This window comes from Cupressus sempervirens, chromosome 2, assembly GCF_028749045.1.
Source record: "Cupressus sempervirens isolate cs-2001-9-10 chromosome 2, ASM2874904v1, whole genome shotgun sequence".
Taxonomy (NCBI): Eukaryota; Viridiplantae; Streptophyta; class Pinopsida; order Cupressales; family Cupressaceae; genus Cupressus; species Cupressus sempervirens.
The window spans coordinates 613,711,853-614,000,210 of NC_143119.1; the positions used below are offsets into that span (position 1 = coordinate 613,711,853).

At 35.9% G+C, this 288,358-nt stretch overlaps 2 protein-coding genes across 4 annotated transcripts; one reads left to right on the top strand and one right to left on the bottom strand.

The window, feature by feature from the left end:
* Nucleotides 1-25,041: 25,041 nt before the first annotated feature.
* Nucleotides 25,042-235,118, bottom strand: LOC149574878 (sister chromatid cohesion protein SCC2-like). 3 transcript variants are annotated; one of them, XM_089814728.1, is made up of 28 exons: nt 234,583-235,118; nt 197,330-197,442; nt 196,609-196,724; nt 188,203-188,311; nt 187,863-188,116; nt 172,657-172,764; nt 144,519-144,633; nt 143,849-143,930; nt 143,565-143,751; nt 143,009-143,428; nt 142,435-142,937; nt 142,120-142,330; nt 141,983-142,033; nt 141,630-141,788; nt 141,334-141,501; nt 134,530-134,823; nt 134,254-134,406; nt 133,850-134,019; nt 109,657-109,780; nt 59,511-59,672; nt 59,234-59,338; nt 58,926-59,153; nt 58,516-58,649; nt 58,149-58,406; nt 57,722-58,028; nt 39,252-39,344; nt 38,942-39,067; nt 25,042-25,977 (listed from the first exon to the last, which is right to left on the bottom strand). In XM_089814728.1, exons 1-28 carry the CDS (start codon nt 234,798-234,800, stop codon nt 25,690-25,692), a joined length of 5,256 nt encoding a protein of 1,751 aa, XP_089670854.1. In that variant the 5' UTR covers nt 234,801-235,118; the 3' UTR covers nt 25,042-25,689. The 3 variants fall into 3 exon arrangements, with proteins under 3 accessions (XP_089670854.1, XP_089670853.1, XP_089670855.1); XM_089814727.1 differs by having other exon boundaries at nt 196,600-196,724; nt 234,583-234,932; XM_089814729.1 differs by lacking the exons at nt 172,657-172,764; nt 187,863-188,116; nt 188,203-188,311; ... (1 more) ...; nt 197,330-197,442; nt 234,583-235,118 and adding an exon at nt 144,813-144,882.
* LOC149574879 (uncharacterized) lies at nt 125,139-127,830 on the top strand. Its single transcript, XM_089812314.1, has 3 exons — nt 125,139-125,352; nt 125,461-125,613; nt 127,754-127,830. The coding sequence occupies exons 1-3, from the start codon at nt 125,139-125,141 to the stop codon at nt 127,828-127,830; spliced, it is 444 nt and encodes a 147-aa protein (XP_089668440.1).
* Nucleotides 235,119-288,358: the final 53,240 nt, after the last annotated feature.

A 288,358-nucleotide genomic window follows, 5' to 3' on the forward strand; every position in this document is an offset into this window, starting at 1 on the left:
TAGTCAAATAAGAAAATGAACACTTATCTACCACACTATATCGGATCTAACCATTGGAAATTAGAAAAGATATGCCCCAAAGGTAGCTTCAAAGTCTACTTGATGGAGAAGGGGCCACTTGTATTGATATTATCCATCATTCAACACATACTATACACAACTTATGGAATAAACAATTTGTTTTATGTGCCAAACGTGTATCATGTGCTTCCATCCATATCTTATTGGTTATAGGTCCTCTCGAAGATTGGACCAATACTGAGTCATTTTCTCCCTCTTTACTCTATTTAGTCATCCTTATGCATTCTATCAACATTGCTTCCTCACCAAACTAGCACTCACTACAGTTTTCTAAACACAAAAATTACTATTTCAATACATAAATTAAACTCACTCTAAAAAAAGACAATTACTAACTATCTAGCTCATCAACTACTAACTAATCTAGCTACATTGCCATGCTTTTACATTTACTATTTTAATTACTATAATTACTATACTATTACATTTACTTTTTACATTATTACATCTAATTATTCACCATAAGCTTACTTTCTCACTATCAATATTATTATTATCAAAGCATGTTAAGATTCAAAGTAGTTTCATAATACGAATTAGTAAGCACATAAAATGAGAAACTCTTAGTAAGTCTAAGGGCCAATTCAAAGTACTTAACTCAATAATAATTCACGATCAATATTTAAACACATCCTACTACATCATCATATTGAGTGTGTCAATTTAAATTTGTTAGATGCATTGTTTATGCAAGGATTAGCTGCAAGCGTATAAATAAGGTCTGTATATAACATACCTTGTCGTTCTGACATATATGTATTCATCATTTCATGCAACTAACATAGTAAAATGTGGTGTACATGAATCATATTATCATTAATTATATACATAGGGTACATGAGCTAACGAGCTACCTCTAATGACATGCCTATTGACCCTTATTACATACTAGCTAACTAATGCATTATTCCTACACTACATTTTCAAATTGGTATATATATTCTATCGACCTTGATATTCTACTAATATCTTCAATCGAATCCACAACATTCATTATCTAACTAACATTCCCTCAAGCCAAATATAAAATTCACTTGACATTAAATCCAACATCTACACAGGTTTGTCATGCATTCAATTCTATCTAGTAACTCTTATCTATCAATGTGCTTTATTGACTAGATAAAACTAGATTGAGTTATTATTTTAATCCACCATCCATCCTTATCCTTGATTCTCCAATCCCATCATCCCGACAACTTACTTCATATTACCCCTATTATATCTACATCCAACTATCCTAATTTACAGTCTTAACACTAATTTAATTAAACCCTCCGTACTTAACATCATGTTCAATTATATATGCATTCTTGTAAACTTATTTATTTCATTTAATTTATTTTCCTATATTGAGCTTTTCCATTAACATATGGTTTAATTGTTACATGTTTCTAAATGAGCCCCTTGATATAAACATTACCCTTAAACTAAGCTCAAATACACTAAGTGTCATTATCCTCTACTCAAGACTTGAAATGATTAAATAATTATCTAATAAAAATAAAAACAAGTCTAAAGGGTGAATCTCCTATCTATCTTAAATCCTCATCATTCCCTAACTCTTACCAAGGCCACATTTCTTCCTACACATGGTCCCCACAAGGTCCCACATGGGTCATGTCAGAATTTTGACTAATCCAAGCCTTAGGACATCTTTTTCCCATCCCTCCAACCAACAATCCTAATGTGAACAAGTCATATTAAATGTCAACTTGACATTCTCCTAAGTACAAATCCCTTGGGATTACTATCCCACTCCCCCTTAATTTCAAGTCGACTACCTATGCTTGGGAACATGTGACCACTACTACAAGGAGGGGATGACTAGTGCATAAGACAAGGATGTGACATAAACCCTTTCTCCTATGCACCCAAGTATGTTAATGGGGATGAAACCCCTTTTCAAGGAGGCAAGCTCAAGGATAAAAGTTTTGATATGACATGTTAGAATGAATGTCAAATTTAACAATATGCCTTGGGGAGTGGAGAAAACTTTTTGCATTATGATGGCTTAGGAAATGTTGGGGGCTACTCTAGAAGGGCGGTCAAGATCAATCTTGTCTTTTATTTTATTTTTAAGTTAAATATTTAAATTTGTCTTATTCTCTAACATGCACACTAATATGCCTTTATTTATTTAATTACTAATTTATTATTTGAGTATTGGATGTGACTTAGAGGTCACAAGATTGTAATGTGTACCATTCTGTCACTTAGAAAATATATTAGTCTAGGACACTCATTAGTCTCTATATGCTATTATTATTTTTATTTTTATTGGATAGCACTCTAGAATCTGGGAATATTCTTTAATATTTTATTGCTCTGTATTAAGGAAGGGATTTATTTGCCTTTACCATACATTTTCCAGAGAGGAAAATGCATGCCTACATCAATGTATCTCATAGATTTTATTATGTCTTCTCTTACAACAAACTTCATTTTGTTATATCATGAAATTAATTTGATGATTTCCTTGCTTAGAATTGCATTAAGCTTGGTAATTAAAATCAATGTTATCCATGCATGTGATATGAACATAAATTTTTCCTTCCAAATTATTGAGTGCACAACAAAATTGTAAGCAATCTACTAAGTTTTAAATTTATACAATCAATGGTATAACATAACATCTATGGATTGTTATTATCAACTAGTCATTTACAATACCACAAGGAGAAAAATTTCTTTCACATTTTCAAATGATAACAATGATGTCAAAGTAAATTTGCGACTCATACCAATTCTTTCATAACAATATAAACTCCAAATGAAAGATGAATATACAACCTTATCAATTATTTCCTCTACTTGTACATTAGGTAACAATGATACAATCTCCTTCCATCACAATGGGACAACATAAGGGACTTTTCAAAATCATACGGAACATGAACATTGAAAGATATGGACAATGAGTAGCATGAACATTGTCCAACATGATCATTGAGAACATGAACAAGCTGGTGAATTCTCCTTCACAAATGAGGGCACAATGTCAATTTTTCTCATCCAACATCAATCTGCAAGATGATCATTGCAAGCCATTTCCATTGCTCCCTTGGACACAAATCTGCATATGCAACACAACAAAATAACAAGGACCATGGATGCTTTCCACCCAACCATAGGCCTCAAAGAGACAACCCCCACGCTAGGGAACAAGGCTCAAACTGGGATACACATACAATCTTTCAATGCATAAACATTACATTTCAAACTTGAACAATTTCCTCCCAAGGCTATTTCACAATGGCTTCATAGATGGAACCATAAACATAGGGTGAAGGTGTGTTCTAAAATGGACACTTTCCATACCAAACCATATCTGCAATAAACAATTTTCATGCCCTCTCAGGGCTATCATAATTCAGCAAATTGCATGCCCTCCCGGGGCTATCATAAATCAAAAATTTAATGCCCTCTCGGGGCCTCCACATTTCCTCCTCCAAACCCACTACCATCAGCTGTAACTCCTCAAAATTCCTTTCTACACCATACTTTCCTAATAACCCCTAGCAAGATATGAATGGTTATGGCATACAATGGAGCCCATACTCCAAGGTTCTCAACACATTTTTCGAACCCAACTTAAGCCCTTCACCCCGTACTTCTCTTCCCTTCCCACAAGGGTGAGTGTAATTCCCACGCCCATAACAACACTCAAGCACAAAACAAGAAAACAAAATCAAGTAGAAATAAAACAAGAAATTTTCAAGAGCACATCACATTTTCACAACACAATATACACACCCATAATACAACAAGGAAATAGAGGAAATCCAAACCTCATACTCACAATACTCCACACAATACAACAAGATGCACAATGGTGTCACACTAATCTACATGGAATGAACACCATTCAAGCACTCACATGAATGTTACTCCACAATGCAATGCAATGCATACTCCATTGATAAACTCCACACTTGCATATTTGCTTAACCATGCTAAAAGAAAGAAATGGAAAAGAAGCAAGTTTGAGATACCAACCTTGGTCCAAGCTAGGGTAAGGATAGTTGTAGTAGAGCTCCCATAATCTCCCTCCAAAACCTAACTGTCTTTAAAATTAGAGAGTGGGTAGACACACCACTAGTTTTGCCAAGACCCTCTAATAAAGCCTTCCCACTAACTTATTTTAGCAAAAACACTAAGCCACTACTTCTTACAAACTTGTCTCCTCTAACGGTTCATTGATAGCCCTCACGAGCTCTGAGTTATGACCCTCAAAATATCGACCTCAAAATGCACTTAGAGCACCTTGGAGACTACTCAGTATGGGGTGGCCGTGGACGATGGATGGTCTCTATGGCCAGAACAAGGGTGTCACTAAGGTTCACCCACCCACCCGGAGCTAATGTAACTAACAATTCAATGCCAAGATCAACGGTTTCAAAGTTATGTTGTGGTGCACCTATGAACTAAGGCACACTACGAGTTTTGGCATTGAGCAAGATCGCTGTGCCGAATCCAAAAGGAATGTGATCTCTCAAAAATGACTAGATTATTTTAGGTCTTAGCATCACCGTCCTATAGCATTCAACAATTCATCAATAACCCTCACGAGGTTCGAGTTATGACCCTCGAAAGATCGACCTCGAAATGCACTTAGAGCACCTTGGAGACTCCTCGGTATAGGGTGGCCGCAAATGATGGATGGTCTCCATGGCCAGAACAAGGGTGTGACTAGGGATCACCCACCCATCTGGAGCTAATGGTATTGACAATTCAATGCCAAGATTAGTGGTTTCAAAATTACGTTGTGGTGCACCTATGAACTGAGGCACACTGTGAGTTTTGGCATCGAGCGAGATCGTTGTGCCGAATCCAAACGGAATGTAATCTCTCAAAAATGAGATAGGTTATTTTAGGCCTTAGTATCACCATCCTATAGCATTTGACAGCTCATCAATAGCCCTCACGAGCTTCGAGTTATGACCCTCGAAAGGTCGACCTCGAAATGCACTTAGAGCACCTTGGAGACTCCTCAGTATGGGGTGGCCGCAAATGATGGATGGTCTTCGTGGCCAGAACAAGGGTGTGACTAGGGTTCACCCACCCATCCGGAGCTAATGGAATTGATGATTCGATGCCAAGATTAGCGATTTCAAAGTTACGTTGTGGTGCACCTATGAATTGAGGCACACTGCGAGTTTTGGCATCGAGCGAGATCGCTATGCCGAATCCAAATGGAATGTGAACTTTAGAAAATGAGATAGGTTATTTTAGGCCTCAATATCACCGTCCTATAGCATTTGATAGTTCATGATAGACCTCACGAGCTTCGAGTTATGACCCTCGAAAGATCGACCTCGAAATGCACTTAAAGCACCTTGGAGATTCCTTGATACGGGGTGGCTGCAAATGATGGATGGTCTCCATGGCCAAAACAAGGGTGTGACTAGGGTTCACCTACCCATTCGAAGCTAATGGCGCTGACGATTCGATGCCAATATCAGCGGTTTCAAAGTTACGCTGTGGTGCAGCTATGAACTGAGGCACACTGCGAGTTTTGACATCGAGCGAGATCGTTGTGCCAAATCCAAACGGAATGTGATATCTCAAAAATGAGTTAGGTTATTGTAGGCCTCAGTATCATCGTCCTGTAGCATTTCACAGTTCATTGATAGCCCTCACGAGTTTTGAGTTATGACCCTTGAAAGATCGACCTCGAAATGCACTTAGAGCACCTTGGAGACTCCTCGATACGGGGTGGCCGCAAATGATGGATGGTCTCCGTGGCTGGAACAAGGGTGTGACTAGGGTTCACCTACCCATCCGGAGCTAATGGCGCTGACGATTTGATGCCACGATCAGCGGTTTCAAAGTTATGTTGTGGTGCACCTATGAATTGAGGAACACTGTGAGTTGTGGCATCGAGCGAGATCATTATGCTGAATCCAAACAGAATGTGATCTCTCAAAAATGAGATAGGTTATTTTAGGCCTCAGTATCACTATCCTATAGCATTTGATAGTTCATCGATAGCCCTCATGAGCTTCGAGTTATGACCCTCGAAAGATTAACCTCAAAATGCACTTAGAGCACCCTAGAGACTCCTCGGTATGGGGTGGCCACAAATGATGGATGGTCTCTGTGGCCAAAAAAAGGGTGTGAATAGGGTTCACCCAACCATCTAGAGGTAATGGAACTGATGATTCGATGCCACAATTAGTAGTTTCAAAGTTACGTTGTGGTGCACCTATGAATTGAGGCACACTGCGAGTTTTGGCATCGAGCGAGATCAATGTGCCGAATCCAAACATAATGTGATCTCTCAAAAATGAGATAGGTTATTTTAGGCCTCAACATCACCGTCCTATAGCATTTGATATTTTATCGATAGTTCTCATGAGCTCTGAATTATGACCCTCAGAAGATCGACCTTAAAATGCACTTAGAGAACCTTGGGGACTCCTTGGTACGGGGTGGCAATGGACGATAGAGGGTCTCCGTGGTTGGAAAAAGGGTGTCACTAGGGTTCACCCACCCACCTAGAGCTAATGGAATTGACGATTCAAATAGTTCTAGCCATTAGGAGTTAGATTTTGAAAAGTTGTCAAGAAAATTGCAAAAGTTGCTAAGCAACTTTTTGCAATTTTTGCGCTAAGACAAGTTTTATTGCAAATTTGATTGCAAATAGAATCTACAAACTCCTAGGGACCCTAATAATGTTCTAAAAATCTAGACTTACCTAAAAAATATGGAATTTACCAAAAAAATCACTTATTGGACCAATTGATGGCCAAGGCTTATAGTTGCACCATAGGGTCTTGTGTCCATTACAAATGTGGATGGTCACAGGGAGATCATTAGATCTATCCCTAGACCTTATTACATCAAGAAAAGAAAAATGATTAGGTGCTTTGCACTAGTGTTCCCTATATTTCATAAAATTTAAACTATAGAGTTTCCTTCCAAAATGCTCATGTAGCCATTACATTCAAGATTTGAATTTTCTAAAGCAATAAGCTAAATTTTAAGTGACTTATTGAATGTTTCAACTTATGAAATGACTTGAGATTATTATGAGACCTTATTAGGACCTATGCAATGACTCACTTACCCTATGCAAACCTAGACATTACTAAAGTTCAAATCTCATGGTCCTTTACAACTTTTCAATATGAAAGCCTTTCAAAACATTATACAATATTATGACTCTTTGCGCTTTCAAATGCCATGATTGGTTGTAAAATGGAAGAAATCAAGTATTCTAATTGTTCATCCATACTTTCTAGATTTTTCTTATTTGATTAATTTGATAAAAATAGTTTTAATAATCATAATGTCAGCTTTATGTCAAATAAGGAAAAAACCAAATTTGTAATAAGATATCTGAAAGCAATTATCTTTCATATAGTTATAAATGCTCTTAAAATTGTTCTTATAGCCTTGTATCACATGCAAATATGATTTTCAAGAACTTGTTCAATATCTTCCTCTTATAATTCCTTACAAAGAACCTACCAAAATACAAATTAGAATGTGCAACTAATTTAACCTGTCTTTTTCATTATTACAAAAACCATATACAAAAAAAGTTCACATTTTACATCATAATACATCATAAATCTTAGGAATTCTCCCCAATACCACACCCCCCCCCCCCCTCCCAACTCTTCATGATGTACCTACATTCCAATATCATAAAAAAATTAGTAACTTATTCTATTAAACAAGATAATCGTCAGTTCATTGAATCATTATGGAGAAAATAATATAAGAAGTAAATATACCTAGTCAAGTGTTCCAATAGGGTCCTCTCTCTATTTTAGGGTCTCCAACAGGGCTTCATGATCAACATTAGCAATAGTAAAAAGTTCTTTTTACTTTTGGTCTTCCTCGATGCTTCAACAACTTTACATTTGTTGCTATAATAAGATGTGAATATATGAGAATTATTTTGTGCTTCTGATAGTCTTTGAATGTAGGAATTCTATTCTTTCTAAGCATGTATGTCCACAACCATGTTCTAGCGACAACCACTGAACCAGTAGGATATGTGAATCCATCATCATCTGTGATTGGTTATGCAAGTTTTTGTTTACCTCTTACACAATGTGCTAACCAATAATCAGATTTCTCATCATTCCCTTGTGGTGCAACCAATGCAAAGACATGTCCTGGCTGAAGTAGATCTGATAGATGATTATGCTCAAGTGAACTTTCCATGTCATCATTTCTGATAAGGGATATGATAGAAAATGGAGTAAGATAATGTGGAGCCCATGTGTCCACCTACTCACTTGACTCACAGTGATCCCAATCACACTAAAAACAACTAGGACAAAAGCAAGCTAGCTGTCATGTCAAAATGGTCCATGTACTAGAATCAGAGCTCTGGAATGAATGCATTTTTTATGAGTCTCTCACTATAGCGCAATCTAATCTATTAGCTACGGACCCTTCCTCAACCAACCAAAAGAACCTGTGTACCACTGAATCAAGAGTCCCCCCCTGTGATAATGTTAAACTACACCAATCAACAATGCTACGAGCATCAAGAAGTTCTATTGCTGAAATCTTCAGTTGCTCCTTGACTAGAGCTCTCTTCACACATGCCCCCACTCCATCATGTTCCCCTTTTCCATGGTCAGACTCAAAAAAACTCCAAATATGAGGCACCCCTCTCTCTACATGCATCCTACACAACCAATAAAACATGTGAGCATTCTTGAATTGACCTTTACAGTTATCTGACCAAATGATATGTCTATCCATAGCAATTGCATGCTCATGTAAGAAATCAAAATAATTCTCGAAACAATGTTGCACAAACTCATGAGAGTGAGATCTATCATCACTCATATAAAAATGATACTCTCTAATAATCTTTTGATTATCTTCCACACTATTAGGGGCATGTCTATATGTTATGTGAACAAAAATAGCAATCTGAATAGAGTTGTAATATTGAGATTGTGTCTCATTTTGAGGTTGCAATGTGTAGTTCTCAGCAAAATCAACAACTGCTATAATAGTGCCAATGGAAAAAGTCTCCTTGCACATTCTAAATTGCTCATCCAACCACTGAGACCTGTGACTATGTCTTGCATACTTGTAAAAAATATTTTCCTTGAAATCTGAAATAAAACTAGCCACACTGATATCTTTTCCAACCAATTCACATCTAGAGCTCTCACCTCCACTCTTCAATGTGTATTTCATTGTTTCATATACCTTTTTTTTTCACTATTTTCTTTCCAAGATCTTGTTCACACCCCTCATGGAAACATGTGTCAAACTTGGATAAGCCACCACATTTTGAACACTTCTCATTTAAGCAAGCATTTATATAAAAGAAACAACCATCAACTCTACGACATAAAATTTGATCTAGCAAGTCTCTTGATGATTTTGGAAGCTCACTAGCACCACAATCCTCCAACATTTCTTTAGTATGCAAAGTAGAACGGATGGAGCGTAATAGTTCATAGTGCATAGAAAACTCAACATGATATTTGCAACAACATGTATTCGAATTTTGAGTGGCACAAAATAAAATGGCTTCAAAGATTCAAAATCCCTTTGTGATATATGAAGACTTGGATGAATCTCTCTAAATTGTTTGAACAACATAGTTTGACTTACCTCCAAACAACATTTAGGATGTGGCGTGCGGTCTCTTATGCGAATTCTCAACTTTAACACATCTTTAGCATTGGGTGATACTCGTGAGTTAGAGTGCCAAAATTGTATAATTTCTTCCTTCACATCATCGGATAGCTTCTTATCAAAATGTGGAAGTCTCCCACCAAATGCTCATGTTTCATTTTGAAGAGGGTCATCAATTTTCTCTCGTCAACTAAGTGCTCTTCTGAAAGTAGTACGATTTAGATTCAAATCAATATAAGTTTGTCTCATATATCTACCCTTTCTCAAATGATGACTTACCAAAGAGGTTGTAATAACCCTTCGAGCAGCTCTATTATCCTTCTCCCTGTTATTTTTTCCAATGCTATTGAGAGCACTGAAAAGATTCTTCACAATAATGGCATTTCTTTCCAACTTTTTATTGACACGAATCTTCAATTTGGAAAGCATTGGTCTCATCTTTTGCATCTTTAATAAGTACATGAAAAGCTGACATTGCTCTACCACTGTCTTGTTGCCGAAAAATATCTGATATAGTCTTGAAGCCCATAACCGAATGGTTTTTTCTAATTTTTTCCCTTCCAAACTAGTAATAATCATTTCATCAATTTTAATTATCCATTTTGGCGTTTTAGAACCTTCATGTTGTTTATAATTAAGAGATATGTAACGTTCTTGTGCATTAGGTTCCTGTGCATTGTCATGTTCGACATGGTCAATTATGCAATTTGGGTTATGACTTGGTAGCATTTCATCTTCAAATTTTTCATTCTCTAAATTTTCAATTTCGGCATTATCATTTTCATTCCCCAACTGTACATATTCATTATCTGACTCTATGATTTCACCTTCGACTAATTCATCGTCAACTTGACTGATATTTAGCATACCTTGACTTTTTCTTCGGTGTTCCATTTTGTCTCTTTCTCTATATGCCGCAATGTCTTCATTGGATATCTTCCTTTTGCATTTATCCTTTTGACAACTACTGCTCCCCATTGAGATGACAAATTCGAACACCTAAGGTTATATTTTCAATTTTTTTTATTGGTTGGGCCCCAAAACGCACTTTTTTGCAAAACCCGTGAAAAAAAACAGAAAAAGTGATGTTGTCGAGTCTGCAGGGACAGGGATATGTTTGAAACTAGTGCTAGGAGAAATTGGATATCTGATTTTAGATCGGATATCTGATTTGAAATCAAATATCCGATTCAAAATCGGATATCCGATTTTCTCCAATGACATTTGGAGGGAAAACAACCTTTGCTATAATAGTATTAATATTAGAATAATTATTGGAGGGAAACCGACTTTGGTTTATTAGTATTAATATATAGTATCAATATTATTATTATACCTATAATAGTATTCTTATTATTACTAGATATAATAGTATTAATATTTAGTATTTATTTATATTATTATTATTATTATGCTACAATAGTATTAATATATATATTAATACTATGCCATAATAGTATTAATATATATTATTATTATAGTTATAATAGTATTATTATTATTACTATAGATATAATAGTATTAATATTTAGTGTTTATTTATATTATTATTATTATGCTACAATAGTATTAATAGTATATAAATATGTCATCATTTAATGGGTCAAAGGAGGTCATAGGTCAACCTATGACCCTCTTTGATCCATATTAACCATTCTAATATGTCCCTAGGGGTCCTAGGACCCCTAGGGACATATGCCATCATTTAATGGGTCAAAGGGGGTCATAGGTCACCCTATGACCCCCCTTTGACCCATATTAACCATTCTAATATGTCCCTAGGGGTCCTAGGACCCCTAGGGACATATGTCATCATTTCATGGGTCAAAGGGGGTCATAGGTCACCCTATGACCCCCTTTGACACATATTAACCATTCTAATATGTCCTAGGGGTCCTAGGACCCCTAGGGACATATGTCGTCATTTAATGAGTCAAAGGGGGTCATAGGTTACCCTATGACCCCCTTTGACCCATATTAACCATTCTAATATGTCCTTAGGGGTCCTAGGACCCCTAAGGACATATGTCATCATTTAATGGGTCGAAGGGGGTCATAGGTCACCCTATGACACCCTTTGATCCATATTAATCATTCTAATATGTCCCTAGGGGTCCTAGCACCCCTAGGGACATATGTCATAATTTAATGGGTCGTGGGGGGTCATAGGTCAACCTATGACCACCTTTGACCAATATTAATCATTCTAATATATCCATAAGGGTCCTAGGACCCCTAAAGACATATGTCGTCATTTCATGAGTCAAAGGGGGTCATAGGGCCTTTGACCCATATGAATGATTCTAATATGTCCCTACGGGTCCTAGGACCCCTAGGGACACATGTTATCATTTAATGGGTCAAACGAGGTCATAAGTCACCCTATGGCCCCCTTTCACACATATTAAACATTATAATATGTCCCTAGGGGTCCTAGGACCCATAGGGACATATGTTGTCATTTAATGGGTCAAAGGGACCTATGACCCCCTTTGACCCATATGAACGTTTCTAATATGTCTTTAGGGGTCCTAGGACCCCTAGGGACATATCTCGTCATTTAATGGGTCGTGGGGGGTCATAGGTCAACCTATGACACCCTTTTACACATATTAATCACTCTAATATGTCTCTAGGGGTCCTAGGAACCCTAAAGAGATATGTCATCATTTAATGGGTCAAAGAGGGTCATAGGTCAACTTATGACCCCCTTTGACCCATATTAACCATTCTAATATGTCCCTAGGGGTCCTAGGACCCCTAAGGATATATGTCATCATTTAATGGGTCGTGAGGGGTCATAGGTCAACCTATGACCCCCTTTGACCCATATTAACCATTCTAATATGTCCCTAAGGGTCTTAGGACCCCTAGGGACATATGTCGTCATTTCATGGGTCAAAGGGCCTTTCACACATATTAACCATTATAATATGTCCCTAGGGGTCCTAGGACCCTTAGGGACATATGTCATCATTTAATGGGTCGTGGGGGGTCATAGGTCAACCTATGACCCCCTTTGATCCATATTAACCATTCTAATATGTCCCTAAGGGTCCTAGGACCCCTAGGGACATATTAGAATCGTTCACATGGGTCAAAGGGGGTCATAGGGTGACCTATGACCCCCTTTGACCTATGAAATGATGACATATGTCCCTAGGGGTCTTAGACACATATTAACCATTATAATATGTCCCTAGGGGTCCTAGGACCCCTAGGCACATATGTCGTCATTTAATGGGTCAAAGGGGGTCGTAGATCACCCTATGACCCCTTTGACCCATATGAACAATTCTAATATGTCCTTAGGGGTCCTAGGACCCCTAGGGACATATCTCGTCATTTAATGGGTCTTGACCTACAACCCCCTTTCACACATATTAACCATTCTAATATGTCCCTAGGGGTCCTAGGACCCCTAGGGACATATGTCATCATTTAATGGGTCAAAGGGGGTCATAGGTCAACCTATGACCCCCTTTGACACATATTAACTATTCTAATATGTCCCTATGGGTCCTAGGACTCCTAGGGACATATGTCATCATTTAACGGGTCAAAGGGGTTCATAGGTCACCCTATGACCCCCTTTGACCTATATGAACAATTCTAATATGTCCCTAGGACCCTTAGGGACATATGTCATCATTTAATGGGTCAAAGGGGGTCACACGTCACCCTATGACCCCCTTTGACCCATATGAATGATTCTAATATGTCCTTAGGGGTCCTAGGACCCTTAGGAACATATGCCATCATTTAATGGATGAAGTGACCTATGACCCCCTCTGACCAATATGAACGATTCTAATATGTCCCTAGCGGTCCTAGGACCCCTAAGGACATATGTCATCATTTAATGGGTCAAAAGGACCTATGACCCCCTTTGACTCAAATATATATATATATATATATAAAACATTATTATAGTTAATGAAAATATTGCGTTATTATGTATATATTAATAACATACATATTAATATAATAATATATAATACATATTATATTTAATAAAAGTATTACATTATTATATATATATTAATAACATTCATATTAATATAACAATATATAATACATATTATATATATATATATATATATATATATATATATATTACGTTATTATATTTAGTAAAAATAATAATAATATAAACTATATTTATAGATTGTAATAAGATTAACATAATATATTATTATATATTAATAGATTATATCTTATATCTTTACATTACGTTATTATATATATAGACGTGTTTGAAGAGGGTTTTAGTGATACTTAGACTTCGGGTAGCCGTCTGACAATGTTATTTTGATCGAAATTGAATGAAACGAAAAAAGTTTTTTGATATCGCTCTCGAGATTCCATCAATATATTTTTTGTCAAATTCTGAGATCTATAAGTATTTCTTAGTTAATTATCAATGAAGATTATTATAAAGTGTTGATTGACATACTGATTGAAAAATAGCTATAATTTTCAAATGGTATAACATTTTTTAAATCTAAAAGTTGCATCACATTTATGCTTCACCTAGTATAAGAAAAGAAAAGAAAAATTTTAATTTGGTAAAATTTTCTATTAGTTAAGGTGGTCAGACACGAGACTTTTTTTTTCAAAAAAGTTTTGGTAGAAAATTCATATTTAATTATTTATTTGGAATAAAAACACCAAAAAATATGCGTCACATCCGGGCATGAGTTTACTTTTCATATCTATAATTATATTAAAAAATATTATCATTTGATTTTGATTAAAGTGGTCAGACATACACCTACTTTTTATTTTTGCCCTGAAATTTTTGTAGTACTGCATTAAAATTCAATATTTTTGACCAATCAATTTTTTTTTCTCCTGATAAGGCCTAGTAGTTTAGAAACTACATTCAATTTCCTACAGATTTTTTTCTTACAACTTTTTGATATAAAGTCCATAACCACTTTAAAATTATGTGTCAAGTTGACATAACCCTAATTTGTTGGTTTTTCACTGCCACTTAAGGCCATAGTTTGGTTGACCATGATCCTGCACATACCCAAGAGTATTTGGGGTCATTCCATATGATGACATTGTTCAATATGATGACATTCTAACTTGTGTCTTTTCAAAACTTGTTTAAACTAACTAGGTAAAAATGAAGCTTAAAGGCCACCAAAAGAAAATTACAAGCTTGGCATTTTCATACACTTTGAATGTATTGCTATCTTCTGGGGCCAATGCCCAGGTTTGTCTTCATTTTTTATATCCATTGCCATCTCATTTTTTACATTCACATGTTTATAGATTCAAATTACTAAATGTTTGGTCAATGTTCTGGCAGCTCTGTTTCTGGAGCATTGATAGATGGGAGAAGCGAAAGTCATATTTTTTACAAGTGTAGACAAGAAGATCATCACCACCGGTTGGGGATACAAGAGTACAGTTCCCTAATGATCAAGTTCACTTGTTGGTTGTTCACAAGAGCCAACTTGCTATTTAAATTGCTTCTAAGTTTGACCATTTGCATTATGTAAGTCTTTGTTAGCAATTTAGAATTCAAATTTAGTGAGTGCTAATGATATAAGCTACCTTCTCTATATGAGTGTAAACTGATATCACATTTGTTTGTACTATAGTGGACACCTCATGATTCTCTATCTACTCCCATTTCAAGTGCGGTATATTCATGCAACAGCCTTCTCATATTTTATGATTTAACTCAGAATGTATCCTTTGATTATTCATGCAATGTCTATCCTCTAGTAATTGTATCACATCCATCTGACTCAAATCAGTTAGCTCTTGGAATGATTGATGGAGGATTTTATGTCACTAAGCCTTCATAATCAGCAAGAAAGTGGGGTGTGGGACCTCCTCCAAATAATGGTACCGTTGGATCAAATCCAACATTAAGAAATCAAGGTTTAGAACCACCTCCAAGGTAGTTCATCATATTAGAAAATGGAAAATGGTGCCTTGTACTACCTTTTTATGTTTATCACTTACCTATCTGCAACTCCACAATCGATATTGATGATAGTCTCTTGCCCTCACCATGCTCCTTTCGATATATTAGTCTTGTAACCTGTATATATATCTTCAAGAGCATGGTGCTTCTTTGTGCATAAGTTTGAGCTTTTAGAGAAAATCATTCACTTATGAACATTTCATCAAAGATGGTGTATACTAAAGAATTGTAGCTTTTCTAGCTATTAAGTGGAAGTTTCACATTTTTTGAACATTCAAATAACTTTATTTTTATTGATGCAGCTGAACTACAAGTGCCTTTTGTGTTCTTCACAAATGGGAAGCTTTCAACTTTTGTGAAGCCATTACGGATGCAAATGAACTACAACTAGTGAGGTGTCAATTTTAAGGCAATTTTTGTTTCTATAGTACAATTCAATTGCTAGAAATAAGCTCAGTGATTGATTGTGTTTTAATATTATGTCCTAGATGCTCTTGCCAAGGAATTGATCAACAAGTAGCCAAATAAGGGGTTATAGTTATATATGCACTCTTATGATGATGTGATTGGGACTGTAAGTTTTTTTGTCACGTTTATCTGTTTGAAAAATAGAGATTAGTTAGTGTTATTGGCTTTCATTCCTGATAAATAATTCTTTCCTAATTTTATTTTTCCCTGCAGTCTTCACAAGCAATGTTGTCTCAAGAACCAAAATTTAGATGGGTTGTGCCAATTATTGCAAAGGCTTTGCTCTCATAGGAGCCTTTTAAACTACACAAAATTTGATTCTAAAGTACCATTTCTTGGTGGAGACTCAGGATATTGTGCACATTTCTTCCTCCTTCCCATTGTTTTGTATGAAATAAATCATGTGATATAAACGAAACAATGGTGTGGAGGTAGAAATGTGCATGATACCCTAAGTCTCACACTAAGAAATTATGCTTTAGAATCTAATTTTGTGCAGTTTAGAAGGCTCTTATGAGAGCAAAGCTTTTCCAATAATTGGCACAACTCATCTAAATTTCTACCAAGCGTTGGTCTCAATTTCGACCAACATGTCTTCCCTTTGCTGTCGCATGTATGGTACCATCATAGAAAATTAAGGGGTCTTGGTCACAATTTCAATGACAGTTGAAAGGGATCTTGATCGCAATTTCGACGACGGCTGGTCTTTTTTGTTGTCAAATGTTTGGCATTACGGTTGAAAAAGTCAAGGGGTGTAGGTCAAAATTTTGACCAACAATGGATGCAAATGAGGAAATAAGAGTTCAGGCTGGACTAAGGAAATCGACGAAACTCACGTCGGTAAGTCGACCTTTTTTGAGTCAAAATTTTGATGCATAATTATTGTGACGAAAACCTGACTAAAAAAGATCGAACACAGGTTTAGTCGTCTATTCGACCAACTCTGGTTGCAATTTTGACCTTTTCTAGTTGAAATTTAGGGCTAAATTTACTAGTGGATATTGATGCAAATGATTCACTCCCAATATAGTCTTATGCGCAACTCTTCTTTAGTAACATATTGCATAGTGTAATTCTTTGATCAAATATAATAAGATAAAAGATAGTTCTCGAAGCTCTCTCGATAATTCTTTGACCAAGTGAATAGTGTATGCCTATATTGTGGCAATCAACAAACTAATAAAAAACTCTTTGATCATTTTAGATTGGCCTAGATCAGTGTAGAAAATCAGAGCTCGGGTATTATATCCAAATTGGTATTACATTCGACAGAATTACCGACTTGCAATCTGAGCTCGTCCTGCTCTAATACCATGTTAATTTAGGATATTTCTCTATAGGATAAATATAGTTTTGCAAATATGATCATCTTCTAACTATGAAAAAGTATAGAATATTTATTAATTACAATATCTCTACTCCTTTCAATGATGGTATACACACACATATATTTAATAGCTCAATCATGATCGGTCATGACTGTTCAAATAGAAAATCATTTATGCATTTGTTAGCATACAAAAACTAATATGATCCAAAAGGATTTGATTAATTAGTGACTATTAACTAGCAAGTGCTTACTCATATGATTAGCAATATGCCTTAACTGATCATCATTATATGCACCAAGTTCATATTAGTCACATACAATTATGTTGGTCAATATTCAAGCATATTCCCAAATTATATTATGAAAAGTACATACATGTGAATATATGTAAATGTATGTAGAAGTTTTACATATATTCACATGTATGCACAAATAATGTTCAATGTAATCTGACTGATGCTATCATATATCAACAAAAGGGATTCACAAGATGTGTCCAAAAAGAAAGGATGAAGTAGAAATGCATAAATTTGATGATAACTTGGGAAACAAAGTAAAATACATCACTTTTTCGAGTTATAAAGTTTATAAATTGATGTAATTTTACAATGGAGTTTCTAAATGCTCCCAAAGAGTCTTATAAATAAGGGATATGTGAGCTCCTTAGTGTTTCATCTCGTTCTAAGAACCCTAATTGTTTTGGAGATAATTTAGTTCATCTCAACCTTCTCGGGGATAAAAACCCTTTAGCAAAGGAGTGGCTTCGATAGTTAAAGATCTACCCTTGCTAATATTTAGCAAAGACACATAAATTTCATAGTGGAATTCAATGATCAGACATTGCAACAACCCTCAAATCTTTGAAGACAGATTTCCATGATTTTGAGGTTTACAATCGTAGTTTGTATTTGAACACTACGAACATTTTATAGGTCGTAAATTATGGTGATTCATTTCATGAATATCTTTTCCTTGGGCTTGGAGTTCCTTAATGGACAAGTTTGCATTGGAGAGGTTGATATAAAACACCTGTTTTTTGGAACGAGACAAAACAATTGATAAATGTTAATGTGGAGGTTTGCAATTCTTAATAATGCATTATATAGGCGTCAACTTGTTGTTTGGGTGTGGGTAGGCTAAGTATTACCTCTGTATATCGAGAGCACAATGTTTTATGTTGGCGATTTATTTCATATTAACATGGCATGTAGATATGGTAGCACTGGTGTTGAGATTCCTGGCCACTGGAGTTAATGGCATGAAACTCCATTTATGTTACGAGCTTCCTTCTTTTCCTAAGCTTCCTTTGTAGCATGAGGTTATGATTCTTGGTTTGAGCTCCTTTATTACTTTAGTGCAAGCTCTATTCTCTTGGGTGCAAGTTCTTTAATCATGTGTGATTTGATATGATGTTTAGCGGTTGATATCTGGAAGTGGTCACATTCTTTTAAGTATATTCAAAGATATTTGTAGGTGGTTGGGTTCAACATAATGTTGTAACACCATGTTCAAATTGTTGTGTTTTCAAAGAGAGTCTCAATAAAAATGTCAACTATTTATTGTTTGTTCATTCCAAAATATGTCTTGCTCTATTATCTTCGGAGCGTATTTCTGCGGGACAGATTGAACTATTCTGTTTAATGTGTTGAGCATTAACAATAAATTTTGTGCCAAACCCATCAAACAAACAATTAAGCATAACATTACCCTCAAACAATCAGGAAGCAAATTGAGCTTCAGACCAGCAAGTTTACGTTCTTTATCAATGAAGGAATGCCAACTGTTAACAACATGCTTGAAACTAAAACATTGATAAATGCAAAAGGGATTGCCAAAACATTGTAACTACAATAGGGTAGCCCACTAAAGTAGTATTAGAGCATAAATGTTCTTGCCAGCTTGTTGGGTAACGCTAAAGTTTGATTCTCTTTTTTTAATAATGGCATCAAAAGATAGAAAATGCTTGGCAATTTTGATCTATGGAATAGGCAGTAAACTGAGATGTCAATCTCGATCTCAAACACCATCAAAGCTTTTGCAATCAGGTCTAATTCCTATAGTGACTTCCTACAATCAGCAAAGGTGGCAGAAAAATATGACGAGTTAAGACTTGTGACTTCATGTTTGATGGAGATCACTAGTGTTTTCACACCTCAAGGACATCATGATTATAACTCAATGGAGATAGTTCAACTGATCTTCTAGATAAATGCTACAACAGGGATAGCTCACTAGATTAACAACTCCGTTAAAACCTATTACCACTTCACTCACCCCTCTTCAGTGCTATTTTTTCTCTCCCATGCCACTACACCCACCCCATTCCCTTCTATTTTCTGCAAGGGCTATTGCAGTCAGTCACTGTTTTTTCTGGCTCCCTTTTCATTAGTGACTACTTCATAGATTAGGGCAAGGCAACCCATCTTATCCCGCCAATGAAAACAAAGAGGATGCTAACAAAGGGTGTGAAGTCTCAATAGTTGGGAATGATTACAATTCCTTCACTTGGTGCCCATTTTGGCACCACTATACTACTTTCCTGAAGCGTTTCTAGCATCCTTTGTTCTTTGATGGATAGCTATGCCTGTACTGGACACACCCCACCAACCATGAATCGATCAAGATTCAAAATGAATTATTTTGGGGCTAGCATAGATGTGACAAAAAAACATGACACTGGCAAATTTTTATGCAAAGTACAAGTACAAGTAAATTTTTCTTTTGAGTTTTTATTTTATTTTTATGGCAATGTATTTTAGATGATTTCCGATCCCCTGTGCTCTCTGCATTGACAGTTAAAAGAGTTCAATCCAGATGAGTAACAATAGTGTTTTTCGTGCTTTTTGTAAGCACGTACTAGTGAAGTATCATTATTTGAGCATGTTGATTTCCAAAAAGACTTTGGATGCTCTCGACAGTCCTACAAACTAGACAACTGAATTCTGCAGAAAACCTCATATGCAAAAGTGTCAGCAGCCCGATCTCTCTCTTTGACCATGAAAAGAAACAAGAATTTTTCAGAAGTGTTGACTTTGAATGACTTGGTTTCTTGGTTTTCCCCCTCCAAAGACAAACATTTACTGTGTTTCATTCCACCACGTGATTGCTTGTCATTTTATAAACACCACCTTGTAGACGATCGTTTACATCCTCTTGTTAATGTTGTTATAGGTGTTAGATTGGACTAAGTCTACTATTAGAATTGTAGTTGTGTGTGTGGCATATGTTGTGTACAGCTTTGTTAAAAATTCAAAAGAAATTAACTTAAAGTTTCACTAAGTTTGCCAAATATTTTTATTTTTTTGAAAGATAAGAACTTAACAAAAAATATAATATAGTGAAAGCAATAACATATACACATACATAAGCAACATATAAACATATTACATCTCTTAAGAGTTTCATGATGTTGAATCATATTTAATTTTAATTAATACCAAAATCAATATATAACAAATCCACATCAAAGAATAGCTACAAGTATGAATCCATCTAAATAATATACAATTACAAGATGTCACTTGGCAATAATCATAATGCATAATCATCCATTGTACAAGTCATAGGGTATAAAAAGTTGAAAGAGTATATATCATAAAATAGATTACATCATCTCGTAAGATTTATGAAATCAAATAGAATATAATAGAGTATAACCATCCATCATATTACACAAGAACAAAATCAAAAGTAATACAGAACAAGGAACTCTAACAATGACATCAAACTATCGAATCTCAATGGTAAAAGTAAAAAGTACAACCACGCGACCTCATGGTAACCTAAATGACCCACTCCCACCGTGCTACAGAGATAACCTCAACTCTCAAACAGATATCAAAACAAAAGCCATAACCAACATCTAGGTCAAGAAAATCTTGATAGAAAACTATCGCAAAGGGTACCAAGACACAAGTATCATTTAAACCCAAAGGCAACAAAGTCACATAGGAAATCTACTATGTAAGTGAGCAAGTGTCATCGCATAAGCCAACTCTAAGGTTACCCTAGCAGCCACTCTGGACTCTGGCCCTCTTCTGTCTCTATGTGGTACTAGTATCGTTTTGTACAAACAAGGCACACTGACAAAACAAGGTCGCAACCAAACATCATCTTTACTCTTATCCGAGTCTGTATTAGCACTTGAAACATGGGCAAGGAAAAACAATGACTCTTATTAATTCACTTTACTCTCATTTAATGTAATGTTATCACTTATTAACAACTTACAATGAGTTACCCAAACAACCACTCCGGGCTTTGGCCTCTATTGCAAGCCACTTCCCAATGTACACATGGATTACCTACCCTAGCTTCATAAAAAATATAACTCATAAAATCACAATTTTCACCTTAGCCCTTTACAAGCGACTGGAAAGCACCTATAAATAAAACATAGTATTCACCTTAGTTCTTTACAAGCAATTGGAAAGCACCTAAAAACCACTCTCAATATCACCTCAATCCTATACAAGCAACTAAAAAGCACCAAAGATAAAATATAACAATCACCTCGATCCTATATAAGCAACTGGAAAGCATTTTTAGATAATTGATCAAAGACTCAAAGATTCTATCAGAAAAGTCACACCATACACATCAGCTCCACACAAGAAAATTGGAAAGTAATAACAACCAATAGATCAAACACATCATAGACATGTGACTACATCACAATGGTCAAGTGAAAAGATCATATGCATAACATCATCATAGAAAATAAACCCCAAGCCTCTAGTAAACGTCCTGATTTGATCAAAGTAGTAAGTCAAACTCGAAACTCCAACACTAGTGAACTACACATCACACAAAATGTCAAATAATATTACTTTCATAACTCATCAGTTTTTGGAAAAACACAAAAGTTCATTTCATTTTTCAAATATAAGAGTTTTGTATACAAACAGGATTCCAGTTTTTGTTTCTAGGTATTATAGTTTATAGAGTTTTTTATTACAATCAGGGTTCATGTTTTTGGCTTAGACTTACCAAATTTGACAAATTTTCCCTTAACATATAAATGATTATTTAATTAAATAACTAATAGATTTAAAAATAATAACCCAAATATACCCACTTGATAATGAAAATCTAAGATCCATTGTCCAGAAACTTGCAATTTAATAACTAACATAATAATCAAATTCATCTTAACAAATTAAATAATTAATATTAACTTTTAATATAATAGTAATAATTAACTATTAATAAATAATCTTAATTTATTAATAATTATCATTACTATAGTAATAAAAATATATTAACTAATTTAATATTATTACACCTTTTTAATTTAATTAATAACAATTAACTTTAACTATAATTAAAAATTTATTCAATTAAAAGAAATTATTAATTTTAAATTACTCAATAAAAAAATATTAAAAAATAATAAAGAAAAGTGAGTTTAAAGGCCCATCAGCCTGGGCATTGTTGTCACGGCAACAGAGTACTGTTAGCAGATTTTGCTGTGCAACAATACTGTTGCGCACGTAGCCCTAACAAAAAATGGCACTAGATGTTGGAGGAAAACGAGAGGAGAAAGGAGGGTGGGAGATGGTCGCCCTCGCCCACCCAAATACAAACTTTTTTTAAAAAAATGTTTTGTAAAAATATACACACTAGAAATGCTCCTCCCCCCACCCAATAAATATGATATTTCATGATTTTCAATATGTGATAAAAATTATCACGGTAAAATATTAACTATGATAATTTTTATTAACATATTTTTTTAATAAAAATTCTTATACAAATTTGATAGGGCAACGAAATAAAACCAGTCAAAATTGATAAATTAAATTCAGTTATCCTTTCCAAACCATATCCTAAAGTGAAATCAGTTAAGAACACAAATTTTAAAAATTTAGAAGACAAGGGTTTCAAGTTTTTCAATTCAATTACAAATGTTGTTCAAACAAAGAACAATAATATCACAAACAAGAGTTTCAGCCCAATTTAATTTCTAAAAGACTATTCCATTCAGACATAGAGAAGATAGAGATTTTCAATGAAAGGTTGTTGCGCAAAACTCATTAGATCCTACCTAGATCTGATGCTAAACAACCGAATGATAAAGGTTGCAAGAAAATCTTTTTTCTTTCGAAAACCCTCTTCTTGGAAAATGACTCCTCTAAATTTCAATTATGAAAAGATGAACTCTAATTTCTTAATAATAAAAAAATTCTCAAATTAGGACTTCGATATTACAATCACGCAAAACCCCTTTTTCTTTTATTATTTTAATTTCATGCACAACTTTTTGCAATTTAATTAAAATAATCTTTATTAAATTGATTTCTTTTTCTTTTATTAAATCCCGAGACTTTTTTTTAAAACAAATATTTATTAATCTAACTAATTACATTATTTAGAGTTTATTAAAATAAAACTCTTAAATAATAATTATTAAATTAAATTAGTATAATTACACCAAAATTTAGACCTAAATAAATCTTTTAATTTAATTCTTTTATTTATAAAATTTATATTAAATTAAATCATTAAAATATCTTTTAACTTGATTTAATTATAACAGAAATCACAACAGACCCACAAGACTAAATAAGACAAAAAACATAATCAAACTTTAAGATCAAAATTATGAATTCATATCAATTGACGAATTCAGGCAGGTAAACAACTCAAATACTTGTTTTACTTTTTAGCACAATTGGCTTAGGTTAGGATTTGGTCTCAAAAATTACCTCCCCTCTTATACCATTGAGATACTGCTATAAAGTACGCTCATCTTGGCAATTCAAAGAAGTCAATACCTAGGACTTACAATCTGCATAAAATCCACACATGTACATACTCATATTCTAAACCAAACAAGCAATGGTAAGAAATAGTGCATCATGTAGATCCTGACTACCAAGTGACTAGGACTCCCTCCCTCAACTACATCAGGAATGTCAATCATAAAATAAATAAATAAAGTACACCATACACATGCAAGTATGGGATAAGTAACCATAAAACTGCATATAAACAATTCATCTACTATGAGATAACTAAAAATCACTAAATGAACATACATATATCATCATCGAAATAATCATGAACACACGAAATTACTGAATATCAAGTAGCTCATCAAATATATCAACTGAATATAAAATAACTTCTAATCAAATCCGATAACCAAGTACCACTAATCATAAAACGTAATCATAAATCTAACCTAAAAGAATTCGGCAATACGAAATGAAAAGTCAACTAAGGATAGGCATTACATTGTGACAGTTGCAATGTAATCATTCTTGATTACTTATTTAAGGAGAGCACAACTGTGTACATGCAGCTGCCATATGCCTTTGTTTGAAATAACAAAAAAATAAAAAAAATTCAGACTACACGGTGACTAGCTTTCAAGTATACGAGGAAAGGAAAACATATATATCTAAGATAAACAACACTTTTGCTGCGTAGAAAGAATTTACATTAAAATGTTTAAGAAGGGAAAATATGTACTAGACAAGATGTTTCCTGATCCGCAAAACCTTAGAATAGCCTTTTATTTCAAAGAAAACGACAAACATATGGTTTCCACAATTTGTAGTATTTAATTTCAAAGACGACGGCAAAATAAATGGAAATAATAATATCATTTATACAATTTCACCTCAAAGTTACATCATTTCTAGAAGATTTTCTTAGCTTACAGCTGAGTTCGTTCTACACCAACAACTTACACATTGCAAATTTGGAGGGACATTTCCCACATTCAAACACCCTGAATTGTAACTCAATTTTGAGTCAATGAGGGAGTCTATTTTTTATCCGGAGATGCTTCTTATTTACAACTGTCTTGAACCAACCAATACAGCTTAATGATTTCGAAATGTGGATCATTCCACATAGTTAATCAACATGAGAAAATTACGGAGTCTTTCCATACAAGCTCTGACGGACTTCATAGCATATCTACTTGTGTTCTCTGATATCTTTACCTCAATATAATTTGTTTCAAAGAATGAAATCTGCAAACTAGAGAGAGATAAAAATACAAAAAATGAAATGAACTCTTGCATAGTTAACAGATGATGTACATAAATTGCCTGAAGATCCACATGTGAAGATGTTCGCTTGCCAAACATTTACAGGATTTTGTGGATCAAAGATTTTACATGGTTTACAACAAATAGTAAATACAATAGCTTGTATTAGCCAAAACGAATATGTAGCACTTGCCAAATGATTCTTTGGTAGCAAGCAGTTGAACATTTCTTACTATTTACAAAATTTTCCTTCTGGATTTTGGTGGCACATTTTTATCAGTCCGCCTCTGCTTATGCTGTGGTTGATACTCGTCTTCGCTGTTGCCCTCACTAATCTCACCTTTGTCACTCTTAGGTGAAGCAAATAAATTCCTTCTTCTAGGGCTTTTTGATTGTATATGACCTAATTGAAGATCTCCTGTAACTTTAGCAACCTCAAGTGCCACGGTCCGAGGCCTTTTCCTAGATACATTGGCTGGAGAAGAATAATCAAAAGAATCTTCTTCCAGTGACCTTTTAAGAACCTGTTGAAGAAATAATTAAGCATTTGTACAATAAAACATCAAATCTAGAATGCTGTACTTCCAGAGGAAAATCAAACTAGCTCATTGTCATTCTATTAGGAATTTTGGGAGGTAAATCATTTTTCTAGAAAGAGAAATGGCAACCCAAACTAACAAGGGTCAATCCCATTCCACCACATACAAAGTTCAATTAAAAATTTTAATTTAAACGCCCCCAATCTAGAACAACCAAGACTAACATATAGCATAATGATATAAACTGCAGTTCTATCTTGTAAGTTGTGCTTATTATAATATCATCCTTTTAAGCATCCTATCAAGTTCTTTTTATTATTATAAAATATTGATCTTAGATTCTTCGGTAAAACTTTTTATTTTTTTCAAGAGAGCTTGCACCCCAAGGAGACAACAGTAGAGAACCCTAACCTACAGCCTTGACATAGTTCAATTACTGTCATTTCTTCTTTTTGCATGGTAAATTTCTTGGCACCTCCATACATGAATTTTCCCCTATATTCAGTAATTATAACAAATAACATGTTAAGATAAGGTAGGTATCCTAGAATGTTGCCATTTCCAATTATGCAAAGTATTTACATGCATGTTGGGAGTAAGAGGATATGATGCTTTGAGAGAATCTTGTACAGAATTATATCTAGAAACCTCCATGATACCCCTACCTCATCAAGTTAATGTTGAAAAATAAAACCTCCACTGTTAGGACTATTAAGAGTTGCTGGTTGACAAACACTATTGTAATTTGCCAAAAGTGATATTAGAAATATTAGTTTCACTAGTAAAGGATAGGAGCTCAAAATTGTCTTGGTTATGTCAGGAACTACAGTTGCATGAATATGTATTACCTTGGCTATGGTCTGGGTTTTAATTAATTACCCTGGACTAGACATTGGAATTATTCTGATTTAAACTATGCATGATTAATCATCATTTGATGTCTAAGAAAACTGTAGTTGACAAAAGTGTAGTTAATAGTTTGCTAAATAATTTATTTTTTATTTCATAATGAGAGATTAGATCTCGACCATGTAAAGTTGATAGTTGGCAGTTATCAGCAGTAGGTAGTCTTAACCAACCCAATACATTATTTATCTATTGTTGGTTGTTGACAAGGTATCTCTATCTCTAAGTTGAATGTACTTGTTAAATATCATTGTAATGGAATAGATACTCTACATTTATGAAACCCACATTTGTGTTTGCTGCTCAATGTTCAATATTGGAGTAAACGTTTGATGTCATTGCCAAAATGACTTGGATATACAAGTCATTGATCGAAAAGATGGTGGTGTAATGGACCGATCCATAGATATACTAGAACTAACTGAAACCTAAGAGGAGTAGACAACAAAAGAACTGACATAGGTCTTGATGTACTTGTGAGAAGCGTATGTAAACTATTATCTTCAAAAGGAGGCTCTCCAATGAGATGTCCGCAAAAGCATCACCCAAGATAATTTAACAGTAAATGATGTAGCTGATTATCTCCTTCAAAGGTTACCAAGGTTGCGTGTACATTACTTCATTAACCTTTGTGACCTTCAAGAGGAAAGGAGCTGCAAGAAAAAAGGACAACAAATACTGCAGTGATACAAAGAACAAAATCAGAGCAAGAAAGAGCATGACACTGCCAGAAGATGTACCTCCATAAATTAGTGCTTGTACAACCAAACAAAGGCAAAATCCATAAAGCGGTCAGGAAACCACAAAAGTATTAGTAAGAAGATCCCTTCTATTCAAAGAACAACATGACCTACTACAAATGAGAAGAATTGCCAAAGTGGAAACCCTAAGTCCATCGAGGAGCATAAGTTGCAAAGTTAGTTGCAGCATAAGTTGCAATGTTAGTCAGAACTGTGGTAAGAGGACGAGTCAGAACTGTGGTAAGAGGACGAGAGAATCTCATCAAGTACAGGCAGACACAACGTGTACAGGTAGAAATTGGTAAATACCTACCACTCCTTGACAAATTGTAAAAATATTTTGTCAATCAAGGAGGCAATACATGGTGCAATCAGTATCAGATTAAGCAAACAAAGAAGGAATCCCTAGGACTGAGTGTGCAGTGATACTGGAAAGTAACACACACTATTGAAGAATTGTCCATATAGGAGGAACCAAAGATGGGGCAATAAGCCAAACACTCTAGGGTGAAGACAGCCTCGGAATGAAGAGGAAGGTAACTGAGGTGCAAGGGATGCTAAGGGTGGGGATGTGTAGAGGAAGTGCATGTGGTCGCAATTGCAAATGAAGCATCAGAACATCGAGGGAAAAACATAGGCAAACCAAATCCAAAGCACAAGGTACGTACCAACATAAAAATATCATGATTCCCCGGGCAGGTTTGTAGGTTGACAAGCAGAAACTCCCCAAGTTTACAAGGAATTGATTAGAGGACATAGTACAACACTACAAAGCATGTCAAGGCAATTTCGACAACAATAATCAACAAAGATTACTGGCTAAGAGCATTTCGTGCCACATTACAAGGAATAGCTATCGATTGCTTCAAGGAGTAGGATGATAAATCCACCCACTCCTGCAAAGGTTTGCAGAAGGCATTGGAAGTAGAGAAATTGTTGCGAGATGGTAATATAATTGCAGCTGAAATCTACGATAGTAATAGGGTAAGCATAATAATGTACAAGCTTACAAATGTAGCCTCAAGGAGTTACTAGTCAACCTAAATAATCAGCCAGCCAACAATCTAAAGAAAAGGTCGTTCACTGAGGTATTATACACGAGAAAATGGAGTTAGTACCACCATCATTGTTCATTGATGCATACAACTAGGTTTGCAGTCCCCTTTCAGAAAGAAGACAACCAAAGTAAGATGCTAATATGATCAACATCAATATAATGAACAAATGAAAGTTAATAAGAAAATACATTAAGAAAACAAAATCATGGAGACAAGCGAAGATTATTGTTAGGAATAAAACATATTGATATCACATCATCAATTAAAGTGACTTCAATACACATGGCAGTGATAGTCGCTAGTTAGACAAACAAGTCAGCAAAGATAATGACACATAACTCCACAAAATAAAATAAGAGTGAATACAAAAATCTCATAGGTGATGAAATCAGCTACGCATAGTAATATTGAACCATTTAGAAGGCAGTGATTAGTGAATAATCATTATATTGTGAGATCCAATGATACCTTATGATTCATAACAGTGATTGGTATGAGGAAAAACTTATCATCAATGCCTTGTATAAATATTACCTAGCCAAAATTATCAACATCGCCGTTAACAAGAAGTTGAGGAAAGAGTTGATATACACACAAATGGAGAAGTATCAAGAGGAATCGATAAGGAAAAGCAATAGCTGCTATCCAAGTATAAAGAGATACCCATGTAGGTTAAATAGCTGTCATACTTAAAATCAGCCAGTCATACCAAGGGAATATTGACTACAAGAAAATCAATTAAGGCCAAACCGATAAAATGGAAGTGGTGCCATTTACATCTTAGTCAATAAAATCAGGTTACCTCACTTTACCATCAAAAAAGATATATATTTGAATGACGAAACATGTCTCAGATGACACAGGCTAATGACACTATCAAATAAGAAGACAATCAGTTCATCATAAGAAAACACAAGATGGAGGACCGGATCAGATGGAAAGAAGAAAGGATAGACGGTCCCATCTCTGATTCTCAGTTCGAATACAAAAAAGCTTATCTGCGTATTGATATGACACACCACATGGGAACCTCCAATATGAAAAGGCACAACAGCAAGCGTCATATGTGAGTGGTTGAGTACCCAAAGACAATGTGAGGAAGAGAATTGATGACAAAACTGACAAGAGTAAAGAAACCATCTTGAATGAACTCCCCGTCAGCAATTAAGTCCATGTGGATAGACGGCATAGCAAGGAGTATGAACCAAAGATAGTCGCAGAACAGAAAAAGAGGATATGCACCAAGAGATGAACTTTCCATGAGCCAAGAGATGTTAATACGCTGAAACAGAGCCAAAATTGAGAGAATCCTCAACAGAGTACAAGGCGCACAACGAAAACGAACCATCAAAGTTTGCTCAGAAAAATAACAGGAACCAAAAGTACCACTAATGAATGTGAACCGGGCATTGCCAGAGGTTAATGATCTATATCCCTGCTACAGAATTAAACACATACAGATTGCCTACAAAATATTCATTGCAATCTGCAACAGATACACAAACTAATAAACAACAAAAACTCCCTTATTTGTTGTTATCTAACCCACTAATAACATGCTAATGTTTTGTCCAAAAATAAAGATAAACAACAATAAACAAAATGAAAACAATAAGAATCAGAAAGACACAACTAGTTATCCTGGGAAAACCCTCCAACTTGAAAGGAAGAACCCAACTACACAAAAAATATCTCTTCTATTTAAATAATAGAGGTCTAAGTACAATGCTTCTAACTGAATACAACACTCATCACACAAAGCAATCATATATATCTTGAATTGAGAGACACTTTCATATCATAATTGGAAGTCTCTTCATATTTCCAAACGCATGTTTCTTCACATGTTGCATCTCTTTCCATATTTCAAAACACATGTATATGAAAGAGCACCATGCAAGTAATCAAGATATCTCTTGCAGCTTCAAACATCGACACATATAGGGGTCAACTTGGAGAAATTGCAGCAGGCAGATTTATTGGTTTTCTCTTGGGGAGATGTTTTTGGTTTTATCTTATCATTCATTCATTCATTCATCCACCATCAGGTTGGGTGTTTTTGAGATGATTTCTAGTCAGTGGGTTTGCAATCTCTAGACTGTCAGTGAAAGAGTCTGTGGCAGACTCTACTCTCTTGTTGCGAATCATTCTGAAGGGGACCATCTTCTCTATCTTTTTATGGCTACAAATGCTAATGCTGGAACGTAGTTGTGAGAGAAATCCTCTATAATTGTGTGTGATCCTTCAGTGTTCTTCATCTAATTCAATATGCATGATGTGTTCTGGTCTATGTTCTTTCTAATTGAAGACGCTATCATGTGAGTGTTTTGTTCTTTACTTCACATCTGTAGACTTATATTCTATCGAAGGTGATTCAGCATGCCTCATTCATTACCACCCAACTAGAGTTGACATGTGACTGCCATCACCATGGTTGATCAATTCTATTGTTATCAATTATTCTTCATATATTATTCTTATAATGTTCAACTTCTTTGCTGCTGGAACATGATGACATGGTTATCTTAGGATGATTTGGCATTGTGAATTTGTCATGATGGTATGTAGACAATTTATTAATATTATCTACCGTTGATACAATTAAAGGTATCGGTGGGATCTTAAATGACCATCGCTTTGCATTCCATTGGAGACAATTCAATTAGAGCAGAGTCTCTATGGATCGAGTGTTATGAGTACATGTTACACACAACAACGAAAGAGGGAAACTACAGATTTAGCAAAGCAACCTATGTGGTAATTGGTTCTGCGTTTTTTTTAATTTTTTAATTTTATTTTTTTTGTGTCTATGATACATATTTCTTATGCATGCTTCAATAGGAGAAAGTATTGTGAATTTATTAGTCCCTGCTTATATATAGGCAGGGAACTAATGTTTTCATTAGACCTCCCCTATTAATTTTTTCAATGTGTGAATCTTACATTCTAAGGTCTAAAATTGATATATTTTTTAAATCAATTTTTGTACAATAATTTTTGAATTCTTATTGGTAAGTACCAATTTTGCTGGGAGTAAAATTGATTTTTCTAAACCAAAAATAGGGGAAAAAAAAAGTGAACAGATAATTATGCATTAATTACTGTCAGTGCTGATGGATTTAGAAGCATGGGTGATTGTCTGTCAGACAATATAGCCAGACAAAGTGGCAAGCGTCTGAAAACTTCCTCTAAATTCTAGAAGTATATGGCATGTCCTCTTCCAGTTTATCCATCGGTGGACAGTCTGATTTCCGGCTACTCTGCATGTAGACGCAGATAAATCAACATTTTATTTTCCAAGCTAAATAAAACAGGCCACTTCTACCACTATTCCAAACGCTCATTTCAGCCTTACATACTGATCATGAAATGGGAAGACAACATCGGTGTGGGATTACACAGGCTTTCAAGCATCGCTGCGGCTCTTGGATACCAGATAGGGTTCCAAGTCCAAGATGCCAGAAATGGCTTCCCTCAATTAAAAACTTATCCAATGCCTAATGTGTTAAGGAGACTATAAGATACTGCTTCAACTATCACCATGAGCCTGGGCTCCTGGAATACCCCCATTTCAGCGATGGTGAACTGTAGCGAGGATTAAAGCAATTCACTACCTCTTACACTCATTTGGGCAATGCACGAGAAATAAATTCAATGTTTTGAGAAGCAAATATTAATTACCACCAATGTCGAGTGCATTCTTGAAATCAAGTCGTTGTCCAAGCAAGAGCATGAAAAACATTTTGCGAGCCATATTTCGGGCCACTGGGGCGAAATCGTATCTGATCAAAGGAGTGTCTCATATTCTGTCAAAGTTCAAGAATCCATTCTTCTAGAATGCCAAATCAGCCCTGTTTAGCTCACCCCCTGAACTCTTGTATGACCAGTATGAAGCTCTGTCTATATTCGTTAAGCTCTGCTCCTTTTCCTGTGCTGGATTTCCCCAAGCTGAAGACATAGATGTTGAGAATCTGTTGGAATTGTTCATTGTTGAGGGTTTACTTTCAATCAAGTACCACCTAATTGATGCAAATTGTCTGGTTAAGGATGACAAAGCTGGAACGACTTCCAAAAGACATGACAACCATGACAGAGTTGTGTGAGCTTCGGCTATTGCATTGCATGGAATTGCAGGAACTTTCAAGTTGGGTTTCTGAAATCTGGGACTACGGTTTCATTTCTTGAGTAGCTGTTACAATTGAAAAGCAGGAAAATTTCATAGGACTGAAATCTTGGTGCTTCCAGTTTCAATAAAAGCGGTGTGTTCTTTGTCCCGGTAATTTAATTAGGGATTACTAATTTATATTCTATTCTATCTGAAATGGTTCTCTTAAAGAACATGGTATTTGAAAACAAAATTCCCATTCTTGCATGTTTTTATAACCCCATGGAATTAGCATCTCGTGTGTGCAATTTCTCTATTAATGAAGACTAGTGATTTTCAATTTCCTTATTGTTGTGTGTGTAGGTTCAGGGGCTCCAACAACTTCCCCCTCCAACAGCTTGAGAGAGCCTCTACATAAACAGCAACAAATTCTCCAACAGATGCAGTGCAAAAATAATTTGTCCTCTACCAAATGTCTTAACAATTCAAGAGCTCTCTATGCAACAAAATCGTAGGTCAGACTGAAGCGGTAATGCCCTTTCATCGGTCTTTGCGTGAAAAGGATCAAACTAAACGTGTAGGGTGAGGATTCAATCCATTGAGTGCGGAAATGAGTATGCACGGCCCACCACAACAGTTTGGCACAACATTGTTAATAAAAATTAGTTTGTTTAAAAGTAAAACTCATTACCATTGTGGTCAGGTCAGTTTTCAACACTCTATCTAGACAATATTAGAACTCGCTAATCTTCTATTTATTTATTTTATTTATTTATTAAAGAAGCATTTCTTCACTCATTTTCTGGGAAATGTCATGATGAAATTCGGCCACAATAAAATGTGGTTATAGATAGCAATTAAGGCTACTAAGAAATTATGTGTCACTATACAAGTCATTTTATTTAACCTTGCCTAATGTAGACTAGATTTTAGCAAATGAAATTTAAAATTCATTAAGTCATGAATTCAATGTTTTTTGTTTTCATTTGTTACGCACATCTAAATTTAGTTGATGTATTTAAAAGGATCTTTCTTAAGCTATTTCAAATTAAATAATCGTTGGCATGGTGAAAATCATAGAGTTGCTTTATGTGTAACGAATGTGGGTAGTCCACGCGTTTGAAGCTTGATTTGTTTTAATTGTTATAAATATAAATGACAGAGATCACTTTAGCAGAACCCCCACGACTCATTAAATGTTAATGCACATTTCAGATGCATTACTTTTAACAATCAAATTCACCAAGCAGAAGGAATTTTTTTTATGTTGTTTCTCTATTTTAAATTTTTTAACAATAGGTAAAATGCTTTTATACAATTTAAGTTTAAATAAAAAATTAAAAACTAAAATTATAAATGAAAGGAAAAAAGTTAATTACAAAAATATTTATATTTGAGGCTATTTTAAACTTTAAAACAAAATACAATTATAATTTTCTTTCCAAAAAATAATGATACAAAAAGTGAAAATTAAAAAATTTAGAATCATTTATATTGTCAATTATTATTTTAATAGAATTTTAAACATAAGAATTCTTTAATTTCTGAAGTTTTAAAATTCTAAGAGAATTTTAAAACTATTACACTAGAAAAAACATTGAGATAAATTCTTAGTGAAAATTATAAGATTTTTTAAATTGTGCTGTTGTCAACTACAACTTAAATAATATCTCAGACTTTTTAAGTTTGCTAATTAAATATAAATATAAATAATATAAAACTTACCAATATTTCATAAATTTTAATCTCTATAACCACTTGATATATATTACAATTCTCTTCTGACTTCTTGACATATATTAAATATCACTTATAGACATTAATGTTACTTTGAAATTATAAATGTAAGAGGGAGAGGAAAAGAAGAAAAACAAAGGCACAAAGTCGTCTTGAAATCTTGCAACACTAAGCTTCCACATAAACATACTAAGATGATACCCCCAAAAGGCAGAAGGCAGGGACTCAAGCTCACAAAGAGCGCTTGTTGTTCATTCGATCATATATATGAGTGATATGTATTTTAAAAGACTTTCCTGTATCAAAAGGTATTTGTGAGATACTTATAGTTTTTGTTTTATTCTGTTATATAAAACTACAAACCAAACAATCTCTGTAAAAGGTAACTAAAAGCTTATTCATTGGCTGCTTAGAGTTTTCAATCATAAGCAGAAGATCATTGTATTTGGTTGAGAACTCAATGAAGGATCAATATATTGTGGGCTGATTTTTCACACTCAAGTGAAGCGTTTTCCTAGGATAAGTTTTGGTGTTCATTGTCCTTTTGTATTTTCAGATTCAGTTTATTGCATACTTATGAGTTTAAGTTCAACATTTAACATGGTATCAGAACAGGTCTAAGGAAACAATCCAGAACCAGAATTTTTTTATTTTGAATTACTCTTTGCTCTTCTTCAAGTTTTCTTGTTTCAGCATCCTATAAATGGTGAATTGACTAAAAGTTGAAGACAGGTTGGATGGATCTTCCAATTTCTCTTCATAGAAATTCAGAATCCTAATTTCCCTTGATGAGAATGATCTTCTTGACTACGTGAATTCTGATGTAGCTGAACCTTCTGATGGTACTGAGAAAGCATTATGGAGAAAGAACAAAATCATGGCAAGGAAGATTCTAATGATGATTAAGACTTCTAGATACAAGCTTGAGACTAGTGTTCTAAAGCTTTAATGAAATTTGTTTTGCAGTTAAACTACTGTTCTCATGATTTATTTACATACTGATATTGTTGTTATCAGTTATTGACCTCTATCTTCCCCTCCTCTCTATTGTGTGTGTATGTGTGTGTGTGTGTATCAAGGTTGCACGGAGACAGGGGCACTTGGATATTTGGAGTACGGGTACGTTAACAGGTACAGGTACCCCTAATTTTCAAAATAGGGGACAGAGGTACTTGTGTACATCAATTTAATATTTATAGAAAAACTGAAATATGAGTCATAACAAAGGTTTTTCAAAAAAAAACAATGATTTAAGTTTGCAGATGTAATGTATTGTTTTCTCAGATTTGCTATATGTTTGTAATAATAATATATGCTATATGTTTAGCTGCATAACAGAGAGGCAGACTTTAAACATGCAAAAGAAGATCATAAATCATATACCAATGACATATTGCAAATGATAAACTTCTGACTTGAACAGTGATAAGTTTTACTATTAGTCAGTACTGTATCAAAGTTTGAAAGTGATTACGTATTGAGTTAAACTTGATAAAAAACAAGCTGATACGCAAACAAAAAACCAAAACAAATATCATAGTTCTTAATCAAGGTCGTTAGCTATGATGCTCTCCCCCAAATACCCAGTACTTGAGTACACATCCTCAGGGTGTGGGTAGGTGTACCCATGTATATATGAATTTGTCTACCACTGTCCCTTCATCCTAGTCCTGTAAATGTCATGGACATAGGATATCAATAATATTGTGCAACCGTTGGGTTAATTCATATCAGTCTTTTACACTTACAAGTGATGAGAAAAGAAGATGAGAGAAAACTTGCTTTAAAATTACTAACCTTGCAAATTGTCAATACCTTTCTTAAGCTATACTTGTGATAATATCAGAGTAGCGGATGGAAGTGAATTGTGCAATAGATTTTCATAAGAAGGAAATTAGGAAGTTGCAAAGATAAAGCCATCTTTCAATTATCAGCTTAATCACCCAAATTTAATATTTTCTTATAGAAAAGCAATCTTGGGAAAAGCAGACCGTCATGTCCCCACCCTGCTAGACAAATCGTAGTATTATTAACTTCAGATCATCGTTGTTATCCTGGACAAAGAGATACTAAGAGCAGTAATTATCAGTTTATAGGTCATAATGGATACCAAAGTATCAGGCATCAACAAAAGGAGCTACCATGATCGCAGTCCCTGATCAAAGTTATATCACCACAATTAGGACAAATCGCGGTCTATACTAAATCACGGTGAAGCGCTTGAAATTATAACTTAGGATGAAAGATGCTAGCAATCTATAGTCTAGGAAAGTCATAAATAAAAGAATTTATCTAAGGCAGTAATTTCCTACAGTTATAGGGATTTAACAAAACTATTATTCTCCTAGTGAGGAAGGGTTGTAACTTTTGTAAGGCAATAGCGCAATGAAAAGGTGCATCCCTTCTCACAAGAAGAAATTAAGCAGAGAACAAATACATTGGGAGAAGGAATTGAATAAGGAAATTTAATTCTGAGTATAAAACAAGAAATAGAGAAAATCTAAATAAGAAGGCAGTAAGAAGTTGGGATTATTAAGCAATAATAATCTGAAATTATAAAGCAGTGAGATACAGGTAACTTTATATTTCTGCAGTAGCTGGCATGCCACACATTTCAATCCAATATTTATTAGTTTGTGAAATTAGTAAAGAACACATTTATCTATTTTAATTAACTTGCCAATCCATCAAGACATCTTAGGATTAGTAATTATTCATTTGATTTCTGTAAAGCAATCATATTAGGAATTGGAAAGGAACATACTAGGGGCATACAGTAATATGGGTTCACCGCAATTAGTAGACCCAATTGGGTTGGATTGCTTGCAGGCCAAAAGGTAGGATTCACTTGGTTGGCTGTTTGGCACTCTTGGAGCTGTTGAGAATGGCCTCATGGTAATTATTGTGCTTTTCTCTCAAGTTTCCAATATGGTTGTTTTATTAGGATAAAGCTATAGTGTGCATGCTTACAATAGGAATCTTCATTATCATTTTGTTTGATGTTAATTGATTACTTCCTAAACTCAATTGCTATTGTGAAATTTAGTGAAAGAATAGTCTTGTAAATAAATTGTATCATTGAATTTGTTAAGTTATACAAAATTAGGCACACCCACAAAAGGGAAATTAAATTTTATGAAAGTGGATTAATATCGACCTCCCGTTCTCTACAACCTTAACTAACTTCTTTTTCTTTTCCTTTTTACTTTTAATTTCCATAATTGATTTTATTTTTTCAAACAATTTGCCTGCCACTCACCCAGCTTTCCCTGCTTGTGTTTCTACGGATATGAGATGCTACAGCTTGATTTATGACTTCAACACTATAAACTTCATGATGAAACTAAATTTACTTTGTGCGATGATATACTAGAATTTAAATTTTGTATCAAGGGTCATATTTGTAGCCAGGGTTCAGCATTTTCTGAGGAACAATTATATAAGTTTTTATGCTCTCTATTTTTACAGAATTATTTTAAGTTAGAGCATTTACCCTGTTTCTTTGAAAAAAAAAATTAATTTTTTTATTATGAACATGGCTATTATTTTTACAACATCTATAAGTGAAGCAAGTGGCAAATTGCACTTCAAATGCCATCTAAAATATGTAGAACTTGTTCAACAACCTATAACAATGAAATACCTTAATATCATAACTTGCACCAATTCTTCGTTAGAGGAAAACTCCAAAGCAGCTCCAATTATCATTTTCAAATACACAAAATCAACATCTCCACTTTCACAACAAAATATTTTGTATTCTACATTTTTTTATGTTACATTCAGATGAGATACACCCTTCAAGTGAGTGCAAAGCTTTGTGCCATAATATCCTGATACTAATGAAAAAAAATCATTTCAATTTCTCAACAACTACGTAAATGTAATTGGAGCTAAGCGCATAGAACGATTGTAAGCATCAATTCTTGCTTGTCAAATTCCATGTTCAAGAACCATACTTCCATAAAGGCATTCTATTGCATTTATGGCATATTTTTAATTGAAAGATAAGATTGATATGGTTCATACCTTGACATAATGGAAACAAATAGTGTAACTTTCATGACAAATAGCAATGATTTGAGCCAAGAGAATAGAAAAAACAGATCTCCCTCTCTTATTTATCAATTCATAAATTCAACAACTATGTTTTAACAAGAACAAATTCTATCATTTTCATAGTATATTCAGCATAGAGAAGGCCTTCACATCAATTGAATGGTTTAAAGCTTCTATTACTGAGGCCTCAATCCAATAGAAATAAATCAATTTCTCAACAAATACTGGATGTGGCAGACCAAAACACCCCATAAAAGTAACAATTCACAGCTACTAATAGCAGATAATTGTATTATAGGAATCTCTTCAAAACAAAATAGAAAAGAATAATTGGTAAGACTCACCTGATATTGTTCAAGCACTTGTTGTACAGTCACAGGGGAAGCAATAGGAATGCCCTCAGTACTAAATGGTGTATTTTGTTTTGCCAAAACATCCCCCATCTTAATGGCCTCAGTAGAAGAAAATGTCTACAGTTGTTCAATAATGGAAAATAGACTTGATATTATGTTCCATCAGAGGAAATAATCCAAATTATTTCAATGGTCATTTTATCAAAAACTATAGACAACAAACTGCATTTGTTATTATCCACAAACAAAATTACTCAATTGAGAAATCGCTAAGAAGATAGACAAATCAAATGCAACTTACCTGACAGCGAGCATCCGACAGTCCATACACAATTTTCATGTGTCTTTTCAGTCTTAACAGTAATGAAAACGAAACTGCAGCATGGCAATCTGCCTGGTTACAGAATTACAAAAAGGTTAAAATTCAGGAAGTAAAAATATAAAGGACTATACATTCAAGTGGGATATGCCAAACTTTCATGTGTTTGATTCCAATTAAATTCTGATCAAACCAATTCCTACAAAGGATCACTATCTCACAATATCATGACATTCTCATGAATTATAATACTTATAAGCACAATAATGTACAATGTAGTTACAATGGTAGGCATCTTTAGTTACCATGGGTTGTCTTTTTTTAAAGACAAGGTCGGGTGTTCTAGCAGGGTCAAAGGATCAAGTGGTGTTGCTTGTCTGGTACGAACCGCCTCTTCAGCACGATTTTCATGGTTCATTCTAACAATTTTGCGAAATTCTTGAGGATCTGTATCAGTCGGACAACATCTCAGTTCAAGGATATTTTCATTGTTGTGTGCTATTTTCCTCCAGCCTCCTCGTGCAATGTTGTCCATAACACACAGTATGGTGACCCTTGTGAGGACTTGCATGAGTGTATTACAAGATTTTTGGCAATGGATTACATCATATCTTAGGGGACTTGAATTCTCAGACCAGAGACCTTCAAACGCCCCTCTACAATTGTGGGTCCGACCTAGTTTGTGCAATTGAATCAACCCACGAGACCTTGGGCTTACTATACTTTTATGATGACAATTAGGTACCGCTAACTAGGTACAATTGCCATGTCTTACTTCGAACTTGGTGGTTCTAAACGGGTTTTCCTGCTTTCTTAGGTCTGATACTTTCACCTGATGGCCTCACTATGACGGTGTTATGTTGTTGATTATGCTCTCTCTAGTGTTTCTCTCATCCCCTCCACTAGCCACTTCACCATCTCCTACATGCCCTTGGCTGACCACGCCCTCCTTAGCCTTACCCTCAACATCTCCCCTCCCCACCGCTCCCCTGCTCCTCCTCCCCCCAACCCCCAAAGTTGACCACCCCCACCCCCACTTATACCTCTTTTTGCTTCTCCAAGAGTGATCGTGACCTCTTTGTCCTCCATCTTAGATGTCTTCTTCCCTAGGTCTCTTTCACCAATTCAAGGGATGTTCCCTCCATGTTTGAGTTGTAAGCAACTTCTTTGTGGAAGTCTACCCTGCTCTCCATTTCCCACTACACCTCCTCCTTTTCTCATAGCCCCAAGTGCAGGAATACATTCCCCATGAATCAATGGTTTGATGAGGATCGCAAATTCTTTTACTACTCGATTAGCATGGCCTTTTCCACTCTTTCCTCCTCATTTCTTCAATTGAGGATTACTTACTACTACTTTCTTCACAACAAGAAGTGGACCTTTTTTACAAGACAATCTGCTTCCCCTTTTGCCTCCCTCATACAGTCTCTAAAGCTCTTCTAGCACACCATGTTCCATGGCCCCACATCCTCCTCCTCCTTGGATCACAGCTCCCTTGTTTCCCACACCTCCATCCTCTATGATATCCCTGACCAACGTCCCCTCCACCTCACCCCTCTCACCTCATTGTCATCTTTTCACCTATCCTAACATTAGCAAGGCCATCAGATACATGAATGGTTGTAGGACAACAAATGAGGAAGGATTCCAAGCGGAGCTCTTCAAGCTTGATAAAACTATTTTGTGGTCCTTTCTCATGGTACTCTAATGAAGTGGTTTTGCACTGGTTTTCTTGAATCCTAGTCACGTCACATTATTTATTTGATCAATAAGACCTGGTCAATTTATGATCCTAATAACTTCAGACACATTCTCCAAACTTTCTGCCAGTGTGTTGAACACTATTTTATTCAAAGAGCTTAATCGATGACATTGTTGAGCTAGAGGGCAAGACGATTTGTATAGATTTTCAGACCATGGACCATATTCTAACCCTAAGGACTATCATTGAGGCACGACACTACTCGGCCAAGGTTGCTTGTTGCTCTGTTGAATTTCGCAAAGCTTCTAATTTTGTTCCTTGGACAACTCTTCTCCAGAGGCCTAGGGACATTAGGATTTCAAAGACTCTCTTGACAGCTATCATGAGGTTTCATGAGGACATTGTATGTAGGTTCAAGACTCTTTAGGTCTTTCCAATCCTATCCAAAGCACCATCAAAGTGAAGCAGGGATGTCCTCTCTCCCCTACATTCTTTGGTATCTATATTGATGAGCTTGAAACTTTCCTCTGCAATGGGTGTCATTTGCACTAGGTTTTGATCTTCATTCTGTCATTTGTAACAATGTGGTTCTTTTGCCCTCCTCCCATGAGGGGCTCCAGTGACTCCTATACAAGTTGGCCTCCTTTTGTGACTTGTTGTAGTTAGCAATGAGCACAGCAAAAACCTCATCTCCATTTCCACTTTCAAGATGTGGAAGTTGAGATCTCATCTACACTTACTAGGGGGTTAAGTTCTCTAGGCCTTGCTTCAACTTAAAACCTACAATGTAGCCTTGGCCTAACAAGGGGCTCATTTCCCTGGCTATGCTTGACAGACAGCGCTGTAGACATCACTTTCAAGATACCACAACAAAGATGTCCCTCCTAGAATCCTTGGTCAAACCAACTATCCTCTATGACTCAAATGTGTGGGGGGCTTCTCTCTTGGCTTCTGATTGGGCTTTAGTTGAGAGAGCCTAGATACTCCTTCGACAAATTATCTGATGTCACTAGACCAACCCCCATGATATCATCTTGGTTGAGTTTGGGGTTCATTCTTTCATACTTGGGACCATCTTTGATTTGATTTTGTTTGGTTTCTCCATCAGCTTTGGAGCTTCACTAACTCTATTAAGGTTCGTTACATGTATTCTTACGTAGCTTATTGCTCCTCTGAGGCGGTGGCAATCTCTGATCCTACTAGTGGGGTTCGCTATTAGTTCGCCCAAGCATCTTCTCTTCTCATCTCAATTATGATTGTGATGGATCGCCTTCCTCCCTTTCAGTTTTCCCTAGATGCCCCTGTTCACCTCCTTCCCTCTCAGCAAGAGTTGAACAAGCACACAAGGCTCAACATCTACAGTAGTATATTATCACGATAAGGAGTAACCCTCCAAGGAGACTCCTCTTGAGGATGACCTTCCATGTCGAGTACTACATGGATATCCAGAACGGGAATATTGTGTGCCCTTGGTACGTCACTAGGCATTCAACTCATGTCCACTGCATGTCTTTGGGGTCTTTTAGACTTGGCTCTCATGAGCTACACATACAGGTCGATCACCAGATCGACAAAGAGGATAAGGCCTACCTCTTTTGTCATCTTCGGGAGAAGGAAATATTACGATAATAGATAGTTTCTATTATCTTTGTTTAGTATCTAATGGTTATCTATTGCAATCTTCTATAAATATTACAATGTTTCTAATATTTAGTTTTTTGTTTCTAGAATAGAATGTTTTTATTTCTTTACGATTGTTTCTTAAGGAAACATTGTTCAATCTCTGGTATAAATTGATCTCTTGATTACTATTAATAACAAGCAAATATTTTCCAATTACTTAGTAATATGGTATCAGAGCCAATACTCTAAATTTTTTCGAAAATAATTATAATTTCTTCGTTGAAATTATCTGTCTTTTATTTTCGTAATTATTTACATGCATATTTTCTTCCAACTCTCTATAATTCAACTAGGATTTCCGTTCTGAGACATTTGAATCCGGGTTCAGTTCTGCAACCCATTTCTATCTAGATTCGTCTTTTTTTTTTGCACATTTCCACCATTTTTTGTGGTTTTTTTCAATAGGGTCGTTTCTGTTCAAAACCCTAATTTTATGTATCAGATCAATTTTACTTCATATTTTACAAATTCTTGATGGGTTTTTGGAGATCTCAATTGGGTTGTCATCTTTTTTTTTGGGTGCCTTGATTTTTGTGCCACAATTTTTGAGCCAATTGAGCTAGAAACCATCAAAATATTCTTTCTGGGTTTTTCGAGTTCTCTTTTGAGTCACCCTTCAATTTTCTGGCTCTACTTTGTGAGGGTTGCATCTACTTGCGTGTTGTTTGCATATGTTGCCTTACCATTCAAAGTCTTGTGTTTTACCTCCCTTAAAAATTCTTGTGGGTTTTCATAAACTTTTTCCTCAAAAAAAAATTCTAATGGGTTTTCATATTTTTTCCCCTAAAAAAATTTCTTATGGGTTTCTATAAATTCGCCCTTTAAAATTTTTGATTTTGTAATTCACAAAGTTGTATGGGATTCCTTTGTGGCTTTGTAAATATTTCCAACAAAATTATCTCTTGGGTTCTATCATTTTTCCTATAAAAAAACAAATCTTTATAATGTTGGGTTTTCATTGATTTTCCACCTCAAAAATCATGTTGGATTTTGATTGATTTTTCACCACAAAAACCATGTTGGGTTTTGATTGATTTTGCACCTCAAAAGTTATGTTGGGTTTTGATTTTTTTTTCACCTCAAAAATCATGTTGGGTTTTGATTGATTTTTCACCACAAAAATCATGTTGAGTTTTGATTGATTTTTCACCTTAAAAATCATGGCTTTTTGTGATTTTTTTTGGAGCATTATGCTCATCTACAAAGTTTTGGAGCATTATCCAAAGTACCATCAGCAGACATTCTTTGCTCCAAATTCAAAAGGCTCCCAGAAGAAACACATTCAATACAACTATTGCCACAAGTTTGGGCACATAAAGGTTGAATGTCGAAAGCGCTTAACTGCCCTATCTAAGCAATCTGGTTAGCAACCCACAACGGATAGTGTAGAGCACCTTGAGCAGACAGAATCTGCCTTTTATGTTTTTTGACAGCGTTGTGCTCTAGATAGATTAACCATTATGGGTAGGGTATTACAATAATAGATAGTTTCTATTATCTTTGTTTAGTATCTAATGGTTATCTATTGAAATCTTCTATAAATATTAGAATGTTTCTAATATTTAGTTTTTTGTTTCTAGATTAGAATGTTTACTATTGTTTCTTAAGGAAACATCATTCAGTCTCTTATATAAATTGATCTCTTCATCACTGTTAATAACAAGGAAATATTCTCCAATTACTTTGTAATAGGAAATTGAGACCCATTTTGCTTTTCATTGCCCCATTTACTATGAGATAGGGGGAAATTTTATTACATGTTCACATAGTGAATGTCCATCTCTTCATTTTTTAGATACAATGATCAACGGTACCTTGCACTTTATCTATAGGACGTCAACCGCTTCGTGACTATACTTTGTAGCTTCAATATCCGCCTAGGCTAACTTCAAATCAACTCATCCCTTTCTTTTTCGCTACGGTATCTCCTCCCTACAGGACGAAGCAATCACTCAATGCACCTTCTGGACACGCTAGGTTTGTGAGGTCTTGCAAAAAGTCTAATTGATGACATCTCTACCACCATGCACCCAATAGATCTTTGAGATGGTCTAAGCACGTCCTCGCCACAAATTGTACCCTTTAGTGTTGGGCTACTACTCGTCTATGAGGAGTACCTAGTCTTTCCTAGTTTTGTTTGTCTAGTTCCTTTTATTTGTTCGTCCCACAAACCTTATTTAGTGCTCTCGATGTTGGTTTCTGCCTTGTGTGTCTTTCAGTCCCATAGACCCATGTGGTCTCTTGTTGGCATTAATAACTTTATCTTATCTTCACTCACAACTATTGCATGTGCTTAGCGTAGGTTCTTTCCAAGTGCAAACAAATGAGGCTAAGTAGGTATTGTGACTCATTTGTGACAAAACATTTCAAGTTGATAATACACGTCGATCATTCAATCCAGAGGAATTTATTTTTGTTGTTAGTAAATTCTTTTCATGTTGACAACTCTAAGAACTCAAAAAATACATTGGGGTGAGCATTAGAGATCTTCTCTAGCATAGTACAAACAATTACTAAATAAGAAACAGACCATGTTTTCTTGGAACCTCAAATGATAGTTCCTTCTCCAACAGTCGAGAATCGCCATGCATTCACTGCGTAGGAACATGGGTGGCCCCTGAGTAGAGAAAGGGAACAAAAGAAATTTTAGGATATATATAGAGTGGAGCCGACTCAAGAAATATACTTCAACTTAAGATTGTCATTTTTGAGATTGGGGCATTTAATTTTAATTTTTTTGCCATGGAGCTTTGGTTGAAGCATCTTGAGTAGAACACTGTACCAGCATAGTTGAAACCGTTGTTCGATTAGTGGAAGCTAACTGAAGACATTTGGAAGGCAACCTTCAGCATTCCTTATGGCAGTTGACATTACAATTTCCTTGATTGAGCAAACCATTGGATTCATCTTCTATTGCCACTAAAGTAATATTAAGTTCGATTAAGACTTCAAAATTATTTTAAGAGGTTTGATTATTTCATCGCATGTTTGGCAATACCAAACATTGTTCTTGTATCTCTCACATTGTTTGAATGAACTGAAAAAATTACAAGCAGTTTATTATAATTCTAGAGCCTAAAGCAACAAGTCTATTGGTTGGGACACTTTGTAACAGTTACATCATCCACAATTGTTTATTTTTGAAAACCAAGTGTCGTTTATCATTATGATTCTTAGTGATCTAACAAAAGAATTGGATTAGGGGTCTCATCATCTTGGGTAGTCTTGATATGAATGACTTGAGACTTTAAGTTGTATTGTGCTCATTCATCTTGGTTCATGCACATCCTGGAAGTTTGTGTTTCTCCTTTTTGTTGGAACTTATTTGCTTGACGAAGCAAGGTTCCTATTTTTGCATGCCAAAGTAGGTAGTGAGGAAGGAGCCAGACATGTAGACATTCTTGCAGAAGCACAAAGAGAATTGAGTTGGTGTCGTCTGTGCATTTATATATCTATTGGCATACCATCAAGGCATCGTGTGATTTACTAGTGCTTAATTTAGTCAAAGTGGACATCGAGTTCAAAGTATTGCTGAAAGAACCTATAGTCATTGTCGTATGGGAATCAATACTTACACCATTCTGAACAATATAACCTATTTCTAGAGGTGCATAATGCACTTCCAGAGATTCACATAAGATAGGTCGGTCCATCTCTGTTTTAATGATTGCAATTTCCTGAGGTTGCGCAGAATTAAAATTTGTTGAATGATGCTCTTGTTTGCTTGAAAAATTAAAGCATTTTGCTTTTATAGTTGCAGACTTTTCATTTGGAAAAGAATTGAGCAAGTCCAATCAAACCTAGAGGTAGTATCAAACAAATCACTCTAGCTCTAAAGTTGAATTTGCAAGAACATTTGTAGCACACAAGATAGCAAACTGAATGTATTGAAACATGAAAAAACTCAGGGATATAGCTGCTTGTTGATTGTTTTCAAAACAAACTTTAATGCCTTGTTCAATGTTGAAGGTGTCTAACAACCTTTGTGTTTGAAGACATGATGCTTTGAAGGATAGGGTGAAATCATTGAGAGACAAATTATCATTAGTTTAAGAGTTAGTTCCAAAAGCTGCCAGAATGGTGCAAGGTCCTTCAATCAGATTAATGTCACATTTGAATATCTTCGACTACCATTCTCATATCTACTAGGTTTTGGGGTTGTTAGTATTTGAAGACAGCAACAAGCATGTTCAGTCTGCTACCTAACTTTATCACCAAGGCCAGGAAAAAAAATCTTGAAGAAAAACTCTACAACATAGAAAGGAAACTAACAGGTTTGTCTCAATCAAAGCAAAGATTACTTTGTACTTTGGATGCAATTGAGAACTGTTTATCCACAATAGAACAACTAGGCTCTAAAATCAAGCAAGTGGAGACCCTCCTTGTTGTAATTCCCTTGGTAAAACCAGTTCATGTTACGAGGATAACAACACCATTTGATCCATACAACAAGGAAGTGTTGAAAGAGTTATTCCAGTCGATCAATAGAAAGTTTTCAAGGATGGAGTGATATCCATAAATCATTCTTAGGTAAGGTAGTCCAAATTTTAGAATAAGTTGCAAGACTTAGAGCTTGTGTGATTATGATAGATCTTGGTTGTGAAGACTTAATTCTTGATAAGTTTCATCAGTTTTTGATTGCCATTAAGGAAACACAAGCGAAATGTTTTATCTTTCATGCAGTTCATTATGTCTTTTAATCATTGAGAAAAGTGGTGATGAATTCTTATCTACAATAATGGCTGATTTGAAACAATGAGAAATTGCTTCTTCCTATGATTGTTGTTTGGTTCACAATATTCTCGAACAATGTGAACAAAAATTAAAACCATCCCTAACAAGGGGCGGGATAGAGGAAGGAAGGGAACAAGATTTGTTTCAAGCTATAGAGGGCGATGAAAAGGATGACAAAACCCAATCATAGGAGCATCTTAGCAGGGATGAAGTTGATGGTCTTCTTAGGTACCATGAGGCTAGAAAACACAACCATAGATCAGCTACCTGGAAATTCAAAGGAGTACCCATGGATTATGACATCATCGCTGTTGGTTGACTTAGCATCTTTTGGATCAGCTATTCGCATAGCAACAACAAAGGGTAGGCATGAAGATAATTTATTCTTATGATGATAATATGTACAGCCAACATAATGTCGATTGGATGAAACATAGTAATATACTTTTTGAGATGGATGAGGACTGGATATTGGAGAATCCTCTATTTGATTTTGATGACGGAACACCTTTTAATATTTATCAAGAGTCCCAAATTTAGACTGATTGTAGTCAGACGTTGGCTGCTGTATTACATTTAACAGAAGGGCATGATGTGGATTACAAAGCAGCCTTATATAGTGACTTGGTTAACAGTATCGCTAAGGAACATATAAGAAGAAAGGACCATGTAGATGGGTATTCATTGACTGGTTCTTCTCATACAGCTAGAACTCAACTACATCTATCCAGTGCCTATAATTATTCTAGCATCACAGATGTCGAGCATGATGATAGCACTCGGCTTGGCACACTCCTCATTACAAAGGAGGAAGCTGAGTCCGACAGTGTTATTAGTTTGCTTCAACACAGATCTCGTTTTGGGATACTTATTAAAGGGGCACTTGTATGGCAATTGGATATTCCAAATAGCTTGGAGGGTGGATGGCCTTTTTGTTTAAGGGACCCACGAGCATCAAACACATGGTCAGTAATAAGTATTGTTTCAGGGAGCTGGTTGGCATAATGTTGAGCTCCCACCTTTATTTGACTCTACCAGTGCTTGTGATCTCAGTTGGAGTGAGGTTCTCAGTTGGATTGAGGATTTGCACGCATAGTAATACAAACAAATGGTAGGGTGATTCAATAGATTATGCTCAAGGAGTGATCCAGGATCTTGGTATTTATATGTCTCATGCATTGTTGTTGTTGGGAATTGATGAGTAGCTTGACACTTCTAGACAAGTTATTTGTATCAAAGCAACATGTAGATACCAATTGCTTGAGGGCAAGCAATCTTGGGGAAGGGAGGACTGTAATGTCCCCTTTTCTAGCCATTAACCTCTAATGCGTCATTAGCCATTTTCCATCATGGTCTCATGGGCACACCTCGTCTTTATCGAGGGTCAGTTTGAGTTTCAACATAGGCATCAGGCAGATCGAAATCAGTATAGGGATTTTTGATACTTATTGTATATAGTAGGTCAACTGGGGTCCGTATTTCCAATTTTGCAGTATTGGACTTCAAGTGTCTTGTCAAGAGCTTTCTAAAAAGCTCTAACAAACAGCTTCCTAAGATCCACATGATATTTATTTTAATGTCTAAAGATTAAATTGTTTTATTCAAGTGACTAAAATATCAAAAAGAGAAATTAATAAGTCATTTTATCTTATAAAGTTATATTATTCTCTTAAGTGGGAAAAAGATAATTATAAGGGAAAAAAGAATAACAAATGAAGGGATGGGAAAAGGAATATGAAGAGTCATCATGTTGTGCTTAAGAGGGGAAAGGAAGCTTATTTTAAGTATGTTTGGATTTGTGATTTGATTTCAGATAGCTCTTAGTGAGACATTGGAAGCTCAGCTTCATCTCAGGATCTTGATGACGAAGACCTTCAGGTTCTAGGTGGAAAATTGGACACAAGCCTAGTTTACCATTAGTTGTGGTGGATTCACATCAGAATTTACATTTGGAGTTACAATTCATTTCTATGAATTTTCCAATCTGACAGTTGCTACTGTTTGTAAGAATGAATTTCTTGTAATGTTATTGTATTGCTGGTTTATAATGCAAAAACGAATTCTGGAGAAATTTCTATGAGATTTGATGGTTATTTGTTGGTTATTATAGCATAAATTCTCTGTTATATTTTCTGAAAATCATTTCAGAAGAAATTGGGAGAAGCATCTAGGGTAATATTTCATAGGGTAAATATGCCACGACAAGTGGAATCATTCAACTAATGGTCCTAAAGTGCCCCTAAATAATAAACTTGCAGTAAGACCTGATGGAGCTCTAATTTTACTCTCCATTATTAATTGCGATAATTCAGGCACAAGGATGGGCCTTTTCATTTTGATGAATGTTTATGTCAGTTCAGTTCATTCTCCACAAACAAATGTAACACATTGATTTCAAAGACTTCCAGAGGACAGTACTGTATGATGCTTGGGCTAAGTACTATTAGATTATACAACTTTAGAAACTGGTTGTGTCAATCCTGAAGTATTTTGGATAAAGCTCCTTGACTAAAAATCACTATACTGGGGTGGTCTTAGTAGTACATGTAAAGCCTCTGCTGCTCATTATAAGACTAATAGAAAGATGCCTATCACAAAAGCTGTTTTCTGAAAATGATGAAGAATGGTGAATTTACATAATATGGTTGGGTTCGTTACAGATCAGTTGATTTCTTTTTAGCAGAAATACCCAGGCAGATGACTGAATATAAACATGGACAAGATGGTACAGTTGTGTTTGTGTGGCTGTTTCTTTTCATCATTCATGGACAAGATTTATAGAAGTATCTTCTGGAAGGCTATGTTGGCAAGAGTTCAAATTGTTGGTAGGTGCTTGATAGTCACGACTTCCTATTGATAATCAGAAATTCTGACGACAAAACTTGCTGAAGATGAATGGTCACAGGCACCTCATTTATATAATCAGGCAATGTTCATAAATATGAAAGAAGGAGAAGGGTGTAGGAGTTGAGTACACATGAGAACTGGCAGAGTAGACAGCAACGTCATTCCTAAGAGGTGCAGATGATATCATGGAATCATTGTAGTGGAGCCATCCATCCAATATCTGTCACAAAGATTTTATTAAACTCAGCCAAATGCCAGTGTTCCTTCATGCATTTTGATCCATGGATGCCATAACAGTCAAATGCTTTTTATTGGGAGTATTACGGATCTTGTGTCACTTGTTACTCTTTGTTGATTCTTGTTGCATTTATATTCACATCTGAAGATTTTTATTATTTTTCAGGATTGCATGCTAGGGACTAAATATTGAAATTGGGCACTGGAATGATGGAATTCTGGATATGTTCAACTTGGATGTCCGGAGGAGTAATTTGCGTATTTACAGGTGGTCCACCATATCCATTTTGTGGAGAAATTTAAAGAGAGAGAATCTGTCAGAGTGAAGTGCGAGAAGCATATTATAAAGAAATCCTTACGGATTTTCACAACACCAGGCATGAGGAGTAAGCACCTGTGAAGAGGGAAAATGCAGGAGTCCCCTGTCATTTATTCAATCGCTGAGTTGGTTGCTACTGGATTCAGGCAAGTCTGAGATATTTGAATTACTAAGAGACTCGAACATGGAATGTTGTTCCTTATCTGATGCTCAACATAGAAGTCTGGGCAATAAGGTTTTGAGGAAATGGTAAAAGCCAGAACGCTTCTGAGGACAACTTAGAACTTGAATAAGAACAAGGAAAATGCAATGGTTCAAAGCCATCGAGTCTGAGATTTGTGGAGAAACATGGGAATGAAACAAATATTTGCATCCTTGGTACCGCGTGGAAGCTTGCTCAATTTGAGAGCGTTTGTTCAGCCCATTCCATGTATTTAGCAGGGCAAATATATGTCTCGGGTAGTTTTGAGTTATGTTATGATTTATTAAGATAATTAGACTCCCAGTTTTATTAGCAAACAGTTGTAACTAGGTACCGTGAAGGGGTATGCCTGTCCAATTACAATTTTTCATTTGTGTATAAATATAAGATGAAAAATCAAACAAAGGATACAATTCATATACAATATTTTACAATTTTCTGCATACAGAATTTATATACACTCCTGATATATTATCATTTCATTTGGCAAAGATTGTGATTTTCAACAAAGCTTATGGAATACTTGATCATTGAGCATATTTTTTATATGCGATCTTGGAATTGGACTGCAGTGGACGGAGCATCAGTAATGAGTGTCTTCATTGTATTTCCATTTCTTGTATAACTAGTAAGGATATTTACTCTATTTATTTGGACAAAGCTTTAGAGTCAAAATATTATATAGTTTAGTCCTTTATAAATATATTTTTTTATTCTGTAAATAATTAAAATCGGATAAGTGGATTGGATCATTTAGAACGTTTCAAACTCCATTATCATTGATCTCGTGAAATATTTATTTGATTTCGTATCAGTGTCTGGTTTGTCACCTTAGGAGTTAAAACACAATCTTAAGTAGCTCAAAATTGCATATATATATATATATATATATATATATATATATATATATTTGATCAATCGCATCTTGATAATTAAAATAGTTTATAGTCAAAGTGCATTGAATTTCATAAAGTTGTACGTCATAAACTTATAATATTGACTCTCTTGCCCTTTCAATTCTTGGCACTGGTCTTTATACTGCTCGTGATTCATCATCTATATACTGGCAATTATTTCATATCTTTCCTTTGAGAATTAGTATATTCATTTATTCCAATAATTCACACACATTCTTATTTTAAAAAATATTTCATTCTCAAGTAATTAAATTTGTTATTATTTCAGAACATACAAGTTTGAAGTATTTACATTCCAAAGTTATCATTGAAGTTGTGAAGTTAATGTAATTTCAGCACTTTTCACAAACTTTTGTACCAGTTATAAGTTTTCTAAATGTCTTGCCATTTTGGAAATCTTTCATTGTATTCATAATCAAGTTATCCGCTGCAAATGTCCTTGGGTTTTAGCTATTTCTCTAGGATTACGTGCATCTGCCTTGGTTTTGCAGAGCCAAAAGTGCAGAGGATTCAGATCATATCAATCAATCCCGTCACGTTGGCCCTTTACCGGTTAGAACCCTAGCATCAAGTTGGCAAGACACGTAGGATTTCAATCTGTGCTTTTGAGAACCAATAAGACCAAAAACTTAAAAGTAATATACCTCATCACACATGGTGATTATTTCTATATTACAGCCTGAGTCTCATCAATTTTTGTTAAGGAATAGTTGCAAATCATTATGGGTACATCTCGTGGTAACTAAGAGACCAATTTCACACCTCAAATACATCTCTAGTACTGAAGACATCTCCAGAAACTTCCCAATAAACATTGCTACTATTTCCTATCATTTCTGAAGTCTTGTCCAAAAATTGATGTATCTCGCAAGAAAATTTAGGCCCAACAGCCTTGTAAGACAAACAGGAAGGCAAAAATATAAAATAAACTAGAATAATGTTTCATGCTAATACTTTGGATGATTTAAAGAACCTATACGAAGTTAAATAGTGATTGGATCGCATAACAGTGAAGACATTTTAACAGGGGCATAAAGAGTTATATACCTGATTTCCTGTCATTGTAATGGTCTAAAGAGAAATCGTCTTCACTTTTTATTTTCTTGCATTACAGATTTACTATTCTGGTTTTCAAAATGATCTCTCATGATATCTTCTGAAAATAGCATTTCTATGTACACTTGTCTCCTATATTCGACCATTATTCATACCTACTACTAGTACTCCAAATACCTTGGCTCCTGGTGACCATGGTGTATCTAATTTTTTTACCAAGACTAATTTGGTTTCAAAGCTCTATGTTATGATATTTTCTGAAATTTGTAAATTCTTTTAATAAATAGCAACTGTGTCCCCTGGTCTCCTATTTTTTAACATTATTCATCTGGCTACCATACGAATGCCAATCTTCAAGTAGCCTAGTCTCCTAGATCTGATTCTTTACCAATAGTAATTTTTCCCTTTGAGTTCTCATCAAGCAATAACTATTCAACTCATGAGCTTTGAGAATCTTTTTTGTTAAATATGGTTTGTTTTTCAATGGGTATATTTTTACTGTAATGAACACAAATTAGAATATATATTGCAATTTTCTATTCATTTTATAGCCAAGATTAGGTAAAGATAGTTTTCTAGGGCACTGCCAAGTAAGATGCCAATTCGGTCTATAAGACCTTGTGCATCCTGTTGATGTTTTGTAGCTTTACTTGGATAAATTACATCAAGATATATATATATGTATATTAAGAGATATTATATATTTATAATATATAATATATAACTAAGAGATTTTAATTATGTTAATGAACAAACATGTCCCTTCATGGGACATGTCCATTTTCTCACCCTCTTATAAATATATGAGGTGGCTGCAATTGGAAAACACATACCACACATTATGGCAGTGCTTAGTAAATTTGCAGAAGATCCTTAGAAAACCAACATGGTATCAGAGCCAGACTACAAATGTACAATACAGAAAGATGTCACTTGGGAGGAAGATTTAATAATAATATCTACCAATGTTGGCATTCAAAGAAAAAATGCAGAGATAGGACATAGTCAATGATGGAGGAGGATAGCGAAGGGCAGAAGGATATTAAGTCTGACCAGAGACTCGAATTGGCAAAAATATGTGCAGGAACAACCAATGTTTGTAAGAAGCAATAGACAGCAGAAGACCTTAATTGAGTCATGAACAAATTAATTCTGCAACCACTTGGAATGTACAGAGTACAGTCAGTAGGTCGTAATTGTTTTAGGCGCAAATGCCCATACATTATCAAAGGCGGGATCATAGTCTGCAGGAGAACTAGGACGATCATCATACAGAACTAGATGGTTACTACCAATCGCATTTGACAGAGTTTTCATATACAACTGGGCGCAAATCGCACATAATATAGATGCATAAAGAAAGCCAGTACACAGCCACATATAATTAGCCACTGTGACGTTTTGCAGAAATCTGATCATGTCTGCAGATATTGTCCGCATGCGAATAAACAACCATCACACCATCAATTATATGATACAGTGCTACTGTAGTGTACAGTGCATTAAACTACAGGCCATTCTTAAAGTCAATGCCATATGGTAGAGTCAATTTTACAATAAGGAAGGTGGACCAGTTCATTCCAAATATAGAATTTTAGAGGGCAAGCATTACCTGCGATGGTTAGGAGTACACGCAGAAAAATTGCGAGTCACTTTTGGCCCCTAAAATGTGCTCTTCGTCTTTGCATCCCACCTACAGCCCTCATATTATGAAGCTATACATTGATGGCTTTAACATGGATTCTAATTGGATGCGATGTGGTCTGTAAACTTACACTACAGCTTAGGTTTATAATTCAATAATTTTGGCGCATCTTTATTCCTATGCCGAAGTTTGACCAATAATCAAAATTAACCGATTGAAGCAAAAGAGTATTAGACGACTCCTTATGTTTCAGAGGGTAGAGGAGTTTAGAACACTCAAAAGACTTAACAAGATGAAAATTAAATCAGCCACGTTATACATCAAAACATTCTAAAGTCGTTACTCACAAAATCCAGATACAAGTAAATGTTAGGACAACAAATTGTTAAATACAAGAATCAGGATAATATGGAGCAACTTTAATTAGAAAGGGTTAATTTATTTCTGAAAAGCCATAAGCTTTGGATTGAAAACGGCATCCTCTTATGAAATGAATATAAAAGATATAATTAAAAGATTGTGGAAAAGAGAAACTAATTATTGTACGTTTAGCATATTTATAGGAGAACATAATTTTCAAATGAACATTCCTATTTGAAATAAAATTGAAGCAACTCGTATCAAGGATGCATAGATAAGTATTTATTTTCCTTGAGTATTACAATAATCTATTCATTATAGTCTCTCTCTTATTTATATTTCTATACGAAGTATTTGCCTTGATGTTTTCCTCAAAGAATGTTCTTGCAGGAAAAGGGATATTGATATTACATTCAGAATGATTCTAACACTTCATCAGAGGCAACATTGGATGAGGAGCTCAGAAGATTGAGATTCAGAGGGAGCCTGACATTTCACTAGAGGGAACATTGAAAGAGAGGGAGCAGATAGAGGATATGATTCAGTCAACCTTCGGTGATCTCGGCCAAACTGATTCAGACGGAGTAAACTGTGTTGAGATGGATTCTCTAGTGATCAAAAAACTGTAACAGCCGAGAGGACTGTGATATATAAATATACCTCATGACATTGTGATTTTGATGGGCCTACCCCCTATGTACATGATGAGGAAGTGTCAACTTCCAAATGATGTCACTTGTATTTGCAGAAGTTATTGAAAGGTGACAATCTTAAAATAACTTATTTTTTTATTATGATGGATATCTTATGATGTCTATGCAGATCATGATAGATTATACTTTGCATAGACGATGTTTATATGGTAAGCATTATGAGAATGTGTGCGCACATACATTATAAACATTTTTTTGAGTACATGGTGAATGTTATGCATATTGATATTTTGGAAGGCCATTACACAGAGTACATGGTGAATATCATGCATTCGATGCTCTGGAGGGCCATTACTCATAGAGTACTTGGTGAATACGATGCGACTTGATGTTCTAGAAGGCCATTACTTAGTATTTGGTGAATATCTTGCATCTCAATATTTTGGAAGGCCATTACTCAAAGAGTATTTGATGGGTATCATTGATATTTTGGTAGGCCAATACTTGTGATATCATATGTGATTTCAAACTTTTTAAGTAATTGGTGAATATAATGTATTTTGGGAGACCAATACTCTTGATATCAAATATGATATCAAAACTTTTTACGTACTTGGTGGATATCGAAAGTCGATAAGATGTGATATCAAACCTTATTTGAGTATTTGATGAATATCATGTGTTGATATTTTGAAAGACCAATACTATTGACATCAAATGTGATATCAAAATGTTGAATATCTTCTAATCAAAGAAATTCGTATATTACATTGAGTTAATATATGTCATGTACTTATCCTCCCTAGCTAAGAGGGAGTGTTGATGTTTTGTAGCTTTAATCGGCTAAATTACATCAAGATATGTATTTTTATGTATATACATATACATATATATATACACACACATATATATAAAGAGACAATTATATATTTATAATATATAACTAGGAGATTTTAATTATGTTAATGAACAGACATGTCCCTTCCCTTCATGGGACATGTCCATTCTCTCTCTTATAAATATAAGAGGTGGCTGCAATTGGAAAACACATACCAAACATTATGGCAGTGCTTCGTACATTTGCAGCAGATCCTCAGAAAACCAACAAACACATCCACCTAACAATTGTTTTTATCCATACTCTTAACATTGTTTTCAGGTGAACCACCTTTCTCCCCTCCTGATTAAATATGTGACTTGTATCGTCAAGTAGACATATCCTCACTAGCAGAATGCATTGGTTATACAAATATTTTCCAAAGTATTTCTAGAAAGTTGGAATATAGCAATTAAGCCTAAGTTGCATAAGAGTTCAAAATATTGTTTCCAAGAACTTTACCATTGTAGGTACCAAAATGCACAAATATGTGAATTCAATTCAAAATAGAGGGACGAAAGAATATGCATTTCTCACTGTGTTATTTTCACAAGATTCTGTCTTGACAGTTTTATATATCCAGAAGTTTTGCTACAGTCAAGCTTCATCACTGTGATCATAAAAATCTCAGATTTCTACCATTTGTCTAAGATGTGTGTCTGGATAAAACCAGAGAGCTGTTCATTCAAAGTTTAAAATTGTTTTCTTTCTTGTTCAGTGAGTTCACTTCTTATTTCTTAATGTGCTTTTGGATATGTTTTTTCCACCATTTAATCTCTTCACTATGATTCGAAGAGACCATTGAGCAACAATCCAATTTAAAATATATGCAAGTTGTAGACAATTGTTAATCCTCCCCCTCCTCTCCTCTCCACACACAGACAACATCATCCATGAAACCCACAAGGGGCTTCCTGGCACAAGATCAACTGTTATAAGCTCTTTCCCACTAGGACAAACATTGTATAAAAAATTATATGCCAACGCAGGAACTTGAATTACAGTATATGTAAGAAACAAAGCCAACAGATATGCACTGATAAACACTTAAAGCAAAGCAGGTAAAAAGAGCAAAAAGCAAGGTGTTTTGTGTCTTAAATTAACTCTCAAATTAAAATTTCATTACTACTGACTATGATATTGCTATTATTGACAGACTCATTTATCCATATATAAATAAAAAAATATTTTCTGATAAAATAATTGTTTCTATCATCTACCTTCACTTTCTGAATACATTCGGCTGTAATTCCTTTTATCTCATCGAGAGCTTTAATGACTTCATTGCTTTGTAACTTGATAATCTGGAGATTATCAACTTTTTTTCTCCGTGCACGCTTGTTCCCTTCTACTGTTTTAAGTGCTCTCTTCATTATTTTATGGAAAGGCCCTTCAGAAGCCAGCTTCTTCATACTAGCTTCTAAGTTTCCAGCCCTCGGTTGTACTGTACGATTAATCGCTTGCACCAGATATAAAGGTTCATCTGGATTAACAAACGGAAGAGAAGCAAGAACTTCTGTACAATAACTGCAATATAAAATATGTTGCAAGTAACAGTCAACAACGTTAGATATATACTCCCATCTTATGAATGGACAAACAAAATCACTCAAGCATTTCATAAATATTCCCATCATATGAGCTTACACAAGAAAAAGAAGTGATGAATTCTCCAAATTCCCATGATCAAACTTATGCAGAATTGATGAAACAAACTTGTTTCTCGAAATACGACGGCTTCTTAGAAGATTGTAGATTTGTGATATTCTTCGTTTTACAGTTGCAGCTGTGCTTCCATCAAAATTGTTACTTCCATCTTCAAACTCTTTACCATGTACTGACTGAATGAATTTAAAGGACAACTCAATGCCATCACCAATTCGACTTTCAAGAAATGAAGGATACCTGCAAGAAGATCTGTAAGAGAAAGCAAACAAGCCCAACTACAGCATTCTGAAATGATGTCAGTATCTATGCAGGAAGCTATCACTGTAGATAAAACTTAAAAGCATACTTCTCATTCATGTAGATCAATAGGGAGAGAGACATATTTGAGTTTGTCTCCTGTACATCTACCAGGGAGGCTATGAGATATGGTACACAAGTCACTGGATGCACCAGACCTTGTCGAAGCACAATCTCCATAACCTGCCATGGTAAAACATATTGCACTGATCTTTTTAGAACATGGAGCAGAAGAAAATTTAAAGGAAAACACTCAGCAGACAATCAAGTTCTAAAAATATGAAAGATAATCTCCAGCTAAGATACTGGATTGAAAACTCAGTTCAGGATGAGTAGTAGCCATTGAGATAGCCAAAGAAAAATGATAAGTGGAACTTTTCAACTTGACGCTAGAACCATACTTTCTAACCTTGTGCTATATTGTTGATGCATGTAACAATTAATGCAATGATGATTCACCTTGAGTGCAGATTCCCGGACCTGGTCATTTACATCAAGACATTTCTCCAACATGTTCTGCCAATGCAATTGAATTATTCCTCCACAGATATTGCTATCACCCTCCCCAGCAGCAACAGGAACAGCACCATTCTCCTTTCTAACTTGACTATCATTGTCAACCTTTGCTTGCTCCATTTGTTCCTCCACATCTACCAGATAGTCGTAAAAATTCCGCATAGCTTGAACCTACTAAATAGTATATTAATGAAACTAAGCCAATAATCTTTGACTTTTCATATGTACGGAAAAATAATACAATATTACACCTTGATCCGTGTGTCTGAATTAGAAGATATGGATTCCCCCAAAATAATCCTGATATCCTTGTCCATCATAAATTCAGGTTTTGCAATGCAAACAAAGCCTAAGGCCTGCATGAATTAATGGAATTTTCAGTTCTAATATGATAATATATGGTACTTGGCACAAGCATCCCACACTCAAAAATCTGATTAGAAATACAACAAGAATATTGAAATATAAGCCTAATTACAAGCATTATGAGACAGAAATATAACCAACAGAAAGAATGTCAAACAAGACCTGTAAGGAGCGTGCCTTGATAACACCATCTTCCGAATGATAGTAATGTTTCAATAGAGAGAGAATATCCATTACACTAATATCCCGTTTATCCTCACAATCAATAAGTTCTGCTCCATAGCGGACAAGCAATCCAAGACAGTAAAGGCAACGCAGCACATGCTGAAAATATCAAGTAGAGATCAAAAAAACATAAGCCACTTGTTCTCTAACTATTGATACTGAAGAACTATGAAGTCTGTTACATCCTTGTTCAATGCACCCCTTAAGAATCACAACTTTTATTTCGTGCAAAACATTAGTTTAATATTGCTTTGATTTCATAAATGGCATTAACTATATATTAAGTCCAGAGAACTTGTCTCAAACACAATTAGCCACTTGGTCCTCTAACTATTGATACTGAACAACTATGAAGCCTTTTATGTCCTTGTTCAATGCATCCCTTAAGAATCATAAGTTTTATTTCATGGAAAACATGCCTTCAATATTGCTTCAATTTCATAACGACACTAACTATATATTAGGTCCAAAGATGTTGTTTCAAAGCATTTTTGTAAAAGACGAGATAATAGGAGATCATTCTATTTTATAATCTTGCCTGAATCAGCTGTAATTTTAGATCTTATGTCTTCTTTAAGAGAGGAACTAAAGAAGACTGAAGAAGGATACTTGGGTATAAGTTGCATTTAAAATTCAAGAGAAGCAACCAAGAAAAAATATAAACAAGTATTGAGTTATATAAGTACTATGCTTATAATATTTACATTCCATTTCACCCATTAATGGGCAAAAGTGGGTTAATCCACTCACCTAGAAGGCTACAAAGGCATGTTGCAGACGAACTGATCAGGAATAAGATAAGATAATAATATAATTGTCCAACGAAAAACCAGAAAGGTTTATGGGACTGAGCATACAAACAGAAAGGCCAACCACACAAGAAACACTAAAACAGTGTCAGAAAAGAAACTAAAACAAGAAACATCTTAAAATTAAATTTTGATGGGGCCTCATAGGGCAACACAAGTCCTTTTGGTGCTGGGTTTAGTATAAGACTAGTTAAACAAATACCGGTTGATTGAACCAAAGAGCTTGGTGGAAGGGACAAACATTGAGGCAAAGGTGCTGGCTGCTTTCATCACAATCAAGTTTGTGAAATCCTAAACATTACTAAACTACATTTGGAAGGAGATTCATTAACCATAGTCAATGCCATTATCGAAGGGGAATCAGGAGTGTTGTATTTGAATAAACACATTTGGAAGATTAATTCTTTGTTGGGAACCTTTGAAAACTTCAAAATAACCCATGTCAAGAGAGACGGCAATGAAGTAGCTGACATAATGTCTAAGGTTGAAGTAACACAGAAGGAGAAAGGAAGGGTGGAAATGATAGATGACTTCTGGAACATAGATGGGAACATTTTAGAAATCCCCAGTGGGGAGCATAGTAGCACCAAAAGTTGAAAATAGCAGAGTCCAAGGAGTTTCAGAATCAGTTGAAAATGGGAGACAATCTAAATTCTTAAGAGCCCAATTTGCAAACTCTAAATTCAAATTTAAATTTAAATTCTATTTCATTCAATTCCAACTAGCCATTCATGGTTAGTTGATACCATTAAGGGTGCAGATTAAATGAGATGTTGTAATGAGTATAGGGAAAGGAATCTATGCCATCATTATTTGGTGTGGATGGTACCAAACTCTATTGCTTCAGTCATGATATGGTAAAAATTGTGTTGAGTTATTGAATAGCACTGAGATAGATCTTTACCTCTGATGATCTGCTTTTGTACCTGACTCAATTTTCATTCATCTTCAGCTATCATATTTTGTCGTATTCCTCTTGCTGTCTATGTCTCTCCATTTGCGATCTGCTGCATAGGTATTTTACATTCATTGTGTTCTCTTCTTCTTATGATCATGTCCAATGATATGGCTTCACCTCTGCTGAGCTCACGTGGTCTTCACGAGTATGCATATGTTCCGTGCTCAGTGCTGGCTTTGATATATCTCCCTACAGTTTCGTATTCTTGTGAGTCTTAAATGATTGCTCCATTATGGTCAATGGTTTTCCTTCATCCATTGGTTCAAGTTCTCAAAGGCATTTTCTTGTTATGTTGGTTCATTATGATGAGTCATTTTTTGGCACTTCTAACAGTTTTGTATGGTACTATCTTGCATGATCTATGTTGGTGGTATTGGGACTTCTCGGCACATAAAACCTACCTCTGTTGTCGCTGCGAGTCTCCCATTGCATATAGAGGCAAAAGTTGTTCTGTGTGCGGAAGTCAGTTCGCATGTGAACAATTTTGTGTACCATCAGAGATATTGTGGAGAAGTTTAAATAATGGGTGACAACTATATTCACTGTGTATATGCAAAGACAGTTGTATTTGTCTTCATTGCCAAATACATATGTGTTTAATTAATACTAAATCGCAGTGTATTTTGATCAACATATGATCAACCATAATATTGATTTCTCAGTATATAGTATGCAGCATAATCTCTGAGAATTGTTTATTTGTTTGATTGACAATAAGTTGATGTCAATCACAAAGATGAACATTTTTGTGTTTGATTTTAAACTGAATAAAAGCATTATTTTTGGTGGGTTGGGTTGTTTTCCCCAGCGAGGAAGGTTTTTCCCAGAATAACTAATTGTGTTATCTTCTAATTTATTTTTATATATTTCAACTGTTGCATTTATATAGTTCTGCTTCATAAATTTAACATGGTATTGGAGCAGGTCTGAGGAAACGATCCAGAACCAGAAGTATTATTATAATTTTTCTATTTGCTCTACTTTCAGTTAGGTGTTTGAAGCTATCAATATGGTGAATGGCTTGAAAGTTGAAGATATATTAGATGGTTCCTCAAACTTATCTTCATGGAAGTTTAGAATTCTGATTGCACTTAAAGAGAATGGCCAACTTGACCGTGTGAATTCTTATCAAGATGAATGAATTTTGATCAAGATGGACCCTTTGAAGATGGTGAAAAAGTTCAGTGCAAAACGAACAAGATGGCCAGAGGAGAGTCGGTTGTCTCAACATGAAAATTACTGAGTAATAGGATAAACTTAGTGCAATTGGAAAAAAAATTGCAGATAAGGATTTCATCATGCTCGCCATGAATGGACTTCCCCATTCTTTGGAATCCATCATTCAAAGTGTCAGTCGGTGAGATGATATTCCTAAATTCAATAGGCTGAGAGTTGATTGCATTTAGGAAGAATGCAGACTTGAACTTAGAGGCAATGGACGTAATAATCATCATGAGGATGATCATGCACTTGCAGACCACAGCTCAACAGGAAAAGGAAAGAAAAGTAACTTCAAAAGGTTTAGAGAGAAGAATTTCGAGTCAGCCCCTAATTCCAAGAAAAAGGTGGGCTTTTCTAAGATCCAATGCTTCAGATGTGACAAATTCAGACACTTTGCTAGAGATTGTACCTCAAGACCAAAGCATCAAGAAGTTGCTACAAATGTTGACACCTCTCCTCCTCAAAGAAACTCGAGTGAAAATTATTTATTTCTGCACTCTCTAGCAATGTTCCTACAAACAGTGATGCATAGTTGATTGATAGTGAAGCATTTTATTATATTATTGGTTACCGAGATAACCTCTTCAATTTGAAACAAAAAGATTCTCATCTTCAAGATATTATTGGTGATGATGCAAGTTACTGTTAAGTGTGTTGGTTCTACTTCTTATTGGATTCTGAAATTCCTCTACACTCAAATGATTTTCTTTTTGTTTTTGGAATTAAGAGGAATCTGATTTCATTTTTAGTGTTAGAAGACAAGGGCTATCAAGTTGTTTTTGTTGATGAAAAAGCTCTTGCATGGAAGAATAACACAAACATTCAATCAGCTCATAAGATTGATGTTCGTTATGACAGTCTTTACAAACTTTCAGCATGTCCTATGCAATCATTATGATTCCGCAAGTTCAAGTAAGATATGACACAAAGGATTTGGAAATCTAAACTTCAGAACTTTGTCTTCTATGGAGAAGGTTGTAATTGCTCTTCTGAAGCTAAACCAAAACCATGAAGGTGTCAGCAAAAGAACATTGTACTTTTGCTAGTAGTGAAAGTAGAGCAAATGAAAGCCTAGAGTTAATTCATTTTGAAATATGTGGTCCTAACTCAGTTGATTCCCTTAATGGTTTGTGGTATTATGTTAGCTTCACTGATTACTTTTCTCGTAAGTGTTGGCTTTATTTTCTTAAGTCTAAAGAATCAGATGAAGTGCTGTCCTGTTTTAAAGAATTCAAGGCACTTGTTGAAAATTTATGTAACAAGAAAATTAAAATTCTAAGAATGTTCCTATTATTTTTCATAATTTTGTGTTGAAGCTGAGGTTAAGAGAGAGTTTTGTGTTCCCTATAATCCTCAACAAAATGATGTAGCTGAAAGAAAGAACAAACAATTGCCAACGGAACGAAGGCTATGATCCATGATCAAAGTCTTCAAATATTGTAATGGGCAGAGGCTTGCAGAACAACAATATATATTCAAAATCAGAGTCCGCATAGATTCTAGATTACATGATTCAAGAAAAAGCAATTTCAAGTACCAAACCAAATTATACCTCTCGAAATTTTTGGATGTTAAAACTTAATACATATTCCTGTTCCAAAAGAGAAAAGAACTAAGCTAGAACCTGCAGGAACGGAAGGCATCTTTCTTGGATATAGTGAAACTTCAGAAGTATATAGAATCAACATTCCAGGACAAAAGCAGATTGTAATCAGCAGTGATGTTTCTTTTGATGAAGATAGCTTGCAAGAAATCCAAAAAGTCTAACAAGGATTCTATTAGAGAATATTTTGAGCCTTCTCAAGACATAGATATGGCTGATCCAGATTTACCTTCAAAGATTCAAAAGGCGAATACAGATATAGAAGACTCGCTGATCTCATTAATCCAAATGATCCTATAGATAATTCTGCAGGTCCCAGTAATGCTTTAGCCAACAAGAAAAGACCATTGTGAGCTAGGCACACTATGTAAGAGACAGAACAATATGAAGCCCCTCGTATGTAGGTCTCAAAATTTCCAAGTTATGTATCTTTGACTAGTCACATCATTGCATCTGAGTCTTCTAATTTTGAAGAAGCCTCAACTCAGCAAGTGTGGAAGGATGCCATTACAGGAGTATCGGTCCATTATCAAAAATGATGTATGGGAGATTGTTTCTAGACCCAAAGATAAATCAGTTGTTGCTTCTAAATGGTTGTTTAAGATTATTTGTGCAGCTGATAATGTACAGAAAAACATAAAGTCAGATTCATTGCTAGAGGTTTTCCACAAAAAGAAGGCATAGACTATGAAGAGACTTTTCCATTAGTAGCTCGTTACACTTCCATCAGAACCATCATGGGTATTGAAGCAATGAAGGGTTCAAAACCTCACCTATAAAAATAGCCTTCCTAAAATGGGATAACTAAAGAGTCAGGACTCAGTATACATTGAGCAACTAGAGGGCCTTGTGACTCATGATTGGGAGTTGCATGTGTGCGAACCAAAAAAGGCATTTTATGGTCTTAAGCAAGCTAAATGTGCTTGGTATGAGAGAATTGATCACTCTCTCTTGAGTTGACTTTTTGACAAGATGATGCTGATTCAAATTTATACTTCAACATAAATGATGTCAAAGTGTCATATGCTCTATTTTGATGATTTGTTTCTCATTGGTGAAAATAATCTCATAATCAAATGTAAGGAGTTAGCTTCTAAAATTGAAATGAAAGATTTTGGTTTATTAAATCACTTCCTTCGGGTAGAGGTATGAGAGACACCAAATGAAATTATATTGAGTCGAGGAAAATATGCTAATGATATTTTGAAGAGATTTGGTGTGTGAGTATAACTCTATGGTGACTCCTATGGAAGCAAATCTGAAAAAGTTACATGAGGTTGCAGATACTATAGATTGAGTTGGTCCTACTATGTACACGTAATTAATTGGTTCCTCAACGTATTTGGTTAAAACAAGGCCTAATATTTGTTATGTTGTTAATATGTGTAATTAATTGGTTCCTTAACGTATTTGGTTAATACAAGGCCTAATATTGTTATGTTGTAAATACCTTGAGTTTGTTCATTTCTGAACTGGGAAAAATTCACCTTGTGGCAGCCAAACACATTGATAGATGTTTGTGGTACAATGGGATATGGTTTAAAATATTCTTCACAGGGTTTCTCCAATTCAGATTGGGTCGGTTGTGTATCTTTTTATGAAGAGCACTTCACGTTGTTTCTGCCCAAGTTTAACTATGATTTCCCAGTGCAACAAGAAAAAAGCTTGTGTTTCTCAGAATACAATTGAAGCAGAATATGTTGCAGCATGTGTAGCTATAAGAGAACTTGTATGGTTTTGAAAATTGCTTGTAGATCTGTTCGGGCAGTCTTTGGAACCTACAACAATTCTTTGTGATAACCGAAGTGTGTGAAGATTTCGGTTAATCCAGTTTTTCAAGACGGAACCAAGCATGTGGAAATCAAATACTATTATCTAAGGGATATCTTAAAGCGAAAGCAATTAAGCTCAAGTACATTTCTGCAGAGAAGCAGTCTACAGACAGTGTCACCAAGCCACTTCTGATAGTAAAGTTTTGTTACTTTCTAGAGAAGATTGGTATCATGGAGAAGTGTGCTCTTGCTAAGTGTCATGTCCCCTTCTCAATTTTAGTTCCGAGCAACAGAATTAATCTATCTCCACATCCGGATGGATTAATTTTGATTTCAGGCAGGATGCGCTCCAGTCACAATGGGGTATTTAATTTAATTCATTCCAGAACTTTATTAAAAGGTACAGAGCTAAGTCACTTTAATGTTTAAATTTATTTGCTTTATAAACAGCTTTAAGTGACTATAGGACGAAAATGACTCTTAATCCCACATTCCTTGTACATGGTACTTTCCCTCATTCTGAGGTTATATATGCACGAGTTTGCATTGGGATTAACACACAAGAGAATTTATAAGAAAAAGTATTCTGAGTTCTGGTTGCTTTGATGTGACTGGTCTGAGGCTTTGAGGACGAAAACCCTTAAGTCTGAAACAAAAGGAGCTGGACATTACCCCATGCTGCTTCCAGAGTTGCAGTTGTATGGTTTGGGTAAAAAATCAGCAATAAACAAGTTTTCAGTTCAGGCATGAAGTAAGTTATATTGTTTTGCAAATCTGAATGTTTGAGCAAAATCTGATTCCCATCAGGAAGTAGAGTTATACGTTAGCAGGACTGTTGCCATCGGTTGAATAATAGAAGCTGAGTTATTTTCATACTAAGTTCAGAGAAGCATTATCCAGTTGGGTATGTGCATGTTACCACTTCCAGGAGACACTGTTTTGCATGACTCAATTGTTGGTTGTTTGCAAGTGTTGGCTGGGCGTCACATTCTGGTCTACAGATAACTTTAACGGCAGGAAGAATTCGTAGTGGATGTACATGTCTGTGGGAAGGAAGCCAACTATCGTTCCCTAGGCGTAGGGTCACCAAGGCATCTTTGGCACTGAAAGCGTGGCAAGTGGAAGTGATTCACGCCTCTAGCAGGTGAAGTTGGTAGCGGTGGACTTTGATAAGTAGGTGAACGTGAATCTCCAGTCCGTAAGGAAACACGAATACTGGCAGCCGACGAGTTCTAAGAAATTGGAGTGAGGTCATTTTTTTTAAGCAACAGACATTGTTACCTCTCGCGGGCATCAAACAAACAATCACGACCTAGACATAGTGAATCAATATTCTGTAAGTATCATTGCAGATGTGGGTTTGAATAACGTTTATCACAGTCATTGAGAAATCAGTGTACGAAGCAGTTTAACACTTTGTGTGAAAGTAGCATCAGACGTTAGCCCAGAATACACGGGTTTCCTGAGTTGCACCAGCATACAAGATCTGTTCCTTGTCAGACTACAGCAGTTGTGGGCTTATGTATTATGGAGACAATATTGGTACGTAACCTAGCTCTGCAATAATTCTTATCAGGAGTACCATTGAATGTGAATTGTTGTCGTACCAGAAGTTAAAATGAATGGTACAGGGATGAGTTACTAAACAATTGGTTGTGATATTGTTACAAATATCCTTCAATAGATACTAAACAATTACTCCACCTTTGTATTCAGATTTGATTCAGTTTAATGATAAACAACTTGGTTACAGTTTCTGTATAATCTCACCTCTGATGTCTGAAAATGAACCCAGTTATTGGTATAAACAGTGAATCTTCTGCCTCATATTATTACATTAGTGCTCTACAGTAATATAACAGTAACAGGTCTTTGTGAACTGAGTTTCATGACAACTGTTTGAAGTAATTATTCTGAGATTGGAAACTGATATTTGTTTCAAAACTAGTTGAGGGTATTACATTGCATACATGAGAACGGTTTGATGAAAATTGTCCCTCAGTTATCCACCAGCATTGTACACAAAAAATAAGGTTAGATTATTACACTAAGAAAGTCTCAGCTTTGGCAAATTTTTCATTAGTTAATGAGTTCTTCTCTGAGAGAGGAGTTCAAGGTGAAAACCCTTGTTAATGAGTTCTCTATGAGAGAAGTTTAGGTGAAATCCCTTGTTCCATCCTCTAGAAGTAGCTATGGTGGATCCACCCTCTAGGAGTAGTCGTGGTGGAAGTCACATCTGTGACTCCATGACTTCATTTTCTATTTATTTATACACCCTCTCAAGAGTAGCTATAGTGAATATTGCAGTGTAACACGGGGCGTATCCCCTCCCCCCAAACTAGTTCGTCTTGGAGATGGGGATACACCCGGGATGGCGTTTCGGGCAGGGCCACTTAGAGCGCCACCTCCGCCGAAGACGTCTCAGCATCCCCTATGTGGGTGCGGGGGGATGCGACCACATCTACTTTAATGTGGGCGGGCGTTGGGACATCTCCCACGGCAAGCAAAAGAGGCATATGGAAAAATAAAAAACTTAAGGCATTTTTTTAATGTTTTATTGTTTCTATTTTTATTATATTGGGTTGTGGGCCCATTCCTTCCTCCTCCTTTGTTCAAAAGCCTTTTATTCTTCATTTTTATTCACATTTGCATTTCTCATTGTTTCCAACACCAAGAAGAAGAAGAGTGAAGATCTAAAATAAGGGTTTGTGCAAGAGTGAAGAAAGTGTTTGCACGTGAGAAAGGAGAACCTAGGAGCAAGAAGAAGAAGAGGACAAGGGTTTACCATCTTGTTGAAGGAGTTTTTCAAGCATAAGGTAAGGTTTTTAACTTGTTTTTTTATTTTCAAATGCATGTTTATAAATTTTTGCTCATTGCTTTTAGTTACAAATGTGTGATATTTCATTTTGTTATATTTATGATTATCATTCATTCATTGAATCATTTATAGATATTAAATAATAGATTAAGATTCTTGATGTTTCATTATGCAAATTCTTGTTATTTAGATTTAAATTTTAGAAAATTTAAAGTAGGGCAAAGGCTGAAAGTTTCTTTATTTAACTTTATTAAAAAAAGTTCATTTTGTGGAATGCAATGTCAAAATGAGCTCCCACATTGATACTCATAGTGTTGATGAGATGGAATTTCATTCAGATAGTGGGCAGTGAATCAGAATATGAACCTAAGGTTGGGGCTTGGGATGATGACAACACTGTTGAGAGGGGTGAGCATGAGAGTGACATTGGGGCTGGGCCAAATCAGCAAGGGGCCCAAACTAGTTCCACTTCCATGGGTACTAAGTTTATACTATGTGCTACTCCATCTATTGATTGCCCCTCCCCATCTTTGGCAGAGGGGGCTAGGGGTAGGTTTGATCCAAAATCTCCTTTAAAACAATTTACCACTAGAATAACAAGTGGATCAGGAACAGGTGGCACAAGAAAGTGGAGATCCAATATTTGGAGTGATGTATGGTATGGTAGCATCACTAGAGTGAATGTACACCTCCTCTTTTGGACAGGTAAAGGTGTCGGACCATGTAAGTTTTTGACTAAATCCAAGAACTTTAAGTTTAGATTTGAATTCAACAAGCTTTGGGGAGTTCCAGAGGACTTGGGCATTCCAATGCCTACTACCCTGGCTGCTAGGCAACAGATTCAGACTATACAGGAGGTGAATGAGCAACAAACACAGGGGCAACAATACCAATGCATGTCTTCTTCTAGACCACAGTATAGAGCTTCATCTACTACATTGCTAGGGGCAGCCTCCACACCTTCTTCTGCTTATAGCTCTATGGGTGTAGCAGCAGCCCAAACGAGCAAGGGGAAACGTAGGGCACAGTCTAGTGGAAAAACCCTATAGTAGAGTTGTTTGAAGTCCAAACGAGAGTAAAGTGAGATGCATGCATTGGGAGAATGTTATCTGCCAATGGCATTCCACTTCATATTCCTTGGTCTCCTTATTTTAAGGAGACATTTCAGAATGTAACAAAGGCAGGGTTACCATCATATGTGCCACTAGGTGAGCACAAATTGAGGACTAAGATCTTGGATGATGAGTATTCCAAGATTAGTGAGTCCATGGAGACCATGACGGCTGTTTGAATGGAATCAGGGTGCACCATTATCATGGATGGGTGGATAGACATTAGACACCGTCCACTCATCAATGTCATAGTCACATGTACAGAGGGCCCATTCTTTCTTAGGGCAGTTGATTGTTCAAGGCATTGAAAAGATGCTGATTTTTAGTCTTAGATTCTTCAGGAAGCCATTGAGGAGATTGGGCCACAAAATGTGGTCCAAGTAGTGACAAATGCAACTTATGTATGCAGAGTTGCAAGGAGACTTATTGAGGCCACATATCGGCATATTTTGTGGACTCCTTGTTGTGTGCATGCTATGAACAATGCTATAAAGGACATGGGGAAGATTAGCTGGATAAAGAGAGTGGTGAGTGATGCTAGAGATGTGCAGATGTATATCGGCAACCACCACACCTCACATGCTCTATTTAGGAGCTTCGCCAGGAGGGAGTTTTTGAAGCTAGTTGAGACACAGTATGCATCCTATTCCATTCTCTTCAACAGAATGCTTGAGTTGCAAGATCCACTACAACTAATGGTTATGACGAATGAATGCAATAGGTGGGATGGTTCCAGGTTAGAGTAGGGGATGAGGGTGAAGGATATAGTTAAGAGTGATGTATTTTGGAGCGATGTAGAATACATTGTCTCTATCATTAGGCCAGTCTTCGAGATGATCAGGTATGGAGATGAGAATGCGCCTACACTTGGAGAGGTGCACGAGTGCATTAATTTTATGCTTGGGCAGATGAGGGCAGTTGTGCGAGAGAAGGGCCCCACATTGGCCTTCTACAATGATCACATTCAGCCTATTATTCAACCTATATGGAACAAACTTAACACACCCCTACACATGGTTGCATATGCATTGAATCTAAGGTACATGACTAGGCCTGGTAGAGTTACACCACTTTGCGATGATGAGGTGATTTATATTGTATAACACTTTAAGACTTTATCTTAAGACTTAGCTTCTTATCATTTTATAAATTAAAATCATTTACATTACTAGCATCTTGATTCTTCTATTTGCTAATAATTTGTACTTTTTAATTTATTCAGGTTAAGGAAGAGTTCTTCAAGTGCATAGATAGGATGTATGACCTTGAGACAGCAGGTAAGGTTCGCACTGAGTGGACCAAATTTGCTACTCTAAGAGGTTACAATCAAGTGGCAAAGGCAAATATCAAGACTATGGCACAAGAGGATCCCATTTTGTGGTGGTCAGCATATGGAGTGAAATCTACAACCACCACACTCTCTATTCGTTTGCTGTCTCAGGTACTTAGTTTCTCAATTCTCAACATGAACCTATTTAAGTTTTCACTGTTTATTGTTCAATAATCATTGTTCAACTTCTAATTCCCAAGTCTCACATTGACCAAATTTTTTCATCTCAGATTTCCAGTACCTCAACTTCTAAGAGGAATTGGTCTACATATAGCTTCATCCACTCTCTTAAGAGGAATAGACTTACCTCTTTGAGAGCAGAGAAGCTAGTGGTTGTACATAGTGTGTTGCGTATCGATGACCGCAAGACACGTGTGCAAGAAGAGCCCAGCATCACGATGGGATGTAGAGCCTGAGGACCCATCGCAAATTGATGAGGATGCTTTAGATCCAGCCACAGGGCTAGTTGGTGTTCCTTTTTTGGCTCTTGATCTTGGAGAGACTGATAACTCCAGTGGCGATGAGTTTCAACTTCCAGCCTCCAGCGGATGATCATTGATTATTGATTTAGCATTTTGATTTAGACTCTTGGAGACGTAGTTTTTGTTTGCATTATATACTTATTTTGATATCATGATTCATGGCACATGATACTTATTGTAATCATCTTTATGTCATGACTCATATAATCATTGATTACTATTAGTTAGTAGGATCTAGATACACATACTATTGATTTGAAGACAAATGTATAGTAATATAGACTAATATTTATTATTTGCTGATGTTCAATGTTCGTTGTTCATTGTTTGTTTGTCATTTGATCATGAATCATGATGTTCCACTTGAAAACTTCAATGCAATGTTCAATGTTATAAGTTTTTTACATCTTTGTATCTTATATTGTAAAATTGTAGTACATCTTTTCATAACTAGCATTTTAAGTACCATATGTATAGTATATACATCCCTGCTCCCCCCCTGGTCGTCCCCAAATCAAGGCCCCTTTGTCCCCCATCTCAAAAACTTGTCTCCCCATCTTGTCGTCCTCGCAGGGCGATGTAACTACGAAATATTGTTACATTGAGATGATAATTTTATTGAGAAAATCAATGATGAGATTTTCCATGTTGTATGCTCAAAATCTGATGTTTTGTTGTTCTTAGCTATGTGGCTTACCATGCAAGTGATGAATAAATATTTGTCTTGGCACTTAGCTTCTTGTTGCATTGTTGTTTTGGCATCCAATTTTACTGTTATGGTATATACATGTGAATACACTCTTGCATCCTGGATCATGGTTGTATGATGAACAATCGGCGCTGCGAATGTTGGGTTCTTCCCATATGTTCATTCCCATTCTGCATCATTGTTTCATGTTTCGATAGTAGACCCGTGCAGCTATCACTGTAGATCTATGATCTATTAACATAATACTCCATTATTGCTTGAAAGGGACTTTCTTATTTCAATGTTCCTCATGGGGGAAATGTATAATCTGGACCATGCATTCTATGACTCTGACTGTTTTTGCTACCTCCTGTAGCTTGTGTTGATTTCATAATGTGCTTCTGTAGGGGCTCCCTAATGTCTCATTGGCTGGATTTTCCTCATACTATTACAGACAGTGAAGGCAAGCACATATGTTTTTGCAGTGATGTATCTACGTTGTTGTACCTTCTATGCCTTTCTTTTTCAGTGCTCTTGTAATCTTGAATGCATGATATTGCAAGGGTGTTTAATGTGCATTCAAGATTTGCATGAGATGGTTGCATTCTTACTATCTGTTTTGCATGTGAACATGACCATGCCTTCTTGCTGATGTATTCCTTCTTGATGTGAGCCCCTGACTTCATCCTTGGCACTTGGCTCGTGATGTACCCAATTTGTGATGCAGCTCCTGTCACTTTTCAATGTCTTGCATCCTTGCATTTGTACTTTGTGGTCCTTTAGCTTGCTGATCTTGCTTCTTCTTGACCATATTCTTTCCAGTATGATTCTTCACTTGTGATTGTAGCAGTGTTATTCCTTAGTCCAGGAGTGATTCCGGTAACTCTTAAGGGATGGAGCTACCAGTCTCCCTTACAGGATTGATCCATAGCACTGGGAAGGGCCTTGGAGTTATCTATGGGTGTTTTTCCCAGAAAATCATCAACCTCAAAGGGAGCTTTGAGGCTGCACCTCGAGGTTTTTTTTATTTTCAGGTCGAGGCATTTATTGCATTGAAAAAAAATACAGCAACTCAACATCTCCTACAACTACATGTGGAACAAACAAGTTAGATAAAACATGGTACTTTCCATTGTATCATCCTTGGATTTTCTTGCACATGTCTTGGGTATAGCCAACTGAATATTTCATGTTTTAAGGATGAGTATTTGTGTGCATGATTGTAAGATTATTTGCAGGATCTCAGGCATTGTTTAGATTCTTTGGATCTAACCCACCCACCCACTTCTCTTCTTGCAACCCCTGCAGGTTCTGAGGTAAAATGGTGCTGAAAGGATGCTGGAGCTAAACACAAAGTGATCAAAATCTGCATGTTCTTCTCAGGCAATGCCTGGTACCTTGTATCTCTCTTATCTTTGTGTATACATGTATTCATCTTTAGAGCATTATGTATGTTAGTTATGCTCATGGCCCGTGTGAGCCCATCTATCTCATTGATTATCATTACATACACCTTATCTTGTATACACTTCACATTCGACTGAATATATCCATGATGTTTAAAGCTGCACATATAATGTTGATTTTCCTTCAATAGCTTGTACTTTCATTTCAGCTCTTGCACTTTAAACATGCATATGTACTTTGACCTTCTACGACAGAAATGAACTCAAACATGATCAAGATCACATAATAATGACAAACTAGGATATTGTAGAGGCAAAATTACCTAGTAATTATGCTTCTAATGTCACCAATTCTGAACAACATGAAAAATTGTAACAATATTCTATATGCTCAGATAAATGGGAGCATTACAGTCCTCCCCTCCCAAAGATTGGAGCAATCTAAACATGTATGCCACTAGCAAGATCCTATATCAATCTTATGAATGCTTGACCACAACTTTCTGCTCCATTTGGATACAAACAAAACCAGCAATTTTAGTATTCCACATTGCCCTATGAAGCAGTACCATAATCATACAAATTTCATGATCCCAAACCTTGGTAACATAATATATCTTCAAGGTGAAAGGATAAACATAATACATCAATTTACCATCACCAGTTGTCCACCTCAGAAGCAAAATTTATGGCAAACATTTGAATTGCTTCTCTTGCATTGCCTCCCAGATGTGATTATGTTGGCAACTACAACCATCCTTTTCAATAACAATAACTTACCAGTATTCCTCTTGATTCCATGATGTCAATCTGAGCATAATCAGTAATTGCAGCTACCCAAGACTACACACCCTGAGTCACAATTTGATTTTCCCAAACTCAGGGGTCTGAAAGTAGGATAGAAGCTGCAAGACTAAAATCTACTAACAAGAATAGGGAGGCAGTATGCTGAAATGACATAAGAGAAATCTGAAATTTCTTTACTTTCAACTGTTATCTGAAAAATTCCCCATCCCATAGTAGAAAACATTTGCCAATTTACTTGAATGCATGCAATCATCAATATGTGGTGGTGGCAGACCTTGATTTCATGCCATAAATCAACCCGAGGTCATATTAACAAGATGGCAAAATCTTCATCAAACATAACCTCCCATGGGTGTACTCCACCTAGATCACATGGAATTATCAACTACTGGTTTTAATCTGAAAACATATTCTCACTGTATCCCTCAAGAATGACAGTTTCACTAAACAAAATCAATTTATAAATCAAGAAGGTTGAAGCTATCAGGAGCACTTCTTTTATAGGTCTTGATTGGAAGTCCATGTGATATACATTTGGCATTGGAAGAAAATTTCCTCAACCTCTGAATTATGATCACCAAAGTGAGGTAAGAATTCATCACAACCAGCTGATCTAAAAACTGGACCATAGTCACTTCATCATGTTGAAGATTAGGAATTTTGGAATCTACAACATGGTCTTCCTCAACTTCATACTCTCATCATAATTGGTATCCCTTGAAGCACTTTATTTTCGTAGTCCATGAAGGCAACCTTTTCCTTAATTTTTTAAGGCATTGTTTTGCTTGAAAGGCTATTATCTTAGTTTCTTGGCTCTCCCTAGCCATTCACTGCACATCGCATGGTTCCTCTCTACAACTCTTGTACTTGCCTAATATGACTCTTTCTTTCTACCTCATTTGCACATCCAAGATCAGCTACCTCTGTAGAATTTCCAATGCAAATGTTTTAAATTGATACTAGGATAACAACATACAAACTCAATGAATCATCAGAAATATCCATACCTTCATATGATGTTTCACTAATTGCTGATTTCGCCGACTCCAAATCAGTAATACCCTACAATTTCACACAGTTGGGAAGACTCGTGACTTTAGAGTCATCTAACAATTTTACCTCTTTGTCCTTGTATACTTCTAGAAGAGATGGCATGAAAGCACTGTGTCCATGCATAATCATCTTGTTTTTTTCCAACAGAGAAATAAGATTCCAGCATCTATGGATACTCTATAAAGTTGATGAAACTGCATATGTGAGATTTCAGAAGATTAACAACATTTACATTGGGAGTTCCTGATTTGCTTTCGTCTTCACACTTACTGACCAATGCTCTTCTACAACTCCTATGGTAAGCGTCAGTCAATTGTCTGAAACGATCAGACAACAAAAGTTTCACTATGAACCTGTCAGATTGGCAGGATGCAGCTCTGATACGACTACAAAGACCCTTCCCAAAAATCAACAAACATGAATTTTTTCACTTTGTAATCATTTTTCCAATAGTCTCTATTCAATCTCTGATGACTAATTTACCACGGTAAAAATTTTGATTTATATTATTATGGAAAGTATTTGCAATACCCAGTCATTGATATCATTCACAAATTTTAACCCCATCCATTAAGCACTAGTATATACTACGATACTGATGTGTGGGGCTTTGCCCTAGAGACGGAAGTCCAAGCGTGGTGAGGCAGACATAGAGCCAAGTGCCCTGTAGATGCCACCCAAAAGCACATCTTGGACACCTAGATGCCAATGGAAGTGCCACAAAACCAGGGTACATACACAGGCATCCGCAAGCCCAAAAACGTTTTTCAAATAAAAATCAATTAAAAACACATTCTAACATTTTCCATTTACATTGTTTTCTTGTCTTTTTCTCCTAAACCCTAAAACAACAGTGAAAGAGACCATTCCCTCATTTCGCATATCTGCCTTTGCCGCTAAGTTCTCTTCTCATTTGGTCTCTTTTTTGGCATTATGTAGGCAAGGTCATTATTTTCGAAGAGGATCGTTCATCAAATGTGAGATAGCTTTCATAAAGGAGTTTTAAGCATCTAAGATAAGCATTTGATCCCACTCTTGAGTCAAATTAGTTTTTTCAAGATTTTGATGAATTGTTTCAAATTTTAGAAGCAATTTTTCAAGTTTTCTTTTATTTTTTTAAAGAAATAAAGAAACAAGTTTAGCTAACTATTTTAGCAATTTTGTATCAATTATTTTGCACTTGTATGCTTTATGTTCATAGTTGTTTTCCTAAATTGTTGGTTTAGATTCAAGTTCAAAGTCTAGTTCAAGATTCAATTTTGAAATCCGTTCAATTTTTTTGAGGGATGGGTTTGCATTCATTTTGGGTTCTCCCTTACAAAAAAATATGTTTTTTTAAAAATGTATATGTGTGTGTGCAACAATAAAATGGTGCATACACTGTAATGCCCCTTGTACTTCTCAGTTGAATTTTACATTCTCCTAGCCAATGAACCTGGAACATATGTTAACATTCCAATAAAGAAAGATATAAGAATATAGAATTTTAACTCCTAATTAATTCCCTTCTCTTAGAGGTGTTGTGATCAGATGCTTAGTTCTTAGGGGAGTGCTTCCTAAGGCTCTAATTATTTAGAACAGCTCTCCATGAAGAACCATCTCCTCACCGTATTTCATCTCTTCAAGATCTTATGGATAATCAATATTGATGTACCCACGCTTCCTCGAAGAGATTTTTCTAGTTCTAGGCCTACTGAACAACTCGTTGGGTATATCCATCCTTTCAGAGGCATATGACTTAAGCCTTTTAGTATACTAACCTTTCAAAGGTACTCAACCCATCCTTGCTTCAATATAACACTTCATTGCAAAGAATCACTATCAAAGCCCTAATATAGTACTTTAGGATCTCTGTCTCACTTCTTAATGGAATAGAATTTTTTATTGCTGGAGTATTGATCAATTCCTTTTGAAGCCTAAGGTGGACTAATAATATTTGTTTGATATTTGGGACAATACCAGATTCATTCCTTACTAAGTGTAATGACAGTCCCCAAACCTTTAAATATTACTTGGGACTTGTGTGCTTCGGGTTGTGGTCTATATTGCCTTCCACTTGGAGCTAACTCTGATTCAATAACTCTGGGCTTAATGTGTTCCTCACACACTGATTTCCCTCTTTCTAGTACGTGAATACCCTTGAAACTTGTTGTTTATTGTCGGCTGAGTGATATCTAGCACTGTCATTACCTTACTTGATGTCGACTTTTTTTTTCCTTTGTACACAGTGACAGATTGCCTTCTCCAATTTGACCACTTCTATTGTTTAATGGTTTTATTTGGTGGTATTTACCTACTTCTCTCTAAGCTGATTCTCTCTCCTTTGTTTATGTACGTGGAAGGGTGAAGACATGGCAATCTAATATTTTACAGCTCTGTTGGAAAAGAGTTCACTAAGCAGGAATGTTTCTAACAAGGACCCCGTTGTTTTGTTGAATTTTTGATATTTAAATCTGTGTTGTGTTGGCGGGTGTAAATATAAATTGATATAATTGTTCTTTCAAAACTGAATGACCTTGTTTGTCGTAACCGGGATGCCTCAAAAAAAGATATATTAGTCAATTGCTTGGCACGTGCTTGAAATGCCTGTGTTTATCTGTTAATTTTCGTTCTTGTATTTCTCCACTCATTTGTAATTTTCTATGCTCCATGGAGTTCCAGGACGGGGACGTGTTAGTGGACGGGGACGTGTTCCTAGTACGAGTACGGGTCGAAGCCAAAATTTAGGGCACGGGACATCAGGGGACAGGACATCAGGAGACGGCGATTAAAAACATAGGGGATTTTTTTTTATATAGAGACAATTTAAATATGCATATCATAACATTGATAAACCATTCACCATAGACATTTTGGAAGATAAATACATGAAATATTATCAAATGACAAATACTAAGTACTTCCATTATAACAATATCACATACATATATAGCAAAAATCAAAATGCCTAAAAGCTCCAAGTATCATGCTAAAATCAGAATGAAATAAAGAGAAATCCAACTAAAATAGTTAGTAAATAGTAAATACTAAACGCAATCTTTCCTCACTAAACACAATCTTTGCTCACTGCTCTTATGTTTTTTTCCTTCCTCTTAGCAAGTATGTTAAATCTAAAAATGAGTAAAAGAGTTAGCGTTTTAATGGACCAAATATGGGTTGCATATTATTATTATGTCTTTAAGACGACTAGGGGCCACATGGACAGCAAAAATTAGAAAAAATGATTTTTTTGGGGGTGTTTTGCCTTTACCAGATTGACTGGAAAAAAGGGGATGGCCAGCAGTTTTGGGGACGTATTGGGGACGGCAAAATCGTCCCCGATACTACTAGTCGTCCCCAAGTTTCCTGCCAAAAAAAATTGGCTATTTCGGGAACGTTTCTAAATTTTCCAAAAAGGGGACAGCCAAAATCTGTCCCCATGTCCCCATTTCGTCCCCAGTACAGGTACGAGGGTAAAACCCCAGGAAACGTGTCCCCGTGGAGCATAGGTAATTTTCTATGTTCGATGATCTTTCCCTAATGTTTCCCTTAATATATTTATACCATGTTGTTGGTATGTGCCTTACCTATGAGAGGTTGTGACTAATGTATTTGGTCATGACTCTCTTTATCATTTATATTAATCCAATACTTAAGAACTTAGCTAACAGTTCAAGTTCGGTTCGAAATAAGGGTTTGAAGAACCGGTTCGCCAGTACGGCAAAATTTTAGAAAGGGTTTTGGGTTTGTTGGAGTTTGTTTGACAAAAATGTGTAAAAATTATAAAAAATTATATATATACATATTTATGAAGCCTAAAAGCATAGAGTATCATAAAATCATATGAATAAACTCCACCTTTGCACAAACTTTTTTGCTCAATCACTTATTTGGACACCACAAATGATGTTCGAAGCCAAAATAACTTACATTCACGTTTTAGGGCAACCAAAACTCAAAAAATATAAAATTCGTCCCAAATTCGATCTAGGCAACAAAAATTCGCCTAGCTTTAAATTTTGGACTACAGGTTCGAACTAGCCCCGGGAAATTCAAACCCTGAACGAACCTGGGTTGAACCAAACCTGTATTTCGAATCAATTCAAACCCAGGCAAGGTTCTTGGCCCAAAACGGCGAAGCCTAGAAACTAAGCTTAAGAACATATTGAACCTTATCGTTATTTATATTAGATCGCAACAAATTAAACTATTATCATTTTGATTTATAATTTTAAAAAATTTAATAATAACAATTAATTATTATTCTAATCAATAATGGTTAATACTAATAAAAACTGAATTACTTAATTATAATTATATGAATTGGATTTATATATTTGTCTTATAGATATTTTCTAAAATTATGAATTACAATGATGAGATAAATTGCTAACATTTGTAATGTTTCGTTCCCAATGTCACCTCCAAGAAGCTAAACTAGACATACGGTGGTGGTCTATGAACAAGTAAGGAGTCGTACGGTGTGTGGAACCCAACAATGCACTACAGGAAGGACCGTATGGTGGTTGGGAGCAATCATTTGATCATGCGATTGTCACCATCAAGTCGTACAATTGATACTAAACAGGTTGTATGGATGTGGTTAACTAGCCGTAGAGTGGTGGGATAGAGGTTGTACAGTAAGTAGAGAGGAGTCATACAATGGAGGGTGATAATGTACAATGGTTGTAGGGAATGAGGGAAATCACATGCTATAGCAAATGGGACTGTCATACAGTGGAACAGGCAGTCGAATGGTGAATCTAGGAGTTGTGCAGATGGGTACAAAGGGTCGTTGGGGTGATGGATTGAGTTGAGCTTCAACACACCAAAATAAAGGAAATATACCCAGAATGTCAATTTATACCAGTATAGATATAGAAATTTAAATCACAGATATATATCGATATATGAATTTGCAACAAAGATGGTGCACGAAATTGCCAGATTCGAGCAAGTAGCACAGAGACGAAGTAGGTTGAGGGTTGAATCCCACCAAAACCGAATTAGTCAAGTAGGGAAGATCTTTCACTTCTGAAATAATGAACAACTGAGAATCCCAACTAGAATTCGCAGTACAAAGAAGAATAAACCAAATCGCATACCAACTACTACCTGCTTAAATACCTGTCAAATAAACTTTCTGAGGGTTTACAAAGATAGCCGATGGTCACACCTACCTACGAAAAAATCTAAATAAAAATGGGTTCGAGATATACTAAATCAATCAGCCCATTAACAAAGGTTTGATTAATTATTTATCTTATGACCAGAACATTACAATCCTCCTGTTCCAAACCTTGCTTGTCCTCAAGCAAAGGAAATGTCGGATGCTACAAAATGTGTTCACCTTCCCAAGTCGCATCATTGAATGGCAAGTGTTTCCAACATACCAAGTATTCCTTCAAAGTACGGTTCCGCAGGGTCTTCTCACATACATCAATAATCTCAACCGGTCCCAATATGAGCTTCTCTTCTTCATTAAGCGGCGGAAGTTCTACAGTTACTATGATGTTCTATTTCACATCTTTCTTCAGGCAAGAGACATGAAAAACGTTATGAATGTAACTTCCTTCTGGAAGTTCCAGCTCATTAGCAACTTCATCAATGCAGCGGGCTACACAATAGCGGCCATAAAACTGTGGCTTCAATTTTTCTTTCCCCTTTTCCTTCAATGAGGACAGCCTGTATGGTTGGAGTCTAAGATAGACCAAGTCTCCCACTTCAAAACTTCTCTCGATCCGACGTCTGTCAGCATACATCTTTTGTTGATTCTGCGCCCTTTGTAAGTTCTCTTTCAAACATCTCAGGATGTCTTACCCTTCCTAAAGCTAGTCCCTTGCCCTTGATGCGCGACTCTCACCTAGTACCATGTCGATAAATGAAAGGGATTCACACCCGTACAGTGCTTTGAAGGGTATCATCCCAACTGACATGTGGTAAGTGGTACTGTAATAGTATTACCCCAGGTGCATACATTTGACCCATGCCCGTTGTTGCGCCAAAACATAGTTTCGAAGGTAGCCTTCTAGCCACTTGTTCACAATCTCCATCTGCCTGTATGTTTGAGGGTGGTAGCTCACACTTGGTAACAATTTTGTTACTGCCAACCAAAACAATTATGTCTAGATAATACTAATAAATTGCCCATCTCTATCACTGACAATGTTTAGGGGTAACCCATGCAAACGAAAATCTTCTTCGGAAAATAAGTTTGTAACTTGAACAACCTAAATGTTTGAGGGGATGGAGAAGATGTGTGCATACTTCGTCAACCTGTCCATCACCACAAAGATACAATCCTTCCTGTTTACTTTAGGAAGTCAAGTGATGAAGTCCATAGAGATGCTCTCTCACTTCTGTTCTGGTATAGGCAAGGGCTGCAGTAACCCAGCAAGTAAAGTGTGTTCGGATTTGTTTCGTTGGCAGACTATGTTGGTTCCCAAAACCGCAAATTGGAATCCTATGAGCCTTGCCTGCTCAATGCTGGGATATCCAACCGGTTAAGGCCAACTTGACGAGATCAATCAATGTGATTCAAATACCCTACGCTTCCGGCTCTACAAAACCAAGGCGGGTGTACCTAATCCTGGACAAAACACTTAGAGCCAAGACACTTAAAACAGATCAATTAGAAAGCGAATGCGATGAAAGCTTTCAAATCGGCAAGAATTATAGAAAGCTTTAAGATTGCATATTATAAATTAAAAATAAAAGTAAATAATTGTACGAATGTTTTTTAAATAAAAGTGATTATTACAGATGATTGCAATGAATGAATATATTAATTCTTCAATGGCAAGAAATGGAACAGTTGCCAGCATATGGATTATGAATTAGGAGTAAAAGACCAGTGCTAATTAAACGGGCAATCAGAGTCAACATTATAAGTTGAGACGTACAACTTTATAAAGTTTAATATATTTAACTATAAACAATTTTAATAATTCTAACGCGACGGATCAATTATGTAAACGCAATTTAAACTATTCTAAAATGCACTTTAACTCCTACAAAGACAAATTAGACATAAATATGAAAACAATTAAATATTCCACGATATCTATGTTTATCAAATTTAAAATGCAATAATGACCCAGTCCATTTATCCTAATATTAAAATATTTATAGAAAATAATAAAAAACATTTATAAAGGACACAACTTAATAAAAAATTAAAACTCTAATGCAAAATAAATTAAATAAATACTTCTTACTAATTCGGAAATAAAATCGTACTAGAGACACTCGTTACGGATGATCCATCCAATACAACTCGACGCCAAACTCGCACAAAAATTCAATCAAAAATCCACCATCCACAAGCTTAGTTCAAAAATTCATTTATTTACCATTGGAAAAATAAAATATATCATAAAGCACAAGATATGTAAAAATAAAAAATATGAATATGAATAATGTCTCTCCTTCGTCTTTGTTTTACACCTCATATTTATATAAATGTGAAAGGGGGTATCGGATGTCTTTTCAAAGCATCACGTCCCTTCAAAACAAATAAATCATTATTAACGAACACAAGAGTTTAATTGATTTTATAATTTAACGATTTATTTTCCCGAATTGCACTAGGAAACTTCATTGACGTTTGGATAAATTATATCTCCCGTGCTCCATCCACAATGTATATTTCTTTGCATCTCCATTTACGCAAAATCCTTCGAATGCATACATTTATAATTCTGTATTATAAATCCTCAGAAATCCATGAATCCTACCATTTGAGCAGTTGCTGTGATTTCTTCAGGCATCTTTGTTGCCGTCTTTACCAATGAAATTTTATTCTGCAAGCTTCCTTCATCGATTTGATAGCCGGGTTCGAATTCCTTTCTCAGTTATATGGATGGCAGCATATATGATTCAGATGCGAGAATCCTCTGCCCAATTTTGTGCATGTCCTTCTTTGTGTACTTAGAATCATCGGACTCCTAATACTCCTCATCACTGGTCGCCAAATGAAGGAATGCTATCTGCGATGACTCCACATGCTGTGATTTTCAACCCGGAGGCATCTTATCATTAACCTCATTTTGATGAGGTGAAGATTCCACTCCTGCGTATATCTTCAAGCCTGCATGAAAACAAAAGGCATCATTAGGTATAAGTCACAGATATATATTTTTTCTTGTGCAGACGTCTCTGTGAAAACCCACTGTTCTAGAAGTGCATATACTGGTTCGAAAGAGGCAAGGAATTCCTTAGCTTGTCTCTTCCAAGGACCAAATCCAAAGTCAGGAAAAACTTGACCAGTTGACATCCACCGTGGGCTCACTATAAGAACAGGCCTCTTTTCAGAATCCTTAGCAAGTGATTTAATCTGTTTCAGTGTATCTGATATGGCAATGATGAAGCTGCTGCAATACCACTCTATGTGCTCACAGATCGCTGACTGGTGTTTTCCGTTTGCTCTGTTGGCAAGCATGCTTGTAATTTGTCAATTTGACAACACTTTTGACCTGTGATGTCATCCATTCCAGCTTGTGATTGTAAACTACATTATTCATACACTCCAATCAAATTCACATCTTCAAAACTTGTCTAATTGTGGCTCACGTTTCAGAAATTTGATGGCTCAAATATATGTCATGTAAAATTCCCTCTTTTAACCATTTTCTTAGCTTGGTAACAATATTTTCTTATTTTGATTAACAAAGTAAACCTTTAATTCAGTGCTGATAGATAACATGTTATTACCAAGCCATATAATATCTTTCATATAATTATTTCTAGAATGTTGATGTTATAATTATAAAATGGCCTCCAGTTCTGCGTTCAAAGCCAAGACAACATCCTTGAAATGATTTAAATGCCTCTATTCGATACACAATCTGTTAGGTATAGCATCTGGCTTAACTTCTGAGGCCTCACCCTTGACTTCATCCATATACGCAAGGCATGTAGACCTATGTCTATCTGGAGCAAATGATTAGGATACACAATAGTAAAAGATGAATCCTTTTACCATCCCTTTTCCTGTGTATAATCCAACATATTAAAGAAATTGTCTGGTCCATCATCGATGCAGGTATATCTACAGCAAGTATGAAAATTCATGTAGCTCCTTCATTTGATTGAATATTGTGTTGTTCCATACATATGCGTGAGAACAAGATCCTGACGAAATTACTGAGCCAAACGTTCCATTAAATCTGCATTCATTTTTCTTGACAATCTTCAATTCTTAGTATGCTTCCATCTAATCTATAGGATTTGTCCAGCATCTACATATATCTCTGAGAGATTGCATTAGAGGTTGAATACGAACATAGGACTGCAATAGATTGATGATAGTTGTTTTTCTCTTAGCTGTACAGTTTGAATATTGAGGATAATGCATAAATGGAGACCCGAAATTTTGGGCTCCATTAGGCTGCACATTCCTGTACATGCTACAATACATCTCCTTTAAGTCCCTTCCATGAAAACCTCTCCCTGAGCTGTCCATAGGTTTTGAAAAACCTTAGGTGCCCAACCAAGGGTGAGTCATGTATTTCCTTCAAGATTTTCTATTTTCATTTGGATTCAGGCATTAAGTATATCCAATCATTATAGTAAATAATGTCATCCAGCACCTTGTATCGATCATTCTGGGTGTCGTCGTCCATTAGCATACATGCAAATGTGTTTTTGGAATATTCCACCAATAAGTGTGTTTTCCAGTCAACTGAGATATGAGATAGTAAACAGATGACAGGCTTTCTTGATAGGGCATTTGCAGTCACATTATTCTTCCCTTTCACATATTCAATGTCAAAATCGAAACCTGAATCTTACTTACCCATTTTTGTTGTCTTTCATTTAGATCTCGATGCTCCAGAAAATATCTCAAACTATTATTGATCAGTACAAACGATAAACTTGGCACCTACCAGACACTATCAAAATTTGGTTAGTACATGCACGATGGACAAGATCTCTTTGTCATAAATGGAATATACACGCTCCACTTTTATAAGCTTTCGACTCTCATAGGCTATAGGGTGTCTATCTTGCATTAATACAACGCCAATTCCCTCTTTGAATGCATCACACTCTAGAATGAAGAGTTGTGTGAAATCAGGTAAGGCAAGGACCGGACAAGTGCTCATTGCTTCTTTTAACTTATTAGAAGTGCGTTGCGCTCTTTCATTCCATTGGAAAGAGCCTTTCTTAGTTAGATCTGTTAACGATGCGTTGCGCTGAGAGAAACCGTTTACAAACCTTTGGTAGTAATTGCACAGACCTAAGAACCCTTGAAACTTAGAGAGCGATTTTGGTGTGGGCCAATCCAAGATAGCCTGAATCTTCTCTTGGTGGACCTGCACTCCATATTTGCTGACAACATTGCCCTAGGTATAATATTTCTATCATTTTGAATTCACACTCAGATTCCTTGACGAACAAGGATTGAGCCTTCATGATCACTAGGACTTCACTCAAGTGTTTCAAGTGTTCTTCCCAAGTTTTGTTGTAAATAAGGATATCATCAAAGAATTCCAACAAGTACTTGTACAGTCGTTTGTGCAAGATGCGATTAATGCAAGAGTGAAAAGTAGCTAGTGCGATCATTAATCCGAACAGCATGACCAGGAACTCATAATGCCCGTAGTGACAATGGAAAGCTATCTTCTCCATGTCTTCTTCCCGCATGCGGATCTGATAGTATCCGAAACGAAGATCTATTTTAGAAAAATAAATCGCCCCATGCAGCTCATCCAACAATTTACCGATCCCAAGAATGCAGTACAATTTATCGATCCCGGGAATACGGTATCTATTTTTTCTTGTCTTCTTATTTAGCGCATGATAGTCCACACACGTTGCATTGTCTCATCCTCCTTTTTTATCAAAACCACTAATAATGGAAAAGGGCTAGAACTGGAACGGATCCATCCTTTCTCGAGCAGGTCCTGAATCGTCTTCTCAATCTCATCTTTGTATTTCTTCGGATGACGGTAAGGTGTGGTGATAACTGGTTTGGTGTCAACTTCCAACTCAATGGTATGTTCAAACCTGCGATGGTGGGTTATGTCAAGAGGAACGTCTATAAAAACTCTATCATAGGTACTCAAGATATTTTGAAAGTCATCGTCCCAGTGGGGGGTCTGTTGTCCTTTTATAGGTTCCACCAAAACGAAACAATGTGCAGCCCATGCAATGTCATCATGTCGAAAAATTTCCTCCATCCAATGTGCTAAAACTTCCTTCGGACCCTCGTTGGCCATTCCACAGAGAACAACCTTCTTCCCATCGACAACAAAAGTGAAGTCCATTCGTTTGAAGCTCTAAGCGTATTCATCAAGTGTCTCCATCCATTGTATGCCCAAAATAACCTCCATATCATCCAGTTCCGCTATAAAGAAATCCTCTGTCATAGTGTGGTTAGCCATAGTGATACTCAGTTGAGAAACAAGGTGTGTACAAGGCAAAAGTGTCCCTCCGATGACCTTCACCTGGAATCTTGCATGCATCTCAATCGGTAGACCTCTTCATTCACCAAAGATGAGTTTATGAAGTTCAAAGTGGCTCCGCTATTGAGCATCACCATGATCCTTTGTCCTTGAAGGGTTTCCCGTACATGAAATAACGTACATCTCGGAGTCTCGGCTAAGGCGATGGTTCCTCCATGCCATACCAATGCTACAATTCTCTCCATACAGTTTAGATTAACCATTTTTGTCGTCCTCAAGGGGATGATTTTCTTCTATAGGTAGATCCTCTTGATCATCCTCATCATCAAATACAACTTCAATGCAATGTATTATACCTTTACCAAGGCATCTATGCCTAGATTCCCACCATCCTTCGTAGCTCTTATCTAGTGGCTTCGTCCAATGAAGGTTTCTTCGGCAGAGGTTTGCCCTTTGGAAATACTGGCAGTTTGGAGTGTAAGTACCCTAAAGAGGATGATGTTGATGATGATGCCATGCTCCTAGCCTTTTTTATAGCCTCCAAAAAGGTGGTAGGATTGAAACCTTTTACCCAACCCCTCAATGGTTCTGTCAGTTTGTCCATGAAGAGTACTATCCATCTCCTTTTGGAAATGTCCGTGACCAAAATATAGAGTTTCTAAAACTTTGTGATGTATTGGATGACCGATCCCATTTGCCTCAGTTGTACCAATTCTTTGAAATTAAGTTCCGGATCTTTACCATCAAATCGATCTATCAATCTTTCAGTGAATTCAGCATAAATATTTATTTGGTCATGTCCCAGTATGATGGTGCCATGATGCCACCATTCATGCACCACTCCCTCCAAGTGTAGTGCTGCAAATTTGATTGCTTCTTCTAGCATTGGATAAAGTTGGAAGTAAGTATCGGCCTTTATTACCCATGATTGGGTAGATATGGATCCGAATCCGTCAAATGGTGACAGATTTACATTACTCAACTTTCTTCTGAGATCAATGCTAAAATATCCTCGGTTTTCGCCTTTGAAATATTTCACTCTCTATTCTGTGTGATCTTTGTAGGATATATCCTCCTCCAAATTTGCATTCTTCCAATCTTTTCTCAACTATTCTTGAACTTCCTCAAGGGTTTTCTGCTTTCCTCCGTGTTGTACCTCTATCCGTAGAGGAAAAAATGGCATAAAGGTCGACAGCGTGCTGGGTGAGGGTTTGCCTTACCCGACACCAAGTCCGCGTTGTAAGCATTTTGTTCACCAGATATTTTATTCTCTACCAATTTCCTAAGAGTTTCTTCCATAAGTAGCTAAGTATCATTGATCTGCACCTAATTCCTTGAGAGATCTCTTAGTAGCGCCATGAATTCCATAGTAGTGGGTTTTTGTTCCGCCATTCTATCAACTTAATGGGATATTCTCCTCTTCCAGCTATAAACTCTATTTCACTGTCCACAAGTTGGCAGGATTGTTAGCTCTGATACCACTATAATGTTTCGTTCCCAATTTCACCACTAGGAAGCTAAACTAAATGTACGATGGTTGTTTGTGAACAAGGAGCCGTATGGTGTGTGGAAGCCAACAATGCAATATAGCAAGGACCGTACAGTGGTTGGGGAGCAATAGTATGATCGTTATAGTTGTCATCATTAGGCTGTATAGTTGCTACTAGTCAGTCTGTACAAATGTGGTTAACTGGCCATACGATGGTGGGATAGAGGTTCTATGGTAAGCAGAGAAGAGTCATACAGTGGAGGGTGATAATGTACAGTGGTTGTAGTGAATGAGGGGAATCGCACGCTGTAGAGTGGATGTCGTACAGTGAGCAGATGGGATTGTCATACGGTGGAATAGGCAGTCGTATGGTGAATCTAAGAGTTGTGCGGATTGGTACAAAGGGTCATTAGGGTGATGGATTGAGCTGAGCTTCGAGACACCAGAACAAAGCAAATATACCAAGAATGCCAATTAATGCCAGTATGGATATAGAAATTCAAATCACAAATATATATATATATATCTCGATATATGAATTTGCAACAAAGATGGTGCATGGAATTGCCAGATCCGAGCAAGTAGCACAAGATGGAGTAGGGTGAGGGTTGAATCCCAACAAAACCGAATTAATTAAGTAGGGAAGATCTTTCACTTCCAAAAGGGAGAACAACAGAGAATCCCAAATGGAATTGCAGTACAAAAAAGAATAAACCAAATCGCATACCAACTACTACCTACATGTCGTGCTTAAATATCTGTCGAAGAAACTTTCTAGGGGTTTACAAATCTAGCCGATGGCCACACCTACCTACGGAAACAATTAAATAAAAATGGGTCCGAGATACACTAAAATCAATCAATCCATGGTTTGATTAATTATTTATTTTATGACCAAAACATTACGACATTTATTAAATAAATGTTTAGCCTGTCTTTTTAGGGCCATTACATAATAGTAAAGCAACATAAAAAAATACACCACCATATATATGTGTGTGTGTGTGTGTGTATGTATGTACATACATATATTAGCTCAATAGGATATTTAATTGCATCATTTAGTCGTACATACAATATGATACACTTGCTTGGTCACATGCGTGGAACATATTTCCATATCAAAGGGATAGTTTGGGAATGAAAGGAATCATCAAAAGTTAAATGCAATTAACTGATTTTTTGTTTTGTATTGGTCAGAGGATTTCTAACCCACCTAGATCAAAAGTTAAGATTCAAATTATAATACCTAAATTCAAACATGTCATAGCTTTTTTAACATAATTCTCTAAATGTTCAATTTGGATTCACCCTATCATCAATTTGGATTTCCTTTATAAGCGAGCTTTCTTTTCCATTCACAAAAGCACAAATCACAAATAAACCATCCTTTTTGGCCTTTTTAGTGCTCAATTTTAGGGTTGGGAGGGTACATAAAATACTTTCAAAAAGTCAAAAAAAAAAATTGTATTAAAATCAAATTCAGCCTAGTTTTAGCTTCTAGGCAGAAAAGTCCTCAAAATTCACTCCAAATTCTACACGAAATCCTCTAATAGAATTTGTAGCGAAATTGTGGATATGCAAGTTAATTTGACAAAGACCAGACTTTGAGAGTTGTTAGAGAGAATTTGGTAACTTAGTTTTTTCCTAATTTAAATAAGCTTACTTTCTTATTATAACAAGAAATTAGATTATATTGTGCAAGAATAAATTGTGGATATGGAAGTTAATTTGACAAAGACCAGACTTTGAGAGTTGTTAGAGAGAATTTGGTAACTTAGTTTTTTCCTAATTTAAATATGCTTACTGTCTTATTATAACAAGAACTTATAGATTATATTGTGCAAGAATGGCTGCCACAGGTAGTCAAAGTTTAGTGGATGGGCAAGGAGCTGATATTTTCAAAATTGATATAGGATCTCCTTAACGGAGACATAACACAAGAGTATCACAAGCTCTACGAGGTGGGTCATATCGTTCGAAGTGTAATTATTTCAAACTAACAAATGCAAACAATAACTCATTTTTTGTGGTGAAACTTCACTTTATGGGCCCTTCTAGCCTTGGAATGGCAAGGTGCATAGGCATCCATACGAAGGGGATGTCAAATACACAAATAGCAAGAAGTTGTTGATAAATCAGTTTAAACATCAAAACAAAAAAATTATCAACCACCATCTAGAAAGAAAACAATGCAATTACCCACTGAACCAATTGTTTCCTCCAAACATCCATTCTTGCAAGAACCTGTTCTCAAAGAAAAAGAGAAGTAGAAGAAATTACTGCCCACAAAAGAGGACCATTCGACACTACATTTAAAAGGGAGGTAAGAGAGCTTGTTGAGCAAGTCATTGCATGTTGTCTACATGCCAATGGTCTTCCTTTCAAATTGGTGAGATCACCATATTGGAAGAGAATGGTGGTAGTCATCAATAAACCAATGATGATTACACAAGAGCTTGTTGAGCAAATCATTGCGTGTTGTCTATATGCCAATGGTCTTCCTTTCAAATTGGTGAGATCACCATACTGGAAGAGAATGGTGGTAGTCATCAATAAACCAACAACTGATTACACAAGCTATGGGTATGTAAAGGTGTGTACCAATCTATTGCAAACAGAGAAGACTTCTATAGAGAGAGCTATTAAAACAATTAGAAATTCTTCAAAAACAAATTGGGTGTTTCTATTGTTCCTAATGGATGGAAAGATAAAAAAACCTGACCATTGACTAATGTGATTGCAATGTCCCCAATGGGGCAATGATTTTGAATGCAGTTTACTGTGAAGGGTAGTGAATATTAGGGTAAAATCTCTTTAATTTTGTTTCTCTCTCTTCTGTAGATTTACTTCTATTCCTAATTGTCACTCTTCTTCTATGTTTCCATATTCTCTCTATTCAATATGGAATCTTTCTCTTTCTCTCTTCAAAATGTTTCTATCTTTCTCTTTGTTCATTATAGAAACATTCTTATGTATACTTGTATATAGATCATTTATGATGATTAATAACACATTCATTATTTTACCATAATATGGTATCAGAGCTATTTTTTTCGAAAAATAATTTCGTTATTGGAATTTTCTAATTTATTATTCGAAATAGGTTTTGAATATCTATAATTTCTTCCTAATATTTTAGACTCCTAGATTTTTGAAATCTTTGCCTAGGTGTGTTCATTTTTTTTTGTTTTTGCACGAAACCTTTTTTTTTCCCCTCAACCCTGAGTAGAGTTTCTTGGCGTCATTTTGTGCTTAGTTTTTTCAGGCATCTTCTATCTGGTATTCCTGGGCGTCATTTTCTTTTTGTGAGATTGCAATTTTTTTAAACCAAAGTTTTTGTAGTGTTTTTTTGGGCCCTCTTTTAATCAAACTTGTGGCCATATTTTCCTCTGTAAAATGCAAATTAAAATCGCACCCATTTCTGCTCTTTTTCGTGGCCATTTTCTGCAAATCACGCTATTCTTTGGCTTCTTTTCCTGCAAACTGCAGCACTTTTGTGGTTTTTTTTTAAAACATAACGGTTTTCTTGCATTTTTGAGTTTTTGTGTGGTGATTTCTACTGCCCAGCCATTGATGGTTTGACCTTCTGCAAGGTCATTTTTGAGAGAAACAGGGGTCATTTGTAACTGCAGCTTCGTTTTTTGAAGCTCATCTTTAAAAAAATTCACATTTTTATCAATCTGATAAGGTTTCTTTCAAATCTCTCTTTTTCTATACCAGTTTTTTAAAAATAGTACAGATTTCTCGATGGGTTTTTGCAAAGCTCACCCGCATCGGTCTATGTTTTTTCTGGGTGCATCTTTTTTGTGCCTTGATTATCAAGCCAACAGAATCATAATCTTATTTCAAATTCTTTCTAGGTTTTTCAACATCTCTTCTAGGGTGTCCTTTCATTTTTTCTGGGTCTTCCATCAATCTGCCTCAAAGTTCATGCCATTTTATCATATTCACATTTTTTTGGATCAAAAAATGTGTCATCGCATCTCTCCCCAATCTTCTCTTGGAAGGAAATTAGCAATTCGATAGAAACAACTAGAACACCCGGAAGCAAAGTATGATGACAATCTTTGTGTATCGTTCCTTTGAGGCATTTGTCTTGAGTACCAAGACTTGTCCTACCACAGTTAATGCTACTCAAGAGAAGTTTGACGAGCGTAATCATGAAGTGGTTATGCTTATTTAGCTTTCAGTTACCGATGATCAACTGCCTCAAGTGTCATCTAGCAAGATAGTTGTAGAGATCTAGAAAACATTGAAGGATCTCCACGAGACACTAGATAAAAGCACCCTTCTTTCTGAAGAATCGGCTATACTCTATTATTATGGATGAGCACATGTCCTTACAAGAACATCTTCTTAAGATTAAGGACATCAAAGATCAGCTTGAGGCCATTGGTAATACAATGGAGGAAGAGGATATGGTGGTCATTACTCTAAAAAGTCTATCACCATCCTATGAGCACTTTATTGAGACACTCAACATTGTTGCAACTAATGTTGACCTCAAATTTCCCAATTTGTGCACCAATCTTTTGCAGCAAGACCATAGGAAACAACAGTTTGGGCTAGCAGTGCTCCTTCATCCTCCTCTGAACAAGCATTTCCAGCCCAATCCTTTCCCAAGGATAAAGGCTCCTCTAATTCATCTACTCAGTCTCAAAATAGCTCCAGGAAGAAGCAAATTCAAGGCAACTCTTGTCATGAATTTGATCATGTGATCCAAGAATGCAGGACTCGCATTGCTTTTGATCGGCTGAAGCAAGGTCTCAGCCACATGCCAATATTGTAGAACATGTAGAGCTCACTGACCAGCCCGAGTCTGACTTTTACACCTTCTGAAAATTTTCTCGCATATTTTTTAGTTTTGAAGTTAGACTGACCATAAAGGAGGGTATTTGAGTAAACTCTCTAATTCTGTTTCCCTCTCTTTCATAGATTTACTTTATTTGTAATGCCCACTCTTCTTCTATGTTTCCATATTCTCCCTCTATTCAATATGGAAACTCTCTCTTTTTCTCTTCAGAACATTTCTATTTCTCTCGTTGTGCTTTATCAGAATATTCTTGTGTATGCTTGTATACATAGATCATATATTATCTATGTTTAATAACACGTTCATTATTTTATCGTAATAGTGACAGATTTGATTGAACTCCAATTTTGCGAGAAATTGGGGTTTATATTTGAGCATCTTATCTAATCCTCTTGCCATATGATAATTATTGTATTTATTATTACGACGTAATTGGAAAATGTTTGCTTGTTATTCATAGAGACTAAGAGGTCTATATATACAAAAGAATGGAACAATGTTTCCTTAGGAAACGATCGTAAAGAATAGAAACTTTCTATTCTAGCTAAGAGAAAACTAACATTTATCCACAACTAACTAAAGAATAGAAACATTCTATTCTAGAAACAAAAAACTCAATATTACAAACATTCTAATATTTACAAAAGATTACAATAGAGAGCCACTAGATACTAAACAGAGATAATTGAAACTATCTATTATCATAATACCCTCCCTTAATGGTTAATCTATCTAGAGCACGAAGTTGTCAAAAAGCGTAAGAGGCAGATTCTGTCTACTCAAGGTGCTCCGCAGTGTTCGTTGTGGGCTGCGAACTGGATTACTTAGATAGGGAAACTAAGCACTTCCGACATTCAACCTTCATGTACCCAAACTTGTGGCAATAGTTGCATTGAATGTTTTTTCTTTCAAGAGCCTTCTGAACCTAGAGCAGAGGATGTCTGCTGAAAAGATTGTTGGTGATACTTTGGACAATGCTCCAAAACTTTTCAAATAAGCATAATGCTCCAAAACAAACCGCAAAAAGTCGTGATTTTTAGGAGAAAATTGAAAAAACCAAACATGATTTTTGGGGTGAAACATAATCAAAACCCAATGTGATTTTTGAAGTCAAAAATCAATCAAAACCTAACAATACAACGCTTCGTTTATTTTTAAGAAAAACGGTAAAACCCAATAGATAATTTTCTAGGAAAAAATTAAAAACCCACAAAGGAATCCCACACAACTTTGTGAATTACAGAATCACAAATTTTTAAGGGAGAATTAATAGAAACCCATAAGAAAAAAAAATTTAGGGAAAAAAACTATGAAAACCCATCAAAATTTTGTTTGTTTAACCTTGTTTTTGTTTGGCAATAGAGTGATATGTATTAAGAGGAATATTAGAACATCTCAATTTTCTTTGTAAGGATTTCATTAGTTTTAAATTTAATAATGGTTTAATGTATTGACTTAGTCATACAAGTTTTGAAATTTTTCAATTATGTCAATGCTGATTTATATTGACAATATGCGTTTGAAATCTATTAAGTAGGATATGGTAAAGCTTCTTAAAATGAATGAGGGGGATGTTTATGAGTAATTTTGGGTCGATAACGAAGAAACAGTCTATTTGATCCATCCTAGTTTATCTAATTGTTTATCTATTCTGGAAGCTATTGAATACGTTACCACTAACCATTCTAATTGATCAAACTTGTAACAAATCTGCATATACAGCACTCAGCCATGAATGGAGCATACAAGATCAGTCGGTATGGTCCTCAGGCAACAGTTCATCATATGACATAAGAGGAAATAGATATAGTCATATCATGGTTTTTATCTTTTTGTTGTAACAATAACAGCTATGTAATATTTCTACTAGGGTATGCCCCTTTCATGCTATAATAATGAAGGACCATGTTCCGGGGCAAGACTGGAGGTTTTCTTCCCCGTTCTTTCCTACCAGTGCCCGTTTGAACGGAGACATTATGTTGTATGTTATTTATTTTAATTAATATAATCAAGGCTTCGGTCGATTATCGATCCAAAAACAAAAAAAAACCATCAAAATTGTTTTTTTTTAGGGGAAAAATTATCAAACCCAACAAATTTTTTTTAAGGAAGGCAAAAAATGAGACTTTTCATGGTATAGCAACACATGCAAACAACATGCAACAAACATGCAAGTATAAGCAACCCTCAAAAAGTAGAGCCCCAAAAAATTTGAAGGGTGACCCAGACGAGCTCAAAAAACCCAGAAAGAATATGTTGTCGGTTTTTGAATCGCTTGGCTCGAAAATTGAGGCACCTAGAAAAATCTAACAACAACCAAGTTGAGCTCTCAAAAAACCCACCAAGAATTAGAAATTAGAATTTTTTTCCAAAACCGAAAATCAGGATTTTGAACAAAATGGCCCTGCTGCAAAACAAAAAACAAAAAAATGGCAGAAATGTGCAAAAAAAACAAACGGATCTAGACAAAAATGGGTTGCAGAACCCAACCAGAGGTCGACAGATTCAGATCTCTCAAAACAGAAACCCTAGTCGGATTATAGAGAGAGTTGGAAGCAAATATGCATGTAAATAATTTTGAAAATAAAAGGAAGATAATTTCAACCAAGAAATTATAATTATTTTCGAAAAAATTTAGAGTATTGGCTCTGATACCATATTACGAAGTAATTGGAAAATATTTGTTTGTTATTAACAGAAACCAAGAGGTCTATATATACAAAAGAATGGAACGATGTTTCCCTAGGAAACGATTGTAAAGAATAGAAAGTTTTTATTCTAGCAAAGAGAAAATTTAAAATAGAAACATTCTATTCTAGAAACAGAAAACTAAATATTAGAAACATTCAAATATTTACAAAAGACTACAATAGATGATACTAAACAGAGATGATAGAAACCATCTACTATCATAATATTTATGTTCCAAAAGTTTATGATAGTAGTATATCATAGGAAAGATTTGTATTATTGCCTCAAATGGCTTTGTAGCATAAAAAAAGGTTTGTAGCCCCATTAAGTATGAACCTGAATGTGAACAGAAGTAGAATCCATTGAGCATTCAATACAGAGATATTGTGTATAGTTCTCTGTCAAGGTTCTTACCAGACTTGTGAGATATGGAGATGAATAATACTCATGAAAGAATATGCAAAAAATCATAATGTTTTGTTCCAGACTTTAAAAGGTTTAAGGAGGTTAAATATCACCTCAAGAGATGAAACCTAGCCCAAGGGACCTGTTGAACTAAGTATGTCTACTATATTTACAGATAGATTGCAGTTTTAGCAGTATGGTTACTTTCAAATTCGAAAACCTTGCATTGGCACATGATCCTAATTTAATTCTATAGTTTGACCATTGTGTGCGTTGATCAGATACAAATTCATTGAGAGAAAAGATCATTTTAGATAACAAGAGGTGTCATAAATCTGTGACATAAGGCAAGAAGAGAGCATCTTGTTTGAAGATTATAAGAGGAAGCAAAACTACCAATGTCTTTGTTTAAAATCTAGAAAATGATGGCAAAAAAACATGAATTCATATTTTGACAATCTGAATGTTTACGTCCCCCAGATGGAGGCTCATGTGTCAAATAATCTATAGTTTATGCCTTGCTACTATTGAATTTCCCAAATAAGAAAATTAGAATTAGAATACTAGAAGCTCCTGAATAAGCATTTTGTATTGACTATTACCAATTATTATTCAATATTATCTTACATGGTTTTGTGTTTTTTGGAGGTACCTAGGCGAAAGAAAGTTTCTTATCCGTAACCAATCAAATTTGTGTTGGTCAATCCAAAGCAATTCATCAGAAGGTTGTCGAAGCTTAGAGTTTTAGATACCTGAGTATCAGTGGAATGGATGTACCTGTGACGACAATCGTCCTATGCATTCATGGCTTTGGAGATTTATTATATACGATGGTCTTCACAAGAGAACTTACAGGATGGTAAAGCTATTCAAAACAAGAATTCCCACAAGTGTTCCTTCGTCCAACAATTACCATGATAAAATACAAATTAAATATATTCATCACAAACAATCAAGCAATTTATGGTTTGTTAAATTTGTCTTTTTTGGTTGGTTATTTACTATTAAGGGGCATGATGTCTTGATGAGGCACCCCCATTGACTATTGCAAAATTATAAATAGGGGATGTAAAACACAATTTTAGGATACAATTCGTACATTTTTTTTCATACTAAAGCTATATATGCACTCTTGATATATGATATTCTTTCTTTCGCGATTGGCAAAGATTGAATGTTGAACAAAGCTTGTGGATACTAGATTATTGAGGAAAATTTTATATGCGATTTTTGGGAGCAAATTGTCATGGATCAATCATTAGTAATAAGTGTCTTCATTGCATTTTCTTTTTTGGCATAACCAGTAAGCACATTTGTTTTATTTATTTGTAAAGAGCTTTAGAGTCGAGAATATTATATAGTTTTAATCTTTATAAAAAAATTTAAAAATTTTGTAAACAATTTAAATATCAAATAACTAGATAGGATCATTTATAGCATTTTAAACTAGATTATCATAGTTATAGTGAAATATTTAATTGTTTTTGTATTAGTGTCTAGTTTGTCTCCATACCTTAGGAGTTAAAGTGCAATCTAGACTAGTTCAAAATTGCACATATATATATATATATATATATATATATAATCGGTTGCATCTTGATTACTAAATTGTTTATAGTTGAAGTACATAGAATCTTATAAAGTTGTATGTTATATACTTGTAATTATGACTCTATTGCCCTTTAAATTTTCGCACTGGTCTTTATATTACACGTGATTCATAATTTGTATGCTGGCAACTATTTCAAAACCTTCCTTTGAAAAATTAGTATATTCATTTATTTCAATAATTCAGAATCTACAAGTTTGAAACTTTTACTTTCTGAAGTCATCATTGAAGTTGCGAAGTTGGCATTATTTCAGCAATTTTCATTTTTTTTGTACAAATTGGAAGTTTTTAACATTTCTTGCCATATAGGAAAATTTTGTTGCATTCATATTCAAATTGATCTGCAATAAGTATCTTGGACCTAAGTGTTTTGTTCAAGATCAGGTGCAACCGCCTTGGCCTTGTAGAGCCAAAGTGCAAAAGATCAAACTAGTTGATGTTGTTACGTTGCCCATAACCAACTGGATATCCTAGCATCGAGTTGGAATGACTTGTAGGATTCCAATCTACCAACAAGATTCACAATTCATTTCCAAAATTCTCATTTAGGCTATAGTGGTGGGTAGTGAGAATGTGGCCCAAGTGATTACAAACAATCCCAAAAATTGTAAGCGTGCACGCGCTTTGTCTGAGAGTCGACATGACCAAATTGTTTGGACAACATCCATTGTACACTCCCTCAACTTGGTCATGCAATAAATTAGCACTTAAAAAGATTGGGTAAAGCAAATATGCCAAGAAGGGGAGGAGATACATTTTTTTTGTGACAAATCGATTTTCACATCATTCTCCAAATTGGAGTTAATATCTATCTATTTATCTTTTTGTCATCTTGTGTGGCCCGCACTTTAAGTGTGTACTTACTTGGCACTTGATCCTTTATCTCTCACATACCACCTCCCGTGAATACTTCCGCACACGTGAAAATAATGGCAATCTGATTATTATATTCAATCTTCCCATTATGTGATTATTTCCCTCCTATCCAATCATGTCCGACCAATTATGGGTTCAAAACCGTGATTCCCTCAACACGAGGTCTGTTGACCTTATTCACTCGTCATGTCAATGCTTGTTGAACTATTCACGTTGGCGTGTATGCATTATTCGACAAACTTCACCTTGAAGTGCTTGTACCAACCTCTTCGCTGTCCTTTATTGACTCAATAGTGGGCGCCTTTAATGTCCCTAGGCCTTCGTCCACATTTGACGTATACTTGCCAGTAATTCCTTCCCCATGTTTCATTTCTTGCATCGGCTTCTAATCACTTGTGTGAATGACTTTATGTTCGCACAAACCGCTTTGTATATCATTTTGTATTGTTTTCTTTCTTATTTGGCACGGTTCACTTTGATACATCTTTTCTATTTTATTTTCTTTTTGTACATAATGGTTTCAAAATCCTTTAAAAAAATCCAATATAGCAACAGGAAAATAAGTTTCATTAAAAGAATGTCTCTATTCAAACATGTTGAGATTCATATGATGAACGACCACCAAATCATAGGTACGCAAGACAGGATTTATAATATTTACTGCAATCGCGTACAACATGTTCTCCATGCCCACTATCACTCTAATGTACTGCCTCATCTTTTCTCCCACGAGCAAACCTAAAAACCTCCCTTTGAACCTTCACATTCTCTGCTAGTTAGGAGAAGCTTCTACCAAAGAAGAGAATGGCAGACAAGTTATTGTACAGTGATCTGCGTTAGCTATAACTCTAGACACAAAGCTATTGTAGGCTATCCCATTGTAATCTGATTCCATTGCTTTCACTGCCACTTTTACCGTAGTGTTCTTTGCAAGTTTTTCTCTGTTCTTTTCAATTGTTTCTTGTTCTTTCTTGTAATTTCCATCTACAATTAGGCTATAATACCATGTTATTTTATAAGGATCGATTGCAGATGTAATAGCACTGCCTTCTTGGTATGTGTGTTCCAAGTGCAGTAATCTCTCTTTATATTGTGGATGAGATATGGATAGACATGTTCCTTCATGGAACATGTCTATTTATTGATATTTAATTATTGATTATATAAGTTGTGTTTTACAAAAAATTGCAAAAAAGTGAGCCCAGCCTCTTTTTTTTTTTTTTCTAAAGCCCCTAAACCCTAAAAACGACCCTCGAAACCACAATGCAAGTTCATTTACTATCTATAATCATGAATGTGTTGATTTTCTTTATTATCATGAAAATAGATTAATTATCAATGTCATTGATCAAGCATACTAGATTCATAGATACATACTATGAAATGATTTAGTTTTAGAATTATGTATATTTCTCTTTTTTTTTTTGTGTGTGTGTGTGTGTGTATATACATATATATATATGCACGAATCCTCCACGAATCATAATTGAGAAAATAAAAATTCCCCGAATCCACGGATCCGATTCCATGCCCGAATCGGATTCTTGTCACGAATCGGCAACTAAGACACACACACACACACACACACACACACACATAACTTCAGTTTAATCTCTAAGTTTATCCAACTGAAGCTACCAAACATTAACAGAAATGCACAAAAACGTTAGGTCAGAATTAGGCTTAGTTGTGTTAGGAGGTTAAAATTGGTCCAATTGCAATAAACGACCAAAGCGACATGGGAGCTATCACAAGGTGCTACTTCTATGGTGAACCATTTAAGCATTTTACAACCTCTTGCAATTAAGGTCCTCTCACTGAGGTTCTTTTACATTTTGTTTACCACCTGTATTCTGCAATTCTTTAATTTGCATTTCATTCTTTTGCTTAATTTTGTGGACATTATCCAGGTTGCAAGTTCTTTCACTGCTGAACGAAACTGAACTACATGCGCAATTTTTAAATTTGCTTTTCATTTTTTTGTTTTAAGTTGTGAACATTATCCAGCTTGCAAGTTCTTCCACTACTGAACAGAATCAAAGTACATACTCCATTATCCACTTTGTAAAGTGTAACCGGTTAGGCTCAAAAAAAACTTTGGTTTACATTCATACCAACTTGCATCTTTTATCACATAAGGAGCACTTTCCAGGGCTATGTGTTGATTATTTATGGACTGGGCAGGCGGGTAGAACACAGCCCATGTTGTAATTACTCACTCCAAGCAGCATTCTTCATTCTCGAAGTAGTAATCTGCATACAAGAGGATTCAAAGATAGATATATGCAGTATGCAAATCGAGATTGTACTGCTTTAAGAACTGAAGCAGAATGTGGGTGACAGAAAGTGGTGAATTTCAGTCGTTGAACAACAAGAGGAGAGTATTAATGCTGAAGCTAGATCTGCTATAATTCGCACCAATACAAGGCTGTGATTATTAGAATATTTCATAGGGACTATGGGAGTCGGTAATATATTTCACAAATCAATCTGCAGCAATCACGGAATAAAGAATGTCATATCCTTCATTTTATTCCCTCAAATGCTATTTTAGATTGGAAACACTAACGTTTATGAGTGGTGTGGCAATAGAAAAAATTTACTTAACAAAATCAGACCCACCATACATACTTGCTAAGAACAATAGAATATTAATTTCTGCCAATAGATATGAGGGTAAAATTTCCAATAGCCAATAGTAGCATGTTGTAATGAAGTTGGTGTGTAGTTCTTGCCATCAATGTTCAAAACCCATTAGGGATGAGGTCCCCCATTTGTGGCCTCACTGGTTCATAGGTCCAGGTCAAAGCATTTACCCCTCTTTTAAAAAAAGGTAAAATTTTCAATAACTCTTCTGCAATTAAAACATATAGATGCCACCATGTAAGGCCCAAGTAATGAGTCGGACCCACATTAATAGTCTTGACGCTATCACCAATCTCCAGTAAAGTCCATAAACCAAAATAACAAGCCCTCAATACATATCATCAATATCACACGTCAAAATGAATAAGCTCAGCTTGCAACCATAATATGATTGTTAATGTTTTGTAGCTTTGTTCTAATAAACTCTAGTGAAGATATGTGTGTATATATATATATATATTTGATATATTTGAGATATGCATAAATATATATATACATGTATATTTTATAATTATTTATATATTAGAGAAAGAGATAATATATAATTTGTATATATAATTATAATGGTTAATATTATGAATAGACATTCTTGAAGAGACATGTCTATTCATAACTCTTTCTCCATATAAATATATTGATAGTTGCATTTGAAAAACACATACCAAGAATAATGGCAGTGCTATTACATTTGCAGTGATACTTATAAAATCAGCATGGTATCAAAGCAGGTTCCTTACCAGGTCTGTACTACTTCATATATAATTTTTAAATGATGATGAGATGGACGATACTGTGTAAAGATTTCTGAAGAGACCGTAGAGAAGACATATAAAGATGGATTTGTACCAACCGGGCTTTTGATATGTTGGATTCAAAACTCCTGTGAACATTCATGGGCATAGGTTTAGTTGTCTCACCATTGGTCTCAAGGAATTGTTGGCAACCAAGTAAAATGAATACGACTGCGAGGACGATGAGGGAGGTTAAATGCCTTGACATCGTCATTGCAAATACTACTCCAAAGTCTTTCATCTACTGCACATTATATTGGAAACTACAAAGGATATAAGAAAGAAGAAAAACGATAAAATAAATCGCATAAATATATGATTCGATAAAATAAATCGCATTCAAAGGCAATTCACTGGATTTGACAAACTATTTTATGTTATAAAGAGAATATGACATGGCCCTTAAAAGCGGCTGACCATATCATTGTAATGGATAAGCTAATGTGTAAAATGATATAAGTCTTACCATTTAATAAATATGCTGGTTGAATCTGCAGGGATTGGTAAATGCACACCTAGTTACATTTAAACGATTGTGTGGGCCTATGTAATCATTAAAGATATGGAGGCATTCAAGATGTCCAACAAACTAAATTTCATTTGACCTGGGAATGGCATAAAGGGTTAAGGGTGGAAAACCACCAATCCCATAAAGGAAAATATGTCATCAAGCTTCACATAAATATAAACCTGCTATTCCCAGCATTGCATGCATAACATTGATTTTGGAGGTAAGTATATGTTTTATAATATTATTTATGGGATGTGTCATCATTAATAATTATTTCCTAGTTATACTATATGAGATAGTATAATGGAAAATATATGATGATTATATTCATAAATAAAATAAAATATATTTTCAAAATAATTTATTATGTGAGTATGAAAAGTGAATATTGAGTTTATGTTATCTTATTTCTTATTTTTGAAAATTTAAAATGAAGAGTTGTGTGATATATATATAATGAATCTTATTTAAAATTTGAAATCACTCTCTCATGATTGTGGATTACTGAACATAAATCTATATAAAGTATAAATATATGATTTTATACAATTGAGAATTATAATGTGAATATTTAGGATAAATGCACTAATATTGTTAGTAACATACATGAGTTAAATTACTAACATTTTAATGAATGTTAGCATTCTTATTTCAATATGTATTATAAGAGTAATGTTCCTTGATCTTTTCCTCCGAGAATGTTATTACAAGAAAATGATGACTATTATCAAATTTAGAGGGAGTTTGACACTGGATCTGAAGCAACATTGAATGAGGAGCTCTGAAGATTGATATTCAGGAGGAGTTTGAAAGTCCATAGGTGTGACTGCATGATTTTAATGGGCCTACCCCCTATGTACATCGTGAGGAAGTGACGACTTTCAAATGATGTCACTTGTATTTGAAAAAGTTACTGTAAGGTGACGATCTTACAATAACTTGTATCATGAGCTCTAAATTTGAGTAAATGGTGAATGTCTTGCATCTCAACATTCTAGGAGGCCATTACTCAAAGAATAATTGGTGAATATCATGTGATATTCTGGGAAGCCAATATTCTTGAAATCAAATGTCATATCAAAACCTTATTTGAGTACTTGCTGAATATCATTGATATTCTGGGAGGCCAATACTCTTGATATCAAATGTGATATCAAACCTTATTTGAGTACTTGGTGAATATCATATGTAGATATTCTAGAAGACCAATACTCATGATATTGAATGCAATACCAATGGTGTAATATATCTCTCGTGTTTATCCTCCCTAGCTAAGAGGGAGTGTTAATGTTTTGTAGCTTCGTTCTAATAAACTCTAGTGAAGATCTATATATATATATATATTTTTTTTTTATAATTATTTATATATTAGAGAAAGAGAGAAAGAGATAATATATAATTTGTATATATAATTATAATGGTTAATATTATGAATAGACATTCTTGAAGAGACATGTCTATTCATAACTCTTTCTCCATATAAATATATTGACAGTTGCATTTGAAAAACACATACCAAGAATAATGGCAGTGCTACGATATTTGCAGCAATACTCATAAAATCAACAATGATATTTTCCCAAAGTATTACTACTGAAATATTGAATCATGGCAAAACATTAAATTCACAAGGATTACAAATTATTAATCTTTATAGAGTTGTAGTGTTCAATAATAAATATTTTCCCAAACAAAACATAACTCAAGATTGAACCAAAATGAGACCAGCAAACATTAATGTTTCTAGAAAAATTAGAACAAGTTGACTAATAGATTTGCTTATATATATAGTTTTGATGAAATATGCTTGTGCCAATGTTAAACTTCCACTCTCATGTTTTCCACAGTAATTTTCAAGAAAGATAACAAGCAAAATATTTCTGTAATTTTCGCACTGTTCAAAATATTGAAAATTGTTTCTGCCAATATGGCAGAGTTTACTACCAAGTACGAAGCATAATGCACTAAATCTAGTTTATCACCACATTCATACAACTGAATAGAAAAATACACAGAAATGGTCAAATATATCTTTATTGATTGTACCAAGAGAGCTTACATACCAATACTAATGATCACTAGTGTCCTTTCCCATACTCTTAAGATTCCTTCGCACAAGACTTTTCCTAACAATTAGTTAAAGTACTTTATTTTACATAATTACCTCCTACATTATCCCCCCTAAAAAAAGAAGTCGACGACAACATTGACAATTTAATACTTTAAGAAGAGGGCTGAGATGATGTTCCTAGCATGGTGGACGCTTGTAGTCATGCCAAATGTTATTTAAGAAGTCCCACATCCTGTTCCGTCACTATTTGTTTAGTGTGTGCACCTTGTAGAAGCCGTAGTGCATCCATTCCATCCTTTTCTACATCCATTCTTCCTTTTTTTGTTGCTGCCAATCGCTCTACATGTTTAGCGGTCACCTGTACAAGTTTAGATTCAAGTTTCTCAACTTGCTCCCCCAGGAAAATTAAGTCACTTTCAATCTTTGCCAATTCCCAATTAGCTTTTTAGATCCATGAAGGTGGATCGAAAAACCTCCTCAATCTAAGACAAAATAGTCAGAGGACCATGTGCTTGTACCACTCGTGATGCTTGCCATTGTTAAGATTGTCCCTCTGCTTCCTCTACAGGTCATCCCTAGTCAATGAATAACCTCTTAAATTCCTCATGGCAGCCACATTTCATGAAGTGCAATAGTGATTCCATAGTTGAAACTACAGTGGTCATGTCTGTCTTCCTGGCTTGCCTTCTGACTTCATGTGTAGCTTGTTACAGCATCCAACTCTTGCAAATACCGTTGGAAGCGTTCTTCAAAGTATAATGGGGCAATGTGCTAACTTTCTACTTCCATCCAGTCTACTCTGTTTGGGGACCCCATTCGACTTTCTAAAGCCATAGAGATGATTCCTCCATCATTGGCAGTGTAGGATTTCCCAACAAACTTGGAGAGGGGGGTGATATGTCCACCACTTCAAGCTGAAATTTGGCAATTAGATTATCAGCCTCCTTCTCCAGCACACCACAATCCTCATGGTTTTTTTGTTATTCATGTGGCCCTTTCTCCATGGTACCAAGGTTTTGGCGTTCTTGTGGCCTCGTCAACTCTTGAGTTTGCGATGTTGGTAACAGCGTTCATGTTGGTAAGGGCTACCACCAAGGCAATTGGTTGTGCCGTTTAGATTCCTCGAGGAGACTAATTTTACCATATAGCTTGCCCTTTTCGTGGTTCCTAGATCTAGTACTTTAGTATCAATATCTTCTCAACTGGAACAAGATGAGCCATGGACAAGATTTGGGAGGCAGCAAAGTTTATCTGCTTGGATCCTCAATCTAGAAAGGTAGGTCCACCTACTACTCCTTCCTTACCTGTGCTTGTGTCAATGTCGCCTGCCTGTTCCTTGCTCATACGACCTGTGTCCAAATAGCAGATGTCTGTATAGCCTGTGCCCATACAATAAATGTCTCTATAGCCTGTGTTTGTACTCCAGGTGTTTGTATGGCATGTGTTGTCCTTGGAGGCCATACGCATACGAACTAGGAGGCCATCCTTCCTATGTGTGGCATCATCTCTTCTCGTGCTTGTACCTCTTGCTTCCCCCAGAAGTGGTCCTTCTACTACCTCCACCATTTTGATGTCTTCTGATGTATCTTCTCTGATTGTTCTTGAAGTGTGGCATTCTTCCTCTACACCCCAGCTCAATTCTTTTGATGATGTTTCTTCTTCCTCTTCAGCACTACTTTACATGTCTTGTGTATCTTGTGTGTTTGTCGCATCTTCTCTTGCCTTTTTCTTGCGCGATTATCCACCTCCTATACTTCCTCCTGCTATGGTATCCAAATGCAACCAATAAAACATGGTAGGTTTGCACAACTCGACTCTATGTGTTGGAACAAATTTCCCCAAAATTCCGGCACTGCTTATGTGTGAATTGCTTCTAGAAACAATGTTATAGCATGGTAAGGCATGTAATATGTCTTGTGCTTTAGCACAATGAATTCTTTTATTTTGTCTGAAAGTAATTGCGCCCAATTGTAAACCCTACCACTATGCAACCCTTTTACCTATGGAAGCATAGAAATGGCAATATCCAAAGTTCCATTGCCTCTGGTTACTTTTCCCTTTATTAAATCCACAAAGCACCTCCATTTTGCACCCCCAATGAGGGTTTTTCTAATTCCTCAGTTGCTGCTCTAGATACCATACCATTGTTCCTGAGTGAAGTTCTCCTTGCATACCAATTCTACAGCATTCCCGCCTATCGTTGTAGTATGGTGGTGAGTATTCATGCCTGTCCCGCAGGTGAACCAGGTTTGTTCCTCGACATCGATGCCAGTAACGGTTCTGTCAATATGGAAAATTTTACTGCCAAGCATGAAGCTTAATGGACTTAATTAGTTTATCAGCACATTCATATAATTGAATAGAACAATACGCCCAAATGGTAAGATATATCTTTATTGATTGTACCAATAGAGCTTACATACAAATACCAATCATCACTAGTATTACTATATACTTTCCCATACTCTCGGATTCCTATATAAATGGCTCAGGTTGGCTATCAGAGTCATTCATTGCAATCCTTCAAAATATCTTTCCATTGAATTCCTCACATAATTACCTCCTACAAAAATCTTTCCAATGAATTTGTCTCATAAAATCTTTCTGTAAATGTATCTTTGATGCAACTCCATAGGATTGCACGAAAACCAGCTATAGTAAAACTATAATATCCCCAACCGGATATTTTAACAAATGTCTTAAATGAATCGAAAAATTATTAAGAAATATTTGCATTGAACAGATTTTCAAACATCCACTAATAAAACCAGCAAATACTCAGATAAACAACCTCAAAATTGCTATTGCATGATAATAACCAGCAATATCATATCATTACATAATCCAATCTTAAAAATAGCAGTATATCAGATTCGAAAACTAGAAAGGAACCTAAAATGCAACTGTGAACTCTATCACAAATCTACCACTAATGATGAACTATGTTTCATCCAATCCACAAAAGCCTAATGGTTTCCACTCTCAAGTTTTGAAAATGAAAGTTGAAAGCTTCCCAAGTTTCTCAAAGAGAAAACTAAAATCCAAACTTAACCGAAGCAAGCTGAAATGTATCTAGTTTTATTCTTTTAATGCCCAATGCAATGACTTTTCAGCTCCCACTTTCTGTCTTTCGTCTTCTTCTTTTGTCACCTTTTCCCCTTTTTAATAATAAAATGGCATTTTAATAATTTGCATTCAACTCCAAATAAGTCATGTGTAATATTTTATGAATTGGTTTTGTAGTTTTTTTATGTTCTTATATGAACTTAACATCAATTATTGCTTGCACGTTGATATCCATCGATGGACACTGTTAATGGAATGGTGGTAGTTTGAACATATTACATTTTCCTTAGCAGATTACACTATCTTAGTTGAAGTCAATGGCTAAACTAAGTCTAGTATAGTCACAAAGACATTCACAGTTTATTGCATTCTAATAGTAGATTAGCTTCCTAAATCCTTGCCCTTACAGTTTGGTTGGAAGTGTTGCAAGAAGTTAAGGTCAAATCGATATCCTTTAGTTGAACAACATAGTCCCTTTGTGATAACCAAGATGTCACATCATAAAACCGATTAAAATTCCACCAATAAGAAGGAACCTTGAGGTTGTTTAATTTGATCACACAATCTGGCTACATTGTTTAGCATATGAATCCTTATTCAAGAGAGCGTTGGAAATTTCGTGTTTCATCATGAAATACTAAGTATTTGATTCTGCATGTTAGACTGTAACAAAACTCACATTAACAACACTCTCCATCCATCACTTCTTCATGAAGAATACACCAAAGGATAGAGAAATCGAAGAAAACATTCAACACTCTTATGCGTTCTACACTCCAGGAGAATTTAGCAATGACACAAAACAAAATGAAGCAACACCTTAATCAACACTAAATGAAAAAAATTGAAGTAAAAAATTGCGTCTTTGTATAATTACAACCATGTAGATGTTATTGAAACAACAAAATAAGGATAACCATTTTAACACCCCATTCTTTTTTCCCTTGTCAGATTTGATATAATATTTTCAGTGTTGCTAACAAAATAGAGTCACCTATATACACAAAAATGTTTCGATCTTCCATGTTTCCTACTTGAAAATCACTACAAAAAAATCACAAACATTAGCAAAGCTCAATGAGGAAGTAGTCCTTCTAATACACACTACAAGGTTGTGGAAAGACGATTACAAAGTATCTAAACAAGTGGACAATTTTCACCACTGAAAATACATCACAGAAAGATGAAGCATTCTTGAGAAATCATCCAAGGATCATCGACATTAAAAGCAGTGTTGTTTTTTAGGGAACAGCATGCCATACCATTAACTTTAAGTGCATTGTGAATATTATAGCCAATTTGTGGCTAGCTTGGCATTTAATTAAATAAAAAGACCAATTTTATAGTTGTATATGCATTAGTTAGGTTGGCTCATGTGGCATTCATGGAATGAGTATGGTATACATATAGCACCTATTTGTTCATTGATTATCATAATATTCCAAATTCTATTCCTATTCAGTAATTTTAAATATTGAACCCTCAAAGTGAGTTTATAAAATTATATTTTAACCAATAATGTTCTCAAATTCTTTGCAATTCATAAAGGATATTAGATGAATCTTTGAAAGTGAATTACTTGAATTATTTTATGCATTGTAAATCCAGTGGACATTTAGAAGTGTTTTCTGAGGTTGGCATTGAGCCAAAAATAGAGAAAACTCACCGGTTGATCCCTAGTTCCATAGGGAGCCTTATGCCCAGCATGTAGATACTTGAAGAACATTTTAAGAAGGAACTCAAATGATGTCACGCCTTTGGTAGCAACTTTAACGAGTGAGCAAAGACATCTGAGTCAAAACATTAAATGAAATCATAAGCTTCAAGTAAAGAACAGGTTGATATAGCAACCAATACAGAAATAACTAAAAATATTTTAAAAGTAGTATCTTGTACCCTTATACAACTCCATACTTTTGAACAAATATCAGAAGCTAAATTCAATAATATCTCTAGAAGAATTGCATCAGAATGGTTTTTTCCTCCATGCTTTGTACTAGTATTGGTATTTATATGGTCATTGTAGAGGACTACTTACATCAAGTGATTTTTTTCAATATTTTAACTTGAACCTAAATATGTGCAGATATGTACATGGCAATTGTGTCTGGTATTCGTTAAGCAGTGTAACATCTTGAAGATAATGTTAAAAGGCATCAAATTTCTTGCTGAAAAATCACGACTACATTAACAATTGGCTAATATTATGCAACAGACATAGACAACAATTATTTCAACTCAAACTGCTTAATATTCTGTTCTGGCACTATACACAAGGTACAACCAGAATCTTGAATTATATCTCTCTGATGAATACTTAACTAAAGTACCATTTGAATCTCAAGGTTCTCAAAACTTGAAATTCAATGCAATTAGTACTGCATGATTCTAGGGATGATTTCTTAAATACAAATATTAATTTGCATTGTAAAAATAAAGTTCTCAGAAACTTGCAGGCACTTCAGAAACTTAAACCCATTCTGTACTCCAAGATTCCATAAGGACACAATGTTTCTCAGAACAAAACTTGGATTTAGCAAGAGCTAATCATGAACTGGGCAGACTCAACATCAATACACTCATCATACTCAAAATTCATAATACATATAATACTTAACAAAACAAAGTTTCATGCATGGCAAACCATACAAAATTAGAAAAACTGCATTCACCTTTTTAAAACTCGCTAAAGTGAATCATAGAATCCTGCAAATATCCCACTAGATCAAGAACTAGACAAATTCATTTCATATTTGGTCAAAATCGCAAGTAACTGATACCATTAGGTCTGCTCAGTAGACCCATAAGTTATGTAAGTTTGTAAGCTTGTAACAAATCAGGTGAGCCCACACAATATATGTAACCTGTTAACACCCCCATCTCATTGCAACCCAAGGATATTGATCAAGATTTACAGTGTCTCCGCACTAGCATTGCAACAAGTGATACTTCAAAGGAACACAACTGTCTCTTCCACACAACATATTAGATCGATGAACAAGTTCATGCCATAGTCAACAGTAGCATCTAAAAAAATATAGCTTATACCATCAAGAATCTACTTCTTTCCGCTAAAGCGTACCTTAATAAAGTATTTAATATTATATTAATAGTCATTTAGGTAGTTTCTAATATCTCAGTTAGTTGCTTTAGTTTGTTTGATACGCTTATCTTTCATTTTTAGTAACTTTCTTCGTTGTTTTCTCTTTTTAAGGAGACCACGACTACATTTTGCTATCATTCATTTTATAAATAATGAAATATTGTAACACAATATCAGCGTTTATGTTATTTTTGGCAAAAAATTATTAAATATTGTAGCTTCATTACCTATAGTTTTTTTCCCACAGTTACCCAATTTTTTTACAAAAAATTAAGGTGTTATTCTCTTAAGTTTCAAAGGATTCTGGATGCTATAGAAACCCATCGAGGATTTTCTGGCTTCTTCTAGTCTGCAAGTTTCTATTTCTTTAACAGAAACTCAGGTTTCTCTACTTGCTTTTTTTGGAGGGTGGGACGAGTAAAGAGTTTGTAATTTTTTGCTTGTCTGCTTTTGGCATGATTGTTTTGTTTCAACCTGTGTTTTCCCCCGCACAAAAGGTTCATTCTGTCCACACAAACATTCTTTCTCATCCAGCAACAGTTTATTGTCTTTTTCACCGATGTTTTTGTGTAAGTTGTCAGCCCCAAGCAACCTTTTAAAACATTGAAACAATCTCTAAGTGTGGGAGTTGCCCTTTTAAGCTAAATCTCCACAGAAGGTCAGCTAAACCCTAAACCCTAAACCCTAAACCCTAAATTACAATAATGATGCACCAAACTACTAGCTTTTGAGGGAAAAGGGAAAGAGAAATGCATGAAGTTTAAGGGGTGTCATGCTCCAGATTGAATCTGTTGTTGATCTCTGCCTATGGCTGCACATAAGGTTAATAAAAAAACCCAATATACACAAATCTCAACTCTAATTTTCCCTACAAGGACTCATATGCAGGATAGAACAAATGAAATGCTTCAAGGGAAGTCATATCCACAATACAACATTCATGTGCAAGTTAAACAGAACATCCAAACTTAAAAGACAGAAAAGAAACATTCAGCATAAGGCAAGAACTATGCACATATGACAGAATGGTGACCAAAAGTAAGAACAGAGAAATTTACTAATGCAACGCAAAGGAATTTACAATTGCAGAACATAGCTACTGCAAAGAAAACCAAAGGACATAGAATATTTACAAGGGAATTGCCTGTATAGATTAGGTTAAGTGCACAAAGTTCAGGGATGAAAAAAGGGGTGTAAGACAACTTTTTTCTTGAAATCAGCAAATATGACAATAGTTAGCGCCAAATTTCTAGATGTGACAAGAGCAAGGGTTGTAGTTCTCTGAATCTAGTTTCTAAACTACTATTTTTTTTAAATGGTTGAGTTTAAAGCCCTAAAAAAATGGTGAGTACAAAAATTGGTCTCGTTTTATGTGAAAAAACATAATAGAGTGTTGGAGTGCTTCCCCCAAAATGTTAACAATTTTTTTAGTTGCTTCGATCAGGAGTTAGCTAACACCATGTACTTTATCCTGTATTTTTCTGCTAAGTTTTAACATATATTTGATTTTTTTATGAATTTTGTAAGTGGACACATCCTGAAGATGCAAATTTTTTGTGTGCCCACTAGAAATCATTAAAAACAAAAAAAAAATCAAAACCTTTTTTTTAAAGTGTGTAAATAAAGTCTAGTTTCTTAAAAAACTAACTTCTTGTGAAATTCAACGAACGAACCAAAAGTTAAGCTGAAAATACTACATGTTGGTTTTTGAAAAAAATGGGACATACATTCAAAATAAATTAGAGATACTTGACATAGATAGTTAACAAAGAGATTTACAATATCATGTCATCTAATTTTATCAGTATTCAAGCATGAGTAAACTTGATGGAGGGGCACACAAAAAAAAAATTGTTATTTTTTGTAACCTTCTTCGAAAACACATCTCAGACCTGTTTGAATCCTCCAAGCCTTTGGGTCAGATCTCCAAGGCAAAGACAATCTATAGGTTTGGTGGGTTCCAAAGCATTCAAAAGCTCAGATGCAAACTAGCGCATGTGCTATATAGTGTGTGTGCGCTATTTAAATGCAAATGTTATTTTGAGGTTGAATTCGATGCAACCTCAAAATAAGATGCATTCTATCTAAGTTACTAATGCTGGTTCTGATTCTGATGCGGGTGCAAGGTGTTGATGCACAGATTTCCTTTTGGGTGATTTTGGATGTGTTTGGGTGTGTCCATCTATAAATATATATTTCTTTAAAAATATATTTATGTATAATATATAATATAATTATGTATGCAAAGAAATGCAAGAAATAAACAAAAATGGAAAATAATCCATTCCATAGCATGATACTTTATTAATAGTTCAAATTGAATAACAGTAATGTCTAATTAGTAAATTACTCAAGTTCAAGATTCCAACACAATTCAAATTACAAAATCAAAACTTAGTTCACAGTTCAATGTTGATCAATCAAAAGTCAAGGCCCAAAATTTACAAATCAAATTCAATCAATCAAAATCATAAGGATTTTCAAAAAAATCTAAAATCTCATCAGCTCCTTCTGCGGCAAGACTTACAAGTCCATTTCAACCAAACATGGTTCCAGTTATGCTAGATGCACGTTCCATGATGTTATCAACATCATCATTTGTCATAACAATAAGATCCTAAAGTGTTGCATCCATGTTTGCACATTCAAGAGCTACATCCCAAAGCTTGGTTGACCCTTCCTTATATCCATTCTCCTTATGTGACAAAAGACATAAATTGGTATGTATATAAACTAAGTCTTCAACTTTCCTTGAGCCCAACCGGTTGCGCTTCACTCAATGGATATAGGAGTATGTATTCCAATTTTGTTCAGTAGGAAAAGAACTTGCAACCTGGATAGTGTTCATAAAATTAAACATACAAATGAAAAGCAAATTAAAGAATGTGAAACACTAAATTGTAGAATACAATTGTTAAATCAAAAATAGAGATAAACTTATTTGTGAGAGGATCTTGATTGCAAGAGGTCGTAGATTCTTGAACAGTTGACCATACATGTACCACCATGTGACAACTCCCCTGTCGTTTTGGTCCTTTATTGCATATGGAGCAAGTTTTGATCCTGAAGCAAATAAGTCAAATTCTAGCCTCAACTTTTGTGCATTTCATCATCTGGGAAGAGTCTTGCAAATGCAATATAGCAACTAGTAGCATCTTCTTCATCCACATATGGTGCAATTCTATTCACATATCAAGCATTTCCTGGCTATAGTAAGTTGCAGATAAGGCATATGCAAGGAGGTTCAATGGGTAGTCATCTTCTCCAAACGATGACAAATGATTGCCTCCACCTTATTACACAAGGGTTCACATTCTATAGGGTTAGTCTCATGTGCTTGTATGGAAAGCTTTACCTTTTCTACAATGTCCATGTCATCGTACACATCCCCAAAGCAAGGTGCATCTGTATCAGCAAAGCATAGCATAGTCATGATAGGCTCAGTGAAATCCAATACAAATTGCACACGAGCCCACCAATGCTCATCCAAGACCATACCCTTGACCTTCAAGGCTCTCTCTGAATTTGAAGCCTTTCATACACCCCATCAGTTACAAGTAACTATTTGGCTCAATGTTGATACCTTGAGGAGTCGTGTCATAAAAATAGTATGAGACACAAATCTAGTCTCAGCAACCGAAGCAAGTTGACAATGTAACAACAAATATAAAGCAAAGTTATAAACAAGTAATAATTTGATAATTGAACATGAATATAAAACTTATTCTAAATAAATAAATAAATGAAACTAACTAATTACAATTTTAAATTTACCTTCAACAACTCCAACTTGGAGAATGATCTGAATATGGATTGTGACATGTGGTGGTTTGTCACAAACATTTGTATCTCCTCTCCCTCTTGGTATATTTGCTTCACCCAATCTATTTGGGTGCCAATTTGTTGCATGACCAAGTTGAGAGAGTGTACGATGCATGGTGTCCAAAAAATATGGCCATATCAAGACTCGACCAAAGCACCTACACCCCTACAATTCTTGGCATTATCTATGACCACCTAGACAATATTCTCACTATCCACCATCTCTATTGCCTCAATGAGAATTCTACAAATATGAATCCTTAACTTGTCATTCACAATTAATCACCCTAAAAAACATTGCTCCTCTGGGAGACATTACAATCACATTAATCAATGGTCAGTTTCTTATGTCTTTCCGTCTATCAAACACACATGTTATACCAGAGTTTCCAAGATGTCCTAGTTGGTTGAAGAACTTTGTCTATAAAAATCTTCTCTTTTTGCAAAAGAGTAGTGTACACCTCTTCAAATCCAAGACTAATGTAATCAGTTGGTGCTTTAAGGATGGTTGCAACCATTTTCTTCCAATATGGAAATCTTACCAAATTGAAAGGAAGGCCATTGACATAAAGGCAACATGCAATTGCTTCATCAGCAAGCTCTCTTGCCTCCATTTTGAATGCTTGATTCAACGGACCTCTTTTGCAGGTATTAACTTCTACTTCATCTTCCTCTCCCACTTCTAGAAATAAATTGTGAACCCTTAACTTGTCATTCACAATCAATCACCCTAAAAAGCATTGCCCCTTTGGGGGACATTACAATCACATTAATCAATGGTCAGTTTCTTGTCTCTTTCCTTCTATCGGACAAACTTGTTATACCAAAAGTTTTCCAAAATGTCCTAGTTGGTTGAAGAGCTTTGTCTATAGAATTTTTTTCTTTTTGCAAAAGAGTAGTATGCACCTCTTCAAATCCAAGGCTAATGCAATCAACTGGCGCTTTAAGGATGGTTGAAACCATGTCCTTCCAATATGGAAATCTTACCAAATTGAAAGGAAGGCCATTGGCATATAGACAATGTGCAATTGCTTCATCAACAAGCTCTCTTGCCTCCATTTTGAATGCTTAAATTAATGGACCTCTTTTGCAGGAAATAAATTCTACTTCATCTTCCTCTCCAACTTCCAAGAATGGATGTTTGGAGGATGCAACATGAACGGTGGACACATGTAAAGTTTCTACAAATTCTGAACAACCAAACTGATATATTGCCTTTATATTCTGCTGAAGATGGTCTTTATCAATAGTAGATGGTATATTAAATATCCTTTATCATGTATAGTTCTACAATAATATATATTTATTTCAACTATAAATCGTATGAGGCAATGAATGCTAAAGGAGCAAACTTATTGTATTCGTCTATCCTTTATCCACATTCCTACCTCTTACTAATATGGCACCCAAGAGGCATGTCCTTAGAAAGGACATGACTCTTTCCAGGTCGGCCCTACATATAAACCAATATTTATATTGCCCATATCGGCGTCTCAAGGATATAAAATTAGTTATTAAATATACTAACTATAACTATGCAATTTAGAACATTATTAAATGCTCCAAGGAAGACGTCGATTAGGTTAATACTATAAGGTATTTAACAGACCAATCCTTCCCAAGGATCTTCATGCTTTACTAGATTTGTACGATCTACAATTCAAATTAGTTATGTTACCAAAGTTATATAGAATTAACACTCCCTCTTATTTTGATAATCAAACTGAGAGATATCCATTTAGAAGAAACAACAAATTTTCCTTCAGGCCTTGGAACAATTTCCCAAACATTATTCTTAATAATGGATTGGTATTCTTCCATCATAGCATCCTTCCATGCCGTATGTTTAATAACATCTAAAACATTGATTGGTTCTGATTTAGATAAATCACTCATGTTTGTTGCATAGCTAGAAAATATTTTGGGTCTTTTGCTTTCTCTGAAGGTTCCAGATGGTCAGCAAAGTCTTGTGCTTCCTCCATAGTCTTAATAGCCCAAAGTGGTCTTTTCTTAGGATTTTGAGTTTCCTCAAGATTAAGATTTTGAATTTCACCTTCACTTTCTTCAATGTTCTCCCTCTGAAACTCAGATTCATGATTTTCTTCAGAACTAGGTATATGTGTAGGATCTTCAGCACTTAAGGCTCTTCTGAATGCTAAATCTTCTTCAAATATTACATCCCTTCTAAGTTCAATGTTTTTCTAACCAGGTATGTAAACTCTATATGCTTTAGATGTTTCACTATACCCAACAAAAATACCTTTCCCCCGGAGGGTTCTAACTTAATTCTCTTTTCTTTTGGAACATGTATGTATACTAGGCACCCAAATATCCTAAGATGACATATTTTGTTTAACCTTAGAAAAGACTTCTTCGGGAGTCCTATCTCTAAGGTGGGAGTGACGACTTCTGTTTTGAATACAGACAGCAGTACATGAGGCTTCTGCCCCAAGATAATATTCTAAATTTTGATCAAATATCATAGCTCTTACTGCTGTAATTGTTCTATTCTTCCTTTTCGCTACCCCGTTTTGTTGTGGGTTATAAGAAACAGTATACTTCCTCTTAATTCTTGCTTCTTTACAAAAATCTTTAAACAAATCTGAAGTATATTCCCCTCCATTATCAGTCCTACGATTTTTAATTTTGTGTCCTGATAGATTTTCAATTAAGGATTTGAATTATTTAAATCTCTTAAGGATTTCTTATGATTCTTTACATTTTAAGAAGTAAATCCATGTTTTCCTAGAGAAATCATCTATAAAGAGTATATAGTACCAAAATCCTCCAAGAGAAGGAATAGACATAGGTCCACATAAATCTGAGTGGACTAACTCTAAAACCTAGAGCGCATCCTTTGCATATGCTCGAATGATCTTTATTCATATAAGTATCCCTTTCTTTGACAAATCAACTTTGATTTCTTAATTAAAGAGTTCTTAGACCAGTTCATTACTTTACCATCCATGAATGCAACCTTATGTCCATCATCTTCAAGTTATGTAATAGAAATTAGATTCCTCTTGATTCCTGGTACATAGAGTACTCTTTTGAGATGAAGAGAAACACTCGACTTCAATTTCAAGGTGCAGTTCCCAATTCCTTTGACAGAACGAGTGTAATTATCACCTATGGTAACTTCGTCATTAACTTTTTCTGATATTGAGTCTAATACTTCTTTGTATCCTTTAATGTGTTGAGATGATCAACTATCAATTATCCATGCTTTGTTTGATACATCATTTGATAGCGCTGAATACAATATATGTTTCTCAGGATCATAGTTTTCCCCTTTCCTAGTAACATTTGTACAGTTTACTTACTAATTTTTATTCTCAAGGCATTAGATTTATAGTGTCTAAATTTTTCACATTTCAAGCATTTTATTTTCGATAAATCTCTCTTAGGTTTCTCATTTCTTTGATTACCCTTCTTCTTCTTGAAGTGCTTCTCCTTACATTTATAGGAATTTGTGTTAAGGACATGAAGTTCTTCATCTTCAGTTTTTAATTTCCCTCCTTTCTTGAGTTGCCTAGATTCTTCTTGAAGGCAATCTCCTTTAAGTCTATTGAAGTCTGGAAGCTTGTCTCTAGCACTTACTCCTTGTGAGAATGTTTCCCATGAATCCGATAACCCATCTATAGCCATAAGTGATAGCTCTTTGTCTTCAATTATGGTTCCTATACTTGCAAGTTCATCCCTTAGACTAGCCACCCTTAGGAAGTATGGATTCATAGATTCTCCCTCCCTTATCTTTATATGATTTAGTTGCCTTTTTAGTTCAAGGGTTCTAGTTGCATTGTTAACCTCATATGCATTTAATAATGCACTCAACATATTAAATGTCATATGATGTTTCATTAGCATAGGTACTATTTTATTTTTAACTCCGTCTAATATAATTTGCATAGCTTTCATGTTTCCTTTAATCCAAATAGTTTCATGAGGACCAGCATTAGGTTGCTTGCATTCCTTATCAACAAATTATATTACATCATTGTCTTCAAGAATCATCATAATTCAGAATTTCCAAGCAACGAAGTGTTCTTTTCCATCAAACCTGTCTTCGGGTCTGATTGTGCTAGCTATTGAAAGTAGAAGGATGTTGCTAGATATTTTAAATCTAGTTGTCCATTTGTAGAGCCTGGGTTCAACTTCCAGAGCTCTCATACCATATAAAGTTTCTACAAATTCTGAACAACCAAACTGATATATTGCCTTTATACTTTGCTTAAGATGATCTTTATCAATACCAGACAGTATATTAAGTATTGTTTATGGTGTATAGTTCTGCTATAATATATATTTATTTCTGCTATAAATCGTATGAGACAGTGAATGCTAAAGGCACAGACTTATTGTATTTGTGTGTCCTATATCCACATTCCTACCTCTTACTTAAATGGCACCCAAGAGGCATATCCTTAGAAAGGACATGACTCTTTCCAGGTCGGCCCTACGTATAAACCAATATTTATATTGCCCAGATCAACGTCTCAAGGATATATAATTAGTTAGTAAATACTAACTATAACCATGCAATTTAGAACATTATTTAATGCTCCAAGGAAGACGTCGATTAGGTTAATACTATAACGTACTTTAATAGGTCAATCCTTTCTAAGGATCTTCATGCTTTACTAGATCTGTACGATCTGCAATTCAGATCAGTTATGTTATTAGAGTTATATAGAATTAACATCACATTCACTTTGCTCTTTGTGGATGAAGGTTTATACAAACTTGTTTTTGATTTGCTCACTAAACGATTAGCAACTTCTTGTTCTTTTATAAATCCAGCTAGTTGTGCATCACTCATTCTTTTTCCGTCTTTGCTTCCCTTGCACAATGCTATTCATTTACCAGTAGGGCCCATGAAATGAACTTTGACCCAAGAATATGAGTTGTGTAATGGTTTACTATAACATACATTGCATTTCCAAATGTATGACCCACCTCTTGAAACCTACAATAATCTTGTGGTGTGTCTCCATAATGGAGATGCCACATCATATTGAAGTTATCACTTCAGTCACCTTGCCCTGCTATTGAACTTTGACTACCAGTAGTGGTCATTCTTGCACAATACAAACTATGAATCTAATAAGAAAATAAAAAAATATAGACCCAAATTGCCTCAGCCGGGTCAAAATGACCCGTGACCTTGGCTCGATGGGTCAACTGAGCTGACTTGCCTAACTCGACAAGGTGACTCAGCTGACATCCAACTTTGCTGATTTTTATTTCTTTTGCCTTTGTAGTTACATAATTGATATATACTATGTATGTGATCAAATTACCTTCTATTTTATGATGTTATTGTGTCTTTAATCTTTATTCAATAATGGGTGCATGGAATTAATTTAAAACCAAAAAAATCTCTAAATTTCAAGGGTTTTATCACTTTGTTGAGTCACAGCCGAGTCCGACCAGGTCACGAGTCGAATTACCCTTGCCGAGTCCAAGTCGAGTCCAAGTCTCGTTACTTTGCTATGAACATGAAACATACAAGTCCAAATATACAATATAAAATTACTAAAAAAAGATAGCTAAACTTGTTCCTTCATTTCTTTAAGAAAAAAAGGGAAAAACTTGAAAATTCTCTTCCAAAACTTGAAAATTTCATGAACATCTCAAAAAAAATCACTAAAAAAGCTCATGAAATGAATCAAATGCTTACCTTAGATGCTTAGACATCCTTTGTAGAAGCTATTAGACACCCTACGAATGATCCTCTTCAAAAATAATTATCTTGATTTCAAAATGGAGACAAAATGAGAAGAGAACCCAACTGCAAACAAAATGAGAAGAATGAGCAATGAATGGCCTCTTTAATGTTTGTTTTAGGGTTTTGGGGCAAAAAGGAGAAAAAAAATATAATTAAAAAAGCAATCCAACACATGTTTTATTATAGACACTCAGAATGGTTGGATGCTCTCTGAACAATTTCTAAATTCTCTTTGGATACTCTCAAAAGCATCTCGTGTGCATCTGCAGGCAAGGAGTGCACTTCCTACCCGCATTTGTGCAAGCTCCTAATGCATCCGCGAATCATGGCGCATCAACACCCACATCCAGCTAAAACCCAGGCACATTGATATCTTAGCATTCTAGAGTGTCTACATGTTATATAATGCATTGCAAAAAATCTTAAAAGGGAAAGGGAGGGGAAGAGAGAGAGGGAGGTGGGCGATGGGAAAGGGACACCTTCAAACCCACTAGGACAGCTTAGTACCCATTCTAACCCTTTAGGGCCCCCATGCCACACATAAGCATATTAGATAGATGTATCTGCAATCCCTTATTCATCAAAGATATAACTTGCACCATGGAGTACTATCATGCAATTCATTAAGAATTTCATTCTTAATAGTATTAATAACTAGATTCTCCATGTAGTTTGTATAAGGGTCTAAGTCAACAAGCTAATAGATTCTAAGGTCTCCATATCAACACCCTCCACAACAAAATGGATGGTGACATGTCATTACAAGTCTTTGTACAAGTCATTGTATGACTCGGAATGACAACAGTTGAGGTGCCAATACTAGCAACAAATATAAAACGACTCACTCTCTCTCACTTAGTGTTTTTGGTAGAAATGCATGAAACAATAGGCTCTACCTATCTCCATATAAGCCATTGTCTTATCAAAATGACAATCACTAAGGTATCAATCATATCAACAACAATAAAATGGCAACCATCACTCTCTCTCTCTATGTTTTTGGTAGACGTGCATGAAACAATAGGGTACCTGTCTCTATAAAAGTCATTCTCTTCTCGGATAGTAAAGTGGTGCTCCAAAGCCACAAAGCCAAAAATATAGACAAAACACTACTTTATGTTGTATAACTCTAGTATTAGCCCTAGTAAACTTGTAAATGCGCATCAATTGTCAACCACAATGAAACTGTGAAGACTAAATTCATTCTTGACATTCGTTCACTTTGCAATGTGAATGAAGAGAAGCTGTTAGTTTTCAGCTAGTTCCTTTTGATACAGTGGAAGCAATGTTGAATCACTAAACACAATATCCTATACATCTAGACACAAGGATTCACTTGACAGAATAGGTGGTCACCTTTTCAAACTCCATGTCAATTATCTTATCTCAAATGCAGCCTAAATATCACTTCCAACTACTACAGATAATGGGCACTAATTTCCCACTATGTCTATCTTCGGGCCTCCACAAAAGATATTAAACTAGTCCTTCAAAGCCACAAACCCAAATGTAGACAAAACACTACTTAAGTTGTTGCACAACTCTGTTGATTTCCTATAGTGGATTTGAAAATGAATTTCCTATATTGGATTTGTACATCTCTTCACTACAAGAAATCAAGATCTAATCTTTGCGTGAACATTCATTCATGAAATGACAAAAATGGCCAAACAACTGCATCTAGTAGATGGATGGAACAGGTGTATCCTTGCAAGTCGATAAATAAGCAAGCGGACTCATTGACACCGTGTTACAAAACGAAGAAAAGTTGTGTAACATCAAATAACCAATCATATTGTTGTGTTCGGGTCGCAAAACAATCAAATTAAGGCCTCTGGTAAAAAACTCACAAAATGGGATAACATGAAGTGTTACCCAATTCACACTCCTCTAACACACACCAGCACACATGGAAATTAAATCCAAGCCAATAATTAATAAATTGTTGCCATCGATAAAGATTCTTATCAGAATGGACAACAACCCAAATGCAACGCAAGATTCTTCCAAGGGACATGACAAAAAATTGTGGAGTCACTTCACATCTAAAAAAATCCCCAGATGTATCTATGAAATGACCACATTGGCAAAATGGGAGGTGTGTGCAAAGGGGAATATATAGTATAGAATTCTCAAAGTTACTCTCCATTTCTAAATGGATGAATGGCATTACACATCATTCCAAAAGACGTGATGAAAAATATTTGAAAACATCCCCACGTGTCTATGAGCCGACTACATGTTTCCACAATGGGAGATGTGTGCTAAGAAGTGAGGAACAACTCTACAAATGAGTGAAAATATAAGTCATTCTTGTTAAAGAAGACGAACACTAGTGTTTTCCTCCTCCATTTAAATCTGTCAATTAGTATTTAAAAACTTACTAAATTATATGTTGCCTAAAAACTCCAATGGAAAATTTTCCATTTTTGAGGATGGTATCAAGAGAATACATATTCATGCCAATAAATGTCATCTAGTACCTCTCAACATTTAGGAACGTCTGCATATTGTGTCTAGTAGATAGTGACACATTTTCTGATACACGCACACATGCACCATATGTTATTGTGCAGGCTTCCACAAAAATATGCCCTTGATGTTAGGTACATTTAACAAAACAATAATAAAGAATGTACCTGCTATAAGAACCTTCTGCCATGATGAACTATTTTATAAGTGTATATAAAAATTTATAGTCATAATTCTAATAAAAGAATGGATGTTACTAGAGCATATTTTGGCTCCTCTCCTCCTCATGACACTATCCATCAAAAAAAAAAGAAACAAGCACATGTCTTTTATTTTGCATGCTGACTAAAAATAGGCTATGAAATCACTCCTGTGCAAAAAAGAAAGATTCAATGAATAAAATCAGCTACACATTTTTTGTCAAATTGGTAAGTCTTGATTCAAACTTCCAAACAAATGTTAAAACATTAAAATAATAACCTGCTTTGGATGTTCATGTGTCATCCAATTAACTACCAACCCTCCTAATATGGGTTTGAATCATAGTAACGAGAATCGCCCAAAAATCGCCTGAATCGGTGATTCCGCACCCAGATTCATGCTAGGAGATTTTTTTTGCATCGTGAATCGGTATCGTCAATTTCTGGGCCATAAATCGCCTGAATCGCCGATTCAGGCAATTCATGTAAAAATCGCCAAAAATCGCCTTTAAAATCGGCCATGAATCGCCCGCGGCATGTAAAAAGGGAAGTTGAAATTTTTTTAAAAATCACTTGTTTTTTTCACTTTGTTTTTGACCTATTCTCTTTGTTAGAACCCTAAAGGGCCTTCTATTTATTAAGCGTGAGTAGAAGAGAGGAAAAGTGAGAGAGAAGAAGAGAAAAGAAAAGCCATAGGTTTCCAACCGGCAAGAAGGAGGAGCACCAAAGAGATCAACAGGCTATTTGGGGAGCCCATCAATTGCTTTGGGAGCATTAAGGAGCCAATATCAACACTCCTCAACTCATTTGCAAGAGGTAAGTGCTCTTTTTTTTTTTGCATGTTAGTGTATTATGCATTTTTTGTTAAATTTTTAGTGTATTATGCGTTTTTTGTTAAATTTCTATAGTTTTCAAGAATTTTAGTGTAAATCTTGAATGTTCTTTATTTTTACTAAGTTGCAAGCTAGGGTTTGTTGTTTTCTAATTTTTATTAGCTTCAAACTTTGATATTTTACATAAAAAAAATTATTGCAGCAGCCTTTGCTCTCATTTTTCGCAAATTCCAATGGGTAAAAAAGATGAATGTTGGAAATATAATGAAGAGTTTCCTGGAAGAACCAAATATCAATCAAAATGCATGTTTTGTAAAGAAAAAATAACTTTCGAGGGTATTTATAGATTGAAATTCCACATTGCTGCTATACCTGGACACGATGTTACAGTTTGCACTCACCAAACTCCTGAGGCAAAATGCACTTGCTTAATGGCATTAGAAAAAATTGAAAAAGACAAAGCAAATAGGAAAATGCAAGTTGAAGGGTTAAGGGGTATTGGCTCCCATGTTCCCGCATCCGCAGCCGCATCCACATCTGCATCTGCATCAGCTTCCGCATCCGTAGGTTGTGTTGGAGAGGGTTCTTCTAGGCCTCCTTTTTATCCTAGTTCTTCTGCTCGTGCTAGTGCTAGTGCTAGTCGATCACATACTAAGACAGAGTCCCACACCAACCTATTGCAGCCTAGAGTGCGGAAAAACAGAATGGATAGTTACTTTGTGCCCCGCACTACTCCTGGTTCCCAACCCACGCTTGAGGGCATGGGTTTGAACAAGGAGATTCACGATGCTGCCAGAAAGGAGATATGCAAATTTTGGTACTTTTGCAACATTCCATTTATTGCAGCCAGGTAATTGATTCTTTTTTCTTTGTTTTCTTTAAAGTTAAATTAAAAGTAAAAGTAAAACTTTAATTATATCTACTTGTTTTATAATTTGAGTCTTTGACATCTAAACTTTTATTTGTGACAAGGCTCCTTATTGGCAGAATATGATAGATGCGGTTGCTATTTGTGGTCCGGGGTTTAAAGCCCCAACTGAGGCTGAGTTGAGCAGATACCTCCTGGATGAGATGGTAGAGGACATGAGGGTTGACCTCGAGGAGAACCGAAAGGAATGGATTGCAAAAGGTTGCACCATCATGACTGATGGTTGGACCGATAGGAGGAATAGAACACTCCTCAATTTTCTTGTATCCTGTGGAGGTGATTGATCATTCTACTTTCCTACATACATTGTAAATTTTGATTTGTTGAATGCTAATTCGTTAATGATCCATTTAATATTATAATTCGTTGTTTTGTTACTTGTAGGATATACCATGTTCATAAAATCCATTGATGCTTCCGCACATGTGAAAAATGCCACATATTTATGTGAGGCTATTGAGGAAGTTATAGCAAAGGCGGGGGAACAAAATGTGATCCAGGTGGTGACGGATAATGCAGCAAATTATGTTGCAGCAGGTAAACTTTTAACTTTGCAAGTTTTGAAAATAAATTTATTTGAATTTTGAAATTTGAATTTCTAATTGACTTAAAATTGTTGTAGGTAAACTTTTGATGGAGAGGCACGCCACCATATTTTGGTCCCCTCGTGCGGCACACTGCATTGACCTCATGTTGGAGGAAATTGGCAAACTTGAGTTTGTCAAGTCATGTGTGGAAAGGGCAAAAAACATATGCAAATTCATTTATAATCATGCATTTGTCCTTAGCACAATGAGGAAGTACACAAAAGGCAAGGAGTTAGCTCGCCCAGGTATCACGAGGTTTGCCTTGAATTTCATCACCTTGCAGTCCTTGTTGACATCAAGGGATGGATTGAGGAGCATGTTTGTTGGGCAGGAGTGGATTTGCTCTTCCTATGCTATGACCACTGTAGGGTTAGATGTGGCGGATTGCATATTTGATGAGGATAGTTTTTGAAAACAAGCTAGAGAAATCCTTAAGGTAAATTTATTGCAATTTAACATTTAGTATTTTGCTTTTACTTTAAGTTATATTATTTTATATTTAAGTTTTGACTCAATTTTTTTGTTTTACTTTATATGTAGGTCACTGAGCCCCTTGTAGCTTTGCTACGAACTGCTGATGGGGAGAAGCCCTCTATGGGTTACATTTATGAGGGCATGGATAGGGCCAAGGAGGCCATCAGAGCCCAATATGCAAGAGTGCAGGAGAGGTATGGCCCTATTTGGGACATCATCGATAGGAGATGGCAGAATTAGCTCCATCGACCCATCCACGCAGCAACTTACTATCTGAATCCGACATTTCGTTTCCGTCCTGAGTTCAAGGCGGATGTAGAGGTTCTCACTGGCTTATACACAGTGATTCAGAGATTGAGTAGCGATGAAAATAGCGCTGCTGCGATTATTGAGCTAGACCAGTTCAACAATAAGGAGGGGCCACTTTTCTCTGGCAGGATGGCCATAAATGCTCAGACAACACTACAGCCAGGTAAAAATTAAATAATATATTCAATGTTCATGAATCTAGAATCTAGATTCTAAACTTAAAGTTGATTATATAATGCATTAATTTTAGAGTTGTAATTTGTAAATGAGACTAATTGTTTTTGTTTTTTCCTTATTTCAGATAGATGGTGGCAAATGTTTGGGGCCACAACCCCAAACCTTCAAAAAATTGCCATCCGCATTCTGAGTCAGCAAAGCACCACTTCTAGATGTGAGCGCAGTTGGTCCATGTTCGAGCACATCCACTCGAAGAGGAGAAACAGGTTGACAGTGCAGAGGTTGAATGATCTTGTCTTTGTTCATTACAACCTTCGTCTTAGGATCAGACAGATTTTGGGCGCTGACTCCTCTCCGATCATTCTGGAGGAGATTGATCCAAAATCAGAGTGGATCACAGAGACCATGGACCCAATCTTCACTGAGGAAGACCGTGCGTGGGTTGGACCAGGTGGATGTAGACGCTGAGGCTGTGGCCAAGGAAAAGGAGGCAGCTAGAGCACGTTCAGGCATTGGTAGACGCACACACGCACGCACACACGCAGGCCCTAGTGACGTTATTCATGAGCCCATTGCCCATGCAGGGGACATGGCTCGACGGTCCTCTAGGACCTACCTTACACACCTTTCTCATAGGCAAATTGGATACTCAGAGGCTGAGGTTGAGGCTACAAAAGAGCTAGAGGATGATGATGAGGATGATGAGGCTTGAGCTGGAGCCTTGTTTTTATATTTTGTTTACACTGTATAGATATTGATAGTGATACTGAATCACTGATAGACATATGTTTCAAACTTTCATGGATCTTCATCTTAGATTTATACATACATTTATGATTTGATGTCTTATAGATCGTCATGATTTCATCTTACTGATTCTATGATTTGAATCATTATGATCATTTGATTTTTATTTACTTTAGCTAGCATACAATTTACATTTTAGTACATAATGATAACATAGTTACGTATGTGATGGATTTTATGTTTCATGTTTATGTATGTTAGATTCTATTTGATGATGTTATAGTGTTTTTAAGTTATATTCAATAAAAGGTGCATGAAATAAGTCTTAAATTGTTAAAACCTTTACATTTAAAAGGTTTTTTTCAAATTTGCCGATTCACCAGCGATTCACCCCCAATTCACGATTCGATTAGGCCGTGCCGATTTCGATACGATTCTGATTCACGTTACTTTGGTTTGAATAATAAGATATTCTACTCTAAAAACAATTTCTCGTAACAACAAAATAATTGAACAATTTAGCTAAGATCACTAGGGATGGGCTAATAGGAGCATCAATCGTTTGGGGAATAAATTGAAAAACCACAGTAATAGGATTTTTCCAAAAAAATGGAACATTTTGGAATTTCAAAAAAAAAAATGTAAAAATTTGAAGAAAAATAGTCAAAAACTACTTTTCTTTAGTTGAAGGGCATTTCCACAACATAGCGATATTGAGAGAAAAATATAGTATAAACTTCAACCCAATAATTGTAGAAAATAAAGTCATTTTTTATATACTGATCACCAAGTACATTGCACAAAATGCCACAACATAAAAAATAACTAAATGGAGACAAATGTCGAAATGTCAATTACAATATAATTTCTGACTTTGTACAATGTCAGCATACAAGCTACGTGCAAGGTTCCAAAAATTCAAATGTAGCCAATAACATGCTAGTAGGCAAGAGTCCCTTGTAATCCTTCTCCTCGGAAAGTGCCTATCCTAACTCACAATATGAGTTGGAAGGTTGGCATCTATTAGGGTCAAGAATATAAACATCAACGTCATCATCAGGAGGTTCAGCAATCCATTCATCTAAATTAATCTCATCACGATCAATTGTGGAATCTTCCTAAATAGTTCTTGTTTTTGTCCATGTGGAAATTAGTCATTTTCTCCAAATCAAAAACAAAATGAATGCAACTTCAATCGAGTACAATTCATTAGGACTCCTACCTTGAGCTTTCTTCAGCTTCAAGTGAAGGTTGTGGTGAACAAAACCAAAGACATTTGTCCTTTTTTTGTTAGAAGGTTGTGTTTCTAGGAATGAATGTGTTCTAAACCATTCCAATTACACTTACAAGCAGATGAATTGTGTGGCTAGGTCAAAATGAGTATCACCATCCATCTCAGAGTCTACCTAGTTAGAAGGTCTTCCTACCTTCCTCGACAACCCTAGTTGAGATAACACCCCTTGCATGCCTATACATATGCAACTTTGACATGGCTTCATTTAATTGTTGTTTAGTAGGAAAAAAATTTACATACACTTGAGTAGGCCTTGTGTGATCTCAGCATCAATAAAACAATATTTTGTTTTGTAGAAAAATGATGGATTCAGAAAGCATATTGTAGCATGGAGTGGAGAGTGCATCTGTCCATCCAATTTCCTATTTATTATGTCCCATAGCAACATACACCTATCCCTATCATTTTCCAACTCACCCTTCATTACCCACATTGACCCTATCCATGGCCTACTACAAATATCCAATCGAGGATTTATCCCCATCCACTAGTCTAAAAACATTTACTAGAAGCTTTATAAATTGTACCACTTACTCAGTTGCATCTCAAAAACTAGTAGAATACATGTACTCTGCTACTACCATGCCATTTGTTAGACTTGTGAAGCCAAAGTTCATCCACTCGGTTAAAACAAACATGTGTCTCAAGTTAATTTTTTATAGAAGTAAAGTTTGTAGTACAAGTGTATTGCAAAACTTGTCTCCCTAGTTGAACTTGTTGGCAATAGGCCAGTGTCCTCGCAGGATTCGCAACATGGCTTAACTGCCTCCTTTGGTTCTATAAGACTATTGGTTGTATCAGACATTGACAAGTCGATCTTTTGGTGCAACAACAACCGTGGCCTTTCTAACAATTGATATCAGAGATTGGTCACGGGTTCAAATCTCGTAGGCCGCAAGAGTGACGCTAGGAGAGGGGTTGTTGGCAGTGGGCCAGCATCCCTCATATTATACACAACATGACTCAACCACCTCGTATGGTTCTATAAGACAATTGGTTGTATTGGGCATTGACAAGTCGATCTTTTGGTGCAATGGCAACCCTGGCCTTTCTAACAGAACTAGCTCCTTGACCTATGTGAAATAGTGCAGCATACTCAAAACCCTCATGCAATTGTGTATAAATTTGGTAACAAGCGTTTTGCAATACCTTCTTAACCCATTCAATTTTTCCATTGTCCTCTAGTAGTTGGATCAAGGCACTGTACTACACATTAGGTAAAAGACATAGAAGGGCATTTGTCTATCACGAGTCTCCCAACAGCAACACAAGCAACAAAATTGCATGTGATAAATTGAACCACATTATGTGACCCCACATTCATGAGTCATACATCTCGAACAATGCAATTGTGAATTTGATTACACCTAATGCATCCACAGATTTAAGAACTATAATACCAACATTACAAGAGACGAGGAAGTTAATGAGGGTAACCCTTTCTCTATGTCCATTCTAAGATAATGCTGCACTCACTACTAGCACACTCTAACTGATGCTCTCTAACAACATCTTGAAGATCATTTAATAAGTCATTGAGCATACCAACCCTAATGTCTTATAAAATGGTACTTTAGACCCAAGCATTACAACTGCAACAATATGGAGACCTGCAAGCATTAAATGCCAAGGTAGAAAAGAGCCAAAACATTGAAATTGCCTCCTTTATTTTCTCATGGATATTTTTTCTCCGCCCCATACTCTCCAAAGTGTTACATGATCCTGGGCTGGTATGAGTTCGAAGGAATTCACTGATGTTCCCTCAACCCATGTTTGCACCACATGTTATAGAAGTGGGTGTTCTCCAGTAGCCCAAATTCTCTAAAGCCTCTTCTCTACCATCTTCCTTGTCTAAAAGGTTAATAAAACTAGAACCTAGTTCGACCCCGGTTCTCATATTTTTGCCTTGTTCTCATAAATTGCATCAGGAGATTTTATGGATCTAGTGTGTGGTATTTGTAAGGCATAGAGTGCATCACGTGCTGCTATTTCCAAATCCTTTGCCAAATGTCATTTTAGAGGAAAAAACAATTTTCTACAACCCAAAAATTGAAGACCCTACAAGCTCTAACACTACCTCCCAAAAATTAATTGCAGCTAATATCATTAAGTGTTGCTCCTCCAGAATGGTTGCACCTAGTCGTAGTTTCATTGTTGTCTCTAGAGTGTGAATGTCTCCATAAATTAGCATGTCAAAATCAACGTATCCAAACTGACATTCCAAAACCATAACCCCTTCACATAGCCATCCAAGTTCCTATCGACTTGAAGCAGATAATACTTATTTCTTGGCACAACTATTGTCTTTAAAACATGATCAATTTGTAGTAGATACTTAAAACGATGGCACAGTTCATTGGCAATGAAAACAAATTCAAAGCGTTGAAAGTTGAAGAAATTCACAATTCCATCAATCATAGACCAAACGCTTGAATACTCACAACTTCAACCAAAACACAAATGCATAATAAGATTAATTGACCCTATGCCAAGCATTGTATTTATAACTTTTTAATGCTATTCATTACACTCAATGCCAAGAATCTTCTTGTGCACACATTTCACTAAAGAGCCTTCTTCATCACACCATTCAATTAGAACAATAAACTCATAAGTTATTTAACTAAGTCAAACTTAAAAATAACCTCCATTATGCATCTTATTATGAAAGCAATATGAAAATACTAGCATAGCATGACTCAAGGCGCACTATTGTGCACTACTAAAATTATAAACCATCCTAACTTACTATAAATAATAAGTCGAGCAATCCAACTCTTAGCTCACGAGGGTCGTGATGATGAGCTAACATACCCATACTCTTGAAATCTGCTAAATTGAGGGCATTAAAGTCCTCTCTCCCCAAGATTTCTTGTCCTAAAGCAATCACAATCCTAGGTGTTGAAGAATATCCTCCAACTCCCAAGCAGCATCCTCATCTGGTAAACTATCATTTCACCAAAAACACTCTAGTGACTCATCTACACTGATGCCTCTTTCTAGTATCCAATATCCCCTCAAGAATCAACTCTAACATCCCCTCATTATCTAGTGGGAGTAAAGTAAAAGATGTGAAAACATGTCTGCCTACTACCTACTTAAGGCAAGATAGATGAAATACATTATGCACTATGTTGTCCTCTGGCAAATCAAGCTCATAAGCTACTTCACCTCCACATCTAACAACACAGAAGGGACCATAATAGCAAGGCTTGAGCTTCTAAGCTCCAATATACCTGATAGATGATTTCTTTAAAGCCGCAACATCAGATATACCATATCACTCACATGGAAAGAGCAAGTAATCCTCTGCTGATCAACATATTGCTTCTATTGGTTTTGAGCATTCTGAATGTTGTGTTTCAAAGTCCTCATAACATCCTGGCTATCCAGCAACAAATCTTTTGAACTAGGCATCATCTTGTCATTGAATAATAAATCCATGAAACTTGAAGTATCATGGCCATACAAGGCTCTAAATGGGGACATCTGAATAGATATATGGTGAGTGGAATCATAACAATACTGGTAGAAATATATCGACTTCACCTAGGCTCATTGTTGTACTGACTCGTAGTTTCGTAGATAACCCTCCACCCACTTATTAACAATCTCAATCTGGTCATCAATTTGAGGGTAGTAATTAGTACTTAGTCAACTCTATCCCATACAACTTCAACAACTCCTGCCAAAAATGGCTCATGAATCGGCTATCTTGGTCACTAACAATGCTTTGGGTTGAACCATGCAACCTAAAAATCCCCCGAAAAAACAACACAGCTACCTATGTCAATGAAAATGTAGTGGTGATAGGAAAGAAATGAGCACCCATATTTGGTGAGGCGATCCACCACCACAAACAAGCAATCTCTATATTGGCTTTCAGCAAGCCCACAATGAAATCCATTGATAAGCATTCCCACTTCCTCTCAAAATACGAAGTGGTTGTAGTAAATCAACTGGATAAGTATGCTCTTGTTTGTTTTGTTGACAAACAGAGCACTCTCTAACATGTTATTGCACATCCGACTTCAAGCCCTTCCTGTCAACCTCTCTCGTATCTATTTGTATGTCTTAAAGAACTCAAGGCATCCAATCAATGGAGAGTCATGAAAGAACCGCAACATAATCTACCTGAGTATACATGTTGTCTTGTATAATACTATCAACAATACCAGATGCCCACTGATCCTTGACATTCTCAACAATGATCAAGTGTCTCCAATCCTCATAAATGGCATCTTCACAAAAGTTTATCAGCAACTACATTCAAAGTACCCTTGATATATGAAATATCAAAATCATAAGAATGAATTTTGTTGACCAACTTCTATTGTCTCTCATTGTGATCTAGCTGTCCAAGGAAATGCTTAAGGCTATTATGATCAGTTTTGATGCAAACTTACTGCCAACTAGATATTGCCAGAACTTGACAAAAGCATGCATAATGGCCAGCATCTCCTTGTCATAAACACTAAACGATCTCTCAAGACCTATGAGCTTCCTGCTCTCAAATGCAATGGGATCGCAACCTTGGGAAAGAATAGCACCAGTGCTCTCACCTGAAGCATCAGAATGCAACTCAAAAGACCTCGAAAAATCCAGCAATGCAAGAACTAGGCACAAGTATGCATGCCATAAAACATTGATACTTATGAATGCAATTCATAAGTATAACATGATGCCATTCACAATACAAGTGGAGACAACCAATTTTCTATTTACAATATTGTGTATAGAAAAGTGTTAGCAATGTGAAGCTCAGTAACTATCATGTTATACTTATGAATGCAATAAAACATTAACTCTCCCTAAATGAAATGAGAAATAAGAGTATAGAAAAGTGGTTGTCTCCACCTATATTGAGCATACTTGTGTTTTCTGCCTAACATTGCACTAAATTAGTACACATGTAAAACTTGCAAACTGAGCAAATGAATATAAAGAAATGCAATAAAATTAGACATGCAGCTACAACTCATTAAAATATAAAGCTCAATATGCACCTAATTATTACAGGTATAACAGAAGAAAAACAGTCACATCAAAAAAATAATAGACACCAAATGGAACTATAAATTAATTTGCAAATTTTAACTGAAAAACAATATGCACTGTGAATGTATCCAACAGAAAGGAAATGAAACCAGTGACGATGGGAATAGAATAGAAGACAGGTACTTGCTTTATACATGCTTCTACAACATAGAGAAAAGAATATCGAACAATCAGCTGCCTCAAATCTCGTTCAAGTTCTTCAACAAAATTTGGCGGTGGCCTTCGGAGAAAATGTAGTACTGCATCAATAATATATACAATACTCTGAAGCAGCTGAGCAACGGTTCGATTATTTGCCTGATTATTCACACAAGGATAGCATGATGAAAAATAACATTATAATTGTGGAAAATTTCAAATATCATGATAAAATGATTATACAACTAGGATGTGTCAAGATCTGTACAAAAGCCATGCAGATTCTCTGATTTTCTTCAGTATTCAAATTTGGCTTTCCAAAATAGAAGTGCAATAGATTGGGGAAAGAAGTATACAGTTTCATATAAAATGGATTTCCATGTAAATACATGCCTGTGTTTTAAGATAAGGCTGAAGAGTGACCACAAATCGTGATGGATCAGATGCAGGTGCACATAAGGTTGGATCCACAAGGCAAAAAGCATGCAAGGCTAGTACATATGGAAGTGCCTGGATTTCAGATTCAACAGTACTTGTTTCTTCTGCCTGTAAAAGCATTAACCACTAATCCATTCAGCAACAGGGAAAATAATTGTGTTTCCCAGAGAGACGATAACCAAAACCACTTTGTTAAAATAACTATAGAAGCCTCTTCCATAACTATAATACCTTCAGAATACTTTCTAGCAAACACTTGCACATTAGTTCACAGCGGTTTCGCACTGCAGCCTCTGACACTGCACTTGTTCCAGAATTTTTGGACGAACAAAAGTCCAATGCCATTGCCCGTCTAATAATGGTAACTAATGGTTGATTGTTGTTCAACATACTCAGTACATTAACTAGTTGTTGTGTTCGCTCTACTATTTCTAGTGGCACAGTGCTTCCATCTCCCACAAAAGCAGCCTGACTACTGGACGGTTCTTCAAACCACAACTCATAGAAAGTCTTGCAAACAAGATCCTACATACACAATATCAAAGGGTACTGGTAAGTTCAAATAAAGTTTAGCAGAACTATGTTTAGAAAAAACCCCACTAGATATTTTTCATATTTCTACAAAAGCCTTTTCTAAAGCTAAAATATCAGTTGCAAGTATCACACAGAAAAATTTCAAATAATGAAGTGGGGATGCAAGCCTATAAAATCCTTTACAAAATCTGATATGGGCGGACTAAGACACAAACATTGTTCCAGATATTAGACAGCCATTATTGAAGTCCTTTTGCAAAAGAAAATCGGAATGAATAAATTGACGTACGATTGCCTTAATACAAGCACTTCATTCATATATACACAGGGCCTTTCAAAGATATAATATTACTGTTGCAAGCAACACAGAGAAAAATTTAAATAATGAAGAAATGGGGATGCAAACCTTACCAAACAATCTCTTTAAAGGTCCAGGATGTGTGGACAAAGACAAAAACACTGTGTTAGTTGTTTGACCATAGTTAGCATAAGAAACCCTGCCTTATACTAGCACTTGCACCAACAGGTGCAATGGTTAGGCTGATAGCAAACTATTCTTTGTCTATTTCTTTATAATAAAATATACTCTGTCTATTTAATAAAATTCCATAAAATTAACTTACATTTTTAATTATAAATATTCATATTGATATGATATCAATTTGAAGCATAATTTTTAATATTAATTAGAATTGAATGGAACAAGAATAATAAAAAATTGTTATATAATTGTAAACTTTAAACTTATTAGATTTTTTTTTGCTAAAATATCATTTTAAATAGTAATTTATATATGAATATTTATATTTATATTGATTGTAACAGAAATAATATTTATTGATTGTAATATAAATAATAGTTTATAATTTTAAATTAAATTATATTAATAAACTTAAATCAATGTCAACATATAATTTATTTTTATTTAATAATTAATTATCATATATTAGTAAAATTTAATTAGCGACTAAAATAATTTCTATAATATTATTACCTTAAAGTATAAATTGGGGTCTGCTTCATTCCTGGAAAACCTAATTTAGAGAGATAGTTGTCTATTCTTTCATACAAAGCTCAACGAACCTGTTTGATCCCATATAAATCCTTCTTCAACTTGCAAACATAAGAAGTACTATCATGAATCACAAATCGCTTTGGTTGTTCCAAGTATACTTCCTCTTCAATGATCCCATTAAGGAAAGTTGTCTTTACATCCATCTAGTGAATTTTCATCCTTGAGATGCAGCAATAGCAATTACAGACCTGACAGAGGTGCATCTAGCAACCAGGGGAAATCTCTCTTCATAATCAATCATTTCCCTTTAAGAGAAACCTCTGGCAACAAATCTAGCTTTATGTTTTTCAATACTGCCATCAACTACAAGTTTGAATTTGAATAACCATTTAGATGAGATAACTGATTTTACTTCAGGTATAGGTGCAATGTCCCAGACATCATTCATTATGATCATAGTTACACTACCTTGGGGGATGGGGGGCCAGTGGAATGGGGGGACAAAGGGGCCTTAATTTGGGGACGGTGGGGGGATGGCTGGGGGACAATGGCAAGGGACAGGAGGAGGTGTGTGTATATATATACATATGGTACTCTAAAAGCTAGTTATGAAAAGATGTATTGCAATATAAGATATAAAGATGTAAAAGAGTAAATACTTGAACATTGGATTGAATTGGAACATCAAACATTGAACACAGATAGTCGAACCAGCAAATAGTCAACATCGAGACGTTCCCCATCCTCGGTGTAGGTGGTAAAATCTGGTGGTGCCGCTGGGAACGGTAAGATGGAGTCGCCAAGTCCCCGGTGCGTCCAAGTCTCCAGGACGTGGGGCAAAAAGGGAAATGTGTCCCTATGTTACTATGGTTATGATGGTTGGTATTCTTCAACCACGACATTCCTCAACATTTGACGGTTCATATTCGATACATTCACTCATGAGAGAAACATAAGAATATCTATTAGGTTTATTCCTTTGTCTAAAAGTACCCTTAGAAGCTCCATAGATCTCTGCTTCTTCAATTATTTTCCTTGCCCTAAGTGGTTCCTTATGACTAATCGCTAAACCTCTATGTTCAAGTATAGAGTTCAATGGTTCATTATCATTATGTATAGAAGTTTCCCTCTGAAGTTCAAGATCAAGATCTTCTTGAGAGTTTACTTCATCTACTTCCATAATGTCTTTAGACCTTTTAAAAGCAATGTCTACTTGAAGAGTTACATCTCTGCTAAGCTCAATTAAGTATTGATCAAGTATGTATATCATGTAGGCTTTAGATGTTTTACTATACCCAACAAATATCCCAGTCTTTCCTTATGGCTCTAATTTGGACCTTTTCTCTTTAGGAACGTGGATATAGACAGGACAACCAAATATCCTAAGATGGCTTATGTCAGGTTTAATCCCCGTGAATGCTTCTTCAAGGGCCTTTTAACTAGGATAGATTGAAGACAACCATTTTGGATAGAAATAATGTGCAAGAGGCTTAAGCCAAGAATGAGGTGCGAAGGTTTTGATCATGCATCATGTCTTTTGTTGCTTCTACAATGGTTCTATTTTTTCTTTCAGCTACCCCATTTTGTTGAGGGTTTTTAAGGCACTGTGTACTCCCTCTTAATCCCAACTGAGTTATAAAATGCTTTAAAGTTATCAAAGATGTATTCTCCCCCATTATTTGACCTTAAGGTTTTGATTCTTTTCCCCGACATGTCTTCAACTAAGGCTTTGAATTATTTAAATTTTGTTAGAATTTCATTTGATTCTTTACATTTTAGAAAGTAAATCCAAGTTTTCCTAGAGTGGTCATCGATAAAAATAACATAATACAAGAATCCTCTTAGGGAGGTCACTACTAGTCCACATAGATCAGGATGGATAAGTTCAAGTACATTTTTGGCTCTACTCTCAATATTATGGAAAACACCCTTGGAGTTATTTCCCATAGCTCAACCCTTGCAAACCCCTTCATGATCTTGTCAACTTAGGTAGAGCATTTACACTATTCACCATAGAAGATAGGACACAGAAACGAATATGCCCTAACCTTCTATGCCATATCTCATTAGTAGAAGATGTGTCACCCAACTTGATTCCCTAAGGTATATGCCTTCTTGATATTTGAGTTCTTAGGCCATGCTAGAACTTTTCCATCCATGAAGGCAATTTGATACCCTTTATTCTCAAGTGCTGATATGAAAACTAGATTGTGCTTGATGCCTAGTACAAATAGTACACCACTTGATTGAAGAAAAACACCTGATTATAGTTGAATTGTGCAAGTTCCAACTCCTTTTACCGGGGAGTTTGAATTTTCTCCAATGGTGACTTCTTCAATTGATCCTTCATCTAGGCTATCTAGTTGTTTTTTGAATCCTATGATGTGTTGCGAGGCTCCAATGTTGATGACCTAGGTATTTTTGTTATTTGAAATCTCACTTGATAGTGTTGAGAAGAATACAAGTCCATCTACATCCTTATCCTTACTTCCGCTAGTAAGGCTTGTTGTTTAGATCTATCTAGGCATTTTATTGCAAGATGTCCAAATTTATCACATCTAAAACATTGAATTCTAGACAAGTTTTTTCTTCTTTTGTTAAGTATCTGTTATGGTTGTCCTTTCCTTTCTTTTGTTTGAAGTTGTTTCTATTTCCTTTCTTGTGAGAATTAGCATTAAATACTTGAATTTCTCCACTAGAGATGTTTCTCCTAATTCCTCTCGCAATCAATCTTGCTTCTTGAATGCAAACAGTCTTTAGTCGATCGAACTTAGGAAATATGGATCTAGCACTTATCTCTTGTATAAACGCTTCCCAAGATGTAGGCAATCCACTTAGCACCAGCATTGATAATTCTTTATTGTCAATTTGATGACCAACAGTAGATAGTTGATCACTTGTCTATGTTATTCTTGTAAATTAGGCCGTGCAGTTTTTCCTTTGTTCATCTTGACATGTGGGAGTTGTGTTTTAAGGGCAAGGGCCCTACTAGTGTTATTTGCCTCATACATGTTCTCTAGAGTTTTGAAGATTTTATATGCAATATCCAACTTTGATATAATAGGAGCTATATGATCCTTTATTGCATCTATAGGAATCGTCATGACTTTGTTGTTTTTGGTCCACAGATTTCCTCACCACCATTATCCGCTATAGGTAAACCTCTCTACGAGATTTGAGGGAGGCTCCATTGTTTATTCAGAAAGTACAGGTCCCTATCCTCCTCCTTCTGGTATGTTGATTAACAGTGTCTTGCCCTCTATCTCCAAGAGGCTTTGTCTCTTTGGGATCTCACTCTTCGTGATTTATCCCCCTCTGGATCTACGTCCTATCATCAGCCTATCACTTCTTTCTCCACTCTGGTTACCTTTGTTAAAAGAAAAAAGCAATTTGGGAGTCGATTCACTCTTGCTCACACCAGATCGGTGAGACAACACAGATATCACTTGCACATGCACCATCAATAACAACAGTCATCCTCTCTCAGACAACAGGTTTCAATTTCTTAGACTTCTCTGCAAACAGACAGTTATCCTTCGATTTTGAGCTACTTTTCAACTACTGCGAACCACTAGTTGTTTCGTAGTTTTGCAGTCTCTCTTTTGTGGTGTTGTTTCTCTTTCTTTGCTTCTTGCTCTATCAGTTTACTTTTTCTCAAACACCATTTGGTGGTCCTGCAACCTTCTAGGCACTATTTTTACTTTCAATCCGTTAGGCCCACTTGTGGTCTCTTGTTGGACATTAATTTTTTACCTTATCTCTCCACAAATGCGTTCGGGTCCTACTCTATTAGTGCTATCATTAATCTGAATTCCCATGAGATGAAATTTGTAGCACCTTCAAGTCTATCTTCAAATCTATCTCTACTCACCATTCTTCTTGACTATGAGTTTTATAGAGTTTTGATGACGGTTAGATTTCTCCTCAATTTATCTCATCGGATGATTTCTTTATGCTATCTTTGATACCATGTTAAACTGTGATCAAATTAGGAACAAAAGAAATTTTAAATTTTTAACTTGTTTCTTTGATGTATATAATGGAACTATAATGTACGTAGGTTTGAATTATTTTCTAATTCCTTTTTTCTTCTAATGAAATTGTATATGTAATGATAATGCAGATCTAAGAGAAAACAATGAACTTCAAATACAATGATGATTTATTTCTTTTACTTGAGAAGACTTGATATGAATCTCTATTTGGAACTTGTAATAACACTTGTAGATTTTTGTTTGTTCCATGTTACTCTTTCAATTACTATCTATATATATATAACATAATGGGGCATGTCTCCCGTAGGGGATATCTCTACGTAAGACATGTCTCTTGTTAACGGTTTAATCATTCATTAGTTACTACTAATATATATCATTAAATTTGAATGATAATGTTAGAGTCATAACTTAATAATAATGATAATGCAAGACAGTCAATAAAATGATCGACTCTTATAATATATATTGACATCAATAATATATGGCAGTTGATAAGGTTATCGCTTGTGATAATCACAGTCGATATCGACTGTGGTATCAATACAATGATTGACTCTTATAATATATATTGACATCAATAATATATGGCAGTCAATAAATGTATCGGTTGTGATAACCATAGTCGATATCGACTATGGTCATCACAGTCAATATCATAATCAACTGTGCCACCATAGTATTCTTGCATTTTCGATTACTATATGTATTCGATGATTTTAAGTTGACTTACATAATTGACATTATTGTCGATACCAAAAATGAAATCTCTTTAATGTATTATAATCATTATAATGAATATGACAATAATGTATGCATATATATATATATATATATATATATATATATATATATATATATATATATATATATATATATATATATATATATATATATATATATATATATATATATATATGCATACATCATGTGTGTGTGTGTATTCATATTTATATGTATGTATGCATATATATAATGTGTATATATATGTATATATAATTGATATGTCATCTTAATAATTGTCAACAATAATGCTCCATGGTAATAATAGAGAAGGATAGATATCAAATGTTTAAGGACCATAGACCATTCAAACATTTGATTTCGTCGATTGAGGTCATCCGATAAAAGCTACAATCATTATCAACTTATGTATAAAGTAGCATGAATCAAACATCAGTTCTCAAAATATGATTAGAAAAAAAAGAAAAGAACTGATATAGACCTACAAAACTAGAAATACGACTCAGGACATGACCAAATGAAAAAACACTGGCAAACAACAGCCATAATTCCGAATACACTAACAATATTCTGCTTCACAACTTTTAATTAACTAATAGCATGTATTTCTTCTTTATTTGTGGCCATTCCAATAGTTAGATGCTGAATTGACAATTTAGATATCTACTTTGCCTCACCGATCAAAGGCCCGACCTCTACTTATCTACTTACAAATAAATTTACTTTTTCAGCAACCAAACTATGTACCTGTATACTTGTCTCTTCATCGCTGATTCTGGATATAATGTGATAGTAAGCATCAGTGGTTTTTGCAAAATTGCATTGAATAATGCATATATCTCGAATAATTTTGATTACACGCTTCCGCACACTTACTCCTTTGTCCTTGATACGCTCTGCAACTTTGTTAAAGTACTGGAATTCAGAAGACTGTGTCAGATATACCATAGAAAACCAGAAATGCATTTTTTTCTGAGAGGCAAATGTGTGTCAAACTTTAAATATCTCAATATTAGATCTTGCAAGAACCGTGTCTCCCCCACCTTCTCAGCCACATCAGGACGAGAGACAATATGACGACCAACAAGCTCCATGGATGCTTCTCGCACAGAGATAGCAGAGTCAAGAAACCTGCCCTCTACAGCACACCTGACATGTGTATCTCCTAATACTCCAGGATCTGCTTCAACAATTGTACTAACCTAAGGCATTGCCAACAAATTATGCAATGGTTTCAAAATATATAAGCCGAGAACACATTAAATTGAGAACAAATATGCAACTATCTCTGGATGTAGTAAACTATGTATCACTCTGTAAACTGAATCACAACAATAAACAACAACCAGAAGGCTACATTTCAAATAATCTGCATTAGAAAAAACTAACGCCTTACAGCTCTCAGTGCTTTGGCTCGAAGCGTTGGTGAGTTCTCTTGTAAACTAGCCTGCATACAAATATACATTATATACCAAGCCATTCCTCTTGATGTACAGATCCACAGCAAACAAGAAATATTGTTAAAGAAAATACCAGTAATCTATCAAGAATTTTATCAAAACCACGAGCCAGAGCTCTTTTTTGCCCTAAAGCTGCTGAAATGCGTATGATAACATCCCTGGAAAAACTAGCAGAAGCAATCCCAAAGTCCATAGAGTGAGATTCTGAGTTCCACCTCCCATTGTAAAATGGAAGCATTTGTAATGCATTTGGTTCATCTTTTAACCACTCACACAAGTAAAACCTGCACAATATTTTCCATAATTATTATATAAAAATGTCATAAATGAGAAAGCATTTATGACATAGGAATGTGTATTGGGGAAACAAGCACAATGCATTTCATACTGGCAAGCATATGTAACCAAGTTATCAGCCGATCCAACTTCCTGAAGGTAGTTTAAAAGGATCTGCTCAATAACAGCAGCTCCCTTTACTCGACTGGAAAGTTCACCGTCTTTGAGTTTCTCCCGTTGCACTTGAAAATGAGAATAAAGAGATGCAAGTTGCTTCCTGCATATGCAAAAATGGCAGACCCAACCACGGCTTGACTGATTACGTCCAGTGTAACCAATGCACTCCTCGTGGAACACTTTCTGGCAGCCCTCACAAACTATTATCAAGTTTGCAGTTCTTTGCCCATGACAGACAACACACGTGTCCTCTGGGACAACATACTCTGAACTATCTTCTTGTAGCTCCTGCAAGATCCAATGTTTATCATTGCTGCATACCACACTATCATGCTTCAGTCTAGCAGCAATCTGGCCAAGAAGATCAATTGCTATGCCATGCACAATTACATCTTTAGACTTAAGTCCAGCATTTCCAATCAGTAGAAGACAAAGAATCTGCAAAATATTACAGTCTATGAGATGTATTCATTGTACTGTCATATAACAATAGTAACAAGTTCATGTACCTGAAGCAGAAGACTTGCTGCGGGATACTCTGGTACATTTATTGTTGTCAATAAATCAATAACAAGGTTCTCAATAATGAATTTAATATCAGAAATGTCCTGAAATTTCAGAACTGACAAATATTGTAGAAGATTTCCCCAGAAATATCTGCAGGATTCAACTGCAGGATCAAAGCACTTAGATAGATCAAAATCAGCAGTATTAGCATTAACTGGAGAAACTGTCTTAATTGATTGTGGTAGACTGACACTGCATTGAACCAACTGCAATAATAAGGCAGTTATCATCTGAATCTGCTTTTGCTCGTTATCTGGTAAATGATAAGATCTGAGATTTCGCTTTGATGAGGGTAACTTCCATAGTAGCTGAATAATGTCATCCATTATAATTATTCGATGCTCAGGGTAGGAGCTGAATACCTTTGCACCAGAAGAATTTTGTCAAAACCAAGGACAGATTGAAGTCATGGTTGAAGTCAAAAGAATTATATCAGTTTCATCTTAACCCTTTTATGTTTATCAAAGCGAGCAGATTTATAATAAAGAATATTATTACCGCACATGTAACACCAATAGCCTTTAACTGCAATAGCTGTATATTCTCAATAGTGAATGTTGTAAGGCTTGTCTTGATTAACTGAAGAACATAATAATCTGAGAGTCGTTCAATTGAAAGGAGATCCTTAAACAAACCAAGAATACTGCAGAGTTTGTAGAACACATTGGAAACTACAGTAGAAACCCTGTATACAGTGGAAAATCAATAGAGTATCACACAGTAAATAAACTAAAAATAGATTAAACAATAATTCAGGAGAGTCTGACTTGGAGAATGCTAACTTTCTAGTCTTCCAACCCTTGCTCTGGCAGCGCCCTTTTTTTCCGGACTTGCTTTGTTGGTTGATAAGTTCTTCTTTAAGGCCTTAGATAAGATTAAACAAACAAGATCTATTCAATATTTACTACATTGACAAAGCATATTGCATTGGCATATTTAACTACTATAATGTAAAATTTTGAAAAGAATGGTAAACTCATCTCATACACACAAAAAAAGAGGGGCATTTAAGAAACATCCCCCTAGTTTTCTGATAGTTTAGGATGGTCCTAATTATATGAGGACAACTTTGTTGTACTCCTTTAGAATACTCACATATACATAACGAATTTATATGTGAATTTAGAAAATTAAAAGTTACTTGAATCTGTTGTATTACCTCTCTTAGTTGATATTGTTAAAAAGGATAATGCATTAAGTTACTTAAAAAGCCTACAATCCATTAAAAACAACAGCTTCTTTACACACAAAGCAACTAGCCACCACATAACAAACTTACCATCATGAACATCAGTTCCACCACCTTAATCAATCATCCAATATGATGGATCATATCAATATGTAATAAAAACATTGCAAAATTTGTCATTTTGAAAAGTACGCAAATTTATATATCCATTAAAATAGCATTCTTTCTATACAAAACAACAAGCCACCACATGACAAACTTACCATCATGACCATCGGTTCCACCACCTTTATGGATCGTCCAATATGAAGGATCATATGCAACAAAAACACTCTGTACAATTTGCTGCCTTGAGAAATCGACAATTTTATCAATAATCTGATACAGTGTTACACAGTAGCCAGTAACTCATTAGAAACTTTAAAATTGGGTTTGTAAATCAATAAATGTTGCATCAAAACATATACTTACAACTGATTGCTTCAAAAAATGCAAATAAAATGGTGAAAATGTACACTAGAACGTATTGCAATTCAGATCAGAAGAGAGGAATTCACCTCAAAGAATTGAGTAAGGTGCATATTTAAGCAATCTATTCAGAATATATGTATCACCAATGTTTTGCTGAACTGTTAAACAATTTAATAACGCAATAAACATTAAAAAAAATCAGATATAGAGTGATGCTCTTCTAGGTGATAAAAATTGTGTGATCCACTTTAATAACAAAGCCTCATCTAAAAGGATTAAATCAATGTCAAATCCATAATATAAAGTAACAATCTTAATTTGCCCAGTATAAGCATCATCATTGTGATCAAAATTCAGAGCACTACTATTTTCAACATCAATCAACACCTCAAAATTTGGAGGTGTCATAAAAATAATTCTAAAACTAAGAAAGTACTCGACCAGTTTGCATAAAAATTGTGTGATCCACTTCAATAACAAAGCCTCATCTGAAAGGCTTAAATCAATGTCAAATGCACAATATAAAGTAAGTAACAATCTTGATTTGCCCAGTATAAGCATCATCATTGTGATCAAAAATCAAAGCACTAATATTTATCAACATCAATCAACACCTCAAAATTTTGGTGTCATGAAAATTATTCTAAAACTAAGAAAGTACTCGGCCAGTTTGCAAGATCTGCTTAACAAGTTACTTAGCAAAAATATAAAATAGCAAGCTTCAAGTAAGTACCCACACTGTTTCTTGCCACAACTCACAAATGCATACCAGAAAATCGTTTATGACATCTTTGCAAGCAAACAGCCTAGAACAGATGAAATTTCTCATAGTTTTAGTCTGTTATGTGTAGTTGTACTTTTCCTCTAAGCCACATATTTCATCATTTTTCACAACCACAATACCTCAGCTATAGATTGAATGCATAGCTCGGCTTCAAACCCTCCGAAAATTTCAAAGCAATAATTAATTGATTGGATACTCATATCAGATATAATAACTAGTCAAAATCCACTTTACTTCAGCAGTGAATTGGAATTCACAACTTAATCTTCAGAAACCCCAGAAAATACTTATACCTTAGCAAGAGAACTGAAATCACAATATTCAGAAACCCTCACAAAAGAAAATAAAAGGCAAATTGAATAATGGCAATTCATAGATTTATGCTGTCAATATTAGTAGTTTATTTTCCATGTTATTTAAATGACCATTTACATATATTCTGAAAAAAGTTCAAAAAGGTTATATATTCAAAAACCAAAAAAAAAAACATAAAGCAAAACTTTCAAAAATAAAAACATTCTCCAGCATAGCTACAGTGTGAGCCAGTAGGTCTCTTACAATGCTTTTGAAAAAGCAAAATCTGTTTCATTTTTTCATAATAAACTTCCTCATGAATAGGTTTAGACATACAGTAAATATCATGATGATGATGACCATATATATACTGATTCACAAAAAAAATGCACAAGTTTACTTCATGATAAAATCACATCCTTATTTGATTATCAAAAATTCAAACTTATATATGTATTTGCATAAATTTATTCAACCCACGATTGGCTATAACTAATGATTATTCATGATAGTATACACAACAACAATACAATTGTACAAAGGTTTGACTTGTGATGTTGGTAAATCCCCACTTAACTCAGATGCTGCACTTTATGTTTTGTATTCAGAGAGAAGTGAAGGCTTGCCTCCTCTAATTTGTTATTGACAAACACTCTTTCTTCCTTCAATGAATTCTATTGGAGACATTCATAAACCGCTCTACCATAATTCTTGGCAGATAGACCCAATTTTGGTTCAGTAGTACATCCCAACAAACAACAACCATATTTGTTTAATTTATATCTTTCTATTTGTTTAACTTATATCTTTCAACTTGCCTTGCCATCTCTGCGACACCTCGGGTTACTGAAGTGTTGTCATCTAACTCTATTAAGAATCCATGTATGGTCTTGAAGGAATCTCGTTGGTCGGGTTTTAAAACCTGAATATGGATCTCCTCCTCCCTACTAGATTCATTGGTCACCACCTCAGTCTTCTCAACATGTGTACTCTCCTCAATTTGTATAACTTCTTGTCAACTACTGGTTCAAAAGTCTCTTTTTCCTTCCTATGGTGCTTCATCGCCTGCTCAATATGCAATTCCATCTTAATATGCTTTGCCCTTCCTCCTTGTTGTAACTCATCTATCAAGTGAGTGCCCTCTACTGTACAGGGTGATGGAAGTTGAGGTGGACTTAGTGCCACATCAAACTTACCCATTCAACTATTGAGGAAAGCATCTACCTCCTCTGGTTTCTTGGATGGCATAATAGGTGCACCCATGAAATTTTGTGTATCATCCTCCCAACTGCTGCAATGGCAGATCAGACAAATGCTACAGGAACTAACATGGTTGAGAATGCTACAAGAAGTTAATGTAATGTTTTATGTGTGTTTCTAATTTTAATGTTTTTAATAAAGTCCTATGTGTGGTGGCATAAATGGAGTAGTAATTCGATGAACTCTCCAACTATAGCCACTTGGGACAAAGAGTGTTTTCTTTTCAATTGAGTCGGTTTCTTTTATGAGCTTTGTGTGTGTTTTAAATAATTAAGACAACTAAGCATTGGACAGCTACAGGAAGTTGGCAGCAGATTCTTACTTCTCACCAATTCCAGTGATTTGAAAAAATGGCTCCCTATTCTTGATTTTGGGATGACGTATCATCTTCTCACATCAGAGAGGAAAGTATTGAAAAGGCATTTTTTTAATGTAATTGGGATCGAAGACTGAGAGGAATAGAAAGTTTTGGATTTTTTGCTGATTTTGTGAGTCTATAGTTTTGCGTGTGTGATTTTCTTTGTTTTTTTTCCCTGAATCGATATTTTGAACCCGTAGAACATATCGATGATTTTGTTTTAGAACAGTAATACAGTGATCGGTTTGGAATTCAAGTCAAATTTGTTGTTTTGAAATTGGTTATGAGAAATACGATTTCAGATTTATTTGTATATGAATATCTATTGTTTTGAGGGTCGTAGAAATCGATGGAAGTCTATTAAACTCTCCACGATCTAGTTTCTGAGATCGTGGAGGAGTTATGTATTATATTCCTTTTGTTTTCATTCTGTTTTTTTGTTCTTTCATTCCTGATCATAGCTGCACGGAATCCAATCTTTGAATTCGGTGAATATGGTCAATGTATTCACCAATATGTTTTATCTCATAGTTGTTATGAGATGGTGAAAAGAATTGAGCCGAACCATGAAATGACAAGTTTGGTTCATTTTTGGAATGTTATAATCAATGACTGATTCAGATTCAAGTTTACTGTTTCGCATGCGGACATACAATTTGGATTTTGAACATAAGTTGTTATTGATTGGGGGGTAAAGATACAATCAGGTAGATGTCCAGTTTATATATTCGAAATTGTTCCAGTCATATGTATCCCAAAACAATTAGGGAGGTGGTCGAGTTATATCAAATTGCTGCAAGGAATCATATTTTGCAACAGGAGGTCAATGAAGTTTCTGTCGTAGGTCAATGCATGAATAGGTATTAAGATAATCGAGTCAGTCCACAATCTGATGCAAGTTGTCAAACGATCCTAAAGGTGTATGTGCCCCTTGAAGCAACTTAGTTGAGTGATTAATTTTCTCCTAAGTTTTCCAAGGTCAAACTCTACATCACCAACTGGTACAATGCTTACAATAACTAGTGTGAAAAATGGTCCAGCACTATCAAGTATGCTTCCGCCATCTATGAAATGAGAAGACTTTGCATGTCATGCAATAGCCCCAAAGATGGCCTCCAATAGCTCTTCAAGCTTTACAATCCATAGAACTGTACTTTGCCAGAGAAAATGTGTTGTCAAGACTAACCTAATTATTGCAAAGATAGTGCTACAACCCACTGAACCCCTTGGTGTTGTGTCAACCTTCAATTGTATTAATCCTTTGCTCTCACCTACACCCTCTATAGGAGGTAGAACGGCCATGGTAACTCCTAGCTATACAACATTTAAAACATCCCTCACAACTTACATGCCCTCTAGTGTACTTTCGAGTTGAATCTCCCCATCATCTTGATCTTGCTCATGAGGTTCCAACTAAGACGTATTAGACTTCAGTGTCCTTCTGGGTTGCCCTATTAAGCAGCACCCCCATCCTCATTGTCATGCAACTCCAATTGTATCTGCTTCTTTGAAAGCTAAGATCTATCATCTCCAACCGTAAGTATATCCAAATGCATACAATAAAATATGTTCATCTTATTCAATTTCAATTGACTAAGAGGTTGGAACCATCCCAATTTGTTTGTGTGCTCATGTGCAGTGTGTTTCCGAGAAGGTGAGGGCATGATGTCACATGTAAAATGTCTTGTACTTGAGAATTGTATACAATGTCATTCAATATCACTAAATTAATCGTATCGACCACAATACAATGGTAGAGGCTCTAACAGTCCTTATTAAACAACTCTTCACAAGGTCAATAAAGCATCTCCACTCCGTGTTGAGTATGAAGCTCTTCTTAACTCCCCTGCTACTGCTACTGCTTCACATGATCTCTACTATACCTCTATCAAATTATTCCAGCATACCAACTCTAGTAACTTCTACTTTTGTTCATCTTTTTAGAGGATTTAGCCATTGTGTTCCTTCTCACTGGAATACCAAATACACTAGCTAACTCTCCAAAGCCATATGGATACTATGACACTTCTTTTGTGAAACCCTATGATGGACTGATTGGAATGTCATTTATATCTTGCTACCAGGATCTTCAATACTAGCTCGAATTCCCTTACCTTGAGGATAGGCATCTGCATTGTCTGGTTTACTTCGATTTTCTCAGAGAGATTTTCATGGGATGATTATTGTGAGCCTCTTGTCACCATATGTAGCAATCTATGCCACTCACCATCAAGAATTAAGACTCCCTACTATCACTCACTCATTTTTTTGCATTCCAAGTCAAGTTTCTTCTTATTGCTATCTACAATTGTCGTGTCATGTCCCCTCTTTCACACTAGTTTTTTTGGCACCTAGCTAATCTATCTCCTCATCCGGATAGATTAACTGCATTACCAGTAAGGATTCTTGCCAGTCACAAGGGAAGATTTGTCTCAAGTTCGTTATTTAATGTGTTAAAGTACTTTAATAAACTTACTTGATGTTTTATTAAGGCATTCACTTTATAAAGTGACTTAAGTGGCTAGAAGACAAAATTGGTGTTTTATCCCACATCTCTTATTCCGACACTTTTCCCTCACTTCGAGGTTATAACTAAGAGACTCCATCTTGGGAAAGACACAACGAATATATGTTATAAAACAAATCCAAAAAGGTTGCTTTGATGTGACTTGGCTATTTCTTGAGGACGAAAACCCTTAAGAAAAAAGTGGAGCTGGATGCAAACCTGGCTTTCACATTGTGTTTCAGAACTAAGGTCTGGTTTAACACTTTGAACATTAAGAGATCACAGTTCCATGACTGATTAGGGATGGAAGTCAACAGGGTCTAGTAACTCCCAGAATATTGTTGGCTCTTGAAGGTTGGGACAGCAAAAGGGTGAGATCAACCACCCACGGCAGTAACAGAAGCCTCCCACGTAAGTTCACTACACTCTCAGATAGTTGAATGATATTGTTTTAAGTGGCAGCTTCAGTTGATTTGTAACAGCGAGGATTAAATATCACAACACACCGGGGGATAGTAGCAGATATGAGGTACTGAACGGCAGTCAATTCTCATTCATATTAATTCCCTCACATGAATATTATCACTCAGAAGTAGCAGGTCGGGAATAACACCAGGAATAACCAATAGAGGATTTGGGACCTGCTGGGACAGTTATAGGCTTGGAGGAAATACGGGGTAGCAGTTGGGCAGTGTGAAATGCCATTGTCTATCTGACTGGTCATATATCAGAAGTCCAACCGTAGTGAATCCAGAAGGAGGCACGGGGAAAAGGTAGAGTCGGTTTAGTGTGTTAAATACTGCAGACGACATTTGATATCAGATACAAGGACACGGATGCTGGGAGGACATTCTGAACTCCATTGAACTTTTAGTTGGTACTCCTTCCAAGGACAGAACTGTATGTTAATTACTGTTCTCACTCCAATCCTTGTATTTCCGTTCTAATTGAAGTTGGGAAAAAACTGTCATTGGTACATTGTGCCACAGCTGTGGGGTGTTAATAAGATTATAATCCATTTTGCAATATTACTGATATTGAACCACCATTTCAGAAATTGATTGAAGGAACATGAGTTTTCATAGTTTAATAAAACTATTGCATACCATCTCTGTTAGAAATCAGTAGAGTAGCATGTCAGTAATAATTCTGCTTAAAGACTTGATTTCATGACAACTGTTTGACAAAATTCTCATAGTCAAAGTTCAACATTTCTGAGCCAGTCCAGTAGAGATCCTTACATGTCACCATGGTTGATTATGATCTAGTGCCTTTGTCTTTTTTTTATTTTATTCAATTTATTCATTTTTTGAATAACTATCCTAGCTACTTGAGTTCTTGCAACTAATTTTGACCATGTTGAGAGTTTATCTTGCCATGTACTATTTTCTTGCTTTGCGTCACCTTTGAATTGCTTACCACGTGTCAATATATCTACCCTAGCACATATAGCCTCGTAATTGGCATGTATGATTTCTTCTTGAATTTGTACAGCTCTTCTTCCAAACTGTATAACCTCCTCAAAATCCCCAAGTGCAATTTTTATCACTCGTACAACACCAAGTACAGCTCATGTGATTTACCTATCACTTCGCTTCGCCTGTATGGTCATTTTTTATAGCTCCTCCATATACACATGGCCACTGTATTATGCCTGGTGTCATATGGTTTTCCTACATACCTGCTTAAGATCCCCTATGTGCAGCTTCTCTAGCAAGTACAATTTGTTCTCCAAGTACGACTAGTACAATGTTTTAAACCTTTCTATTTTGTGCTCTAATCTTCATCGAACTGCACTAACCCCATGTGCACATCTTTTAATTTGTATGACCTATGAAGATCTCCTACCTCTACTATTTTGTTCTTAGGGCTGCTTATCATCCACCTACAGCCCCAACGTGCACGATACAATTTTTCCTTGCACCCTTACAGCCTCTCTTGTTAGTGGTCAATTTTGTACATGGTTGGATATGGTAATTTATGGGTGATTTCCTAACCTTGCCCTCTTGTCTTTTGTGCTCTAGCATGTCACTCTTTTGGCAAGGATACTTGTCTTGCAGTTAATTTATAACTGCCTTTCTACCTTGGGGTTAGCTTTGTAAAAGACTTGAGTTTTATATGAATATTTTGATTTCTTTACTTTCTTTTTGTACACCTTATTTTTTCAGTACTTCTTATTTCCTTTTCTTTATCCCTCAAGTACATATTTCCTAATACTTTTATAATGTTTTCCATTTTTAATATCTTCATAAAAAATGTCCTTCCCAGCCTTCCTCTGATCAGCTCATTACTGCCATTTTCTCACCCTTATCCCCGTTACAGGGTGTGAAAAGGTCATCCACTTCTACTGGTCATTCAGATCTGTCAGACCTGACAGCAGTTTCTTATGTCAGCAACACTCATCTAGGAGCTCACGGTGAAGGATCAGTGCTTACAATTCCCCCACAGCCTTATCCTTCTGTGACTGATTTCTTTTAGGCAACAAAGGATTCCTTGTCTTTGCCTTGACTTCTCGGCGCTTCTTTTCTCTTCTCTTTTCTCTTCTTGTTCTTGTTATTTGTTTTTTCTCGGACACCACTTGGTGCTCCTGTTGTTGTTTGTTGTCCTATTGTAAACTCTCAGTACCATAGACCTTTTGTGGTCTTTTGTTGGACATTACTACTATTATCTTATCTTATCTCATCAATGTGTTCTTTTCTTTGTTTACCGCATAAATTAATTGATTAATGCACACAAATAATGAACAAGAACAGCAACAATAGTACTCCATTTATTACTCACATATACCAAGAGATTACATACAGAGCATAAGATGCTTTACAATGATCCTAGACGGGGTATAAATACTTCCCACCGAACCTTCCCGAAGGGGTCTGTCGGCTACATAACAATCCTAATCTACCCGTCAGCTACAAAATCTTTACCGACAACATGAGCCCGTCGGCTACACAGTTTCTACCGACGACATCATCCCCCCCCCCCAAAAGAAAAGTCATCTCCTAGCGACTTCAAAACTAACAAAAAAAGGAGACCACAAAATACAATAGAGAAAGCATATACACTATAGAGGAGGCTGCGATTGTGAAGATTGCTACTGCCGGCGCAATTCATAGACCTGCTCCGTCCAAATGCCCAAATCCTTCTGAATCCATGTGTTAACCTCTACAGCTTCCTTCAAGAGAAGCGTTGCATCCATAGCCTAGGTCTTTGCTAACTGTAATTCCTGCTCAGTCGCTTCCTTATCCCGTAACAGTGTTGCACGCTCTGCTGCCCATGCTGCTTGCTGGCTGGCCAGATCTGCATTTACCTTTCCCCTAGCCTCCTTCTCTGTTGCCAGAGACCTCTCCGCTGCGACCCTGTCAACTGCCCTATCCATCTCCGCACACCTGCGAGCATAGTAGACTTCTTTGTGCAATCCTACTATCTCATGTGCCAACTTTTCCATGGAAGTGTTGCATGGACCCAACTCTATCTCGGTGGCCCAATCCGCCAACATCTCCAGTGTCTCGACTGCTAGCCATCCTCTGTCCTCAAAACATGAATGCAACCGTAGCGGACAAATCCCCCTGATATAAGCCCGAACCAAATGCCACTCTCTTCGCTGAGTCGTAGCCTGTAATGCCACATTGTGTCCCTTCTACAACATAGCCCACATAGCCCTGAGGCAATCTCTGCATCTGTCCTCCTCTGAATCCTCCTTCGACACATCATCCATGGTCCATTCCCCATCACTGTTCGTCACTGCTACCGCTACTATAACCATGTCCACATCTGGTGTCGCCTCCTCCTTCCTGGGGGCACTCTCTAACTATGGAACTACCACCTCCTATGGGCCTGATACGGCTGTTGGTCCCGGAGGGACTCCTCCATGACTGGGGGACTGAATGGACAGTCCGACCTCGGCAAGAATCAGCCGAAACTGCTGCCTCAAAATTCGCTCGCTCTATCCATCACCTCCATTCTCTTGGGTTGCTTTGACTGTGCCTCCATCAACAAGGAAGATGAAATAGTGACCACAACATCTGAACCAATCACATCCAAATGAACCTGGGGTTCAGACTCTGGCGCTGGCAACTCAACTCTAGCTTTGTTGGTGCAACAGGGTCTGGCATACAATCTTGGACAAGCAATCCCTCAACCAAAGCTATAGGAGACACAACATTCGTCATGGTCGTGGAGAAAGCAACATCTAGAGTGGTCGCTGGTACAACAACTATCGTCGGTGGGACACCCCTAGCCACTACCCGTGGGACATCTGCTACTGTCTGTGGGACAACATCTGCCACCGTCTATGGGGTCATAACGACCTGTGCATGACACTAACCAAACGGGGGAATGTGTGAAGTGGTGGCAGACAAGTGCGCTGAAGTTAACAATTGCGGCGGGGTAAAAAATGTGGGCTTGCTAACTGTTGGTTCACTGCCAATTTCCGCAAAAGTACTCTCTTCCTTGTACTCAACCCTGCTACTCTCTGAAGTCTCCTCCCGTCCACTCTTAGTGTCCCATGAGCCTGCAATCCCCGAAATACCTTCTTCTGCCCTGCTGTTGTCCCACCCATGTCCAAATGTCTCCAATAAAATATTGGAGGCTCTCCTTGTGCCAACTTTCCCCACGGTAGAGCCTCAAAATCATCCATTGGTATCTGATTAACTGTTGCCTCCAAAAACAAGCCAGTTGCATGGTGCAGCATAAAGAATGTGTGGTGTTGGAGTGTCATGAACTCCATCCTGTCGGCAAGAACTGTAGCCCAATCATACACCATGTCGTTCATGATGCCATTCATGAATACAATCTGTGGGAATGCTATATCTGAAGCCCGAGTTGCCCCTGTCAACTTGCTCTTGATGACATCCATAATGCACCTCCAATGGCCCTCTCGAATAAGATATCGCTGAAGCCCTCTGCATTTAGACCCCTTTATCACTGACTCCATCTCCTCGAGCATAAGATCGCGGCCTACTAATCGTATCCAATGTTCTTTCCGTTCTTGAGAAAGTTTGTGGTTCTTGATTTCCACCTTCTTACCTCCTGGGCCAGGGATGCCAAAAACCCTAGTAAAATCCTTAGGTTTAAACAAAACCGTCATCCAGTTCTTTTTGTATAAAAATGTGTTGGTCCTGCTATGCCGATTATATTATTCCATCATGGTGCGCAAAACTGATTCAAATAATTGGATGGATAAAACTAGAAGCTGGATGGCCCAATGTACCTGTGCCCATATCAAAATCTGCTTAATTAGCCATGTGTCCAGAATCTCCTGCCACCATTTTCAGCATTCGCTGCCATCAAGCCCTTCAAATTGAACAGTAAGATGTGTGAATTCTACCCTTACTTTCTGTTTCTTGCTGCTGGAAGCGGATGGCCCTGCAACTCGGATTCCAGAAGCTAAAATCCTAGCATTCTTCTCCATATTAGCCTTGAGCTAGTTCTTCCATTGCTTCCACTTCCCTGCTAATTCCATTTAATAATCGTTTCTTTCCCACCTTTGTAATGTAGGGTTCCAGTAGCTTTTGCCTTCCTGCAGAGAATATGCGTTAAATTTCCTTCTTTCCGCTACCTCTTACCTCTCCCGACGGTTAACTTTTAACCACGGCTGGAAAAGAAAAAATGCATCCGAGAAGAGGTTACAATGCAAGCCACGAGAATCTTAAAACTCATCCACAGGGTCTAACACCGCCAACCGCCGGACTCACGATACCCTTGCCGAAGCATATAATGTTACCAAGACTGGAGCCACGGAATGAAGGAATGGAATCATGGCCGTCAACAAAACTCAAAACTGCGTATCTTGTACAAGTCTCCTCCTTCACATAATGTTGCCTCACAATAGGACAACAAACATGAAAATACGCAAAGTGCTGATGGAAGCATGCCAAGGCTCGAAAAAAATGCATGTGGACAAAAAAATACAACCCATGGAGTATACAGTAACACCTGCAAGTTTAAAAGAAAGACTCCGTGAAAACTAGTTAAGTTGCGGACGCAACAGCTGTCGAACGCAAGATGGAGTCACAGGAAGAGAAACCGCGGTCAAGAAAATAATCCACAGAAGTTTGTTTGGGGGCTTAAACAGATGTACACGGAAGCCTATCCACAGGAGGATAAGATAGCACGCGGCAAGGAAAAGAAAAAAACCATTCGCGGAAGAAGAAAGGATCAACTGTCGCGGATATAAAGCACATGCCATCCGCGGGGATAAAAGACATGCCATCCACGAGAAAGTCATCTGCGGGTCAACCTGTGGGCAGCCTCCAAGCTGAGTGTTTTTTTTTTTTTTAAATAAAAAATACAACTCCCTCAATTTCGACCCATTGAAGCATAGTACCTCTTCAGCTTCGACCCATTGACTGCCTGAGGCACTTCGTGCCCGTCCAAGGTCCACAATTTTATTGCTCCATTGTCACCTACCTCCCGAATCTGGTATGGCCCAACCCATCTAACCTTAAACTTTCCTGGTTTGATTTCACTCCGACCGTCATACTTTAGTACCAACTACCTGGTTGAAACCTGTTGAGTTTCAGATGCTTATCATGCCACGCCTTAACATCTGTTCTGTCACGTTCGTGGCCCACTACGCCTATAATCGCTTCTCTTCGAGCTTGTTCAAATTATGCAACCGCTCCCTTAATCTTTACATGTCACCTAGCTTATTTTCCAGTGATATTCTCAGGCTCGGTATCATGAACTCCGCTGGTACCACTGCCTCCTGTCCGAACATTAATTGGAATGGTGTGTGCCTTGTTGTCACCTTATATGCTGTGCGATATGCCCACCGAACAGAAGGTAGTTTTTCCTCCCAATCTTCACCTTCAACCATGCATGACTTGTAAATAATTGATACCAGGATCTTGTTTGTAGCTTCGGCCTATCCTTTTGCTCTTAGATAGTATTGGCTCGATAATGAATGACAAATCTCGAATTCAGTGGTGAGCAGTCTGATAACATGGTTAACAAAGTGTCCACCCCTATCACTTGTTAACTGTAATGGAATTCTATACCTGGTAATGATCTGCTCGTAAATAAATCTTGCTATGCTGACGGCTAAGTTATTTGGTAGTTCGTGTGCCTCCACCCACTTGGTCAAGTACTCCGTTGCGACAACAATGTATCGGCACCGTCTAGTCTTGCTCACCTTTAAAGGTCCGATAAAATCCAATCCCCATCGTTCGAAGAGTTCCTGCGCATGTGATGGGTTGAGCAGCATAAAGTCTCTCTTCAGTGGCTTCCCGGCCCGTTGGCAAGTGTCACAACCGATGACCCATTCCCGTACGTCATTGTACATTGTCGGCCACCACAGTCCTGCCAGTAGTATCTTCCTCGCCGTGGTGTCGGGTCTCATATGTCCACCTGTTGGTCCCTCATGTGCTTCCTTCAATACTTTCGATATTTCCTCCTCCAACACACATCGTCTAAGGATGTGATCCGGCCCCATTTTGTACAGCAATCCATTAATCAACTAAAATGTACGACTCAATACCAATTTTCGTCTTTCATTTTTTGGCATCTCCCTCGGTGGTTGTCCTGTGGCTAAGTACTCCCCAATACTAGTATACCATCTCGGTAGTACTGCAATTTGGAATAGTTGTGCATCAAGGAAGTCATCATTCACGCCTCCATCCGCTAGTTCACCTGTTTTAATATGCGACAAATGATCCACACACACATGCTTCTTCCTAGCCCATACAACAATTTTGAAGGTGAATTCTTGTAGCAAAAGGTGCCACCAGCTAATTCTTCCTTGAATGACCGGTTTATTTACCAAGTACAATAAAGCTTGATGGTCCACATAGAATACAAACAATGTCACCAGCAAGTAGTGTCAGAACTTTTGTACTGCGTAAACCATGCCCAATGCTTCCCGTTTCGTTGTGTTGTAGTTTTGTTCCACTCTTGATAACAATCGGCTAGCAAACTATATTGGGTGATCCAACCCGTGGCTGCCTGTCTACGCCAAGGTCGCTCCAGTCGCATAGTTGGATGCGTCGACATGAACATGGAACTCCTTATCCCAATCCGGATATGCCAAGATGGGTGTCGTAGCTAATCGTACCTTCAGCGCTTCAAATGCCTCATCATGTTCCTTCTCCCATCTAAATGATTCTCCTTTGCACGTTAACTTGTCCAGCAGGTATGATACTTTGGCAAAAAAATTAATGAACCTTTTGTAATAGCCTGTGTCCAAGGAAAGATTTTACCTCCGTTACATTGGTGGATGGTTGCATTTCCAATATGACTCTGACCTTGTCCGGATCTGTCTTCAATCCTTCCTTACAGACTATGTGTCCGAGCAACCTTTCCTACGGAACCATAAACCTGCACTTCTTTGGATTCAGGGCTAGGCGCGTTCGTCGGCATCTCTCCATACATTCAGCCAGTGTTGCCAGATGTTTGTCCTCGGCACTAAATACAAACCAATCATCCAAGAACGCTTTGAAGTTTCCCACAAACATTTTATCAAAGATATCCAGTATGATTCGCTGGAATGTAGCTGGCGCGTTGCACAAGCCGAATGGCATCCGGTTATATGTGTACAACCCATCTTCGACGACAAATGTCGTCTTCATTTTGTCCTCTGCTATTGAAATTTGATTGTATCTGGAGAACCCGTCCATAAAGGAATAGATTTCATGTCCTACGACTTCTTCCAATATACTATCCGTAAATGGAATCGGGAAGGGATCCTTAATTGTGACTGCATTCAAGCATCTGAAATCAACGCAAATCTGGATCTGGTGGTGTCCTTCTTCAGTGAGATGACTATGGGTGACACCCATTCACTTGTCTACACCTTGAAAATAATACCGACTTCTAGCATCCTGTTGATCTCTTCTGTAACCCGTGCCGCGTAGTTCTTGTTCATCCTGTAGGGTCAATTCCGTACAGGGATTGCACCTTCAACCAATGGGATGCGGTGTACACAACTCCGGCAATACTCCTTTCAAATCTTTGTATGTCCACGCAAATATGTCTTTGTATTCCAAAAATATCTTGAATGTCGCCGCTTTCGATACTAGATCCCAGTTATCTCTTACCAGTATGTTCCTCGGTTCGGCCTCATCTCCCAAATTCATCGTTTGCAGCGTGGCTTCGATGTATTTAATGGGCTCCCCCTCAGTGAATGCATGGGCGGGTGTCTCATCCAACGGCGCATCCCCCTCTTTCATTTCTCTGAATTCTCTTGGAAACTCATCTCTGTCGTGGCCTTCATCTATTGTCAATACATTGCAACTCTGGAATAGTTCATAGTCCTTTATCTGCCAGTGGTTAAGACAGTTGACAAAATCCAAATCGTCGTCTACTGATCCTCCTTCCAACCGCAAGACTCCCTCCTAATTTGGTTCCATACACTGCCTCCCCTCATCTACTTCTTCAAAATCTAAGGACAGAGCTTCTTCCCCCACCATCTGGGTGTGCAAATCAATGACGAATTTCCTCCCTTTGCTTTCAAGTGATACAGTGCTTTTCTTCCAATCATGTTTAACTTTGGCTTGAATAAGCCATCCGCGGGCCAAAATGGCGTTGTATCCTTTTCTCTTCAGTGGGATCACGACAAAGTCAAGCAGGAACGGATGTGTGCCAATTGTCACCGGTTGTGCCATCAGGACGCCAAGCGATTTAATGCCATGTTGGTCCACTATCAATAACTGGAATGTAGGTGGCCACAATGTCAATTGTCCCAACCTCTTCCAGGTATCCTCGGGTAAAACATTCACGCCAGACCCTCCGTCGACAATTGTGTCCGTCAGCACACTTCCGAGAATCCCCATCTCGAAGATTGTTGGATGCCGTCCAAATGCGAGGGCTAGCAACATTGGGTTTTCTCCACCGGCGGCAATTTCCTTCCCTCTTCCTAGTTCTCCTAGTAACTTACCAGCTGACACGATATTTGAGAGTGCCGATCAGAGCTAAGGCATTGTGATCAACAGGTCATTGATTTTGACAGATACCTCCGTTTGTAATATCTATCATAGAATATTCTGTTCCGCCCAATTCTTTGGTGAGGTGCCCGTGGTGTCCTTCAATTGAGGTTGTCTCTGCTTGTGTTGCTTTCTCAATTTTCTTCCGTACTTCCTCCAGCCTCTTCTTTTCTTCCACTAGGTTGGGGTATAGTTTCGCTTGTTTCCGTGTGATTGCCACTACCTCCTCTTTGTTCGTCCCAATGGTGATTAGATTCACCCCTGACTTCGAGCACTTGGCATCTTCATGATCACCGAGTTCGCACAATCTACATAATAATTTTGGTGTGTTAGTTGTTGTACAATCCTGGGCAAAGTGGCCCCACAAATTACACGCTCGGCATTGAACGACGAGTCGGCCGTTCGCATTGTACTGAATTCGACTCCTACTGCCATTATTATTGTTGCTATTGTTGTTTTTTTCTTGCCAATTATTTTTGTACCCTCCCGACGTGGCACCCTCCGTACTGTTCCCGCTCCCTCCTGCTGCGGAAGCCTCCTGTGTTAGGAACACCTACTGAGGTCCTCTTGTTTTTAGATTGAAAGGGCATTCCTTCGTGCAATGTCCCATGATCTAGCAAATCTCGCAAAATTGGTCCTTTAGACAAGATCGCTTCGTATGGCCTTCTTTCTTGCACTCGATGCACCATAGCTCATTTCCCTTGGTCTCCTTCTGCATGTTCTTGAATTCTTTCATCATCCGAATCATATCCTTTTGGAGGGCTCGGACATTCTTGCTGCTACTTTCATCATCGCTGCTATCTTCTCCCAAGGACACATCATCATTTGAGTCGGATGAACTACTCTCTTTTTTCTTCTTTGTTTTTTGCTCACTTTCCAACTTCATTGCTCGATTGTATGCTTCAATGTATGATGACGGTGGCACAATCTTCATCTTCTTCCGCAACTTCGGGTGTAGGCCTTCAATGAACCATCTTTTCTACAGCCCATCAGCTGGCTTATTTTCTATTTTATTTATCAAGTCTTTTAATTTCTTGGCGTAGACTCGAACTGTTTCATTCTTCCCTTGTTTTGTGTTGTCTATCTCGGCTACGATCTCATTATTGTCGTGGAGCAATTGAAATTCGGTGGTAAACTCCTTAAGGTTGTCCCAAGTGGTTAATTTTTGGGGATCTACATCGGCGAACCGATCAATTGCAACACCCGTAGAGTGGCCGGAAACTGTCGAACCCATTCGTTTGTATCGATTATGCCATTTTCCCTTCAAATCGTTTCGTATGTTTTACAGTGTCGGATCGGATCAGCCGTACCATCGCCATCAAATTTTGGCAACTTTTCCTTTGGTCCCGCCATCACTACTGGATTTTGTGCACGGGCATTGTTCGGTCCTACAACACTGGCACTATTCACTCTCACACTGGTGCTTTGTACTCCCACACCAGCGCTTTGCACTCCCACAACATGGCTTTGCACTCCCACACCGGCAGTCTCTCCAACAGTTGTCTTATCTCCAACCGTTGTGTTTTCTGGTGAAGAAGGGTCTTTTGTTCCGGAAGTGTATCGCGGACGAAGAGTTCACTCCATGCTCGTGCTCCCTTAGCACTCTAAGCCATGCGAGTCGATTCCCTTCCGTCTAGATTCTCTTCCCTTGGCGAATACAGGCTCAAAAATTCCTCCCTGGCTTCTTCCACCAATTCCACCCACTGTCGATTCTCCTCCAACAATTCCTCGGTGCTTTGTGTCCGTCGGCAATCTTCTGAAACCTCCGTCTATGTTCAGCCTACTGTGCTAAAATTAAAGTTCCTTGAGCTATGCAAATTTCGTCTTTTTCCTTTAGCTTATTCTTATTTTTGTTTAACTGATTCGGCATCAGTCTTCATTCCAGCCTTTGTTCTAGGTCCATCGGGCAACGGCGCCAAATGTTTGCCACATAAATTAATTGATTAATGCACATAGATAATGAACAAGAACAGCAACAACAGTAATCCGTTTATTACTCGCATATACCAAGAGATTAAATACAAAGCATAAGATGCTTTACAGTGATCCCAGACGGGGTATAAATATTTCCTATCGAACCTTCCCGAAGGGGTCCGTCGGCTACATAACAATCATAATCTACCTGTCGGCTACAAAGTCTTTACCGACAACATGAGCCCGTCAGCTACACAATTTCTACCAACGACATTCTTTGTTAATTCTCTTGCCCTTATCACTCAACCTAAAATAGTTTTTCTTTTACAAAAAAAATTAAACTTTTCGAATTCCCAAAGTGGGTACTTACTTTCTTTGACATTTCACTTTTCCCCTATTTTCTCTTTATGCCTCTTTGATCATTATCATCACCCAAGGTAAACTTTCTCGCACTGGCTCTTCATATTTTATAGTATTGTCTTGTTCAAAAAGGTGTCCAGGGGTCTCATCCACTTGCGCCACTCCTTTAAGTTCTTCATATTATAAAGAGAAACTTCTTTTGGTGGCTTCCTCTATATCGCCAATATATAGCACATTGTGTTTGTTAATGTTTGGTAGCTTCTATCAGATAACTCTATGGTTATTCATATAATTATATATGAGATATAATATTATGTCAGATATAAGCTTATTATTTGAGATCTATATATCTACACACACACACACACATATATAACATAATTAAGTTTGTATTATTAATTATCTATTTATTGAATAGACATGTCTATTCATTCACCCATGCTCAATATAAATGAGAGGATGTTTCATATGGAAAACATATACCTTGAACAGGTAATGTCATTACATTTGCAGCAGATCCAAGAAACATCAACATGGTATCAGAGCGGGTTCTTTACCAGCCTGTAAAGCTTCAATAGTGAAGAAATGTTATGACTCGGAGATTAAATTTTTGATCTGTATTGCTATTGCAAATGGTGATCAATGTTTCAGAAATTAAACTTCATAGCCATTGTAGGGAAACACCAGTAAAGAGCTGATTAATTATGCTGAGAATTTCATAGACCAAGTCAAGTCACGAAAGTTGGAGCTACTGCCTCACACAAATGAACCCAAATCAAATGACAGGTAGTGATATTCTCATGAGAGCCCCCAATGGATATTGCGAATGCACTTTAACCTTATAGCATATGCTGCAATTTTATTCTACCATCCGCAAAGAAAGGGAAATATATGTATTTCCAAAGGGCCATCATAACAAAGCAAAAACATTTGAATTTGTGGACACTGTATTGGAAAAGTGGTACCCGAGCATGCAAGAAAGGAAACATCAATTGGCAAATTATCATGATTCGCTGCAGAGCTGCATGCGTAGTTCCAATTCACATGCGGATATTGCCGTAGTTATTGAATTTCTGTTATGTACAGTTTTATGTGCAACTGTTCTATTTCTCCTAAATCGGGGAATAAGGCAAAATAATACAAAGGATGCGATTATTTCAAGTAATGGTGCCCTAAATCTGGATATCATTTACAGTGGTCAATGAAGAGATACGACTTTCAGAAAACAAGATTATAAAGTGCGATAGAAAAGAATGATGCGCTCAGTATACAGTTTGCAGAGGATTGCAAAACAAGCACGTTTCTTTGCGCAACTCCATGCTAGGGTGGATAGAACAGAATAATAGATATCAAGTTTGAAAATACTGTACCCTTCTATTCATAAAGTGGTCCACATCATTAAATGGTCCAGTGAATTACATGGAGGAAATATAATTCATAGGGAACCTTGGCGCAGTGAGAATGGAAAACAATCAAATCACCAACCCTATATCAGCATCCACATAGCATTTATCAGGAGAATATATTTTGGAAGTTAACAAGAGATCCATCTAAATCATTCTTGTGGAGCATGTATCTAAAAGGGATTCTCGCCATTCCTTAGACCACATGAGCATGGTAGAGCAGAGATGTATGAATCTTTAAAAGGTGACATGGAGATAAGTATTTATCTCTTTATTTCTTATGTGAAAACTAATTACTAAATGAGAATTTCATAATCTTAGTTATTTATTTGAAAATGAAATAATATGTTAAAATATAGATCAAAGTATATATATAGAAGGTTGAATGAATGCATATATATTCAAAATATATTTTATCTATATTTTATTGGAATACTCTTACTATGTAGAACTATTTATTATTCTTGAGTATAATAGTAGTCTCCTTCTTATGAGCTATATACCTTGATCTTTTCCTCCGAGAATGTTCTTGCAAGAAAAAGAGGGAGATTAAGATTCAAAGGGAGAAGACTGAGGAGCTATTTGGTTAACCTTCAGTGAACCCGATCTTATTGATTAAGAGGGAGTAAACCATGCTAAGATGGTTTTTCTAATGCTCTATAAGTTGTCACAATTAAGAGGATTGTGACCATGTGACATTTATATGGGTCTATCCCCTGTGTATATCATGAGGAAGTGACAACTTCCAAATGATCATCACATTATTTGGGAGAAGTTGTTGTAAGGTGACAATCTTACAATCAACTTGTATCATGAGATCTAATTAATTGAGTAAATGGTGAATGTCTTGTATCTCAACATTCTGGGAGGCCATTACTCTTAGAGTACTTGATGAATATTATTGATATTCTGGGAGGCCAATACTCTTGATATCATATGTGATGTCTAAACGTTTTGAGTAAGTGGTGAATATCATTAATATTCTGGGAGACCAATACTCTTTATAGAAAATGTGATATCTAAATGTTTTTGAGTAATTGGTGAATATTATTGATATGTAACGCCCCGCCAGGGATCCAAAAGAATTAACCTAAAGTTTCACTAAGTTTGCTAAACATTTTTTTTTTTTAAGTAAGAATGTATAACATACACATCAAACACATAGTAGCGGAAGCAATAACATGTAATCATCGACAAACATACATTGCAAGTTACATTTCTTAAAGATCCCAAGACGTTGAGTCACATTTAAATTTAATTAATTCCAAGTCTAACAACTATCACATACATAAGAAAGAATAATCAGAAGACCCATGTCCATATAATACATTTGTTCCGAATGCCTCTTGGCAAATTAATTCGGAATGCTCAATCATCCACTGCACAAGTCACAGGGTATGAAAGGCTTAAAAGAATATACATATGTAAAGATAAAGATACATCATCCTCAAATCCATGATACAAAGTACAGTAAAATAAATGAAATCATCCACCATACATGATACATCAATACATCCATAATGATAAAACATCCAAGTACAGAATGAAGGTAAATGCCAATCAAGAAAACTCCAGCCACGGTGACCACGGAACGGATCTCAATGGTAAGAGTAAAAGCACTACCACCCGACCGCGTGGAACCTAAATGGTCCACTCCCACCGCGCTGAGGAGATAGTCTCAAGTCCCAAACAAGGTATCAAAACACCAAAACACAAGTACTCTCCAAGTCTGGGAAATCCTAAAAGTATACTAACTCAAGGGTTCCAACGTAGATAGACATCTAAACCCAGAGGTACCACAAGACACGTAGGAAACCTAATATGCAAGCGGGAAAGTGTCATCGCAAAAGTCACGTAGAAGTTACCCGAGCAATCCCTTAGGAATCCCAGGTCCCTACTGATCCCTGCGGCCACTAGTATCCTCTCGTACTAACGAGGCATACTATGGAATGCAAGGTCGTAACCAAGCGTTCTCTCTACCCCATCCTAGTCTGTACTAGCACTCAAGGCATGGGAGAGAACATACAATTATCTTGTTAGGTTCATTTTCTCCCATTTAGTGTAAATGTTTTCACTTATTAAATCAACTTACAATGGGTTACTCCAGGCAGCCTCTTAGGGCCCCGATCCCCATTGCAAGCCACTTCCCGACACTACACATAGATAACCTACCCTAGGCTCATGAAATCATAAATCAAAGAATCATAATAAAACCACCTCAGTCCTATACAAGCAACTGAAAAACATCATAAAAGATAAGCCACAAAATTACATCAGTTCTTCATGAGCAACATATAAGCATCCAATAATAATCATATGATCACGACAGTTCTCTATCAACAACTGAAGGCATCAATGATAAATCACAAAATCCAATGGTTCTCCAATGAGCAACCAAAAAGTATCCCAATAGTAAATTACACTACTGATCGAAGACTCCAAAATGGTCAAGTCAAAACATGACATCATCAAGAACATAACAAACACTTCAGTCCTCTCAAGCGACCGAAAAGCAAACCAAGTATAACTGATCGAGACTCAAAAATGGTTATCAAATATAACTGATCGAGACTCGAAAATGGTTAAGTCAAGTATCTCAAATATATATACACCACAACGTCACATAAGAAGACAGAAAGCAATAACAAACAGTAAACACAATCATGTCATAGAGCACTTCATCACATTACCATGGTCGGGTTAAGAAAGATCGAGACCAAATCATCATGACATCACATTCACAACCCCGAGCCTCTGATAACAACCTAAACTGGTCAACGCTAAACCAACCCCATAACACTCAAACATAAACAATATATAGAAAACATCATAGTCTCACAATTGGTTTTGATTTAAAAACATACAGTTGAGTTAAACAATAAGGTTTCAATTTTCAGTGTTTATTTTCAAGTCAAAAGTTTTATAGTTCAATTTGATTGATTGATAATATACTATTGAGTTAATGAGAGGTTTCCATTTCCAGTTGAACGTAAGTTTTAAACAGATAGAATCTATAGTTCACCTTTACAAATTATCTCGTTCCTATCTCCAAATGAAACACCTAATTACCCTTAATTGATTTTAAGTCAAAGTCCTAAAACAATCTAAGGTAATATTTAAATTATTAATAATACTAGTTGATTATAATAATCTACGCTTCCATTAAAATCGATGTTATAATATTAAATTTGCTTAAACAAATTTTTGATTTAATTAATCTTAATTAAGTCAAACTTTAAATAAGATTAATTAGTGATACATAAAAAATCATATTATATTTATTAATAATTTATTTATTTATAAAATTATTAATAAATAATAATAAAATTTCAATATAACTTAAAATTTAATAAATTTTAAATTAAATAATAATCATATTAAATAAAATAATTTTATTTAAAACATTTTACAAAAAAAATCGATTTATAAAAGTAAATCGTAATTCTTTTTTTTTTTATATAAAATATGGCGTGTTTAAAGGCCCGCCGGCCTGCCATCCACCTGCGTCCGCAGGTGTTACTGCTGCCGCAGGCAGCAGTACCACCTGCTGTGGCAGCGTGGGAGTGTGGGGCGTGGGAAGTGGTGGCCCCGCCCCACTCCAATACAATATATATTTTTTTTTTTTTTTAATTTTCTTTTTTTATATTTTAAAACAATCCCCAATTTTGATTTTAATAAATGTATAAAATAAATTAATTTTATTTTAAATTAGATTTATTTAATTTTATTAAAACAATAAATATATATATATATAAAATAAATAATGTTTATTTTAAATTTAGTTTTTATTTAATTTTTATTAAGACAATATCCTCCAAGGAAAATATATATAATATATATATATATATATATATTTTTTTTTTTTTTTTTTTTTAAATTAGAACTTTCAATTTTACATTCAAAACCCTTACCCAATTAAATCTTAATTTCTAAATCAAGAAAACAAAGGTTCTAAATTCTAATAATTCTTCCAGTCTCCATGGACACAGAAATTATTGACGAACAATTAATAAATTCACAATATTGAAAGCTTAAAACTTTCATCACAGAGAATTCGAATTTACAAACCCCAGACACGAAGAAGACAGGAAAGATAATTGCGTATTTAATTGATAAACAAAAACACAAGACCTTACCTGATCCTGATGCTATTATGCAATCTCCAGGAACTGTAAGAGAATTCGCTCCTCTCAATAACCTTCTTCCGAAAATTTTTCTTTGGTATTAGCCTTCTGAAATTCGCTTCCAAAAGTTCTCCCCAAAAATTCCCGTCCAAATTCGTGTATCCCAAAAATGAACACCCAAAGTTGTGATAAGCAATTTTCTCCTCAAATCGGGGCACTAATTGTGCGTTCACCCGAGAAGACTCTTTTCACAACTCAGTTAACTCCAAATTAACCTTTATTATCTTTTCTTTTCTTTTGCATTCAACTTTCATGCACATTAAGTTGATTTATTAAATAACTTTATTTAATATTCCACTTGACTTCTATTTTAAATTAATTTATTACTTTAATCTCATGTGCACTTCATGAAATTAAAAGAACATTATTAATTTCTATTATTTAATCTTTTAATTTATTTCTCATATTTAAACTCATGCTTAGATCATGTGATCTAGAATTCTTAATAATTTTATATCTTTCAACTTTTAAAATTAATTTTAGAAACTTAATTGATAACATATTTAATTAATTTAATTAACAATAATATTTAGCATTTATTTAAAAATGAACTCTAAATATATTATTATTAAATTAAATAAATATTATCCTGTTCTAAATTTATCCTTGAACTTTAATTTCCAAATTTAATTCTTTTATTTAATTAATTTCTCAATTAATTAAATATTAAAGACATCATATTAATTCTCCATTAAATTAAATCATTAATTAATCTTTTTAATTAGACTTAATTAATAGAAAACACAGCAAGGACTCATATAACATCATACGAAAACCCAACATAGAAAAACACATACTAAATCAAACAAAAAGGGTTATAATCATGAAATTACATCCTTTGATGCATTCGGAGGGTACTTAACTCAGATACTTGTCCTAATTATCAATTAGGACAATTGGCTACAGGGTTTAGGATTTGGACTTAAGAGTTTATCTCCCCTCTCTTACCATTGAGACAATACGATAGGGTACGCTCATCTTGGCAATTCAGGGAAGTCGATACCCAGTACCTGCAACCGGCATAAAATCCACGCATGTACAAACACAATATTCTAATATAAACAAACAATGGCAGGAAGTGGTGCATCGTGTAGATCCCGATGACTACGACTCCCTTCCTTAACCGCATCAGAAACACCATACATAAATAAAACAAACACGCACACCATACACATGCAGTATGGGGTAAGTATCCATAAGAAGGCACATGTGATAATAAACCATCAATATCTGAAAACATTGTATAATCATCATACATGCATGAAATATAGAGTACCAAGTAATCTCATCATATAATAAATTGAGTATAAAACAACATCTGATAATCTCTAAAATAATAATACTAATCATCAAACATAAATTGGCCTAAAAGAGTTTGGCAAGATAACTGAAAATACGACTTAGGGGCAGGCACTACATGATATTCTGGGAGGCCAATACTCTTGATATCAAATGTGATATCAAACCTTGTTTTTTGAGTACTTGATGAATATTGGATGTCAATATTCTGGGAGATCAAGACTCTTGATATCAAATGTGATATCTTACCCTAAGTTTGAGTATTTGATAAATATCATATGTTGATATTCTTGAGATCAATACTCTTGATATCGTATGCAATATTACTGAGATATACTTATATTACCAATGGTGTAATATTTGTTTTGTGTTTATCCTCCCTTGCTAAGAGGGAGTGTTAATGTTTGATAGCTTCTGTCAGATAACTCTATGGTTATTCATATAATTATATATGAGATATAATATTATGTGAGATATAAGCTTATTATTTGAGATCTATACACACACACACACAAATATAACATAATTAAGTTTGTATTATTAATTATCTATTTATTGAATAGACATGTCTATTCATTCACCCATGCTCAATATAAATGAGAGGATGTTGCATATGGAAAACATATACCTTGAACAGGCAATGCCATTACATTTGCAGCAGATCCGAGAAACATCAACAGTGTTGAAAGCTTAAACACTTTATAGTCCACCATCTGTCAGTGAAATAAGTCGTTGAGTGAGCTAGTCTCGTATTCAGAACATTCCTCACATTCAAAAACCCCTTTATCATTTGGTTACATCGCCCTTCTCTATTCATCCATCTTGAATTCTCCCTTGTCACATTTTGAGTTGGACACCAATTCTTCACTCACCACCTAACTCCTCACGTCAATGACATACTTATGTTCTTTTCTTTCAATGTACAACTTCCAACCAACACGTGATCACTAGCCTCATCCTCTTCACATGGTGGTTCCCTCAATGGCTTCCTTTGTTGTTGGTTAATTGTGTCACCACATATATTTGTCATTGCCATTTTAATTGTAGCATAGTTTGCATTGTCATTATCTTACTCTTGCTTTTTATCTCCATTGCTCAATTGTAAGCATCAACTAACAACGACAAGGGCACCACATTTATTTTTCTTCTGAGGGAGGGAACAATCCCTTGACGAACAACCACTTCTCCCAATAGCTTAAACTCTTCTTGAAATTTCTTCTTAAGGTCGTTCCATGTCGTCGACTTTGGTTCGGCGGATCTGTATTGAAACCGATGACGATTCCCCATGGTGTGGCAAAAAAATGCCTTCAAACAATAATGGTGGACATCCTCACTATTAGACTCCTACATTGTTACACATTTGCAATGGCATATGGGAGTCTTTCTCTTGTCTGCATCTTCTACACCTTGGTTGCCTTTCTCAATTTTGTACTCTCCCTCAATGCGTTCAGTTCATCACCTATTTATAGTTCCTTCAACAAAGACAAGTTCCCAATATGATGCAAATTGATTCAAAGATTTCAATAACTTCAGTTTGGACATTAATTTTTTCTTGTTTGTTCTTGCCCAATCGCATGGATGAATTACTGGTACTATTTGTGAACTTGTCTTTGCTTGAAGCGATGTACATATTTTGATTACCTACTTGGCAACCAAGATCTATTTCGTCCTTCGAGACTAGTAAGTTCTTGGCAACTTATTCCAACCCACACCACATACACGGTCTTTCCCTCTCTCCACTTTAGCTTCAACTAACACTTTGACTCCTACTTCTCTGCTACTTTTTGAGCCTTCAACAATTCCTTGTAATCATTGTCTCAGCTCACCTCACTCTCTTAGACGAATATATCTCCTTATGGGTTTTCCCTCCTCATGTTTATGTGATACATTGGTCTTTATTTGATCATAGGGGCATTAATTGTTCATGGTATACTATCCTTTCTTTGAATCATCGCAGTATTTGTTGCTAATGTTGCTCTTAGTTCCTTTCCTTGCGTTGGTCTTGCAATTCAACAAAATTTTGTACCAGCAGCCTTGGAATTCTCCTAAGGAGATCGAAGATTGTAGGTTTCATTTGAGTTTGTTGCATACTATGGCCTCAAGGATGACTCGCTTTTGGGTTTCCCTTTGCATATACTGATCAACTAAAACTTCCCAAGAGTGTAACAAGTCTTTCGTGACCTGATCCGCCAGTGTTTCTTTCTCGTCATCAACTTCATTTACTAGTACTTTCTATTCAAACAGTCAGCCCATTACTCTGTCATTCTACTTATTGCCATTTGATTTGATCTCAAAGTTAAATCCGGAAACAATGCTTTAGTGGTCTTCCAAACATGAGGTTCTTTATGTGTTGAGTAAACAATGATATAGAACAAAACATATCATACAGAACAAATAAGTATTTGAGACAATCATATGGCAAAAAGATATGATCCCTTATTACCGAACGTAATGTTTGTACAATCATGTCCACGAAATAGTTCCTGATCCAAACATAGTGAGTGTCAAATGGTTGGCTAAGGATGCCACTATTCACAACTGACACAACAACTCAGGAACAAACAACTACTTATCCTGCCAAGTACTAACAAGGCTTTAAAAACACCATTTATTTATTGGTGGTAGTTTCATCATCTAGATGCAAAATATATTATTGACCTTCCTTGAAATTTGAATCTGCCCTTCAAACTCCACTAAAAATCCTCGCAACTAATTCAAATGTATGCAAGAATCACATGAGTTGAGACGAGCATGTTGACTTTTATAAACCAAAAAACAGAAGACTGTTATGCTTTTATGCATCCCAGACACATCTACGTCCCTACCACATCTGCCAAGTCTGCTTTACAGGTCAGCAATTTTTTACAAAATAATCATCATATCTCAGCAGAAATAATCTTGAGGTTTTTGGGGTGTTATTCACCAAATAATAAAACATGGTGAGTAGTTGCAGAATGGTAAATACTTTCTGAATATGTCAAATGGTGCACAAGGTGATTGCAAATGCTAAACCTAATATATTCTTTCACATGCCATACCCTTCCGAATCCAATACATATATTAGAGCAACGATAGGTTTTATGTTTACAAAATAGACTGTACAGATACACAAAACACCTTCATTTTTTAGCTATTTTTAAAGTGGACTACTTATGGCTGCAATGTCATCACAACTGTAAATTCGCTCTCTTAGTCATAGTGTGTCTTTGTATACACACACACACACACACACACAAAAAGGTAGTTCAAAAAGGTGTGGCTAACCTCAATAGTTAGAATTCAAGATGTCCATGGTACACATGACTTCGTACAGTAGTTTAATAGAACCGGGATGAAAAAAAGATCTAGATAACATAAGGCGCCCAGCAAAGGAAGCAGTCAATATATGACAGGAAACTCTGATTATGTTCATAAAATTCCTTAATATAGCACAAGAAGCAATCAGGTTTATCTAATTAAAAATTGAATATAAAGATGCAATATTTTATGGCCAACAATAAAACAAGCTAATCACAACTCTGTGCCATGGGAAATTTAAAATAGCATAAAACAACCAAATTGCGTTCAACATGCATGGCCAGCCAAAATGTTGTCTTAATTAGTTAAACTTGGCAATCAAAAAACAATATTGAAAAGTTGATAAATATGTACCTCCTCTTTATACACTTTCTTTGGCATATTTGGATGAGTCAGTATTGTGAGAGAGAGCTGAACTGCCTCTAATGCAGACATTATGCTGATGTAGTTGTCAGATTCAACCTGCAATTATGCAAGTAAAATTTCATTTCCTCAAAAGAAATGAACTATTTATCATTAAAACATCCTTATCTTAAAGATGCATATTTACCCTATTATTTATCTAGCAGCATTAATAAGCTAGTCAGATTTATATGCCACTTCCTTATAAGTTTTGCACATATCCATTCTGTGAAAAAACTACATAAGCTGGTACATGAATATTACATCAGATTTAAACCAAAGAGGACAAACCAATAAGTAAATATAATAATAAAAAAAATTGCTAGGTCCATCCTCCAACAAATCAATATTGTTAAGTATTACCACATATGCAATGATACTGCCACAATCAAAAGGACTGTTTACATCAACAAAACATTGGCATACAATAATAATCAATTCAATGTACATCCAAAGAGAGAATGAAAGGCACTTGATTGATACCTGGATATAAATATAGCAGATTAATGGAACTCAAAAGTAAAAACAATTAGAATCAAATAGCATAAAGGTAAACAAGCTTGAGCTCGTCTATGCTTTTGAGATGCCAATTTGGAGGAGCTGAGGATGTGCTCCAAATAGAGAATAATAAATGTACAAACATTTGGTGATGGCAGTGGAATGAGGCAAGAAACAAAGAATAAAAGATGCATCTATGTAATATTCCAGTCAAAATAACATCTATATAATTAAAGGTATTAATGAATAATTAATTTAAATTAATAAATAATAAATATAAATATAAAATAATATATAATATTTTTTTACTTTTTTATAGATAATAAAGATATAATTCTAACATTATAATCATGTTATAATATCACAAATTAAAGTAGGTGAATTAATCAAATTATCAAATAATAATTAAAATATTATTCTATAAAACAATAAAATATAATTTTATATAATGATTAACTAATCAGGATATAAAAATTGCATTAATATTAATATTAATAACAACACTGATCGTAATGTTTGGGGAAGAGTATTTGTGGCATGACTGGAGGCCCTGGTCAGATCTAGACATATCATCCCTATTAATGGTTGCAGATTCAAAGGTTGAAGTTTCGGGTGTGGCAAGAAAGTGTCTGGAGGCAAAATGGGGAATTGGTTCGGAGGATGTGGTGAACATGGCAGAAATTGGAGTTGGGTTGCACATCAGGCAACGATCATGGTGTCTCATTGGTAGCGAGTTGGGTGAGCTTTAGCCCTTGCTTGTTTAGTCTTTGGCAGCTCTAGTGGAGGCACATTTACTTCCTGCATGCACGGGGTGGTGTAAGCTACTGCTCCACTTGCGGACCTGTGAGCAAGCTGGTGTTCTGGGGGCAAGTGATCAACAAAGGAAGCGAAAAGTCACGTCTATGAAGTCCTCAACACCTAATGGAGAAGATGGTCGTCCATTGATTCGTCGTCAGCTTTCATCGAAATGGCAGCAGGGTGTAGTGAGGACGGTGGTGTTCCTGGGGCCGGTTTTGGTGGTGTTGTCATGAGTGTGGATGTGTCCCTTCTAGCGGACTGTGGGGGTGCATCTGGTGAAATGGTTGGTCGGGGTGGTTCTGCTTCAATTGGCGGGGTGGGGATCATGGAACCCTAACTTTTCCCAGGAACAGGCAGCAGGGTGGTTCAAGTAACCAATTATAGTAGGCACAGGTTTTGCCTTCAGCGTTGTGGTTTTTTGGGGCATTTCAACACAATTTTCATGTCGTAATACTTGGATGTGTAGCAGTAGTAGGTTGATGTTGATTTTTGCTCAATGGCCTCTTGATTGCTTAACACATGCATGTACTCCTTATTTCTATTAATACAAGCTATTAGATCACCAATCAAAAAAACCAACATTAATTATAATTACATAATAATAATAAATATAATATAGCAAATTAAATCAAATGAAGAGACGCCCCTTTCCTCATTTTAAAGAATATAAAGGAACAAAACTTCAGAAATAAACATTGAGAAGCATGGAGGAAAATATATGAAACTAGTCTACAGAAAATATAATCGAGAAATTTCCATAGATAAAGCAAGGTCCCAACCAGGTACATTTCAATCTAAAGATAACATGAAAAATGGAAAATAGACAAATTGTATAGCTCTCAATTTATAGAATTAAACATCATTATACATTTTAAAGAGCTATGATTGAACACTCTTATTGCTGAGTCTAAGTGGTTCACTAGGCAAGGCATCGACTCTTGTTACTCCTATTTATTTAACAAGTGATTTGTCAATGCAGATTGCACTTCAATTTGGTAGTGTTTTGTCCTAAAAACAAATAGCTTCCCGGATTATCACACTTCTATTTAAAGGGGTAAAGATTGTCATCAACACCTTTGTCATTGGTAGCCAATTACAACTATTTATCAATAACTACCTGAAGCTGAGACAAATCAACGAAAATTAGTCACTGCACATGCACTAACAAATGATTGTCCTGACTACAAGCTCTCCACTCCACCTTAGCTAAGATAACAAGAAGCAGGAACCTGAGAATCCAAATCAAAAACCTAGGGAAACAACTATTTCACTGGCTTATGTAACAAAGAGGTATATCTAACTGTGCTTAAACCCTCCTGATCAACCTCAAGGGGTCAGTTACAACTGTACATGCACAGTCCAAATAAGACAGTTATAAAAGAAGCAATAGAATAGCTCATATTTACTATAATTCACCTCCAAAGTGTTAAATATTCACCAGAAGAATATAAAATTGAGAGCAATAAAACACAACAGAATCATGTATCCTGGGAAACAACCCAGCTCACAAAACATTCGATCCTTTGTTAAAATTCTATAACTGAATCAAATATGAAGTCTCCACCTTATAAGGCTCAAAGATTTTGCAATAACCACTGAATGTCACTGATAAGCTAATGCAGAATTTAATTATATAGAATTGCACTTACAGCAATAAGACTTATTACAAAAATAAATGTAAGATGCTGCGGTCTCAATAGACATTAAAATCCAGAGACTTACAGAATGAACATGCTGCAAATACAATCACCATTATAATCTGTAGGCTTGTATATGAAATGTGCTGCAACCAGTATATATTTTCTGTAGAAAATGTTGCTTTGAATGATACCACAACCAGCCCATACAAATAATGCTTAAAAAGAATAAAAATCCAACTTACAGTAATGAAGAGACTAAAGGTACCTATAGAATGTAACTCCCACATGAGTCTCTTTGTCTACCATGCTCGAATGAGGATAACATAATAATATTTTGACGTAAAAGAAAAGAATACACCCAGCAGACCCATTGACATAACCGACATGCTAAGAGGGCATACTGACTGGATAAATAAAGTGCTCAAACAGACTAAGAAAATAATGTGCTGGCTGAAGAAAAGACAAAATGAGAATGCAACCTGAAGATGAATAAAACCACCGACAAATGGAAGAAAAGAACCAGATATGAAGAGCCACGATAAAAAACATTCATCTTAAAATATTGGACTGAGCTAGAACAGAGAAGTAGGATCGATCAGAAAGACATTGGATTGTAAAACTGAGGCATGAACGATCTATCTTGCAGCTACATCAAAAATTCAACACTCACTCATAGCAAGAGAAAGATCTTCAGAGCATCTTCTTATGACAAAAGCATGAGATGTAGAGGATGGATGTAGAGGTTTCTTGCAGGGCTACCTACACAAGTGCTCTTGATGGGCATGTTGATAACACATGGGAGAAAATTGTTCAATTAGCTAATGATGATGACCCCATGTCTCCTGTGAGTGTTGATGCTTATTTTGATCCAGACTTAATGGTCTCTGCTTACGGTGTGAGTCCTTCTTGTGATGGAGCTGATTCTGAACATAGTGTTGTCCCCATTAATATTACACAATTAGGCATGGAAAATAACACTCATGACATTGATCCGCATGACGACATGGAATCCCCTACCCAAAATGCAAGTGATTGTTCTTATACAGCTACTAGTTCACATGTGTTTGGGAATCAGTTGAAGGTAACTGAAGATAAAATTATTACAGCTTTATAACGCATCAATGACATATATGGGATGTTTGAAAAACACCTTGGAAGTATCAGATGGAGGGAAAACAAACAGGACTCAAAGAGGAATTTCCACAGCTGTTAAAAAACTAAGGAGAGTTTAAAACACTTTTTTATGACTTGTCATCTAAGAAGATTGTCACCTACGAATTTGTCGTTTAAGAAGATTGTCGTCTATGCCTGCAGACCGTGATTTGTGACCTCACTGGATAGGGTCTTTCAGACCTCACTAGTTTCCCTTTTGGCATCTGCGCAGATAAATTGTCATCTTTGTCTGTTTTTTTGTCATATCTCCCCAGTTTGCGTTGTGCTACAAGTTTAAGTGGTGGGAGAAGATTTGACCTTTGTGGGTTGGTTACTAGGTGCTAAGGGATGTCTTCCAGGCCCTGCCAGGTCAGATTCAGCACCAGGACCATATATAAAATACATCATTTAAATAGAAGTTTTATATATATATATATATATGCTTTAAGGATGTGTGAGAGTGGTTTAAGCTTTCTACGAGTTAAGACAAAGATTCTAGATTTTGAAGGTATTTAAGAAATTTTAGACTTGGCCTAATTTCAAGATTCAACATTTGCCGTTCAGCATTGCTTTCCAGTGGACAAATGATTGTAACCTTAAGCCCTTGGTTTGTGCGATGGTATGAGGGTCGTCGTTTATTTTATCCTTTATGCTATGGTAAGTTGGTAATGAACTTGTATGCTTAACCATGTTAGTAACTTTTATTTTGGGCTTAAAAAGAACATCTTGCTTGGGATAGACACATCAGTATCTCCCTCCTGCGGTCCATGGATGTTATCCGGATTTCCTTTGAGTATTCTTGTGAACATGTGTGCTCTATTCCAAGGGTATGGTTTAGTGCTTGGGAATCTTTGGGAGAGTTGGAAAGACTTTCGCTTGTGTAGGCAAATATGTGAGTTATGCCATGTTTCTTGTTTTCTTATCTTCTTTAGATGTTTAATTAATGCACCTGGTTACTCCATCTTATAACGAGTAACTTATAATTAAGAAAAAAAAAATATTAAGAGCATATTTAATCCTTGCGTTCCGAGAATTCCCGAGTGGGGCATTACAAGTCACTAGGTTGTGCTTAAAGAGAAGAAAGAGAAGCTCATTTCAGTATGTTTGGATTCAACGTTCTCTTGGATAAACATGGGAAGCTTGAAACTTCCATTTTGAAAAACATGAGGACGGAAACCTTCAGGCTTCTAGGTGGATTGGATGGAAACTCAATTCATCTTCAGTGCTAGATTAGCAACAGAGTTCACAGTTGAAATTTTAAGTTCAATTCTTGTTTTCCAATCTGACAGTACTATTTTTTTAAAGATTGGGTTATTGTTATGTATTGCTGGTTATTATTAAGCAATAACAATTCTGAAGTTGTTTATCTGAGTATTCGCTGGTTTAATTCCTCAATAATAGAAATTTTGATGCATGCAAATACTGTTAAATTTTAAGTGTTTGAATTGAGGAATTTGGGAAAATATCCGGGCAGGATATTTCATTCATCTAGCATCAAGGACATGAAGCCATGAGCACAGTAATCTAGGTCATGAAACAAGCCACAAACTAGTGTGAGGACAACACCCTCTATCACCCAACCTTTCAGTAGAACAGAGGAAGTCAAAATTGTAAAAGCTTCTAATTTTATATTTTTTCCTAGATAAGCAATTAATAATAATACTTTTCAAAGACAAGCATGATATATTATAATAGCTATCAATGAGTAGCTAGTTGTTGTATCCAACTCCGCGTGATGATGTTAAATCGTAATCCATTGTATTCAAGAATAAAAATCAAATAGGAAAGGCTTCCTCGTAGTTATCTAAACTTATTTGATACAAGTAAATGAATTTTCCAAAAACCATGGTTGTTTAAGAGTATTTTTTTAAATTGTTGAATTCTCGCCAAGTTAAAAAAATAGAGCTTGCCAAGTATTCCCCTAAGTACAAGTCTACAAATCACAGCATAAATGTGAAATGCTTGCCACTTCAAGGGCTAATAAAAATAGCAAGTGAAAAACTAACATAAAGACTTCACACACACTTTATACGTGAATGTGCACACTGTGTAAGTTTCATTGGTAGAGATCGTCCAACTGCATGACATATACAGCAGTGACCCAAGTTTGGATTATAATTTCCTTTTCAAATATCAAGGAGATAGTGTAGGTGCACAACTATAGGAAGGTTATCCAAGTTTTATGTTTAAAAAGGAAAAGGTCCAAAAAGTTCATAAGCATGGAGTTGACCCGAAATTGTCCAAGTTTCTACTCTTAAACATAATAAATATTACTCTAGCAGGAAAGAACATACCTCCTCTACGAGCAAACAAGATATTGAAAAATGAAAGGGAATAACCTGCTCCCGAATACATAACTTGAGGGAGAAAACACTTCAAAAGGCAATATCAGAAGCATTTCATGCAATAAAGGGATGTTGATCATTGTGTTTCCTCACATCATTTTTCTCGTGTCTACAGTATAGATTTCCAACCTAGAAATTCTGAATAATTTCCATGTTTTTTGGCATTTTTGGCATAGATTTCCAGTCTTTGTGCAGGGAGTTTCAAAGAATTAAAGAGTTTTCAAAGCTTTATAAATGTTTAACAAAAGTTGTCAATGATGCAAACACATCAGCTAAACATATCCAAATGTTCCTAGGGTGTGCCAAAAAACTCAAATATAGTAGATTTAATCAAAACAGTTACAATTTTTTAGTAATTTTTTAGTAAATAGATAAAACTTTAAAATTGTGAATTTGATACCTGAGGTTTTATCATATTTCCAAGTCAGATTTCCCTTCAGTACTGGTGTCCACAGATCAAAAATATGAAACTTCAATACATGATGTACAGAAGTCGCAACTAGACAAAAAGAGCAAAGGATAAAATTAAATTTCCTAGAAGGCTGCCAAATGGTTATTGAAGCTAATACTTTGCAGACTCTCGCTCAAAACCAATAGTTCATCGTTGCTTGCACATGGCACTATGAACCTTAATAAAAAATGTTGTCAGTTTAGATTCTGGTACAAATGTGGGTTCCAAATTTGCATTCGATATTCATCCAAATTTTGGAGGGGTTGGGTCTGCTGTCATTTTGGGTTCATCTGTACTACACACACACACACATATATTGCAGCAAATAAGTTCATACACCACAATATTAATATTAAAGCATTGCCAAAAGTCTATTACCTATTAAAGCAACTAAGCAAAATACACCACCACATATATTACCGCTTTAGTTCAAATGACATAACATCAATACTAGCAACTTCAAACTCATCCTTAGGATCAGCCTCAACATCACTGTAGCTCGTAATCACCAACATCAATCGCAAGTGCGTCAAAGTGGTCTTCCAACTCCACACACTCTAGTTTAACATCTCACTGCTTTGCCTCCCCTTTTTGGTAAGCATGGTCTTTGTGTGTTATGAACCTCAAGTTTGAATACACAAAGACCAAGCATTTTATTATGTGGATGAAGGGGTATGTGCCCCATTTCCTCTCGGATACAGATGAACTACTAACCTATCAAGATTTACAATTTTGAAATTAGAGAGTTGAGGAAATAATAATAAAAATAAAAATAAAATTCAATATTCATCAACAAGAATTTAGAAATAAGAATCTTAAGAGTTAAGAACTTACTTGGGATAAAGTTTTGATGACAGTGGGTTGCAAGTGCTAATACATTTGTCGATCGTAGTACCACCATTTATGAGCATCAGCATTTCTTGTCTTCAAGAGCATCAAGACCACAATCATCGGTGCTTGCAAAGCTCGAGAATTCAAACCTCATTGTAGGTCGTATGTGCTCAGGAAAGTCTTCAATGGGCAGCCTTGTACCCTTGAGAAACTTTAGAATCTTTGTGTGGGGCAACTCTAGTGATACTTCCCCTTAGCACCAATTGACTATAGAACATAAGGCTCAATGCAAAGGTAAGTAGATGCAAAGGAGTAGTCATTTTGTTCTATCTCTCTACAATGATAATCTATAGTTCCTTGAAGAACTTTTCTTAAGGATCTTGCTCACTCTCATTTATGATATTTTTAATATCCTCAATCATGGAGTCTATGCCATCATATGCCTCATCCAAGCAAGGCCTATCCATGTCAGTGTCTCAGATCATGCTTAATATGTGCTCAGTGAACCACAAGAAGTACTCAACATAAACCCACCAAGACTCATCTAGTAGCATTGCCTTAATGGCAGCTGCCCTGACACTATCAGATTGCCTTCATATGCTCCAGTTAACACTGATTACCATTCTAGACGGTGCTTCTAACCTTGACAAGGCATCTCAAACAATAGTTTTAGCAGCAAAGCACATCTCAACAACCAATTTTAAAATCAAAACAATTATAAATTAAACTCAAGATTAAAATTTAAAATTTAAAATGTACAAAAATTCACTAAAGTGATTAAGTTTCCAAACATATTTATATTTTAAATAGTTTAGCTTACCTTCAAGCACTCCAATTTCGAGAATTGTCTAAATATGGCTTGCATCGTATGGTGATTTATGATGAACATTTTGATATCCTAAGCATCTTCATAGATTTTCTTGATCCACTCAATCTTAGAGCCAATTTTTCGCAGCATTAGGTTGAGTGAGTGCGCAATACAGAGTGTCCAAAAAATGTGTTTGAATCACTCCTCAACCAATAATCCGCCAGCCCTACAATTCTTCGCATTGACGATTATTACTTGAACAACATTTTGAGGGTCAACTTGCTCGATGGTTTGGATGAAAAAGTTTGTAATGAAAGGATTGTCCTTCACCTTCCCTTCACAACCCATAGCTTTAAGAAGCATTGCACCTATTGGACACAATAATAACATTGACCAAAGGACAATTTCTCACATCTTTCCATCCATTAGATATTATGGTCACATTTTCTTTCGATCCGTGAATCTTTGATGGGCTGCATGGTAGCCTCTACATTGACCACCTCTCTATCCAATAAAGTAGTGCATACATTCTCATAACCCTAGCCCTTGAACCCCTTTGTAGCCTCATTAATTCATCTCACTATTGTTTGCCAATATGATGAGCGAACAACACTAGATGACAATCCATTTACATAGATGCATCTCGCTATGTCTTCCTTGACAATATCTCTAGCTTCATTGAAGAATGATATTTCCAAGGGCACCTTTGCTCTCTTATTTGCAACTAGTTCTTAAGGAGCACACAAGAATGGATGGCCCTCTGAAGGTAGCTTATTGGGACTAGAAATTGAAGCCAGAGATGGTGTTTTGTTTTCGTTTTCTGCATTTTGAAAAGGATGAGAATTAGCATGCCTAGTTGCTTCATCTACTTGGTTTTTCTCTTCAATATACTTGTTCACGATGTAGTTTGGAAGAAGGGTTTTAGGTAGTAACCCATTAACTCATGGCTCCCTTGTAGAAAATTCGATGCCTTCTTAAGGAATAAAGCACAAACATGTTTTCACTCTACTATGAGCTACTATATTCCTCTATGCAATGGCTTCAAATCCACGCGTAACCTCCTCCACATGTCATTGGTTTAACAATTTCCACATATTTCCATAGTGGAGACAATTGTCTAATTTAAAGCGGGAGTTCTTGGTACTAGAAACACTTACAACCATTCTTTCAATCTACAAACAACACACAAAGTGAAAAAGAAAATTAAACCAAAGAGCACGTTTCATTTTGTAAAACTAAACAGTAAAAAAATATTAAAAAGTTTCACAGGCTGACTATAGAATATGTATCTTATACTGACCAATTACAATGATAAAGTTGCATTTTTTTTTTTACTCATAGATGAATATCATATGCATCTTCATCATTTCATTTTGTAAAAAGCAAGTCAAACAACTTTTAAAAACAAACAAGCTACAAACCCTACCTGTAGATTTTTATCACTATTTACACCTTGCCTGTAAACACTTGCACCTTAGCCTGTAGACACTTTGAGAATGAGAAGCTCTTGTTGCAAGTGAGAACTTAGACTATGCCTATTGTGAATGTGAGCACCGAGAATGCAATGATAAATATTAAAAACAAATGCCCCGTTGTCGTAAGTGTATAATAGTAATGCCCCCCAATCATGCCTACGTCGTGTGTTAAAATATCTTGTATTCTTAATTAATAATGTCTTGTATGCATTTAGGTTTACATTTTGCAAAAACAATGCTAAAAAATTTCATTAAAAAGTCAACAATTGATCGACAAGGACCGCATTCACCCAAAGTCATTTCAAATTCGCTTTAAGCTTGTGCCGACTAAAGGAAGTCAACAAAATTTGCTTCAAATTCTCACAGGGTCCTATTCGACGAATTCCAATAAATAGAAATAAAATAATTGATTTAAGCAAATGCAAGGAAGAATGGAATAAAAATCTTCTTGAATGCCAAAAACATGTCAACAATCATTGAATTAATGAATACTTCAAAAACATCCACAAAACAATAAAAAATTAATGAAACACTAGAGGAACTTTCCCTTATGCTTACCTTACTTAACCAAGTGATAAAGAGAAGGAAATCGAATATTTAAGCCATGGGCACTTTTTAGCATGAATTGCATATTTGACAGGTGTGTTCATTTTGATAAGGTGTATTTTAATCTAGAAAATACATCAGAAGCTAAAGAATTTGAATGGAGTCGTGAATTTCAAGTGATTGTCTAATTGGTCTATGTCATGGCCAAAACAGGATCCTTTTCTGGATTATATAAAACAAGGATATTCAACACCACTAGGATTTATAGCACCTACCACAGCTAGTGTACAGTAAAGGATATTCAACACCACTAAGATTTATAGCACCTAGCACAGCTAGTGTATAATAAGCATTTAAGACACTACTACAGGGACAACAATGTTTTCATGATGCATTCAACAATAAAGATGGATGAGCAGCCTCACCTCAGAATTTCAGAACAGGATAGGGCAGTGATTGCAAGACAGGTAGACTGATATATTCATTTTCCCACCTTTGTGTATATCACGGTTTGTGGTTTTGCATTTTTTACTTACCTGCTTCTGAAAAACACAAGCAATCGAATGATAATAATGGAACATTCCAGGCAAAACTAAGATCTTCATTTCTTGTTGTGAAGACCACACATGATGGGGGGTTTCCTAGATGAATTTGGTGCCTGAAAAATGTCCTGCTGTTGGTTTTAAGTATCACAGTGGAAGATTGGGTTAATTATATAAATGAGTATGAGGTAAAGAAAAGAGAAAAAGGTTGCACAAAACATAGCACAGCTGACTGATATTAATATTGAGCAGGTGCCAGAGGACATTTCAGATTAAGAATCTGCAATTCTCAACCACAAATTTGAATTAGCACATATGTATCAGCTACCTTTGCCTATGGTAATTGCTTTCTTAGTGAAAGCACCTCAATTCTAGACATATTCCACAAGGACATCCCCCGCAACTAACCAGCCATACAGGGGTAGCCTTGAGAGCTGGGGGCTCTAGTACACATTCCTCCACTATCTGCCAACTACCACCACCAATCAAGGGGCATCGCAAAGAAGTTTCCTCCAAAGAGTGGATGTCTTTAAGGTATCCACCTAAGATGGGATGTTTTTTAGGTGTCCACCTATTTCCAAGACATTCACGAGACCCTTTCTGGAGTCAATTGCATAGCTTGAAAACTTTGAAAACGCTCATGCATTCCCCACATTATTCAGCTCCACAAGTACATAGAAAAAGAATCAAGAATATTACTTGATATTTGTGCCAATAACCCTAACCATAATGGTTTATGGGCCCCATTCACACTTTAAGCAATAAAGAAAAATAGTGAAAAACAGGAATCAGGATACAGGAAAGTGATCGTATTAGCCCAGTCTTTGTCAGTTGAGTTTTGAACAGTAGAAAGAGTGTGCGCAAGAGTAAGAGGAAGAGCAAGTGCCAAGTCTTCATAAAAACTAAAAAACTCCATAGACCTCATCATTTAAACTTGTTGGATTCTTTCGCTTCCCTGTTATCTTTTCAAAATATAAAGGTTTGGTTAAAAATAGAAAGGAGTTGGTGTTGCAAAATACATGGTGCTAAAATTGTTAAAATGGCATGTGCCATAAAGGAGTATGTAGTCTCGAAGGCCTTAAACACATGGAGAGGCACTACCTTAGACACCATGAGGCATGCTGCATTTTGATGTTCCATCTTTTAATGATTTAGTAAACTGTACTTCCTAAACTCTCTTGTGATTCTTGCCTATATTGCCCCTTGTATGGCATTTGGAAGGGGGGCCCTTTCAGCTGTAATTGACTGTAAGTGTACTCATTTGCAAAAGTACAGTTGTATTGAGGATAATTGTAATACAAGGCTAGAGAGAAGTAGCATAATTATGTAGGTGTTTCAGAATTGTCTAAATGGTGTATTATGCCTGTGATGACCTCAAATCACGAGAACCCTCTATAAGATTGCAAGGAGCTAGTGGCTTGAGAAGGTGATCCCTCACTTTTCTGAAGTTTCTCTCCCATTACATTTATCCTAGTCAAGGCTGGGTTTGCTCCATTGGAGACCATATTACTTCTCTATTTGCTGATATAATCTACCTTACGAATGCACTTATGAATAAAAAACATGGGCAATAGGACCATTTCATGCATGTTTTATATTATAACCAACAATTTCATCAACTCATTGGAATAGATAAGATTTATGTTCAAGTAGTGATAAATCTACACTACGTATGAAACCCTTTTGTCTAGCTCGTAACATGTTTTTCAACTGGACTAAACTCTTTCCCTACAAAAGAGAAAAGTATTAAGTTCATATGCAGCTCATTGCGCTATTTCAATTTATTTTCGAAACGATTACTGCAAAATAGCAGAGTCAACTAATAATTATAAAGTAAAATGGCCCAAAATGCATTACAAGGGTAACTTGGAGATTGCCTCATTATATATCTGTTCAATGCTGGTTCAACATAAGCGTGTGATGTTAGTAACCTATTTTTAATTCTTTGTGTACAGAACCATTACTGTTGTTGAGAGATAGACCTTCTGAGCAGTTTGTAAACAAGTATGGTTTAAATGGAAGTAGCTGCCAAATCAATGCCCAAATTACCAATTCTCTGTATGAAGCATGATGATTTCTTGAAATAATGCCCTTATTACTAGGTAAGTCTCAAATCCTGCAAAGGTATCTTGAATCCACTCAGAACAAGACCTTAGTGATCATGACATCATTAATTTAAATTTTTTGACATGTGCATTATAAAAATTTCCTAAGTTACCAGATTCTCTCCAGCAACCCTCAAAGTCTGGTTCATTCTGTACAAAGTCTGGTCCTTGTCAAATTCTCTCCAAATTCTCTTGCACAGCTATGAATTTTCTGCAAATTCTGTCAGAGGAACGCGGGCAGAATTTGCAACGAATTCTGAAGAATTTGCTATCTAGATCTGGGCTGGATTTGGTCTCAGAACATTTTTTTAGATTTTTTAAAAGTGTTTTTTTGTCCTCCCAACCCTATTGTGACCACGAAAAGACCAAAAAAGATGTTTATATGTCATTTATTCATTTGTGTATGAAACTGAAAACTTTCTTATAAAGGAAATCCGAATTGACAATAGGTGACCTCTAAATTGATGATTATAGAGGAATGTCCTTAAAAAGATATGATATCTTCAAATCCGGGACTTCAAATATTTATCTCAACTTTTGATATAGCCTGGTTAGAAATGCTCTAACCAATACAAAATTAAAATTCAGATAACTGCACTTATCTTTTGACAATTCCTTTCATTATCAAATTGTCCCCTTGATATGGAAATATTTTCCATGCATGTGATCAAGCAAGTGTATCAAGTTGTATGTATGGCTAAATGATGCAGTTAATGTCCTATTAAACTGAAACATAGATTTGGTTGTGTATTTTGCTATGTTCCTTTACTATTAGCAGATTCAAGTATGGATCTATTTCTTGTTGCATATATATACAGACATACATATTTTTCAAAAACATATGTTTTTGTACGGATTAACCCAACACGAATCTAAGCCCAAGCCTAAAAAAATATAGATGAATTTCGAACCCAAATCTCAAACCCGCATCTGTACCAGAATTCGAACCAGCAACTTAGAAAATTTCAATAAACACATGCCAATTATTAGCTCATTATAAAACACAAAATAAAGTAAGTACTCCAACTAAGCCAAAATTCTTAAGATGTTCCATGAAATTCTGGTGGTGGCCATTTATGTGCATGCGAATTTAAGTGCCCTGAATTAATATCTACTTAATTCCTGCAAAGTAGCTACAATTCCTTAGAACAAGGCTGGGGCCATGCAAACTGATTACAGTTTCACTAAATCTCTGCTCAATATTCAGATTACGAAACTAAACAATGTCTCACCCAGCACTAAACCAACTAGTCAGCTAGGACCCCAACATTATCGCAGCATACTCGCATAGTTAGCAATCATTAAACTTTTTACCCCATATCTGATGGTAAAATAATACACTGGTAATGAAAATATATTCTTGATCCCAAAATAGCTTTACCAAACTAGAAACAGTAGACCCTATAAGTGAGAAGCCTTATCATTTCTGAGCAAAATCTACATAGCAGATCGCATTGCTTGATTTGGACACTACTTCCCTCTGCTGAGACTTACCTTCAGCTTTACTCATCAGAAAAGTTGTAATATATCTAAATGACGATAATGATGTATTGTCAGCAGTTTCACTGCCAAGTATAATCAATCTCCAATGTTGACCTTGACTTCATTCCAGTAGAAATAAAGAACCATAAATGTGTGTGCTTTATAAACATCTAGAGGGAAATGTTTTTGGGACATGCTCTTGTAACTGATGAACCATTAATAGATATATGGTCAATAAAAGAAAAGTGGCATCATTCACCTTAATGAAAGAGATTAATAATTCATTACTTCCACTAAATTCAATATGACAGCAAAGAAACATAATTACAATCAGATGTTGCACAAAGATCTCCAACAGTCAAATGTTAAATGTTAAGCCTTTTATAATGAATTTTTCTCAAGGATTTCAACTGTGTACACAACATCAACAACAAGGAATTTAATTTAATCCTATCATGCAAACTAGAAGTTCTGAGAAAGCTCACATCATCTCCATCACCTAGAGCCTTGTCGCATGAGTGGCATACATACTGCCCAAGTAAATCCAACAGTTTCACAATATGCCCAATTGGAACAAGATTTAAAGTTCTCCTCAAATCTGCTTTCATAACCTCTTCTTCAATAACTTTGATATTAGAAAAGGGAATGCATGAAGATCCTTCTCCATCTTCTTCACTGTGTAGCTCTGTTCTTTCAAGCAACCCATCCACAATTTCACAGAAATGGCCAACACCAGTATCTGGAGACAAACAAAGTGATAATTAATTTCAAATGGCTCTAAACAAACTAAGATAGAGCAAGTGCAGATTGAGCACAGTTGCAAACCCCTATCATGATCAACAATTCCAGGTGTGTTCTCCCCCGAATTATTTGTTTCAGTAGCATTTTTTCTTCTTAACCTTGACTTTGTTGCAGATAGAGGTGCTTGCATATCCTGAATTTTGTAACAATTCGATTAGAATTAAAAAGTAAAATTATAACAAATGCTTCAAAACATGCCAAAGAAAATTACTAAAATGAAATTCATGCCTTCCCTGCCATAAATTATATTTTGAAAAAAATGAGAGAGGAAAGGAAGAGTCAGGGAGAATAATTCACGTGTATCTAACCATACTAGTGGGGCACTCTTCCTGAAAATACAAAATAAAAGCAGTAAATAGGTGCATATTTAGCATGAGCTTGTAAAATCTAACATGGTTATGTCAATCTCAAACACCATTATACTGTTGCAATTGGATATAAATGGGATAAACTATAGCAAAGTTTTGTATGATAGCTCGCATGGCATCTCAGTCTGTAGGGTTACGATTGGAAAAAAATTGGGAAGTCACAAGTTGAGGCAACCTCAGTGAGTGTTCCTCAATTCTGCCCCAAAAGGACAGAATTGACAGAAAAACAATTACGAAGCCAGTCTAAATAGTTATTTATCCATCTCCATATATTAGATTGCTAAGTTCCAACTGATATTTCCAAGCTCTAGGTTGAAAAATCTATTTATCGAACACTCAGTTAGTCATGTCTCCCAGCATGTTATCACCACCTAGAAAACACAACATTATTGTATACCAATTTTGTTTAGCTCATGAAAGGGTCTGATCATATGATTGGATATAGATGAGATAAATCAAAGTTACACATTTATTGCATAGTTTTATATTACAGCTCACATGGCATCTCAGTCTATGAGGTTCCAACTGGACAACATTTGAGAAGTCTCACGTTGAGGCAATCTCAGCGAGTGCTCCCCAAATCTGCCCCCAAAAAGCAGAAGTGGCAGAAAAACATTTCTGAAGCCAGTTAAAGAATGACTTATCCATCCTCCATTTATAAAACTGTCAGGTTTTGACTGATATTTCCAAGCATTGTGCTGAATAAAAAAATCTATTTGTCAAACACTCATTGAGTCCTGTCTCACACCATGTTATTACAACACAACACATAATATTATAGTTTATATAGTCCAAATTTTGTATATCAAGTTTTTCTAGTTCATGAAAGGGTTTGATATTATGACTGAAAATTTGCAAACAATATATAACATAGGTAACAGTACGAAACTTTTTCAAACTAGTTTCACATTTCTCTAAGTTGAATTTGTTATTCAATTGGTTAATGTTGATCAATCGATCAACTCCAATTCACATAGCAAATTCTTTTATTGAAGGCTTTCGTCAAGACTTTTTCTTTTTCTATTTGTCGAGTCTGTGCTTGATTTTTGAGGCCTTTATCGTCATTTCTTTCGTTTTTTAGTGTGTTTCTTGGTTTTTAATCCTTTTGTTTTGCTCAAATCATTGCTTTCAGTTCTTCCTTCAATTTGATCTAACTTGGGGTTTAATCAGAGTTGTCAATCAAAAGATATGGCCATTTTAGTGCCCAAAAAAGTGAACCTTTTTTATGCAACTGCACGAATTAAAAATAGGCAATTTCTCTCTCCTCTACAAAGGCGGAATACAAAGGAACTGTTAAGGCAGGATGTGAAGTTGTTTGGCTTCGTCGAATGCATGGGGATATGCAAATGTCACCAATAGGACCGACTACTGTGTTTGTTTATAAAGAAGGCATTATCAAGTTAGCACAAAATCCAATCTTTCATGAACAAACCAAGCATGTGAATGTTCACTATCACTACATATGACAACTGGTTGAAGACAGGACAATAAATTTGCAGTATGCTCCTACCACAGATGAGACTACAGACATTCTCACCAAGCCTCTTGGTCCTGATAAGTTTGTCAAATTCAAAGGGCATCTTGGTGTTGTAGATAGATTAACCATTAGTACAATAATAGATAATTGTCTATTATTAGTTAATGGTAATCTATTTGTAATCTAGTGTAAATATTATAATGTTTCTGATATTTAGTTAGCTTTAGTTAGTTGTAGCTTTTTTAGCTTTATTTCGGCTAGAATACAATGTTTCTATTCTTTACGATCATTTTCTAAGGAAACATCATTCCATTCTTTTGTATATAATGACCTCTTGGCCTCTGTTAATAACAAGCAAATATTTTACCAATTACTTCGCAATATATATCACAAGCTAAGTAATTGAAAGACTTGTTGAAAAGATTTGGTTTGGAAAGTTGTAAACCTATTGGTACACCTATGATAATTGGTCCTAAGTTATCTAGCAAAGATGAGACACTTATAATTGAGCAAAAGAAGTATAGATCTCTGATTGGAGGTTTGCAATATCTGACTCACACTAGACCAGATATAGCAAATGTAATTGGGATGGTAGCAAGATTTCAAGTTGGTCCTAAAGAATCACATTATACAAAAGTAAAAAGGATAATTCAAATATCTAAAGGGTACACCTGACTATGGATTATGGTATGATAGATCAAGTGATTTTACTTTACGTGCTTATATTGATGTTGATTAGGCAAGCAGTATGGATGATAGAAAAAGCACTAGTGCTGGAGCATTTTTCCTTGGAGGAAGATTGGTTTCTTGGCTAAGCAAGAAATAGGATTGTATTTCACAAAGTACAACTGAAGCAAAGTATGTAACAGCAGCAAATAATTGTAATCAAATCATGTAGATGAAACAAATGCTGAAAGATATTGGAATAGAGTTTTCAAAACCTGTTATTATACATTGTGATAACACAAATACAGTGAGTATCTCTAAGAATCCTATGTTGCATTCTAAGACTAAGCATATATCTATTCAGTATCATGTTTTGAGAGAGAAAGTTGCTGAGAAAGAAATCAAATTGTAGTATGTAAGTACTATAGCAAATTGCAGATATCTTTATGAAGCCCTTACCTAAAGATACATTTGAGTGCTTGCAAGGTATACTTGGGGTTACGCCCTTGCCTACTTCCGAGTAGATGATGTAGAAATTGCAGCAATCCAGTGGTATAGAGCACTATTGTTTGACTGGATTGAATGTCGATGCTTCCTATATGGGGGAGTATCTGAGATGAGCAATCATCTAAGACTCTTTGCAGTTGGTCTAGAACAGTGTCTTTGGACGCTTGAGCTGATTGAAGACTTGGAGCAGATGATTGACATAATGAAGCCTTTTTCATTGATGTCAATGGGGGAGAGTATGCATGAAAAACATCTCCTATGAAGGAGGAGAGTGAAGTACCATGAATGGGGGAGAAGATCCTCTAATGAGGGAGATATTGCATAGAATGTTGAGAGTTGTTCCTAAGAGTCAAAGTGTGAACAACTAATGCCAATCCTAAAGAAGAGATGCAATTAGCGCAGTGTTCCAAAGGATTTAAGATTTGATTAATGAAGACGATTTGAAAAGAAGAGAACAGCAACAGCAACAAAGTGTTGATTTGGTATTCTTGGAACATAGATGTTTTTCATCCATGTTGCCATCAATGCCAACGGGGGAGATTGTTAGAATGAATGTTGATGGTATTCCTTTGGGGGAGTATGCTAAGCATTGCAGAGATTGTTTATGATTAACATGTTGCATTTATGAATGTGTTTGTCATTGATGTCAACATAGTATGGTTTTTGTAAAGACTGACAGAGTAGCAAATAGAGAATGAGGTCATACGGACGAAATATTGATAATCAGGTTAAGCGCGGTTACAGACATGTTTGACACTATGTCCTAAATGAAGTGGTTAAGTGGGCATCAAGAAAGTCGAAGATATACAAAAGATATGGTTGATTTACAGAGAACAGTATGCAAACAGAGTACCTGAGAAGCAATTTTTGATGTTTGATTTGTATCTCCTAACAGAGATAGAATCTAGATATCGGAGGTTAGACAGTGACAATTGAAATGTTGATGGTGACATCAGCAAATGCACAAGGTTTGAGGTTGCACGTGTAAGTTGTAAAGACTGTGAACTGACAATGTTGTGTAACTGTAAAATAATTAATTATCTTAATGAAGTCCTATTATAATTAACTAGGAAAGCCTCAAGGCCAACTCAAGGAATTGTTTTGAGGACGTGGTATAAAGGAAGGTTATTTTCCTTGTTTGAAAAAGAGAATCAAGTGTGGATGATATGTATGAAGTGTGAAGTGTGCGAACAAAAGCAAAGCATTTGGTGAATGCAACTAAGCAATCCAAGGGATTATTGGGTACAAAGCTGGAGATCTGGTAACAAGATCAGAAGAGAAGTCTGGTTGACAAGACAGAGGAAGTAAAAGTACAGTTTATTCTATTATTCTACAAGGAATAATACGGAGACCAATTGGACAATGCGTTCGGTGGTTCTACCCCTAAAGCTATTTGGACAATAGGTCCATCTACCTTCTACAACTCCTAACAAGGTTGGCACAACTCATAACAGGGTTGGAATCTCCTAATAGGGCTCCTAACAGGGACTGATATGTACTGAATGTATTTAAAAATATATATTCTTGTATAGACGAACCCAAAGCGAATCCAAACCCAACCCAAAAAAAATTGAACAAATATTGAACTCGTGGCAGTACCCGGAACTGAACCAGTAACTTAGATTTATATAAGAAGATTTGCAACTGATGTTTGTCAAATAGGTAAAGGCTCAATCGAGCAGATCAAAATATGGAATGAAAGTGAATATTGGTCCACATATATATATATATATATATATATATATATATATATATATATATATATATATATATATATATGATTTCACTATTACAAATATATATATATATAGAAGGATCTCTTATCCTATAAGAACATTCTGATATTAAACTTGGAGATATGTAACAGCACAATTTGCTGTCACACAATTCTTTCAGTATTGTAGATTATTCATTTCTTTTTCTCATCTCTTCCTTGAAGTGTATTCATAATGAATAATTATTACTGATTCCTCTTTCTTATTATCCAAAATCCATCTATCTGAAATAAAGTAATCTATTTGATGAAGATCCAATATATTATGTAATCTAATCTTTTCCATATTTCCCTATGGAATGGACTTGATTCCCCTTCTACACCTCCAATGCTCTTTAAACATTTAAAAAATATTTTGTGTTTGAACTCACCTATTCATAATACAATGGTTTATCACTTTATCTATTATATTCATTGCTCTTAACGTATTTCCATATTATTTTTATATATTAATTACACTAATGTTGATCGTATTTGCATCTTGATGGATAACAACCTTGTAATTAACTATTATAGTTTATAATAATTCATTTGTTTAGTTATATTTTTATTATTTATAATTTATCATTATAAATTTTATTATTATTTCTTATTTCGGAAAAGGATATATCACAAACCATGATCATGGCTCTAATGCTAACATAGTGAAAAAAATGGATGAAAATCATATGAATAATTAGATTTTATATGATTGGTTAATCAATCTTCAAATATATATGTCTTGTGTCTTCAGTTGACACTTAGCCAAACTGAAAACTACAACTCCAAATTATACTTGGTTGCAATTAACAATGGTTGCTTATTATGTGCAACTACACTCTGTTGTTAATCGTCAACAATCCATAAGGGGATAATATAATTTTCATGATATAAAATAACCTATGTTGCACAAAGTTTTCAGGATATAGACAACAAGAGACAAGGACAGATTATCTATTAGGCTATTTTTGGGGACCGCAAGGTGACTGTATAGAAAATTAAAGAATATTTTAAAATTATAGAGAAATTTCAGATATTCATATGATAACACCAGTAAGACTATAACATATACATTAAAGAATCCTTAATAAACAAAAATTAGAATTCACTCTTCAAACAACTTAATGTTCATGAATGTCTAGACTTGAAATTTGATTGCTTCTATGATTCATTATCAACTTGAATATGATATAAATTAAATATACTATTACAACAAAATGCCCAAAGACTGCAGGTTTGAACTACAACTGTCAAACTGACAAAAGCCACAATAACATAGTGATAAAAGTATGAGGCACTTCGCCTAATAGGCATTGTCTGAATGTCCCCCTCCCAAATCACTAAATCAAATTATAAGTTTATTATTAGATGCTAATCCCCCACTAGCATCTAATAACATTATTAATATATTTCTTGGTATTCATATTTTTATTCAAGACAAAACCAGAACGGATATTTTAATAGAGTGAGAAAATGAATATTGGTCTATGTGGGGTTATCAAGCAATACAAGAAGACAGGGGGAGTTAAGTTAAGCAGGGGAATATCAGAGAGGCGGGTATCGACTCAGAAGACAGACAGAGAATAGGAAAAAAAAGTTGTTGACAGAGTTTACAGGAACTGCAGCTTCTGAAGGAAATGTAGTTTTTTCTTCAGAAGAACACACTCTCTTCAGGTCTGAGAGAGGACCTCAGGATAGTTCATTGTGACAGTTGATTCCTTTTCAGAGCATGAATCAAAGAATGACAAAACATCTAAGAAGTGTTTGGTGTTATCTTTTTTGGGCTTGGTTAAAAACGAAAAAAAAAATTGACAAAGGAATGTGTCAACAAATACCACCAAATGATGCTACAGGACAGGAACAACTGAAAACAGACTACAGAACGCAAAGGCTAAGCACAGGGAACTCCAATATTGTTATTTGACATTGGAAGGTAACAGATAAAATCACCATTCAAACCAGGTGCCATGTATCTGGATGAAAGCGAAGTTCGTCACTCAGTGCTCAAGAGGTAACAGGAAACTATGAAAGCGAAGTTCGTCACTCAGTGCTCAAGAGGTAACAGGAAACTACAAGTTTGGAAAAGACAAAGACATATAGAAATTACCAGCCATTAAGATAGAACAAATGTAATTTTCTGGAGCCACTGGGACTGTAGGAATCCAACGATTCAGCTGGAAGAAGTTGCGGAAGTGAGGGAAATGTGCAGCAAATATTGTGGCTAGGACCACAGGGCCATCACGAGAGTACGACGACTTATAGCATTCACATAAGGACAGTAAGACAATGTGCAGAATTGAAATATGCTTCTGGAAGACCAAGAAGGAGCCCTATTCAAATTCCTTGGCTATAACGAACCCAGCAATATCACATTGATTGATTATGGAGTTTACATGCACATCTGTGACAGCCATTAAGTTTGAACAAATGCATTTTCTGGAGCCACTGGAACCGTAGGAAATCGATGATTCAGCTGGAATGAGTTGCAGAAGTGAGAAAAATCAAACTGTGGAGTAACTATCATGGCTAGGACCACAGAGCCTCAAACTATGGAGTAACTATCATGGCTAGGATCACACAAGGAATCTCTTCATGGAGTAACACAAACATGTCCACGCCAGCCTTGGTAACATTTGTTTCATCTATGAATCAAAGCCTACATATTAGCTTTAACGCTTCCTCCCAACTCAACCAGGCTGGAACAAGAACAATTACAAATGTGATGCAAAAAAAATTTCACATACGGTACATATAGAGCTTTATCACCAATTAATGGATCCACCAAACCAACCTCAACAACATAACTAAACAAAGCACACACAATTCTAGCATTTATAACTAGTAAGCAGCATATGAAGTGAGTGGCTTATATCCATTAACCCTCACCATAAAGCCTAGTTTCTCGCAGCTACAGTTTATTGTAAAATCTAACAGCAACTAAAGATGAAATACTTGTACAGACATTAGCATATATGAGTATTTTATCAACTACAGATTTTAATTACAAAGATACCAAAATTAGAAGCAAAATGCTTACACTTATTGACTGATATCCAAATTACTTCGCAATTGCCTCTTCATGTTGACTATATTAATATAAAAACAAAATCAGACCGCAAAGAGAGAACCAACCAGTACCAAAAGGAATAAATAAAAGCAAAGTTGCTTAATGATATCCTGGGTTTGCTACAACCACATCATCAATATAATGGTTACACAAGCAGATGCGCTCTCCAGCATGAAAAAATTCCCACTCTATACATGTAGACAGATCAGATAAATAATCATGATTACATGTTTCAAGCCATATCTCATCCATTGCCAAACAACCCCTTATAACAGAGTCTCTTCAGAAGCCTACATGTCCCCACAGAATAACATTATGAAGATTTCCAAGGGAAATCACGCAAACACGTATAACCTGAAGTTCTCATAAAATGCTCAAAATATATATAAACAGGGATTCAATTAACTCCTCTTACCATTTTGAAAAAACAACTAAAAAATGTCTGAGCGGATAATTTATTATCATTCAGAAAATCAATCTACAGTTCATCCAAAGCCAACCAGGAGATCTTAACAAAGCCATCTTAAAATGTTTATGATACAGTAGGAGCAACTAAAAACATATTGATGTGCATATGTCTCACAGAGATTACTTGAGGATTGGCAGAAGACCCTTTATGATTATTTTTTGTTGGAGTTCCACTGTGTTGATATTGTTGAGAACCTCTATCAGTTGAAGAATGCTGAGAACCCCGCAGGTTGTCAATACCTGAGAAATTCAAACAATAAGATATTGAACAAGCAAGAGTATTTCAAATAAGGCAAGTAATTATTTTTATATAGTACCAGACAACTGAAAGCACAAATGACAAATGAGAAGATTTAACAAGATAAATAATGACATTTAGTTTGTGTAGCAACAACTCCTTTTACAACATGGTGAAGGGAATCCAGACATACAGCAATTGTCTAAAGAACCAAGAGCAATTTTGAGCACCAACTGAAGTTGCAAAAGATTATATGATGTCACATTCATAGTAAAAGAAAATTCTTTTAGGAATATATTATTACTAATATAGAAGCTTAACTAACAGCCTCAAAAACAGATCAAACCAAACTCTGCTTTATTTTATAACAAAACAAATTCAAGGACTTCCAATATGTGCTTTCCTAAAAAATCCACAATTTCCACCACTCTTTTCACATCAAGCAAAACTTCCTAGAATGCATGAATACACATGTATTCTAAGTCCATCTCACAATCTGCATGTTATAGCTGATTTATGCCACAACAAAGAATAGACCAAGCACAAGCATTAATAAAAGCAAGTAATTGGAGAAACTATGACGAAGACTAGCTATCATTTTGTATACCTGGTTTTTTACAACTGAAAGCAATGGGATCTTGATGAAGAACAGCCTCAATAAGACTTGTTGTACCACTTGAAACTAAAGCTTCCTCATTTCTCATATGATATTTTAGACACCTGACCATAATATCATCAGATTGGAATCAAAAAAAGATCTCTACAAGATAATACAAGAGGTATCAAGGAAACTGTATATTTCACCATAAAAAACAAGCATGCAAAAGGTAAGAGAAACCTAAAACTGAACAGACGATAATACAAGTATTATTATAGTATTATCTAGCCATACATAGAGGCCTAATCTTCGAAGGAAATCTTTAGAAAAGACTAAAAGAGACATCCAAGTTATAACAAAAGCCCATTTTATTCTTATGATGATAACATCATGACATCATTATTTATGTCATCATGTTTATTTTCAGAATTATCTATGAAAGCAACAACACACCATGCATATAATCCAATTAGTTATGACATCCTTTATTTTATATGCCCTGTTAAAACAACCGAATGACATTAATTGAGCAAGTAAATTGATGACAAAAAATAATAAATATAGAATATTTCCTTTGCCATGTTATACTTGTCATCGAATAATTTTCTCCATCTTCAGCTTGAAAATTAAGCAGCTGAATAAATGACAGATATGGATCTTTGAGCTAATTCATTGTTTTAAAAAATAGCATTAATAGCTAATTCACTGTTGTGGACCATTATAAAGCCCATTTTAGATAACTGAATTAATATATGAACTAGAATCGACACTATTTATGTGCAATACTATGCTTACTCACAAGGGTAATTGGTGACAGATTTTGGATATTTGAGGTAATGCATTGTTGAAAAAAGATGGCATTACTAGCTAATTCACTGATGTGGACCATTACGAAGCCTATTTTAGAGAACATAATTAATATATGAACTAGAATCAACTCTATTATGTGCACTTCTATGTTTCCTGCCAAGGTTACATGGTGATGCATCCCCATTCCCAACAGTATTTCTAAAATGATCAGACAGTGAGGAATGTCCCTAGCAGTCCCCATGTTACTGCAAGCAGCAAAACCCTAGAGCATCCCTTGTGTTCATGTTTAAGGTAGCTTTGAGAGAGCTCCTTCATCACCTGTCAAGGTTCTCAAATTCAGTTGTATTGTGATATTCTCCACTAGAAATGGATGACTTTGTACCATGTGTGAGATGACACGGCATCAATGTGACTCGACATCATGGATTTACTTGGCAATAAATCACCTCAATTCATAATTTAGGAGAATGTCGACGGTTTGTTTTTTATTCTTCTTCTATTCCTTATATCCAAGGGTGTTTGTACTTGGCATTTTTTCTGATGATTGGCACCTCAATCCTTACTAGAACCAGCAGATATTGTTTTTGAAAGTACTCAACTCCCTTCATGAGTGTCGACCAATTGTGTATTAACATCAATGGTTACATTCTTTATGGCATCAATTCGTTATCTAGTAATTTTGTGTGTGCCTCTTGTTAGCCCTCATTTTCACTATGCCTAATTTCTGAAAATCTTAGAGTGAAAATGTCTTGAATTATGATGTGCAGCTAGGGTTTTGTTATGTTGTGTTATCAATCCTCTAGTAAAAACCCTAATCTAATAAAATTTGCCTATTCTTGGCAGCTTAGGGTTTCCCTAAACTTCATAAAAGATGCTTTACCCTAGCAAACCCTTTCCTTTAATCTGCGCCCTTTTTGAGCTATTCAAATTCAAATTTTTCAAATGGTTGTATCTTATTTTAACATTTTGGTGTTTTGATGTGAGCCCTTAAAGTTTTTAAGTGTGCAACCAAGCAACCAAGTTGATCACATAGTCGAAGCTTATAAAAGACAGTAGCATTTTATAGTGTGACCTAGCGAAGCAGTGAAATTCCCTTTGATCGTTGAGTCGTAATAGTTAAACACTCAGCTGCCTTTTACACCGCAACTGAGCGAAACAGTCAATAAAACCTCAGTCACGCGGTCACTTGAATGAGAAAGGTATGATGAACCTTCATAGCGACTGGGCAAAATGTTATGTTTGCACGGTCAGGGTCTCAAAAGATAAAGACTGAACGATGACCACAATTGCGTGAAACTGATCAAAGTGTAGTGACCCTTACCAACAAGCCACTAAAAAACCCTAGATTTAATACATTGCTGAAAGTATATTGCTGAATTAAGAAATTTTTCTGCTTCAATAACTGATGTAAAATAGTGCCAATGTATTCATTCAATGATCACCAAAATGTTTTTACATATGATATGCAATTTTCAGCACTGAAACATTATGACATGGCAAATTACAGACAAACCCTAACTGTCTGAATCCAACTAAGAACTTGTGACAACTACAGACTAAAATGAAGAACCTGGATTGGTCAAGTGCTGGAGGCTGAATGCTGAAGATGATTTGATGAAAGTGCAACTCCAGTTGAAACTCCAAACCAGCAATTAAGCACAAGTGAAAGGACTGAAATATCCTTCCCACAACTGCAATAATTCAGGTGATCTTTCACACCCTCAAAATTGCGTACCAATTGAGAGTTTTCGTTCTCAATGGCCAATTGTGACTACTTGTAGAAACCCTAGGCTCCACAACGCACATAAGCAAAAATCAATAATAAATCTCGATGATAGGCAATGAGCCTTCAATGCCTATTTATTCTTTCTTTTTTCTCGATAGGTCGGCCTCCTTTTTAATTTTTTCTCCGCTTCTTCTAGCAACCTCTAGAAGATTGTTTTATTTAATGACTTTATAAAATATATCACTTTATTAAGTTAATAATTAACTCCTCCAAAAATAGGGACATTACACAAAGGCACATAAGGAATCTTTATTCACATGGTCGCAAGGATGACCAGATGGTTAGAAGATTTGACGGCAAAGAAGTCACCAAGCTAAAACACTTATAGTTATCTTTCAGTCGCGTGGTAGAGGCAGTTATGTCATGATATGCAGGATGAACTACGACTTGGCAAAGACAATCATGAACTCCAATGGGGTGTTTGTTCGCTTGGTCGCAGAGTTAAGTACCTAGTTTTCAAACTGCGACCAGGCGATATGGTTGAGAATATGTTAAATCGCGCAGTCGCGATGCTAGCTAAGTAGTGAGAAGGATAAGTTACCACTTGGCAAACATAACTGCAAAGTGCATGAATCTATTTGTTCGTTCAGTCACACTGTCAAAAAGGATAAGAGTTATAAGGTCAGTGACCTAGCGACACAGTAAGTTTGAAGAAAAAAATGCATGTAATCACAGTGACGCGATATGAAGAGGAAGTTAATCAAAGCAAGCTGCAATATGGCGAAACCAATTAAAGATGCTCATTCGCATAGTCCCACAATTAAGGATCAAAAGAAGTATTTAAACCGCGATCAGGCGAATAAGTCAAAATGAAAGCAAAACATAAGCAGATCGCGTAGTCGCGATGTTAAAGAAATGTTAGTAAAGATGAGCCACGAAGCAACGACCAGGTTAACATGAAGAATCCTTTGCTCGCACGGTCGCAAGACAAATTTGTTATCAGTTAAGATAAGTCGCGACCTTGTGAAGTCTTAAATAGATTATAAGCAAGGAAGTGATCGCATGGTCACAGAAATGAAAGCCCAGAAGCAAGAAAGGTGTACGAAGCTATGACTTAGTGATTGATAAGGAGATTTGCGTAGTTGCAAGGAAAAATGTTAATAAAATGAAGCGACCGCGCAATTGAAATTATATAAGGGGTCAAATCCTTAAGGCGCCCAATCACACAATTAACAACCAAAAACATTGACTAGTTTGCGAAGCGGCGAAGAAGGTGAAAAGATGTGATTGTCTGGTCGGCACTGTTAAATGCTAAGGCAGAAAATGATCGCGGATCAGCAAATAAAGGGAGTTCATGGGTCACGAGAATGAGTTTTAAAGCAAAAAACTAACTGTTAAAAGCCTCATTATGTTTTAAAAGCAATATTCTGTCAAAAAGTGCATAAAAAGATTTGAAACGCTGGCAGTACAAGTAGATTTTGGCACTTTTACAGAGATTGAGATTTTTCACGCATGTTGACATAAAGACATGTAAATGCCTCTCTACTGCTCTTTTCTCTATTAATAAGTTGATATAACGGTTTTCTGAGCTACAGTATTTTGCACAATCCAAAGATAGAAGCTTGAGTCCTAAGAGATTTCTAAAATTTGTAGAGATATTCAAAGTTTTTAGAAGATGATCAGCCAGAGAGCTCTTCATGGGCACAAGGGAAAAAGAAACAAAAGATGATTGAAATTCCTGATAAGGTCAAACGGAAGGCACTACAAATTTTGCCTAGGGGATCCCAATTCAGATACAATAAGGCATAATTTCTTGCTGAAGCAAGCAGAGGAGAATGAGAAAATCCCAAATAAGACTAAGCTGAAAATCCAGTTGTTGGATGAAAGAATAATCCAGGCTCAAGAATTCATGAAGGATTATGAGTTCATCAAGTCAAAGGAATTCAAGTCATTCTTATACAAGATCAAGCAAAATGAGCTTTCCCTACAACTGCAACCAGGAGATTCCCCTGAGAAGATTGCAGAGTTAGTGCAACAGTTGCAAGAGTATGATCCTAATAGTGAGATCCTCACTGTTGAAGAGGCTAGAGAATTGGTAACAAGAAGTGGGATGCTTCTTTTCCCAACATGGGAATTGAGTTCGTCCTTCATGCTCGATCAAATCAGAAGGCAAGATAAATCAGTCTCTTTTGAAGAGACCAATATTACTAGTGAGCTGCAAGGGTCTGGTTTCAACATTGACAGCAAGACAATGGCTATATGGAGCATGGCTCCTGAGGGAAATAAGCCAACCCTTATTAGAAAAAAAGAATCCTTGCAAAGACATATAATATTTTGGAATGTCACTATTGTGTCTAGTAACCAAATCCATAATCCGATGAACACAGCATCACTAATGGGGAAGAGCAAAATGGATATGTTGGAAGAACAGTTGTATCAAACATACAGCATATCCATTGATGCTAGGAAGAAGTATGAGGAGAAGTTGAAGAGGACTTATGTCCTAGAACAGAGATTGGCTGTATTGGATGAAGAGGTAAGAAGCCTAAGAAATGTGGCTAAGCCCATCACAAAGGTGAAAGACCAAGAAGCCCAAACAGAAGTTGATACAGCAAATGCGGGAGAGAGCCAGCTAATGGACATTGATGAATGGGATGGTGCCAAGAAGGTAGAAATCAAGACAATTCAAAGCTTGATGATGCACAAGATAGGTGCCTTGCAGATTGTTTCACAAAATGTCCACTGCAGCTACATCTCTATGCAAGCAGCTGAATTTCAATGCTCAAAAGCATTAGGCCTACTATCCCCTTTATTTACAACATGGGGACCATACACACAATTTTCAAATAGCTTGGTTCCCATGTTGCCTGTAGTGCCTCTCGTGTTTGTATTTTGTACCTTATTATATTTTGGTTACGAGAGCTACTTTGATACTCATGTTATTTTTACGTTTGTGATGACCTGAGGGTCATATGTTATACTTTAATTTCCAATACCATAGATGTTAGATTACTATGTTGTTCAGTTGATCATATTTGCATGATGATGCCATTTTGAGATGACAGTATGTTTCATGATGAGATCCGATTATCCGGCATTTGGACATATCTTTGATTTCATTATATGTTGGATTTAATGCTATGGTAATTTACTTCATTCTTGCTTTGTTATGCTTTATGCGAATGTGAGCGATGTAAATGGATTATTTTAGTATACTTAAATAAATGGTTAGATTAGGTTAATGCATTTATTGCTTCGGCTATGTTATTATATGCAATTGCAATTGATCATGTGTTTTAATGTGCAAGAATTATAACCTTGGCAGTAGCACATGGAGTTAGTGATTCAACTGTTCATTTTAACCAATGTCGTCCCTATATGGTCGATGTATCTTATTTGATAGTTTAAATTAAACCTTTCGATGATTTGATTAAATCTTGACTCATCTGCATTATGTGACTAGACCCGCGAACATGTTTGTGCATTAGAGGTTCATAGGTTTGCATTTGGCGCAGAAGTTAGTAAGGTTTTCTGTGATTTTGGTTTAAGGGTTTTTGGGCTTTATTTTAATTGACTTTAATTTCTAGCAGCTTTGCCATAGATGAATTCCAATTACTTGGAATAGTTTGTTTTTGCTTGGGTTGATTCAGGGTTTAACTAGGTTACCTGGATAGTTACCCTAATCAATTATTCATTCGAGAAGTGAATAAGTATCCAAAGAGGAAATTTATTCCTCACTTCTCACCTTTGGAAATTAGGAATTCAAGAGCTTTTTCCAAAATCCTCCTCTAGAGGATTGTGTTTCTTTTCATTGTGAGAGCTACGGGAGTGGGATTTTCGCGAGGTCAATCTCATTGGATCCAGCTCGGGGAGACCTTTGTTTATTACACTAAAGCATGCATTTTGTATGTGGGATGTATTAATCTATGAATCCATCTTGAAATCCCCTAAAATTAAAATGATTTTCACTAATCTTTCTTGATGATATCCACAAAGTAACCTGTAGCCATACAATATTTGATGAGAATCTCCAATCCACTACTTTCCAAGGCTTCTTCCAAAAGTTGACAAATGTGTTGCAAAAAAAATGATTTTAAATGCAACCATAAATCCTATATTATATAACCTTCCAAGTGTACCAACACTCAACAAGCAAGTGCTTGGATCTGGAAATGAATAATCCCATATATCATTACAACATTTTCAATGGTAATGGAACCATTAATTTATTTTCATAAATAGAATTGTGGCATTCTACATGATGGCATCTCTTTGAGGTGTTTTGGCAAACAATTTGGCATGTTGAGAGACTGCTTTTCTTTGGGACAATATATCAAACGCATTACATGCCTTGCATCAACCTGGCTATTGTTACAATTTGAGGCAGCTATAAAAACAGGATATAGGCCTTATTTATACTTTTACATGTACTACGAAGTAATTGGTAAAATACTTGCTAAATATTAACAAAGACAAGGGGTCAAAATATACAAAAGAATGAAACGATGTTTCCTTAGGAAATGATCGTAAAGAATAAAAACTTTAAATTCTAGCTAATAGAATCCTAGTAGTTATCTACAGCCTAACTAAATATTAGAAACATTCTAATATTTCCAATAGATTTACAAATAGATAAACATTAAATAATAATACATAATGATAGAAGCTATCTATTATCGTAATACCCTCCCTTAATGGTTAATCTTTCCACAACACCAAGCTGTCCTCTGAATTTGAAACATCATTTCCTAACTCTACATGTATAGTATACAACACACCTACCCCTATTGTCATCCCCCCACCGTCCCAAAATTGAGGCACTTTGTCCCCCCATCACAAAAACTCGTCCCGACATACCCCAGTACCGGTGTTACACTACATTTGGCACACATGTTTACAGGACTAATTGCAGCTGTAATATACATGACAAAAATCTTGATGTCAGCGTGTTCTACTAGAAGTCTACATACTTATCAAAGCTTCCATTAGCATATGTGATTATGGAGGTCAGCTTAAAAGGTGGTAGAATCAGTTTTAAGTTTACCAACTGTGTTTTCCTTAAACTTCTTAAAGGCTCAGTCCCAAATCTATTTTGTGTAATCCCTGTGATCATTGGGCCATGAGAAGGCATCTTTTTGGAGCTGTTGCTAGACTAGATTGTGGGCCTTGTTGATGTTTCATGTGTTTCTTGTGATCCACAAATAGACTTTCAAGGTATGCAAAAATTTGTGGAAAACATAAGTTCATTTAACCATTCCATAGATGTTCTTTTGCAAGGAAAACAATTCTATTTACCATGCAAGTTGGGGACGGTTATGGTAATTGTTTACATGTTGTCACCTTTGTTATAATTGTCAGAGATTGTAGCTGTGATAGAGATCTTTCTCCCTGAGTGTTAAAATCATTATGGTCACCTTCAGCTGAAAAGGACACGCATGATGAACTGTAATATTAAATATTAAGACATGGCAAGCATTGGGGCATGGAAATACAAAGAGTTGTATTTGAAAATAAAGTCATGTTTTGGGGAATTGAAGAGACCTCCGGTTGTAACGTGAAGAGTCTCTCTATATGTTATATATATGCATCAAGTGAAAGGCATTGTACACTTGAACATTTTATTATCAATAAAGGGATCTTTTGTTGTGTGACTGGGCTTTCCTCTTCAATTTTGGAAGGGTTTTCCCGAGGTAATTTTGTGTGTATCTTGTATCTATTTTAGCTATTCTTTATTGTTGTTTATCATTGATTTCTGGGCTAAATGTACCATGCTATAAGAGCCAAGTTGATAACAGCCCATGAAAAATTTGTGGAGTTTACAGCTTCAAAAGTCTGGGTATATTTTCTTCTTTGCATTTGATCAGAAGTTGTTTCTTTTGTTTAGTATATGTCGTTTGAAAAAGCACGTGAGCTTTTGTCATTTGAAATTGATTGATCTCAATAAGATTCTTTGAAACTTTGTTGGGATATCGATCTATTCTTATCTTGACCTCTTGTGTTAATGTCTCTCGTTTTTTGTTCGTCTATTAGGTATATTCAAGAGTTGCTTCTATCATTGTCAAGGGTCTCTTTGTGCCTATGTACATATCAATGTTTCGTTCTTATGACTTAGCAGCGTGACTTGAGAAGACTTTTACGATGGAAGGTTATTTGTCTTATTCTATTGCTTTGTTGCATTCTATGACTCCACCTGTAAAAATGTGTTGGAGAGTTTAACCATTGTTTTCAAATTTGTCTCATTTTTTCCCCGTTGCCTTTGTGTCTTCTCCTCACTCGTGTTTATGAACTCATCGTGTTTCTTTCCTTTTATATCTACATTGTGTGCATTGGCAAACAAGGTGTGCACCGGTTAGTGTCAATTCCCTTTCCATGTCTTTGGGTGTCATTTCCTTGTTGTCGTATTAAAACAGGATGTTTATGATATATCATTGAAGTATCTTTTTGGCATTCCACGAGAGTCTCCCTTGTAACAACAAAGTTTTACTATGTGATGAAAGGTCCTTCATCTCTTCTTCTATCGGACTGCTTCAAAAAAAAAATCGTTCAAGTTCTAATTAGTATCTTTTCTTGATTCAGGAAAACATCAATGTCTTTTTGATATCATAAGGTGATCGTTAAGCATTTTCTTTTAATGCGCTGGCAATTTTTTTCTCTTATTATCCATGTACTCCCGCTGAATGCCATTGTGGATCGTTGCGTGGCATCTTTCAAGGTGTCATTGTTCACGTTGTTTCAAGATTTGCGTACACATCATCTTGTCAAGGACATGCCTCCGTTCATGTTTCCAAATCAATTCTTGTCTACTATCAAAGATTGTCTTCCCTTCACCATCGAGAGATATCTTGGCATGACGTTTCTTCTTTGATATGGTACATGTGCGAAAAAAGTTTTGGATGTTGACTCCAAGTGCATAAGGCTTGTTTATGCAATTTAAAAACTATCCTTCTGTCTAAATCGTTTTTTGTATTCTTCTGATCATTAACTCAGCAATAATGCCTTGAGAATTCTAGGTGATTTGAATCACAGTGATTTGAGTGGCTATCACGGTTATAAAGGAGTTTGTCAAGAAAATTCTGAATGGTGATATTGATGAATGGCATGATGGAGACAAGTTAAGTAGTGTAACATGATCGAGAGTTGTCTGCATGTACAGGAGTATGCAAATTATAATTCGCCGACTTTACCGAGAGTCATTTCTTGTTCTAACAAAGGATGATGTTGGGTTTGTATCGTTACCACCAAGGAGGAAAGGGCTCTAAAAGCTATCATGGAAGGAGTTATGATTAGCACAGGCATGTGTGGCAAGATGAAGGAGCTCTCGCAATTTGTATTTTGGTGTAAGAACGACAATTCTAAAGAACAATTCATCTAAGATTTACAATTTTCTTCATATGCTATTTCCCAAGAGGACTATTCATCACTACTCTCAAGCTGCATCAAAAGTCAATTAGGCTTAGCAAGCTAAGTATTTATTTATTGTTAAGAAGCATGCATATATTGTTTAGTTAAAATTGTTTTTTATCTTCAATTACAGCCTATGCGTATCAGCTACATTCGTTACATCTAGTACTAATAGTTTTGTATATAATTTCTAGTTATTTGTATGCATGATCAAGAAGATTATACTTCAATCAGATATATTTGGGATGGTTGTTTAATTATATGAAGATTCTTGGTTGTGGATGCAACAAGATAAGGATTTCATATTCGGAGAGAGATGTTGAGATTCAGAGGGGGCTTGTGATTCAAAGGGAGGTTTTAATTGCTATCTCTTTTTGCATGATGAAAGTGGTTCTTCATTGAGAGGGAGTCTTTAAATCCCTGCCATTCTTACATATGTTGTTAATATTTTGGTATTGTAGGTTTTCAAGACTCTTGATGGAAAAGTCTTGGTTGTGATTGCATTTCTTGCTTATTATGAGTTCTTATTCATGATAGTTATAAGGTCAACCTGATAACTCTTTCACTTATGAGAGATTCATTGTGAGCGTCATGTAGAAAGAGTCCATGATAGCATCACGTTGAGGGAATTTGTGATGGGAGTTGAAAGTCATGTTGAGAGAGTCCGTGATTGTATCACGTTAAGAGACTCTGTAATAAAATGCTAGTGTAAACCTTACTAACTTCTCATGATAAGAGATTTCCGTGACAACATCACGTTGAGTGAGTTTGTGATGTAAGTTGAATGTGATTTATGTAGGTTTATCGTGTAGAGAGATTCCATGACAGCATCACGTTGAGTGAGTCCTAATGAAAGTCAATTGTAATTTGCAGTTTTTCATGTTGAGTGATTCCATGTAATGTAGGAGCATTGAGCTCGAATTTTGTGGACCTATGGTTTGTGTGGTTGGGGATCTGTTCGAGACATATTGGGGAACCTTGTCCTAAGTGCGCATGATGACTGGAGTTATCGTGTTGGAGTTAGAGCCTTTTTTATGGTTGTTGGTAACGTGTTCCTAATTTACTGGCAGACTTTGGAGATTGTGTTCACGAGCTTCAATCCGATGGATTTGGCCCTTGTGCTCCTGGATTTGGATCACTGGATGGCACGTGGACGTATGCCCAAGGTTGCATACTTTTATGATGCATGAGTTAGTTATGGAGTGTAAACTTGAGGCTTGTCCTAAGTAATTAGTTATTTCATGTATTTAATGTTTGTTGCCAAGCCGACTTGTGGCTTGAAGGTTTATTTAATATATGAGTGTTTATTTAATGTAATTTGCTAGACCAACCTGTGGCTTGGTTTAGTATAAGTAGAGGGTCTTGTTATGTCTTGAGTGATTCATATATTCAACATGGAGTAGCTAAGAGGAGAGAAGTTTAGCAAAGCCAGTAGCTAAGTGTGGGCTTGGGAAACAAGAATGTTGCTTGGTGGCTTGCGAGCACAAGTTTAGATTCTTCTTAGAGTTCTCTACCAGATTGTTGATCTAGACTAGCTAGGAGTTTGGACCTTGCGAGGTCTTGCAGAACTATTATCGTAATTACTGATGTATTTGGCTGTAACCCGGAAAGCCTTACCTCCGAGAATGTTGGATGAAAATCTTATTATGAGAATTGGCATTGTTGTGGATCCAAATCTCTGTGTTATTGTTATAATTCTGTTGTGTGGTATTTGCTTGGGGCTAGGACATATCCTTTGGGGATTCTCCTGCCTTGCACTACGTCACCATGATTGCTATGAAAAATATTTTCATCCATCATGCTGAGTGATTCCATGATTATTAACAATGAGTAAATTGTGATATTGCTATCAGGATTTAATTGTGTGATTTTTGAGTCAAACTCATTGAACCATGTTTCGTGAGTAGTGATTCAACATGAATCCATCTCTTGAGAGAATAAATGGGACATGTTGAGAGATTCCATGACAACATTGGTTGTGTTTCTTGCAAGGTTTTCATGTTGAGTGATTCCATGAATCTTATAGGATTTATGTGATTAGATTTTATGATTGACATTTTGGTTGCAGCCTTATGTGATTGTTCAGGTAAGGCTCTCTCTCGCTAAGAGGGAGTGTTGGAGATTGTAGTTGCAATAGGGATCTTTATCTTCGGGCATTAATAGTAAATACCGTTATGGTCACCTTCGGCTGAAAAGGGCATTTATGATATGTTATAATATTAAATATTAAGATATGTAATAAATTAAAGCATGGAAATGTGAAGAGTTTTATTTGAAAATAAAGTTATGCTTTGGGAAATTGAAGAGACCTTCGATTGTAATGTGAAGAGTCTCTCTATATGTTATATATCGCATCAAGCGAAACGCATTGTACACTTGAACACTTTATTATCAATAAAGGAGATCTTTTCTTGTGTGCTTGGGTTTTTCCCTTCATTTTTAAAAGGATTTTCCCAAGTTAAATTTGTGTCTCTTGTATCTATTTTAGCTATTCTCTATTGTTGTTTATCAGTGATTTCTAAGCTAAATTTAACAATAACAGGCCACCACCTTTTCATACACGTCACAAACACTTAGATTCATTAAGTGGGGTTCTAATGACTTTTACAACTTCTCAATAACATGGATGACCGTTCTAATTGACTTCTTAAGAAACTATTCAACTTTCTGAAGGTTACTGATAACAAACATTATCCACTTGTCAAGTTGGATGGGCACTAATCCATTTGCCAAGTTATCAGACTTTTCGATAACTCTCACAATCCACCAAGAGGAACTTTCGTTCATTTATCAATCTCTTGTTTAACATCGCGGAGCTCATATTTTTGACAACTTCTACTACTTATGAAATCTGCCAATAGTGAATCTGATTTGGCTTTGAAGTTTTCATCAGAGTTTTAAATAATTTACACCACCTTTTCAAATGACTGGGACACCTTATTTCATTCCACCCTTCATTAAGCACTACTCTTCCTTATCGGCACTTTTAACAACTTGAACAAGTTTTCCTGACCGCTGAGCATTTGGTCCAGTGGCAACACATTGATAAAGCCGTGTTTATCTTATTGGCTTTTGGAGAATTTTTTAAAAGCAAAGCAAATCACCACTTTTTCCTTTCCATTTTTCTTATAATGAGGTAAATTGGGCTTAAAAGTTCGACAAATATCGAAATGGAACATTCAATACTTCACCTTTCAGGGACATTCTTGGAATTTTCAAGATTTTGATCTTTCTGCAATCATGATGTTCTTTCAAGGTGATGATTTTTCATCGTACTATGTGTTGAGTGATCACTATGTCACTCAACACATAGTAACGATATAGTGTATGCATGTGTATTTGACAATCAAAGACATGAGATTTCTGGAGACTGGCTGCGATTGGGACATATGCATTTGTCAATTGACTCATAGGGAGACAGCATATGTACATGTGATTGAAAAATTTCGGACTATATTGGAAAAACAGGGTAACATGGAGAATCTAGAAAATGGGCAAAATCGCATTGTGGTGCCAAACAAATGATGAATGAATAGGAGTGCTATTTGAAAAAGTGAGACCCCTACACCCAAGTTGGGGATTTTGACAGAAAAAAATGCTGGTCAGAGAGAGAAATCCTATAATCAAACTTCGAATATAATATCAGAGAGCTTAATGTGAAAACAAGATAGCAGATTGATGCAAGAAGGGGTCATAGTTTGCTTGAAAGCAACTGGAGAAGTTTACACAGCGATTTTGGGATGAAATCTGCATAACTGTAGCTAATCTTTAATGTAGTTTATTCATGTTATCAGAGGTTTTTGGTGTTAATTTAGAATTTTCTGAGATAGAAATTATACTAGAACTTAATTATTGTAGCTACTAGTCTTAATGTTCATGTTCAGGAATGTGAAACTCTCAGATTTCTCTCAGTAATGAAAACCATCAATAAGAGTGTTTCTTTTTTCATGTTTTTTGCTGAAAATCACGTACTTTGGAAGTTAATAAAATTGTGTTTGAGTTCAGTTGACAATCTATTCTTGGATTCTTAATCACTGATCTGCATCAACATATGTATGATTTTTATAAATATACATGATGTAACATTCTATTAGGCAAAAAAGATGCATATAATTTTTATACCATAATAAATACATATGTAATATATATAACATTATATGATAGATGTATCATATAAGATAAATAAATATTAATAATCATACATAGATATATAATATATACAGTTATATGATGTGTATGGTATAAGATAAAATGATATTAGATATACATACATATAACAAGTACCTATTTATTCTATATACATGGCATGCATACATGAATATGTGCACATGCATACACATTTATGTTTTTATGTAATTGTATAAATATACATGTCTGTACAATTGTATGTATATATGTATACATATGTTTATGTTTGTATGTCTGTACATATACATATCAATGTATATATGCATGTATCAGTATGTATACATCCAAGCATATATGTGTTTGAATGTATATATGTACATACAAGCATATATGTATATGTCTGTCTACAAATATACTTAATATGTTTTATGTTTTATACATATAAAATATAAATGGAATGTGTATGTAACATATATATATATGTTTTACGTTTTATACATGTAAATATATATTTGGGTGTGTGTAATGCATGAATACATTTATATGCTTATAAGAACACATACACATATATACACGTATAAAATGTGTACGTGTAGGCATATGCGTGTGTATGCATAGATGGAAAACTCGAATTCGGTGCGAACTTGGCAACCCAAAATAGGACCCAAACTCAAAAGTTGACAAAATATTAGGGAAAGGACTCGGCAAATAACAAAACAGTAGTTTTACAAAAAAAAAAAAAAGAAACTTAATCCATTTAGAGAATATATGATGCAAGAGCATCCTGGGTGTAAAAGCAACCTTGCATCACCCAAAAATATTTTTATTTCAGTCCTTTCTATTTTAATAAAGAATAGTAGACAGGGTGGTTACTATTTATGGGAACTTGTTATTTTTAGTAAGTTTGTTATATGAGCTCGAAATGTTCTCATTTTCTATAGGAAGGTTCATTTTAGAGTTGTAAGCCTACCATAAAAATCTCATTGCTCAAGCATAAGTATCAGAGAAGTTATTGCAGATTTTCGGTGGAAAAATTTGTAGAAAAATTTTCAGGCTCACCATTGGAGGCCTTAGAGTGCCCGGATGAGGTTTGAAAACTCGATGGAAGGGTGCTAGCGCAGTTCTATGCCTGTAGATTAGGAGCTCGCATTTCCAAAAAGTGGTTATAATAGCCAATTGGAGCAACAATTTATGAGTTATGGCTTTTCAAAGTTGGGCTACCCGAAATATCTAAAATAATCGTCAAAGATGTATTTGGTCAACTCTATATGTATTGTTAGGGTCTGTAGGCCCTAGGTATTATGTTTCATTGTCTAGAACTTTCCCAAGCGGCATAAAATTGTTTATTTAAGAAAGGCTCAAACATTGTCTAAGACTGCTCTGGGTGATAGTTGACAGTTTGTCTTACAGATTATTGGCGCCCATGTGGGTTAGCATATTGTACTTGTGAATTCTGTAATACCACATTTGTGGTGCAAATAAGAAGTCCATATTTTGTTCTCACATTTGACTGTTGTTTCTTTGTTTCTATTATGAGTTTATGTTATTAAGGGGAGCAGCCTTCATCAAGTGGCATTAGAGCCAAGTTCTTGAGTGTGTGGACAGATCACTGATTGTGAGGCAGTTCGCACTAGGACCGTGGTTTGGGCTGAGCGTGTAGACAGATCGCCAATTGTGAGGCAGTTTGCACTAGTGTTTCAACGTAAGTGCAAAAATGCCTCCACGAAGATGTGGCGGAAGAGCTGCAAGTGTTACACCTGAGGGTTAGCAAGCCCTCCAAAGACAAATGCAAGCATTGAAAGAACAAATGCGTAGAGGAATGAATCATCCCATAAGAGATGAAAGCGAGGTTGAGGACAAAGAAGAAGAAAATGTCGAAGCAGAGGCAGTTCTAAACCCAAAGGAAGAAACGCTTTTTAGGGCCATCTCTAAGATTGGAAAAGGACCTAAGTTTGAGGTTCCCACATTTTCGGGAAATCTTAACCCAGAGGAGCTGATCAATTGGATCAATGAACTGGAGGAGTACTTCGAGTATGAAGATATTGATGATTCGAATAGGGTAAAGCTTGCAAAGGCAAAACTGAAGGGACATGCAAAGATCTGGTGGCAGGAGATTCAATTGGAGCGAAATAGAAAGGGAAAGGACAAAATCACCAGATGGGATTGGATGATACCTGAACTGAAGCGACAATTCATCCCCATTGATTATGAGCTTGATCTGTTGAAGAAGATGCAAGGGTTGAAGCAAGCGAAAAAATCTATTCAGGAGCATACCAAAGAGTTCTATCGAGTTCTCATTAGAACTGGTCATGCAGACACTGATAAGGAGAAAGTGGCTCGTTATCTTAATGGGTTAAGGCCAAGCATTTAGGACGAGCTGAGTCTAGTTCGAATGAACAGTATTGAAGAGGCATACCAATTTGCCCTAAAAGTTGAGGAGAAACTGAGCAAGAAGTTTGGTAACAAGAATAACAGAAGAGGTCACGGTGGAAGATCTATCGAACGATCTTATGGAGGCCGTAATGATGATCAAAAGAACAAGGATGAGGCTAGGAGTAGCAATCAGAATCAAAGGGGAAACAATTTCAATCGTTTTCATGATCAGAACAATAGAGATCAGAGAGGAAGAGGCAGAGGACAAGGATCTAGAAGAGGAGGCCTTCATGGGAAATGTTTTCATTGTGGAGAAGAAAGGCATAGAGCATCTGAATGTTCCCAGCACCATGGAAGGACAGATCGAAGAACAGAAGGTTAGGCCAGAGTTGCACATGTTGATGAAGATGTCAAATCATCACATTCTGAAGATGTTGAAAGAGAAGTCCTAGTTAACAAAAGAGCCCTACTGAATAGTGAGAATGCACCAGATCAAAGGAGCTTGTTTCGCACAAGGTGCAAATGTGAAGATAAGTGTTGTGATGTGATCATTGATAGTGGAAATAATAACAATCTGGTCTCAGAAACAATGGTCACCAAATTGAAGTTGAAGATAGAAAAACACCCACGTCCATACCGTATTGCTTAGGTGCAAGATGACCACAAAGTTATGATCAATGAGCAGTGCCTAATGAAGTTCAAGATTCGAAGCTACCAGGATGAGGTACTATGTGATATCATACCTACGAACATATGTCATATGTTGTTGGGTAGGCCCTGGCAGTTTGACAGGCATGTTGTACATGATGGGCGAACAAATACCTACACTCTAACCAAGGATGGAATGAAGCATAAGTTGAAGCCGTTGAAGGAGAAGGAAGAAAAGGTATGTAGTGCTGCCAAAATACATTTTCTTGATGGAAAAGATTTTCTCAAGGTATGAAGCGTGAGCATATATGTTTTGCTATAATTGCAAAAATAGTAAAGAAGTAGAGGAGGTACCTGCAGAAGTTGCAGATATGTTGGGATAGTTTTCTAATATTGTATCAGATAATGTACCTGATGGATTGCCCCCAATGCGGAATATCAGTCGCCAGATGGATTTGGTTCCAGAAGCCAGTTTGCCAAACAAGGCAACGCACAAAATGACACCAGCAGAAAGTGAAGAGTTGAACAAACAAGTTCATAAGTTGTTGCAGAAGGGGTTGATTCGAGAGAGACTCTGAGTCCATGTGTTGTACCAGCAGTATTAGCACCAAAGAAGAATGGAGAATGGAGGATGTGCGCAGATTCTCGCACTATCAACAAGATCACAATCAAGTATCGATTTCCATTACCAAGGATGGATGATATTATTGACTGTTTGAGTGGAGCTAAGTATTTCACAAAGATAGATTTGAAGAGTGGGTACCATCAGATTTGTATCAGAGAAGGTGCTGAGTGGAAGACTGCTTTCAAGACAAAAGAAGGTCTGTACGAGTGATTAGTCATGCCTTTTGGGCTAACCAATGCATCGAGCACTTTCATTGGGCTCATGAATGAGGTACTAAGGGAGTTTCTGGGTAAGTTTGTCATTGCTTACCTAGATGATATTTTGATCTTTAGTGAGACATTGGAGGAGCATTTGGTCCATATTTGAAAGGTGTTTGATAAGTTGAGAGAAGAGAAGTTGTTGATTAACCTGAAGAAGTGCAGTTTTGTAAAGGAGTTAGTACCTCATATAATAAGTTGAAGATGAAGAAGTTTGAACTATGCAAGATAGTGAAAAGGCATGATTCTGGAAATGCTTATGAAGTGGACTTGCCTCTTGAATTGAATATTTCACCAATAGTTAACATCTCAGATTTGACAGAGTATTATGAAGGAGGTGACGGAGATGAAGTTGCAGAAGCGCAGTGGAGTATTCCAGCAGCTAATTCGGCTACAAAGGAGATTGAGGAGATACTGGACAGTCGTGTTGCCAAAAGTATAAGGAACATAACTTATGACGAATGCCTGGTCAAATCGAAAGAGAGGCCAATAGAGGATTCATCATGGCTAGCAAAGGAGGAGGTTAACCATCTTCATTTTCCTCTGAACACCTGAGACGTGATAGGGTCACTTCTCAAATTACCCCAGGTGTCTAATGCAGGAGCATCCTGGGTGTAAGAGCAATCTTGGATCACCTAAAACTATTTTTATTTCAGTCCTTTCTATTTTAATAAGAACTAGTAGATAGGGTGGTTACTATTTATGGGAACTTGCTATTTTTAGTAAGTTTGTTGTATGAGTTTGGAATGTTCTTATTTTCTATTGGAAGGTTCATTTTAGAGTTGTGAGTCTACCACAAAAATCTCATTGCTCAAGCATAAGTATTGGAGAAGTTATCGTGGATTTTCGGTGGAAAAATTTGCAGAAAAATCTTCAAGCTCACTGTTGGAAGCCTTAGAGTGCCCGAATGAGGTCCGGAAACTTGACGGAAGGGCTCTACCTCAATTTTAAACTTGTAGATCAAGAGCTGGCATTTCCGAAAAGTGGTTATACTAGCCAATCAGAGCAACGGTTAGTGAGTTATGGCCTTTCAGAGTTGGCTACCCAAAACATCTAAAATAATAGTCAAAGATGTATTTGGCCGACTCTATATGTATTGCTAGAGTCTGTCAGCCCTAGGTATTAGTTTCATTGTCTAGAACCTTCCTGAGCGGCATAAAATTATCTATTTAAGAAAGGCCTGAACATTGTCTAGGGCAACTCTAGGTGATAGTTGGCAGCTTGTCTTACAGATTATTATAAGACAAGCTACCAACTATCACCCAGAGTGTGGCCCATGTGGGTTAGCATATTGTACTTGTGAATTATGTAATACCGCATTTATAGCACAAATAAGAAGTCCATATTTTGTTCTTGCATCTGGCTGTTGTTTCTTTGTTTCTATTCTGAGTTTATGTTATTAAGGGGAGCACTCTTCATCAATATAAGAACCACAATTCAAATTTCAAACAGTACAAAGAACCTCCACTGTTAAGTACCATATTTAATAAACTTGTAATGTCCCCTTTAGGATTGCCTTAATTTTTGCCCTATAATCATAACTTTCATTAAAACAAGATGATTGGAAATGCAGCTTTGCCAAATTATATGACTTTTAATAAGATAAAAATCTCAAATGAGGTCTTGCAACACCAAGAAAGAAACGAGCACAAATATATATTCAAAGATAATTTATATTGTTAACATAATATAATCCATCTCATACATTTAATATATTAAGTAGATTTCAATCCATAACATGTAATGTGTAGTATTTGGCTTTCTTAAAGGTGGATGGAACTATTACAAAAGGGTGTCCAAGCCCAACCCTAGGCCCAAGGGCGGAGCCTTATTAGTTCCTGCCAAAGGGAGGAATACTAAAGCGTTCATGCAAATTCTTTTTTTCTATTCATTGAACCAATTACATTAAAGAATTTTATTCATTTCTAAACTTAGAACTTTTGTACATATGTTTTAGAATTATGAAATTTATTTATCTACTTTTCTATTGGCTTTGGTTGGGAATATTCATTGCAAAAAAGACTCATTTCAAATCTTTTCAATCTAAAAATCCTTCAATTTGGAGACCCTTTGAAGTGACAACAAGTCTTGTCGATTACAAAATTGACCACAAATCTACCAAAGATTGGTCTATGCCCCATGACAAGACAAATCTCATTCTTCCTTTTGACTTTTTGATCCCAAATATTATAAAGCACTAAAGTATCCAACCTTCCAAAATTTATTTGTGCTCATTTCTTTACTGTTGATGGACAATTATTCATCTAATATGTGAATTGTTTATGTAAAGTAATTATTTTCTGTGCAGATTTTTATTTATGGGTGGTAGCTTATAGTTGATATATTCGTTGCATATTAAATGCAGAACATTCTCCTTCTTCTATATGTGCTCAGAGCTGCTTTTTGTTTGTCATAAGCAAAATATTATAAATTCAGCAAAGTAGTTCTTCTGATGCAGTTGCCGCAGTCACTGTGATTGCTAACATTTTAGTATGCTACGCCACTCATTGACATTTTATTTTGCATGTTTAACAACTTTATTGTCTGTGTAAGCTTCCCACGCATATATTTTGTTTGAGTGTTTTATTCTTGTAACTTTCGTCTGCTGATGTTCTAATTTTGCAGGTTTTCATCTTGATCAATGATTGTGTTCTACATCATGATGATAGAGGGCAAAACAATCTTTCGATCATTCATTGTCTCCCCCAAGCCACTGCACTTGGCAAACATTTCCTTTGATATCCATTTATTATTAGTGTTAGCTCGTCTCATTTTCCCATTCCCAGACTTGTCAGGCCTCGTCTAAAGCGTCCAAGTTTTATTTCCTGTCAACTGAAGACTGAACCAGATTTCCTCTTTTTTGAAGGTGAAGATAAGATACGATAAGATAAATTTATTAATGTCTAAGTTGCCGATTTGGGTATAGGGACGGATTCGGGTTCGAGTTAAGTTTCATGGGTTTAGGCAAAAACAAAAATTCGCATTTGGGTTTGTGAGTGAGTTTGTGATAAATTTATTAATGTCTAAGTTGCGGATTTGGGTATAGGGACAGATTCGGGTTCGAGTTAAGGTTCATGGGTTTAGGCAAAAACAAAAATTCGCATTTGGGTTTGTGAGTGAGTTTGTGAGTGTGCGGGTATATCTGTATGCATTATATATACAAAAAAAAGAGAGAAACATGCATAATTGCAAAGCTAAATCATTTCATAGCATGAATAAATGTTGCCTGATCATTGATCAATGCCAAATATCAAAGATAAACATTAAATACTTGCTCATTAATCTATGTTCGTGATTGTAAAAATAATATTTAAAAAAACATACTTTTAAGTCTTTTTATTTCACATTTTGGACCCTACTGCCGCAGGTCCTCCTAGGGTTCATTACGGGTCCAGGTAGGGTCTGGATTTAAAACTGTAGGTTCACTTGGGTCCGCACCAGCACACAACCAGACAGACCCACAGTCTAGAATCCAGATCCTGCCCGAACCCATACAAACCCGGACCCAAATCCAAGCAGCAAGGTCCAAACCTGGTAACATAGATTAACATCCAACAAGAGACCATGAGGATCTAAAGGAAGAGACCAGCATTAATCTATGTTCATGATTGTAAAAATAATATTTTAAAAAACATTCTTTTAAGTTTTTTTATTTCACATTTTGGACCCTACTGCCGCAGGTCCTCCGAGTGTTCGCTGTGGGTCCAGATAGGGTCTGGATTTAAAACTGTAGGTTCACTTGGGTCCGCACCAACACATACCCAGACAAACCCATAGTCTGGAATCCAGATCCTGCCTGGACCCATACAAACCCAGACCCGAATCCAAGCAGCAAGGTCCAAACCTGGTAACATAGATTAACATCCAACAAGAGACCATGAGGATCTGAAGGAAGAGACCAGCAGAACAGCAGGAGCACCAAACGATGTCCGGAGAAAAACAGAAGTGGGACTAAACAGGAGGCAGGGGTGACAGCAAGCCACACACTAGTTGTCCCCCACCACAAAGAAGAAGCCACCGACCAAAACACTTTCAACAAGAGTTTTATCTGTCAGTGTTTGCTCCATTTCCCACTCCTGTCTCTGCACCACATTCTAGCTGGTTCTCTAGTAAATGTCTACACCTGTTCCAAAGCTCCCAATCTATTAGTGGTGATGAGGATGGTAGCATAGATTTTGAATTACATATGATTATTACTTTTGTTAGTGTAAATAATTAATTATTATTGCACTTAAGTTTACTTAGGTTAATGCTTTAGCATATTAGTTGTCATGTAGACACTTAGGAATATGAATAGACATATAAGTTGTCTTGTTGACAACACAGAAGTTAGCAACTTATTTGAGTATATGGTGTCTACAACATCTCTTTATGAGATACACCTATGTAAACTTATCCTTTCATCATCGCACAAACTCCTATGCTCAATGGAGGATAATCCACTCCCGATGGACATGTGTTGAGTTGTGATCCTTATCTCTTTCCTGACTCCTAGTCATTCTAGTTGCCTTTATATACAAGGCACTTCCATGATGTATTCATCCAATATCAATTATCTGATATCCAATCATTTAATATCCATTATCATTTTGATCATTATTGAGATTCTCATTTGATCATCATTAGTCTCTCTTGTGCTATCTATTGAGCTTCTTGATCTTGGTGTTGAATTATTGCCTTACGCAAATTCTTACATGGTATCAAAGCTATACCAAATTCTTATATGATATCAGAGCCAAGGGAGCTTCATTGCATAGCCATTGGAGAGATTTTTTTTTAGGTCAAATTTGGAGCTTGTTGGTGCAAATCAGGAAAGGTCAAAAAACCCCCAAATCAACTTTTGTTTCATCAAAATCAGACATCTGAGGTGAAATCTAGAGTCATTTGATTTTTGGAGATGCAACGACGGTGATTCAAAAAAAATAATTACAGAGGTGATTTTCAAATAGCGATATCTCCCTCATACGGACTCCTTTTTTAGAGCAATTTTTTTTGTTTTGAGGTAGAATTTTGTGATCTACACATTGCTGCAAGATGTTTGAGATCTCTGTTCCTAAATTTTTCTGCAAATCACAAATCCCAGATTTTTGCAACTTCAAAGGCTTAGTTCAGGCTTATCTAGACACATATTCAAGTGCTATTTTTTTTTAGAGTGCATGATTTTTTTGTCTACTTTCCAGATCTGGCATCAGTTTGGAATAAGTAGACATAGTACTTCCAAATTTTGGTCACATTTTGGCCTATTGGCACTTGTAATTAATTAGATCCTTGAGAGGTCTTGTGTCTTATCTTGTTGAGTCAAATATAGCTTCATATTTGTTGTTGTAACCATCAAAATCAGAAGTCCACTTATGCCCTGAATTGACAAGTGGCCCATTGTAATCACACTAAATATAAAGTGTCAAATCATGCATTAGGGGGGGGGTCCTTTTTTTTTTTTGCATTTTGTAGGTGCATTCATTATTTTGATCTCATGGAGTCATGTCAAAAGTGTCACTTTGGTTTAAGATTCAAATTGACAAAAAGGAACTATTTGAAATGGAGTGCTTTGATGATTGATCATCTAAGAGAACATAAGGAAGTGTTTCCTTATCTATATTCGAAGATATTTCCACCTAATACTAATTGGGGACATCTTTCTCTTCTTCTTCGCTTTATGTATAACAGTACAAGTGAGGAATCTTTTGCTTCTCTTAGTAAGACAAGTAGTCCTCATGACGTTTGGATGTGTCTTTGGGAAGCATATGGAGATCCACGAGTCCCTCCATTACCAGAGGACATTCTACCTCCAGTAACTCTAGTTATGGTACCTACAACTCCAGTTGAGATCATACCTCCTGATGCTCTTGTTGCTTCTGTTGATCCAGTTCCAGCCACAGTTGCTCCTGATTCAGTGCAGCAGACACAATGTCTTCCCATTCCAGCTTCATAAGATGACTTCCTTCCAGACATTGCAATGTTGTTTGTGGAGTCTTACATTGAAAATGTGGGAGACATTATTGACGACATCCATCTTCTCTTTGTTAAGGAGAACTCTTTTTTCACTTGTTGCGAGGGAACACTCTGACCCTCAACCAATTGATCTTTCTTTTGAGACTAACATGATTGTGGACACTTCTTTTCAGCAGTTGGAGGAGGACTCTTTTACTTCAAAAGAGACATATCAGTCTCTGGAGATTGTTTTTCAGTTTCCTCAAACATCATATCTTTTGAGGATTCTTCCTACTAGTTGGGAAGCATTCTCTAATACACTTATGGCACCACTTCTTCCTACAAGGAGGAACATCATTCCGTTTTCATGGTGCAGCTTCTTCAGTCATCAAGGAGCTTCTTTCATGAGTGTGCATTCATCATTGAGGGGAGGCTACATTGCTTCTCTTCCCATATCTTCCTATAAGGATGATTCCTTATCTTTGGAGTTTGATTCACTTTCATACATGGACATGCTATCTTGTTTGCCACCTTTCTTTGGGCATCCACCAGATTGGCTTGTGGCATCTACATTCATCAAGGACTTGTCAACATATGAGCAGACTTCAGAGGCAGCATCCATAGCATACTACATATGGATTTCTCATCCATCTTCCTATCTACAATGGGAAGTATACTTGCACCTATACTTGGTGTATCTTCTTCCTAAAGGGAGAAATGTCGTTTGTAGGCATTGGATACTTTTTTGTCTTCATGACATCCTTGCAGGAGATTATTCAATATGGGGGGATACCATCATGTATTTTTTCTTGTGGGGGATATATACGTGTACATGCATTATGTATGTCATACTAGGGGGGTCTTGATTACTCCATCCTTGCATGCATCTTGTATTTCTTCATCTCTCTTTTTGGAGGAGGTTTTTCCCATGAGGTTTTCCCTCTTTCTCCGTTTTCAAAGCGATTGCATTGCATTGTATGCAGAGCATTGCATTTGTACATGGGTTCCTAACATGGCCTAGTAATCGGGACCCACATTGCATCTTGCATTTAGCTTTGTGAGCTTAAGTGCATTCCCCTAAGTTGCACTTAAGTGGAGGTGTTATTATTACACTTAAGTTTACTTAGGTTAATGCTTTAGCATATTAGCTGTCATGTAGACACTTAGGAATATGCATAGACATATGAGTTGTCTTATTGACAACACAAGAGTTAGCAACTTATTTGAGCACATGGTGTCTACATCATCTCTTTATGAGATACACCTATGTAAACTTATCCTCTCATCATCGCACAAACTCTTGTGCGCAATGGAGGATAATCCACTCTTGGCGTTAGCAACTTATTTGAGCACATGGTGTCTACAACATCTCTTTATAAGATACACCTATGTAAACTTATCCTCTCATCATCGCACAAACTCCTGTGCTCAATAGAGGATAATCCACTCTTGGTGGACATGTGCTAAGTTGTAATCCTTATCTCTTTGCTGACTCCTAGTCATTCTAGTTGCCTTTATATACAAGGCACTTCCATGATGTATTCATCCAATATCCAATTATCTGATATCCAATCATCTGATATCCATTATCATTTTGATCATTATTGAGATTCTCATTTGATCATCATTAGTCTCTCTTGTGCTATTTATCGAGCTTCTTGATCTTGGTGTTGAATTATTGCCTTAAGGAAATTCTTACATGGTATCAGAGCTATACCAAATTCTTACAACTTCCGTTTCATAGTTTGCAAAAAAAAACCTGAAATCCCATTTCCAGTACATATTCAGCGAGCATGGTATTCTATAACATAACTTTTCTTTCAGGTGTTTTTCTACAAATAGATTGTCTGCCATATAAAATCCATTACCCGGTTTTTCTTTGGATGCTTGCCTTCTTGACATCATGAATCGAGTGTAATTTGAAAATGGTTTGAACAAAGTTTGTAGCATTTTTATTTGCAAGGTATATGATTTAGATTCATTAGTGGACATCGATTTTGCAGTGTAAGTGTTCTATTGAATAAATGACCTTTGTGCCTTAGTTTTTTTTTATTGATAGTTAGTGTGTTGTTTTTTAGATTTCCAAATTACTGATTGTGCTGATGAGTCTTCTAATAGTCAAGGCAACATATTAGAGTCTTCTTCGTTGACAAGTCATTTCTTATTTAGGTGTCTGTGGCTTTTAGCATCATGTTTCAATACATGGATTCTCATATGTTATCACTTCTGTATTCTTATGTTTGCCTATCATGTCTTTGCTAAGGTTTCCTATTTAAAAGAGGGTAAAGAGGCTGATCAGGTTTTAAAATTTGTAGACTGCTATCTGTCTAGTTTCCACAGATAAAATGCATTTCCAACTATATTACTTTCAGTTAAAAAAAAGTAAGCCAACAAAGAGCATTAGTTTCAGTTTCATCTTATCCATTTTATAGTTGGTATGCAATAAGGAACATTGAATATATATGTATTTTGGGCTTCCAATCTCTAAAAATTTAGTTGTTTTTACTTTCTATCTTATCTTTGATACAAGATTATTATTATTCCCATGCTTTCATTACAACATTCAATTCAACAAGGTTTTCATTAAAAGTCAACATTAATTTCATCTTATCATTATCTTAATAATGGCTAATTATAATCTCAAATCACTGTTAATTGATTGACCATGCCTTGATTTTAAATTGTCTTGAATTTGAATTAAGCTTAATTTATTACCATAATTTATTTTTGGGCTTTTGCTTATGGCTAAAAAATAAAATGATATAGGCCCATTAATTGGCCTTTGAGAGTTGATTCTCATCCCAATCCCCCTAGTGTTTCATGGTCTCTACCTGATCATGGATGGACCAAGATCAACTTTGACAGGGCTGCCAAAGGAAACCTGGGCCCCTCTGGTATTGGAGCAGTGGCTAGATCGAATGACGGAAGCATTCTGGATTTTGTGCAAAAAGGGTAGCAGATGGAACGCTTGGCAGTCGTTGAAGCAGTATTGCTAAGAGTGAAACTCAGTATCCGAAAATTACACCTTGAAGGAGACTCTCATATTATTGTTAGAGAGGCTAATTCCCTAGCAGACAAATTATCAAACATTGGGATGGTGGGTCCTTTACATGAAAACTTTGAAATTTGGGAAGACTTCAGCCAAATTCAACCCACAGATTTGGACTAGTGAAGTAACCACGGATGACCATGCTATATTGGAGGATTGGGAACATTGGACTGTGCAGTACAGTTCATTAAGGTGGCAATTATGGTGAGGGTTGGTCTGGTGATTGGTATTCAACGTGTCTTCTCTTCGATGATGTTTCGATATTCCCTCTATTTTGTAATGATGGTGGTAAGTTTGGCAGCCTATGTAAGATTGGACATCATTTCTTTCACGTTGTGAAAAGATAGGGTAGTGGCAATACTTGAGAGTTTGACTCGTATAAACATTACCACCATCACATCTTTCCTCACAAAGTACTCATTCTTTATATAGTTGGAGGCTGAAGTGACCGCAAACATTTAAGATTTTGCGCCAGTTGCATGCTTTTGTGAGATTGGGCAAGCCCAAGTAATAGTGGAGATAATCTTTGGTCATCAATCCTTCTCGAGACTTCGATAGATGTTAATAAGTCTTGGTTTTTGCCTTCCTTGCTACACTAGAGAATAGAGAAGCTGAGGCCAAGGAGTGTTGAGAGATAGAAGCTAACTTCCCATTATCTACGGACACACAAATCCCATCCTTCAAGGGATCGATCTCAATTACTCAACTAAGAAACATTTCAAGCTCGATGGCGAGTTGTTCTGGGAGGCGATGATGTTAATATTTGGGAAGAACTATTTGGAGACAAAGTGGAGGCCAAGGTCAAACTTGAATATCTCCTCATTGTTTTGGCTTTATCGTTGATGGTGGAAGACTCAAAACTAGAGCTGTTGTTTGTGGCGAGAGAATGCATGGAACCAAATTGGGGGGGGGGGGGAGATTGAAGGCATCATTCGCAGGGTTGAGCTAGGTGTTGGCATCCACATGGAACAGCACCCATGGAAGATGATTGGGGGAGCATTGGGTGAGTTGCAGCCATTGTTAGTATGGTCGTCTCATGATCCTGCAAAAATGCACCTCCCCGTGGCTCGTTTGGGTTGGCACAAGCTCTTGCTTTACCTCCGCACTTTGGACACAACATTGTTAAAGTTGTAGCTTCAGTCGGATTGATTCGATATACATTATTGTGATTGGTATAAATCATCATTTCCTATATATACATATTCATGTAATAATAATATATATATATATATATATATATAATACAAATTATTATTATTAAATATATTAATTAAATGATGATTAAACCTTAGAGACATGTCTCCTCCTCTCATATTTATATGAGATCCAAATCTACATTTGGAACGCACCTATAACCATGGCAGCATAATTACATTTGCAGAAACTGATCCATGTTAATATGGTACCAGAGTGGGTTGCAAATGTAAAATAAGAAATAAAAAATGATAACAAACCCCTATGAGCATCACCTAGATCCAATGAATGCTAAGTGTTTCATTTATTCTCATGAGAGATGGATTCATGTTGAATCACTACTCATGAAACAAGGGTCAATGAGTTTGACTCAAAATCACACAGTTAAATCCTGACAACAATATCACAATCTATGCAGAAGTTCATAGGATGAAGATTTGTATGTAGCATAAATGAGTTCCTCAGATTAGTGGTCTTCTCATTCATATATTTCATCGGGGACCACAGTGATGTGGCTACTATTATTTGGGTGCGAAACTGTCTTATCGAACAGTGGGTTCATTTTGTTTTGAGTCACAAGGTCTCGAAAGAATCAGACAAACTCTCCAATATTTTTTTAAGAATGCATTGCACATAATCATAGATCCTTGAACTCTGAGAGGAAGTATAGAAATGCATCGAGCAGTATGTTGTCACCAAAGATGGTGAAGCCTGTGATCTGCAGGCAGTTATTGATGTTTGATCTCTGAAATTGATTGGCATGCCCAAATAGAAAAAGGTGGTTTCATGGTTATCTCAGGTCGTCAAATACTCAGATCTGACAGTGACTGTGACAGACATGCTAGAGAAATGGGTGCAACTGGAATCTATGCGTTGTTAACAGAAATTGGTTGGTTTGTTTAGACTGTAATCAATATTGTTGGGAATGAGATCACTACTCCTTTCTCTAGTGCCGCCATCCAGGAGCACATCGTCTTTCACTGCTTCTTTTGAATCTGACAGAACAGGCAGGTATGGCCGCATCGATTCACACAGAGCAGCTCGTAGACAAGAGCCAAGGAAAAAAAACCAGGTGAGAGCAGTAGAAGTTGTGTCTCTTCTGTCCAAGATAAAATTGATGACAATATATCACGTAAACTTCAATATTAGACTCTCCTTCGTAACTCCAATGAAGGGACAAAAATCTGGACAACAAATCCTCGGGTTCTGTTGGGCGGTATAGAGAAAGCTACTCATTTCTTCTCTTGATTATATCTTCATCAAACAAGTGAATGCAATGTATTGCCTGCCTCAACCACCTCTCAGAGCTGATGTTGAAGAGCCGATTGACCTTATAGGTGAGTGAAGGGGGAGTGAGGAAGTGTTGCACAGTTAAAGAAGTAGCAGCCTCAAAGGCCTCTATTGCCTTAGATGAAAGAGACACGATAGTTGCTTTCTCGCTTGTTTGTGCTGATGTGGTCTTCAAAAATAATGGTTTTACAAGTCAAGATTGCACGTGCCCGTGTATGGATAAAGGAGATCTTTCAATGATTCTTTGTTTGTGAGGGCAATGAGCTGCGTAGATCTCAACAAATTGTCACTAGAAAGAGTTTGCCCAGTATTTTGCCTGATTGGATATTGGAGTCATGGTGAATATCGTGTGCAAAGTATAATGATAGGAGTGACATTATTTTAAAATGATAGAACAACACCATGATTCTATAGTGTAGAATACAACTAAATAAACAGATATTTAAAGGAAAGGACAGGTTAGAACAATGACCAATAAAGGACAACGAATTGGACTGACACATTTATACATGCAACGAAAGACATGTTGGCAGCGATGAGAGGTAAACAAGTCATAATTCTCATTAGAAGGCCCACGTGGATTCCACTTGCCTTGCAACATAGCCAAGTGGATACCACAATATAGAAGACACGAAAGAGGTAAGTATGAATGCCATGGGTGTTAAAAGGAATCGCCCACTAAGAAATGTAAGTATATTTTACTGTTACACATTAAGTTTTGTGTATATATATATATAGATGATAAATTAGTTTAAGTATAAGAGAAAATAAAAATCAATGTGATTATAACAACTAGAATAGAATTAATTCATTATGAATTAATTATATAATCAACTTTATAATATTCTTATAATTAAACTAAATAATAATAGTTATTATAAATAATTATTAAAAGTGATTTTTATTATTATAAGAGCTATGCCACTTGATATTTTCCTTCGAGAATGTTATTACAAGAGAGGGAGCTTGCTATTTCATTAAATGCAACCTTGAAAGAGAGAAAGCATATAGAGGATATGATTCAGTGAACCTTTGGTGATCTTGATCATAATAATTCAAAGGGAGTAAACCATGTTGGGATAGATTCACTAATGATATAAATTTGGAATACACAGATTGCAAGATGTGTGTAATATAGGTTTAATCAAAAGATCAAACAAATACCTTTGCATAAGTTCGTGCGAGACATTAATGGAGTTTTTAGAAATTCATTTGAACCTTCTACAAGTCTCTCTTTGATGAATGGAACTCGACATATGAGTTGTAGATTCATACATGTGGCACAATCATACTCAATCAAGATATTGGCGTATTGTGGACGAGTTTGAGAAAATGGAAGAACATGTTCGCTTCTACTGTTAAGCCAAATGAATGTTTGGACCTTCAATGGACAAAAAGAGCAAGTTGGAACTTAGAAGTTGTCATAATTGATACAATATTGTTCAACAATATAAGAATGAGTGGAAACATTACATTGTGGGGGGAATAATAGTTAATGTTCCATTCCCACTTGAACCTTATTTAGAGGGGAGACGTTCCATGCTCAAATAACCAAAAAGACAATTTTTAAATCTTCATGTGCAAATAAGTATTCTTATCATTTACATTTATCTACTCTTTGTAATTTCTCTCTTATTTGTAATTCTATACATATTATAAGGGTTATTTGCCTTGATCTTTTCCTTTATGTTTGAGGATATTCATACAGGAAAAGAAGGTTGGTACTTTACATATGCTGCCTAATATTGTGCAGACTCAATTTAATGATAGTAGCTCCAAAGATCTTGATGATCAAGATGGATAAAATGAGGCTCTTGAAGCAAACATCTTCGATGAGTGAGATTATGAGGTTCTTCTACATTAAGAGGGAGTATGACACTTCTTCTAAAGGAACGAAGGAGCTTAGAAGATTGATACTCAAAGGGAGTCTAAAAATACATGGTGTGACTGCATGATTTTGATGGGCCTACTACTATGTCTATCATAAGGAAATAATGACTTATCACCAGAAAGTTGGAAGATTGATATCAAATTTAGAGGGAGTTCGAAAGGCATCCTTGGGCAAAGAGAGCTTCTGAGGAAGTAACCAAAGGACTTGACTTCCCAGGATCAATGTTCAAAGGGAGAATTTTGAGGTACAATCATTTGTAAATGATATCTTCTCTATGAGGAGAAAGTTCTAAGTGAAATTCCTTGTAATGCATTCTTCTCTATGATAGAGAATTGAGGGGAAACCCCTTGTACCACCCTTTGACTTGGTTCATGGTGGTTACTATTTCACATATTTTGTGTTATGAAAGGTGACGATCTTTCATATGTGTGAGGTCACTATTGTAAGGTGATGACCTTATTAATAGTTGATATATCTCCTAACACCAAAATGTGTTGGAGCAAGTGTTATCATGATTCTTCGGGCCGGATTTTGTCGGACACCTTGATAACCAACTTATCATGATTCTTCGAGCCGGATTTTGCCGAACACCTTGATAATCAACTCATCATGGTTCTTCAGGCTGAATTTTGTCGGATGCCATGAAAATCAATTGTTATGGTTCTTTGGGCCCGATCTTGCCAGACACTATGACTTAAATCTATCATAGACCACACTTAAAGTGGTATTCAAATCTTGTAATATAATTACTTCAATTCTCCTTTTTGCCAAAGAGGGAGTGTTGAGAAATTTAGTCTTATAGTGAATTGAATATCATACTGAGATGATATCTCTTCGTATACTTGAGAACATCATGTGTTCTACAAGTCCTCCTTAGCTAAGAGGGATTGTTAAAGTTGTAATTTAACTCATATTGATTCGATATACATTATTGTTATTGGTAAATCATCATTTCTTATATATACATATTCATGTAATAATAATATATATTATTATATATACTATAGTATATAATATATAATAATATATATTATTATATTATTAAATTATATATAATACATATATAAATTATACATATATATATATATATTCATATATATATATATATATATATACACACACACACACATATATACACATGCATATATGTATATACATATATATATATATACACACATCTGTATACACATGTATATATGTCTATATATACATACATATATATATATATATATATATATATATATATATATATATTATACAAATTATTATTATTAAATATATTAATTAAATGATGATTAAACCTTAGAGGCATGTCTCCTCATATTTATATGAGATCCAAATCTGCATTTGGAACACCCCTATAACCATGGTAGTGTAAATACATTTGCAGAAACCGATCCATGTTACTTAACAAGAACTAGCATTTGTGGGTGAACGCATGGAGAGAAAGCGGAATTTGACACCTGTGAAATCAATTACACTTGTGGGAGAAGACAACAATCCACTATTTCAAAGTCAAATTCCTGTGCATCAGAGCAAGATGGGTCCTAAGATGGCTGAAGGTTGTGATGGGGGTTGCGTTGGGGTGACTATGGAAACGATTTCTTCTGGTGAGTTAAGGTTGAGACGAGGTGGAGGTGAGGAGCTAGGCCCATCAACTCAATTTGTTTTTGTGTCTGCGATGGGTATTGATGTTTCGTTGCTTTCAAATTGTGACTCAACGTCCAGTGGAAGGAGGGTATGTGGTTTTGTCGGTGCCAACATGGCTAGTCTAAGCATCCCAAATTTCACCAATAGGATGCAGCTAAATGGTTTAAGTGAATGAATCATGGTTGGTGGCTTCTTGTTTTGGTAGTGTCATGGTGGTGGGGGTAGACTATGGACCACAATTTTGTTTTGTTTGTGGTCTCTTTGTCAATAATGACATATAGCAATGTATGTATGCTTGGGGTTGGTGATGATGCTTTTGGGGTTGGGTTTGGGCATGGTCATAATATGGAGATGGGTTTGGTAGCCTCCTATGGCACATCATCAAATGTAATCTTTTTTTTGAAATATTAATACAAAGTTCTTTGTTACCAATGAAATATATATATCAAGTTGTATTCAGAATTTGAGAATACTTAAAATTTATATATCAAATTTCATTAAAAAATATTACAATTCAATTGCTATAGCTTCCTACTAATTAGCTTTCAACAAATTACATTTAATTTTGGCAAGAACTATGATGCTTTGCATCCTTGTTAACCTTGTTTTAATGAAATTTGTGATTTTAAGGCAAAAATTATAGGGGACACTACAAAATTACAACATGGAATAATAATAAAGATGGTAGTGTGTATCAAAAAAAGGAGTGCAATATATCTTTATTCTCTCACGATTATAGGCTAATGGCAAGAGTGTAGACAATGACATACTGGGCAAACTCAAAGTCGTGGCGAGTCCCACGAGTTTTACAATTGTGTGTATGTGTACGTGTACATGTAATTACATATACGTATATAAACACATACATGCATACAATTTGATTTTATTTCTTTTGAGATCTGGTCAGGATAATAAGCCCCAATAATAGCGGATTGAAATATTTAATTCTTAGCTCATCTGGACATAGGCTTTTTTCCATTTTGTGACATCAAATATTAATGGAATTGTCCATTTTATTGTCAAGCTTCTCAAGTGAAGCAATGTTTTCCACTCCAGCATGTTCGCCATCTTTTGTCTAATATTGCTTATGTATATGTATAGATTCACATGTGTGTGTGTTTACGTGCATACATTTTTTATTTTTCATTTTTGGAGATCTGGTCAGGATGATAAGCCCCAACAATAGTGGATTATATTCCATTCTTAGTTCATCTTGATGTGGGCTGTTTTTCATTTTGTAATGTCAGTTTTCTTAATGGACTTGTCCATTTTATCATCAAACTTCTCATGTGAAGCTATAATTTTCACTCCAGAATGTATCGCCATCTTTCATCTAATTTTTTAACTTTTGTTTATCTTCCAAGGGTGGCTATAAAAATAGCACTTACCAATATGATATGTGTATATATATGGATATCGATATGCATGTGTGTGTGTCTAACATATGTGTGTGTCTGTTCAGGCTTTAATTAAATCAAAATAATACAAAATATAGTGGAAGTTCACAAGTTCGCAGCTCAAACCCCCAATCCTCAGCAGCTTCTAAACACTGTTCACCAGAACTTTTTAAGGACTGAAGGTTTAAGTTGCAAACTTTTCGAAATTAATTCATTAATAACATTCTTACAAATCTATGTCTATTGGAATTAAGAGAATAATTTCTGATGCTTTATGTTTCAGCTTAAGGGCTCTGAATAAGAATATATTATACTTGCCATAAATTTTGATTTAATGTCGGCATCAACTGATTTATTTCCCTTCTAGAATTTCATAGCAGCAGTCATCACAAATTAACCAGCTAACCACTAAAAGTTTTTTTAATTTATTATTACTCAACAGAGAGAAATTCAATGCAATAACAGGATGTCCTGATTAGAAGTAAATATATGACACGAGTTTGTAATCCCCTAGGGCACTTGGGCACAAAACAAATACCACTAGCTCTAACAAGAACACGGCAAAGCTGAAGGTTTATGTCAGGGTATGATTGGCAATGTCAACTATCCTTTTGTTTGGGTCTCTGTGAACCTACTAATATATTCACAAGGCATTGCCTATTTTGAGAGGATGTCAATCACACACACAATCTGTTCACATCTATTTAAAGTGATCAATGAAATGAATCCTCCAATTTTAGCCTAACTCTTGCACAAGAGCCTGAAAAATTGAAGCTAAATGAGATCATTAGTGATATCCATTGGATTCCTGAAAAATTTCAAGATTTTCATGTTCAATATTCTACTAGGGATGCTGAAATATCATGAATAATCTGCAAAAAAGTATTCTCACCCTTAAGGAAGACCATAAATGGAAGGAATATTCCTAGCCTTGGGCTTATATCAAGTCTCCAGTGCATTATTTCTGATGACATAAATAAAAAGATTATTTAGAACCTTGTTACTTGCCTTTTTTCAAATAATTATATGCCTAAACCTGTTACTTGGAGCCCATGTATTTAAAACTCCCCATCATAAGTTCTTTGTGTTTGTTTTCTCTCCCTAGCATGCCATTTAATGCCACCAGCCTTATGGTGAGCCATAGACATCTTGCACGTGCATACAATTAAGTAGGAGATGGAACATGGGCTACCTTTGAGAATGGCCCAACAAGGTTGTGTTTGGACACCTTTCTCCCTCAATGTCGATTTTGCTTTTTTAAACATCCTGGCTGCATTTGTGCTCTTTGATGTGGTTTCTTGTTAAAGCAAAAAGCAGTTAAAGATCATGGGTAGACAAGGATGGATTTTATTGAAATGGGCCTTCTCTTTCCATTCCTGGACAACCTTGGCATTTGTTGTCCAAGAATCTCTAGGGCCATGCCAAATGGCCAAATATTGAAGACTCTACTCATGATGAATTGAAAAATTTATGGAGCAATAGTTAAAACATACATCCGTATATCTTAATGATTCTTCCATTAAGCATGTCTTTCAGCGTCCAAAGAGTCAACCTGGATGTAATGGATTGCCAAATAAAAGACCAAAATTTTAAACAATCTACAACATCTAGTTGATTAAATAATCTACATCTATAACTAGAAAACTAAAGCAGGCCAATGGTAGAAGACTGCAGTCTTCAACATCCAAAAAACATGACCACAAAATTTGCCGCAATAGAAAATCCCTACATTTCAAAATATCACTTGCAACCAAAAATCTCTAGAACTTCCAAGAATGAAAGTTAATCAACACCCCTACTAAACATTCCAATTAGTGCTCTATGGACACCAAATATATCTCTGAATTCTTTGCTTCCAAATATGCAATGTGATCGAGACTGGATGCTAATACCCACTTGTAAAAGCACTTGTTAGCAAGTGACTCCTCTCCCAGGACCGCCAGTGGTGTAGTGATTAATTTAAAGGACGTACTACTGGGTATGATAAAAGACTAAAAATCATGTGGTCTACAAAAGTCAAACCTATGGATACAAGGGACAGACATTCTAATTTTAAGAATGTTATTGGCATCTAAGGGCCACGCCAAATAGCCAAAAGTTGAAGAATATAATCGTGATGAATTGAAAATTTTATGGAGCGTTTACTCGGACAGACATCTGTATATGTCACTGATTCTTACATTAAGCATGTCTTCCAGCTTCTAAAGAGGCAACCTGGTTTCAATTAATTGCTGACTAAAAAACTAAACAGTCTACAACATCTAGTCGACTAAACATTTTACATCTATAACTAGAAAACTATAGCAGGCAGAGAGTAAAACCATTGCGGTCTTCAACATTCAATACACATGGCACGACACTTCATACAAAATTCGCAACAAAATTAAACCTGCATCTCAACATATCACCTACGACCGAAAAATGTCTAATATAATTATAGTCCTCATTAGAAATAATGTAAATCTGTTTACTTATTTAAAATTCCACGATAAACTGAGATTTCGTATTTAAGTTGCAAATCGAATAAGCTGCCGTAAACATGCTCAGGAAAACTCTACTTTTGATGAGGTCAGCTGAACTCAAAAAGTTCTCAACAATTCTATATCCTAAAACACTCAAAGGACTTTCTAAAATTAGAACATAAATTATAGACCGAAGCAATCCCAAGCTCGGAAAACCGAGAATCGTCATAAAGCAAAGGGAATAAGCGGCAAATATCGAATATGTCGGTAAATTTGAAAAGGCGTGCCAGTGAGACAAAATGTCATAGACTCTTAACCAGAAGCATTTCTATTCTCTTTGCATGCGCTGTAGAAATAACACGTCTACAAGAAATAAAATCTGTTTGACATAAAAAGCGGGAAAGTACACTACATGAAACGAAAGACTCACAAATAACTGACGTCGGTGGCTTTGAGAAGCTCTGCAATTTTGCTCGCTACGGGCATTGCCGAAGACCTCTCCACCGCTCGAACTCGCGACGCATTGTTTCCATCTTCAACCAAAGAAATCTCTGGCGAATTCGCTCCTAAGCATAAAGGAAGATGAAGTAGAGGTAAATAAGGCACAATTTCTGTGTGACTGGTTAAGCAAATCCTGTGAGTCTCCATGCCTCCACAAAATTATACCCTTCCTCTCTTCGCATTACAGCTCACAGCACTCAAATTACTCCAATATGCCCTCACTGCCGGGACAAATTCTTCTAAATTTTATAATTCGTAATGCAAGTCCAGTGAAGTGAATTTGCCGCGCTACAACAATAAAGCCTTTGGGCTCAGAGTTTTCACAGTAAAATCACGAATTACTGACGAAGCGGAGAGTGTAAAATTGTGACTGGTAGGTCAAAGTGAAAATGAAGAAATGGAACTCTGCTGAATACACGAAAAGCCAGGGGATAAATTTTCTGCCGAATTGTGTTCTGGTAAATTCTTCCGACAGCTGGACGGGCGGTGGAATTTATATTAGGGTTTAACACTCTTTTTAAAATAGTTTTCTGAAATTGAGGAGTCTTGCCATACACGCCGATGGGAAGTAGTAAATTTTCATAAGTTCGAAAAATCCTTTGTCAATGGTAATCTTACTTCTTTTCAAACATTGTAACATGATCTTCTTAGGTGGAGACGAAACCCAACTATTCTTTTGGAGTTTATTATCATCAAAACTTACCAAGCAAGTTCGTCCCTTGTCTTCTTAAAGAAATGGGTGTCTTTATATTGTCTAGCATTGCATGTACATGAATTAAAAATAACCATTTATTGCCCATTGTGGGTATGTTGAAGCGGTGTGCACCTTAGTATGCTCAAGTAGTGTCGAAGTTCAAATAGGGGAAATTTTGTTCTATTAGAATTTGTTTAGTATTTGAGGTCGGGCGAAATTTTGTTCTATTTTATTATATATTTGTTTAGTACTTGAGGTCAATAAGTGAGTTGATTTTAAGGTGGCATTTTATGTGTAGCAAAAGTCTCAATGAACAAGTGATAACTTAAAATCAAGTGTGCATCTTGTTATAAAAAATAAAAGATGATTGAAACAAATCCTTAAATTGAGGTGATAATAAGGTTCCTACAGCAATGAAATCATGTTATGTTTATAATAGAAAGAGAGTCGGAGAGATAAGAAAAAGATAGAGAGGACAAGAGTGGGAGAAGGATGGGAGGTGTGTAGAGATAAGGAGAGGGAAATGGGGAAAGATACAAAGAGAAAGGGGATAGGGATATGTAGAGATGGAAGAGATAAATATATGAAGTTAGGAAAAGAGATAGAAAGATAAGGATAGAGAAAGTTACATGTAGAGAGACTTGGAGAGGAAAAAATATAGAGGTGGAGAGATACTAAGATAACAAGATAGAAATAGAGGAAGATATATATATATATATATACAAGGTGAAAATGTATTCACCTAAATGTATAGAGGAAAATATGGATGATAGAAAGAAATGTGTGTGAAGGGGGGATATTGGATCTATCCTTAACCCAAATTCCCAAAAGGAATGATCCAGATTTATCAATCACAAAGAAGTGATCAATGCACAAATGAATCAAACAATGGAGAATATGAAGAAAGGAGGAAATCCTATAATCTACTATAGAAAGTAAGTACTTGAAACTTTGAATAAATAAAAGACAAATACTTACCTCAAAGTAGGATGAATCTGGAAAATGTTAATTTCTGATGTATGTGTACAGTTTTAGGGAATTTTGCAACTTGTTTTGGACTAGAAATGTCAAGACGGAGAAAACCTAGAAAACTTTTGTCCTTTTGAAGGAAGGTCAACCTTGACCCAGATAGTGGGGCATAATCTTACCCCAGGATTCAATTGTACCCCAAAAAGTCGACCTTGAGTTGCACTGCTCTAACGAAATTTCTCTTTACAGATCTTACAAGTTCGATGAAAAGGAGATCCAAATATGCACTTTAATTCATTGTCCTACACAGATATCTACAAGAAAAAAGGTTTTGTTGATTGGATGGGAGTTTGCCTTGGTCAAACCCCAGATTTGAATCAACCTTGAAATGTAATTGAAATTGCAATATGAATAAACAAAGTAAATTGAACTATTCACCTTGCTTATATTGAAATCCTTGTGGAGGATTCGAATCCTTGAATCCACAAGTACGGATGCTCCAAATGAATGTAGAAATGTATGTAGGATGTCTCAAATCAATGAAATCAAATCTTCAACACCAAACTTGAATGGATCTTTGCATAGGAAGAGGCTTGGATGAATGTGGATGGAGAAATCTTCAACAAGAGGGATCCATAGAGATTGAATCCTTCAATGGCTAACAATGGACCTCCTTGATGAATTGGATCTTGAATGCTTGAATGCTTGAATGCTTGACAGATAGTAGATCTTCACTTCATATAATAATCGATCGTAACTTCATGTAGGTGGATAGATGCACAAGATAATGGTTCATAGAAAGTGGATGTCAAAATGAGGGAAGAAGGCTTCGTTATATAAAGATCTAGAGCACAAACTTCTAGAGAAGGCCAACATGGGAGCATTAAATCCTAATTAACCTTAACCCCTACAAATGGACCTAGATTAAGTGTAATTTAAGAGTCTACCATTATGAAACCCAAAATAGTCAACCCGGAAGCGGGAAAATGAAACTTTATGAAGCCCGATATCTCAAACCTCCTAGAACTTGAAAATTGGACCTGGGATCAAGGACAAGGTCGACCCTGCCCAAGGTCAAGGTCAAGGTCATCCTTGACCCTTCAAGTTGTCCTTGACCCAAAAAGTCAAAGTCTTAAATTGCATAGATAAAGTTGTTAGAAAGAGGCTAGAAATAGGGAGAGAGAAGTAGAATAGGGGGGAAATAGCCAGATCCATGCAAAGACCTATTCAAGATGCTTGACATGACCTCGGACCACTTACTCGATGGGCTAAACACTCTTAACATGGAAGTGCTTCCATTTTAAGATGATACATTAAGCCCCCACTTTAGCAAGAGTATGGACTCGATGCAAACTCTTGGTAAAGTATATCATAATGAAAAGATAATCTTATTAAAATCAAGGGGACAAAGAGATCCTTAAGCCCCCAGAGACTCAAGTCTTCTTCAACTTCAAGATCATAATAAGAGAGACATCTCTAGAAAAGGAGAAAAAGAGAAAGAGTGATTATCTCACCCAATGAGAACTTATGTCCCATTGTGAACCACACAAGGAAATAATGCAACTAGAAAGATGGAATTGAACCACCTAGTGAATGTGGCTACTCACTGGTCAACCCATCAAGGATTCACCCTCAAGAATATTCTATTCCATAAATCCTTTGTCAATGGTAATCTTGCTTCTTTTCAAACATTTTAACATGATCTTCTAGGTGGAGACGAAACCCAACTATTCTTTTGGAGTTTATTATCATCAAAACTTACCAAGCAAGTTTGTCCCTTGTCTTCTTAAAGAAATGGGTGTCTTTATATTGTCTAGCATTGCATGTACATGAATTAAAAATAGCCATTTATTGCTCATAGTGGGTATGTGGAAGTAGTGTACACCTTAGTATGCAATGGGTATGCTCAAGTAGTGTTGAAGTTCAAATAGGGGAAATTTTTTTCTACTAGAATTTGTTTAGTACTTGAGGTCAGGAGAAATTTTGTTCTATTTTATTATATATTTGTTTAGTACTTGAGGTCAATAAGTGAGTTGATTTTAAGGTGGCATTTTATGTGTAGCAAAAGTCTCAATGAACAAGTGATAACTTAAAATCAAGTGTGCATCTTGTTATAAAAAATAAAGGATGATTGAAACAAAATCCATAAATTGAGGTGATAATAAGGTTCCTACATCAATGAAATCATGTTATGTTTATAATAGAAAGAGAGTCGGAGAGATAAGAAAAGATAGAGAGGGCAAGAGTGGGAGAAGGATGGGAGGTGTGTAGAGATAAGGAGAGGGAAATGGGGGGAGATACAAAGAGAAAGGGGATAGTGATGTGTGTTGGTAAACATATATCTTCTTTTATCTTTTGTGAAATTATGACTCTTAATGCCCAGATTATGAACAATATCTATTCACAATAGTTGAAAAGTCATTTTATGGTTACCGGCTTTTCTTTGAATTGGTAGGTATAGCTCCCTATATGAATTATGTTTGTTTCTACTTATCTAAATCAGGGTATGCTCTTAACCCGAGAGCAGGAGAGGCAAACCAAATTAAGCCTAACTAGAACTTAATTCAGGCAAGAAAAATTTCTCAATATCGAAACAGATTTATGTATCCACACTTCTTATGAATTCATAAATCCATCTGCGCAAGACTAAAATAAGTTGAAACCTAAATCTGAACTACAACTGATGAATCAGGAAAACTAAAAAAATCCTTTCATCAAATGAAATATAACAATACTTATTACATCCATTTGAATTCCAGAAAACAGGGGAAATGAAACTCTGTTCTTTCTTAGTTCTCTGTAACGCAGAAAGGAAATACTAACAAATTACAATACCTACTGGAACTAAAAATGATTGAAATGAAGTGCCATTCAATTGTCTCTGCAATAGATAGTACTTCACACCAAAATTTGTCGACCTTTGATTAATCATTGAATTTCATACATATAGGTTTTGAGAGATGATCGTTACAGTGGGAATTTCAATCAGTTCATCTTTTGAAAATGACAAATGGTTAGATGCCAGTTTGTCGGATTTCAAAATTTACAAAAATTTGCAACATTTACATCAAAAAACAGAAAAAGGAGTATTGAATAAGTCATTTAGACTTCTTTCCCTTTTCAGTTTTTGCCCTATATGTTATGGCAGCCACTATAATTGGAATCATCTCCTCGTGACTACGCACATGTACATTGGTGAATCTTAAGAGCCACTTTGAATGCTCTTGAGCTAACTCCTTTACTGCACCCAGCTGACTTGTTAACTCTCCAGCTGCCACATGCACACATCCACTCAGTGCCTGCAACTCTACCACTCTGTTTTGACTGATTGAAGTCATCCCAGATAGGTTACTCAAGTATGTGAAGAAATTATTCTTCATTACTTCTATCTCGATGAGAGCCTTTCCTTGCCCACTACTTTGTAAGTTAGTGTGTAATCCTTGCATGAGCTCAAATGCTCTGTCTTGGATCTTCTTCACCTTTTCCTTTGTTTATCTAAGTCCTTCCTTTGCCTCTTGAATCATCTCCTGCTTGAATTGCATGTTTTGAAGCCATTCGAACAGAGGCTCAGTTCCCTTCTTCAAAATCTTTGCTTCAACTGTCTCTTTTGCGTTTATTTGGATGATCATGTTTAGGAGAGAAATGCATTCGTCACACCTTGCCTTTTTTGCGGCCAAAGTGTTGTGATTGGAAGTGATATTATCCTTCTCAATTTCTAACCGAAGGATAACATTCGCAATTTGATCAATCAGAACAGCTCCATCTGTACTAAGCTTCTCAATCCATTCTTTTCCAATCTGACTAAAATGCCTATCTTTTTGGAGTTGTGATATGAAGGCTTTTACCTCTTTTGTTGAAGGATTTTCAATGGCAGGCACACCAGTGATAGTTGCCAATGGAACAACTAATTGCCAGATGAATCTTCTCAACTCCTCTATTTCTGCTTTCATTCTGACCTTTGATGACTTGAGATCCTCCAGTTGCTCTTCTATCACCTCATTACTCGATTTCCATAGGCCTACTTTTGTATCATGTCTAGCTTCCCCAAGGTCAATTAAGTGCAGAGTGAAATCTTCTGGTCTCATATCTTCAATTCTTCCCGCCTTGTTTGGTTTTGCTACCTCCATAGTTAGGTGCCCTATTTATGGATTTCGTCCCAATATTGACAAGGTCTTCTACTTTTTAGTTTTTACTAAGGCAGATCCTGAGCGAACCGCTTGAGAAACAACATCCTTTGAAGGAAAATTTTCATCTTTTCTTTTCCTCTTCTTCTCCAAAGTATCCTCAAGCCAAGACTCTGTATTAATCACTTTGGAGGTTGTTCCAAGCGATTCAATGCTGAACATTTTCTTCTTTACTAGAGTCATTGTTGCTGTAGCTACAGAAAAAGGGGTCTTTGGATCTTAAGAAAGGAGCCAAGATGAACCTGGAGCTTTCTCTTCTTCTTGATCTTTTTGGGCAACTTCATCAGACTCAGTGGATTCACTACTACTACTTTTATCATCTCCAATTTCTACTATCTAAATAGGAGAACCAGCAGGCTTAAGCATAGGAGCGCTTACGGATGGAGTAGGGCTGCGACGTGGGGATGAGACTGGGGCAGCATGAAGAGATGAAGTTGGAGAAGCTTGAGGAGATGGGGGAAGAACAACATGTGGAGGTGATGCTGGAGCAAGAGATCCATCTTTCTGTTCCTCTATTTCTTTTTCAGCTTCGGCTTGAGTTCCAATTACTAGTAGTGATCCCCCTTGACAGGTTGGGGTTATTGGAACATTCCTCTCTGGGGGTTGATCACCTCCGCCTGCAGATTGAGCTGGAGCTTGAGAAACTATGGCAATAGCACCAGGAACGACACTCTGAGAGGAAGCTATGGTAGCTACGGATGTGGAAGCTTGAGTAGTTTTACTCCTACTCCGGCCTTTCTTAGCTATCCATTCAACCCACTTCCCAGTCCTTTTGATTATTCTTGCCAACATGACATTGAAATCTTCTACTATGTCAACATATGGTTCGGAACTTATGGGAGTATTCCTCAACCTAGTCAAATATGTATTGTTGTACATATTTTGACCATCATCTTCCAGTCCCTCCACGTCTAAATTTATACCATATGTCTTTACCTGATCAATTGTAAATTTGGCAAAGGCATGATCTCGACTCTCCAGTTCATCTTTACAATCTGCCCAATAATCCTCCATGGTTGTTACATGTTTGATTATGCTTCCAACTTGAAGCACATATCTGGCATATCCATTAGGATCAAACAAGGGCCTTACTGCTTCATACTCTTCCAATTTGTATTTACTCTCAAATGCTTTGAGTATATTCTTTGCATCTGATCTGGTTTTGCAACTGTATGCTCCAACTTTTATAGGGAATTCATACCCTTTCTTCTTCAAGCGGGCGCTCAACACGTTCACTTGTACTGCTTGCCTCACGATCTCCACGAGCACGATCATATCATCTGGGTGCTTGGGCAGCTTCATTGGGAATCCATCGAATGCTGCAAGACGTAAATAAGAAAATGATGAAAATTGAATAAAATAATTGCCAAATTGACCAATGGTTACCATCGCTTCTGGATTGAATCTCTGTTCTGGACACCCTTGGAGCTCCCTGCAAATCCTATTGGTGAATGCATCATTTACTCGGATGTATTCTGCATAACTATTCTGTAATTGCAAGCATGGGTAAAACTCATAGCTTTTTACATTATTAGGAAAACTCTTAATTCTAGGGAGTCCCGACCACAATTGAAGAGAAGCCAACATGTATATCAAGAAAGAGGACATATAAAATGAATTATAAAACTTGGCTACACTGAGAGCCCTAGAAAGATGCTCACTGACCTCATATGCCCAGTCAATATACTGTGTGTCTAGGCAAATAACTTGCACCAAAAAGAAGTACTGCTCTACAAAATGAAAAGCTTCTACCTCACCTTTAAGTCGATGCAACAGAACCAAAATGTCAACAATTTCTGGTTTGAGGTCTATGCTAAAAAGAGTTTTAGGGACTTTGCTCTTAGCTCCCCTTGGCTTCTGAAACCAAGACTGCATGTGTAGTGCCTCTCCCATTTGACTTTTGTAAGTCATCCTGATGGATGCACCCTTGCTGGCTTTTGTTTGGGTGTGTCAGTTGGGTAGTGGCGTTTGGAGATTCGTTGGTTGCCAGGATTGTGTTGAAGTGTTTTTGCATACGATGTCTGATTCCATTTATTTTTGGATTTTTTGGGTTTTTGAACCCAAAGGCCAAATGGGTTTTAATTTTGAAGTTTTTTCAAAATTTGAGATTTTTACCTCGTTTTGTGTGTCGCCTTGTTTTCTCAAGTTTTCTTGGCACAATGTGGGTTGTGGACTTGGATGATCCGTTTGGATATCAGTCAGACCACTTTTGCACTTTTATGTTACATTGGGATGCGTGTTGCATCCGTACTCCTGACATTGTGTTCGGTTGAGTGATTTTATACTTGTTGTTATTGTTTCTTTTAGACCTTTGCTTTTGTTTCGTGAACGCTAGGATTCGTGTAGAATCCATACTCTTGGATTGAGGCTGGTTGAGTGAGTTCATGATGTTTGGTCTTGTTACATCATTGGGATTCGTGTAGAATCCATACTCTCGAATTGAGGCCGGTTGAGTGATTTCATGATGTATGATTTTATTGGCTTTGGGATTCGTGTAGAATCCGTCCTTCCCGTGTTGCTTTCAGTTGCGTGTTTTCTTTGCTTTATGTTCTCATTCCTGTCCTTGTGTTATGATCTTCGTGATGGTGGTGCGCCACACACGAGTACGTGCGCGTACATTTGTTGGGTGACTTGCGAGGCCCGATCTTTCGTGGATTTGCCGGAAGTTATGATCATTGGGGTTGGGATGGGAGTATGCATGCCCACAGGCACTTGTCGTAGGATGAGCATGGGTAGGGTAGGGTAGCATATGGAGGGGCTTCTATCCTGTAACCTGGTGACTACTTCCCGGTTGGCAGAGGAAGTTTTATATAAGTGATAATTAAATTAAAACTTTGGGTGGTGATAAATACAAGATAATTAAAATGTGTGGGTTGTGCGCCTTCTGTTGAGAAGAGTAGCTGCCTATACTAGCTTGGGCTTGTCGATGCCAAGCGACTCTCCATGATGTTAGCCCCTACTTAGTAGCCTTTTGAGTGTCTGACCAGGACCTGTACTCCTTGCATTGTCTTAGGTTTTTGGTTGCAGCCATCATACTGTCTGGCGTGAGTGTTAGCCATGGATGTTGTGATTTTTTGTGTGTTTGTGGTTGGATCTTTATCTCCATCAGCACGGCGGGTGTGGACCTACGAGTGCCACATGGTTGGGAGGCGTAGCTACCTTTACCACTGCTAGGGATCGGTGTACAGAGACGATCTTTGTCTTAGTGCGACCGTTGCTGGATGTCTTCACTTGGTACTTCAGGTTCCGGAGTATGCTTCCTTGTGATTTGTGCTTTCATTGGGATGCTTGTATATCATGTTTAGATGATGTTATTTTATTTGGCCCATTCCCTTATTATAATGTTTAGCATATGATTAGATGATGTGATTTTCTTTAATAGTGTATCTGTTGCTTACTGTTGTTTAGCATGTGATAGGTGATGTTATCTACTGTAGGATTATCTTATGCTTTTCTACTAGCATGTTAGATTTTCTTATGCTGTTACTGTGCATGTTTTAGTAGTGATGTCCCTATTACAACAGTACCAACGATCTGGTCGGTGACTTGGGATGTTATGCGTGGGGGATGGCTAGGACCCACGATGGTCTTATGATGCTATTGACGGTTGGGAGGAACCACATACTTAGTTTGGTTGTTCAGTTCACTCCAATGTTTATTTCAGTGTGTTCTTTGCTACTGTAGTTTAGATGGATAGATGTTCTCCTTTCTGTGTTGTTTCTTGCACTCGAGTGTTCATTCCTCGAGCCTTTGTGGATCCGGTACTCCTTGGTGTGGAGGTTCTTTGCTCCATTTTGGTCCTTTTTGCTTCTGGGAGTGTTTTCGTGTTTCTATGGGTGACATTTGTTCAGCATGGTGCGACACTTTAAAAAGTATCGCACGCCCATGCAAACTATGTCGTATGACACTGTAAAGTATCACACGGCTTCTTGAGAAATGTCGTACGACACTGGAAGAGTGTCGCCCTCCTTCTTGAGAAATGTCGTAGGATGCTAAAAAGTATCGCATGCCTTCTTGAGAAACGTCGTACGACACTGGAAGAGTGTCGCAGACCTTAAGGAGAAGTATCGCCCTCCCTTAGTAAAAAGTGTCGCACGATTTTTGTGAAAAACCTTCGCGTGCCATCAGCGGGCACTTTTCTTCGTGATCCGATCTTTTTGAGAGTGGTTTTGGATACCCTTTTGGGCGTTCTTTGACCCTATGCTATTGCATTTTGAATTCTGTCGGTTTCTCTTGAAATCGAGTTTCCGTGTTTCTGCTTGGTCTCTTGGGGTTTAAAATATATCGTTTAAGTATAAGTTGACGTATATTTCTTATACTTAAGATATATTTTAATATATGCGACAAATCGTTTGAGATAGGTTTCAGACCTCTCAGAGATAAGTTATGGATTCTAGGAAATTTCAGAGCTTCAAAAATCCAGACTTAGCCAATTTTCAGGGCTTCAGGATTTCAGGCTTAGCCAAATTTCGAGATTCTGCATTTTACCCCAGCTTGGTGTTTTGTTGATGAGTGGTCATTTCTTGTGCCCTCATCTTGTTGTGGTGGTTGTTGTCTTTTGTTTGGGTGTGTCAGTTGGGTAGCGGCGCTCAGAGATTCGTTGGTTGTCGGGATTGTGTTGAAGTCTTCCGTTGTGATCTTTGTGATCCTTGTATGATGTTGTCTTGTGCATTCATACTTGTAAAAAAAAATATCTTGGCTTGATTTGAATCCTTGTTTCCAAGGATCTCCGGGCAGGGCATTACATCTAGTATTAGAGCCCATGTTTAAACATTGGGATCTCTGTGTTATGTTGCCCTTGTAGTTGTTGCTGTGTTGGTTGAGTGCGAGTGTCTTGGTGAGAACTCGTGATCTTTGTTGCTTTGGTATCTACTCGTGATGGACTTGCTTGTCCAGTAGATGCAACTAGAGCAGTGTGTGGAGAAGGAAGTGAGTCTTCCTGGTTTTGTTAGCGGAATCGATGTGCCTTGGTTGGTTGGTTGCTTGTGTGACCCTTTTTGGATGGAACCACTGATTGGTTTCCATGTGTTGGCTTGTGTGCCTCTTTTTGGTTTCTCCTTGTGGAGTAGGTGCATTGTTTCCCTATTTTCTCCTGATTGTAAGTTGATGAATGAATCTTATTGTGATTCTTTATTTTGTTGTTATAATGATGAAATGGTTCCTTTCATTGAAAATGAGTGTTATTGTGAATCATTGCAAAGTAGTAGTTTTGCATTATATCCTTGGGTTAATGACTTAAGTCCCCAATCTGATTGCTTTTTAAGCTTATGGAAATTTGCATTAGATAGATGAATATCTAAATGTTGCATTGCATAGAAACTATTGTTGTTTGCATATGCATGAGGTTACTAATGGTATACTGCTTGATGTGTGTGAGTGTGTTCTCTAACATTGCTAGGAGGATGTATTCCTTAGCATTGTGTGGTGATTTATCCCTCTTGTGTGACTGTACTCAGTCATCACCTATAATGTGATTTGTTTGATGCTTTATTTTATTTGGCTAGAGGTGCTTTCCTCATGTTGTTGGGCTAGCATTGGTTTTCAGTATTTTTTTCCTCTCTTGGAGTAGTCATCAAATTTTATCTATCGCTCTCTTTGTGACAGTTGTCACATTTGACTTATTGTTGAAGTGAGCTCTTTTTAGTACTTACTGTTGGAATTGTCAATTCCCCCATTTGGGCTTTTGATTATGTTTCTTGATGACTATTCTGGATGTGTTTTACTGTTGCCCAATTGTGTGTGGTGACTCTATCATGTTCATCTCAAACCTCTGGTAGTACGTTCAAGGGATAATATCATGGAGAACATGCTAGTGTGTCTTTGATAGATTTAAAGTTGTTAATGTAATTGAACGGTTTTAAAGATGAGTAAACGTAGTGTATTCTTGAAAGAAATTGAAAGATATGTACTTGTTTTATGGTAAGTGACTCTTGGACCCTTGCTTGAAAATCTTTCAGTTCATTATGCATTAGTGCTTATGTTATGTTTAATTAATGAAATTAGGAAAGAGCAGTAATGATGGTTTCAATGTGTGAATTACCTTTCATTCCATGTCTTATGTTGTTTTGGGCATGTGTGTTCTTGTGTGAATTTGGAGATTTCGTCTGTTGCTTGTCTTGGTGACCAAGGCTATTGGTTTTGTCTTTGTTGTTTTGATTTGAGTGGTGGCTCAGATCGTAGGTCTTGGTCTCTCTTAGCTTCTTCTTGTTGTAGTCCTTGTCGATATCTTTTTGACACTTTTCTAATAGATTCAATCTGAGTCCAGACATGAAAGCTATGGCTTCTGGAGTTGTCGATTGATGTTTCGAGTACCTTTTTGAGTAGAGGCCAATTCGATCATGGCATATCATATTTATGGCCATTGGAGAAGTTTAACTCTTCATGTTATTCATAATGGAAGAGTATCTTGTCTTCATAATCTACTAGGTACTTGTTGGGGTTCGTGCTTCGGTTTTTTTTTGTGTTTCCTATTGCACTGAACCACCCTTGTGAGGTGTAGTGTGGTTTGTGAGCGTTCCTTGCTTAGGGTTGATGTTGCCTTGTCGTTTGGGAGTGACTCAGTTCTTTGATGAGTCTACATTCTCCTTTCTGGATGTTGACCTTGGCACATCTCTGTATTCTTTCTCTCTTGAGAGAGTAGGCTAGTGTGGTTATGCCACTAGCTCAGTTAGTGTTCTCTTGTGAGTATGTTGATGGTTGGGGGAAATTGTGAGTTCCCTAATGCATCTTGGGCTGATTTTGTGCAGAGGTTGAAAGCGACTCCCTCTCAGTCCTATACTCTGTAGTATCCTTCTCCCTAAGCTTATATCTTCATGTGGATTGTCTCAGTCAAGTTTTCTCTTTAACTGTTGACTTGAGGCTAGAGATTGAGTTTAGCGGTAGACTGGGTGTAGTTTTCCTAGCATGGTGCTTGAGGGACATGGTATCTTGTGAGTTGGTATGTAGACATTTGATGATTGTGTCCACTGACGAAAGTCTTTGAACCTTGTGAGAAGGTGATATCTTGTCTGGTTGGGTTGTGTTACCCTAGTTTCCAGTGGTAGTTGAGTTTTTGTGCCTTGGTGAGGTGTCGTGCTCCTACACTTGGTGGTGAGTAGTCCTTTGGAGTGTGTCCTTTTGTTGGTAAACTTTCATCCTCTTTGTTCTAAGGGTGAGTTTACGTGGATTCCAGAATGATCATGTGTGACATGATAGTATTCTTGGGATTTTGGGATGGTTTTTCCCCATGATTCCAACTTTTTTTGGAAGTGCATTGTGTTTTGACCTAGTTTTGTGGTCATATGGTAGGTGCATGTTTTGTTGGGCACCTGTTGACAAGGTAGAGTGGCTTGTTCCTTACCTTGTATTGTTGATTTTATGGCTAGATGGTTTTTCCTAGCGCATAGAAGGTTCCTTGTTGGAGGACCTTATGTCTGTGTGACACCCATTCTCTCGTGGTTAACCTATTTGGGGGTTAACGTGATGGGTTGAGAATGTGGGAGTGATTTGGTTTGACTTGTGGAGAGTTCTTGAGTCATTCCTTTTTGCTCGCTTTTGATTTTGGTTCTTGTGTGTTTTGGTTTCTATTCTTGGATTGCAGGCTTCCAGGAGTAAGCCTAGTCTTTGGGGGGGATGATGTAGTGCCTCTCCCATTTGACTTTTGTAAGTCATCCTGATGGATGCACCCTTGCTGATCTTTTGTTGTGATGGATCATGATTGTGACCCTGAGTGGTCTACACTGTTGAGGTGTTTGGATTTATGTTTCTTTATCAGTTGTGTTGATTATGCTTTTGTCTGATCTATGAGATTATGATGTGATTTTTGGTTCACTGGGGTTTGTGCCAGTGGTTACTAGGATCGATGTGGTATCATGAGGTTGTTCTGTGATTACCTTGAGATGTGTGCAGAGATTGCACTATGTTCTTTTACCATGCTACACTCGACTAGGTTCCTGTAGCAGTGGTTAGACATGTTTATAATTGTGTTTGCTTATGTGTTTTAAATGCCTTTTTAATGCAGAGTAATCAATCTTTATTAAATGCATTAATGATTAGAAATGGATTGTTCTTGTTGGATTATTTGGTTATGTGTTGCGGACATTTACCTTGTTATATTTATGATTAGAGAGATATTTGTTACTCATGTTATGTTTACATTTGAGAGGACCTGAGGGTCAGATGCTACACTTTGTTTCCAGTATCATGGACTTTAGACTACTATGTTGTTCAGTTAATCATATTGCATGATGATGCCATTTTGAGATGATAGTGTGTTTTATGATGTTATCTGGTTATCTGGTATTTGGACATATCTCTTATTATGTTATGTGATGGATTTAATGCTATGGTTATTTACTTCATTCCTACGTTGTTATGCTTTATGCGAACATGAGTGATGTAAATAGATTATTTTAATCTAATTAAATAAATGGTTAAATTAGGTGATTTAACGCATTATTGCTTCGGCTATGTTATTATATGCAATTGCACTTGATCATTTTGTTTAGTGTGCAGGATTTATATCCCTGGCAGTGGCACATGGAGTTAGTGATTTAGCCGTTCATATTTTACCAATCTCTTCCTTGTATGGTCGACGTATCCTTAATTGAACGTTTAATTTAAACCTTTCGGTGATTATTAAATCCGAACTCATTTGCATTATGTGATTAGACCAGTAAGTGTGTCTGTGCATTTAGGGTTTCGCTTTGTCGTGAAAGTTGTTCAGGAAATTTATGTGTTTTTGGGTTTTCGGGCTTTTTAATTGATTTATTTTAATTTCTGGCAGCTTTGCCATAGATGAATTCCTATTTATAGGAATAGCCCATTTTTGTTTGGGTCGATTCGAGATTTAACTAGGTTGGCTGGTTATTTGCCCTAATTGATTATTCACCCGAAAAGTGAATAAGTATCCAAAGAGGAATTTAATTCCTCACTTCTCACTTTCAAATTAGAAAGTTGGAGAGTAAAATCCAAAAATCCTCTTCATGAGGATTTACTGTTTTGTTCGTTGTGGGAGCTACGGGCGTGGGATCGTCACAAGGTTGGGCTCATTGGATCCAACTCGGGGAAACCTTGGATTGCCGCGATTTTCAGCTACTTTTGCTAGATATTTATTTTATGGTTTAGATTCCCGTTTTGCCCTTTTGGCTGTGAGGTAGGGCTTTCCTGTTTTATTGGTTCTGCTTCTATTTTTGGTAGCCGTTTGTTTGGAGGCTGAGAACTAGTGTTCCCCTCCGTTTCTATATGTTAGTTCTACCCGGTTGGGCGGGTATGAACATTTCCCTATTTTTTGGGATGAGGGTTTGGAGTTTTGCACTGTTATACTGGTTGTTTTTGCATACGGTGTTCGATTCCATTTATTTTTGGATTTTTGGGGTTTTTGAACCCAAAGGCCAAATGGGTTTTAATTTTGAAGTTTTTTCAAAATTTGGGATTTTTACCTTGTTTTGCGTGCTGCCCTATTTTCTCAAGTTTTCTTGGCACAATGTGGGTTGTGGACTTGGATGATCCGTTTGGATATCAGCCAGACCACTTCTTGTTACATTGGGATGCATGTTGCATCTGTACTTCCGACATTGTGTTCGGTTGAGTGATTTTATACTTGTTGTTATTGTTTCTTTTAGATCTTTGCTTTTGTTTCGTGAACGCTAGGATTCGTGTAGAATCCATACTCTCGGATTGAGGACGGTTGAGTGAGTTCATGATGTTTGGTCTTGTTACATCATTGGAATTTGTGTAGAATCCATACTCTCGGATTGAGGCCGGTTGAGTGATTTCATGATGTATGATTTTATTGGCTTTGGGATTCGTGTAGAATCCGTCCTTCCCGTGTTGCTTTCAGTTGGGTGTTTTCTTTGCTTTATGTTCTCATTCTTGTCCTTGTGTTATGAACTTCGTGATGGTGGTGCGCCACACACGAGTACGTGCGCGTACATTTGTTGGGTGACTTGCGAGGCTCGATCTTTCGTGGATTTGCCGAAAGTTATGATCATTGGGGTTGGGATGGGAGTATGCATGCCCACGGGCACTTGTCGTAGGATGAGCATGGGTAGGGCAGGGTAGCATATGGAGGGGCTTCTATCCTGTAACCTGGTGACTACTTCCCGGTTGGCAGAGGAAGTTTTATATAAGTGATAATTAAATTAAAACTTTGGGTGGTAATAAATACAAGATAATTAAAATGTGTGGGTTGTGCGCCTTCCATCGTGAAGAGTAGCTGCCTTAAGTTGTGCGCCTTCTGTTGAGAAGAGTAGCTGCCTATACTAGCTTGGGCTTGTCGATGCCAAGCGACTCTCCATGATGTCAGCCCCTACTTAGTAGCCTTTTGAGTGTCTGACCAGGACCTGTACTCCTTGCATTGTCTTAGGTTTTTGGTTGCAGCCATCATACTATCTGGTGTGAGTGTTAGGCATGGATGTTGTGATTTTTTTTGTGTTTGTGGTTGGATCTTTATCTCCATCAGCACGGCGGGTGTGGACCTACGGGTGCCGCGTGGTTGGGAGGCGTAGCTACCTTTACCACTGCTAGGGATCGGTGTACAGAGACGATCTTTGTCCTAGTGCGACCGTTGTTGGATGTCTTCACTTGGTACTTTGGGTTCCAGAGTATGCTTCCTTGTGATTTGTGCTTTCATTGGGATGCTTGTATATCATGTTTAGATGATGTTATTTTATTTGGCGCATTCCCTTATTATAATGTTTAGCATATGATTAGATGATGTGATTTGCTTTAATAGTATATATGTTGCTTACTGTTGTTTAGCATGTGATAGGTGATGTTATCTACTATAGGATTATCTTATGCTTTTCTACTATCATGTTAGATTTTCTTATGCTATTACTGTGCATGTTTTAGTAGTGACGTCCCTATTACAACAGTATCGACGATCTGGTCGGTGACTTGGGATGTTACGCGCGGGGGATGGCTAGGACCCACGATGGTCTTATGATGCTATTGACGGTTGGGAGGAACCGCGTACTTAGTTTGGTTGTTCAGTTCATTGCAATGTTTATTTCAGTGTGTTCTTTGCTACTGTAGTTTAGATGGATAGATGTTCTCCTTTCTGTGTTGTTTCTTGCACTCGAGTGTTCATTCCTCAAGCCTTTGTGGATCCGGTACTCCCTGGTGTGGAGGTTCTTTGCTCCATTTTGGTCCTTTTTGCTTCTGGGAGTGTTTTCGTGTTTTTATGGGCGACATTTGTTCAGCATGGTGCGACACTTTAAAAAGTATCGCACGCCCATGCAAACTATGTCGTACGACACTGTAAAGTATCGCACGGCTTCTTGAGAAATGTCGTACGACACTGGAAGAGTGTCACACGCCTTCTTGAGAAATGTCATACGATGCTAAAAAGTGTCGCATGCCTTCTTGAGAAACGTCGTATGACACTGGAAGAGTGTCGCACGCCTTAAGGAGAAGTATCACCCTCCCTTAGTAAAAAGTGTCGCACGATTTTTGTGAAAAACCTGCACGTGCCATCAGCGGGCACTTTTCTTTGTGATCTGATCTTTTTGAGAGTGGTTTTGGATACCCTTTTGGGCGTTCTTTGACCCTATGCTGTTGCATTTTGAATTCTGTTAGTTTCTCTTGAAATCGAGTTTTTGTGTTCCTGCTTGGTCTCTTGGGGTTTAAAATATATCGTTTAAGTATAAGTTGAATACTTAAGATATATTTTAATATATGCGAAAAATCGTTTGAGATAGGTTTCAGACCTCTAAGAGATAAGTTATGGATTCTAGAAAATTTCAGAGCTTCAGAAATCTAGACTTAGCCAATTTTCAGGGCTTCAGGATTTTAGGCTTAGCCAAATTTCGAGATTCTGCATTTTACCCCAACTTGGTGTTTTGTTGATGAGTGGTCATTTCTTGTGCCCTCATATTGTTGTGGTGGTTGTTGGCTTTTGTTTGGGTGTGTCAGTTGGGTAGTGGTGTTCGAAGATTCGTTGGTTGTCGGGATTGTGTTGAAGTCTTCCGTTGTGATCTTTGTGATCCTTTTAAGATGTTGTCTTGTGCATTCATACTTGTAAAGGAAAAAAATCTTGGCTTGATTTGAATCCTTGTTTCCAAGGATCTTTGTGTGGGGCATTACAACATGATCTCCCTCCTCCAAACCATCTTCTTCAAAGAGTACTCGGACATGGCTCCACTCATCATTAAATTAGAGAACTCCTCTCATTCTGGAATCTGCAAGCAATTGACTACGACTTGGCGATCAATTGAAATCAACACCATTTGATTAGGCAACAAAATTTGCTTTGTATCTGGGTTGTAATGATGGATGCATTCCAAAATCAACTCCGGTGCTTGCACTGCCATAGGAAACCCAACTGCTTCCACTAATCCACTTCCCCGAAGTTTCTCTGTTATGGGATGGATTGGCTTTGCTCTCAATCTTCTTTGAAAATCTTCCATATCATAGAAACGGAGTGAAGTATCTGTGATAGTCGACCATGCCGACTTAATTCTGCCCAATACATCAAAGCCTGCGAATCTTGTTGCCATTTTTTTTCGATGTATGATAGCAATAGTTCAAACAATTGCAGTTGATACAAGGAGCAAACTTTGTAACTCGAAAATTACTTGAAAGCACTATTTAGTATAACAGTATAACAGTGAAATGGGAATTTGAAAATCTATTACTTCCCTTTTTATAAAATAACGCTAGATTTGCCTGTTGAATTTCATAAATCGTGCCACACGAGAAAAATTAAGGGTAAATCCGTTGGATTGGTGGATGTAAAGGTTCTAACTGATTTATCTTTGTCTTTTCACTATTTTCGTTGGCTCAACGGTAACTCTCATTAATTACCAATTTACTTCCCATTTCATTCGTCTTTCGAAAAAACATGAACGGAGTACTCCCTTGGGCTAAATGCGCTTAGGTCAATTCTACTTGCAAAAACCTAATCAATCCACTGATTTGCTTCTATTTACTCGCCCAAAATAATCTGCAACCAAATCACATACTCACTATGCTTGCAGGAATGACTTTCTTTGAAGTGCGAAAAATGGCCTTCGAAGGTAGAAAACTCGCAATGGAGAAGTAGATTTCCGATTTTCCCCTTTAACTTTCGCTTTTACCGTTTAACCTTAAGCACTTTAATAAAAACTTTCAGGAAATATAAAAGAAGCTTTGTGGGTGAAAAATGGGGCCCACTTAGTAACTCTATTTCTCCATCTAGGCCTTTACAAAAAATTTAACTCTTGGTTCGAAATCCGCTAGAAGAGAAACCACTTCCGAATTTTTCGTCAATGCTTATCTCGCTCATCTTAATGAGCTCTAAGTAATTTTTGCTATGCAAACTCGATGATATTTAAATGATCTAACCATTATGTGGCTTACGTACCCTTGTTTCAGCCTACTAGTAGCAGCTATGGATCTCTGTGGAGTTTTACCTTCTAGGTGCGAAAACTCGCAATGGAGAAGAAGAAACTTGTTTTTCTGCCAATACTCATTGTTTTACTTCCTCCGCCTTATTCACTTTATTTTAAGCCTCCAAAAATTGCAAAATTGACATTGAAAGTGAGGGGTGGGGTCCATTGGCTTTCTCAATTCCTTTACATATACCTTTTCGGAAAATTGATTATTGACTTCGAAGTTCGCCATGGAGAAGCTCTTTTTTGATTTTTCGTCGATGCTTATCTCAATCATTTTCTAAGCTTTAAAATGGTTCTCGATGTGAGATCATGATATCACTTGAACGATCTTTTCTTAACATGATTCACTTTTCTTCAAGGAAGCTTATAAATAACATTTGCCAATCTTTGCGAAAATTTGCCTTCGGGGTGCGAAAACCCGTCAGGATGAACCTGGAGCTTGATTTTCCGTCGATTCAATTTTCTTTAACTCCAGATCAAATGAGCTGCATGGAAATCAAAAGATGTAGCACAAATTGAGAATCTCCATCAAGGATGGCTCTAAACTACCCCTAAGACTCATGACAACCAAGAAATACCCACCTGGGCTAAATGTGATATGGGAGAAAGGAAAAGATGAAAACCCGATGGAGAAACTCAGCACCTTAAGAAGAAAGACCTAGTGACCTGACTTGACAGAACATGACACTAGTTTACTCTCCACTTTGCAAAAATTTGCATGTGTTGGAAAAGTGGGGCAACAATATGTAGAGATGGAAAAGATAAATATATGAAATTAGGAAAAGAGATAGAAAGATAAGGATAGAGAAAGTTACCTGTAGAGAGACTTGGAGAGGAAAAGATATAGGGGTGGAGAGATACTAAGATAACAAGATAGAATTAGAGGAAGATACATATATATATCTCTTTTCCTAATTTCATATATTTATCTTTTCCATCTCTACATATTGTTGCCCCACTTTTCCACCATATAAACATTATAACATGATCTTCATAGGTGGAGACGAAACCCAACTATTCTTTTCGAGTTTATTGTCATCAAAACTTAACAAGCAAGTTTGTCCCTTGTCTTCTTAAAGAAATGGGTGTCTTTATATTGTTTAGCATTGCATGTACATGAATTAAAAATAACCATTTATTTCTCGTAGTGGGTATGTTGAAGTAGTGTTCACCTTAGTATGTAATGGGTATGCTCAAGTAGTGTCGAAGTTCAAATAGGGGAAATTTTGTTCTACTAGAATTTGTATAGTACTTGAGGTCAGGAGAAATTTTGTTCTATTTTATTATATATTTGTTTAGTACTTGAGGTCAACAAGTGAGTTGATTTTAAGGTGGCATTTTATGTGTAGAAAAAGTCTCAATGAACAAGTGATAACTTAAAATCAAGTGTGCATCTCGTTATAAAAAATAAAGGATGATTGAAACAAAATCCCTAAATTGAGGTGATAATAAGGTTCCTACATCAATGAAATCATGTTATGTTTATAATAGAGAGTCAGAGAGATAAGAAAAGATAGAGAGGGCAAGAGTGGGAGGTGTGTAGAGACAAGGAGAGGGAAATGGGGAGAGATCCAAAGAGAAAGGGGATAGCAATATGTAGAGATGGAAAAGATAAATATATGAAGTTAGGAAAAGAGATAGAAAGATAAGGATAGAGAAAGTTACATGTAGAGAGACTTGGAGAGGAAAAGATATAGGGGTGAAGAGATACTAAGATAACAAGATAGAATTAGAGGAAGATATATATATATATATATATATATATATATATATATATATATATATATATATATATATATATATATATATATATATATATATATATATATATATATATATATATATATATATATATATATATACACACACACACAACATATATATAATGTGTGTGTGTGTGTGTGTGTGTGTGTGTGTGTGTGTGTGTGTGTGTGTTGAATAAGGTGAAAATGTGTTCACCTAAATGTATAGAGGAAAATATGGATGATAGAAAGAAATGTGTGTGAAGGGGGAATATTGGATCTATCCTTAACCCAAATTCCCAAAAGGAATGATGCAGATTGATCAATCACAAAGAAGTGATCAATGCACAAATGAATCAAACAATGGAGAGTATGAAGAAAGGAGGAAATCCTATAATCTACTATAGAAAGTAAGTACTTGAAACTTTGAATAAATAAAAGACAAATACTGACCTCAAAGTAGGATGAATCTGGAAAATGTTAATTTCTAATGTATGTGTACAGTTTTAGGGAATTCTGCAACTTGTTGTGGACTAGAAATGTTGAGATGGAGAAAACCTAGAAAACTTTTGTCCTTTTGAAGGTAGGTCAACCTTGACCCAGATAGTGGGGCACAATCTTACCCCAGGATACAATTGTACCTCAAAAATTCAACCTTGAGCTGCACTACTCTGACAAAATTTATCTTTACAGATCATATAGTTTCGACGAAAAGGATATCCAAATCTGCACTTTAATTCGTTTTCCTACACCTATATCTACAAGAAAAAAGGTTTTGTTGTTTCGATGGGGGGTTTTCCTTAGTCAAAGCCCAATTTTGAATCAACCTTGAAATGTAATTGAAATTATAATATGATTAAACAAAGTAAATTGAACTATTCATCTTGCTTATATTGAAATTCTTGTGGAGGATTCGAATCCTTGAATCCACAAGTACGGATGCTCCAAATGAATATAGCAATGTATGTAGGATGTCTAAAATCAATGAAAGCATATCTTCAACACCAAACTTGAATGGATCTTTGCATAGGAAAAGGCTTGGATGAATGTGGATGGAGAAATCTTCAACAAGAGGGATCCATAGAGATTGAATCCTTCAATGGCTAACAATGGACCTCCTTGATGAATTGGATCTTGTATGCTTGAATTCTTGAATGCTTGATGGATAGTAGATCTTCACTTTATAGAATAATTGATCATAACTTCATGCAGGTGGATAGATGTGCAAGATAATGGTTCATAGAAAGTGGATGTCAAAATGAGGGAAGAAGGCTTCCTTATATAAAGATCTAGGGCACAAACTTCTAGAGAAGGCCAACATGGGAGCATTAAATCCTAATTAAACTTAACCCCTACAAACGGACCTAGATTAAGTGTAATTTAAGAGTCTACCATTTTGAAATCCAAAACAGTCAATCCGGAAGTAGGAAAATGAAACTTTATGAAGCCAAATATCTCAAACCTCTTGGAACTTGAAAATTGGACCTGGGATCAAGGACAAAATCGACCCTACCCAAGGTCAAGGTCAAGGTCATCCTTGATCCTTCAGGTTGTCCTTGTCCCAAAAAGTCAAAGTCTTAAATTTCATAGATAAAGTTGTTAGAAAGAGGCTAGAAATAGGGAGAGAGAAGTAGAACAAGGGGGAAATAGCCAGATCCATGCAAAAACCTATTCAAGATGCTTGACATGACCCCAGACCACTTACTCGATGGGCTAAACACTCTTAACATGGAAGTGCTTCTATTTTAAGATGATACATTAAGCCCCCACTTTAGCAAGAGTATGGACTCGATGCAAACTCTTGGTAAATTAGATCATAATGAAAAGATAATCTTATTAAAATCAAGGGGACAAAGAGATCCTTAAGCTCTTAGAGACTCAAGTCTTCTTCAACTTTGAGATCACAATAAGAGAGACATCTCCAGAAAAGGAGAAAAAGAGAAAGAGTGTGATTATCTCGCCCAATGAGAACTTATGTCCCATTGTGAACCACATAAGGAAACAATGTGACTAGAAAGATGGAATTGAACCACCTAGTGAATGTGGCTACTCACTGGTCAAACCATCAAGGATTCACCCTCAAGAATATTCTATTCCATAAGAGTAAAACCAAAAAGAGATCCAATCTTAAGGACACCTTTGACCTTAAGGGATCAAAAATTTTGAAACTGGAGGAATCAAGAGATCTTAAAATATAAATCCATGTTTTAAGGATTAGTCACTAATCCAAAAAAGGTATCTTGAAAAATAATATATATGTAACGAAAAATGTGTGTGTGCAATAAGTGAGCAGAGCGTATACCCCCACGTTAAATTCACTACTAACACTTTAACAAGAGCAATGGCTTTAATGAAAACATAAACAACTCCATTGATTACGTTTCCACTATGAGATGCCCCTAAATGAAGATAAATCAAGGAAAACACCACATAAACATATAGAGAACACAAAAGGGATCTACCTACTATGGGGTCAATATGATCATAAGATAATATATATATGATATTATTTCAAATGAATTGACATCATTCCCCAAAGAAAGTAGAACTAAAATCACAAAGGAGGAAAGATTACATAAGGGATATGAAGAAGAGTCTTTTTGGACCATGACCTAGAGACCAAAAAGAATCAGTGCTACCAAGTCACGAATCCAAGCAAATTACACAAGGAAATATGTACGAACAATAGCACAAGTACAAAATAACATAAAACAACATATGGAAGAATAGAGATACATATAGAGGAATAGTACAATAGATTTGATTCTTTTTTCACTTTGCACCAACAGAATGACAAAGATCGTCTAAAAGAATCTAATAACTTTCAACAAACACATCACGAGAGAAACACAATACAACAAACAAACACAACAAAAGGCTACCATGAAGGACTAGCCAATCAAGCACGTCACCTACTCTTCTCATCTTGTTCTATATTATTTAGGGAAGGTGGGTAACTAACAAGAGGGACTATATCCAACATAGTAGGAATGATAGCTAGTTCCAAAAAAGGATCCTCTTGAGAATCACAATGTTTGTTACTAGGTGTAATTGTCAATTGTGAGGAAAGCATATTAGGTTAATCAATGTCAATTTCAATAGTTTCATATTCATCATTAAAATCATCAAGAGTGTCTTCTTTATCTAGATTAATCAAAATAGGATCTAAGATACAAATAGAATCATCAAAATCATGCATCTTAACATCGTTATTAATGACAACTGCTTCTAACACCTCATGCATAGTTGTATCCAAAGAAGGTAAATTTTTTGAAGAACAAAATTATGAGCTTTAGCTTAAGCATGATGCTTCTTATGACATTCATTAGCAAATCGATTACGTTATGTCTTGCTTGAAATGTGTTGAGAACTAGGAGGAACAATTATTGGATCCTTCATAGGTTCTATAGGAGGATTAATAGGATTATTAATAGGCTGACGAGCCATAGGAGGAGCTTTATTAACAAATGTAGAAGCCATAGATAGAGAAGGTATGGATGGTGTAGGAAAAAGACCATGATTAAGATCCATAGGAGGTAAACTTAACTTGAGAATCATATGATGCTTGTAAGCTTGATATGAACGGAAATGATGATTAGGTCAAGAAGGACATGAATTAGGTAATGAAGGCCAAAAAAAATCAAGTGTAGCACAATCTTTGGGCCTAGAAGTGTGATATAAACTATGATTAACCGTCTTCACTTCTTCATCATGAATAAATTTAAGACATTTATGAATAGGCGAAGCAACAAAATGTATGACATTTAAATATAACAAACCAAGCTTAACTTGAAACTGATTAGAAGTAGGAATAACAACAAAGGTAGTGTTCACAATTTTTCCACAAAGTTCAACTAGTAAATTAATAGAACCAAATGATGGATAAAGAAAACCATTAAAGGTTTGAATCCATACATCAGATATATCATAAAAATCACATTGCAATCTTTTCATAAAAAGATTTTCTTCAACAATAACATTGACTAAGGATGTAGAATCAGTAAGACAACCACAAGTAGGTATCTTAAATATCCTAGCATAAATATAAAGGGGACCATTGGGAGCTTTAATAGTCTTAGAATCATCAAAGGTAATCAAAATTTCTGAAGATCTGTTATTCTTAGGTTGTTGATGAGGTTTAAGTGGATTCTTCAATTTAGGCTTAGGTTTTAGTTGAGAATGAAATGAAACTTGAGATTGAAGCTGAGGTTGAGGTGGAGATGTAGATTAAACAACATGCTCCACTTGATTAACAATGTGATTAAGATCATCCATCTTTGAATCATACACAATATCCATAGAAGATGGTTGAACAATGGTATTAGTATCATGTGTAGGTAAAGGATTCGTATAGATTTGAAGATTTGGATTAGGAGGAGAAACAAATTTATTCCCACTACCATCAAAATTATCAACAAATAAAACATTAGAGTTGATTAAATCTTGAACCTTATGTTTTAAAAGATAACATTTCTAAATATCATGACCATTCTGACTACGATATTGACAAAAAGCTTTAGAATCAAAAGATTTAGATGCAATCGTAGTAGGTAAAAGAGATCGAACAAGAGGTAAAGTAATCATATTAGTAGTTAACAACATATTCATAATAGAATATAAAGATTTAGAAAGAGGAGTAGACCTACGATTTAATCGAAAAGCAATGGATGCGAAAGTGGCATTGTGAGATGCGACAACAACTTGATCAACAACTGCATTTGCTTGTTTGTTAATCTTGACATAGTTGTTGAATTTTTGAAATTTATTTGGATTAGGAACAACATCAGTTTTATCAACAAGAACAGGAGCCATTGGAGTATTGCTCTCAAATTGACTCACTTGTAATTGATAATGATGAAGTGTTGCACAAAGTTCTTGAAAAGAGGTAAATGTAGAAAGCAAAATCTTATCTCTAATATCCTTTTTCAAATTTGAAATAAACATATGTTGAATATTAATATCAAGAATATGATAGGAAATCTGAGCATGTAAATTCTTAAATCTACCAATAAATTCAGTCAATTTTTCCTTAGAACTTTGTTTATAATGCATCAAATCAGTCAAAGACACTTGTAGGCCAATGTTGTTTTGAAATTGTTGAATAAAAGCACTGATAAGTTATGGAAATGAATTAATAGAATAAGGAGGCAATGAACAAAACCATCATAAGGCCTTGTCATGAAAGGTTCAAGAAAACAACTTGCCTGAAACTTATGATCATGAGCATAATCACTACAGAAAAAAATTCAAATGTTGTAACATGATGAATAGGTTATCCCTTACCATTGTAATTCTCAAGATGAGGAATATCAACTTGTTGAGGAATGGGATTAGAAATGATATCTTGAGACAAAGGACTTCCCATATCACAAGTAAGAATATTAAACTTGTTTTGAGTCAAGGATGCAAGTTGTTATTGTAAAGATGACACAGTTTGAGCCAAACTTATAAGTGTTGAATTATTAGAGGAAATAGGAGAACCAGCAACATTAAAAACATTAGGTAAAGTGTAGGAAGCTACCAAAATGAAATACACAACTGGAGAAACACTTGGAACTACAGTTGGAAGAGGATTAGAATAAGTAAAAGGAACATTATGATAAGAATGTTGTGATATAGTAAGGGACATGGGAGGAACACACATAGGAATAGAGGGAACCATCACAGTCACCAAATAAGGAGTATAGGTAGGAACACTGGGGAAAGGAATAGAAAAAAGTTATACACTAGTGATAGGAGGAATCAACCCTAAATCTTGAGCCTCTTGAGCTAAAGGTTTAACATTTGAATACACAAGGTGAGCAATACCATGCAAGAGGTTAACACCTTAATCAATATCACGAAGAACTTTATTAAGAGCCTCTATAGCTTGAATATAATCTTGATTATGGTTTTCTTGCATAAGCCAATTACCCATTTTATCAAGTTCAGTGGAAAGTTTTTAGATTTGTTCAGGAGGAACTCTTAAAGCATCATCCTCATCATGAGGTGAGTGAGAAGAGTTTTGCTCTGTAATAAATAATCAAATTCTCATTTGGGATCCTAAGGAAAGGAGAAGAAGATTCAGGCTCAAAGATACCCATAAGTCTATGACTTCGTCTAACTGAAAGATTAGAAGTAGGATTAGAAGTAATAAAGCTCATAAACCAATGCAATTCAAATGAGCTAAACTAAGAAAACATAAAGCATGAATATTTTTGTATTTTGAAAGATATTTTGAATTTTTTTGTATTTTTTAATTTTAAAATGCAAGAGCATAAATTAAATCTAATCTTAATGTAAGAAAAGACAACAAATATGAAATGAAATTTAACACCACAAAACACAATAGGGCATCTAATTCAACAAAAGAAAAGAAGGTGAGTATGTTGAGTTCACCAAAATGAATAAGGTGAAAATGTGTCCACTTAAATGTATAGAGGAAAATATAGATGATAGAAACAAATGTGTGTGAAGGGGAAATATAGGATCTATCCTTAACCCAAATTCCCAAAAGGAAAGATCCAAATTGATCAACCACAAAGAAGTGGTCAATGCACAGATGAATCAAACAATGGAGATGAAGAAAGGAGGAAATCCTATAATCTACTATAGAAAGTAAGTACTTGAAGCTTTAAATAAATAAAAGACAAATACTAACCTTGAAGTAGGATGAATCTGGAAAATGTTGATTTCTAATGTCCGTGTATAGTTTCAGGGAAATTTGCAACCTATTCTAGATTGGAAATGCCGAGACAAAGAAAACTCCCAAAAAAATTGTCATTTTGAAGGTAGATCAACCTTGACCCAGATAGTGGGGCACAATCTTACCTCGGGCCACAATTGTACCCCAAAAAAGTCAACCTTGACCTGCACTGCTATGATGAAATTTTTGTTCACAAATCCTACAAATTTGGCAAAAAGGGTATTCAAATATGCATTTTAATTCGTTATCATGTACTTGTATCTACAAGAAAATGGTTTTTTTGTTTGGATGGGGGGTTTGCCTTGGTCAAACCCCTTTGGAATCAACCTTGAAATGTAATTAAAATTGTAATATGAATAAACAAAGTAAATGGAACTATTCACCTTGTTTATATTGGAATCCTTATGGAGGATTCGAATCCTTGAATCCACAAGTACAAATGCTCCAAATGAATGTAGGAATGTATTTAGGATGTCTCAAATCAATGGCATTAGATCTTCAACACCAATCTTGAACGAATCTTTGCATAGGAAGAGGCTTGGATGAATGTGGATGGAGAAATCTTCAAGAAGAGGGCTCCATAGAGATTGAATCCTTTAATGGCTAACAATTGACCTCCTTGATGAAATAGATCTTGAATGCTTGAATGCTTGAATGTTTAATGGATAGTAGATCTTCAGTTCATAGAATAATTAATCGTAACTTCATGTAGGTGGATAGATGTGCAATATAATGGTTCATAGAAAGTGGATGTCAAAACGAGGGAAGAAGGCTTCCTTATATAGAGATCTAGGCCACAAACTTCTAGAGAAGCTTGACATGGGAGCATTAAATCCTAATTAACCTTAACCCCTAGAAATGGACCTAGATTAAATGTAATTAAAGAGTACCATTTTGAAGGCTGAAACAACCTACCTGTAAGCAAAAAAAATGTAACTTTTTGAAGCTCGATATCTCGAAACTCCTAGAACTTGAAAATTGGACATGGGGTCAAGGATGAGGTTGACCCTGTCCTAGATCGAGGTCAAGGTCATCCATGACCTAGGTCAAGATCGAGGTCGTCCTTGACCCAAAAAGTCAAAGTTTCCAGTTTCACAAAAAAAGTTATCAGAAAGAGGTTGGAAATAGGGAGAGAGAAGTAGAACATGGGGGAAACAACCAAATCCATGCAAAGACCTATTCAAGGCACTTGATAAAACCCTAGACCAATTACTTAGAGGGATAAATTCTTTTAACATGGAAGTGCTTCCATTTTAAGATCACACACACACACCCACACACACACACACACACACACACACACATGTTAAGAAGTAAAGTCCACATACAACTGAGGTGGGGAGGGGGAATTAGTTGTGTACAAATATAATTAAATCTAAACTCATAAAATTGGTCACCAACAATTAAAATAATGATGCACAACAACAAGAACTCTACACCATAACACAATGATTCTATTTACTAAGAAAACGCTTGACCAAATCTATCACTCACTACCTTTTTTGAATTGATAAGTATATTATGATATACAAAATTTGAATCTTTCATGAACCAAAGAACATATGTTGTCATCAATGAGAAAAACTATCACTCATACAATATCTTTGCAATACATCCAAGTGCCAACAATGTCCTTAATTCCTAACAATCTCCCCCTTTGACATTGATGACAACATATGGTGAAAATACATAAGTTCAAAAGAAAAAATTTAAATGCAATTTTATGAATATCCTCAATATATACAATCTTTAAACTTCAAACTTCTTATGCATATGCCTTCTGTGACTATCTCTGATAATTTCCTGCATATATTTTTCTTACTGAAAGGTTTTTTCACTAATATTATCCCTTTTTGAAATTGCTGGCAATGGAGCAAATATGCCAAATATCAAAACTCTCTACCAATTTCTCCTCCTTTAATGATAATATTGTCGAGTTTCATGTATTAAACCAAGCCAATATGCAACCAAAAAAAATGTCAAGTGCTAGCAAACATTGTTATACAAAAAATTTGATGCAATGCAAGGCAAGAGAATCCCAAAAGGAGACATCTTAACCCCCAACAATTAACCATACAATAGAATATAAACAATAAAACAAAGATTTAGATCTACAATAATGTCAATTCTTGTATAAGATTTTTATCCAACATGCTCGATTGTAAGGCCTTCTAGGGTACAACCAAATACAAATTAATTACAATAGTAATTCTACAAAATCTTTTAAGGTCCAACTCCTAGCTAGTCTAGATCCACAATTTAATAGAAAATACCAAGAAGAATCTAAACTTGTGCTCGTAAGCTACCAAGAAACTTTCTTGTTCTCCAAGCCACACTTGGCTACTAGCTCTACTACACTTCACTCCTTTTCAGCTACTCCATCTTCTCCATGCTGGATGATAATGATTTAAGACTCTATAAGACCCTCTACTTATACCCAACTAAGCCACAAGTAAGCCTAATAAGTTACAAATTAAATAAACCCTTGTGATGCCCACAACTTATAAGGCAAAAACACTACTTTAAAAATAAAATAAAATATTATTATTATTTAAAGATAACACTTAATAATCTCTCACAAGGATTGTGCATTAATGACTAGGTTATTGATTGACCAAGTGTACGAAATAATTAATAGTTATGATTATAGGGTTGCAACATCCTTAAAATTCCCTAACTAAAAAGATTCTTACTAGGTTGGTTAAAGATTCATCCCTTATTGATATCAAGAATTAAGGGAGTTGTGTTGCAGTTACAACCTCAAGGGTTTTACTAAGGACCCTATCCTTCCATGAATCATTATTCAATCGATCTAGTTATTAATTTTTCCATTACCAAAAAAAAATCACATTTACTAAGGACTTTTTACTATTCTTTTCTATGTTTACATTTCCATAGTCATATCTATCATAAGACACCTTGTTCCTAATCACCTTTACATAATGATCAATGGCTAGCTAACTTAGGTAATATGCATTATTACAAGTACAAGTTATTGAAAACATGCTATTCAGTCCTACCTTCTGTCCCTAATAGTTATCTCATTGGAATATAATTTTTTATTTTATTTTCAACAATTAATGGTTTACTCTATACTATTTTTTAAAGAAGACATGCAATGTGTCAGCATTTTGTCTTAACTACCAATTACCTCTAAATAACCAATGACTTTATACCATGTTCATATCATTCTCTTATAAATTTAGGTCATGACTCATGACACTCCTATAACAAAACCTTAAATAGATGGTTCGCACATCATCATCATATCATTTTGTTATATAACATATGTGTATATGTAAATCACTTGCCTACTTCGCTCCTTAAATATTGTATCTAAATATATTTGTATATAGTAAAACAAGTTGAAATTAACAAAAATGTTGATGACAAAAGAATTATATAACAATTGGATAAGTAAACAATTACCCAACTAATCACAAACTAAACTAACACTCACTACCATATACTAATTAGTCCACGAATTGGCATTTATATGCTATCATAGTTTATTATCGATTAACTATATCTACTCACAAAACATTTAAATTATTTTCCCCTTTATATTTTCAAACCAAAAAACAATTATATACTAATTAATTTACTGTTATATTCCTCCAACCATACACTATAACTTAAATCTCACTTTATGTTAGATATTCACTAACATACATCCTATGCTAACTATTATCTAATCAGTTTACTGCTATTAATTTCTAACACACACATAATAATCACTACTAAATTATATTTTATGTTCACTAACTAACTAATATCTCTAATTTAATAAACCCCTGCGCACCCCCAACCCCCCCCCCCCCCCCAAACTACTAACCTTATTACTAACTACTATCCACTAACCAAGTCTATTATTCCCCTAACACTATTTCCCATCACCTTGCATTTTTTTTCAAGGTGGTCTCCTCAAGGCACGTGTGAGAGGGAGGAGAGGGCTGACCCATGTCCTTGGGCGGCCCTTAGAGGGACCTAGAAGAAGGGAGAAGATGTGAGTGGCATGTCCTCCTTTAAAAAATAACTTTATTGTCTTATTACCACTTAACCATTTCTTCCCCCTTTCAACATCAACCCATGGTCTTTACTTTTGCATCCACCAAGGTCTTCACCCATGGAAGTGACCACATGACTTTATGATAGATGGGATTACCAATGTGTGGGATGAAAGTCCAAAACAAAGGGATATATTATAATATGTGATATGTAGGTGACTTACTTTACAAGTATAGTCATGAGTATTCAAGAGTCATTAATTTCTTAATTTTATTCTTTTGATTTAATTTGTGGATAGATCTCCATGGGTTTTTTTTGATGGAACTTGATGTTGTCCTCTTTGAATTATAATTTTCAGTTAAGTCCTAGGCTATAGGGTAAAAGTGTTCATAAATTTTATAGGAGAATCATGGGAAATACATTGAGGACTATTATATTGTTCTGTAATTGGAGAGTGGATTTTTTTTTCACTCCCCATACATTTTCCAGAGAGTGAAAAGTGCATGTACAAGCCCATTTTCTCTTGGCAGTTATACTATGGAACTTATTTGATTTATTCTCAACTATGATGTTATTTTAACATTTCAATATGATCTATCTAGATTAATAGATCTTTTCATGCTTACTTTAAACAATAAATGAACAACGAAATGTATTTGGAACAAGATCAATTATGAAACTAATGTAGGAGCATCTTGGGTTTACTTGGTGACTAATTTGGAGGGTGCGTGGACTAGTGCTCGACATGCTCTGGGAGCTCGGCATGGTCTTGGAGCTCAACATGGTCTTGGAACTCGACATGGTCTTTGGTTGCTCGGCATGGTCTATGGAGCTTGGCATGGTGTTGGAACTTGACATGGTCTAGGAACTCAACATGGTCTTTGGTTGCTCGGCATGGTCTGGGGACTCGACATGGTCTTTGGTTGCTTGACATGGTCTATGGATCTCGGCCTTGCTTAAGAATTTGGTGCCTATTGCAGGTTGCGTAACTAATTTTCCACAATGAGTTAGAGGATGCAAATTTTAGAGATTGAAGAGGGCTAGAGTATTAACTATAGTTCAAAGTGGGAGTTCTAATTCAATCAAAGCTAGGAGAAATCATGATTTTACTTGAATATCGATTTTGGGCATTTAATTGTTGTTGCAGGCCAATTTGTGGCATTTAATTTATGTATTTAATTTGTATTCTAGATCAACTTGTAGCTTAGATTGGTATAAGTAAATTTGTGGGGAAGTCTTTAGTCATTCATTCATTTATGGAATGATTCATGGAGAGTAGCTAAAGGGCAAGTTTTTCCTAAGTCTGTGGACAAAGCACCGATTGTGAGGTAGTTTACAATAGGATTGTGATGGAGTTGTGAATGTGTGGACAGAGCACCGAATGTGAGGTAGTTTACACTTGGATCTTGGATAAATTGGAGTAGAGCTAGGGCTACGGTTGGAAAACAAGGAGATTGCTTAGAGAACTTGCGAGCACAAGTTTATATTTTCTTGGTGGTTTCTTCTATATTATTGTTATGTTGTAGATTTGGACTAGCTAGGGTTGGATTGGATCTTGAGGAATCTTGTAAAACTATTATTGTAATTACTTTGTACTTGGTGATAACTGAGAATGCCTTACAACTCAGCACATTGCATGTAATCAGTTATATTTTATGAATAAAGAGTTGTGATTTGGTATAAGATCTTTTTTTATTGCTTCTTATTGTTGTGTTTCACTGTGTGGTTATATAGCTGGGGGCTAGGACATCTCATTTGGGGATACTCCTACCTTCCACTATGTCAAATGGTATTAGAGCGAAGGTTGTTCCTAAGTGTGTAGATAGATCACCGAAGTTGAGGTAGTTTGCACTAGGACTTGGGTTAAAGAAGTAGATCTGAGTTGATCTTGATCTAATGGTGGATTTTTTAATTTTTTTCTAGATTCCTAGATCTCTTAGTTGTGAGGTGGCAGATCGTGGTTAAGATTTGCAATTATAGAGGGCTTGCAGATGGATCGATGGATGCAAAGATGGAAGACTGATCTTATTGAGGCATGATCATAAAGAGTTTGTGGATTGCAGATATATGGTCCTAAACTTGTGATGTGGTTCCTGATTGTTCATGTGAGGTAGCAAGTTGCAATCTGACTTGTAAACAATTTGGTTTTGTCACAAGGAGCATGGGAAGGATTTGTTGTAGAGGGTTTACAAAGATCTTGGGAGATGGCTCCAAGAGGATTGGACCCTGAGATGATTGTGCATCTCTATGATATAGTGGAGAGGAGGACTAATGAGATGATTGCTTGAGTGGATGCTTCATTTTCTAAATGAGTGGATGAACCAAAGAAGAAAGTTGTATGCTATTGAAGCTGGAGTATACTGATCCAAAAGAGAGTTGTTTGGCCAGTTAAGAGACTTGTTCGAGAAAGAAGATGGCATAGCAAGGTCGAGGTGGAAGAGGTTGGTTTTGATGATCAGTTTGTGGAGTCCAATATAGAACCTGTAGAGTAGTTGTAGGTTGTTGCTGAAGATATTCCTAACCTTGTTGATGCTGGGATAGAGGTTGGTTTTCATGATCAGTTGGTTGAGTCTGACATGAAAATTGTAGAGCACTTGGTCATGGATGATCTAGTTGTTGTTGGTCATGACGTGTATGTTGTAGAGCATCTTGTTGTGAGAAATGAGATTGTTGGTGTTGTGAGTTTGATATGTGGTGATGGAGATCTTCATATTGCTGCTGATGTGGAGTTTGTTGTTGTCAGTATGGATTCACTAGTTGTTGATGTGGATGAAGGTTTGTTGATGGAGCATTATATTCAGTTTGTTCCTGTGAGTGAGCATATTGATTAGATGGTTGAGATTTTGGTGTTTGACATAATGATGCAGATGCAGATAATTTGCACATTGGTTTTCTTGTCCCTGTTGGAGTGGAAGCCTTTGGTAAAGATGAAATTGGTTGATGATCTTTCTTTAGGCATCAAAGTGTGGGACACACTTTTCTATTTACATGGGGAGTTTGATGTAGGAGCATCTTGGGTTTGCTTGGTGACTACTTTGGAGGGTGCGTGGACTAGTGCTTGGCATGCTTTGGGAGCTTGACCTGTTCTATGGAGATAGACATGGTCTTGGAGCTCAGCGTGGTCTTGAAACTCAACATGGTCTATGGAGCTCGGCATAGTCTTGGAACTCGACATTGTCTTTGGTTACTCGGCATGGTCTATGGAGCTCAACATGGTCTTGGAACTTAGCATGGTCTTTGGTTTCTTGGCATGGTCTAGGAACTCAGCATGGTCTTTGGTTGCTCGGCATGGTCGAAGGACTCGGCATGGTCTTTGGTTGCTAGACATGGTCTATGGAGCTTGGCCTTGCTTAGGACTTTGGTTCCTACTACAAGTCACATAACTAATTTTCCACAATCAGTTAGAGGATGCAAATTTTAGGGATTGAAGAGGGCCTAGAGTACTAACTATGATTTGAAGTGCGAGTTCCAATTCAATCAGAGTGAGAAGATATCGCAATTTTAATTTTGGGCATTTAATTTTTGTTGTAGGCTGACTTGTGGCATTTAATTTACATATTTAATTTGTGTTATGGGATGACTTGTGGCTTAGATTGGTATAAGTAAGGGTTGTGGGGAAGTCTTTAGTCATTCATTCATTCATTGAGACTAGCTAAAGGGAAAGTTTTTCCTAAGTCTGTGGACAGAGCACTGAATGTGAGGCAATTTACAGTAGGATTGTGATGGAGTTGTGAATGTGTGGACAGAGTGTCGAATGTGAGGCAGTTTACACTTAGATCTTGGATAAATTAGAGCAAAGCTAGGGCTACGGCTGGAAAATAAGGAGATTGCTTGGAGGGCTTGTGAGCACAAGTTTAGATTTCCTTGGTGGTTTCTTCTAGATCGTTGTTATGTTGTAGATCTGGACTAGCTAGGGTTGGATTGGATATTGAGGGATCTTGTAGAACTATTATTCTAATTACTTTGTACTTGACCATAATCAGGAAGGCCTTACAACCCAACACATTGCATGTAATCAATTATATTTTATGAATAAAGAGTTGTGATTTGGTATCATATCTTGTGTTATTGCTTCTTGTTGTTGTGTTTCTGCCACGTGGTTATATAGCTGGGGGCTAGGACATCTCCTTTGGGGACTCTCCTGCCCTACACTGCATCAAAAACTTATAGCAGAATCTTTTCATTTCAATAATGGAACTAATACTAAAGTTTCTCTTTGCATACTAAAATTTGTTTACTTGCACTATCTTTTTAGATACATTTTCTTATATTTATTCATTACTCCATGAGTGAATTCCTTTTTAGTACCAAACCATTAGATTACTTTTGAGAAAAACTCCTTTCACATTCAATAGTGATTAATATACAACAATTTGTTTTATTTCATTACATCTAAATGCATGTTAAAACACAAGTTATAATATCCATATTTCACCATTTTCTTCATGGATCCATTTCTCAATGAAGTACATAGAATGAAAAAAAACTTTTTTTTTGACTAAATGCATGACATGGTTTTGTAATTCAAATAGAGGGTAGTAACCAAGCTCCTTCATTTATTTCTCAAACCGTAATCACAACAATAACACAAAAAAAGATCCTCCTATATAGCACATAACACCAAGCAACATTGGAGCTCCTGCCATAACAAACAATATACATTGGCATGATGAAAGATTGCTTCTCTCAAATACTTCACAGATTGATATGCATTTTGCTTCATTAATGGAAGGTTGAACCCATAAACTCTACATGGATCCAAAAACACCAATACCTAAAAAACATTTACACAAGAACCATGAGGGCTCACCTCCCATCCTAGGCTTCTAAGAAGCCACCCATCGAGATGGGGAAACAAGGCTCAAATAGGTTACACTCAAACAACAACAATGCATAAAATATGAAATTACAACACATATAAACTCCCTTAAAGGTTTAACACAATGATTCACCATTGGAATCATGAAATAATGGGTGAAGGTGGGCTCTCCAAAGAGGAGAATGTCATATCCATATCCACATATACATTTGCAATTGCATAATTCCTCTTGAAGACTATCAAAATACATCCTCCTCATCACATCAATACACTTATACCTCCCATAATACAAATTCCTCTTCAAGGCTTTCAAAAAAGGCATATGGCTTCAATGGAGCCCATACTCAATGAACAACAAAACCCTCTCTAAAAAGAGAGTCTCTCAACTTCAGTGTTGAGCCCAACTAACCCTTCACCCAAGGAATCTCTTCCCTCCCAAGGGTGAGTGAAGCCTTTACACCTGTTTATATTCATACAAACGAAAACAAAGAGAAATTCAAAGAGAAATCCATCACAACAATGACACATACCCACAACCCACACACAAATACACTACATGGATGTTAACACAAAATGAACAAGAACAATATCATTGAGTACATGCAATAAGAGTTAGGGCATGGGCACCAACCTTGTTCCAAGCTAAAGGCAAGAGTAAAGGTTGTTGTAGAGCTTTTGTCTCCTTGGTCCCTCCTTTTTTCCAAACCCTAATTGTCTCTAAACTTAGAGAGTGGGTGAACACTGCACTAGTTTGTCAAAGTTCACTAAAAAAACTCTCCCACTATCTCCTTTTGGCAAAAAATATCAAGCCACTATCTCTTACAACTTTGTCCCTACCAAATTTGTTATTTTGAACAAATGAAAGATGAGGTTGGACTCATGGGACAACTCAATTTTCGAATTGGTGGAAGAATGCATTGGTTAGGGGATCCCCTAGGCTAGCTAAGCAATAAAATGGTCAAATTTAGGCCCCTAACATGTTATGCTAAATATGGGTAGCTTATTTTCACAAAAAATGGTATCTTGGGACCACCTAATGACCCTATAAAATCCTTGTCAAGTTTGAATTAGAAATTTCCCTTGATAGTGACCCATCCTATCCTTTCTCCAAGTGGATTTGCTTAAATCCTTTGAAGGGCATTAGTTTAATGTTAGGTGTTTCCATGACCAAAACCCTAGGTGACATGCCATCAACACAAACAATTACAAGTTTCAAGTGACACATTTAAAACACATTACACATCACCATAACATGTCCCTAATGTATTTATGAGACTAAATTTATCACACACATGCAAGCTTACATTTACAGAATAAACACATCACAACGAGGTTTTTGAATCTTCCAAAGATTTGCCTCAGCTAAATTGTGTCCACATAAATTTGGACCTTGTTTCCCCAATTAAATTCCACAATTCAATTGCCTACACACTAAAGTCGACCATCAATACTCCAATGAAAATCATATAAAAATACATGTGTATAGATGCATGACAATTTTAACATTTCAAAATCAACATATTCAAGTTTTCATGATTAACCTTTATTTTCTAATCATTTTCATATAAAAAGCATTCAAAATAATAAGATATCAAAATATGCATATCAACGCTAATCTTTCTCTATTATGATTAAATTAATATTCTGAATCACATTATATTGCATTTTCTACAATGGTAATGAAATGTTGAATCTATACCATTAAGTCAACCAACATGAAAATTAGTCTTGAATACATATCTTAAGTCAAAATCACCAAAATGTAAACATCACGACTAGTATCCTTTGATTCAGTATAGTTTGATTACTAATATTATCTTGTTATCATTATGAGATAAAACACATAATAAGGTGTATCAATTATGTCAGGTAAATCGAGAGGTTGCATAGTCACATACTTTTCAAAATCAGTCACAGAATAAATCTATTACATTTTACTGAGCCATAAAATTTGTCCTCATGAATATCAACATATCCATCTAATACTACTTGCACAATAATTGGATTAGTGCATTACATCATACTAAGTTCTACCGTGTAGACCCTTATCTAATTTTGATTAACCAATTTTCATCTATGATTATTAGTAATGTTCACAAGAGTGCCTGTTGATTTATCTTTCCAAAATTCCATTATCCTAATAGCTCATACTATATCATGAAACCATAACATAGTTTCTAGGTTATGACATCTCAAACTTTTGTTCCACAAGTCTTAGCTTATCAACCTAGTGTAATTCTGAATACAATGCTTAACTCAACGAGGACTAAAATGTATATCAGTCCCAATAAGACCTTAGGTTCCTTATTGATTGGAAAAATGCCAATCCTTACATACTTAGATCATGGAACCTTCTTACTATTGCTCAATCTTAAGATATTTGGTAATAGTATACAATTCACACTCTATACACAAGACAAAAAACATGACCTCTAATCCCCTTACACTTCCTAGCTCTAATCCCCTTACACTTCCTAGCTCTGACCATCTTCATGTTATTAAGTTTTTCTAATAAGGTACTAGGGAAGGGTCCTTACAACCCTTACATTACATACAAAATGCCTTAGTCAGCTTACAACACTTATTAAATACACCTTGGATAAATATCTATGCCCGAATAAGTCCACACACATCTCTAGATCAATCCACATCATTATCACATGTTACATGCACTAAATGCACCAAGTTGGCTGAACCAATCTACAAAAATATGATTCGACAAACTACATTATCGACCATCAGCAAAACCTCTAGCCAAGCACTATTGAGATCCTTCATGTGCCAAGTATTTTTAAGTGTCGATTACCTTCAATGAACAAGTTCATTCAAGGTATGAGCACATTAGGTGTAGTTGAGCAATAGTTTATGTTGAACTTTGTCAGAGACTAAGCCCCTCAACCAACACTACAACCAAAAACTACTCAATAGTGAATGAGCATCAACCCTCCTATGACCTAATCCTTCAAAGAAAGGTCAAAACATGTAGGATTGCCAACTTCCCCAGGATGCTCCTGCATCAGACACCCTAGGTGCAAAAAGATGTTCTTAGAGGCTAGAAGAACATCTTGTAGGATTGAACACATAAATCCCAAACTAGTTCTTCACATACATGTCCTCCAAGTCTTCAACTTGCACATTCTTTCCCTTGTTCCACTTCCACAAACCTTTCTCAACAACAAACAACTATTTACTCTACTTTCACACATCCTTCCTTGGTGTAGCACATGTTTGTTTCCCATGCTAATCTCTAACTGTCTCAGAATCCTTTAGTTCAACTTAGCTCCCAAAGCTCAAGCTCCTTCTACCGAGTTCATCATTCTACAAAGAAAACAATGAAAAGTTCATGCCGCCCTTCTTAACTATATATACATTCTTGACACAATCATGCACAACATTATAATCATATTGCCAAGGTCTACCAAGCAATATGTGACAACTACTCATGTCCACAATATCACACAACACTTGATCCTTATACTTACCAATTTGGAAATCAACAAGACATTGCTCCCTCACTTCTAAATCATGTGCATCTTGTAACCAACCAATCCTATAAGGACAAGGATGTCTCATTGTCTTCAAACAAAGTTTTTGAACCATCTTATTAGCAAAAAGTTTATTGGTACTACCACCATCCACAATCACATTGAAGATTTTACCAGTGGACTTACAACTAGTCTTAAATAAGTTACTCCTTTGACAAGGTTCCAGTACCCTCTTAAAAAATAGTACTCGTCGAGCCAACAAATTCACCCCTTCCTGCTCAAGGTCATTGATTAAGTGATCAAATTTATTCACCTCAGTAGTTATCCTATTACCAACCTTCTGTGAACATTCATAAGCTTTGTTTCCTTCTCCCTCACAACCAAAACAAGTACCTTTAAATTCATCTCTACCTATCCTTCTATTTTTCTCAATATGTTTTGTTTCACCTTCTGCACTTAGTTTATCATTTGTCAAGTGATTTGGCTTCCTTTCCATGGGAATTACCTTGATTTCTCCTCTTTAACTTATCTTCTTCCCTTAGAATATACTAATAAGCATCTTCAAATAAATCAATATTTAGGATACCAATCTCATCCTAAGTATTCAATCTTAAGCCATTAATATACCTAGCCACCTTCTCCTTAAAAGTTCTTTATGTCCAGATCGAATAGTCAACTTGTAGAGCTCCTCGATACAATCCTTCACAGACATATCATTTTTCTTGATATTCTACAATCTCTTAAACAACTCAAGTTCATAATCAAAATGAATGAACTTAGCCTTCAATTTAGTCACCATCAATCTCCACCTAATGATCTTTATTTCACCTTCCTCTTCTCTAACTCTTTGCAATTCTTTCCACCATAAAGTAGCATGTCCCTTCAACTTAGTTTGTGCCAACCTCACTTTAAGAGGATCTTCAATATCCTCTAATTCAAAGTAGTCTTCCAATTCACCAATCCAATTGGTCAGGTCTTCAGAATTCAAAGTACTTGAAAAATTATAAACATCCATCTTATGCTTCAACTTCAACTGAGTGTTAGATCTATCTGGTCAACCAACTCTGCCTTCCATAGATCTCTCCACACAATCAGTTATATCTTCACCACTTGATCCAACAACCTCGAAGTCTTTAGTGGCTTCTCATTGTTGGAAATATAAGAGGAGTATCTGAGAGGGGAGGGGTGAATCAATTACCACAAAACAATTCCAAATCCCTTAGATGTCAATACAAACTTCCTTTAAACTCACAATTCGGTTAGAACTAGGTATTCATTGTAACTCAATTAACAAATAAATTTGATATATTAATGTGTATTAACCTTTAACAACTTAGTTGCAGAAAGATAAAATAGTAAGAAAATAACATGAACACATGAGACAACAAGATTTAACGTGGAAACCCAATTTGGGAAAACCACCAATACAACTAGTTACAACTTTTCACTCTTCTGAAGTGAGCCTTATTAGGAGCCACCCTTGTTAAAGGTTACAAAACACACTGTTAAGTGTGATTCTATTAAAGGATTTAAATCACCCTATTAGGAGTAGACTTGTTAGAGGTCTTAAGACACTTCAATCTAGAAATGCCCCCTAGATAGAGGATTTACAAAATGGTTGTTAAGTAAACTCTATTAAGAGATTTCTTCACTGCTACAACTGTTAGAGAGTAACAATGATTGCCCTGATTAATGAAGCAACTAGATTGCAGATTTAGATCACTATTTTGGCTTATCCTCTGGATCCTCCCTGATCATAATATTCTTTGTAGATCCTTAGATACTCTACTCTTAATCAAATATTCTTCTCTTTTCACATCTTATCTTCTTCTCTACTTTCTCATTTTCAATCCACAACTTGACCTTTCATATATATGAAACATAATGTCAAGTCGGCTTGAATACCCTTTCAAATAAAGAAATGGCATCCATTGAGTCAGCGTGCACAAATAACTAATAGATAAAACTAATATGCTTAAGGTTGGCTAAAATTGGGTCACTTAGTTACCACTGAGCTCCTTGGTAATCGACCTAACTTGGTTTACACTGAACTACTTTGGTAACTTACCTAACTCGATTTACACAGGAATCCTTGAACTTCTCTTCTTTTGAACTTATGCTCGGTGTATACTGGAGTCTTTTGAAATTGGTTCCAATTGGTTATGCTTGGTTAAAGTATAACATCTGTGTAACATCAATATACAATTGAATAATTTTTATCAACAATCTCCCTCTTTGGCATTGATGGCAACACAACATGTCATTAAGCAAAGAGAACTTACAGTAATCAAATGATTTATAAGATTTTATAATATCATCAGTTTCATTTTGATTCTCTATTCATCCATGAGAACTCCCTCTGAGATTCTCCCTCTGCCATCTTATCTTCAAACTCCACCAGATCAAGTTCTCCATCTTGCAGATTACTGCCTCTGATTCTTCTCTAATTACATTAATCTTTCCCAATGAATATATGACATGATTCTCTCCCTCTTTGACATCAAATATAAAATACTTGACATAATGATTTTTTAATATACTTGATGTACTAATTCATATGCAATGAGCTCTGACTTCTTTGAATCAACTTGATAGATCTTCAAATTAGTTTGGTTGATGCATCACTAATATGTACTCTAGTGAGCATCATATAGGGGAATGACCCCTATCTTACCTCTTAGATACAAAAATGCATCCTTAGGTAATGGTTTGGTAAATGTGTCAACAACACATTTCTTTGTGTTAACATATTCCAATCTAACCTCTTTATCTTGAACTAATTTTCTAAAAAAGATGATACTTGATCACAATGTGTTTTGTTTTGGTGTGCATAACTAGATTTTTAGATGTATTGATTTCACTTGTTTTATCACAATAAGTAACAATTGGATCCTTGATTTCTTCCTTCATTCTTGGTAAAAGTTGCTTGAACCACATTATGTTGGAACAATTAACTGTTGCATCAACATATTATGCCTTTGTTGTAGATTGAGAGATACAATTTTGCTTCTTACTTGTCCAAGATACTAACCTATTTCCTAGGAAGAATTATCCTCCATTGGTGCTCTTCTTGTCATCAATTTTTCCATCCTAATCAATATTAGTAAAGGATTTCAAGAAGTTCCCTCCTTTCTTGTACCATAGACCATAGCCTTGTGTTCCTTTTAGATATCTCATTATTCTTTTGATTGCAATCATATGATTTTGTCTAGGATTTTCAAAGAATCTTACAACTATACCAACTACTAATACAATATCATGTCTTGTATGAACAACATACTGATGTTTCTCAATCATAGATCTATAGGTAGTCTGGTTTACCTCTTTTTAATCATCATTCTTAGATAGCTTATGTCTAGTAGACATAGGTTCCCCAATTGGTTTGGAATCTTCCATTCCAAAAGTCTTCAATATCTCCTTTACATATTTTGACTGTGTAATGTAAATGCCATCCTTCATTTGATGAACTTGTAAACCGACAAATTTTTTTATTTCTCTAAACATTGGCATTTCAAACTCTTTCCTCATTTCTTCAAAGAATGACTTGCATAAGCCATCATGATCTATAAATAGGACATCATCCACAAATATTTCTACTAACAAAATCTTGTTCTATGGTACCTCTTTAATATACAAACTATTGTCATTTTTTATTTGAAAACCAATTTTTTCTATATATCCATGAAGTCTATCATACCATGCTCTAAGAGCTTGCTTCAGACCATATAAAGCTTTGCGTAATTTACAGACCATGTCTCTTTTGTTTAGATCAATGAAACCTTTAAGCTAATCAATGTAGACTTCTTCTTCTAGAATTTGATTCAAGAAAGTTGATTTTACATTCATTTGATACACTGTGAATCCTTTAAATGCAGCATATGCAAGTAGTTTTCTGAATCCTTCAAGTCTAGCAACATGATAAAATGTTTCTTCATAGTCTATGTATTCTTCTTGAGTGTATCCTTTGTACACTAGCCTTGCCTTATTCCTTGATACTTTACCATTTTCATTCAATTTATTTTTGAATACCCACCTTGTACCGATTACATTTTTATCCTTGGGTCTAGGAACAAGAGTCTAAGTATTGTTCCTTTCAATTTTCTCAATCTCTTCATTCATTGCCTTTATCCAACTTTCATTTTTCAATGCATCATTAGCAGTTCTAGGTTCAAATTTAGTAAGCAAACATGTACCTTTTAGTTTGTTCCTTGTCATTGTGCCTCTTATCTGGTCTCCAATTATTTGCTTAGGTTCATGATGTCTTTTGACATATCTAGCAAGTACAGGTATATTACTTCTAGATTTTGGATTGGATTCACTTATTTCACCATGCTTAAAAGTTTTATGAATTTCCAAATTCTACTCTATTTTTTTTTGTTTGAGACTCAGTTCCCATAGATTGTGACTGGGGTTCCTTTGTCTGAGAGTCATTTCAAACTGTCTCCAACTAGGGATGCACTGGCTGTAACTCGGTTGACACTAGATGCAACTCGGGTTCCTTTGTCTAAGCTAGAAAACATATAGTTTTAATGAAGTCTAGGTAAAAAAATTTACCTTTTATCTAATTGCCAGTTCCAACTAGGTTTCCTTTACCATCTAGAAGCTTGGCCTTCCCATTCTTGAATTCTACCTTGAATCTAATAATGTTCAATTGTGCCACACTTAGAAGATTATGTCTTAGTCCTTCAACCTAGTAGGTATTATCACATCTAATTCCATTAATCAATATAATGCAGCCTTTTCCCTTCACATAGCATGGTTCATTGTTTCCAAATTCAACACTTCCACCATCATAGTGCTCCAACTGTTCAAACTTATTTTTATCACTAGTTGTGTGATGAGAACAACCACTATCTATTATCCATGTGTCATTCTTGCTAACATGAGAAATAAGTGCCATCTTTTTCATTATCCTCATCATCTGATTCAACTTTAATAGCAATATAGACCATTTCATCTTCATTATCACTGTCAGAATCTTTAGCAACACAACAATATTTCTTACCTTTGTATTTGTAGTCTTTGTAGCTCTTGAAATCTTTCTTGCCTTTGAACTTGTTGGATTTTTTGTCATCTTTACTTTCCTTGTTTAAACACCTTACAACAATGTGACAAACTTCTTCATAATAAAAAAATCAATGGAATTTTGCCTTTATATTTACCTTTCCCTTTTGATAACCTCCTTTCAAGTAGGGCTTCAATGGCTTCAAGATCATCATTAGATTCTTTTCTTCTTCACTGTTAGATTTTTTGCCTTTTGAGTTTCCTCCCTTTCTACTTAGGGTTACTTTTGCTTTGAATGCAGATTCTATGTTGTGAGATCCAAGAAGATAGTTATCAAAGTTGTCCAACTCAAAAGTTGTTAACCTTCCCACTAGTGCATCAAAAGTTATATCACTTCTCATTTCTTGAATAACTGAAACTCCAATTGAATAAATAGGAAGAAGAGTTCTTAATACCTTGCTAAGTATTGCTTCATCTTCTATTTTTCCTCCTGAGGCTCTATTTGCACTCATGGTTGCTTTGATTATCTCATTGTATTTTGCAATGTTTTCATCTTCTCTCATCTTCATCTAATCAAATTGACCTCTTAAAATTTCTACTTTGGCTCTCCTCACATTGTCATCTCCTTTGTAGATCTTTTGAAACTTATTCCACATTTCATGAGCAATAGATCAAACTTTGACTTCTTCTAATTCAACATAATTAAGAGAAGAAGCAATGTCAATCATCATTGTGTTGTGATTCTTTTTATCTATCATCTAATCCACAGTCAAAGGATCAAGAGGTGACACATACTAGTTGTCTAGGAATTTTAGGCTCGTATCTCCAATGGTTCCCAAATTCAGCCTCATGAGTTCCTACCATGCTTTGAACTTTTCTTTGTTCAACCCGGGAATCTCTCTTCTATAAGACATCATGTTCTTTGACTTAGGTCGTTGAAACCTTTTATGCAAGCACCAACAACTCTGATACCAACTTTTGGAAATATAAGATGAGTAACTTGGGGGTGGGGGGTGGTGGGGGGGTGAATCAATTACCACAAAAACAATTCCAATTCCCTTAGATGTCAATATAAACTTCCTTTAAACTCACAACTTGGTTAGAACTAGATATTCACTATAACTCGGTTAATAAAGCAATCTGATATATTTGAAGAAAGATAAATTAGTAAACAAATAATATGAACACACAAGACACCAAGATTTAATGTGGAAACCCAATTTGGAAAAATCGCCAATGCAACTAGTTACAACTTTTCACTCTGCTTAAGTGAACCCTATTAGGAGTCAACCCTGGTAAAGGTTACAAAACACACTGTTAGGTGTGACACTATTAAAGGATTTAAATCACCCTGTTAGGAGTGGTCTCATTAGAGGTCTTAAGACACTTCAATCTAGAAATTCCACCTGGTTAGAGGATTTACAAAATGGCTGTTAAGTTAACTCTGTTAAGAGATTTTTTCACTGCAACAATTGTTAGAAAGTAACAATGATTGACTTGATTAATGAAGCAACAAGATTGTAGATTCAAATCACTATTATGGCTTATCCTTTGGATCCTCACTGATTATAATATTCTTTGCAACTCCTTGGATACTTTTCTCTTAATCAGATATGCTTCTCTTTTCACATCTTATCTTCTTCTCCACTTTCTCATTTTTCAATCCACAACTTGGCCTTTCATATATATGAAACACAATTTCAATTTGGCTTGAATACCCTTTAACATAAATAAATAACATCCATTGAGTTGACTTGCACAAACCAAATAATAGATAAAACTAATCTGCTAAAGGTTAGCTAAAATTGGCTCACTCGATTACCACTGAGTTCCTTGGTAACCAACCTGAGTTGGTTTACACTAAACTCCTTTGGTAACTGACTTGAGTCAATTTACACAAGAATCCTTGAACTTCTCTTCTTTTGAATTTATGCTTGAAATATATTGGAGTCTTCTAAACTGGGTTCCAATTAGCCATGCTTAGTTAGTGTATAACATTTGTATAACATCAATGACAATATACAATTGAAAAATTATTATCAACACTCATAACCATCTTGAGTACCCACATGCCAAGGTGCACCTACTATCGCCCTCATGATACCATTCCTCATCAATTTCATCTTAGATCTAAAATATGTATTAACCTTCTTTGATTTCCTTCCTTCCACAACATCAAAAAGGTCTTCAATCGTCCTAGGGTGCAATATTCTCGGAGGCATCTCCCAAGATCTTCATAAACCTAAATCAAAAAATCACCACCCAAATCAAACTTCATCTCTAATACCACTTGATGCAGTAAAATGAAGGAGAATACCTAGAGGAGATATCCTAGCCCCCAACAATCAACCACACAGTGAAATAAAAATAATAACACAAAGATTTAGATCCACAACAATGCCAATTCTCATATAAGTTTTTCATCCAACATGTATGGTTGTAAGGCCTTTTGGGTTACAGCCAAATATAAAGCAATTACAATAGTAATTCTATAAGACCTCACAAGATCCAATTCTTGGCTATTCCAAATCCATAATCTGATAGGAATCCCCAAGAAGAATGTAAACTTGTGCTCGCAAGCCACCAAGCAACCTTCTTTTTCTCTAAGCCACACTTAGCTACTATCTCTACTCCACTTCACTCATTCTCAGCTACTTTATCTTCTCCATGTTAGATTATAATGATTTAAGACTTAACAAAACCCTCTACTTATCCCCAACTTAGTCACAAGTCGGCTTAGCAAGTTACAAATTAAATAAACCCTTATATTAAATACAAAATACCTTAGTTGGCTTACAATAGTAATTAAATACACCTAGAATAAATATCCGAGGCCCAAATAAGTTCACACACATCTCCAGATCGATCCATGTCACAATCACATGCTACATGCATTAAATGCTCCAAGTAGGTCGATCCAATCCGCAAAAATACCATCCAAAAAACTACACTATTGAGCATCAACAAAACCTCTAGCCAGGCATTGATGAGATCCTTGAGGTGTTGAGTAACTTTAGTGACCAAGTTCCTTTAGGGGTCAAGCATGCCAGGCATAGTTGAGCAATAGTTTGTGTCGAGCTCCTTCAGAGACCAAGCCCCTTGGCCAACACTGCAACCAAGAACTACTCAATAATGACCAAGCATCAATCATCCTATGACCAAATCCTCCATAGAAATGCCAAAACATGCAGGATTACCAACTTCCCTAGGATGCTTCTGCATAAAAAACATTACATATGAGCTCCAAGATTATCTTTGCAACATGTGATCACTCCCCCTAAGGAGCAGTGCCAAGCATTATGTCCAGGATTTTGAATGTGTATTGAATACATTGGATAGATGCATATTTGCATCAATTACTCTTCGTAAGGTGGGCCCATCACTCCAAATATACCTCTAAGGTACTCAAAGGTATCCTTAGTCAAAGGCTTTGTAAATATATTTGCTACCTTCTCTTTTGTGCTTAGATGTCCCAATATGATTTCCTTCTTAGTGACTTTCTCTTTCATAAAATGATACTTAATAGCAATATGCTTAGTTTTTAATGCAAAACTATATTTTTTGACATGTTAATTGTAGTTGTATTATCACAATGCATAATGATAGGTTTAGAGAATGTTATATCAACATCTTTTAGCATCAATTTTTGTTATATGAATATCTTTTAGTATCAATTTTGTCCAGGTTAATTGATTATAATTATTTATTGTTGCTACATATTTTGCTTTTGTTGTAGATTATGATATGCAATCTTGTTCCTTGCTCAACTATGAAACTAATCTTCCTCCAAGAAAAAATGCTCCTCCACTAGTATTTTTCTTGTCATCAACATTTCCTACCCAATCCACATTAGTATAAGCATATAATGTGAAATTGTTTGATCTATCACACCATAGACCCAATGCTAAAGTTATTGTTAAGTACCTAAATATCCTTTTTAGTATTTTTATATGTGATTCTTTAAGGTCTACCCAATATCTTGCCACAATACCAAATGCACTTGTTTTGAGGCCTATTATAATTCAAATAATATAAGCCACCAATCATAGATCTATATCTTGTCTAAATAGTGCTAGGGGAATCATCATTATTAGTCAACTTACAACTTGTAATCATAGATGTTTCAATTAAATTGAAATTTTCCATTCCAAATATTACTAATAATTTTGTAAGCTGGTTGGTTTGTAATATAAAGATACCATCTTCAACTTGAGTTATTTGTAATCCCAAAAAGTACTCTGTCTCAGCTATCATGAAATTTTCACAATTTTTCATTTCACTAGAAAATTTACTATGCACCTCATTGTTTCCCCCAAAAATGATGTCATCCACAAAAACTTCAATAATTCATTTGAATTAACTCTTAGGTATATATTATTGTCTACACTTCCCTTTTTGAATCCCAAATGTAAAAAAATGCTTGTCCAACCTCACATACCAAGCTCTTGGAGTCATCTTCAATCCATTAAGTGCTTTGTTTGGTTTGCATACCATGTCTTCTTAGTATGTCAAAGGAAATCAATATGGTTGCTCAATGTAAACTTCTTCTTGTAATTTGACATTCAAGAAGGCTAATTTGACATTCATCTAATATACTTTAAATTTCTTGTTAGTTGCATATTCAAAAAATAATCTAACTACTTTTAATCTTGCTACAAGGTCAAATATTTCTTCAGAACCAATACCTTCTTGTTGCGAATAATATTTACAGACCAGTCTTTCTGTATTCCTTACCAATTCTACTTGTTCATTCATCTTGATTTTGAATAACCACTTAGTTATAATAACATTATTATCTTTAGGCTTGGCGATTGATTCTTATATATTATTATTCTCAATATGTTCAATCTCTCCCTTCATAACATTTATCCATGATACATCTTTTCACGCTTCATCAACATTCTTAGGTTTAAATTGTGAAATAAAACAAATCTTAGTTCTCATTATTCCACTATTTGCATTACCAATAACTTGATCATCAGGATTATTCAAAGTAACATACCATGGTGCTCTATATTCTTTCTAGGTTCTTCAAGTTGAACATGAACTTAATTGTCAAATTCTAATAATAGTTCTTATTTTACATTATTATGTTGTACCGGCCTCTGACTTGTGATAGCTTGATTTGTATCATCATCTAAATCACACTCAAACAATATTTCTTTCACCTTAACTCTTTCTTCAATTCTTACATTTGTACTTTCAACATTTTTTAAAATCTTAAGTTATATCCAATAGAAATACATTCATCACTACCAGGATCAAACTTCCATATTTCATCATCTCTCTTGATATAGCATTTACTTCTAAATATTTTAGAGTACTTAACTATCGATGTATTGACCAAACCAAAGTTAATAACGTGTTTTACCTATTCCTTGTCTGATCTAAACTATGTTCATGTTGTAATTTGCAACATTTACTACTTTTCTCCAATTTGTTGGTCCATATAAAGGTAAATATATTGGAAGGGGAGGGGGGGTGTGAATCAATATATTGTAGATAACTTCAAATTCTTTCACCTTTCTTTTGTTCATATCGATATGTTGTTAGTGATGTTTATAACTAAATTGGTTCGGATTAAGCCAAAAAAATTGAGACATGGATAACATCACATAACAAGAGTGTTTATCTCATGGTAACCTGGCTAGGCCAGGTTAAAACCATGGTGTGTAAGATGATCCTCACAAAGTTTGCACTCTCCTATAGTGTATCTAGTCAAGAATTTATCTCTATTAAAAGATTACAAAGACACTATAAAGTGCCACCTGGTCAAGGCATTTAGTAAAGATCTGTGAAAGTCTTTCCCAATTAAGAGCATCTTGGTTGGAGGACTTTGGAAGACTAACTAATATGTCATCCTATTAGGGTGTTTAGTACAAAAAACTTATTAAAGTCCACCCTTAATGGGATGTGTCATTGTAGTGGATAGATAACAATAGAGATATTGATCTAAATAGAAATGCCACTTTACTTAGCTTAATATAGATCACTTTAATGCTCCTCAAACCTACCTCCAACTTGCTCTACATTTTAGCTCTGTAAATTAGGAATGAATGCTATATGATTGCCTATACTGGCTACAACAGACTTTGACATTGTATTACTTGGCACATTGACTCTTGTCAACATACTATTATAATGATTTGGAGTAATCGGGGGGCAGGGGGTGAATAAGTTCTCCTTAGGTCTAGATGTACCAATTCAACTTATAATAACTTCAAATAGATTAAGCAATCTCAAATACCCACTTAGATTGTATAGCATATCATCAACAATTTAACATTTTGTGCAATATCTTAACTCTATGTCTCTATATGTGTTGATTTCTAGTAAATAAACTACTAAAAAATATAAAATGCATAACAATAATATCCACACATAAAATTAACACTTTAACACCAAGATTTAACGTAGAAACCCAATTTGGAAAAAACCACTAAGTAACATGCTACCATTTTTTCACTCTTTTGAAGTGAGCTTAGCTAAGAGCTAACCTCATTAAAGGTTATACAACACACTATTAAATGTGACCCTATTAAATGATTTAGTCACACTATTAGAAGTGGCCTTGTTGGAGGAATTTATAACATTCCATTAGAATGTCATCTTGATTAAAGGATTTATAAAATGACTGTTAGGTCAACTTTGATTAAACAATTTTGATTGATACAATGGTCAAAATGTAACACTATGTTTGATTTGTAAAGTACAACTCACTTTGCCAATTTAGATCTCCATTCACTCATCTACTGATTCATTATCTAGCCTCCATTCACATCTCCATCACTAATCTACTTGGCATCTCCTTAAGCAATCACTCTTCACAAACTCCTTACACTTACCTTTGTTGTTCTATTATTCACAAATTCTCCTTAAGATCACTAATAAAAAATGAACCAACCCTCAAATTTATTCCTTATGCCCTATTAAATAGGAAATTTTGATATTTTTCCACTTAAACGTCAATGTGAATCTTAGGGTAAGGTCAAATTCATTGAATCCTTCCATCCTTTTTGATATCCTTCTCCTTCTAGAAACTTTTGATCAAATCCTTGACTTTTATTGCTTAAAAAACTCTCCTCATACATTAAATACATGAAATCATCAATCCTTATCTTCTACATCCTTTGAATAATTCAAAATTTCAACTGTGTCAACCTTAAAATCAAATCTTTCTCAAACTATAACTGTTACTGTCACTCGACAATCACTATGTCCTTTAGCTCGATCTTCATTGTGTAGCTTGATACACTTTACTATCCCACTTAGTATTAAAATGTTCACTTAGCCATTACTACGCTCGGTTGCTACTAACACTTCTCCATATATTTTCTTGCCAGTAACTAACACTTGGTTTGAACTGTCATCAACATTTCTTGCCCAACCAACATATATGTGAACCTTCAACTCAAGTTTGTCACTTCTCTTGTACCACACTCCATAGTCCTCTATTCCTTTTAGGTATCTTAGTATTCTTTTTATTGTCATCATATGATTTTCTCTAAGATTAGCAGAGAATATAGCAAAAATTCGAATAACTAATGTGATTTCAGGCTATCTATGTACAACATATTATAGTTTTCCAATCATTGACTTGTACAATGTTTGATTCACCTTATCTGAATCATCATTCCTTGACAATTTGTGTCTAGTCACCATAGGTGTTCCAATTAGTCTTGAGTCTTCCATTCCAAAAGTCTTCAAATTTTCTTTGATATACTTAGATTGAGCAATGAAAATACCTTTCTTAAATTGATACATTTGCAAACCAACAAAGAACTTATGCTCTCCAAACATTGTCATTTCAAACTCCTTTTTTCATTTGATCAAAAATTAACTTTCTTAATGAATCCTTTCCTCCAAATATGATGTCATCAACAAAAATCTTAGCTAGTAATATCTTGTTTTCATCTTCACTTTTCATATATGAATTACTATTGTCATTAGTTCTTGCAAAACCAATTTTCACCAAATAATTGTGTAACTTAAATACTATATTCCTTTTGTTTGGAGCAAAAAATCCTTGGGCTTATTCAATGTAGACTTCTTCCTCCAGAATTCCATTCAGAAATGCATATTTTACATCGACTTGGTACACTTTGAATCATTTGTAAGCAACATATGCAAGCAAAGTTATGACTCCTTCCAACCTTACAATTGGGACAAAAGTTTGTAATGTCCCTTTACTGATTTTTTAATGATATTTCCAGCCTCAAATCAGAACTTTAAAATCAAACAACCAATATTACAAAGATCTGCCAATTTCCCAATAAAACCCAAATCGGGTATGTCCAAATTAGTGCCAAAAACTTCACAACTTCACAAATTATTAATAAATCTGAAAATGGACATTTTTACAGAAATTTCAGTAGCATAACAGCCTACAAAATGACATTTCCAGATTTGTATAGCCTTTACACAACAGCTCACAAATGTAGGGCAAAACTATGCTCAATCGGGCTCCCGAAATTAACACAAAAATGCTCGGAAACACCACAAAAACACTCATAAACTATCTCAGAAGTTTAATCACGACCCAATACATATATTCAGCTCTATTTTAACATCATAAAGTCTGAAATACAGCAGCAAACCAAACTAATATGAAACACTAAACTGAAAACCCAAACTCAAACCAAAAACAACCCCGAAAACACCCAAATCGGCACTATTCAGCACAAAGGCAAACTCTGTATGAGCATGCACATGGAATGGCTTCAAACTCCCATCCTTAGCCTTCCTAGAAACCTACAAACT

Excerpts from the sequence above, each read along its gene's own strand:
- LOC149574879 (XM_089812314.1), top strand. The coding sequence starts at position 125,139 with ATGATAGATGCGGTTGCTATTTGTGGTCCGGGGTTTAAAGCCCCAACT. Across the intron at positions 125,353-125,460 it reads TTTTCTTGTATCCTGTGGAG|GATATACCATGTTCATAAAA; the intron begins GTGATTGATCAT and ends TGTTACTTGTAG. Across the intron at positions 125,614-127,753 it reads AGCAAATTATGTTGCAGCAG|CGATTCACCCCCAATTCACG; the intron begins GTAAACTTTTAA and ends CCGATTCACCAG.
- LOC149574878 (XM_089814727.1), bottom strand. The coding sequence starts at position 234,800 with ATGGAGACTCACAGGATTTGCTTAACCAGTCACACAGAAATTGTGCCT. Across the intron at positions 142,938-143,008 it reads CAGCAAGTCTTCTGCTTCAG|ATTCTTTGTCTTCTACTGAT; the intron begins GTACATGAACTT and ends AATATTTTGCAG. Across the intron at positions 134,824-141,333 it reads ATGAAGAGACAAGTATACAG|GATCTTGTTTGCAAGACTTT; the intron begins GTACATAGTTTG and ends TTGTGTATGTAG.